The sequence below is a fragment of the Corvus cornix genome, chromosome 3 (genome assembly GCF_000738735.6).
Source record: "Corvus cornix cornix isolate S_Up_H32 chromosome 3, ASM73873v5, whole genome shotgun sequence".
Classification (NCBI taxonomy): Eukaryota; Metazoa; Chordata; class Aves; order Passeriformes; family Corvidae; genus Corvus; species Corvus cornix.
Genome location: NC_047056.1, coordinates 22,902,211 through 23,121,328, shown reverse-complemented (window position 1 = coordinate 23,121,328; position 219,118 = coordinate 22,902,211). Strand labels below are relative to the sequence as shown.

At 41.4% G+C, this 219,118-nt stretch overlaps 2 protein-coding genes across 6 annotated transcripts; both read left to right on the top strand.

The window, feature by feature from the left end:
• Nucleotides 1-7,854: 7,854 nt before the first annotated feature.
• Nucleotides 7,855-16,649, top strand: SERTAD4 (SERTA domain containing 4). Its single transcript, XM_039569433.1, has 4 exons — nucleotides 7,855-9,674; nucleotides 10,027-10,207; nucleotides 10,625-10,740; nucleotides 13,680-16,649. Exons 2-4 carry the CDS (start codon nucleotides 10,042-10,044, stop codon nucleotides 14,439-14,441), a joined length of 1,044 nt encoding a protein of 347 aa, XP_039425367.1. The 5' UTR covers nucleotides 7,855-9,674; nucleotides 10,027-10,041; the 3' UTR covers nucleotides 14,442-16,649.
• Nucleotides 16,650-65,737: 49,088 nt separating this feature from the next.
• On the top strand, nucleotides 65,738-217,344 carry HHAT (hedgehog acyltransferase). 5 transcript variants are annotated; one of them, XM_039568916.1, is made up of 12 exons: nucleotides 65,738-65,891; nucleotides 66,224-66,349; nucleotides 67,741-67,808; nucleotides 69,012-69,125; nucleotides 69,734-69,928; nucleotides 70,967-71,179; nucleotides 73,719-73,890; nucleotides 82,758-82,908; nucleotides 98,529-98,564; nucleotides 142,596-142,797; nucleotides 158,739-158,883; nucleotides 215,052-217,344. In XM_039568916.1, exons 2-12 carry the CDS (start codon nucleotides 66,256-66,258, stop codon nucleotides 215,141-215,143), a joined length of 1,482 nt encoding a protein of 493 aa, XP_039424850.1. In that variant the 5' UTR covers nucleotides 65,738-65,891; nucleotides 66,224-66,255; the 3' UTR covers nucleotides 215,144-217,344. The 5 variants fall into 5 exon arrangements, with proteins under 5 accessions (XP_039424850.1, XP_039424846.1, XP_039424848.1 ...); XM_039568912.1 differs by lacking the exon at nucleotides 98,529-98,564 and having other exon boundaries at nucleotides 65,807-65,891; XM_039568914.1 differs by lacking the exon at nucleotides 158,739-158,883 and having other exon boundaries at nucleotides 65,807-65,891; nucleotides 215,052-215,168.
• Nucleotides 217,345-219,118: the final 1,774 nt, after the last annotated feature.

The following is a 219,118-nucleotide window of genomic DNA, read 5'->3' as shown; positions in this document are numbered from 1 at the left end:
TCTTCTTTTTCTTTTTCCTGTTTTTTGTTTTGTTTTGTTTTAAACTTGGGGAGTATTGCATTTCATTGAAACCATGAGTATTGCTGCGCAGGTTTGTTTAAACCAAAGCAATTGCCTGTCCCTAGCCATTACTCATAGCAGTGAGAAAACTTCGCAGGACTTAGCTTAGGCAGCTCCCAGTCCCTGGAGCTCAGATATAGTCCAGGACACGCCATGTGGATAAACAAGAGGGTTGACACAGCTGTGCAGGAGCTGTGAGGAGGTTTTGGAGCAGGCAAGCAGGAACAGCCTTGGGTAATTGCCATTGCACCAGATCCTGCTCTGAAAATGCTGCCCCTCCCACACATAACACTGTCTTCCTTTCTGGACTTTGGAGACTGCTCAGCTCTGGGACAGAGGAAAGTAAATTCTCTTCAACAGTGCAGGGTCCAGCACTTGGTTTCCTGTGCTCCTTTCACCCGTGTAGAGCAGGAGGAATTTCCTGCAGGGAGCTGGGTTGCTCCAGCTGGAGCATACCCATGTGTTCCCCTTCTCCACACACACCTGGATCTGCACTTCCTGCCCAGAGCATGCACTGGAGACTCTGCCAGGACACCTGGTCCTTCCTGGTCCCTGGGAGTGTCATCCACATTGGACTGCATTGTCCTTATAAACAGTCCCTGCTCATGGCAGTAAAAGGACTCCTGAAAAATGAAGTGTTAACAAAGACCAACTGCGAGTGCTGGAGGAAGAACCTCCGGTGCGGATCAGAGAGCTGCAATTCCCAGCCTCCATGAGGACACACTCCTCAGAACAGTTCTCTAATTGAAAATTAATTCTCAGAACAACTTAAAGTTTTTTTAAGCTACTGCTCAAGTAAAAGGAATAATCACTTTCTGTAGCACCAGCTAAATAATTGAATGCAGATCTTAGTAGAATATTTTCCGTCCAAGGACAGTGGTTGCATAATTATTTCATATGATATAAATATTTAGAGATTACTTTTCCCTCAGCAATTAAATCAATAGATTGGACTTTAAATGAAAACTAAATTGAAAATGCTTGATTTTTTTTAAAAAAAGAAACTTAGTATTTTTGGTCTGCATTGTAAATTGAAACATAAACAAAGCCTGTTAAATTTTGATTAAATTGATCTTTTTCTTTTGCTTGTTCTTATAGGTCATAAAAGTGAAGTCTGAAAACAGGGACAGTGGCAAGGAGACTGAGAAATGAATGGGCAAAGTCATGTAAGTAAGTAAGAATTGACCCAAATGCTGAAATTCTAAAAAAAAAAAAAAAAAAAAAATTCAGTCAGTCAAATATGAAGTTCTGCATCAAAATTTTATATGTTCTCTTAACACTGTAACTTGTGAGGCTACCCCAGAAAGCCTTTCTCTGAGGAGATGTCACCAGAGCACAGGGGTGAATGACTAATCCATCCCTGCCAAAAGTGTCTCCTGCTGATTACAGGTCATGTGTGCTGCCTGGTTGCCTCGTGAGCTACATTGTGCATAAAAAATGGATACTCAACTGCACTGGTATCATAATTTTATAATCTTTTCATTATTTAGACATTTCTCTTTTTCTAAGGCATTTTATGGGCATTGCAAGTATTTACTCTGGAATAAAATCATTTTAAAATATGCTTTTAAATCAACCCTCCCATGTCCCATAGCAAGGTGGGCTCTCTCCATTCTCTTTCCTTTCCAACTCCTCACTGCAGCCGTGCCACATTGTTGTGGCTGGGAGATTTTTATCCTGTAACTAAACTTATTGTGCCTAATCTTTACAAAATGGGTGAGAGTCATTCCTGGGAGGTGCTCCCTGCAGATGCCTCAACCCAGGCAGACAATCAGGGCTATTTTCCCTTGTCCAGGGAAAAACAGAACACAGAGGGGTAGAAGCAGTGGTGCCTGAGAAGGATTGGATCCTGGCCTGTCTCTTGTGGCTGTGGCTGCTCTGGCTGCTTCAGGAGGGTTCCGGAAAGCAGAAAAAGCTGAGCACAACAAAAGGCTGAGAAAGGGGGTAGCCAAAGTGATTACAGTGGTTTTTGACTTGTGGATCTCTAAACGTTTTCTATCATGCGCTTGGCTTTATCCCTCTGCATTGCCTTCCCTGCAGCAGCTGCCACTTCCCAGCTGATCCCTCCTTTCTGTCACTAAAATGAGCAGCCTTGCAATGATGAATATTAAAATTCACCCACTAGCACTGCAGTGAGGTGGGGTCCGAGCAGCTCCTACCTCCCAGCCTGCTGTGCCACCCTGCCAGCAGATTCGGGAAGGCGACACCACACTGGTTTATCCTGGTTTCCTTCCCAACCCTGACAGCTGGTTATAACTGGTTGAGCAATGGCTGGAGTTCAGAACAATTCAAATGTCTCAGACAGTCTATATAAACATCGTTCCTTACTTAGAGGTCCTGTTGGAAGCTGTGTCTGTTGGACACTTAGTGAATTACAGGCTTTAGAAACTACCTGGCAATGCCTTGAACCAGACGCAAAACTTCCACTAATGCAACCTTTAGAGTCTTAAGTAGGTACTTGGCTGCCAGTTGCTTTCAGGCAGGCTGTAAAGGGACTTTCTGGAAAAAAAAAATCTGACTCTGGACCAGCATCACCATTTGTTTCATCTCGATTTGGAGTGGTTAAATAGGAATTTGCAAAGGAAATGAATGAGAGGACCAGCTTCTTTCATTTAATAGGCTTGTCTAAGTAGAACCAAGCAACAAAGGAATTCTGTGTAAGGTTTGCAATTTCTGTCGCTCTTGTCTAACCAGATTGAAATCATCAAAAACAAAACAAACAAACAAACCCCCCAAACCAACAGGAGCGAGTGCAAGCGATTTAGAGTGTATGCATTACAAGTGATACAGAATATGCATTTATGATTCAAAATTTTAAACAGCTGAGAAATAAATATGCAAAGTAGATTGTTCTGTTTGCAGATGGTAATCCTGCCGCACTGATTTTGCTCAGCTGTCTGATTTTTCAATGTCTGCATTCCTGGTTCCTGGGATTCCTGATTAAGAAATAAAATATGAGTCACGGTGCATGGTTACCTTCTGCGCATCTGAAAGGCTAACTCAGTGACTGAAAACAGATTATTAGAGGCTGATCTTGCCGTGCTGAATTCGATGCAATGTCAGGGGATTGGGAAAAAAAAAATATCTTCTCTGCTCTGCCCTTCATTTTAGAGCTGTAGGATAAAGGCTCCTGCCAGTTCTTGTAGATCGGCTTGTAGGAGATCGTCTGCCCGGCCCTCTCTGCCGGGGGTCTCTGGGTGGGGACGGCCGGCGGGCAGCCTGCTGCTCGGCAAGGTGAGGCACATCCCTCTCCCTCCCTCTCCCGAGGATGACTCAGTCGGTTATTAAAGATTTCCAGCTTCCAGCTAAAATGGCATCAGCAGCGGTGCCCCAGAGGGAAGAAGGGGAGATGTGAGAAATGGGTTCTGTTCTTGTCTCCGAGTGCTAACACACACACACACACTCACACACACTCACACACACTCACACACACTCGCACACTCGCAGAGCTGATGTGGAGCTCATCTGGGAAAAGTTTATTTTGCAATAAGAGGGTTTAGTATTCTGCTAAAGGCTTTTGCGAGGACTGGATCCAATTTTCAGAGCCTGTTGCCAATATTTGTGAGTCATTTCCTTGGAATCCTACCTTTGGTGTTTATTTCCCTTAGAAGGAAACTTGTAAAAGAATAATAATAGCTCTCATTCTTCATGGAAAGTAGCACACAGCAAAGTGGGAGACAACTCGCTCTTTGTTCCAAAACACTTTTGTGTTTGTTTTGTTTACTTTCTTCAGCAGACAAAAAGTGAAGAGTGCAATATAATTAACTCCATAAACCATCTCATTTACGGTGCCAGTGACATGCATGTGCTGTGCACCGGAGTGAAAGTGAAGTGGGGAAGCGGTTTTAATTGGTACCTCTCTTCCAGAACGAGTGATGAGAACTGCCTGGTGATTTGGGAAGTCTCCTTATGTAACAGCAGGGCTTTGCTTTTTCTCAGCCCCGCCTGACTACCGGGACTCCTTTTTCTCTCTGACTTAAGTCCCAATAATAACACTGAGCACCTATTCAGCGCTAAAAGCCCTCTCAAAGGTTAACTAATCAGAAATGCTGTCGGTTACAGTTTACAGCAAGAGCAGCACCTTTTGCCCTCAGGATACTGAAGCGTTTTGCAAACTAAACCCCCACTGAGCTAAGTGGATCCTGGACAGAGATTTTTACGTCGAGCAAGGCCACGCAGCCACCAGAGGGGTGGAGGCAGAGAGTGTATGAGACATTTTGGCTAAGTACACTGGAAAAAATATTTATGCTTACTGAAATGAATACCACGGGGCTTTATTGTTCTCCCAGACCAGGCAGGCAAAGCAGCCTTAGGGAGATGGCTGCAGTAAATAGGATGGCACCTTTTCTCATATCTGCCAGAGCCCTGTGGCAAAATAAATTGCAATTTTTCTTGCATTTTCATATATTTGCATAAATTCTGGGGCAAACTTTAACTGTTAGAGCCAGCATTCAAGAGCTCATTGCATATTGGCTGCCAGGAGTTCTGATAGGTGACATATACCTGCAAAGAAATAAGAGAGGAAACATCTTTTCTGTCAGAACAGAAGTTTTCTCTAGTTCTGCCTCATAGGAACCAGAAGCAGGAGAAAGCACAAGTGTTAAGAATCCAAAAGGAGATTTTCTTTTAAATCTTTTTTTTCACTGAAACCCAGGGGACTCTGACATACTGGTCCGGAGTAACTCCATAAACTCTTTCTGGGAACAATTCAACTGAAAAGTATGTAAAGACAAAAGTTAGCATGTGGGAATTAGAAAAGTTAAAGAAATATTTGCTCTGAATGCTGTTTTGAGAAAGAGACACTTAAACATCTGGAGTGGTATAATCTAAATTAGGGTGGAAGTTGAGTGAAGATACCTTTGAAAAACTTCCATGGAAGGGCTGTGTCTTGACACAGAAATCAATTCCTGATTTCAAGTTAATTCCTTTTCCACCAAACAGTAACTCCAGCTCTAGAAAAAGAGGAGGGGGAGAAAAAAAACAAAGCAAAAAAACCCCAAAACAACCCAGTGGATTCCTTGAAATTTCCTGAAGGAAGGGCCAAGAAATACAGAGAAAAACACTAGACTTGGCAGGTCTATAGTTTATCTATACCTCTGAAGGATGAAAAGCTGAATTGACCCTGTTGGCACACAGACCTGTTGTTCTACCAGTCTAGTTATTCCAGCCAGCTTTAACTGTTTCATTTCACCCTTGGATCCTGCTTCTCTTAGATGGTGTTATATACATCTCTGGCAGAGGTACAGCTGAAGAAACAGAAAATCATCGTTGCCTGGGGCCCACACCATCTTGCTGCACCTGTCCTCATTTCCCTCTTCCCCCTGCTGCCTCCCTGATGACTCTGGCTTGTGGTCACCATGTCCCTCACCACAGACCAGGCACTGCTCTGCACTGGCACAATGCAGTTCTCCTCAGCTATCTTATATCAATAAGAGAAGGAAGAATTCTCCCTGTCTGCTCCCAACCAGGAGCTGTCTCTTGGAAGTCCAATTTTCAATTTAAATCCATCACAGCCAATTCTAGAAACTTTTCCACTTCTTGCAGCCTTGCTGCTCAGCTTGCCTTCAGAGCCCTGAGTGCAGGGATTGTCTTTGATCCTTTGCTTTCATTTCCTGTGACTGGGCTGCCCCAGTGTGCTGCAATTAGGTGTCCCCAGTGTTTCCATTGCTTCATTCATAACGTTACTCCAACTCCATGCATATCTATCCAAACAATGAACATTTTAATCAAAGCCCTCATTATCTCCCATCTCTGTTTGTGACTTCCTCCTCCTTGAACCTGTGACATAGCAGCCAGTTTGATCTATTTAAGCACAAGCTCCCAACATCCTCTTCCCTGTCCGCTGCTGTGGTCAGAGCCAAGCCACCTCCTGCCTGTCCTGCCTATTTGCCTCCATCTAGTCTTTTATTTTCCCATGTGAGGTTGTCACAGTTCTGCCATAGCTGTCATCACTCCACCATTGTCTCTACAGCATGGCTCTGCTCTCTTTGCCAGCGATGCTGGCTTCCTCATGCCTTTATCTGCTGCTCCCAGGGGAGCCTTTATGCCCTTTTCCATGATGCTCCTGTCCACAGGATGTCCTCCCTCCCTCAGCTAGGTTGGTGACACCAAACTTTGTTGCATCAACCATAAAGAGCAGATAGCCTACAATGAGGTTAGCCTGGAATAGTTTATAGGTGATACAGTCAGGGGGGCTGTTTTCAAGGGAGGTACATCAGTCTGGGTATGTGTTTGTGCCTTTCCCCTTCCTCTCGCCAGCTGTCATTGCTTCCTCAGACAGTGGGTCTGCACAGTGTGCAGTGGGATTCCTGATTGCTTCTGCATTGTAAATTTTCTAAAACGCCAGAAAGATAACAGCTACCAAAACGACAGCAATTTTGTTTTCTAAGCACTGCAACCCAGATGTTAACAATGGCATGGCACAGCTAAGAAACGCTCTTCTCTCCTCAAGTCATGTTGTTATGCAATGGAAAACGCTCCGTGCTATATGGTAAAGACTGAACCTGCTGCAGTACTTGGGTACAAACCCAGGGGTTAAATAAGGAATAGCCATCTTAAGTCTGTTCCCTTGTTTTTATTGGTCTTGGTGAGATTTGCAGGTTGATAATCATGGGCATTTTATATTTAAGTTTGAGTTTTTAGAGGCATTCTGGAACTGTATAAAAAGCCCCTTTCTCTGACATCACATCAGGCTTGTTATAATGTGAATGGCATCATTACAGTTCTCTCATTAACATCATAATGGCTCTGGAGGAATAGGGAGTGAAAACCCCAGCAAATGGAATAGCGTGGCAATGTATAGTAGTCTTACTGTGTGAAACTGCATACGGAAAAAGTTTGACATTTTAACCTTCAGGCTGCTGTAGATGCCTCAGGGTGTCCTCACACTGAATGCATTTGGCTGACAAAATGGAAAAATTGTGGTAGCCTAAGGATGGAGGGCTGGGTTCAATAAAAAACTGTGCCTGGCTTCCATGGCATTGAAGCCCACACAAGGCTCCCAAATGGATTTTTCAAAATTGAATCCAGCCCTAAGTGTCAACCTTTTCCTGTAATTTTGTATAGTAAATGTATTGTATGCTCAAATGTACATCTTTCATCCTTTATTTCCAGAGGTGCTAATGGAAATGTAACAATGTGTGTGCTGTTCTGCAAAGTCTCATTGAAACCAACGGGATTTTGGATGAAATCCCTCCATTGCATAAGATAATGTAATATAAATGGGTTGGGCTTACGGCTGGAGGACTATGAGATCTGGTTCTATTTCTGGTGCTGACACTGATTTGCTGTGGGACTTCTGGCAAGATACTCAGGAATGGATTTTGCCACCCTTACCAGGGAAAAACAGTAGGCTGGCTCTTCAGGCCAGAGGTCCTGTTTGTGGAGCTGGATCTGGCAGTGCTTCCTCAGTAAACACTGGCTTACAGTTCTGCCGTGTCCAACTCTACCTTCAAGGAGGCTGACTTTTCCCACGTGCTGGGTGCTTGCAGCTCTCTTCCCAGTCACTTGCAGCAGCTGGAAATCAGTGCTTCTGAATATCCACGGGGAACAAATAGCACGCCCAGAGTCACGAGCCCTTTTAAAAGCCTGGTTCTCAGCTTCTGTATGCTGAAGCAGTTCCTCTGCTACAAAATGGGATTTACTCTGTAGCTGAGAGCCACCTCTAAATCCTTGTAACACATGCTGAGACAGACAAGCTTTGTTTGGGGCTTTGGTTTTCTGGTGTTTGGGGTTTGTTTTCTCCCAGGGAAGATATATTATTTATGCCTTGTTTTTATACAGTTTGGAAACATGGAGGATGTGCATGGACAGTAGCTGTTTATGGAAGTGAACTGGCCTGTCTCTATTAATTTGGCATGTTGTAAATAGCAGAAGCAGTTCATTTACTTTCGTGGCTGTCCAGAGAACTCAGTTTTTCAAGATAAATTAGCAGCACTGTGCAGAAGGCATCCCAACACTTCCTTCCTTCCTTCCTGCATCTTTCTGCTTGAGCTTAGAAAGACCTATTTGTGATGAAATATGGTAAGAAAAAGATGCAGACTTGAAATCTCCGATTCTCGTTTAAAAAAAAATAAATTCACAAAGAGATGCTGAATTCATTATGAGCAAAGAAAGCCTGACTTCCAGAAGCAGCAGTGAGTTTCTTCCAACCTTTATTCTCTCAGGACAAACACTGAGTGTTGACATCTTGCCAGCGTGAGAAGATTGATGTGCCCCTGTGAATGATTCCTCCGTGTGGATTAATGAGAAGAGTCCATTGCTGCTTTCTAATGATGGTGTAAGCTTTTCAAACACAAAATATATTACTTTTTAGCTGGTTCTTGGGCCACTTCTTGGCCCTGCTGTTAGGTCAGCAGACTGACTCACTTGTTTTGACCACTCCTTCCACGTGTTGGTACTCAGCTGGTAAGAAAAGGTGTGGGGAATAAATAATATATACTGTCCATGTCAGGGATAACTTTCAACTGGCTTGTCCAGTGGCTTGCCATTCTCTGTGTCATTTCTTGGTCCAAGAAATGACAAGCAAGCAAGATGGCATTAAGGAGCTACTGCAAGAATATGACTGAGGGCTGTATGCAGTGCATTAGCAGCAAACTGGCTCTGAGGAAGGGATTTAGGCACCTGTCAGTCCGACTGCAGTGAGGCTGGTGGCCTTTACTGAGGCAAACTGCTTGGGGATCTCAGCTGCCTGTCCCTTCAGCTCCCGTTTTTGCCCCGGTGAGGAGGCAGGGCAGATCCATGCACGCAGGCATCCAAGAAACAGACAGTGCACGCTGGAAGCCGTTTCTTAATAAAGTATCAGCCTTGTGCTAGGATTTAAGAAAACAACTGGCAGATGTGAACGATTTATTTTTCCTCCCTCTTCTGCTGCGGTTTATTTTTTCCTCTTGTTCGAGAGCGCTCAGCTGCTAACACAAACAATTGCTGAAATTCCACCTGCCCACCTGCAGCCCCTCCTTCCCGCCGCCTGCTCGGGCCGTCGTCTTCCTCCGGGAGGGCTGCGCCGAGGGGAAACTACATGCCGCTTTCTTAGAGAGAGGAGGAGGAAGGAGAGGGAGGGGCCGGGCCGTGTCTGGGCGCATTGTTCCGCGCTCCTCTGCCAAGAAGTAGGTGACTATGAACTCATCCCTCGCCCCTCGCAGAAAGTTTGCCGCCTTCCCCCCCTGCTCCCCTCCCCTCCCGCCCGCTGGCGTGGCAGGAGGCAGCTTGCAGCCCGGCGCTGGCCCCGGAGTCCCCGCTCCTGCTTAATATTCCGCCCGCTCCGCCGATGTTGTGCTTGGCTCCGATGGGACCGCAACTCACGGCGTGAAACCGGAGCCAATTTTCTGTCTTAGTCTCGCAGTGTTTTGACTGGAGGCAGATCCAGTTAAGTCCGATCGCGGCTAGTGGAAACAACTACCTAAGTCTCCGCTGTCTGTGTCGTTTGGGAGGGAAGAAAGAAGAAAGGAACGCGATCCCGGACTGCTGGGCGCGCTCTCTCTCTGTCTCTCACACACACACACGCACCGCAGACTCACGCACCCAGACAGGCAGACTCGCACCCCGCCGGTGCCGAGCGCGCCGTGCCACCGCCGCCGGGAGGAAATGGGAAGCCAGTGAGCAGATCCGTGCCGGTGTGTGAGCGCCGCCGGGGCCGGGAAGGGGCGGCGGGGGGAGCGGGAGCGCGGCCGGGGGGCGGCGGGAGCGGGTCCGGGGGCGGCCTGGGGGCAGGGCGCACCAACTCCCGGTGCCGGGGACCTCGCGCCCTTTGTGGGAGAAGGCTCCCCTCTTTTTCCTGCCATAAGAAGCGGGGGGGGGGGGGGGGGGAGGGAAACCCAAACGTGTGTCTATGTGAGATCGATAAGCGTATGTTTTTAATATACGTGTGCGCAGAGGTCTGGCTGCTGGGGGCCGCTGGGGGCGGAACGCGGCGGGGCGGGGGGCAGGTGAGTGCGGCAGGCGCTCACCGCGCTGCTTCGCTTCCAGGTGCCGGCGTCCGCGATGACCCTGGTGCTGCCCATGCAGCGGCTGGGCCGCCCCATCGCCGCCGAGGGAGCCGCCGACCTCGCCGCCTACCGCGCCCTCTGGGAGCCGCCCTGCTGCGGTCGCCCCGGCCCCGCCGGCCCGCCGGCCCCGGCCCCGGCGGCCCCCGGGCCCCCCGCCGCAGGTAGGCACCGCACCGCGCCGCGCCGCTCCGCCGCGGGGGGACCGGGCGGCCTCCGCGGGGACCAGGGTCTGTCCGCGGAGCGGGGCGGGCGGAGGGCGGGGGTCTCCCGCGGGCGAGCGGGGCCGCAGGTGCGCGGGGGCCGCCGGGCGCCGTCGCGCTCGGCAGCGGCGGAGCGGCGCGGGGGGAAAGTTGTCCGGCAGCCGAGCACCCTGCGGCGGCCCCGGCTCCCCGCGCCGCCGCTCGCACCGGCCCCCGGGCCGTGCGCTAGTCAGGAGAAGGTTTATTTCTTCGCCGCGAATAGATGCGAAAATATGCGGCGGAGTTCTCCTGTAGCGCGAAGGGAAATGAAAAGTATTTTGTTTGGAGAACCTCCGGCAAACCGCATGTCATTTGTCATATCTGATTTATTACCCACAGGATCACATTACAGGGGAATTTCAAATCCTGTAACAACATCCAAGATCACATACTTTAAAAGGAAATATGTGGAAGAAGAGGATTTTCATCCACCACTCAGCAGCTGTGCACATAAAGTATGTTTTCTAATAGTCATTATTTTTACTCTGAGTTTCAGATGCTTAGTAACACTCGATTGACCCATTTCCAGAAGGCTCAAATACTCTGCTGAAATTAGGAGAATGATCCAGCTGTTTGCTCAGAAACAAACAGTTGTCACTTCTTCACATTTATTGTTGTATTGTCATCAATTGCAAAAGAAGCAAAGGCATTTCTGCATTTATACAACTGTAAATGGAAATGCTGAGAATAACTTTTTTTTCAGATTATTTTGTTCTTAGCTAGTTCATATCACGCTTACAGAAACAGCTCCATAGCAGCATTTGAACAGCAGAAAGGAAGAACATAAGTAAAAGATTTCCCACTCATATAAAACTTTTTTTCCAGGGGAGAAAATACTAAGAGGTTCCATATACCCCACACGGGTTACAGATGTTCTAAAAAACCAGAATGACTTGGAAAGCGAGTACAAGTTCCTTCAGTATTTAATCGTGTTTATTAAAAAGCTAGTGCTCCCAAAGAACAGATTACTAAATGAAATAATTTTTTTTTCAGTGAAAGTTGTCAGGGGAGAGATTAGAGCAAATGTTTCCCAGGCCAGTGAATACATAAATTGAAATCTGACTTTTTTTGTGACATTTTATGCTCCTCTTCATTAAGGGCTCAGTTCTGTATGGAATTGAATGCCTGGGGTGAAGTGCTTAAGGGTAGCTCATGCGTTGAGATGCCATCCTTACCTCGTTGAATCCTACCTGGCCCATGGAGGTCCAGTGCTACCCATGTTCTCTTGGCAGTGGGGGAGGAATTTCTGTGGAGGGGAAGCAAGCAGTAATGCCAAGCTCAGTTCCCAAGGACCTTAGAGTAGCTGAAGGAATTTTCAGCTACAAATAGAGCTGTCTGGAAATAAGTACCGGGACGAGGAAGGTGAAAAACTGTCCCGCTGTTAATTTCGGAAGGTATCCAGTCTGCTGCCAGAGCAGTGAATAAACAGCATCAAGGGTGTTGAAAAATGTGCTCTGGTTTGTGAGCGTGTCTCACACATGTCACATCACTCTCCCGATTTTCAGCCAGGTTTTTTTTTTTTTTTACAAGATCGTTGGATTTTTTGTATCAGTGATTAATTTCCTTACAAAGAGGGGGAGGAGGAATAGTTATTTAGTCTTTTCTAACAGCAGTAAAAAGCAGTTGTAGAGGTATTGGTAAGCGAGACCCAGCCACCGTTTGGTGCTGTTGTTTGTAGAGGTGTATCATGTCAGAAATCCTGGGTCACCAGTTTCTTCTGTTCAGCCCAAATACATTTTCTACTTTGCAGCACTGAGCTCTGGCGGAGAGAGGATGCCCACCAGGTTTCCTTGAATTTCTTACATGTTTATACCTCTGCCGCTCAGTAAAGAGTTATGTTCTGAGATTACTTGTCCCATGGAGGGTATGATGGTAGGGCCAGGAGCCTCTCTCCAGAGGGCTGCTGGCAAATGTGTAGAAGGAAGCCTTTGACAACTTGTTCCTACTGGTGTCCCTCCAGGACATATCTCCAGGAGAATCCCAGTTCAAGGTTTACTGGTTTGCTCCAGGCTGTTATAGCTTCACTGACTGTTGCTGCAGCAGGTATAAAGGACGCAAATGAACCTATATAATTTAAAATGAGTCATTTATTATAGAAAATTACTCTCTCTAACAAAGAGCCTCGGCTGTGAACTCATTGAAATTATGGCCAATTTTTGTTTTTATGAGGCACTGTGCTGCTTCTAAGCCTCGCAGACATGACCAGGCTGTGGAAAGAGCTAGAGGGCTGAGGAGAGCTGAATGGATGTGAAAAGCAGCTGTGCTTTAAGCTCTTTCAGTCCTCATAGCTACGACTTCCACTCTGCAAAAATGCTGTAACCATGTGGGAAAGGGAAGAATGATCAAGCCCCAGATGGGGGGATTTAGAGCAGTCTCTCTTTGTGCTGTGCTGCTCTCCTCCTACGCAAACCAAATTCTTGCTAAAAATGAAAATTAGTTAATAGTGCTTACAGTAGCGTGCGTTGCCCCCTCTCTTATTTTGATTCCCAGGGTAGCGATTACAGTGCAGGATCTGGGGCCTCCCAGGGGCAGTAACCTGCTCGTGATGCCAGTGCTGAGAAAGGGAGTCCTGGAAGGACCATGGAAGGGAGAACAAATCTGTGGGCGTTGAGCCAGGATTTCTGCAAATCCCTGTCCTCTCTTCGTTTCCTGACCTTGTCCCTGCCTATCCGCGTTCCCACCGGTCCTGTAGAGCACAGGGCGTAGTATGCAGGCCAACAGCTGCTCTCCAGATGCTGGGATGCTTTGAGATGGGTTTCTCCCTGCCTCCCTCCCTGCATGCACTTCTGTGCACAAGGGCAGTGTAAGAGCCTGGCAAATGGAGACCTCCTCGCTGGAGGGCCTCTTCCACTGGCAACAGATGAAATGCTCCAACACTTGCTGTGTGAGGCGATGGCTGCTGGCTGCCTCTTGCAAACCTTGACACTGCAGGAAAGACCCTTGCTCGGCTTCAGAGATTTGTAGAAGCCCCACAGGGGATGATGGGATTGGGTCCATTTGCAACAAAAAGCCCCCCTAGCCATCACTGGAGCAAAACTGCACAACAATTTTATGTTCTAATCCCAAATGTAATTAAAGAGCCAGATGTGTGCATCTGGATTTCCCTCTCCCACCTTGGATTTATGCCCTGCAATTGCCTCTGTGGTGTAATGCTCAGCTACTTACCTCCTAAGCTCAGCTGCTTACCCCCTAAACATGGGGGAATGCTGTGAGCAAGAAAAAGCAGGTTCCCAGCTACATGGATATGCAAAATGAAAAGCCAGTTTTAGATGACTCAGAAAAAGAACAGAAAAGTAGTGACACAGAGGGAATACTTTGCTTCATTTCCTTCCTCCTTGTCTGGAACAAAACTGATTGCCTTCAGTTCCATATCTTGTGTTTTTTGCATTTTCAGACAATCTCCGTGTTTGAGGAGCGGGCCCATATTCTTTACATGTCTTTGGAAAAGCTGAAATTCATTGATGATCCCGAAGTCTACCTGCGAAGATCCGTCCTCATCAACAATCTCATGAAGAGAATCCACGGAGAGATCATCATGCAGAACAACTGGTGCTTCTCTGCCTGCTCCTTCAGTGGCACCTCCCCGCAAGAGTGGTTTGTGCCTCAGGACTGTCCATACAGAAAACGCCTTCGGATGGCAAAGGAGGAGTATGAGAAGCTCCACATGTGCTGCTTCTATCAAGAATGTGGCAGTCACTATTTAAATCTACCCTACTCTGTTAATGCTAGCACAGAAAGTAATTCCTCTTCTTCCTCCTCCTCCTCCTCTTCCTCCTCCTCCTCCCCTCCCATTTCTTTGCCAAGCTGTTCCCAGCAGGTGGATTATGAAGCTGGCAGTGCACCTTCTTACAGAAGTGATGACCAGATACCTGCTAATGAAATATTCATCACTAATGGCAGGTCTCACAGTAATCAGGAAAAGGCAAAATTTAATGACGAGAAAGGAGGTAATGAACCTGAGCGAGAGAGCATCGCCCTAAACTGTGAACCTGTAAGAGGCACCCATGCTCTTGAATGTAAAGGCAAATTTTATGACTATTTTGAGACTGGATGTAATGACAAGAGCAACATAAGTGAATCTTGGAAAAAATCCTTAAGGAAAAAGGAATCTTTACCAAGTAATAAAATCTGCTGCAACAAAGGAAGTAAAATATGAGGCATCTTTCTTGCTCTATTGAAGCATGCACAGCATGTTCTTTCTCTATCAAATTTTTATTTTGAATGGATTTTTTATAGTTTTCTACGAATGGTACAATCATGCCACAAACATGACGTGTAGACCTAAAAGACTGGAGAGCAGATTGCGTAAAGTGTTTCTGCCATCCGCATCAGCGGCTATTTATAAATGTGGAGACTTCAGAAAGAACATGGTTGCATTTCTGCTGAGCACTGTAGTCTGTGCAGCCATGGTGGAGCTTTCGTTGCTGAAAATGCCAATCAGCCAGATGGGGAAAACATATCGTTTTACATATCCCCGCCCCCAAGAAGTCTGCCATTAATTAAGAAGAACCTCCATTATGTTTACCAAGGAATTAGAAGTCTGGTAAACAAATTGATGCTACCAGCAAGGATGATAGGCTCCTTGTAACTCAGTATTCGTTCTGACAAAGGACTGTCTTCATGGATTGGGAATAAACCATCCTTACGTTTTGTACTGATACTCTTGAATTCCTGTATTCAGTGTCTTGTTCAACTGACAAAATAGGACATAGCATAAAGAAATAACCTGTTTATGGAATCTTAATCAGAATCAAACAAGCAGCTCAAGTACTTGCATGTTTTCACCTCGGCTGTAATAACTAATGAGGCTTGTTGTTACACAGGGCAGGTTTTTTTTTGGTGCCTTACTTTTTGTCTTAATTTTTGCCAGCGTGAAAATTAAGTATGAATCTGATACAGCAGGGATTTAACCTAAACAGAGATTAAAAAAGAAACCCACAGGGTGGATCAATATTATTAGAAACCTTTAACCTTTGAAGTACTGAGTTCCACTTCCTATTCAAACATCTCTGTTCTTCCTTTTTGATGCTCAATTGCTTTTTGATTTGCCATCCTTAGGAAGGGATTTAAGAAACAATAGAGAGATGTCTCTTGTAAACAAGCATTCGATGCTTGAGTGTTTCTATGGCAACTGTCTGTTGCTGGGGCTCTTTTTTTTCTTCTTCGTATAATGAAGTTCATGAACCAGTGGCATGTTTTATACTTTATTCTGTTTCACATAATTTCTCTCTTTTAGATCGCAAAAGCATGCGGGAGTTTTTTATGACTTTTGCTGTTGATTTAGAAAAAGACAAGAAGGCAAAAAGCACAATGTTAATTAATAATGTGGCGATAAACACAGTTTTATCTGAATGAATGTAAGGGGTTTAATTTTAAAAAAGAACATTTTGGAGAAATGAGCTGAGATTTCAGTGGCTGAGGACAACATTTCGTCATCCCTAGGTAGATCAATTGCAAAAGTGTGCTGTGTAAAATGCCCAGAAGACACTAGCTGGGGTTGGACCAAGAGTGAGTCTTAGATCCACCAAATTAATTAGTTCCCACAGTCCCCATAACAACTGGCAGGATGTGCTCAGGAAAATAGCCACATCCAGCCCACAGCTGACTCATAAATAGCTGCCTGTTCCCACAGCACCTTGCACTCAAGTGACATCTCTGCTTGCTTCTTGCCCAAAGGGTGAAAGTCACCTGTGTGCTGGGGGAGCAGCCAGCTCGGTGCAGGGCAGGAGTGTCCCCAGGGGGCCACAGCCCCAGGCTTGGCACTGACAGGTGCCAAGGGTCTGAGACCTTTTGCTTTGGGTTTCATGGGTTCAGCTGGAGACCTCTAGGGCCATGGTTATTTTGGGTAGAAAAATACATTTGTAAACTGTATGGTCTTTCACAGAAAGCCCCGTGGTCACAGAATAAAGCCCCCCCTGAGCCCAGGTGACCACAAACACAGCAGGATTTAAATCAGTGATAACCTTTATGAAGTCAGGTGAGTGTAAGCTGGTATGTTTGTAAGGGTTATCATTGTGAAGAATGACAAATAAAGAAAGTACAAGTCCCACCTGATTTCTCCAAGACAGAAGCTTTTTTATTATTAATAATAATAATAATATTAAATATAGATCTCATTCATACAGTGTATGAGTAGGATCATCATTTAGACATTTGTCCACAAGGACCAATTTTTTAAAAAACCTGATTTTTCTTGTGTTATATTCAGATAGTCTAGTAATGTCTGCTCTTTTCCAATATTTGATAAACGCTTGATGTTTTAAGCTTAAATATTAGATGCTTGTATACTAATGTGTTGTTGTAGTAAAGTGAAATTTCCTTGATATATATTTATTAAAAATGACCAAAATTCATTTTAATTTTATATCTCCAATGGCTACTGGGTCCTTTCCCCTATGTTCTCCTCCCTCACCCAAGGAAACACCATTTAATCAAACTGCTCCCTGCTCAAAAGGTTACACAGCTGTTGACTGTGCACCTCAGGCTGGGTCTGTGAGGGAGCTCAGCCTTGCCAGGGTTTTGGGAGCATTTAGGACAGTTTGAAGGTGCACTGAGAAGCAACAGATTCTCTGTAGACTTGCACGTACAGCAGGAAAACACCTGGCCAAATGCTGCCCAAACCACAAATCAGCTAACACTTTTGGGGGGGCTGAAAGCTTTTTGACCCTAAAGGGCTCCTTGGTGCTCCAGAACAAGCCTGCACACATAACCTGTTGTAGAGGCTTCTCAGTTGAATTTGCACAGGCTGAAGTGATGGATCAGCAGATCTTTGTCTACTCTAATGGTTTCTTTAGTTCCAGGGACATCTGGAAATTAACCTGTTACAGCTCTGGACAGTCTTATTGTCATCAGGGTCTGTAAGGGAGGAAATGCCATCTAATGAAAGTTGGCCTATGGATAAGTGGGGTTTTATGCCTTTCTCTGGACCTTGCCTCACAAAATAATAGCAATTACTGAAAGCAGATGTATTGGACTCAGGAGTCCACCAAGTTATCCTGTTAGCCTCAGAAGAGACAGAGGTATTCCACATTTAGAAAGGGAGGTGGAAACGCCCTTGTCCCATTGTCAGAAATGCAATAGACATTGATAGGATTTCCAGCCTGGGCTAGACTGAATGGACTTCCTGGTTTAAATTGGATTTGATTTATTGCATGTGAAGACTGTGAGTCTGATAGGCCTTTTCCTCACTGCACACTCCAGTGCTAAGGATATTTTGCTAGTATCAAAAATTTTCAAGAAATAGTTCTTTTACAAGATTATACTTATGCCTTTCATCCATACATCCCACACATAACTGCTAAATGAATGCTCCTGAACTTGATCCTGGCTTACCTGCCAGGAAGAACGGGACAGAAGAGCTTCTCTAGGAAGATTGTTTTTCTCTCTATCGTAAGACACTTTGCTCCTAGAGTGTAAGACTATAAAGTACTGTGCCTTTCAGCACATGCCAAACAGCAACAGAAAAGATGTTTCTGTTGTCACATCAATTTTGCTGTCACTAGGAACAGAAGTGTCATTTTATCTTTGGGATCCAGGTAGTACATTTCCTTTGGAAATGCACAGTTCATTTGAGTTTAAAAAAACGTGTTTCTTTTTCAAAGCCCACGGCATAATATCATTGTGCTTCATATATACTCACTACTTTTGGTAAAATTTTGCTCTTTTTACTGTATTAGCTAATCGGTTGGAACAGCTTAACATGGTTACTTAAGCATCCTCAGCACTCAGACAGCCTCAGCTGGCAGTGATGTGCAGTGCCAGCAGAGCAGCTGGTTCCGCAGGGAAAACAGACACAGCCTGAGCTGAAGAAATGAAGTGCTTCTTTCAGTCCTGAAGGTGTTACGCCCCTAAGCAAAGCTATGGTAGAGACTTTTTTCATATTTCATCTTTCTGCATGCCCTCCATCCTCTTTTTACACCCCTCATCTACCATCTGTCCTTTTGTGTCCTACCATCGTGATGACCGTGACACGCTGCCAGGGTGCTGCAGTGGGTGCCACCACCCTTCAGGCTTGTGCAGGGGAAGCAGGGAGCTGGTTCAGAGCCACAGCATGAGCTAAAGGGGAACTTAAACAAAGTAACCAGGGTGCAGTGTATCTTGGCTGCTCTCTGGTCCCTCTGGAGGCTTGTGCCAGTTGTGACCCCCCACACCTAAATGACTTTTCCAGCTGCTGGTAGCTCACATTGCCACTACGGAGTGATCTGGTGATTAGAGAGCTATGACTGAAGCAGAGATGTGAAGGTGATTTCTAGCCTGCATTTGGCTTATGTCCTTACATTGCCTTCTTGAGCTAAAGACGTAGCCAGAGGTTGTAGCAAATGCAATGGCTGCTTATTCATGCCAGGATCCTTGACAAAAGAAGTTTCTTAAGTTTTATCGCAAAAAAAACCCCAAAACCCAAACCAGTCAGTCACATCAGGGAAAGGTTTAGACCACTCTGAGGTAAAGGATTTCATCTTGTGTTGTATTCAGCAAATGTAACTCTAACATGGAGGCCTCCCAAAGGGACCTGACCTTTTACATGGTCCATCCCTTGCTTTGCAACCTCTAAGACAGGGGCTGCCCTCGCTTTCTGGAGGTCACCATTTGGGCTCCTCAGTACTGGTATGAGCTTTTCCACAGCTGCACAAAGCACCCCAGAGGCTTTTCCTGGCAGGGTGTGCAGAGCCTGCTAAAATATAGTAGCCAGGGAAGCATTGCAAAGGATCCTGCTGGAAATGTTAGGAGATGCAAATCTTCCACAAGGCATCCCATATAACAGCCAAGCCGCTCAGTCACGACTACTTGGAATACACAGTAATTTCCTGTGTTTTTTCAGTCTCACTTAAACTTCTCTGACAGATGGGGAAAGATGACTAAACCAAGGGAGTTTACAAAAGTTCGTCTTGTGGTGTTTGCAAACTGTCTCTGTGAGGTCCATTTTCTCTAATGTAAACACAGCCGTGGCTGGGTGCCGAGTGCCTTTGCAGCAGCTAATCCTGCTCAGCTTAAGGCTGCTAAGACGAGGAGTACCCGGCCAGCCGGTCCGCTCAGGGGGTTGAACATGAACCAGCCCTGGGCCTGAGGGGTGTTGGGAGGAGACCTTCACTTTCTGGGCTTTACACAGCATGAAGCAAAGCACCTGTGGCTCTAAGACCAGACCAAATTTACTATGCCGGGTGAGAGGCTTTCCAAGGGGCCTTGGGTCAGGTGTGGAAGGTTAGATAAAACTCCAGGGCAGTAATCATGTGAAAGCAATTGCTTTTGGGGCTGTAGTTGGCCTGTTGCTCTCTAGTCTTGAATTCACTGCCAGGATAGGATTACATCCCCGGGAAAGTGGATTTCAGTTCTTTGGGTTTGCAGAAGTGGTGCAGAGTATGCAAAGCTTTTTCACCAGCTACAGCTGAAAGGCCAGGTAGGCAAATGTTTCAACTTTTATTGCTTAAGTTCCCCTTGCTGAGGAATGCAGGGAGTGTGAGCAGGAGCCACAGATGGGTGGTCTGTATACATTCAGAAGTATGCATGAGCAGAAAGCCCCAAACTCCAACAAAAACCCCAAAGCAGAGAGATACTGAATTTGAAAAGTAATTTATTTTCTATGGCTAGTAATTCTTTTCAATTAATCCAGCATCATTCTCCAGTTTACTGTGGAGAGCATTTATTCTGTCATACTGGGACTGCAGCAGGACAATAAATAGTCTGTCTGCTCAAGGTCAGTCCATTTACTACTACCTCCTGCAGTGGTGCTTTCCCTGTGGAATAGCCCACCAGGCTCATCTTTCTGTATGGTGGTCTGTGTCTGCCTCCTGAAACAACTGGAGGCTCAGGTCCTTGCAGAAGAGGATGAGGGACTGTCAGTAGCTGGTGGTCTTGTCTCCTCCATGATACTGGCCTGTAGCTGTCACAGTTGCACTCAGCAAGCTCAGAGGGACACCACAACATCCCTTCTAGCACCGCCTCACTGCCTTACGTTTCTAATACAGTATTTTCCCTTGAGAGCTATGACTGGTGTCTCTAGCAGTTTGCTGGCTGATATTTCAGAGATTTTTGCAGCTGGGTGATGGGCAATGAGACCCTTAGCTGGCATGAGATGATCACGTGCCATTGATTTTTGGGGAAATTGTGCCTGGTCCTATAAAACCTGACGACCCACACCTTTGGTTATTGCTGCTTTTGTCTTTTCCCTTTGCCTCATTTTCTTAATCAGAATAAGTTTTGAAAGACAATCCCTCTCTTCCACCCCACATTGTGTGGGACTGGCTAGTCTGTATTTACCTCTTTTAGTTAGGAAAAAGCTCTGCCAGTGGGAGTTGAAGTTGAGCAGTAGATTGTTTTCAAATCCAGTTTTATTATCCAACTCCAAAATGGTTTGTGTCTCTCGGTCTATGTGTAAAATCTGTGCTCTATTCCTTCGCAAATGCTAAAAGCCCTTGTAATTATTTTCCCCCCTCCATCCATTGCTTTTTCAGGGCAAAATCCTCTGTACTTTGGTCTGTGAATAGGTCCCACTGACAAGACTCATCATCCTCTTAGTGATATGGCTGCCATGGGGCCATTTATTCCTTTGAGTGCAGTAGTGTGGGTTTGGCTTAAAATGCAGTTGTCCTTTATCTTTCTTAAAAAACATCAGACAGGGAACATAAATCTAAGTGTTGCTACATTCTAAGTGTAATGTACTTTCAACATTGTTTTCTTCAAACTTGTCTTCGTGAGTCTCAACAAGTATGGCCAAAGCCACCCGCATTTCCCAATTTCTGTTAATATTGTAATTATAATTACCGTGAAAATAAAATTTGACTAATTTTTGAATCTTGAACTGCCTACATTTTACCTGTGGAGGCTTAATATTCATTATTCTTTCTTTGACCCCTTCCTCGGTGTAACAGATTGGTTTCTCGTTTACTGGCAGACTAACTGGCATGATGACAAATCTCGTTTTGTCTTTGCTGTGAAAAGTAAGGCACATAGTGTTACTGCAATCCTGTACCTCCACTGAAAGATTGCTCCAATACTGAAACTTTAAAATAACCTGTATAGGCATCACAGGCATGAAGAAAATTTTAAAGTACGAGTAGGGCATAAGATACTGTCAGATCATTTTCTGCATGCAGGCTGAGACAAGGATTTTCATTGTATGAATTTATCCACCCATTGGAAGCGCCTGTTTACTAATACTGAGACTTAAAGATGATAGTGTAATGCCAGCTTTTGAGGCATTTCACTAGTGACCATTATAAATAAGGCATTCAGCTAATAAGCTTGCCCTCCATTCCCAGTGATCCTGTGAACTTCTCAAGCTGCTGGTGGACCCCAGTAGTACCCTTCCAGCTGCCAAAGCTCCTTTTCCCCTTTGAATATTTCCATGTGCTACCAGTGAGATATATTTCTAGGCTCTAGAAACACAGGGACACGACAAGCTGTCTTTTAACTGAATATCATCATAAATAATGGAAAGACAACCAGGCTGATGACTTTATTCTTTTAATTGTGAATATAGGAAACCTTTTTCTTAAAAACTACAGTTATTTGGGATCTTAATTTCAATTTAAATAATGTAACCCCAGAATTTTCTGGCTTTCATGAATCTGACACTCATGCACTAAAAATCCTTCATGATCACACAGCCCTACCCTGGTGGGTGCCAAAATCAGAACCTCGGCGGAGCCTCTGAGGTTTCACTGGATGTTTTCCCACACTGCCTTATTTTTCCCCTTTGCACAGAAGTGCTGAGAAGATGCATGTGGAGGGGGATGGTACCTGAGAGAAAAATGTAAATCATAGCAACCTGACTGTCAAGAGGGTATCACTTTTTATTTCCTAGCTCATGTTCCCAGCAACAGCAGAGCTGCAATATTAAATTGTTTTGTTTTACCTCTTGGTTTACTGGTGCCAGAATAGTTGCAGCCCCTCGAGCACAGAGGTAAGGGGACCTTGCAGCTGAAAGCTTGCCTGGAGGTTTTGTTCCCCTTTGATAGGTCGGGCTGGCTCTCATTGCAGGAGCAGCTGGGAAGAAATAATTAGCATAACAAAGAGCTATATTACAGTATTGCATTGTGCATTTGGAGCCTTCACATACCTTCACACGTTCGGTTACCGGCTAAATAAACCTGAATTCCGGGTAGAAATGGAAAAACACAAACTGAAAAAGAACTCAGCCTTTAAAGTGAAAAAAAATTTGAGTACTCTAACTGCAGATGTACAACCCCTCAATGTTTTGGGCATAGCCGTGCTGCAAGTGCCAGTGGCTGTCCATGGGGCTGTTTGGAATGCGTGGCCAAGGAGAGCCGTTCTTCCCGGCTGGTGGCGGGGGGGGGGGGGGAAGGTCCTGGGAGGGATGCAGGGCGAGTTCTTCGTGGCATACAGGAGCTGATGGACTACAGGAGAGGTGGTGAGGACCCAGGCAGCCCAGCAGCTGCTTTCTGCCCCTCCCAGCCCAGAGGTGGTGGGTTACCAAGGAGAAGGTTGGGGGTGCAAGTACTTCTTGTTTTGCTCTGTTTTTATTGTCGGCAAACAGCAAAGCTGTGCTGTGGGAGCGTTGGCGATTTGTACGGATTTAGTTGCACAAGAGGTTACAAACCCTGCAGAAAGCGCCTTTACCTGTCCAGGTGCCTCCCCTGGGAGCTCCCAGGTGTTGTGCCCTCTTCTCCTGCCTTGTTCACAGCAAACCTGTCCCACGTGTCTATTCCTGCCCCACGGCAGAAGCTAGATGGAGCCTGCTATGGGCTGTGGCGTTTGCAAAACCTGTGGTCCCTTCCCCGGCTCATGTGAAACAAACTTACACCACCATGCCTGCCCAGCTGCCCACTCAATGCCGCATATTTTTCTCCTCCCTTTTCCCCCCCATTTTGTCTGTGTTTTTGCTGAGGAAAATTACCCATCCTGGGAGTTAGAGGAAATGCAGAGAATGGAGTTAAAGAAGCAAAAATTTCCCAGGGAAGGTTTTTCAGAGCTGATCCTCCCCTGGGTCCAATGTCTGTCTTATGTGCCTGCAGCATGCAGCTGCACCATGCTGTCAGAAAGAGGGATTTAAAATCTAACCTTGTATGTAACTCTTTCTCTTGCTTCCTCGGATTGAGACTCCCTTGCAGGGCAGGAGTGTAAATCCCAGTTTAGGAGGGTGGCTCTGTCGGCCCTGCAGGCAGCCTGTATTGCAGCAGGGAGCTGAAAGCTCCATCATCTGTAGTGGTGGTGATTTCTGTAAAACCTGAATGTACTTTGCCCAGATATTTGTATCTTTGCCCAGATATTTGTATCTTTGCCCAGATATATGCATTTGGAATGACTCATCAAGCAAGGAGATGCAAATTGAGCAAAGGCCCTGGAAGATCCTAGTGTTCTGTCCTGGTTGTGCATGAGATAGAGAGGCTGCTGTGCCTTTAACTGAGATAACTTGAGGGAAGAGCCAGAGGTAGGGTTTAAGGAAGGACAAGACCAGAGCATTGCAATAGCACTTGATGGTTCTTAAATGTCTGTAGAAGTTTAGGAAGCAAAAACTTTCAGTTACTAAGGACACAATGTTGTTCAGGCTTTGTACTTCTGATAGTGATAATAAAATTTATCAGAGAAACAAATTTGTCAAAACTAATGAGATTTTTTACATTTAAAACACACTGACATTGTGTTGTGCTTTCTTTCACAAGTAATGTCTAAAATAAGAGCTGTAGTTGAAAGAGATTTGTGAGAAAAAATTACACAGATCTATTCTTTTGTTTACTTTGTGCACTTGACAGCCCTGAACACAGTCAGGTTCTCCGCTTTGCCTGTACAGTCTGTCAGTCAGTTTTCTGACATTTGTTTGAGCCTTTACATAGCAGCAAAGACAGAACTGGTTCTTATAAGGAAAATATGACCATGGAAACACAAAGGGTGCTGATGGATTCAGCGGTAGGGAGTATCACTGGGTGATGCTTTACATTCATCCATTTCAGGGGAAAAAAATTAAGCAGACTGTTGATTTTGGGGGTTTTTGGGGGGGTCGTGGGTTTTTTGTTGTTGTTTTGTTGGTTTTTTTACAGCAGAGACTGCTTCTTTGCAGTCTGAGAGCATAAAACACCACACTGATGAAATTTTAAAAAGCAAGAGTTGAAAAAGCAAGAATCTCAACTAAGCTCCTGGCAGGTCTGGGAGTGTGGGAGTCCACAGGGCTTTAGTCCTGTCCTCACAGTGTACAGCTACACATTCTGGGACAGTCTTCTTTGTCCCACATGTGAAAAATCTTTTTCTTAGGCTCTGCAATGGTAGTTACTCTGAGTCTGGTAGAGGCACCTCTGGTCTGTTTTCTCTCAGCCTGTTTCTAGCACTTCAGAAACTCTGTTGTTCCTTTCTATAACAACCCTGTAGCTTCATCAGCTGCATCCATCTACAGTGCCCATTTCCTACAGCTCACATTACTTAGATGGAAAAACAGGCTCTATGACTTCGCTTATCCTAACTTCACTCTTTCTTAAGAAATGTGGTCAATTTAAGCAAAGCATGTCAGACTGAGCAGAGGAGGGGCATGTACATCTCCAGTGATACCAGTAACCTGGGCAGACCCTTTGGGCAAGGCTTGTAAGAGGAGATCTGCTGGGCCACATACCATACCAGGACACCCATGCAGTTATTTCCTCCTCCTCACAGAGATTAACTGAAGAAACAGAAATTGAGCAGGATTGGAAAGTTTTTGAGGTCAGTGAGAGCAGTTGGCTGCAGTGCTATAAACCCTTGATGCTTGCCAGACCCACTGTACTTCCTTCAGGCCAGTATTGCAGAGGTCTGTAAGGCGTGAAAATCCTTCCTTGAGAAACAGGGGATTAGAAAAACCAGAGAGTTTGTGTACTTTTTGGTAGGTATATCTGTGTGCATCTTCTCACACCTCCAAGGCTTGGCAAATATTTGGAACTGTTTGGTGAATGCCAAGCCTGTACATTATGAAGGACCTCTGTGCCCAGCCCCACATGTGGCTAAGTGGTCTTCTCTGACTGTCCATTTGCCCTGGAATCTGACTTGCTTGAGACATGAAGATTCTGCTTTAAAGATCTGCTCATGTTTGAATGAGACTTATTGGGGAAGAAACAGCTGCCTTATAGCTCTCATATGGTAGTCTGGAGAAGAGCTGCAGTTTTGCTAAAGCTCCCAGAAGCACAGCTACACAGCATTCAAAGCTGACTGCTCTGACAGGAAGATGCATCTTTGGCACAGCCCCTCTGCTGCAGGTGACCCCCTGCATCAGCCCTCTTGCCCCTGTTCTGCTCATCCTAAACTCACTCTGGTGCTCAGAGGCTGTTAAGGGGCATCTCCTGTGCCTTTGAACCTGGGAAATGGAAGTGATTGGTGGCGTCTGAACTACGACCTGAACACTTTTTCTTTTTTTTTTGCTTTGCATCAACACTACTTTGACTCAAATTCTTTCAGACTCTACATCATTGGACAAGAACTGCTGCCAGACCCTCTACTTTGAAGCAGAAGAGAAACAACTCCATAATTTTCTTAGCCAGTGCCAGAATATGGAGGAAGTCTGCCACAGTGCATGCCCTGATCCTGCTTTGGGGGAATCACTTAGAGCTGTTCCTGTTTTGACAGAACTCATTTACCTCTCCCTAACTGCTGTAATCTCTTAAGAGTGCAATTCAGGTTGTTAATGAGAGTACCTTCATAAAGAATTTCCATATGCAAATTCCCAGTCTGAACTTCACTACAACAAAGTCTGTGTTGCTGGAATATATTCATCTGCACCCACAATTATTGTCTTTTATTCTCTGTGCACCATACCCTCTGCTACCTGCTCCGAGCTGCTTTCCGCAGGCTGGAAGTTGTGAGCGTGAGTCTAATTTCACCCTTCAGTAAGCAGGGAATTCAGAAAATTTAGAAGTGCTGGGATCAACACCAGGCACTCACATCTGGGATGGTTTTCGGAGTTAAAGCTGTACGTGTAGCTGCTACACTGTCATTTGCTCTGAGTGGGAACCTGAAACCTCTTCGAAGCCACCTGCCTGCAGGCAGTGGGAGGCTCTGTTTGGTGTGCCGGAGGGAGGCTGGGTGTAGCTTGTTGGAGGACATGCACATGTGTGTACTCATTCTGTGCTGGGCTGTTTCCTGGAGCCCTGGCCTTGTTCTGTCTTGTCTCTGGGCTCCTTAACGTGAGGGTCATTAGGACTGTTCACTCTGGCATTTGTTCCACATCCTTCTCTGTATTAGACAATGTCTACCTTGTAATGTTTGATACTGATCCAGCAGAAAAATCTTCCATTAACATGACTTCAAGAGAGGAACGTATTTTTCCCGGCCTCGGTCTGCTGGAGTTAATGGTGGTGTGCTGCTTTGTACATTACGACCAAATCAAACTTCCTTTCATCGGCACCAGCTGCGGAGCTTTATGCCTAAACCCAGCATGCAGAGTAAAAAACTCGGGGATCAAAGTCAGAGCAGGAATTGGTCAGAAGTCATCATGCAGCCTCAGGTTGAGTCTGCACCTATCTCCTGCTGTACTAAACTGTCAAAGACGATTATCTCAAGAAAGCCTTTCTTGTATCTTTATATCTCATTAATTGGTGGGTCTTGATCTCAGTCATGCTGGCACCTTCGGAGCAGGAAATGACATGAGGAGTCCAACAGCAGAAATTCAATGTCCTCTCTCAAAGAAAGACTAGATTGGTTTAATGAAGGTTGGAGAGGGCATAGCATACATGGAAGTGTGCTATTTAGTCTCTGCTGATCTTGATCTCTGGAAATGAAAACAGAAAACCAGATGTGAATTTATGAAGTGACATAAGGGCAGAAAACAGAAACACAAAGGCAGCAGTGGGAAAGAGGACTATTTAAGATGGCTCTTGGCTATAGAATGGAGCAAGATGAAATTAATGAAATATCAGCAAGATCTGCTTAAGTGTGGAACAGCCTCCAGAAAAAACCTGGGAGAGCCTTTACTTGAGCCACTCAACTAGCCTGAACAAGGTGCTGGAAGAGAGGCACAATAGCAAACAACTCTGCAGCTGCCATAGGGCTGCAATGATCTAATAGTTCTTTTCCATCTTTAATCTCTGTGATCCTACCGTTAATCATCACATATTCATTGTGAAATCTCTGCTCAGACCATTTGTTAAGCCTCTATCTAACTAGTGAAAATTTATGCTCTCTAGAAGAGGACAAATATAGGAGTTTTCATCCAAAATTACACCAGCCAGTGGCTTTGGAGCCATAATTTTGCAGGCAGAAATTTGGATCTAGGTCCAAATTTTGTGTCTCTACAATGGGCAGATTGGAAACACAGCTTCTTTGTTTCTGCCTTGTGCCACTGCAGTAGGTGCTGCCAAGAAATATGGATAGTGAATCAGAGATGGGTGCTTTTTCAGACCAGTGACAGTGACTAGCAATTGCAAAGAGCTTTGGGCTTTTGAATGTAAGGATGTGAATGGAGGCTGTTTTTCCCTTACATCTTTTCTCCATCATTTCAAAGGTAGAGGTTGGGTCTTGGGTGCAATGAAGACAGGGGTGGCGAGAAGAGAGTTCAGACCATTTGGAGCTACAGGAAATGCTGCCTCTGATTTGTGACCTGCAAAGCATTGAGGAGGCAGGGGCAGCTGTGAGTCAGGAATTTGGTTTTGTCACTCTGAAAGACGATTATGGATCTGTTAGCAACCCACTGGTACTATGTAGGCTTGCACAGCAATTACTTCTGCAATTTCTTCTGGAATTATCTACATCACCCCGCTGGTTGTAAACTTTTAGAATATCCCAGAAATAAGAGTGAGCTGTGGGCTGATGTGTTCCCAAGCAATGAACTCTCAGATGAGCTGTGCCCTGTTGCTCTTCCTCAGCTGTGGAGCAGGTGCAAAGCAAAGCAAATAGCACTGGTGTTCCTCCTAATCAAAGGCTCGTTGCTGGATGTGCCTGTAAGTTGGAGAATGTGGTGATGACAAAGAGCTGCCAGCAGTGGACTGAAAGGACACAGAGGGGGAAAAGAAGTCTACTGGGTCACAGAACTGGGTCATGAATTGAAATATATTTCTCTGAAATTTGCTGCCTTCCTTCTCTGACTTCAGTCATGGAGAAGTAACTTCTCATTAGAGTTTCTATTTCCCTCCTTTATTTCACCACCAGCTTCACATCACTCTTCCTTTGGTTTTCTTTAACCTGATCTTCTCCCTGGTAGTGCTTCTCCATATGAATGGACTGGTCCTTATGCAGCCACAGTAGCAAAGAGGCCTGCCCTGCTCTTAACAAAACTTTCTGAACGTTTTTATTAATAATTCCCTTTTCCTTGAAACATTACCAGAGGGTCCTGACAAACAAATTGGGTAACTCTGAATTCCCTTGCAAACTTTGTGTTCCATGTTCACAACATGCAGGACAGATAAAAGAAGCCAGGTTTTTGCATAAAAGTTACTTTGTGATACTTTGTGCTCCCCACAGTGGATATGACCGGATACGGTTCAAAAATGTACTAATGTCTTGATAATTTTTTTCATCCAGATTATGCACATTAGTAACATGAGCAGTTCCTGGGTATGAATAGATGAGCTTCTCATGGGATTTTTCACTGTGTCAAGCATGGGAAGCTGGAGGAACAGGAAGGAAGCAGTTTTGCTTGTAAAGACTGTGATTTTGAGTTCAGACAGTTTTGTTTTCACCCAGAAGCTTAATGAACTGAAGTTTTCAAGTGAGTTTTGCATGTGGGTTCATTTTCTTCCCAATGGTGCTCTTTGGGTGCAAAAGGGATGCCAGGGGGAGTTGAGGTAGCTGTTTTGAGACACAGTGCCATGTTGATAATACTGTCCATGTTCCCCAGCCCTGACTCATTGCTGGTGGCTCCAATAGGAAGAACAAGCAGTTGGTTATCCACAGACTGCTTCAGGAGATGTATTGCATATCATTCTACAGCTTCTGCAGATCATCTGATAAAAGGCTAGAAAGCAACTCCGCAAAAATAGAAGAAAGCAAAAAAAAAAAAAAAGGAAGTGCTTTGCCTTACCGAGCCTCAATCATAGCCCAGAACACTTGGTGGAGAGGTCAGATGACCCATAAAAACCCTCACAATTCGGGTATGCTTGGGAATAGACTAAACTGAGATCAGCAATAAAACAGCTTTTATACAAGTTGGGAGTATGCTGTAACATGCCAGGGTATTTTGCTAGTAGTGCCTTTTGGGGCTGTGTTGTGGCAAGTTGCATTTTGCACGGGCTATGTCCAGAGATGATCTTCCTTTGGTGTTTCTTCTTTTCCATTAATAAATTTTCTGCTGCATTCAGCCACAGAGCAGAGGCAGATTGTGTGCTTGCCTGGCATTCTTAAGCGGTGGAATTGGCAGTCAGGCTAAAGGAGTCCTAGGTAGAAAGGGCAGAGGAGTGCATTAGTGTAGTAGTGCTGCATCTGCCAACAGATACACTGGTTAGAAAAAGTTGTGAGCTAAAAGCAATATTTTGTACTATTTTGTCCCCAATTTTATTATACAATCTTTCCAATTATACTGTGTCTTACTGGTCTATGCCATTCCTGTTTTCTTTCATAATCCTTCTCTTCAGTGGACATTTCCTGGAATGCTTCAGGAAATATCTTGTCTTATTTAAGAAGGTTGTTTCTGGGTAGGAGGCAGAGATAGCCTTCCCCCTGCCAACCAACTAACTTCCAAACCCACAAATTCAACCTCATGATGAGCACATGCTGAAGTGGGGCTCTGTGTCCAGAGCAATCCTCTGATAATGGCCCAATTCATCAAGAAGCAGCATGAGCACCAGGTCCAGGCTGCAGTGTCAGGGTAGCTCTGCTCTCTTCTTGTCCTTGCTCTCTCCTGTCTCTCCTGCTGTTGGTCCAGTGTATGATTGTGGTGGGTTGACCATGGCCAGCTGCCCATCCAGCCATCCTCTTGCTCCCCCTCCTCAACAGGTCAGAGGGAGGAAATAAGATGAGGAAAAGCTCATGGGTCAAGATAAAAACAGGCTATCACTTACCAGTTACTGTTACAGGCATAGCAGACTTGACATGGGGACAATTAATTGATAATCTGTTAAAATGGATTGGATAGTGAGGGAAAAAAAATAAGACAAAACAGCACCTTCTCCCCATCATTTTTCACAGGCACAGCTTCACTCCCAACTTCTCTGCCTCTTTCCCTCTCCCCATCAGGTGGTGCAGGGGGTGGGAAATGAGAATTGTGGTCAGTCTGGAACAGTTCCTCTCACACACACATTCTTCCTCATGCTGTTCCCTTGCTCTGGTGTGGGTCCTCTCCACGGCCTGCAGTGCTGCATGGATGTCTCCACAGAGGAATCTCTGCTTCGGCACCTGCAGCACCTCCTTCTCAGAGCTGGGTGTCTGCAGGGCACCTTACAATTTTCCTCGCACACTTTCCCCGAGGTGCCACCATCTTGTCTGTGGAGTTCAGCTGTACCCTGGGATGGGTCCACTGGAAGGAGAGGGATGTTTGAGGGGGACCTTTGTCAACTGTGTGCATGGCCAGGGGCAGAAATCTTTGTCCCCCAGAAGTCACAACTTGTCACCAAGTCAGACCCTCGCTGGCTTCTCCTGGTCAGTTGTTGCCCATGCTGTTGTACCCCAGGGTACCCCACAATCAGTGGGGATTTCTCAGAGGTGAGAGGAGGGAAAGGAGGCTGTTTTCCCCCCGGGTGAAAAAAAAATGCAGGAAAATGAAGCTCTTGAACAGAAGTATTTCAGGGGAAGGCAGGGAGGAGGCATGTGTGGCTGGAGGAAGGCTGGGACTGAGGCAGTTTGGATTTCCTGAAGCTGTGGGATGTGGGAAGCACTGTGGGTGACAGACTTGGACGGGGGTGAGGAAACGGCCCAGCACGGGGTAGGCACCGGCCCAGGAGGAAGAGTGTCGGCCCTGCTGCGGGAAGGGGCCCTCCCCAGCCACGGGCAAGGTGTGTCCCAGCTCCCAGAGACGGCGAGGCTGGCACCGAGCCGTGCTGGCTTTGCAGGGCTGGGCCCGCCATTCCCGCACAGCAGGGCTCGGCCTTCCCGCCTGTTTGAGCCCGCGGCTCCCAGGCTCCTGCCAGAGCCAGTGCCCACACCTGGGCAGTGCTGCTATCCCACCCGCAGCGGCGGAAAGCACCAAATACCTGTTCACCAGCATGTCTTCTGACTGTGTTTTCCATAAGAAACGCAGAGCTTTAAGGTTTTTCCTTCCAAATTAGCCATTCATCAAGACGGCTGCAGTTGAACATGGTTTAAAGTAACACGTTAGCTTGGGCTGCTGTTGAAGTTTTGCAGATGGTTGCGTTTTGTAACAGATACCAACATGAACCAAACTTGGATCCAAATACCTCCCAGCTTTTAGATCTGGATCCTTTATGTTCAGAACACTTCTACTTAATCATTAGTAAACTAGAATATTAAAAATGGCATCAAAGTGTGGCCACGAGCTAAAGGTTTTGTCAGAGTGGTTTCACCTTGGCAGTTTCAGAGCCAAAGCTTTGCATAAAGGAGAAATTCTAGGGTAAATGTAAATAACACATGTCTGGAGGATTAGCTGCCTCTTGTCCAGAAATGCCACACCTTGTAATTAAAGAAGAGGCTGTTAGTATACGACATAGGAATGCAGAGGGTGTGGACCATCTCAGATTTACAGGCTATCAAGTTTATGAAAGAGACTAAATACTGTTTAGTGTTACAAAGGTGGTAAGACCTTTGTTCAGCATTGCCCCAAAAACCTGGCAAGCCTCTGATGGGAAAACACTTTGCAAGTAAGATCTTGCTAAAAAAAACATCTGTAGGAAAAATGCAGTGGGGAAACTCCAGCAGCTTCTGAAATGACTGCTTTTCTTCACACACTGCAACAGGATAATGATGTATAGGCTGAATGTCAATGTGTGTGTGCAAGTTGCCTACTGTGAACTGGAAAGTTTGACTGAGTATTTTAATTTAACTTTACAAGTATCCATTAAAATATAAGTACGTGAGTGAATTTCAGTGCCAAAATAAGTGCAAGAGAAGCATTTCAGTATGTGAAAAACAGTATCTGTGATGTAGATCTGAATGTAAGCACAGGGCTGAGGAAATAATTTTGGTCTTGTCCTTTGCAGTGAGTTGCTATACCTCAGGATATTTATAGCTTTGTAGAATAATGAATATTAACACTTGTCATGTCACATCCAAAGTGTCATGTTAAAAAAGGGATTTGAACTCTAGAGATTAATGCAGTGAAAATTATGACAACATTTGGTTCAATGAAAGAAAGCCTTTGAGTTAACCATAAAAGGCTCAAAATGGAAAAGGTTTTTTTCCCCCTCCCAAGACCACCATGGTGACTCTCTGCTTCCCACCTTTGTGTCCACATCTCAGATCTGGGTAAGGCTCCAACACTCTTCTACGGGTCAGTTGTAACATCTATTATTAAATCTGGTGAGTGTTACCACAGGTTTGGTACTCATGAACGGGCTAGAGAAGAGAATCAAATGCATTAATAGGGTACGAGGAAATAATCAGGGACCTTTGGTTGCACAGCTGTGTTCACAAGAAGTTTTCATCATGTCTCCTGCAATGAAAGCAAACTGAAGAGACTTGATTGCCCGACTTTTCTGCCTGATGGTTATGCTGTCTTTTTCATTCTTGCATAGGCAAAAGTTTCACTTTTCTGAAAGAATCACAGAACTCCCCTTCTCTAAAGGCAATTAGACTTTAAATGGGATAAAGAAACATTAGCTGCAGTGCTCTGAGTGAAGGGGGAAGCAGCTGATTCAGATATCTAGAGACTGGAGGGCACCATTGTAATTCAAAACTTGACCTTCAGTTGGATGGTGTTTCCCTAGTCCCACTAGGACTGGATTTGGTGGTGTCATTACAGACACACCATTGTGAGACCAGATTTTGCCCAGCTGCTACACAGGCACAAAGAGCTGAGAAAGCTGCAGGGAGCCTCTTCGTTGTGTGTTCCTGGACAGCGGCCAACCTACCATCAAAGGTTGCTCATTCCTTGAAAAAGCACAGGGCTTGCTCCATCCCCCAGCAATGCCACGACTGAAAGGTGTTCCAAGAGAGTTGCAAAGGGTATTTCCAGTGCCCCAGTTTGTGGGCTGGAAAGGGTTTTCAAGGTGGGCTGCTGGAAAGGGAAGTCTGCAGTGACACAGAAGATAAGCAGTGCCTGAATGGGAGGGGGTGTAGAAAACCATCTCTCAGGGACGAGCTGTAAGGCATGACAGAGTTTTTAATGAGTGAGCTGTCATCAAATGTCTAGTAATCTTTAGTAGTGTGTTTCCGTATGCCTTTAATTTTTGCATGCATTTGCAAAAACTCCCCAAACTCATCCATAAGCTGGTCTGCCTCTGACCAGCACAATTTTTTGTGTGTCTGTGTAAGTTTGCAGCAAATACACTCTAATTCTTATGTAAAAATTCCATGGGAAAATCCAGGAATGACTGCATAACTGATTTGGTATGGCACTGGGCTTTAATTGTTTTCAGATTTCAGTTTTCAAGGCCAAGAAACCAGAACCCTAAATAATGTTTCATTTCTGTCCCTCTGCAAACTGAGTCTCTGTGAAATGCACAACTGTAGCACTCAGCACTGTATATAGAAAAGCACTTCCAGTGTCCTGCAGATGTCTGCTCAGTAGCTTCCATATGGCAAATTACTTGTTGTTGGACCAGACTCTGCTCATGCTTGTGCAATTCTGTTGCAGTTGGCGAGGAGGTAACGCAATCACAGCTCGATCTGGCCCATTGGGTCAAATAAACTCTCTGCATACTTGAGTGGGGGTTTCAAGTTGTATAATGTTGCTGGAATAATTTCCATCCCTCGCTCATGCTGATGCAGCTCTGCCTTCCAGAGCAATTGAAAGGCTTACGGGTTCGGTAATAGGTTAAGGGTTTTCTGCCACCTGGGTGCTGGGCAAGGGTGGAAACTCTTGGATATTCCTGGTGCAGGAGAAGCCTTTATTGGCCCAGTGCAATAAGATAGTGGTCTTAGTGAGGCAAAGGACCAGATAATTATAGAAACAAAGTCTTCCTCCAGAAACTGTTCTCCCTGTCAAAGCTGAAATATTTTGGCAGGGGCAGCTTCCTCAGTGTCTCTCAAACTCTGTATTTTTTGTGGCTTAAGAGAACACTGCTTTCACTCGGGCTTTTGAGCCACCTAACTCCATTCTGTTTTCTATTTATAATATTTTCGATGTTGTTTTTTTTTTGTGAGACTTCTGTGTGTATGTCTGAAATGAAGACCAAAATTTGAGTTTAGACTCTGCAACCCAGTCTTGCCAGTACTGGCAGTACTGGTGTCTGCAAAGCCTGGCTCCATGCCCACTTGGTTTCATGCTGGTGGCACTAAGATTTGAGGAGGATATATTTTGTGATGGTGCTGAGTGATGGCTGGAAATTGTTTCTTACATTCAAAACGTCATTTTGAGATATTTTTGATGTAAATGTGCTGGATTCAGGTGAGTTGTACCTGCCTTGTTCAGGTCAGGCCCAATCTAACAAATTCACCTGAAAGTCTACCTGAGGATACCCCGAGTTTTAAAGATCCTTCATATTTAACCAAAAACTTTTCAGCAAATTAAAGTTTTGTCCATTTAGAAAAGATGAATTTGACCTAAAGTTTTTAGATAGGGACTGCAGTTAAAGAAGAGTTCAAGCAAGGTATTAGGGCACTGGATAGATAAGGCAGAAATACAGTGATCCTAAGTTGTCCACTTTTGCAATACAGGCAGTGGGTACATATAAATAAGAAGATTTTTTTCTTTTGGCTACCTTGTTTTGGTTTGCAATTTGCAAATTGTATTTGTAGCTCAGCTAATTTGGAAATGGCAGGAAACTCCAGTCTAGTGATGAAGGGACACTTACCATCTGCAGTCTAGCAGTACTTGCCAACTATATGTTTGGGACACAGCAGTCTAGGCAACAGTGGTATCATCTGACCCTAATACATCTCTTTCTCAGTTTATGGTGTTGTAAGCATCTCAACAGAGTAACTCTCAAACATGGCACATTTTGAAACAAGTAAATTATAGCACTAATCTAATGCCTGATTTTGTTTTTCTGACCTACTTAATTAAAAAAGCATCTAAAAATGGAAATGCTGTTTAACTTAATGCGAAGACAGAACTAGCTTTTTTTCCTCCCAACATCTGTGTCCAGAAAGGAAGAAAAATCCTGTTTTGACTGGCCTTCCTCCACTAGTATTTTTTTTTTTTTTTTTTTTTTTTATTTCTTGTCTAAAGCAAAGTAAGTTACATAAACATTCCACCTCTTTCCATAAATTGGCTGCAGTTTCTGAACAATAGAGTTACTGTGAAGAGAAGAAAACCACAGACACACCCCACAACTGCTGGTCACACAGCCAAAGAGAACTAAAGACGCATTCTTTGAAAGTACCAAAAAGGAAATCCATGGTCTTAAGGCAAGACCTTTTATGTTATGTTTGGAAATGTTTCTCATTTCTCTCTCTCTTCCCCCACCCCCGCTTCTGCTTTAGCTTTCTTAGTTCAACATGTTGGAGGGAGTGAAATGGCTCTAGACAGAACTTTATTCTTTGTCAAGATGTGTTGATAGTATTTGTCAGTAGTCACTAACCTGAGAAGGGATAGTGAAAGAAAACTGAAAAGTGGGATTTTAGAAAGAGGAAAGAAAACATGTTACTAATAATGCCTTTGAGGCTTCCTCAGTATAAAAAAAAATACTTCACTTGCAAGAAGAGAGAGGCTAAGACAGAAATCTCTGTTTAAAGCTGGTAGTTCTCAGTTGTAAAAGTAATAATTCTCTTCAGAGAACAATAACTCTGTAGAAACATTTGTTTGCCTCTCTGAAGTATCTCAACACGCTTTCCAAATGGGAATTCACCCCCATCATAGCCTGTGTTCCCCAGCTGGGCAAGCCAAAGCACTGGGAGGTTAGATGGCCCTGTGAGAGTCACGCTACAGCAATAAATACACCCTGAATTACTCCCCTCTGCTGTATACACCAGCCTGTGCAGCCTTCTAAACACAGAATACCAAGTGGTTTGGCACTGTCTGTTGATATTCCCTCTTGGAGGCTCTGGGATCATGATCTCAACGAAGGCAAAGTTGCTGCTGATCTTAGTGGGAGTTAAGCAAGCGTAAAGTCAGCAGAATCCCGCAGGCACCAGGAATGCGCAACAAAGCGGTGCCTATAAATCAGCGGCAAGGTGTCCGCTGGCCCCCTGCTCGCTGGTGTGTGCTGGGGATACAGCGGCAGCCCCGCTCGCAGCTGTGACACCCAGATGCTCCGCAGCCTGCGAGAGGGCACGGCGGCGTTGGCCGGCTCGCCTTGGCGGCAGCTTCCGCTCCAGCCTGCCCCCGGCAGCCCCAGCCGGGCTCCAGCAGCTGCCCCGCTCTCCCGAGGGCTGCCAGGGCTCCCGCCTGCCCGCCAGCCCTGCCATCGCAGCCCTCCCCAGCGGCGGCACTTCCCCTTGTGCCCCCATCCCTCGCTCCAGAGCCAGCCTGGAGCAACAGTCAAATTATCTGCAAGCTGTGTGCCTGCGTTTCTGAGTGCATCTCTGTGTTATCCAGCATGTTTTGTGCAGGAAAGCAGCAGAAGTGAGCAAATCCTATACCGTGTAAGGAAGAAAACAAAATAGCAGCTCTTCTGCCACGGTACTGAGACATTTCAACAGGATTGGGCCCCCTAAAATACACAGTGTATATAAGCTGCTTCCAGGCCTCCAGTTTAAGACAGAACACAAACAAAGGAGGAGAAAAAATGTGGAATTATAATCCCTTGCATGCTATTAAACTCAGATATATACAGAAGCTAACTGGTTTTAGACCCTGCAGTGCCTGGTAGCTGCAGTACTCAGCATGTGGACTGAAAAAGGTTAATTTTTTCCTTTTGCCTGCCAAATAATTTCTCTGCTCCACCCTTGGTGTCCAACTTTCCAATCCCTGAGTCAGTGTCTGAAGTCAAAACAACCAGCTGGGCCTCACTGAACCTTTCACTGTGGGAAAGCTCAGCTCAAAATGGCTGCATTGTTTCTCTGTAATCTTATCTTGACTGTTTAATATCCTCATCAATTCACAGAATTTTCAGGATTGTGTTTTGGCCCTATGGGAAATGCTGACCTAGATGATGTAAAGTTTTTTGCTCTTGTAAGAGAAAATATTATGAAAAAGTAAACTATCCATTTACTATCTCTGTTGATATAATTTACCTACCACTTTGAGCAGAAAGCTGCAGGACTGTGCTACATACACTTTTTTTTCAAAATAATTCCTTAAACAGAATCTGATAACCTGCTAAGATGAAAGAAATGACACTGGAAATGTACCTGTTATAAAGAATATGCCATAGGACATCTGCTAACTAAAAATAGTTTGTCCCAAGATTTTCAAACCCCCTTACAAAATTACTCATGGGCAAAACATGCAGTATCTATTACTGTCCAATGATCCTTATATAGGCCAAAAAAAAAAAGAAGAAAAAAATGTGATTAAGACTAATTCTACAAGACACAGAAAAAATGTGAGAACAAGAAGAAACATACTAATTTGGGGGATGCTGTTATGTTTTAGCAACTCCTCCAAAATTTTCAGTATTGAGGTACAGCAAACAAAGGCCACATTTGAAAGAAGACACACGAGGATCACCAAATGGAAGGAAATGTAGCACTTCAATATGAGTGGTGTGTTACATTTTGAAGGCTGGGAGTAAAGCTCTGGGAGTATTTGCTGTGTGTTGGGCAAACAGGCGTTCCTCCCACTGAAGAGCCAATTTTTGTGGTGCTAGCTAGTCTCACGGGTGCACTTGTTGAAGCAGGTGTCAAGGCAGGTCTTGTGGGCTTACCTCAGCTTTGGCAAGGAAAACTTGAGGAGAATCCTGTTAGTACAGTTTTATTCTCAGCTGTGAGCTGAAGGCCAGAAATCCTTCCTTTGGTGGTGAGGTTTCTTGCAGTTAGTTGCATGGTGAGGACCTGTTTCTGTACCTGTTGTACAAATTGCTCATGTCTATTGGGGATGGCAGTGGTCAGACATGCTGGAAAGCTAAACCAAGACTTTTCACAGCTCGGGTTGAGAGTGTGCAAAGCCCTTAGGGTTTGGTTGCTCTAAGCTATCTGATTTCCTCATTAAGAACTTGATGTTAATGCAGTAGCTGTGATGATTGACTTATGATGATGTAGGAAAATCACTTTCTGGAGCAAGTCTGAAAAGCTCTGGTGCTTCTCAGTCATTACAGATGGGTGAGTACTGCTGGAGAGTAAGTCTTAGAGAAGACAGCTGTAGCCTTCTGCTGCTGGACCTAGATCCCCAGTCTAAGCCAGTTCCCATCCTGTTTCATAGTCTTACTCCTGTGTAGGGTCATTTTTCATTGATAAGCACTTTTTGTCTATGGGACACATACGCCTCCTGCTTTTAACTCGTATTTAACAGTGCACACTTGTAATCTAGCCTTGGGGATAGGAACTCAGGTCTTGAGGTATCTGATGGCCGAGTATTGTTTTGTGCGCTCAACTTGGAGAATTAGGCTATAAGCATCATTGATGCATAATGCATGTACTTATGTATGTAAGTTAGGTTCCTACTGTTAAAGATGTGTCTGTGAAAGAGCTGGTCCTCCCATTTAGGGTTTTTCCCCCCCTTAGGGAAAGGAGCCCATTTTAGAAAACATAGTTATCAGGATATGTCCAGTTCAAGTTTTCACTATTACTTACTGTATGTGAAAAATTATCCCTGACTCATTCCTTTGCAATTCAATGTTTGCACAGCTCTGTTCCCCAATGCTTCTGAGGGGATCCCTCCTTACCAGCCACAAATTCAAAAGATCAATTGTGTTACAATTGCATAGAAAAAGAATGTTGCAATTTCGACCACAGCAAATTATACCAAAAGATGTGTTGCTGATCTATACAAAGAATGTCAAAGCCCTTCCACAGCTATTTGCTTTGGCGTTATCCATGGCACTGTCCTTGGGCACTGCGTGAGGAACATGCCGGCGCCATACAGGCGATACTTGGGTTTTTGGCTTTCTTAGAAGCAGTCTGCCAGACGGATCCCAGCGATTGTGCAACTGAGAATTCAAACAGATTAGACATGTGTTTTAAGTGAAATTGGAAGTGAGGAGATCAGTGAAGACAGATGCTGCATTATGCATAAAAATCTGCAACTTGGTTACATTTGAGTTTCACATGACAGTAGGTCCTCACAGTGATCTTAATACAGGACAACTTTCCCTTCTATTCACTTTTCCTACTTTTCCTGGTCTTTGTACTGCAATAGCCCTGAGCCTTCTTACTATCCAAATCCAAACAGGTCTCAGACCTCAATTCATACAAGGCTTCACATTCATAACAAGGCTTTATCTGTTAGTGTAATTCTTAAATCTAAGTAGCTCACCGTAAAAATTACAGCAACAGGTAAACCCTTGGAACTTGCCTGCAGGCACAGCTGACAAAAAGTCACAGCTCAAGGGCGTGTTCCACCCTGCAGATATGTGAGGTAACTGGGCGCTCTGATAGTATTAGGAAAGACATTGCGTGGGGACCTAAGGGTTATCATACTACTGAAAGATATACTTGAGACCATTGCTACCAGTCAAGGCAGATTTGTTTGTATTGCTTTGCACCTTCTCATTTCTAAAAAACACCCATCTTTGCTAGTGCAAAGTTGCAGCCTGGTATAGAAATATTCACATAGGCATAGGCAAACATCCCTATCTTTTCAAGAAGTGCTGTATTTGTGACAGGCTGTGGCCCAGTCTTGAATAGCTACCTGAACTCCTGATATTAAAGCTGCAAGAGATGCAGTGCTAAATTTTAAAGCTAAATTATGCACAAATGTCCTTATATAGTTTATGATTCCATTAAAACTTTACTCCATTTCCTTGTTAGTTGAACCAGGCAAGTTTGTGATGCCCTCAGCTGTAGTATAATCTGCTTGTATTCCTCACTGTATTCATTTCTCTCACAAGTGTGTTATTTTCATTCGAGAGAGTTTATACTTTTACTTATTTAGCTTTAGCCAGAAGTGTCAGCTCTTTCTACTTGAAGTCCCCAGTCATGCACTTCCACTGTTTTTCCTCAGACCAAAACATAAGCTTTGTAAACCTTACCACCTTCTACAGCAACAAAAACATGCTGTATTTTCCAGTAAAATGTCTCAGGTGCCAAGCACAACCCAACTGGCAGTCTGAAGAAACCGTCTCCCAAAAAGGTTGGTGAATGTGTGCAAACATGAGCTGTTTTTCTAAAGGCACTTGCCAGAGCCCTTCTGACACACCAAGCTTAGAAAAATATTTGGCATCAAGCCCTTCTACCAGAATTTCTCCTTTTGCAGGCAGTGGAAAATGCCTTCTTTTCATGTATTCAGATCTTCTGGGTCAATGCATAAGCAAAGCTTTCTATCTTTAGTTCAGCAATGGCTGTCAAACACACCCACTCTTTCAGCTTTTACTCATGATACCATTTCTTGTGTAGTTGGACCATTTCAGTTCCACAATTCTTCCTTAAAAGGATATTTCCTAGGGCAGGAACTGTAGGGTGGATGAGTTCTTCTGGCTTTTTTCTTTACCCTGGGGGAAGTGTGGTCTCTTGCATCTCCAGCTTGCTACTCCTCCTGTGACAAGGAACTTACAGCATTCCATAACATAGATTATATACCGCTGCATAAAAAAAAATACATGCCATATACTTTAAACATGTTCAAAGACTGGGAATGAGGATTTCTGAAAGCCAAGCAGATGTGAAGACTCAGGGAGATGAGAGAAGAATTGAACTAAGGTTACTTTTTATGCCACTAAGCTATCACAACAATCTGACTGTATTCATGGATGTCTCTGTTTCTTCCCATCTGGCTTGCAGGTCTTCCTGTAGACTTCCTGAATGTCATCAGTTACCTGTTATACACTATATCCCACCAAGTGGGCTTTCCTTGTATTGCAAAATGTGAATTTATGAAGTAAGCATTGTACAAATTCTGAAGCAGGTCATGGTATGTCCACAGTAAGCTGGTAAATAGGGCAATAGAGCAAGCCGAGCCTATATGAAGGCTTCTCCAACTATGCTTTCCAGACATACCTGCCACAAAATTCTGAATTATAACTGAATATCTCTTGGGTTTATGACTCTCTCATGAAAAACAGTGTTGGTCTCTATAAGAAGCCATTGATCCAGCATGTAGACTTTCAGATTAGACTGACCAGATAAAACCCAAATAATACTTGTGACTTTTCAGTAGTTTCAGCTCTTGCTGCTCACATTTAAGTCATTACAGAAGTCATGATGAAAAACCCCAAAGGTTTATTTCTGCAGAAGCCAGGGCGCAAGATCAATAGTCTTTTACTGCTAAAATATTTATGCAAAGCAATACCTTTCTAGCATCTGATCGCTGTTTTTTCCCTATAATATTCTTATGCTGGCAGAAACTGATGACCAAGAAATGCAAAGAAAAAAATAAATTGGGGATTAAGTTCCAAAGAACAATTAAACAAGCTGTTTATAACTCAAGCTACTCTGTAGTTATTGTAAATCATATATGGCCATATATCCTGCAGGCACTGGGGGCAGTGTGATTCCGTTTCACTTAACAGATCCTGAATATTGACAACATCTGTAGGGTCAAGTGATCCTGCAAATATTTAATCAAAATCCTTGATGTTGTAATTGTCCATCTACTACATACATACATTGAGGTCCAAAGGCTTTGCTGTATCATTACCCAATTAACCAGACCAACGACATTTTTCTGTACAGAAGGGAAATCTTCATACCTAGTCAGACCTGCTAATAAATCTCCCTAGTCAATTAGGCTCTAAAGGATCAATTTTTAAATTTTTTTTTCTTAAATTTGAATTGCCAAAGTTGCCCAGTCCTCCAATGCTCAACTCAAGACTAGATGGAGGCCAGGTCTGATAACATATGTTATGTTCCTCCACCATAATGAGTTACTACACAGGCAGGCAGCGACATAGTCTAATGTAGGCAAATCCTGGATGAGCACCTGTTCCATGAACCTAATTTCTGGGTAGCAGCAAAAATAATTACTCAAAGTCAGAGTTATTGCTATGTGGCCTGAGTGATAGTAAACTAATAAAAAGTGGGATGTCGGCTTCTTTCTTCCTTTTGCTTGGGGCTGTTAATGAAGTGCAAAATATCTTCCTGAAAGGTCTTTTCATAGCTGTATAGAACCATAAGAGATTGTGAGATATGGTCCTTCCTGGTTTACATCTGCCTACAATTTCTAGCAGCTGTTTGTCTGATTTGTCCCTCAAAACCTATAATTGCACAGACTCCTTTGGTAACCTCTGCCAGTACTAAACTATCCCTTTAGCACTGCCTGCTCCCTGATGCCCTGAAACAGGTTTGGCTCTTCAATTTGTTTGCTCTGCAGACATAGCAGGACACTGGTGACTCATCTTAAAGCATGCAGATAATACGTGCTTTTCAAGGAAGAACATGCTTGGATGAACAATCTGTAAAACTGATGTTTCTTCCTTTTTCAATTAAACTGTTTGGCAAAAACAGGTATTAGCTTTGCTTTCCTGTTAAAAAAACTGTTTAGGAACTCTGTGGGAACTGGTCCCACCCAGCTTGCAACCCAGCTGCTTGTCAATGACTGTAAGTTATCCATGGGCCAGCTTTTTTTTCACGTCCCTGCAACTGTCCTCCCTTGTGTGCTTGTGCTGTCTTGCACACAGGTTGCAGCCAAGCTGCTTTGTCCCTTTCATGTACCTGGGCTCAGTGCCCATGAACTCTGCCTGGCTGTGGGGCCAGCTGTGCTCTCCTAAGGGTCTGCAGATCTTGGATAGATATGGACAGGATAGTCCTCTCAGGCAAAAAAAAAAAATTCCTTGTGATTCTTAACAGAAACATAAAATAGAGCATAACAGAAATAAAGAGAAGCTCTTCTGTGTGCCTGCCATTTTGTCTGGTAGAAAACAGAGACTGCCTGTTTCACACAGCTTGGTTGGAGCCTTTGTTTCTCATCTGTTTCCCATAGTAGCTCCCTGTCAACTACCAGATCTTTAAAAAGAAAGTCACTTTTGTCCCTCTGTTTCAGTTTCAGCGGCCTTTGTTGTGCCCTGAGTGTGGAAATGTGGATTTTTGGCTTGAAACTGGAAACTAAAAAAAAAAAAAAAAAAAAAAGCAACAACCAAAAACCAAAACACCAAAAAAACCAAAAGAGCAACCCAAAAACTTTTCCAGAAATTAAACAACCACAACTAAAGGATGTCTGGGATTTTTTATATAGTCTTTATACATGGACTGTTATGTGACCACGCTTCACAATGATTTTATTTTAGTAAGCTTACTTCTTTTTATATGGAAGGGAGACCCAAAACTCTCAGTAGGCTAAAATTCACTTAGATATTTTGTCACAACTGGCTTAAGTAAAATTCAAGTTCCTGCAAAATACCATTTTCCCTGGGGAGTTCTCTCTGTCAATGGCAGTTAATAAGTAATAGACAAAACAAGTGCTTCCAATAAGGTTGCTTGTGGATTCTCTCCACAGGCAATGTGAAATACAATGGGCTTGGGATTTTTGCGTTAATTCCTCTTAGAATAAGCACGATAAAACTGTGGCCCACTTATCAAAGCAGGAATTTCCCTCAGTGCAAATACACTTCCAGTCATCTCCCAGACAAACTGAAAGCCACAGGGGAGAGAGAGCAGTGTAGTTGATGGGCAGCACATGGCCTCCTTTGCCTGCCACAGCCAGTGTGTAGGGATGGTTGGCACACAGCAGAGTCACCCCCTGTGCCACGGCTGGGGCTTTGCAGTGGCCTTTTGATTACATCTATTGCAGCTTGATGCAAGGGGTGGTGCACAGAGATGTGTATCTGCATCTCCCACGCTTGCACCACTTTCAGGCTGCGGCAGAGGGTGAGGGGGCACACTGGACTGCTTGGAAAAAAGAGACATTTGGTACAAAATGGAGAGAATCTGGGCAAAGGGACTGTCTCCTGTGAAAATGGGTAGTGTAATGAGAGATGAGGGAGTCACTTTTACTGAACAAGCAGCTGGGACAAGGGTGTGATGAAAGAGACTAAATCCAAACCAGAGGCTTGTCTGGGAATCTTTGATCCTCCTCAGAGATCTGGTCTGTTTTCTCTGCAGACCCAAGTACCAAAGAGCTTTGTGTAAATAAAGAGCCGTCTCCATTTTTCTGGGCATCAGGAGACTGTACAGTATTTGCAGGGAGAGAAACCACTAAAAACATTGATGATAGTGTGTGGTTTTTTAATTTGGTTTGTCCCAGTGGGGTTGCAGTTTCCATTGTTATGTGCTGCATTTAGCGTTTGTGATCTATGGCAGTTGTACAGTTTCACTCCAGCAGAGTTTTATTCAAATATGAGATGATACTTTATGGATGTTTGAAATCCTAGAAGTATTTTTCCCTGTATCTTAGGTTGACATTGCCGTGCAAATGCTTTTCCTCTCTCTTCATGAACATCCTGATGATGCGGTATGATAGCATGTTCTGGTAATAGACTGGAATACTAAAACCACTTCCTTCTTTCCTTCTTTCCTTCTTTCCTTCTTTCCTTCTTTCCTTCTTTCCTTCTTTCCTTCTTTCCTTCTTTCCATCCTTCCAGGCATTTATCTAATAATATAATCCGTTATTGGATGGCGTTCCCTTCAGTCAAGCTACATTTTTACCTTTCTAAATTTAAAGCTTGGTCAGTGAGCACAGTCTCTGGTAGGAATCCATCAGTCAACAAGTTTGTTAAAGGTGTGATGCTATCAGCAATTCAGTTTCATGATTTTCCCTGTGCTGTAGTACTGTACAAGGAAAGCAAAGTAGCAGGGGAAAGTGTGTATGTTAGGAAGGATAAGAGTAGAGAAGAAAGCTTCCTCATTCTCAAACAAATGGGAATTCCTTCTCATAACATGGGATTACAGTGGATTTACAACCAGGACATTGAGTTTTACAAAGTTGGTGTATCAAGGCTTTTCCTCCCCATTGTCTGCTGGCGAGTGACATTTGCCTACTCTGTTTCAGATGAGAGGCTGAAAGCTGGTGTAGGACTTTGCTTGCCAAAGCTTGTAAAGTGACAGTGGCTGCAAGGCTGAGGGTTAAAGGAAGGGGACCATATGCACACTCTTTTTGTACTGTGTAAGGAGAGGCTCTGTTGGGAGAGCAGAGACCTGGGAGGCACAGCACATGTAGGCAGGATCCTGCTCCTAGCTTCATACTGCTGTGTTTGGGGATGTACCTATACTATGGGGCCTCATATTAAAGCTCTGGCTGTTTATATTTATGTGGCACAGCGCTGAGGTACTCATTTAGCATCATCCATAAGGTAAAGGGGGCTTGAGAGCACCCATTCTGACTAGAATTTATGGTGAGATCTTCATCAAGTCTGCACAAGGAGATCCCTGCACTTTTCTGTTCTTTGATTCCCAGGAGAGAATAGTGCTTTATATCCCACTGCTTAACTCTGGAAAGTTACATTAAATGGACACTACAAAATCAAAAGACAAAATGACATTATTGCTAAGCTGTGCCTTTAATTTCAAAGCTGCATGCTGTGGCAGATTGTGATTGCGCTTTTGTCCAACAACTTAGATTTAGGAGGCTAAATAGTGGGTATGTGTCCAGGGGAGCAAGGAGCTAGAGGTCAATGGCATTGATGTCACATTCACTTTGCCTCTGTAAGAGAATTAATTAGGCTTCACACAGGCAGAAAAGTGAAGGGTTGAAATGGTGAATGAAACCAGAATGAAAGGCAACACATTTTGCATATTTACTCATGTTTGCTGCAAATCTGATTGAGTAAAAGGCCACATTCTCTCCCCTTTGAACCTGAGAATGGCTTAGGGACTCAGAGCAGAGATTTGTCTATTCCAGTGTCTCATTCATGGTATGGGCTAATAGCAGAGCCCTGGGTAAAATGTTTAAATACTAGAGAAGCATATAATCTTGTTTCTCTCAGTATACCCTCCCAGTTTCTGGCAGTATGAAGCTGGGGTTTTTTTCAGCCAGAGTTTGTGTCCTCATCTCCATGCTTTTTTTTTTTTTTTTTTACAAGTTTTGCAGGGCTCAAAGTCACTTCATTCAAAGAGCTGTCGTTGCTCTTGAGGATGGGACACAAAAAGGCTGTAGAAATACAAAATGACCAGTTCACCATGAGCTGGTACTTACCAATTCTGTGTTGTGGAAATGAGTTTAACTTTTTTGGTGTCACTGGTGACTCCCACTTCTTCAGTGTTACTCATTTTTCCTACAGATGTAAGAAGCAAATTGGGCCTTTTTAGTATATTGTTTAACAGGCAATGCCTGCGCACACAGCAAAACCTTTAGATTTAGCATATGTGATTTTATAGTCAGAAGCTATTAACCTCCACCTGTTAACAATACTTTTTTCTCAGAAACTAATTTAAAAGCTCCTGAAGATTGCAAGTGAAGTCTGTAATTGGTATGAAGTGAGGATGAAGTGCACTTTTCATCAAAAAATGGCAGTTTCTGATACTTCAGGTTCTTCTCCTGACCAGGGATTCAATGGAAGCAAAAATCTGCAACGGGAATGACTCTGTGACTAACCAGAGTACTGGATATGCTCATACAAGACTTCTTACCAGAAGTATATTTGCTTAGTACATTTTACCTTTCTAAAGGGAGGGACACTAACCAATTTTGACAGAATATGCAATTCCATCAAGCTAAATACAAGGAGAAGCAGCATTTTATATTCCATAATTATGCAAACTTTCCTTTTGGCTGTATGTTATACATAATTCTGTGTGTGCCCAGAAAGAAAAAATCAGATAATCCTACACATGCCCCAAGGACCTTTCCTCCCCACCACCCCCCATTCCCACCCCCAATATGGGTCTTTTCCAGTTGATTCTTCTGGTGACTGAAGAGACTACTTGTACACTGTCATTATTATGGCACAGGAGCACATTGTGCTTGTACCCTTGCCCAATTCCCAGAGATTTCCTTTCACATCAGATTGCATGATTAGATTCCAGTAAGAATCCTCAGCCTCTGTATTACCATACATTCTGTTCAGGTTTGAAATATAATTTTGTCCCTTGTAGAAAAGCAGAATTTTCAGATGAAATGTAAGTCTACAATCTGATCTAATGATTTAGACTCACTATTTTAGTAGATCACCAAAAAATTGGCAGTATTCTCTCTTTGGTAATCCTTTCTTGGAAAAAGTAAGCTTCTTAATAAATCTTGGTAGTCATGGATGGAAATTCACCAACAACAACAGTGTTTATTGACCTTTCCAAAGTGCTAGATTCAATTAGACATTCATTAATACAACTGTGTATAGATTAGTCAAGTCAGCTCTTTTCTGTGTTTGTGTGGGGGAGATTCCCAGCTCCTTTTAGGTTTGACTGGTTGTTCACTGTAAAGGACATGCTTGCACTTCAGTGTGCAGTGGAAATGTACTGAGCCCACTCAGCTACTGGGATCAGTTTAATTGTAGCAGTCTGGAGATGAGCAGAGGACTTTCCCAGCCTTCTTGGCAGGCTGATCTGCAGCTTGACCCTGCCCGGCATTTGAGCGACCTCCTGTAAATCCAGCTCAGCCATCTCTACACTGCCCTACAGTTGTAGTGCAGATATGCAATGCAGCGGTTTAGTGGTGCTTGGTCCTTTGCTTATGTGCTTGTTCAGCCAACCTGCTGAGGGAGCACCTTGCACCAAAGAAAATGTGAGTTTTCCCTGTATGCTTTTCTGCTTCTTCCATGCTTTCAGTGTCACGCCACAAGCAGCTGTAGTTTTCTCCAGCTATATCATTAGAGCAATGCAGCTATGAAACATGACTACAACATTTAGGAAGTCTTGCTAGCTTCAGTCTTATGGTGGACTTTTATCTTTCCATGTAAAGGGGAGTATGGAGTGGGACTCAGGAAAAATATCTGATGTTACACCAAACTGAGGTATTCAAACCCTTAGTTGCATTGACATATTTATTATGAACACTTACCTATGGAATTGCTTATGGTGCATGTTTTTTTTCCCTTAGGATGTTTTTTTCCCTTAGTAACACTGTCTGAAGCTGTAAAAATACCTTTTCATACTTAAAAATCCTGGCTGGAGCCATATGCCCACACACCCTAATACCTACAAATTAGTATTTCCACAGAGGTTTGTTTAATTCTAGTGATACAAACATATAATGTATTAAGGGCTACCAAAATTGATAAAGTACTTCAAATAAAATGCTTCTGTTCAATTGTTTCTTTCATCTGTTCAAAACACACAATTACAGTGCTTTGACAGACACTTTTTTGCTACTGAAAATCTTCGTGTATGGATATTGGAGAGGCTGTATAAATGTATATAAAGGTACTTACTAATGTATATATTGCTCAGAATGGTAATGAGGAAGTCAATTTGACATGTTGTTCCCCAGAAGACCATACTCTTAAAAGTTCTAGGGTCTAAGTTCAAAAATCCTCAGAAATTTCTCACCACAATTTGTGGCAAGTCAACTGAGTGAATGTGAATATACAGTGTAGATCCCTGTGAGCCGTTCAGCCTTCCTGGATTCTCTTCACACACTATGAAACACTAATTTAGATTTTCCTAGCTTCTTTCTTGGAGGCTTAGATTAGTGAATTAATTAAATCTGTTGGTATTTGGAATATTATTTTTCAGATGGGATATTAGACAAAACTCCATTAGGAGGTTATTGTATTTCTGAAATAGGTTACCCAGAGAGGTGCTGAAATCTGCTCACTTGAAACTTTTCAAGGCTTGGCCAAATCTTGGCTCTGCTGAAATACTGCCTTTCTTTCCTCTGGTGTTTTCTATTTTTATATGCAAAATACTCTGCTTTTCCCTTGATGTATATATACCATAATTTTTGGTATTTCCTGTAGTTTAAGACCAGACTTGACCAGTGTAAAAAATTAAGTCTAATCATCTGCATTACACAGACTGCAGAACTTTACCGGGATTTCCTCCTGAAAGCGCTCTTGTAGTCAACTGGCCATGTGCACTGTAATGAGGAAATTCAGTCTTTCTTGAAGGATTTTGGGTGGTAGTACATGTCCTAGTAAGGTGGAGGGTTGACCCAGCAGAGAATTATCCTTGCAGCTGCTAATCTGAAGTTTGTCACCAGAATTTTTCAGCTTTTATGCATTGGTTTCTCTAGTGGCTGATAAAATTTTCCTCTGCAATGTTTACCATCCAAGACATTGTTAGTACATATAATTCCAGTAATTCCTATTTCTAGGAATCTCCTTTTTTTTTTTTTTTTTCTGTATGACTTTAAGATGGATACAGGATCCAGGACTCTGTTATGATTTGTATTGATACAAGTCTGCAAAAGATTAGTTAAGGGACATTGTTTCTATTTACTGCTGTGGTATGAAGCAGTAAAGCAGAATTCTTGAAAAAGTAGTTACATATATATGTATTTTAAACAGCTATGGCCTCTGCAGGGACTTTAGGGCACATTCTTTGGAAAAAGATCATCAGTTTAGTTCATTATCTACTCCTCCCACTGAGCAAGGTTAAATTGTACTCCTCATTTATTGACATCCCCTTTTTCAACTAAAAATCTCGTCATAGCATTCTTGTTTCCTTATGAAATCACTTAGTGCCCCTTCAGGCGCTATCAGATAGATAAGAGGTGCTGTTTGCAGAGAAAAATCTTCAGAAAACAATTACAGAATCGCAGAATAGTCTGAGTTGGAAGGGACCAAGAAGGATCAGTGAGTTCAACTCTTAAGTGAATGGTCCATACAGCGACCAAACCCATGAACCATTATTAGCACCATGCTCCAACCAACTGAGCTAATCTGACCAATTGTTGATTGTTACAGATTAGAAAAGTGTGTAGTAAAAGTAACAGGAGAGAAAGCATTCCAGAATTAAAACCAGATTTTTTCCTTCCATATTTTCTCAACCCGCTCAAAATGGGAATCTATTTGTGGCCTTTCCTAATCTGCCTGAATCAAAATGTGTGTAAACATAATTCCTGATGTGATTCCAATGATATTGCCAAACATCACCGTTTTGAGGACTACCATGCCCATATTGTTGAGGGTATCATCTCATACATTGGTTCACCTAACATGTAATCTACAGTGTGGGTCAAACCCAAGGCTGCATTACTGGAGCCTTTCAAGATCCCACAAACCAAAACAAACACTTAGACTGACAGGAATCAGCTGTGCTGTGAAAAATACTGTAATGCTGGAGAGGGTAAGGACAAATCCAGACATGAATGTGATACCTCGGGGCGGGTGGTGGGAGTTACACACCAGTGTTCAATGTTGTGTTGCTGTATCATGATGGAATAATGAAAGCTCAATGATTCGTTTTTTCATTGGTTAAGTGTACTGTCATTTGATACCCTGATGGAGAGATTTCTGCAGGGGAGGGGTTGAGCCCTGTGAAACCTCAAAGCACTTTCTTTCCATTGTGGGCAGCTCAGTTAAGCTCTTATTAAACTCATCTTTTTCTAATTTTGTAATTCACCTCCAGACATTTGCTTTTGCTCCAAAAAATATTAGCTGTAGATGTTTGTCTGTGTTTGTGGTGTGGGTTGTTTCATTGTTTGTTGTTGTTTGGTTATCCTTTTCTACTGTCAGGTATCAAATAAATATTTTATCCTTCTTTGGCTATAAAATAGTTTGCTAATCACCAGACTAATGTTCTTGAATTCAGGAATTAATTGAGGTTTACTAGTGAAAAATACATGTATTTAGGTACATTGGAAGTAGTGTGTTCTTATTGTAACTTTTGTTTACGTACAATGATCCGTAAGCTGTATAAATCTTCTGGCACTGAAAACAAAGTTAGTTGAAGCAAATTCATTTCAGTATTATTTCTTAATCCACCAGAACGTGCTTCCCTTTTCCTAGAGTAAAACCCTTTTCAAGTCAGTTGCTTGAAATATATGAAGTGACAAACTGCAGATAGCAAACGGAGCATTTGTTTGAGTTCATGCTTATTACAGCAGTGCTCTGGAAAGTGTTTGTGCTTAGGCTTTTAATAAACTCCCTCTAGAGATCAATTAACATGATTTGTCTAGTTACTATGGATAAGAGGTTTTGGGGGGTTGTTGTTGAAATCTTTTGTTAAAGTGAAAGAGTCTTGAATGCTTTTATTCAGGCAGAATAAAAAGTGAATGGGAAGCAGAACACAGAACCTCCAAGGAAAATTTATAATTGAAATGGTAAAAGGACTCTGCAACATTGCCAGGTCTTGTAGGACAATTCTGTCTGTGTGTTTTAGGCTTGTTCACAGGTAGCCCAGAATGTAGGTCAGCAAGGGAAGATGTGTAAGAAGGAGGATAAGCAGCGATAATACTCTTGACAAAGTTTTCTCACTATAAGGTTTCAGTATAATCAAAACCAGTTTAGCATTTGAGGAAAAGCACCATGAAATGGAGTAATGGAATTAGCTTTTATGTTTTTCCAGGAACCTAAACCACATTTCCTGTCACAACTGTATATTATTAATACAAGGCATCTGCTAAGTCGGAGCTGCCCTAAAATGTGCACACATGCAATATGTCTGGTTCAAATAATTATATTTTTTACATTTGTGGTAAAAAATTAAAGCAAGATGCTGCTTCAACTCATCATAAAAAAGGAGTATGATTTGGAATACTACAAGTTTTCAGCATGGTCTTGCAGACAGATAATATAATTCTGTTAATTTAGCTGTTACAAGACTATTAGTGCCTGCATTTTTATGTCTTGCTTCCCTTTCATTTTGTATTCTGTGGTTGCAGCAATTAGTTTCCAGTCACAGAGGGAAATGAGCAGCTATCTTGAAACTCCCTCCATTTCCCAGCCCCATGTCATTTAGAACTGGGTGTAGAAAGTTGTTTGTTGTCCCACTTTGGTGGTGACGCATGTCATCTTTTCTCATGTTGTAACCAGTCTCCGCAGGCTTAAGGCAAAGGGCATGGAGTCTGCTAATGAAATGGGATCATCTCAGGAATATAATGTCTGGAATATGATTTCCCAGGGGACTAATGCCCTATGCAGAGATTTTTCCACATTAATACCCATTCTGAAAAAAATATATTACTGTATTTCCTTATAGATTCTTTCAACATATACCAAGAATGACTGAGACTTTTCTGAGAGCCAGACAAGCCTGGAAGTCTGGCACCGAGTCCTGGATTGTGAATCAGGACAAGACGACTCAGAAATTCTTGTGTAGTTTCCCTAGCCCTCTCCCAAAGGCCTGTGTGGAAGGGCTCTGGATGGTGACAGAGTTATCTGTCCCTGTGTGCTGCTCTTGTCATGTTAGTCTCTTTAATAGGTGCAAGAGTGGGAGAGCATATCTGAAATCCCACTTGGTTACCTTAGATGGCTTCCCAGAGGCCTCTCAGATGGCCATAAACTTCAGCCAAGTGTAACTGTAAGCTGAGATAACCTGAGAGCTCTGATGTGGAGATCAGTTCCCTTGTACAGCTGCTCAGCTGGTTTTCCAGCCCTCACCAATTCATTTTTTGCTGACACCAACCCAATCTTCTTCCTCTCATGCTTGTGGTGCCAGTGGTGCTTGACCACCTTAGCCTTGGTCTTTTCTCTGTCCCTTCTAAACAGCTCCAACCATTTCCACAAATTGTGCCAAGAAAACAATCCCCCCAGCTCTTTAAAGGAACTGTTCTTAGTGAAAAATGAAAACATACTAAAACAAACAGTTTGTGAAGCCTCTCTTCTGCCCTTTAAATTATTCAGCTTCATCTTTTTTCATCCTTGGTCTGCTGTGATCCCTCGGATGTGTTATATCTAATTTAGGGATCCTGAGATTAATGACAAGAGTTTTAGCTAGTTCATGTCTGCAGTGCTTTGCAGGTTTGCACCAGAGCGCATCTGAATTAGCATGTGCTAAAAACCCTTTTACAGCACAATCAAGTGACATTTCACATCAGAGTAACCTGCCACTCCAGCTGTACAGCTGGTTTGAGCCCTGAATATTTTGGCTGTAAAATAGCAATGATATTTTATAACCTATTGTTTAGAAGCAGATTGGAGGATCTGAAAGCCAAGCTGGGTGTTTTAAGGTTGAGACATCTACCAGGATAAATATATTGCCATTAGAGTGAATTAATAATTTCCTTGGTTGGTGAACCAAAACCAAATCCTGCTCACCCAGTTCAGATTTTGTAAAAAGAAAATATTGTTTGTTTGGAATTTGCTCTCCAATGGGGCCAATTATTCTTTATATTTCACCCATCACATTATAATCCTCTTAAGAGAAAAGAAAGAAGAGATGTTCTCATTAAATTCTGAAACAGGCATTTTTTATGACAAGTTGCTCTTCCTTTGAAGAGGCTAATATTCAATGGTGGAAATGGTAAAGAATAAATAAAAAAGCTTTGTACAGAATGATTAACTTAAAATTACACTGTCAAAGAGCTTTTCATAATAATTAAAAAAAATTCACAATGTTTGTGATGAAAACACTATTGAAACTGCAACCTGCTTACTCACCTGGTGGTATTTTCATGTTCTTACTTAATGAACACACTCTGTGTTTTGTTATTGTAAGGCTTCCTGGGAGAGCTGGGCTGGTAGCATTGACTCTTTCCTCAAAAACAGAAGTCTCAGTTGAGCAAATCAGTTCTATTCAGCAATGAAATAAAAAAAAAATTTTGAGCATGCTCTCAAGTTCCATTAATTCAAATGATTTTCTAGCCCTGAGACTAAAGGGTCCTTAGTAGCTACACATACTTTTGCTCTTTTTTTTTTGCAGTTGGACCAGATGTTTTGGGTACAGTGCCTGTGTGTCAGGGTGAAACTGGATGGGAATCCTCTCCTTAGTAGCTGTGTACACACAGTTCTGGTTCCCCTGTGAGAGCAGTGTATGTTGATATCCATGGGAGAATGGACTGCTTGGATGTATGAGAATTACCTCTTATACAGGACAGAGTGAAGTCTAACACCTTCAAAATCAAATTGTTCTGGTACCATGCCAGTTCAAACATGAACTTCCTTAGAAGGCAGACATGGCCAAATGAGGCTCATGTGGACCATTATGAACCTGGACTTTTTCTCTCCAAGAGTAATTTCATCATTCCTGGAACCCCATCGTATAAGTGTTCCTGATGAAATGTACCTCTAGGCTGCCAGGTGAAGAAATAACTTTTCCTTAGTCAAGGACTATCTGTCCAGATGAAGAAAAGCAGGTCCATACTTAACAGATCTATTTATATGTATGAAACATCGTAATTTAGACCTGAATGTTGTTCCTACCTGAACACATGGAAAGGAACTTCCTTCTCATAACTAGAAAAAACTTGTCTTAGCTGGGAAATAATTAATATGGAGAAGTGTAGTTTGAAGCAGGGAATAGTTATGGTCTTCTCCAGGCCTGCTTGCCTGCCAAAGTGTTACTGAGGGTCAGAAAACATCCCAGAGAAATTCATATCCAATTTTGGTGGTACCATGCTAATAGGCTTATGTCAGTTATATGAGGGCAGCTGTAAGACTAAAAGGTGATTGTACCTGTTTGACTGAAGTCCCCTGAGCAACGTGACCATGTTTTAAACAAGCTTCCCTGCCCTGTCCCACTGGCTCCTGCTATGTGCTCTCCCTCAGCTATAGCATGTCTCAGTAGCTCATTCTACTCCCAGCCTTACAGTTTGTGGGTACCAGGTCTGGATCCACAGACTGTTGCTGTGTCCTCTGTGAGTTCTACATTACAGCTAGTCTTATCCCTCAAAACAGGAACCATTGCTTTTCATCAACATCCTTTTTCAGGCTGACTTACTTCCCATGTAATTTTCTAATACAGCTACTACCTGGTGTTGGCAAGATATCACAAAGGCTAGAAAAGGTATTGCAAGGGCATCACAGCAGGGTACCACGATTGCTCACTCTACACTTTTTGAATCCAGTCCAGCCCTGGTGATGGGGATCTTGACAGCAGAGACAAGCTGCCACTAGGGTTAGGGTTAACATTCAGAGAGCTGCAGAGCCTACAGCTCCAGGGACACTGTCCCTCGCAAAAGGCATTGGAAGGGCATCGCGGCGGGGTGCCAATGTTACCGTCTCCACACTTTCTAATGTGGGCAACCTATGGTGATGAAGATCTCTGCCACAGTGCCAAGCTGCCAATAGGGTTAGAGTTAGGATTAGATTTAGGGTTAGGGTTTGGAAAGTTCAAGAACCTAGAGCACTTGGGACACTTGGGACAGAAAAGGCATTGGAAGGGCATCACGGCAGGGTGCCAATGTTGCCGTCTCCACAATTCTTAATTTGGGCCACCCATGGCGATGAGGACCTCTGCCACAATGCCAAACTGTTGTTGGGGTTAGGATTGAGAGAGTAAAAGAGCCTACAGCTCCAGGCACACTGGGGCTGGAAATGGTATGCCAAGGCGACCCAGGCAGGGCCCCAGCTTTGCTGCTCCTATATCATTCTAATCTGAACCGCCCATGGTGATGTGGACCACAGCCCCAGAGACGACATGCCATTAGGCGTAGAAACAGGGTTGAGAGAGGAAAAGAGCCTAGGGCTCCGGGGACACTGGGGCTGGAAAACACATGCCAACAGGATCATGGCGGGGTCACAACATTGCTGCCCCCAGACCTTTAAAATTAAGCCCATGCAAATAGATGGGCACTTAAGCTGCAGGCCCAAGCTTGTTTACCAGTTAGGGTGAAAAAACCAGAAATTCTGCAATGAAGTGAAAACAACTAAATGGAATGGAATGAAGTGAAGAGCAATGAAATGAACCGAAACTTAATGAAATGATACTCGTTGAAATCGCGATACTTCATTTCCTTTCATGGAAATGAAGAATTTCCATGAAATGAAATGAGAAATCAAGGAAAGAAGTGAAAGGAAAAGACAGGAAAGGACTTACAATAAAATGAAATAAAATTTTTCAAAAATGACAATGCTTGCGACACGTTAAATTAATGAAATGGATTGGAATGACGTACACTGAAATTAACCAAAACTTCATTATACTCATTGTTATCTGCAGATTTGATTTCCTTTCATGAGGTGTTGAGATTTCATTTCAAAAAAGGGAATGAAATGAGAAATAATGAAATGAAGTGAAAGGAAAAGACAGGAAAGGAAGTATAATGAAAGGAAGTGAAATTGAAAAACATAAAATGACTTATGAAAAGGAAAACTATTGAAATGCAATGGAATGAAGTAAAGTACAGTGAAAGGAGATGAAACTTAGTGAAATGATAGTCAATGAAATCTTGAGATTTCATTCCCTTTCATGAACTCAGCTCATGAAAGGAAATTATATACCGAGATTTCAATTTTTTAATCATTTCATAAAGTATATAATTTTATGAAGTTTTGTTTCATTTCTCTGCACTTCTTTCCAATTCATTCTTCATTTCATGAAAGGAAATGAATTCTTGCAAGATCAATGAGTACCAATTCAGCAAGGTTTGGTTCATTTCCCTGCTCTTCATGTCATCCCATGCCATTTTATTGTTTTCATTTTGTTTCAGAATTTCCCCTTTTTTTTTGGTATCATATAATTTCATCACTTTCTTCTGTCTCTTCATTTGACTTCCTTCCCTGATTTTGAGATTTCAGTAAGTATAATTTTTGCAAGTTTTTGTCCTTTTCACTGCACCTCATTTCATCCCAATCCATATTGTTGTCTTCACTTCATTTCCAAATTTCATTTTTTTGTTCAATTGCATTTTATTTGATCATATCTCCTTTCAGGAGTGTTTTTACACTTCATTCTCTGATTTCAAGATTTTATTTCCTTTCATGAAAGGAAATTCTCATGAAAGGACATGAAATCTTTCGATTTCAATGAGTATCAATTGGCAAAGGTTTGGTCCACTTCTGTGCACTTAGTGTCATCCCATGCCATTCTATTGTTTTCACTATGTTTCAGAACTTTCTTTATTTTTTTTAAGCATTTCGTTTCATCAACTTCTTCTCCTGTCTTTTTGTTTGACTTCATTTCTTATTTTGGGATTTCAGTAAAGATAATTTTGGTAAGTTTCTGTCCTTTTCAATGCACCTCATTTCATCGCAATGCATTTGGTTGTAGTCACTCCATTTGCAAATTCTGTTTCTTTCTTCAGTTACATTTTATTTTATCATATCTCCTTTCCAGAGTGTTTCTGACACTTTGTTTTCTGATTTCAAGCTTTTATTTCCTCTCATGAAAGGAAAGTCTTCATTTCATGAAAGGAAATGAAATACTGAGAACACAATGAGGATCAATTCAGCAAGGTTTGGTCCATTTCTCTGCACTTCATGTCATCCCATTGCCATTTTACTGTTTTCCCTTCAGTGCAGATTTTTTTTTTTTTCTTTAAGCATTTTATTTCATCAATTTCTTCTCCTGTCCTTTGGTTTGACTTCATTCCCTGATTTTGGGATTTCAGGAGCTATAATTCTGGCAAGTTTTTGTCCAGTTCACTTCAAAAAAAGAGCACTGCACTGCCCAAAGACTGCTCTCCTCAGACCTTTCTGCTTGGCACAACTCATGTGCTGGGCACCTCAGTAAAAATGTGGCTTTTACTCCTCCACATGAAGTTAAGCACAAAATTTGGGTTAGGCTTGAAATAACAACAAAGCTTAGAGTTCCAGGGACACTGCAACTGCAAAAGGCATGCCAAGGGGAGCACGGCACTGCCCCAACATTGCTCCCTCCACAGCTTTCTGATTGTCACCACTCATGTGCTTGGCACCTCCACAAAACGCTGCTTTTACTGTTCCACATAGGGTTAGGCTTACACCTGGGGATAGACTCGAGAAAGCCACCAAAGCCTAGACATCAAGGGACATCCAACTACAAAAGGCATACAAAGGGGAGCACTTCATGTCATCTCTTTACATTTGATCACAATCATTTGTCTTCAGAATTTCCTTTCTTTATTTTCCATTGGATTTCATTTAATTAAAAGTCCACCCCAATAAGTTTGTTCCACTTCGTTCTCTGACTTTGAGGTATTATTTCCTTTCATGAAAGGAAATTCTTCATTTCATGACAGGAAATGAAATCTTATGATTTCATTCAGTACCAATTTGGCAATGCTTGGACAATTTGCCTGCAGTTCATGTCAACCCATGTTTTTTATTGTTTTCACGTTGGTTCAGATTTTTTTTTCCTTTTTTTTGCCGCATTTAATTTCATCAATTTACTTTCTTTTGTCTTTCTTTGACTTCCTCCCCTGTTTTTGACATTTTAGTGAGTATAATTTTGGCAAGTTTTGGTTCTTTTCACTGCACCTCATTTCATCCCAATCCATATTGTTCTATTCACTTCATTTTAAAATTTCCTTTTTTTCTTTCCAGTTGCATTTTATTTGATCATATCTCCTTTCCAGAGTGTTTGCTACACTTTTTATTGACAACACAGTGTGGAGGCAGGTGCAGACTGATCTAAGTAAGTGTGAAGGGAATGGGACCCTGCAGCCATAAGACTACAAATACTACAGGTAGTCAAGGATAATGCACGTCTGTGGCCACAAATAAAATTGCATGAACTTGAGTATTCAGGGGATTTTTAATATCTGACTTGTAGTAGAGCTTAGGAGGAACAATTTGCAATTAAGGCATCATTGACTAGGCCCCACATACTCACGGAACAAAACAACAGTCCTTGAAGAGAAGGCAGCCTGAAAAACAAGGGAAATACTGGAAATTGCTCATGCAAATCCATTCATAAAAGGTATCAGAATGTATCCAACCCATTTAGAAATGTTTGTAAGAAATACTTCTACCAGAAAGCTAATATAAAAACTTATGTCTAGATCTTTTCTGATTGCTGTGGGGGAGGAGTTTCTGCATCCTCTGCTGATTTCTGTCTGAATAACTGGCTACTCAACAGGGCTGGATTGGCTCCATTCATGAACAGTCAGATCCACTGAGTCCTCCTAGTTTCAGAGACCTTAAAAAGACAATAGAAAAATACTCTGCCAGATAGAAATAATCGGCCTGGAATGCATTCCCACTCTTTCACAAGGATCTTGCAAACAACAGGAATTAAGGGATAAATCAGTAAAACAGAGGTGGTTGTGATAGCTGAAATGATCCTTTACTGGATGTTCATATAGCAAAGCGATGTGAAGAGATGGGAAATTCAGAAAACTCTGCTCAGCGAGAGAGGCCATTCTGTCTGAATGTGTCAATTATCATATAGTAATCTGAGATTTTTTTTCTGCTTCTTTTATTCTATTCACCAAACTGACTAAAAACTCGATGTTTTCAGGAATATAGCTATGGATTAAATATAGATATGCACAGATAGGAGTAATATCTTATGCCACTGAAAAAGATGTGTATAATGTGGTATAATAGAATGAAATTTGCATCTGATTTACAACTTCAGTATAAATAAATTTAAAACACCTTTTGAATCACTTACATTTTGTCAGCTATTTTCCCTGTTTGAGGTCAGGTCTTGCCATCATTTGTAAAAATGTAAATTATAATAGAGTAAAACAGCTGCAATCTGCTCTTTTTTTCTAAATTTCATTCCACTAATTACTTAAAAATTGTAAGAAAAGTAGTACCTGAAGTAGGGGTTTTTGAAAAATTCTTTCTCCCATGTCTGGAGTGAACCATGCCTAAGGATGACTGAGATACTGAAATACTGAGGTGCTTGAATACTCCAGTAGTGGATTATCCACTTCCTTGCTAGGAATCATGGGAGGTGTCACTATGATGTCTAAGGTAGGTAGGAGTTGACTTACCATCCCCTTAACTCCCATGATCTCTCACCTAAAGCTGGACAAGTTCTAAGGAGTATTGTGAGAAAAGGAAAAAAAAAACACCTTTGTGTTTGACAGCTGACTACTTAGAAACTAAGACTCAAACATGATTAACTATGATTCAGACACAATGAAGGTAGCACAGTTGAACTTCACCCCAGCTGTGGCCACCATACACAAGTGGACCCTGCATCCATGATGAGAGCAAGGATGTAAAACCTCTCTTACAACAGTCATTTCATGGGAGGAAAGAATGGGTAATCAGTAGAGAAATCCCTTAAAGGGCTCTGACCAGGAGCTGTGGTTTTCAGGGCTTCAGTTAAGAAAAGCAGGTAGTGTATTGATGAGGATGCCTCTGAGATGCTCAGCATGAATCCAACATTGAGCTGCTTAGTTATAATAGCATCATAATTTACTGTACTTTTTCCAAAAGCAGTTTTATGAATCCCCGATCCAAAGAGTGAAGGTAATTTTGCAGCCTTGCATGAAGCAAGTTCTCAAACTTGTAAGGGATTCATTAGCACGCACAGAAATAGTAACTTTGCAAATTGCAAGGCTCTCTATATAAACAGTATCTACATAAATATGGCTAAAGGTGATGAGGAAAAAAATGCTTGGCACTTCACAAAAAGCCTGTTTCAGGGCCTGGAGTCAGAGGAGAGAGGATCCTGTAAAGATGGGCCTCTGTAATGCTGCCAAGTTAGTGTCATGTTCACTTTTCCTTAAGCCAAGCCAAACAAGACAAAAAGCGTAAACTTGCACGTTGTCTCCCCAGAGTCCATAACTCTGTGCTTGAGATCCCCAGACAGAGGGTTCACGTTAACATCAGTTGTGTCATTTTTAAACTTAAAAAATTTTAACTTTAAAAAATTTTTAAAAATTTAATTGGAAGACACACCTGGCTCTCTTTGTACATACCATACCTTCCATATTTTTCAATCTTCCCATTTTAATACTGCTGGTTTGCTACATGGAGATTTCTTGTCATACTGGTGATTTGTCCAAAATATACATAGCTTATCCTCCTATCTGCTGCTGAACTTCTAACCTGCAAAGTCTCAGTGGGTGCTGATTGTGTCCCTTCATTTAGATGCTGCATGCAGGGGGCATTACTGTGTGATTTCCAGAGGGTGAATGAAAACAAGAGTCGAGTCAATGCTGTGAGATCTCAACCTGGGAGGGAAAGCTCTAGGGCATGTAATCCCCATGGGGACTTTATATTAAAAAATAAAACCAGTGAGAAGCCCTATGCTTTGGCCTTCTTGAGGAATCCCCTGCTGGGTTAATATATACTCATTTTGATTTCTTAACCTTATGTGAAACAAATGACAATTGCAAAAAATGGTTTCCTTAAAAACATTTTCTTTGCTTTAATTTTCCAGCTGCAAAATGCCTCATTTGCTCACTTCATTGCCTTTTACAACCCCCACCTTGCCTTTTCCCCGTGGCCATGATGAGGTCCTAGAAATAACTAGGCTCTACTCAGCACTGGTGAGGCCTCTTCTGGAGTGCTGTGTTCAGTTCTGGGTGCCTCAATACAAGGGATACATGGATCTCCTGGAGTGGGTCTAGAGGAGGGCAACAAAGATGATTAAGGGACTGGAGCATCTCTTATAAAGAAAGGCTGAGGGGGCTGGGCCTGTTCAGACTTGAGAAGAGACGACTGAGAGGGGACCTCATCAATGTCTGTAAGTGTCTGAAGTGGGGGTGTCAAGAAGATGGACCAGGCTCTGCTCAGTGGTGCCAGGGAATAGGACAAGAGGCAATGGGCAGAAACTGATGCACAGGAAGTTCCACCTGAACATGAGGAAGAGCTTCTTTACTGTGTGGGTGACCAAGCAGTGGAACAGGCTTCCCAGAGAGGTTGTGGAGTCTCCCTCACTAGAGATACTCAAGAACAGTCTGGATGCAATCCTGTGCCACGTGCTCTGGGATGATCCTGCTGGAGCAGGGGAGGTTGGACCAGATGAGCCACTGTGGTTCCTTCCAACCTGACCCATTCTGTGATTACGTAATAAAGAGTTTTGTAGAAGCTCACCTTGCATAGAAAGGCAATAGTAAGGGCCTCTTTAAAAGGCCTTCTGTTACCTCTGTCCTCTTTCATTCTGGATTTTTTTGCTTAAGTTCCTGATAACCACACCTCAGCTGATCGCATACGAAATGGAGACTTTGACCAAATGGCATTACAACTTCACAGTCAAAACCCAACCCTTTCAATGCAGGTGCTATGCCAGCTTCAGAAATAAAAGTTAAAAAAGGGGACATGAGCATCTATTAGGGACAGATTCTCTGCTAGTGATGCCCGACCCAATCTGCAAGATGTCTAACTCTCTGTTCATGGAGGTGGGGAGGGGAGGACACTCTGTAGCCATTCTGGAAATGAGTAATCTTGGTTCAAACCTTCAAACAGAAGTGATGCTCCTGATTGTCCCAAGGAAACATCTCTATCATCACAAATCATCATTCTGCCCAAAGCTGATTATTAATTTTGGTCTCAGAGAAACCTGCCACTTGTACACAGCGTAACACTGCTTTCTTCTCAAAGAGCAGATGCTTTGAAGAGGTTGCCAGGCCTGTGTAGCTGCTGGGACATAGGGCAAGAGACACTTAATAATCATTACCTCCTTGCTGATCAAATGACAAGTAGGACATTCTGCTGCCATTTTTCTAGAGTTTTCGCTCCCAGATTCCACTGCTACCTGTCAGTGACTGGAGGAGTAGTAGAATCTGCTTTTCATTCATGCCATCTAAAACCATGAGGGCTGTGTCAATGCATAGGTGTTTGCGCCAGTGATGTTCAGCAGCTTAGTTTACAGCTACTCTTGCAAACTCATACTTGTATTACATAAAATCGTTTGAATAAGGGTGGGGGGAAAAAAATCATCTAATGTAGAATTCCAGATAGTGATATCTTCCAGCTCGGGCTACTGTCAAGAGTTTGTCAGTGTTCCTGCTCCCTGGGCTTGGCAGTGACCCTTGTGGAAGGATAACTGCTCACCTGGTCCCAGATCATACGGGGCTTTTGAATGTCACCACATAACTAGTGACAAAGATGTTCTTTTCACAGTAACCTGATGTAAAAGCTGTACCTTGTTATAACTCTTCGCTTTTTGCAGCCGGCATACTGTTGGTGTTATGCAGCCATCTAGAGGGCCTGGTGCCTGTGCCGACTTCAGACAGGTGACCAGAAACCACAAAACTGCAGGAAAACAGAAACTCTGCTGACCCTTAGTGGCTGTAACTTGGCTGCAGTGCTTTGGAAATGTTTTTACAAGTTCAGAACTGCTCTTTTGGTGCTGTTATGCAGTGAGTTGTAAATTTTTTTTGGGGGGAGGGGGTAGGGGAAGATACTGACTAACCTGATGAAGGCAAAAAACTGGGGGAGCACTGTCAGCAGAGAATAGTATCTGGGTATCACAGAGGAGAACATCCCTAACCTTGAGATTTTACAGCAGTTACACAGAGTAAATGCAATTCATACATCAAGGGGCTATCACAACTGACACCGTAAACTGAAGGTGAGTCATTCTCTGGCAAAAAGAGACAGAAAGAAAAGATGGAGGCAAAAGGCAAAAATTATTCAAGAACATCGTGCGCTCTGAGGGACAGATACAATTATTGGAGACATTAGGAGATGTATGTCTGGTTCAGATAGGGAAAACAATTCCTTGTGTTGGTGAGACTGATGACTGACTGGAGTAGAGTGGCTGGAAAATGGCCCAGTGGAAAAGGATCTGGGGGTGCTGGTTGGCAGCCAGCTGAACATGAGCCAGTGTGTGCCCAGGTGGTCAAGAGGGCCAGTGGCATTCTGGCTTGTACCAGAAATAGTGTGGCCAGCAGGACCAGGGCAGTGATTGTCCCTCTGTGCTGGGCACTGGTGAGGCCACACCTTGAGTGCTGTGTCCAGTTCTTAGCCACTCACTACAAGAAAGACGTTGAGGCACTGGAGCATGTTCAGAGAAGGGCAATGGAGATGGTGAAGGGTCTGGAGAATAAGTCCTGTGAGGAGCATCAGAGGAATCTGGGGGTGTTTACCCTGGAAAGATGATGCTCAAGGGTGACCTTATCACTCTCTACAACTGCCTGAAAGGAGGCTGTAGCCAGGTAGAGGTCAGTCTCTTCTCCCAGGCAACTATTGACAGGACAAGAGGACATAGCCTCAAGCTCCACCAAGGGAGGTTTAGGTTGGACATTGGGAAGAATTTCTTCATGAAGCAGGTGGTTAAGCATTAGAACTGGCTGCCCAGGGAGGTGGTGGAGTCACCCTTCCTGGAAGTGTTGAAGAAATGACTGGATGTGGCACTTAGTGCTATGGTTTAGTTGACATGGTGGTATTCAGTCAAAGGTTGGACTCGATGATCTTGGAGGTTTTTTCCAACCTTAATGATTCTGTGATTCTTTGATTCTATGCCTTCGCCTGGGGTATCAGATAGAAGTCTGGCTTTCAAGATCCAGAAACAGGAATTTGAGGATGCAGCCAGGTGATCAGGAGAAGAGAAATATCATTTTATAAGAGGAACTTAAAGACCTAGCAAGAAAAGATCGAATAGGATATGAAATGTTTCCCCCTGTTAAAATATGACATCACTGATGTCAGCAACAGAGAAGGTTAAAAGCCACATGGTGCAAGATCAGATGAGCATAGATTGCTCAAACCTTTGGGGTTGGAAGTCAATGTGCTTTTAACTCTTGGAACAGTGAGGTTCATTAGTTATGTCTGCACTGCCAGGAGGAGGAAGCCCTTGCTAAAATGCAGGAGGGAGTTGTCACCACCAGTACTTCCAGCCCCATGCTCCTGCTTTGGTGGTGCTGTTCAGACCTGCTAATTTATCAAATTGTGACGTGATAATGATAAAAACAGTGTCCCAGCATAAGTGTGCCTTGTACATCGATGAGGGTGGGCGAGAAGGCTGTAAAAGGCTGTTATGGACTCCTTGTAGCTGTGTGTACACCCTGTAGGTGTGTGTACAGCGTGTAGGTGCATGTGAACCCTGTGCGTATGCACCCTGTGGCTGTGTATGTGCACCCTGTAGCCGCATTTGCACACCCTGCGGGTGTGTATGTACACCCTGTAGGTGTGTGCACGCCATGTAGGTGTGTGCACGCCCTGTAGGTGTGTATGTACATCCTGTAGGTGTGTGCACACCCTGTGGCTGTGTATGTACACCCTGAAGGTGTGACTGTACACCCTGCAGGTGTGTGCACACCCTGTAGGTGTGTATGTACACCCTGTAGGTGTGTGTACAGCCCGTAGGTGCGTGTGAACCCTGTGTGTATGCACCCTGTGGCTGTGTATGTGCACCCTGTAGGTGTGTGCACGCCATGTAGGTGTGTACGTACACCCCTGTGGCTGTGTATGTACATGCTGTGGGTGTGTATGTACACCCTGTAGGTGTGTGCACACCCTGTGGATGTGTATACACACCCTGTAGTGTGTATGTACATCCTGCAGGTGTATATGTACACCCTGTGGCTGTGTGCACAGCCTGTAGGTGTGTGCACGCCCTGTGGCTGTGTATGTACACCCTGTGGCTGTGTGCAGGCCTTTGGCTGTGTATGTACACCCTGTAGGTGTGTGCACGCCCTGTAGGTGTGTACGTACACCCTGTAGGTGTGTGTACGCTCTGTGGCTGTGTATGTACACCCTGTGGGTGTGTGCACGCCCTGTGGCTGTGTATGTACATCCTGTAGGTGCGTATGTACACCCTGTAGGTGTGTGCACGCCCTGTGGCTGTGTACCTACACCCTGTAGGTGTGTGTACGCCCTGTGGCTGTGTACGTACACCCCGTAGGTGTACACACGCCTGTAGCAGTGTGTGCGCACCCCGTAGGCGGGCGGGCTGCAGCGCCGCCCAGCGTTCGGCCGCGGGCGCGCAGGGCCGGGAGCTCCGCCCCGCTCCCACCGCCTCCCTCCCTCCCTCCGCGGGGCGGCCGCAGCCCGTAAGGGGCTGGGCGGGACCAGGCGCGGGGTCGCCCGTGTGGCGGAGTGGCTGGAGCGGCCGGGCGCGGGGCCGCCCACTCCCCTGCGGGTGTGGAGCCTCCGGTCGGCCCTCCCGAGGCCGCGGCTGCCGCTCCTTCCTGTCCTGGCGGCACAGCCCTCCTCAGGTAATTGGGCAGCGGCGCCTCCTCTCCCCTCCTTACTGTCCCGGATCGGCTAGAGCAGCCGGCATCCGGCCCTGGTTCTGTCCCGAGGGTCCGCCAGCCGTGGGCCGTGGACCCTCGGCTCTGCAGCCGGCGCCCTTGGAGCCGGGGCGTCTGCAGCCGGCGCGGCCGGGCATGGCTCGCTTGCCCTCCCGGCAGCTGCGGGCGGAGTGGGGCCGCCTCCCAGCCCGGTAACGCGGGGTTCTGGAGCCGCGGTGCCCGTGCCGGGTGTCCCGCTGCTGGGTGCCTGTCTGCCCTCCGCCGGGAGACCGCTCCCGTTCTCTCTTTCCCCGCAGGGAGGCGGCCGGCGGGAGCAGCTCCCGTGCCGATGCTGCTGCCGGCCTGGGAACTGTGCCTCTACGGGCTCCTCACCGTGGGCTCCCACCTCTACGCTTTCTACGAAGCGCACCAAGTGTCTCGAAGTAAGTGTGCGACGTGGGCGGGCTCGCTCGGGCACAGCTTCCCGCCCGTGGCTGGCTAGGCTGTTCGGTGTGAGTTCTGCTCTCTGGGTTGGTTTCTACTTTGTTCCTCTGTGAGGAGCCCCTTTGTTCTTCCCAGCTGCCAACCTGCCCTATGCGAGGAAGCAGTAGGCAGATGCCACCTGGGCAGAGAGCTTTGTCCCACGGCTTTTTTGCTTTTGAGTGGTGGGAAGACCCATGGTAACGGTGTCCTCGGATGTGGCTGTCAGGGAAAAGATGAGGGAGACCTCTGAAGCTCAGCTATGCAGATAGGGAAGACTCAGGAAAGCTGGGTTTGAATTGTCTTGTTTTTCCTGTCTAGTCACGTGCAGCTCCTTGCAGGTGGGTGGTTCAGACAGCTGTGCTTTCCGATGGTACTTGCCAGGGTCTGGACCTGGAGTGGCCCTAGCAAGTGGGTGTTCCCTGCCTGGAGCTCTGGGGCTCCGGCGCCGAGTCCAGGGCTGAGAGCAATGGTTGGGTTGTCTGTAGAGCTTTGTGGTCAGTTTGTTTCCAAACACCTATCTCTGCCTTGTGTAACCTCTTGGTAGCTGCTGTGGTGGCTTGGTTTGGAGCTGTGGAGCTATGTAGTGCAGAGCAAGGGTGGGATTTTAAAGAAGTTAAGTACAATTTGTGGATGAAAAGAAGCTGTGTTATAGCGCATTGTTATTTAAATGGAAAAAAAAGTTGTATTATAAAAGTCTAACAAGCTGGAGAGGCTTGGCAGGGAATACATATTGGATCTTGTTAGGCTTTAATCAGCAAGATTCTACATTAATGACTCTACCTGGCTCTTGAAAGAGCTCAAGGGAAGAACAGAAGTGCCAGGAAGGTATTTGCAGAGCAATGGAAGGAGTGCTGTGTAGCTGGGTACAGGGCTGTGCACCCATGCATACAGCAAGTCTTCTGCAGAAGTGGCAAAATGTGGTGGCAATGGGCTCTAGAGGCAGCTTCTCTGAGCAGCTTTTCCCTGTTTTGGCTGTACTGGGCGCTCTGGGTCTGTGTTCCCCTTCTGCTCTGGTGGGAGAAACCAGGCAGTTCTGAAAAAAGGCAAGTGAGGATTAGTGCAGGTCTTGTGTGGTAAAAGGTGGGTCACTGCTACTGTCCCTGTTGCAAGCGGGAATCAAAACACAGGTTCTGGGAAATTGCTTTGCCATTGCTATGGTGCAGAGCTGTGGCACAGTTGGGGCCCTCACCTAGTGAGCAGTGACATGGTGGCTTGCTCTTCCCTGGATTTGGGTATCCTCACTGTTGGAGACCACATGAGAATGTGTTGCTCTTGAGCAGCAGAGAATCCGTCCCTGACTCTTTGTGCTCTGGCTGCTGTGTCCTTATCAAAGGTTTGCTCTTCCCTGCAGAGTATGAAGCTGCAATGGACAGAAGGTTTGGGCTGGACCCAGGGACTCTCTTTCGGGGGCTAAAAAAGGTAGGAGAGGCGACAGTGTCTTGTTTTCTGGCAATAATGTGAATATTGTGCATCAATGCCCTTTGCACACCCAAGCTTCTGATTTGGCTTCAGAAGTTTATAGTAACATGCAGATTTAGATATTTGTAGTTGATTTTAGTCTGACATTTCTGATGAGGAAGAGAGAATAGCTGTGTGTGTCTAGATCTAAGAATCATAACCAAAGTTTTGTTCCTTTTCTTGATCTCTGGCTTAAGTGTTTATCCTTTGCTACGTCACTTGATAATCCTCTATTTTACTGTTTGACTTTAAAACTCTGATCAACCTTGACACTTTCTGCAGCCTTTCCCCCCTTTTTCTTGTCACTGGGTGATTTGGATAATACTTAATATCAATGAACATGTTTTTCTCTTGGTTGTCCTGTTGTACAGCATTGAGGAGAACAGATTTTTGGGGTGTAAGGTCTTAAGAAAACATTGTTGGTGTAAGAAAAAAAAAAAAAGGCAAGAAAACTAGTAGTCCTCTATCCCAAACCAAAAAACACATCCCCACCTCCCCTTGCATGCATTTTTTCAAAAGGATGTGAGGTCGAAAGCAAATAATGCAACTAATCTTGAGGATTCCTTACACAAAACTAGGAATGCATGTCTGCAGAAGTGTTTTGGTGTTTGGCCTGCCATGGCTGCTGGTAATGGACCTTTGATACATACTTTCTAGAAGGCCCTAAGGCAGGTGAGATGAACTTCTGGTGGGGCTCTACATCAGACACAGGGTTACCAGCTGATCCCTCTTAGCTAATTTAGATAAAAATCTCATGCCACAGGTAACTCAAGCTGACCTAACTCCATCTGATTGCAACTGGGCTTTGTTGAAATGGGGAGCTCAACTTCTCTTCCTGCAAAGCACCTTTTCACTGAAGTTTAGTTGTCCAAGGCAGAGCAGAGTTGCTCTCTGAATCCCTCAGGAGAGGTGGTGCTTGCTCAGCTTCAGCACCAGTGTGATGCTTAGAAGGCACACCATCTAAAGCTCTGTTTTCCTGAACTCTGACCCATTGGAAGTGAAAATGGTGCTGAGTTCACTGTAAGTGATCCAACTGGATTGCTGAAATGATGTTCCTGAGATGTGGGAGTTCTGTTGGGTAACACACAGCTGGCATATTACAGAGGTATTCCCTTGTCCCTTATGGCCAGATAGACATAGTGACCAGTTCCCTTCATGCCACAGGACCCCATGGACTTTGAGTGGAGCTACTGGATTGAATGGGGAAGGGAGCGTATACTGTGGCTTCTGGCTGGTCACCTGCTGGTATCGCAAGTGTCCAGGCTCTTGGTGGAGAAGGTATGTAGGGATTTTCTTTGTGGTAGGGAGTTTCTGATGGGTTTGTTTACTGTGGACATGAGAAGCTTTGCAGTGAGACCACTGAGTGTAGTAAATCCCATTCTGTGGTGTGGATTGTGTGTGGGGGTTGGTTGCCTTAATGTTTGGAGATTTCAGCCTCCAACCTCTAAAAGCTTCTGCCTTGTTGTGAGCCATTAAACAGCATTGTTTGACTTGTACACATAACAAGGGTACAGTTATTTCTTTCTGAGGAAAGTATGTAAAGTGATGGCTGCTTGGTTTTTGGCATGATTGCTAAATGATTACATGATTGTAGGAAATGATCTGTGTGTGGTGTCCCACCTGCTGGTTTGGGGAAGGAAAGGAAGAAGTTATGTTCTCTCTCAAATTAGGGGGGCTCTGGTTTTCACATGATGCTGCTACAGAAGCACCTTCCCTTTCACCTTTAGGGATACAGTTGGGTTTCTGTGTGTTTTCATGTGTGTTCCTAATCTTATTGACTGTATTTGTCTCTACTGTAGAACGTGTCTAGGCAGCACAGGTATTGAGTGCCTTTTTTCTTTAGCAATAATTTAATTAAAGATTGTTAACTTTTCTTTTTCTGACAGTATAAACCATGGTGCTTGATGGTTTATGGAATGGCTGCCTGCTGGCTGTTACTGGGAGTCAAGGGCTTTGCTGTCATTTTGTTACATGCAGCTATTTCCTTTGCTGTGGCTCAGTTTCAGCTGTCACTCCTGACATGGTTGTGCTCCCTTATCCTGCTGTCCACTTTACGCATACCAGCTGTGGAAGAAACCAAGGTAATGTGAGAAGGACTAGTTAAGTATCGAATTAATTGTGGTGGTTGTCTGTAATGGCATTTAAGGTGCTGGGTTTTGGGTTTGTATCCAGGAGTTACTCAGTTAAGCCTGCCTGTACTTATTGGTGACTGTGACTTCTGCAGGGAGGGAGACTTTCTCCAACACTTTGATTTGTACCAAATGAGTTACTTGCATCAATCAGCTGTAAGCAAGCTCAGTTTTGCTCTTTGGTGGCTTTTTCTGGGTAGTACAGATTTGGAAAAACTGTTGCCCAGTTGTAAGGAAATGTCCTGTTGTATTTCATTGGACCAATGGGAAAAACTGGACATTTGTTATAAGGGTTGTTGCTCTGATGTTCGGGGAGGGGGTGGTGGAATGAGTGTATAGAATCTCTTCATGTGGTATGGTCAGTTTTGTGCTTTGCTCTCACAAGGAAAGGGCCCACTGCAGTATAAATTGTCAGTCAGCCAAACTGCATTTGCTGATGTTTCCAAGTATTTTGTGGTAATAGGTTTTTGTTGTTGGCAACAAGGTATGATACCAAGTGTCAAAAGGTCAGTAAAGGCTCAGTAACGTTTTTTTGAGTCTTAAGCTTTCTCAGGAGTGACTGATTCTCTTCAGATCTAGCTTCAGCCCTAGTAGTCCCTTGGCTATCAATTGTGTTGCTGGCTGGTTTGAATATTGTATTACTGGACTGAATCTGAGGTGGATGTTTCATTTCTGTAAGAAAAGCTCTCCTGCTGTCCTAGTTCTTCACAGCCTAACATGTTTCTGAAATCAAGCTCTTTCTGAAAGTCTGAAAGTTGTCTCTATGCTGGCTGCAGTTGCTCTGGAGGACCTTTCTCCATCAAAAGCCAGTGCTTGTTGTTGATGTGTTTAGTGCTGTTCACTTTATATTCTCATTCCCACTGCTGTTGGCTTTAGTTTCGTCCTGCTGCTGCTGACCCCAAAAGTTAGGATGTGAGTAGACACTGCTGTCTTGCCGTAGAGAAAACACAACATTGCACCGTCATGAACTGGCTTTGTTTTGTCTTGCAGAGAAAGTGGTATGACACTGAAAATGAGTATTATCTGCTGCTCTTCACTGTGTCTGTCCGCTGCCTCTTCTGCACTAGCTTCAGCCTGGAGTACTGCTGGCATGCACCTACCCAGAAGTCATCCCACTCATTCCCCTGGATGCTGGCATATGTGTTTTATTATCCTACATTCCACAATGGACCCCTTGTGAATTTTGATGAATTCAGTAAGCAGGTAACAGTGGTTGTTGTTCGAGTGTCTAAAGCTGTCTTCCACATAATTATGAAATAATCAAATAATACTATAGGAATGTGACAATTTTAAGTGTATCATTAGGAATTTTGCAATGTCCTGGATATCAACTTTTAAGACAAACCTGTCTCCCCAAGTTCTTCTGCTTCACAGGATGTTCTTGTCTGACATCTGATTCATCCCTTCAATCAGGGAGCCAGTGACATGCTTTGTTACATTTGGAGAGTGTTCATAATTTTAGTGTGCAGCTACTGGACTGGATTTTTGTTTTCTTCTTCATCAGGTGGAATAAAGTAATGTTTTCAGCATAAGCTTGCTATTAACTCTGAAACAGATTTCAGGGTCACAGGAATTTGTTGGGAATTTCTGAAAACTCGAGTTTCCCCTCATGTGGATATGAAAACAGCTGATGACTTACTATGAGCACTTTGCTTCAACTGAGCAGTGTGTTTAATGTATAAGACCTACCTGAATGCTTTTTTTAGTCCCTTGCAGGCTTCTTTTCAAGCCTGCATTTCGCATGGTGGGAAAAGTCCGTGTTTTCATTCTTTATTGCTTTCCATATTTCCTTGCACGCTTGGGTAAGAAGTGGTATCACAACCTGTTATGTCTGCAGCTAAAATTTTTGTGTCAAAATGGGTTAGTGAACATTTCAAACCATAAAATGTCTTTTTCTCTTTATGTGTAGAAGCCTAGGGACTGCTTCCTTCTGTTTGTATTTGGGGATTTTCTCTTGAAGCCAAAGCAGATATTGGGGTTTATGAAAGTGAAGCTAGATTGTGGTGGACCCTTGAGTGAAAAGTCCTATGCTCATTTGTTTTCACTTGATTTGGAAGATGCAAGGCTGTATGTTGTTATCTTGGGCTGGATATTGTGGGAAAAGTCTGCATAGACTTGCATAGAAACTGAGGTAATGTGTTTTACTAATTATTTTGTAGCTTCTGAAGTGTATTAGATTCCACCTAGATCCTTGTACCCTAGAAGAGGCACAGCTGTGCTTTCTTTCCAAGGACTGTTTCAGAAGATCTATGAGACTCCAAGCTGAAAGCAGCTTGGGGATAGCTGGTAGGAAAAACTGGGGGGCCTTGCTTTGAAATTTATCACCTGATATGGATCAGCAAAGACCTGTACAAAGAACACATGTATTCTTGGTGTAAAAGGAAAAGGAAGAATGAGAATGATATGCCTGTATTTGCAGAAAGTTCTCCTTAAATACGTACAGACTGTGGTTAAAGCCCTGAAGAAGATGGAACAAACTGAACAACCTTAAAGTGTTTCTTGTTGGTGTTTGCTGCAGGTCATTGTGAGAGCTCTTGCCTGAGCAGAAGGTATTACCTTGGCAGGTGAGGTCAGAAAAGGGTTTCAAAGGTTGCAGTGCCCAGCAGTTGATTCAAAATGCACGATGCAAAGAGAGTATTTATTGATTATATTGGAAGAGACCACTCTCAGAACCTCTTAACTGAAGCTGAGACTGGGATGAGGGTTCCTGCTGAGCGCACTGGGAAGCAAAAATTCTGGAGCTGGAGGCAGTGACAATTGGCATCCACTGCCAGGCAAAAATGAGACACTGACCCTGTCACTGGCCTTGTTGAATTTCTGTGTTGAAACAAGGCATGGCAGTTCTAGACATGGGTTTGAAGGCCTGTTGTGCAAATCACTGTGATAAAATGGCCATCTCCAAGCTTTCTTCTAGCTGATGCAAAGGAGCCCTCCAAATGAGTGTCCATGTTAGCTGTACAGTGCTTGGGATTGAGGGCCTGTGCAGATGAGTTGGTTGCTTCTCTTGTATGTGCACTTTTGGTGGCCAGGTAGAGACTGGAGAAGGAAATGTTTCACACAGTAATAGATGTATAACACATGACTGAATTTTTAGGCAATCCTATGTTTCTGGTTTTTGATTCTATTCTCTTTTATTGCAGAAAGGTGGTGCACTAATAATATGCCAATGTGTTTACTGCAGTTAGCAGTGTAAGAGTTTGGAGCCTCTTGAGAAGCCTGTCAACTGCAAACTTTGCCTTATCTGTTATTTAAACTTGCACTTCCATTTGCTTGGCACATCATGTAGGTCTTGCTGACTTTGGCAATGCTGTGGGAGAAAAATAAAGAACTGTCGTCAAGTAATTGAGTCTCTGCAGTTGATTGAATTTGGAGGTATTTTAAGAGTAAGCAGTCATTATTCCTGTGTTCAGAAGGGCTGCTGCTTCGAAAACCTTCATCGCTCTAGTTCCTTTAATCTTTTTAGATTATTTCCAGAGGTCAAGTTGCAGGAATTAGTCTCATGTCTGGATTCTGTTCAGGTTAACAACACTTGGCCTTTTTTACAACAGTTTGGTGCAGCGTGGGTTCACATTTGGCTTCTTCTTGGTTTCTACTGCTTACTGAGATTGAGAATGCAGAGACCAGTCTCCCTCAAGAGTGTGTCAGGAATTTCCAAATGGTGTAGTAAAAAGTTCTCAGGATGAGTATTTTGAGTAAAATGGTCAGTTTTGTGCCAGGTAACCTCTTTGGATTTCTTCTTTAGATGAGGAGACAAGAAGCTTTCAGTGTGAAGACCAATCTCAGCATCTTAATTGTGGGCATAATTCGTATTTTCTTTTGGTGGTGCCTGGCTGAGCTGATGATTCACCTCATGTATATCCATGCTCTCTACAGTAGTGCTCTGCCTTTGGAATCTGCATCTTACTGGGCCTTGGGTGAGTATAGAAACAATAGCAGAAATCTTTCTTCTTCCCCCACTTCAAGAACCCCAGTCTCTTTTATGTCCATTTGTAGGTATGTAAATGTAGCACATTATAGCCAGCCGCTGTCAGAAAGGTGATCTACAGACTCATAATATAACATGTAGATTCTCCATAAGCTTAGTTGAACTTACTGAGTGCTTCCTAAATTAAAAAATATTCTGTACTTTTTCCAGTCTAGGGTATGTCTCTAAACTTTGTTCTAAAGTGATTCTCCCCCTCAAGTCATAGAAGTGGACACTTCAAGGCGTTTATTTAGTGTGGGGATGGAGGAGGGCAGATGTTAAGAATTATTTTTGATCTCCTTCTGATTGATTTTTGTTTTTGTATTCACATTAAAAAGTAAAAGGACTGAACTTGTGCAAATAGTAGAGGGAAGGACTTGCAGATAAGGTAACCTGAAAGTAGTAGTCAGTGCCTCTCAGTTCTGTTTTCCTGCTTGGCTTCCCCCACTTCTACCCTGCTCCCAGCTCCCTGGTATTTCATTAAAATGCCCAACTGTGAGGAAAAAGAGTGCTGAAAATTGCAGCATAAATCAGCAAGAGCTTTAGGTGGTGTATGTGGTTGATTTGATTCCTGCCCCCCCTTCCCAGCTGTTTCACCAGGTAGGGGGGAAAAAAGCAAAGAAACCCCAGACCTTAAAACTGGGTTCTGAAAAAGCCTTGGTGATTCTTGACTTGCGGGAGGTGTCTCTCACACCAGGGATTGGCACACACGCTGGGACGGGCTGTCCTGCACTCGCTGGAGCTCGCCTGTGTCACCACAGTGCGTGTGTGGTGGAGGGCACTGTTGGACTGCATTGGACTCTGGTCAGCAGAGGGCAATGTGTGCACTCTCTGTGTACCCCTATGTGCACACGTACACACCTGATACATGTTTTAGTATATCATTTTTATACCTAAAATGGGCAAGGGCAGATGGAGAGCAAGAAAGGGAGAGGTTTGCCTCAGTGGTTTGCTGTTCGTTCCACTGCTCACTCAGTCACTGTTCAGAAAGGGGATTCTGAGTTTTCATTTTCTGTTCTGAATGTCAATTCATTGATGAGTTGCATCTGTTAGCTCCTAGTGCTTGTGTGTGTTACAAAATGCTGGCCACTTGATAATGTGGGGAAGGCTACAGAATTAGGGATGAAATATTCTAGCTGTGGTGCTACTGGTGGATTCCTCCCTCCCTTCAAGACTACCAGTGTTGATTTTTTAGGGTGGGGAGAGAGTTACTTCATGGACAGCGGCTAAGTTGTCTGTGTATTTATTTGATGAAATGAAGTATGTTATCCTAAGAATTAAAATGTGTTTTGAACAGAGGGTTAGAAAAGGTGAAAATGCTTCAACACAACAGGAGATGAAAGCCAGTGTCAGAGTAAGTTTGGACTTTAAAGATGCCTGATTTCAAGTCATGCCTGATTGTAGTTTAACAAGTTGCCTGTGGAGACCCTGCCTTTAGGAGAGATGTACTCAAAATATAACCCTTCTCTCACTGAGCTTTGTCTTTGTGGTAATGTAGGCAGGTGTTTAAAATGTACTATATATGAGATTTTTGAGCTAGAAATTGGTCACTTCATGTTTTCTCTGCAGGTTTTATCACAATGATTATATAGGTTTCCTTAGACTCAAATCAGTGATAGGCCACTGTTGTGACTTGCCTTAGGGAGCCACCAATACATGAGCATGGGTACTGGTAATAATTTGCTGTTAAGTCTTACTGGACCCTTATGGATCTTACCATGCTTCTACAGTAGTTCCTGTACAGAGCCAAGCACTCCCCTCTGTTACTTTGCATGCTGTGTTATTGGGACTAATTTAATCAGATAACTGAGTATTGAGACCAAGGAAGCAGCTTGCTGTTGACTCAGGAGGATTAGCCATGGTATGTAAGCCTTTCTGCACTGATGGGGTTTGTTCATTTTGGGTTTCCTGTTTAACTACAGCAGCTTCAAACCAGCGTGGAACATTTATTTACACTGTGATGTCTGGCTGCCCTCATAGCCTGGTAAACTTAAGGGAAAGGCTGTGAGGCTGTTCTGCAGTCATCTCTAGTTACGGAACTTATATCTGCTACTCCATGCTTTTTTCTGGGATAACTTTAAACAATGGGCAGTAAATGCCAGCAGCACATGTAAAGACAACACTGCTGTGAGATTTTGCTCTCAGCATCTGAGGACAATGTCAGTCTCCTCCTCCTGAGTGTGAAGCTACAGTGTGTTCTGCATCACTGTGTGGTGTTCCTGTAAGGTGAGGCAACAAGGAAATAAAAAAATACTCCAAAACTAAACCTTGACTGAGTTTCAATACTTGTTAAAAAATGCTGGTATGTAACAGTGTCATTTATGGCCGTGTAAAGTAGAAATTCTAAAGTGACCTAAACTAACATTGCTAAGGGCACACAGGTATAAAATTTAAAAAATAGTACCTGGGAGAATGTTTCCCAGCAGCAAGAGAAGTATTTTCTCTTGTGTGGATGGAATCAGAGGTAAATGAGTTTCTAGAAGCAGCAACATATACCAAGTGGTACAATATAGCTTTTCAGTAACCAAGTACTAGGCCCCACATCCAGAAGAGAATGGGGAGTATGATGGACTGCATCCAACTCTGTCTGTTTGCTGTATATGTATGGCCCTTCAGTTTGTGGAAAGGGTGTTAATGTGTGAATGCAAGAATTAATTTAAAGATGTCAGCTGTGCAATCTCAAAACTGTTATTTATTGGTCCCAGGAAGCCATTGTTTGGAGAATGTGACCATTTTGCAGAATTCACAAATCATTGTCTGTGTGCACAAATGTTTGTGTCTGTGGCTAGTTAGCTATTGACATACTGAGCAATATCAGGGCATTTGTGCTTTTTTAATGATGACAATCAAATGCAGTGTTTATAGCAATTCCATGGGTTTGTGTTAGTGCTGCATTTCATTCTGGTAGCATCAGTCAGATTGTCTGAAAGAATTGGGTGCTTTCAGAATTAATGACACAGCAGGAAGACCCGTATTCCATGTTAATGGAAACCATGGTAGTTCGTTCTTCTCAGATTTTAATGTTAATTGGGAATAATTTTCTGCCTTTAGATTTTGCTCTGTGAAATGTAGATTTGCAGGCACCAAGAATAAAGACCACTATGAATTCCAGTAATCCAGTACCCTGATGAACTGCAGCATGCCTGAAAAATACCTACACGTGCCAGATCAGAGGTTCATCTGTTCTACTGAGTAATGTTTGGATATGGTATGTAATGAAGCAAGTGAAAAGAAATGAGTAAAGGAGAGGTAGATTGGTGATCCTTTTCAATGTCTGTTCTTCAAACTTCTGCAGCTGAATTACAAATTCACTGATATGTAGTAATGGGGAGCTTAATAGCAATGGTTGAAAGAGCTTAAGTTGAAACAAGTGATTTTTTTCTTTCTTTACTGTGACAACGTAGACTGTCAGTGGTAAAATCCACTCTGCTGAGGTACATTCTATTGTATAGAAACTGAAATGTATGTTGCTAGGTCATTTATGTGTTAAGTCTGTGTCTGAAAATGCAGATGTTGAAAGAAGCACTGCCTGTATTTCCCTTACGAGGCTTCACATTTTTCCTGGTGGTTCAGCACCGTCTACTTACCTCTGCTCATCTGGGCAGAGCTTTGTGTGTATCTGGCAAGGTACAGGGAATGATGAAAGACAGAACTGTGTATGAAAATATATTGTTGAATATAACTGTTGCTCTGGATTAATCTAGATCTCAATAGATCCTATAGTTGTGAAAATATCTTTTACTAGGAATCTGTCTGTACTTTGTCAGAGGTGTGTGATGTATAGACATACATCTGAGATGTACACACACGATAGGATGTTGTGAATTCTCTATGGCTTTAATGTATTGGTCATAACTGTGTGCTGTCTTTTTGTTCTAGTGAAGCATGCACAAGGTAGTGTCAATTAACAATATCACTGTTTTAATTATTAACTAGGCTCTGCTACTTCAAAAGTGTATTTTTGTATGAGTGGTATCTAAGTCAATCTAGAATATGATCGTTCAAAGGTGGAGCCATGTGGTTTAGTCTGTAGTTGCTGATCCCATGTTTTAATTTGTTAGAAGAAGAAATGTTATGTATGTTCTTCTTTGACAGTGAGACCTACAGAGTAGTCTATGTAAATTGCATGTAGGGTGCTGCTTTTGATGTATTTGCAGGTTTTTCTGATAAACCCACAGATAGGAAATAGATTTCTGAGTTCATTTTCAGAAGCATGTAGTGTTTTGCTATTGAAATCGGGGTATCTGTTCATCTAAGTGGTAATGAAATACTAAGAGGAGACAGATTTTTTCCGTCCTGCAAAATAATGATAAGGAGAAACTGATGAAATACTTGGCATTTTGAGGTCTGTTTTGTAAACTGGAAATATAAACATGAATCAGAAAACTTAGTTTTTTTTTTTTCTCTAAAATATTAAGTTGTTCCCTGCTTTGTAGAAAGAAGTGTTCGTGCGTCTAATTTTTCTAATCTTTCCTGTAGGCTGAACTTCAAGATAGTATTGGCAATTAACTTACTCCTATGACTACTTTTCTTTTTACTCGTGTGTTGCAGCTTAACCCCAGCTAGAAACTGAACACCACACAGCTGCCCACTCCTTTTCTTTTCTTGGAGAGGTGGGAAGAGAATTGGGAGAATAAAACTGAGAATTTATAGATTGACATAAAGACAGTTTAAAAGGTAAAGCAAAAGCCACATGTGCAAACAAAGCAAAACAAGGAATTAATTCCCCGCTTCTCTGGGCAGGCGGCCCTAGAAAAGCTGGGCTCCTTCATCTACAATGGTTGCTTAGGAAGACAAATGCCATCACTCTGAACATCCCCCCTTTCTTATTCCCCTAGCTTTATATGGTAAGTGTGAGCATATGGTATGGGATATCCCTTGGGTCAGTTGGGATCAGATGTCCTGGCTGTGTCTCCTCCAAGCTCCTTGTGCACCCTCAGCCTTCTCACTGGCGGGGGGTGAGGAGCAGAAAAGGCCTTGACTCTCTAAACTGTGTAGTAACAAAAACATCCCTGTGTTTTCATCAACACTGTTTTCAGCACAGATCCAAACACAGCCCCACACTGGCCAGTGTGAAGAAAATGAGCTCTATCCCAGTAAAAAACAGTGCAGTGTGATAACTCTTGGTTTATTTAGAGAGCTTTTTCATGCAAGTAACTACTGTTGAACACAGTGCTTACAGTAGATGTTTTCATATAATGGTTTGGGTTGAAAGGAACGTTAAAGATCGTCTAATTCCAACCCCTTTGCCATGGGGGTTCCTTCCACTAGACCAGGTTTCTCAAAGTCCTTGGGAGTATTCATGGTAGGTGTCTTTAAAGCGTGTGTGTGCTTGAAAAGCCTTCTGGTTTCCTTTAACTTGGAAGACCTGTCTGTGCCTTGACTGAGAGTTCCTTGATGGCTCTGTTTAGTCTTGTTTAAGTAATTTCACTTTGGGACCTTTATGTCCATTCAGCTTTGTCTAAAAATAAGCACTTAGCCTCCTGCCACTACTCCACCCACATAAGGATGTTCCTTGCTTCTTGTGTGCTGCTGAAAGGCTGGGATGTTTTGAACTTGACGATATGGCCCCAAATTCTGAGTTGTTATAAATGTCTGCTTCCTATTAGACTTCTGCCGTGTGTCAGTAGCCCTTTTGACATGTGACTTCATATTTATCTCTGTTTTCTAGTGCAACCTGTCCTGGTACTTGACAGAAACAAGCATCTGCAGTCATTAATGCCATAGGGTAAATGTAGCTGCAAAAAGGGTAAAGTTGTGATGTTGTGCTCATAATGAAATTGCCCTCTAAGTTACAGTTGACCATGACTTTTGGTGATGGCTTAAGGACAGAAAAATGGCAACTGTGATTTGCAATAGCTGGATGCAAATGTTTTGTTGCTTGCTTATGAAAATATTCTACTTGTTGACTTCTGTCAAAAAAATACCAGGCAGAACTTTGAGAATAAGTAGATTAAAACAAATTAAATCTTGTGAATATTCCAGTTTGTAGTTATTTTTGTTTCAAAGCTCTATGAAACTTAGGAAATGCAGTTTTGCAGTAAACTTAAGGTTAAGGAAAGCATTTGAAGGTCTGTAAATACATTCTTAAAGCATAGGAAAGCTTAGAATTTTTTGAGGATTGGAAGATGATAAAGCAAAAATACCAGCTTCTATGAAAGTAAATTGCTTTAGTCTGGGACTTCAAACAGCTTAACTGTTGAAATGCATGGGATTAAGATTGGGTACTTTAACTTGATATTTTATCCCTTAGCACATTCTGTTAAAAAAAAACCAAAACAAAACCAACAAACCTTGACTTTGAATCCTTTGAATTAATTTATTCTGGAGAAAAGATAGAATCTTTGCAGTACTTCTTCCTCTTAGGTGTGTTATAATACACATTTGATATGGCTTGTTTCCAATTTAAAAATAATGCTTGTGTGTAAAAATTATGTGATATTGTTAATGAATTTAATTGTTTAATTCATATTTTTAAATCAGGTGATGCAGTGTGCTTCTGGCTGCTTTGTGCTAGAATGGAGCAAATGCAAAGCAGCTGGAATGTCCCAGGTATGCAAGAAGGTTTAAAGCCTGTGCCTGTTGGCAATACAGCCCAGCTATTTCGTGGTGAATCTTGCCCTTAGTTTTCCCTAAGTGGCCAGAACTCTCCTACTGCTGGCAGGAGTTCAAGACCAGTGAGAACTTGATCTGTGTATTTTGACAGGGACCTTTGTGTTGCTGTTTTTGTGAGTCTTGAAATTGCCATTCACAGAGTAGCTCCTGTGTGCCAGGTGTGACTGTGATGTGTGTGTTTAAGATGCCAGTGCTACTGTGCTGCCTGTTAGTTACAGTAATGACAGCCTAGACGTGTGTTATTTGAGGTGGTGAAAATGCCTTTTTTCCACAACTTGCATATTATGACTTTGTATCCGTGAACTCGATCTTTCATCATTGTATTTAAAATCAAATGTATTGATTTTTTGGGTCTGAGTGGAAGCCTGTTTCTAAATACCTTTCCATCAAGTACAGCCAAAGGATTTTGAATTTTACTAGTGCACAAACAGCTGTGATCTTCATAATTGATTTGTGTGGGTGTCAGTGTTCAGCTCTCCAATGAAATTTGTCAGAAAAGAAATGAGACACTGAATGAGAAGGGAATTAAAGCAGAAAGTTGGCTGTACAGATGATTTAGCAGTAATCTAATGTGGAGCTAATTGGCTAGTATCCAAATTGTGCTTCTGATTGTTTGTTTTTCTCTGGGGAATAATGTTATTGAATACGAGATGCCTGCTTCCCTGAAGTAAAGTCACATAAGCTTCATGTCTCAGTATTTTGTTCTAACATCAATTTTTATCTTGTATGGCACAACTGTTTCTTATCATGTGCATGGATTATGATATTACAACGAAAAATATTGGATTGTCATAGCAAAATATTGGCCATGTGTAGGCCAGCAGGAATTTTGCATTTTACGTTATTAGTACCAGAATTTCACTCTAGGTTGTTATACAGTAGATGAATTTTTAATGCTTAGCTTTTGGTTGTCATCCATAGTAATACTCATTAGTCAGCAGAATGCAATAGGGATGTTCCCCCCCTCCTCAAAAAAAGACAGGTTACTTAAATGTTCATGGAGATGTACTGCTGCAGTCAGATTAAACACTTTGTCTCCAAGGAAAGTCTGCTGGAAGGCTTTAAAATTGGGCTGAATGTCTAAAGTCCTTCAGTCAAGTTTGGTAATATAACTGAGCGAAAGCAGAGCACTGGAATGGAAGGAGATGTAGCAATTGCATTTTATAGGGTTTTTTTCTCTATTGAAGTATAAAATTATAATTTTAGTTTCCCTTCTTTGTGGTGAGATTTTCCGTATGTCAACTGTCAGATGGAAAAGTTCACCAAAGTCATTGGGTCCTTCAGGAGTGACCTCATCAGTTTCTGTAAAGGTGCTGGCCTCTGCTTTTTACTGTGTTTTTACTTATTGGTCAATACCACTTTGTTCAACAGAAAACATAGAATATTAGATTGAATCATCTTCCTTTATAATGCATTCTAAGGTTGTTACTGCATGAATAATAATAATGAGAATATGTATGATTTTCATCTCAGATCTGTGTAAGATGCTGGAGTTTGTGTCATAACCTGAGGTTAAGCTGTGAGCGAGCACACTGCCAAAATTTCTGCTTTGGAAAAAAGGCAGCTAAAGGACCTTAAGGAGACCTTTGTCTGTGGGTTTAGAAACTGAAATATGCTTTAAGCACTGTGCAAAGTGGAGTTCCAGTCTTCTATGCCTTGGATGCAGCAGAAGGGCATCTTGTAGGAATATTTTCTGGGGACTCAAATAATCTGATGGGACATGGGATGTTTGTGGGGATGTCAGGATAAGGTGCAGTTATAACCATTGTTTATGGCTGTTCTGGAGTAACAAGCGTAGAGTGGTTGGTTGGGGTTTTTTTGCAAAGTTAAATTTACTGTCCCTGTGGTAAATGTTGATTGCTTATATTGGTATGTTCTGATTTTTAGCTCAATATAAGTCAGTTTTTATTTTTTCATAGCAGTCAACACCCACAGTCCAGAGATTTTTGAGAGTGGAACTACAGATGCATACTTGTGCCTTCATATTGGAATGATGGTACCATTTTGTGTGTGTGCCTAATGTCATAAATGTATGGGCTTGTGTACTGTGGCTCTTGTAAAAGTAGATGTTGTGTATCCCATCAAGCAATGGTGCTTGCCTTAATTCTTGGAATAATTGCTTTTTGGAAGTAATTAGTATCAACAGCTTTTAAAAATATTGCAGGACTTGCTTAAGGTATGATTTCTTTTTTTTTCTTTTAGGTGGTCTGGCTTTAGCTCAAGTACTGTTCTTTTATGTGAAATACCTGGTTCTTTATGGTGTTCCTGCCCTCCTCCTAAGAATGGATGGACTCCAACCTCCAGCTCTGCCTTGCTGTGTGAGCCTGATGCACAGTTTCACTAACATGTGGAGGTTAGTCATTGTTGCTTTTCAGGCAGTTTGTTACTGATACGTGGCATAAAAGTCACTAAGACCATGCACGTGTGTTCATGCTCACATACATGTTTGCTTTCCTGTCCTTGTGCTTTTTCTCTCATCCCCATGATTCATCTTCAGTGCTTTTTAAATGAACTTCCACTTGATGATTACTTCTGTCACACTGTGGAGGGGTAAGGGCAAGTACCCATTTCAGCATTTGCAGCCTTTTAATTACTAGAGTTAGACTCAGCCTAACTAGGTAATATAGCAATTATTTTTTCTAGTTATCTATCAGCTTGAAATCCTTCCAGAGATGGAAACAAAAAGGTTGATTAATCACATGAGGAAAGCTGTAGTTAGAATACTTTAACATGTAGAGTCATATGGTAGGGAAGTCCTGAAGGCATTAAAAGTACTATGAAAATGGTACTTTTTTATAAAGTAGGATGGATTTCTGGATCTGCTTTGCTTTTAAGGAAGTTTCAGAACAATATTTCTTCAAAAATTTCTGAATTTTAAATCTTATGTTCACTTTAAATCAGTGTTCACTGAAGTCTTTTCACCGAAAACTCTCTACCGGGTGGATTCTGCCTAATGTTTAGCTTCTGTGTAAGAGGGAATTTACTTGACTTCTCTCCTCCCTTGTTTTTCTCTGCACTCTCCAATATTCCTTCAGGCTGTGGGATTCTGTGCCCCAGACTTCTAAAAACATTCCCCTAATGATTTAGACTGGTCAGTCTTTTAGTGCAGAGACTTCTCTCGTGTCGTGTTAGTGCAGAGCCTGTCAGAACAGTGCTTACTCCATCTTGTCTCTGACTGCTTTGCAATATGAATAAGGCTTTTAATTTCAGTCGTAAAAACAGCAGGCCTGCTGTTATCAGAGTTTTATTGGATGAGATTTTAATTTTGTTTTCAGCTTGAAGCTAGTTGTAACAAGAAGGCTTTAGAGTTCATAATAGTTGGCAAGTGTAGATCCAAAGTATTCAAAGAAATGCAGCAGGAGAAGAGTGCAGAAAACAGATGAATTATTAAAAGATATTTGAGCTACAAAGAACTGCTTTGGTTTAAATGCTCTTTCAGAGTTTGCACTGAACTTATGACCTACAGAGTTAATATAGAAATCTGTCATTTTTTACCAGGCAGTCTCATGAGAACAGCATCTCTTGGCCTGCTGGCCCTTGTAGGCAGAGCTGCAAACCCTTTGTCAGTTCTTGTTGCAGGGCATCTGTGTATTGCACAGGAGGTGCCAAGTGAAAAGGAACTTCAGCACAACCACTAATGACACTGCTGTGCCAGGCAGTTGTAACAGGCCATGAAAAGGTACTCTGCATCTGCAAATGTGTGTGGTGTATCACAGTAAAAAAATTGGGCATTCCTTCAAGTATTCATGCCTCTTGTATGAAAATTGAAACTAATATGTAAGTAGAAAACTTATTACTTCTGACAGTGAATGCTTGATATAAATTGAATAATTGGGCAAAAGGTAAATATCAGCACTTGACACTTTTTCATTCTATAAAGAAATAAGTTATCTTACAGATTGAACTTGTTTGCTTTGAATGTGGAAAAAAGTCTGTTAATATATACCTGACTTGATTTCTTGCTCTCAAGGCTCTTTAGTAGTAGATTTGTCTGTAGCTGCTGCGTTATGGGTCATTCTCTGTTATCTGAGGAGCATTGTGAATGCCCTGAATTGTGGTGTCCTTATGCCTTTACAGTTAAACTCTTCAAATGCTCTACCCAGAGGCTTTGCAGTCTAATGTGGTGCATTGGTGTGTTGTATAGGAATGGTGTGTTAGAAGTAGGAACAGCCTTTGTTTCTGAACTGTAGGACTGAACAGGACAAAAACGTTAGCAAATTATGAGTTTAGCATAAAACAATTGAAAAAGGGTGGAAGTAAATGGCTCATGTTGTGAAGCCTTATTAACCATGACTGTGTTTCCCTTAAGTTTTAAATGCATTTTGATAGTTTGTGGAAACAAGTATTTTAACAGGAATGTTCTTGACAGCTTTATCAGTGTCTAATTTAAATATCAATAATGCTATGTCTAGTTTTAAACTGGTAGAGTGAGATTTGTACCAGAGTGTTTTTATTAAATGGTAATCTGGTAAAGCTTTAAAGTCCTCTTTAGGGCCAGGTTGGGAAATGGAGTGGGTTGGAATGATCCAGATGCCTTGGAGTTACGCCACTCTTACCTTCTGTCTGGCATCAGGGATACTGCTCAGAAAAAAGTGGTTGTCTATGCTTGGCTTACTCTTCCCCTTCTTGCTGGTATCCACTTGAGAATACTGTCAGAAACAGGGTATTATGTTGGCTGGACTTTCCAAGGCCCAGTATTATTATTTTTGTCTTAAAGCCTTTAGCAGTGCATGTTTTGAAGGACAGAAGGTAGCCCGGAGAGAGACAACACTGAATGTCACAATGTAAGGAATGCAAATATGCTGCTAAGGAGCCTTACTCCACCACCTGGTGTCCTTTGAGCATAACAACAAAGCTTTTGATCTGACCCATCCAGATCCCTGTCACTTCTAGTCAGTACATGCTGACATAATTCACTGTGATACAGCATGTGGAAGAGCTTTCAGTCAGGAAGGTAAGAAAATACCACAGTGTGTCTGAAGTTGTCTGAAGTTTCTCTAGAGCTGAAAAGCAAAGCAGGTGTTAAACCAAATCAAGTATTCTGCCTCTCTGTTTATGGTACGAAACAATAAACCAAATTGTGTCCATCCAAACCTAAAAATAAAAGACTTTAATTAAAAAAGTTATCAAGCTATGGTAGGTTCTCCCTAATTCACATTTAATCAAGGCAATCGCTAGAGTCAAAAAATTATCAATCTTGTTTGCTGTCTCAAGACAAATACAGGTGTTGAATGTGTTACTGTGGTTTCATTATACCGGGATATCATTAGCTTGCTAAATATGCAGCTGCATAGCTAATAAATACATTATAAATGCATTGCTATTCAAAGGCTTTGTTATAGCTGTGAAAAGGTATCTCTGAGCTCCTGATTTCCAGAGAGGATAGCAGTTCAGTGGCACACCATCTTAGTTTTTAATGTCTGCTTTACCTTAAGCCATGAGGAATTAAAACTTAGTTTTTGTCACCAAGGTTAAAAGCAAGGTAATGAATTGTGGGAAAGAACCAATGTTGTTGGAAACTTATGCTTTGAAAGAATCAGTCAAGGCTGATGCTTGCCATACAGCTTTTCATGTGGGGGGATGAATTGTGTAGTGGAACTAGAAGTTGTGTTACTACTGAAACTTGAAAATTGAAACTTGACTATGGAAAAACATCCTATGGAGGAGTAATGGTTTGGAAACTACAGAAATAAAAGATAGTACATAACTAAATCCTATGTCAATTTTAACATATTGGTAAACTATCTTGGCAATGTATTCTACAGAGGAACTTGTCAGTTTGTAAATTAGGACAACAGTTAGCTCAGCTGCTGTTCATGGAAAAAAATCATGCTTCCATTTTTGGTTTTTTTTTATACTGAGTGTGACTTGGTAACAAAAATGTTGGACATATTGGTTGGATATGTTTTGCCATGCTGTGGGAACAGCATGACATAAAGTCTCCAGTTTTTTCTGGTCACAGATCTGAAATGTGCAGAAGCACAACACCTTGGTGATGTTCAGAGGGCTGGAGCACCTCTCCTATGCAGATGGTTTGAGAGAGTTGGGTTCAGCCTGGAGAAGTGAAGGCTCCAGGGAGACCTCATTGCAGCCTTCTGGTACCTAAAGGGGGCTTATAAAAATGAGAGAGACACCTTTTTTGGAGGCAGATAGTGATAAGACAAGGGGAAGTGGTTTTAAAATGAAAGAGGAGAGATTTAGAATAGATTCTAAGAAGCAATTCTTCAGTCAGACAGTGGTGAGGCATTGGAACATGTTACCCTGAGAAGTTTTGGATGCCCTGTCCCTGGAAGTGTTCAAGGCCAGGTTGGATGGAGTCCTGATCAACCTGGTCTAGTGAGAGTTGTCCCTACATGTGTCAGGGACATTGAAACTAGATTATCATTAAAAGGCACCCAAACAGTTCTGTGATTTTATGACTTCTTCTGTGTCTTTCCACCTTGAAGTCTTGTCATTCTCAAATATCCCAAGATGGTTTGCAGACAAGTGTGTTGGGGACAAATGGTGCTAAAACTTGATGCATGTTTAATATAGGTTAGTCACAGTAAGAGTAGAGGCTTTTTAAGAAGGTGGGCAGAAGTAGCATCTGAAAGGTAGATTTTCCCTGTAAACAGTATTTCATCTAGAATAAAGAAAATGGAGTTGAAGAAATGCTACCAGAGGAAATTAAAAAAATGCAGTGATAAAGATCTGATCATTTTCAAATACCATGATTTAAGTTCTAGATTCCACTCTGTATTTAACACCCTGATTCTTGGCAGACAAGAGTGTGACATGAGGCAACCCCAATTTTCTTGCATGCTAAGGAGTGGACTAGGAGGGCTGTATTTTGCATGTACAGCCACACATGCTTCTATATGAACGAGTTACATTAATGCCACAGATGTTTTAGTGACATCCAGAAATGGCATCTGGGTTATGATTTGCAAGAAATTGTCTGCAATTCAGTTTAGTTTACTGGCCTTGTTATTGCTAAAGATTATTTGCCTGACATGAAAAACCATGGTCTATGTGCAAGGTCTCAGTGAATTGTTTCAAATTATGGATTAGAGTCTGCTGTGGGCTAATTACATTTTTGTCTATAATGATGCCGTAAAAAATAAATCTACAGATGAAAATGTAAATTTATTTGCATTTGTTTCTTCCTCATCCTGGTACCTTTTACCTACTTTTACTGTTGTTCCTGAAACCGTCCTCCTTCTGGAAATAATTCCTTTTGTGCGTCTATCAAAAAGGACTGTGCCAGGGTTTTTTTTCCCCCTTTGTTTTGGACTTCTTTGGGAAAAGACGAGTCTGATACTCATGTTAGGAGTGAGTGTGAGCACAAGAGATCACTGTGACCACATGCAATAATTCTGGAGTGATGACTAGCCTGCAAAAACGTACCATCTTTTATTTCTGTCTTAAACTCTTGATAGTGTTGTTTAATTGCCTATTAGTTTATGGTGAGGACTGGAATAGATTTTTAAGCAAGGAAAACGTACTTCCTGACCTGTAGAGGTAAAGTAATTACTTAAGTACATTTTCGCCTGTGCTTCTTATTGTCTCAACCAGTTTGACACGTACTTTCTGTTCTTTGGGCTTCTGATTTTTTGTAGTGGAATAAATCATTTGGGGAATTGGCCTGTTAAATATATCAAGACAAGTAAGATGCTGAAAGGCTTTGTAAAATACCATTAAGGAAATTTAAATAAGATCAGAAGTGGAGTTTCTGTCAGTGCTTGACTTGGGAAGCTTGCCTCCTTACATTCCCAAATAGCCGATGTTTAGCACAAGTGAACACAAACATAATTGTGTGTAACAATAGCAACTGTAGCTGTGCTGCAGAGCCGTGTAGTCAGGATGAGATCCCTGCCTCTGGGCTCAGAATAACGTGCCTTTGCATGTTTAGTGGCTTGTGTTCTAACAAATGGTGCAAGGCTTGCTCTTTCTCTTTGGGTCTTGTAGTGCTCTTTTGTTGTGGTGTTTCTGGATAGGCTGATGGATAGTCTGAAATTGGAGATAGCAGATTTTTCTCCCTAAATTTCTCCTTCCTATGAGTTTAGATCTCTGATTACATGTTAGTAGTAACAGCAAATTGCTGTCGTGCAACCTATCATTTGGAGGTAATTGTAGGGCAAAAAGGAAGGATGATAGGTTAAACTTATTTACATGGCAGGTATCCTCAGGAGCAGTTGAGTTACCAAACCTTGAAAAATTTGCATGAGGGACAGAGAGGCAGGCAGTGAAAAGAAACTCCACATCTCCGTGGCAGATGGGAAGAGGGTTTCAGCATGAATTACCCAAAGCCTGGTAGAAATTTGAATGGCACAGCCAGACCTGTGGCTCACACCTGCTGCTTACATTGCTGTGGAAAGGGTTGCAGCAGCTGCTTTCCAAAGCTGTAGGAAGACCTCCTCTGAGGTTCTGTGCCTGGGGAGAGGGTCTGTCTGGGGATTAGAGCCAAGGGTGCTGGACACGCCTACTTGTACTATGACCAGAGAATCCCATTTTCAGTGCTATGGATGGCCTACCAGTCAGCTTCAAGAGGATCAGGTATTATTTTCCATGTGACTTGTTTTGTATTTGTCCTATAGTTCTAGACAGCTACATTTTTGAAAGCACTGTATTCCATGTTTGTGATGGGAAGTACTGAGCAGCTGGAACTGAGAGACAAGAAAAGGAAGGACATGCTTATGTGTATTTCCCTTTCCTCTAGAGTTTAGGATTGCCTCTTCTGGTATATTTCTACCCTTTGATATTTTCAAAGAAAGAAGTTGTCCAGTATGTTGTAGACAGTGTATCAGGTAGAATAAAGGTCTTTTAATTACCTAGCTTCTCACTGGTTTTAGACTTAAAAAACGTTAATGCTGCAGCATTTCTATTTCAAAATCAAAAGGCATCTTTTCCCTACTTTGTTTTAGAGGTGATATCTTAAATATGAAAGAAGATTATTTGAAAGGATATTTGAACTAAATATGGTTATGCCCACAGTGTTGAAACAGCCTGGTGCTGATGAGTAAAGGAAAATTTTATTGAAAGTTGAGATTATTGCCAAAGTGTGCAGAAGCCCTTGTCTGCAGACTTTAACACTGTGAAGTCATAAGATTATGTTTCTTGTCCTGTCTGTAAAAGTGCACTGGATCAGATCCCAAATCAGTAGTAAAAATAACATGCACAAGACCAGTTGTGTCATAGAAAGCTTGTGTGCTTGGAGAGGTAGGTGATGTGCTTTAAAACACTTAAAGAATATTAAGTTTTCATTCTTGAGAAGATTTTTACATGGTCTTTGAGGATGCTGAGTGTGAGTCTTGGAAGGGAAAGTACTCTTCTTCCTTCTGTTGATGGGTAAAGTTGAATGTAAGGCAGGTGTCCCTGTATGTCCTTGCCCCCTACAGCTCCTGTGGTATTCCTAAGCAGGATGATTTGGTGGTAAATACACAGCTACTGTGTGGAGTGACAGCTGGAGTCAAGGAGAGTTCTCCTTAGAAAGGCTGTGGAGTCGTAAGTAACTTTTAAATATTGCATCTGCTTGCCAGTATCTGAATACTTCAACTTCTTGCCTAAAACTTGGCTATTTAATTGCAGAATTAGTGCATATTTTTAGTAGTGGAATAACTTGTTTTCAAGTTGAAAAATAAGTCTCCCTGATTTACTGTATTTTTTGTTAACTGTGGTGATGCTTAAAGCTGAGTATTGATCTGTGATGTTTCCAGCTAGGATGTCACCTGAATATATGAAAGTTCTGGACTGTTTAGCCATTCTCTCACTGATGGAGACAAAAGATTTAACTGCTTCTGACGTCAGCTAAATTAGTGTATGCTGCAGTTACCTACTGTACAGTTCAATTTGCTGGTTGTATTAAAGCTTTGAAAGGCTCCTTAAATCTCTTCAATAGGGAGAAAAAAAAAACCTGTTACTTTGGAGTGTAAAAAGAGTTGCAATAATAAGGCACCCTAATCATTCTCGGGTCTAAATTTCATAATTATTGGGAATTTATTTATGTAATGGCTGCGTTGTTACTGTAATTTGAAATTGCTGGGATTTTTAACAATCAAGCTAAGCCCATGTCCTGCTCTTCACCTGTGAAGCCCATTCTTCACTGTATTTGATATGAGCTCTGCGTGGATACAAACTATTACTGCTGCTCACATTTGGCAAGCAACCCTCTGCCTGCTCACAACTACTGTAGAAAATGAGTAATGGCTGTTAATAAACTTGTTTGCTCTGTTTGCAGTGAGGATAGAGATCTCACAGTAATTGGACAATCATGCTGCGGTGCAGGAGTCTTACGTGACAAAGGCTGAGGGAGAACTTTCCCTATGGGAGTTTGCCACTAATGGGCGTTAGGTTTCATCCACTCTCCATGAGCTACCACAGGCTTTTGAAGAATTGGTGAAGGTATAAAATTAAAGTAATATTTCTTCTGAAGGGTTGTAGGAGAGATTAACAGAATACAAATGAGACTTCTCTTTTTAGAAAAGTGTCTGCTGAGCCGTATCACCAAGATCCAATGATTGGATATGTGAGAAACAGAACAAATTTGTTATTTTAAAGCTTCCCAAGTAGACAGACTTGTGCACTGTTTACATAAACACTGGCAATGGCTGATGCCTGCTGAATGTTCTGCTTCTCTTTCTGTCCAGGAGATTACAGGGGTGAGGAGGAGTCACTGCCTAGAATCATTAAAAATTTTCTCAGGCTTTCTGATATAATACAAGTTTGGCATTTAAACTGAAATAAAACAACAAAACATGTTAGGTCATGGGTTCAATTTGTAGGCTGGAGACCACTAGCATTGTGTTTTTCTGTGGTCCTCAGAAGAGCTTTCTCCTTGTGGCTGTCTTATTGTAGGTTATTTTTACTATGTAGGTCTCCAGTCTGAGTTCCCAGCTAATAACTGAAACTGTAAAGATGAAGCTTTGAGACTTACTAATAGTTTCTACTTGGAGAGGAAAGTGTGCCTAACAAAATGCACACCAAAATTGGACTGTATCTTGTGTTATACAGACTGTCCAGAGTCAGTCCAGGTATATTTCTGCTTCCTGTGAAATCAGTGAGGGTTTTGTGCTGATTTTGATGGGGTCAGAACTTCACTGTGGATTTCCATCATTCTCATGAGTACAGGAAGCCCTAGCTTCTCCTTGTGATGCTATGCAGCAAATACTTCCCAAATAAAATGTCGATGGCTTTACCTTAAAGCCATCACACATTTACAGAGGACTCTTTCTGTGAAGTAAGGTGAATGTTTGTGCATTGGCCATATTGGTGCTGCAGAGCACTAACAGCACTCAGCAGGAACCTCTGTATGGAGGCCTCCAGCACAGGCAGCACACAGTGGCAGCTTTGGTTATTCTAATAATGGAAGAAACCAAACGGCAAGTTGGTGTGCTGCTGAATCATTCTAGGAAGAAACACAACAGAGATTCAAAGTGTTTTATCTAAGAATGAAGTGTTAAAATTCCAGTGTCCTTAAGCAAGTGTCAGAGAATGATAAAGATATCTTCATGTATATACAAGTTCTGCTTATTATTGCTGTAACAAGAAATCGTTTGTCAAAGATATGATATGAAAGCATTTGACAGTCTTCATATTTTTTCTTTCAAATAGCATAGATTTTTATTTTTACTCTTAGCTGCATTTTTATATTGAATAAAAGCAAACTACTACTAATTTACTGCATTGCAGATGGTTAAAGTCAAAGCTTGCAAACAAAAGAGTCCATTGAAGCTTGAGATCTAGGCTTCTTAAGATCTTCATGTTTAAAAGAACATTGAATTCATTTAAACAGGAATTTTTATCATTGGATTGAGCTATGATTTTTTTTTTTTTTCTATGTTGCATGGTAAGAATGGAGATGCATAGGAAATGATAGGATTTGCCAAATAATAGGAATGCCAAAAGAGCTCCATATATGCATTTGTTCCCAATTCCACTACCATATCAGTGGGCAGACTAAAATCTGTATGTGGGTGGAATTCAGCAAGTGTCTTGCACAAATAGAAAGGCTGATCTCAAAAATGAGAGCTCCAAAAACATACTTGTATATGGCAAAAGAGTCTACAGAAAAACGTTAAAATGTGACTTTAAAGGCTTGGTGCCCAAAAGTCTATTCTGTAGTTTAGGTAATAGATAAATCCAAACAGATTGTTATGTTGGACTGGGTTGCATTTTTCATCAGGCATCTCTCACTCTTCATTTGAAGAACTAATACTGCAACACAATATTCACAGTTTAAGTGAATATTTTCAGTTTGCTTACTGTGTTTATCTCCACTGCAAAATGTGCTGTGACAATTTAATTGTTGTTTTTCTGTTTGAAGTCGTGCATCAGCTTTCTAAATAGTGCATTCAAGTATGAAGGCAGTTACGTCGTTTAGAAGAATTGTGCTGATTGTCACTGAAGAGACAAGCTTTACCTCAAACCTACACCTTCATAGCAAACTTGCAGAAAACTGAATGAATGCAAGCCATGGACAGGCAAAAGTGTCTTTTAAAAATATAGATTGCTTTCCCAGATGTTTATTTAATAATGAAGATGATGGTGAATCATTTGGTAGCAGTCACTGCTTGAAAAATACTTATTCTGTTTGGTAGGCTGTACCCCTCCAGGGAATTTGCTTTAGCAAAGTTTTATAGCTCATTGAGATGTTAAATAATAGCACTTACAAAACCTGCATATAGACTTTGCTATCTGCTTTCCTGGTAGTAATCTAATTCTTCAGACAAGACTCTTAAAATTGTTTCAGATTCACATTGCACACTTGTAATTATTTGAAATTTGGAAGCATTCATCTTTAAGGGATTGCCTGCTAGGGAGGCTGCCACAGGGAGCATTGGAAAAAATATGAGCAGATATAGGAGAATCCAGAAAAGTAGTTCTGGGAAAAAAGGGGAATTCTTTTTACAGAGTCTTTTTGGCATCCCTGCTGTAAGATATGGCTTGAGAAAGAGGAACAATGAAGCAACTTGAGTGCTGTGTCAGCGAAAGCAGCTGTCGTTCAATGACTCCTCAGTCTTCAGTGCAAAATATTCTGGTGTGGGAGAAACTCTCGGTCAGCAGCTCACTGGCTAAATGCCACATTTATTTGCAAAGACAGCTGATGGAAGTGCTAGTCTTGCAAACACTTCTGCAGTTAAATGGGTCAGGCTACTCTGAGGATAAGGGAATGAGTTTGACTTTCTAGCGTCAAGTTAAGCCACATTTTAAGAGGAAGGGCCAAGACCTGTTGTTGAAACATTGCAGCACCTACAGTGCTTTTTTTAAAGAAATGTTGAATACCTAGAGTACTGAAGCTGTAATAAATAACCCACTTGTTGGATTTCATCACTGCCATAAACGGCAGCTGGGCTGATTTGAAGAGATTTAAGTGCAATTATATTGTTTGCTCCAGCAAAGTCCTGTCCTGCTTATAGAAATTACACCATTCCTTTCTGCATTTAGAAGTGTTTGTGTTCAGTGGCAGCATGACTGTTTTTAAGGTGTCTGGGATATTTCTGTCTACAATGCAATGCAGTCTCTGGGTACACAGTGTCACATTTGCCTGTTTCCATCTACATTTCTAATTTTTTTTTTTTTTTTAACAAATGGCAAACTATCTACATAGGTCTACTCCCCTGAAGGTAGGCCCCAAAGTAAGAACCAGGCCACTACTTTATTTTGAGTGGTCTTGTACTGACTGCAGTGAGCATCTTTCTGCGGTCCATGGTTAGCCAGATGCTTCCCAGATTATGCTGCACATTGCATGATATGCTGTACTTTGTCTTCAGGAATAGTGTGCAGCCCAGCAGTTGTGGGGGGAACTGACAGAAAAAATAAGCTGTACTTGTTTTCTCTTCAGCACACAGCTTAAAAATATGGATGCACGAAATCAGAGTTGGGCAATTCAAATTATTGCAATTAGTTTCATAAAATATGGCTCTAGTAGCTGGCTTAACTTTAAGTTGATTCTTATGATCTTGGCATGGACTCAGTCCTTGCATTTTTTTATATCGTTGTAAATCTGTGGGGACAAGATCTCACAATAATGCCTTGTGAGATCAGGGTCCTTTAGCCATCATACTGGAATTGTGAATTGTAGTCTCTAACGCAGCTAATGTGTAGCAGTTTTCATCTAGGCATCTGTGGAGTCAAGTCCTTAAATACCATAGGCTGGCATAACTTGATTGAATATAAAAGCTGTGTACTAAAGGCTCACACAATTTCTCTGTTGAGGAACCAGCATTTAGACTTCAGTTAAAGGAGGGCACAGCTTTGTGGAAATTGGGATTATAAACAATCCACTGGATGCAATGTGCTTACAATTTTTAAATTTTCTCCCATCATCTTTGTTCTGAATGAAAATTTGGAGATATATTGTTGCATTATGCATTTAGCTTCCAGAGCAGAAACCGTATGTCTGAAATAATTTTGAAACCTCTGCCTGCAGTCATACGTCTTTCTCCTGCAGGTACGTTTTCGAAGATGGTAAGGTCTTTGTTGGTTTAGTGTATGTATATTATTGGTCACCAATCTGTAGCTGATGTACTGGGAAAAGACAAGGTTGATTATGAGGGATTGTATGTGTAATGTTTTGTTGAATCGTATCAAACTAGAGCTTCCATGCTTAATAAAAGCATGAAAGTTGTGTACAGAACTGTGATTCAAAACTATCCTTCAGAGGAGCAGAATTAGGGATGCTTTTATAAAGAAAATTCTATCAAATTCTCTGCACTGTGTAACATGCTTATGAAATTCAGGTTAAATATATCTCCTCTTTATTGTTCCTTTGGCTAGTTAAGATTTTGCTCTCTTCCAAGGCTGTTGCTATTTTGATAAACTAGATTTTACTTATTTCTCCAAAATTTGAAATACTGTATGCCTATTGACATTTGAGCAGTACAGAGAATTTGACTGGAAAATAATTCTTTACTCATATTGCTGTGGATATCCTTTCTCGTGTTATTTTAGATTTAAATAAAAATGTTTATTTTGAAAAATTATGCTCATTATAGGATTTCTGAAACTTACGTAACCGAGGCACCCTAAATTGCAAGAACTAGCAGCCAAATTCTGTATTTTGCAGGGAACTTTAGGATTTAACAAGCTGTGTGAAGTTGATTATAAACTTTGTTGTAATATTAAGTAAATATGGACATATTTTATAGGCAGTAGATAGTTCTGTTAGTGTGCATATGGCAGGTCTAATTCTGTGCTGATTGTGGGGGACACTGCCATGTCTGATGCGTGGAGTCCTCTGATGTTGAAGGGATCACTATGAAATTTTTAGTGCAAATATAGTGTGATTATTTGTTCTTTTCTCATTTAATGAAGTTGCTTATTTCACCCCCAAGGTGCAGCCTTAACCCTGCTATACAAACCCTCTTTACTCCTTTTTAACATTTCCATCTGAGAATGGAGGGATTAATTGCATCTACTAGATCTGTTTCCATTGCTGCTTCACTGTATTTTCACTTTACTTGTCAACTTAACTGCAGTATGTATTTAAATATGAACAAGAAGAACAGTCAAAAGCGTCTGTGGTAGTGTTTTGTCAAAACCTGTCTCCCATAATTCTTTCTTTCAGTGCTTTGCCTTGCACAATGTTTGTATTCATTATCCCAGGTGTCTGTAGACAATATCCATAGCCTTAAGTAATGCAACGATTTCTCCCATTTACAATTTGAACTTGTTCAGCCTTAATATACTTGCTTTTGGAACTAATCGATGGTTCTGTCTTGAGGTGTCTTTAAGATCTAGCTGCACACTCAGATGATGCTGTATAATCTCAAAATTCTGTTGGTCATAGTGTAGTTATATCTTAAATGACTGCTTACATTGTTTAGAATTCAGGATCTGGGGTAGACTCTTGAAATGCATCAGTACAAAATCAAACTGAATAATGGGCCCTGTCTATGTGCGCTGAATTATACTAGTGAGGCTCTGATAATTTTTCCTTCTTGCTATTTATTCTAATAAATTGGTTCTATGCATGTTTATTTTTAATACTTATTAAAAATATTTCCAGGAAATATCCAATAGCTACAGCCCCTATGAAATAAACTTAAAAAACTTTTCTAATAGCAAGTGGTTTAGATATAAGTTTTATATAAACATATGTGCTTTTTTAAGTAATGTTTTGGAAAGAGTGAAAAATGAGGGAAAAGATGGTGTCTCATGGCATCTACAGCAAACTGTCCTTGTTTTCCCGCCCTGTCTGAACCTAGTCTGCCTCAGTTTTGTCCACCCCAATCTCCTTCAGCTCTGATCTCTCAAGTTAGCAGCACCGTTCACTTTTCATGCCAAGTCCTTTGGCTTTTGGTTCAGTGGCAAAAGTAGTGATATTTTTATGTTCCACTGTCCATAAGAAGCTTGGGGGGTGTGTGTCCCATCAGAGCCCGTAGCAGATTTGGTGATTGCCATGGAGAACAGCTGGGAGAGCTTGAAAAGATCAGCCTGGCTGAAGATGTGCAAGAGGGCTGTTTAGCATACAGCTCTCTTCAGAAACTATGCAAATTTCTTCTTCTCCCCATCCCAGCACAAACATACTGAGTGCATACAGACTGTGTCCAGCTCCTGTACAGAAGGGTGTCTGTACAACACAGAGTATTTTAGTGAAGAGAGAGGGCCAAAATACGGTATGTATCCAGGCAGGAGGAATGCAGAAAGATAACTGGATGCACTTCCTGCAGTTTAATTGCACAGTAATATAACAATAATATAAAAGGTGGAATGATTTCAGGAAAGGGTTGTGAAAAATACTGATTTAAGGATGACAAAGTACATGTTCCTGGCAGGATGTTTTTCTGTTGCAAGGCAGCTTTTCAGTGAGAAGTTCATTGCTCTCCTCTCTACCCTACTGAACAAGTGGACTTTCCTTTCCTTTTAAGTCCTAGAATTTCTGCAGCTCATTATCACTCTGCTGTTATCAGGATGCCATTAATTATCTGATGATATCTCTTGCTCTTTCAGTTAGAAAGCAGCACACTGCAAGCAGTACTGTTCAAATAAAACTGTGTTGTACACAAAATGACCAATTAGGTTTTTTGGAACAGAATGCTCAAGAGCTTGGTATACGCCAAAATATTTTGTGTGTGTGTGGAATGTAAGCCCATTCCAGAGCAAGTCCAGCACTGGGAATAAGACACTTGCACGTCCCAATTGTGCCATTATGCACACAGTTAATGTGGGATTATATGGATAGTCCCATAAAGCTGGCACATACTCCATATATTAGGTAAATGTCTCAAATAGCAGATACCTTCCTGTAGAGTCAAGGATTTGTTAGTACATTGTTCATGAGCTTGGTTCTCCTGAGTTATCTTAGGAATGGAGGAAGCAGAAAAAGGGGAGAAATGCTGACAGCTACTGTCAGTGTATGTTGTTAGGGCTGAAGATTTCAGACATGGTTCTTGTAATTTAATGTGGTCTAACTTGTACTTGATGTCAGAAAGCCTCAAAGTTAATTTCCTTACCGATGTGAGAGGAACACACTTGCAAGGTCTGCTTCTTGGTATATTCTATATTTGAAGGAGACATAAGGGGTTTTTTTTGATGATTCTGTATCACGGAGAGAATTCACAGCAGTCCCTTGCATTTTAGTGCAGTACAGAGCAGAAAAGGGGAAAGAGATTCCGCAGCAGTTTTGCACAGAGGATCTACTTGCATATGACAGAAAATGTGCTGATGACCAGGATGCTTACATTATTTCCAGTAAGCGTATGCACGATTTGTGCTTTATGTGGGTTATAATACTCTGAATGTTAATACTTTACTGAATAAATACTCCAACAAGAGATTTGTGAGCTTTTTAACATGCACCTAAATCTTTTCATGTGATTATCATATTAAATTTCATGTGTCATTACAGAAAGGAAGTTGTGTTATACTTTTGCTCTTTGTTTAATCAATTCTTGTAACTTTATATTTGGTATTATTGTTTTGAAACACAGTGTTTGTACAATACTCAACAGAGTTGTATTTTTTAATAATTTGGTGGATCTCTTTTTCTTACAGAAGTTTTGATGTTGGGCTGCATCGCTTTCTGGTCAGGTAAGCTAATACTTATTTTGAATTGTATTTCCATATTGCTGTGGTTTAACCTCAGTTGGCAGCCAGGCCCACGGATGCTCAATCCCCAGAACGGGATGGGGAGAGGATTGGAAGGGTAAAACTGAGAAGAGTCGTGGGATGATGTAACAGTTTAATAGGGAAGGTAAGAGCCACGCACAAGCAAAGCAAAACAAGGAATTCATTCACTCCATCATGTGCAATGGTGTCTTGGGAAGACAAATGTCATGACTCAGAACATCCCCCAGCTGCTTCCTTCTTCCCCCAGCTTGATACACCGAGTGTGACACCGTATGGCGTAGGATATCCATTGGGGTCAGCTGTCCTGACTGTGTCCCCTCCTCCTCCTCCCCTTGTGCACCCCTGGTCTACTTCTTAGTGGTGGTGTGAGGAGCAGAACAGGCCTTGACTGTGTGTAACAAAAGCATCCCCGTGTTTTCAGCACAAATCCAAAACACAGCCCCTTACTAGCTGCTGTGAAGAAAACAGATCCTATCTCAGCGAAAACCTATCTCAGCAAGCGTGTTATAAAGCATTTCTGTTGTTATAAGTAAAAATCACTTTGTGAATTCAGTATTACTTTATACTTTCTATGGCAAGATCTGCTTTTGTCTTCTGTTTATTTATTAGTTTGAAAAACTTTAACTATTTGTCTTGGATATCTACCCAATGTCACTCTCTAATGAACTTCTAAAGGAAAACGTGACTCAGGAAATTTCAGTGGCTGTGAAAATCTTAATTTTTCTTGTACTGCAGAAAAGCTTTTAAAAACTCTTATACTGGTAACTCTAGTACCTTCATACCTTGTAAAGAGGGCTTGAATTTTACAGAAAATTGGGAATGTGGAGTCTTATATTCTCAACAGAAAAATCAATTTATTCAATGCGTGGAATGGACTGTGTTCTGAAGATGAATAAGGAAAGTGGAATCGCTGTTTGAGTACTTTGGTGGATGATATTTAGAGGGATGAAGCAATTAAAGCAGGGCACTTCAGCAAGAAAAGGGAGGTTAATGCATTTGAATTCTACACTGAGAAACTGTTTTTGCTGTTTAGAGTTTTTTGTGGGGGCATAGTCACAGATGTTCGCCAAGAATGTGTTTGCCTTCATTTTTAATAAAAAAGCTATTACCATCTACTGATCTTTACAAAGAAGCGTAGTGTGTGCTATGAAAGGTGAATTTTTCTGTAGTCTTTGGGCACTTAGAGAATTAATTCTATCAGTTATTTCATCCACTGGAATGGTGCAATATATCTATCAGTGAATAACTCTACCTTGGAAGAATGAGCCCAGTATGTATGAGCCAGAGTGCTGTTTGGGTCCCACCATAAGCCTTTCCTTGAGATGACTTGCTGCTGAAGTCCTTATTTTAGGCTACTTTGTCATATTTCCTGCATAAAGACTGTCTCAAACCTTCACACATGAGTCCTTGTGGCTTTAATGCAGTGTTTTTTGGCACCAGATATGAGATCATACAAGCCTACATCACAAGGAAAATCAGGTTTGTTTTAAGGTTGCACAGGCCAACCCATTTCTCATAACCTTTGAGCAGTAGACTTTATAAGGTTAGGGTTATTTTGTGTATTTCTTTGTGTGTAACATTACAATGTTTAGCAGATAGCTTCCTTCACTGAAGGCATAGTGTCAATATTACTGAATGTACTTGTGTTTTAGAGTTCTTAGACAACTGAATATTTAAGTTCTGGTATCAGTGCTACAAAATTAGTTACATCTATATTTTCACAAGCAGATTCTGTTTGTAAATAATTGCATAAGAAATGGAAATCATATTAAGACATGGCTTTAAATATGCTACTTTACAAAAGAAGTATGGTGCCTAAGAAGGTCTCCTGGGAATGCCTACAGCCACATAACCAAGAGCAGAATCATGGTAAGCATTAATGTACTAAGTTTGATGCCCTGGTAATGCTTCTGCCATAAAATATTTTCATTTGCTTCATACAAAGAATGTAGTAAGATATTTTTCCCTCATACAACATTGCTTTACATCCCAAGGAGATGCAGTATTTAAGTTGTATGTTTGCGCGATCCTGGACTGCAAATAACCATGGAATTGGCATGAGTTGAATGTCATCTTTGACTAATGTATCATTTTTTCAAAGCCAGCTGTGTCCTATGCAGTTCCTCATCTAACCTTAGCATAGACATTTTCAGCCTGTTATCTACCTCTGTTAACCAATTGGAGAACCATCATCTGCTATCTCTGTAGCTGTGCTGCTAAGGAGGAAGTAATTTTGCCTTCTGTTGTACCAGAATGAGTTTTGCTTGGTGTTTCCTTAACTAAAAAAAAAAAATTCCTTTTAGTAGATGATTTGGAGTAGGAAACAGACTTGGTGCTAATCTCTTCTGTTGGTCTGCCTTGTGAATTTTAGAAAGTTACTGCCTTTTTTCGCCTAGACAGTCTCTGCTCCTGAGAACTTGCAGTTCATCTCCTGTGTTCATAAAGTATCTGTCACACGTCATACTGCCCTCTTCACAGTTTTCGTTTCTGTGTGAAATACAAACAGTAGGAAAGAATAAACTTGAACCCAAACAGACCTGAGTTGCAGGAAGCATTGAAAGTCTATGAGCTGGGATTTGAAATGCACAAGAAGTTATATTGTTTTAAATATAATGATGCCACCCTGCCATGGAACAGGGAACCCAGCATGAAGCTTGCAAATATAAAATGCGGGGCCAACAAAGCTAAATATAGTCTCTGCTAAAAGGACAATCTGCCTAATTAAATGCTGATTGAAGGAACTGGGACTGTATGTACTAGCCTGGCATACAGAGTCAGTGGCTTCCCCAAGTGAAGCATGACACAAAGTTTTATAGAGAATTACAACAACACAGGGTTTTTTCTGTGTTCTTAGTAAAAAATTAATAGAAAATAATTTCTGTCCACCTGTCTATGTCTTGAACTGTGCTTCTGATACCACTTTTAAGATAGCTTGGAAAAGTTTAGCAGTCCCGTATGTTCAGATGTACTATGGATAGGTACATATTATACTGCAATGGTTAATAATATGCTGTTTACTGGCTTGGACTGAACTGGATTCTGGGACTAGATTTTTAATTACTGCTTGCAAGCTGAAATCAGGTGGTGTCATGGAACTCATATTTGTGAAGATAAAGTGCAATTGAGTATATGGGGGCTCTGGGTTTTGAACATTTGTTAGTTATACCATTGTATTTGAAACAGGGATCATGGAAGCTCACTGGGGAAGGATTAGTACTTTTGTGATGAAAACTGGGGTTTGGTAGTAATGAAAAATATACTACTATACCTGGAAGGTCATCTGCCCACTGTTTTCACACAATGATATAAAAGAATCTATTTGTTACTACTTTTGGGATTACCAAAATTATTAATTGCCTATTTAAATCACATGAGTACTATACAAATGTAGTAATATTTTTCCAGTGTGACTGCAGGAGAAACAACCCTTTTTCTCCTAAATCAGAGCATTCTCAGAATGGAGCAATAGGTGTATTTTCAGAGTTAAAAATATATAGAAATAGCCCTTAGTATAGCAGTTTAGAGGGGAAAGACTAAGAGGCTGCCTGTTGCTCTTTGCTCGCTGAAGCTATTTTATCTAGGCATTTCATCCAGTGCTGAGAACAGGGCATTGGATAAAATAAAATTGTGAACTTGTGGGAATATTTACTGTCCTGATGCCAAACAGTGCTTCCTTTAGGACAGCACTGATGAGGACAGTGGGGAAGAATGACAGTTCCTGCAGGCATGATTCTTTTGAAAAATCTCTATGCTTTCAGCTCTGCTGTGCCTTTGAAAAAGTGTGAATCATACTCATTTCAGTATAGATCTGGCTTTGAAGAGAGCTGCAGGACCACACACCCCCAGTGTCTCTGAAAGGCATCCATCTGTTAGCAGTGCTCTCAGCTCACCCCATGGTTTGCAATTACTTTAGCTTGTTTAGAGTTGCAGGTTACTTAGGTTAGCTTAGTTAGCAAAGGTACTCTGAATACAAAACTTGAAAACCACCCGCTTTTTTAGTTTTCTCAGGTAAAGCATGGCATAGTTTACCTCTAGAATCAAAATCTACTGTGTGGTGACCTCCACTGATTTTTAGTTAGGAAAAGGGCACCTCTGGGTAAGGGCAGAATGGTCCTATGGTGAAAGAGGGGATTATGGTCCTAACTAAGGTATGATTACAGAAGAAGAAATGGAAAAATCTGTTCATCATCTTGCTCAACTTCTGTATGACTTTGCTGTGGAATCCCATGGGATCCCTCATCTTCAGGCTGTCCCAAGCTGAAGAAATCTATACTCCTGCTTAAAAAAAACCCCAAGCAGATCTTTCTATCACTGTATTGAAAAAAACCCCACAAAAACAGCTGGCCGAAAAACCCCAACACATCCAAAAAATTGCACAATACTAACCCCTGAACTTCTGAGCTTCCCCTTTCTCTTTAATGCACACAAGTCTTGGAGAGTCAACATGTGCTGCAGCAGTTCTCTAACTCCATTGCTAGGTAAGCTCAGTGGTGATTCTTGGCTCCAACAGCTGGACACAGATTTTGTGTGAGGTTCTCTGTAACACATGGCCTCCTCTGGGGAACCAAATACCACTGCTGCTGCTGTACAGTCTCTGCTGCTCTTTTGAATGTAGCTGCCCATAAAATACCATTGATCATCTAATATGCTGTAGCTGGGCTAGACAGCACAGTATTAATGAGATTCCATTTTCTCCAGCAGCATTGATAAGGGTATGTGGAAAGACACTTCTGCCTTTGAAAGTGCTAGATATCCCAAGGATACATTCTTTTTACTTTGTTTTGTCAAGAAATTTGACTTTTTGGTTCACTCTGTGTCCTGGATACCTAGTCAGCCTTCAAACATGCACAGCAGTCATAGAATCATAGAATAGTTTTTATTCTAAGGGGCCACTAAGGATTGCCTAGGCCATCCTACCCTGGAACAAGTACGTACAGCTTCAACTAGGTCAGTTTGCTCAGGACCCTGTCCAACTTGACCTCAAATATTTCCAGGCATGAGGCATCTACTGCCTCTCTGGGCAACTTGTTCCAATGTTTCATCACCCTAATTGAAATAAAAAATTTCTTCTTTCCCTCTGTTTGAATCTATCCTCTTTGAGCTTAAAGCTATTACCCCTTGTCCAATTGCAGCAGGCTTTATTCAACATCTTGTCCCCATCTTTCTTATAAGCCCCCCTTAAGTCTTGAAGGGTTGCATTAAGGTCTCCCTGGAGCCTTCTCTAAGCTGAACAGTCCCAACTCTCACAACAGTGTGTGCCCAAACTGTCTTCTGAAGCAAACCACAATGTTTTCCCAAGAAAAAAAGTATGTGTCTGGTTCTAGGGGTCCTTCACACCAATAGGCCACTTGTTTCTGATACATGGTGTGGATAAAAGTGTACCAGTTTTGCTGTCCTGTGGCCTGTGCAGTCACCTCCTAGTTCCTTAGTAGTTTGTACCCTTGGGACTTCTCTTTTCAGGCTGTTACTTCAGTCAGCATGTAACCTCAGTCTTTTGCCATAAAAAATGGCCCCAGTGCTGCGCTCACCTTCCTTCAGACACCTTGAGGAAAACGTGGTGCCCTAAGGAGGAATTTTTGCACTGTGTGAATTTGGCTGGTCTATTCCAAATGAGGTTAATCCTGACCAGTATTGCTAAAGCTTTGTACTGCTTTCCCTGAAAGCCCTGGATGACTGATAGGAGCAGATCTATTTGACTGTTGTGTGTACGTGTGTCTATGTACCTGCTGAGTAAACAATACTCTTTTCTTTAGTATAACTTGTGGTATGTCTATGACAATTTTATGTATCTGTCTCATTTTTCTCACTTGGATCAGTGCTGGCACAAAGGTGTTGTATTGATTAACCAGAAAAGTCTCTGGATGAAGGAAACCAATTTTTATATATACCTGTAATCATCAAAATAATGTAGACTGTAAAAACTGTCAATGCTGCAAGGGATGCACTGCATCATTCCACTTAAATCCACTGATAGGCTTCCTGGGGAACGATCCAGTGATGCTGGTAATTTGTTTGTCATGTGCAGGTAAGACCACTGTGTGTAGGATATGTGTAACTGCTGTACTTGAATTCTCTTCTGGCTCATTTCTGCCTCCAATCCCTAGCCTTTAAACAAAACAAGGGGACTGGTAGGGTATGTGACTCTAGTAAGTATTCACTAGTCTTGAACTCCTTGGATCTCAGTACTCCTCTGGAGCAGTGCAGATAAAGCCGGTGGAAATAGCACAAGCAGTGTTTTCAGTCAGGAGTGGCCCGCTGTGGTACAAGGTTCTAGAGCAGACTAACACAGAAACGGGCTGTTTCCAGGTTTCATTGCAAAAACATCCCTTGGGAGAAGAAAGACCACTGAAATAATGTCTCCTTAGCAAAGGAGCAAAGCACAAAAGGTGATTCTTGCAATCTTTGGGAATCTTGTGATATAAATGTGACATGCTGGAGACAGCTTTTGTAGAGACTTGAAATTTTGTGGTTGTTAATATATATTAAACCTAAAAATGTAGTCTTGTTGGTAATAAACACAATTGTAATAATCAGCCGATGTGATTGAATTGGTTTTGTGTCTAATTTATATTTCATTTTAAGGTTAAAGCATTTATTTCATTGCTGTGAAGAGGTAGTGGTATTAGCTTAGAGAATTCTCTCTTGCTTTCAATATGGGGCCTTAGGGTTTCTGCAAAAATAATTTTAAAGTTTTAAAACATGAGAGAATAGCAGCTAATCCATCCATCCATGCATGGAGAAGTTGAAAAATATAGCTCTTTTTATAAAATACTGCAGTTACATCCAGCTGCATTGCAGACTCCTGTGAGCTCTGCTTTCAGAGGCACTGGAAGTTTTGCCATGTTTGCTGTTGTTTGCAATTTTTGAATGGGTCAGCACTGGTCTAAATGTGTTCTGTTGAAAGCAGTAATAAGAGCGAAGTGGTTAATAAAAAGAAAACAAAAAACCTCAATAAAAACCAGCAGGCTGGATAGTGCTTGGAATCTTCTAAAATGTTTCGAATTTTAGACCAACGTGACCACTACTAGAAGTCCATAATTAACTCCTGTGGGTTGCATTGGGAGGCTCTGTGACTGTTCTCCTGTGTGTGTATTGGGCACAAGTGTGAACTGAACAGAAGTGACCGTGATGTATAAAATCAGTTGAGGTGTCTGTCTTAGCATGGGACAGTGTCCAAGATACCCTGTTTGTTTTAAAACAACCCAACCTTAAAAACTTGATGAAACAGTAAGAAAGGCTGAGTGCTAAATTGCTTCAGAGCAATTGTGGTCTCTCAGGTGCCTTCTCAGAATGAAACCACCTATTTTTTTAAAAGAGCAAACAATCTGTTGTTACATAATGAATTAGCATTGAGCATGTTACAAAAATAAGGCTGGGGTTTGTATAAACAAAACTGAATCTTTATGTAAATGTTATGTAAATGTGACATTTAACTTAAACTGTTGGAGTGGGGAAGTCGGGATTAACAATGTACAGATCTCATCATGTTTATGTGTTGCAACTGTGAATTAAAACAGTTTGTTATTTTTGTTGCAGGGTATTTGAGTTACTATCTGTAAGAAATACACTGTGAAACGTGAAATATTTAAAGATTCATTTCATGCTACTTTTAAATAATTTTACTGAGTCTTTTAACGGAGTGGCATCAAAGGTTGCATTTCAGTGTATTGGAAGAAAGTGTGTGCCCAGCATATTGAACCACCTGTGATTTTAAGGATTCTCAATTTATTCTTCGTGTAGTCCAGGAAGTTGTGTCACAAGAACTTTTTGTCCCTAGTTGTACGTGCCAGAATTTGGCTGGAGTTTACATGTGATTTCAGTCTGAGGGACTTTGCATCTTTTATAGGTGAAGCAATCAGTATTTCAGAGTCACAAAAGTGAATACATAAAAAATATTATTACGTAAGAAATATCTTTTATGTATTACTTAAACTTCCACCACACACTTCTAGTTAAAACTAAGCATGTACAAAGTTTCATATGAGTATAAACTTGCAGAAATCTACTTAATTTTGTTTGCTTTTTGATTAATTCTTTTGTCTTTTACCCTTTTAACGTTGTCCTTTTTTTTCTTCTCGTGGTCCATATTTGTGCTTTAGCATGCTAAGAGACATGATTACAAATAGGAGGACGAGGATGGTATAAACTTCAAAGTTGTTCTGTGTTTTAGACGTGTTTCAGAAACCCACATGCTCTTCGTAGTGGAATTATTAAGATGTAGACCAGAACCAGAAAAAAATAGGATGAAAAGCATGCTCTTCTAATCCAGCTTCTGGTAAATCAGTCGTGTGCAGCCCAGTAAATGACATCGCAGCCAGCACATGCCTCAGACTAATCTGTCGCCGGCCCTGCTGCTGCTCTGAGCTTGCCGTCCTTCCCCCCGCCGAGAAAGGGCCGTGTGATGAACCTCCCGCCCAGTGTACCCTGCCGCGTGCGGGAGAAGATGAATCCCTCAGTGCCGATGGCTTTTCCCTTTGTGCCTGGCGGTGCCGGGCAGGAGCGGCGCCGCTGCCGCGGGCCCCCCGCTGCTCTGTCGCGCTGCCGCCGGGAGGCGCTCCTGCCCCGCCCGCTGGCCCGGGCCGGCGGAGTCCTGCGGGAGCGGGGGCGCCGGGAGCTGCCGCTGGCAGCACCCCCGGGCTGCGCAGCTTGTTCTCTGCGCTCGCTTCGCTGCTGCCCGGCTGCGCCTGCAGGGGATGGGACTTCGCTTTCTCTAGAACGTCTTGGGGAATGACATGGGAGTCCGTGAGGCTGCCTGTGTGTTTTTTGGAAGATGGTCCCGTTTTAGGAAATGTGCATTCAAGAAGATGCAGTCTGTTACACAATCTCATCTACTTTTGTGCCTTTTCTTCCTGAAAACACCAGATCAGACAGGAGGTAGTTCATATAACATACGGGATTCTAGGAAGAGCTGCTCAGCATAACCTATCTGGGTTAGCACCAGAGAATACAGAACGATTCCCTTTATCCCTGTGGGCAGGGAAGCTTGCATGCCTTTCTCTTCCTTGGCTACTTTGTTGTGTGGAATGTTGTGGAGGCTGGAGTGTTCTGAATCCTTTCCTGAAGATCATGGCTGTTTGGCTCATCTTTGTGTTCAGTGTCAGCTTGCTTCACCTTGCCTGAGCCTAGAAGCAGATTTGAGGTGGTTGTGGTACAGCTTGTCAAAGCAATAACCCCTTAACTTCAACGCGAAGTTGTAAGCTACAAAGGTTTCTCACGCTGTGATACCTGGATAGAACATCATCAGGTGTGTTATTGAAATAGAGAGCATCCTTCTTTAATGGCCAAACAGCAGTGTCTGACAGTTTCAATCAGATCGATACCCTGGTAACCCACATAGTTGTTAGTACACATTCTGCTCTCAGTCCTTATTTCCAGTACTTGGTTCTAGGTTCTCTGAATAGTCCAGGAGAGTTTATAGAGTTAAGGCAGTCTATGAGTTTAAACATCTATCTGAGAGCAAGGTGCAAAGAGAGAACATGAGAAACAAATCAAAAAGAGGAGAGGACAGGATGAAGCAGGAGGTTTGGTAACTCATACCTAGTTACCCCTAGGTCAGGTAGTTTTAGAGTTTGTGTGGAGGTGAAAATACTTTGAGATACCTGAGTGGAGGCATCAGACCTTGGTACCAATGTATCTATCTGTCTGAAGGAGTATTGATTTCAGTAGCCCAAGCACAGGACTTGACTCAGTTATTTCCATCACTGAGAGCAACACTGGTGTGTTTGGAGCTGTAAGCAGGTAAAGCACACTGTTTAAAAGTGCTGCTTGTGTGGGATGGGAGGCGTTTAGTGATTGTCAAGCTGAATAAGATACCCTATTGAAAGCCATATTCTCTCTGGATTGATGCCTAAGTGGTGTATGGAATTACTGCATGCAACTTACAGGCCACCAGTGTTATGGAAGGCTCTGGAATCCATCTGCAGAGATGGATGCTGTTCTGGCTGACCAGTGGTACTGTGATGGGAGGTGCAATTCCAGCTTCACTGTGGACTGTGGGAATTTAGTGAGATCCAAATTTAACCCTGAAGATCTCCATGTTTTTTCTTTTCATAGATGAAGGAGGATAATGGTCATCCTTTGTAAAGTACTTTCAGATCTATGGATTAAGAATGCTGTGTAAGAGCTCAGTGATGTTTAGTATAAGCACTTTATGTAACATCAAGAACAGATGATAAAACAGGACAGGAAGTAACTATTAGATTTAGACTTGTTCTATCACAGATATGAATTTAGGGTCAAAAAAGGAAATAAAGGGGTTTCAGTCTGTGTGTGCTCTTAATTGCATATAGTTAGGTGCGTTATATATGTAGATAGGAAACTAGTAAAAAGTGATCTTTTAAGCAGGTAAATTTAAGAAAATATGTATAAAACATGCAAGTTAGCATCTTTGCAAATATATATTGTTTATGGTGTGCAGTTTAAGGGGAAACACTCATTTCCTAGCACGTAAAGAAATTAGGCTATGCAAATCAAAATTGCATGCAGACTTCCATCTTAGAGGTGATAAATAATTGGGTAGATTTCATACTTTTGAAGGGATGAAGGGTCAAAAGCTTCAGGCTTCTGTTTATCTTACTGTCTGAAATAAGTGAGTAAAATAACATGCTGTAGGCTTCTTATTCTATCCCCAAAATGTAATTGGAGTACTTCCATGCAGTGCTGAAGAATGAGCTAAGGTCATGGCAACCAAAGGATAATTCTTACTGTCAGCTGTCATACAGTTCTTGCTTCCTTTGTCCTGAAGAAGATTTATCACTTTCTTGCAAGCAACATAGCTGAATACTTGAAAAGTTGACTCCACTTTCCAACCAGCCTCTGCTGCTCTGTTCTGTGTGAACAGCAAAATGCTGTATCCTTGCCTGAGTTACATGATGTAACCCCAAACTTCAAAAACCCCATTAAATAAAGAATTCCACCTTGACTGATGTAAAGAGAATCAGGATGTATGAGTACTAAATATTGCTCTACAGTTTTTTGTGAATACTAATGTTATGTAATGAACATTATCTCCTGTAGCTATAGGGATAACAGTATTCCATGTGCTAGTGCTTTCAGAGACTGTTGTGGTAGATTTAGAGATTATTTAAAATGTGTCTAGCATTTTGGTACAATGAGTTGCTTTTCAAATCTGGATTAGACTATTGCTCTGAAAATAATAAATATTGGACATTTACTAGTGAAGCACAGTAGTTTCAAATACTGCCTTCAATTTTTTGACCAGTGATAAGCAACTGACATTAGAATGTAAAGAACAGTAGTGTTTTTTCTTTGAGCTCTGCCAAACTCATATATGTGTGTGTGTATATATATATAAAATGTCTTTCCTGGATGTCTGGAAATGGAGAGTCAAAACAGGCCATGACTTGCTCAGTTGAATGTTCTAATTTGAATGCTCTCAGAGTGTAGGAATGACTCAGGAGCAAATCTTGCTCAAGAGTAACCTAAGTAGAGTTGATCCTGCCATGGAGAAGAGATTAGCTGATCTCTGCTAAATTCACAGATTGTCTAACAGAGTAAGTGCGTTCACTGATGGGAATTTTTGCAAACACAAAGCAACAGTGAAATACAGAAGTTTGCCTGTACGATGGGAGACAGGCTGATAGTGTTTAAGCTACACAAGTTTCCAGGACACTCCTCAAGCACAGCAGGAAAAATGTTGCTTCTTAGAAAAAACTGTCTGTCTCTGAATGTTATGTAAGTAGATTATACCATACTGCTTGAGTCACCATCCCTGGAGGTATTTAAAAAACATGTAGAACTGGTTCTTAGGGACAAGGTTTGATGGTGGACTTGGCAGTGTTAGGTCTATGGTTGGACTCGATTATCTTAAGAGTCTTGTACAAACTAAACAGTTCAATGATTCTAATTAGCAGATTTTGTTGAAATCAGTACTGCAGGACTGCTGTCACTCTTGGAGTGAGCTGTGGTGCTGTGTGATGGCTGCGCATACGGGACCTAAGGCCAAGTGCTGTGTCTTAACTGAATGAGGTTGATATCCAAATACCAAGAACTCCACAATACCTCCAGAATTTTCCATGCTGGGTACTCTGTATGGAACTTCTGAGCTTTTGATGGCGTGTCTGGAATCTTCCCAGTACTAATGGTACCACAGTTACTTGTCTTTCCTCCCCCAGGCAATAAGAAGCCTAATTCAAGTGAAAGTTTATAGGAGATAAAAATGACCTGATTTAGATGACATTTTTGCTTTCAAAGTGCTGTTATACAGAATTAACCTTTCATTTACGGTGGTGACTCAAGCTAAGAGGAACTTCTTTTGCATTAGAAGTAAATTATTAAAACTGCAACTGTTGAAATGGGTAGTGCTGGAGAGCAACCTTTGATGATCAGTAAATTTTAGCTGATAGCCAAGCAAGAGCTTTTACTTCAGTTTTATCCCTAGTTTTAAGGCAAGGCATCATCTTCTACTGAAAATAAATTACTGATGAAATGTTAGTAAATGAACTTGGGTCAAGGGCTTCCTCCCTGCACATAGGGGTTTATGCTATATAATGTACCGGATAGCACCAGCAGTGAGTAGATGTCAGTGTGTCTTAGGGCTCTGCTGGACAGTCAGCTGTCGAAACAGACATGACATATGGTGGGAGCTTTCTGTAATGTAGATCTTAATAAATATTTCATTTCTTCTTGTTTATAGTGTCTTGTTTAGAAACTATGTAAACAGCAAAATGGGGATGGTTAACCAAGTAGCCATGGAAACCTGTTTTGTCCTCTTTCTCTCCCTCTCTCTGTGGAAACACATTTCAACGATAGTTATGATTTCTTGCTGTCACTGCGATTTGAACTGGACTCACAAAATAACTCACAAAAAATTGTGTTTTAAGTTGTTGGTTATCTCGTGGACAACCGACAGGCCAATATTTGTATGATCAGCGTAAAGAGGGATTTTGTGTTCATTCTCTTTATTTGGGGTAGCACTGCAAGAATAGAGTACATACCTCCAAATAACTGTCTGTAACACTAGTAGCAAGCTGGACAAAATACACTTCTGCATTTCTGAAAAATTGGATTTTCTGACTTGTGGTTTAAATATTTAGTAGTGTTTAAATTGGAAATGATGTGTTTCATCATTTTTGGATGATACAGCCTGTTGTCAAAATACAGGTAGCTTTCACAGAACAACCATCTCTGCATCTACAGAACTGACAAAAAGGAATGTGAAAGGAAATAATGTTTTGTATTTAGAAATCTTTAGGCTTCAACATTAGAAGTACTGGAAAAAAGACCAGTGTAAGGGGTAATTTAACTTTCTAATTAATTCCTCACAAAATAACAATTGCCAATAGAGAATACATATTTTCTATCATCTGAGACAATGTTAAGAAACAGATAAGTATGATAAAATTTGGTGTTAATGCCTCAGATTCATATTTTAATTCTGGACTATTATTTCAAGATGATTGTATGTTAGCATAACAGTAATTAAGCTTAAACTCAGCAGGAAGGGTAAGTGTTCTTTAGTTTTTGCCAAATGAAAAAACTGTTTGAGTAATTTAAAAACAAATTACTTCCTTGGATTAACTTTGTTTCAATGATTAGATACAATGTGACATCTATTAACTGAATGCTTTTACTGCCACTTGACTTACTTGAAGTTGGGGAATAACTTCTAGTCATGCACCAGTGGTCTTGTGTTTATTGCAGTACTGCTTGTCCTGCATTCAGTCTGATTTTAAGAATAGCTGTTGCCAGGTCTTCCATCACTTTTTGTCTCTGCTTTTATGGGCAACAATCCTAGTTCATTGGGATACCCACCTCTGGAAGATTTTCCCTGCCTTCTCTGGTTCCAGATTCCAGAACTGAAGGTTTGTTGATGTTTTGAACTGTCTGATCAGAGCTTTGCATGACTCAAGAGCAATGGTTATGGAGCAAAAGTTATAATGAATAATTTTGCAATTTCTCATTAATGCTTTTGCCTTTTTGTTTCGTGGTAGCACAGGGCATGTCTTATGCAGGTTTTCTGCTGCCTACAGGACTTGTTATAACAGGTAGTATTTAAACCCTGACTTCAGGTTAAGGAATTTCACAGAAACTATCAGTATTTCACTTCTGTATGAAAGATCAGCCTTGATGGGACAAAGTGTTTTGTACAGCAGACAGAAATTGCCCCTGCAGACCAATCTTCTGTTATTTGTACTTTCCTGTAGATGTGATCTGCAAGCTTTCTTTCAGTTTTTGATTCTCAAAAATTAATAGTGACAAGTTAGCACAGCTATAACTTAAGTGAAAAGTTGTGATTGAATTGTCTCTGATTGAAGGGTCTGAAGCATAAGTCCTATGAGGAGCAGGTGAGAGCACAAGGGTTGTTCAATCTGGAGAAAAGAAGGCTCAGGAGAGCCTTCCACAACTTACTGCCTTCCACAGCTATCTGAAAGGAGATTGTGGCAAGGTGGGGGTTGGTCTCCCCACCAAGGCGACAAGTGACAGGAGAAGGGGAAATGGCCTCAAATTGTACCAGGGGAGGTTCTGGTTGGATATTAGGAAAAATGTTCTTCACTGAAAGCATGGTTAAGCATTGAAGCAGACTCCCCAGGGAAGCGATTGAGTTGGCATCTTTGAAGTGTTCATAAAACAAGTGAACATGGCACTTCACAATATGGTTTAGTTGACAAGGTGGTGTTTGGCCAAAGGTTGGACTTGATGGTCTTGCCAGTCTTTTCCAACCTAATGGATCTATGATTCTTTGAAATTCTGGTCACAATCTGTGTAGAAGGTTTATGGTGTGTGCCAGAACTGCAGATGTAACACAGTTATATGACAATTGCTCAAAGAAGATGTGGTCTTATTTATGTCACCAAGTTAAAAGATATTTTGGTGCTAGGAGGGAAGTTACCTGTTTACAGAACATTAACCTTTGTTGCTTTTTAGATAGTGCTTAGGGAGTGGTGTAAAGGTCAAAGGCATAGAGCTCAAAAGGGGGTTTCAGAAAGTGAGTGTCTAATACCGTACATGCCCTTTGTCCCACTCAAAATTATTTTTGTGCCTAACATTGCTGTTTTCAATGTGGTTTTTTTTCTTCCTCTTGTATTGAAGTGGGGAAAGACAAAAACTTGGTCCACCTCAAACTAAGAGCAGTGACCAAGGTTTTATGAAGTGCTGTCGTGTGCATAGAACAAGTCAATGGGGAAGCCCTGAAATTATTCTCAAATTTCTTCCACCTTAACAAAAGGCTCAGAAAGCAATTTTCAGGCAGGAGTGTCTCACTTCAGCTGATGGTGTCTCTGAAGAGTTCAGAAGTAAATTACAAAAATAATGACAGCTTTCATTAAGATGTTTCAGCTGTGGAGGTGAATGTGTAGGAGGTACAATCTTTTGCTAAAGCTGTAGGAGCACAGATCATTCTGAGGATCAAACTGACAAATTATTTAATCACAGAAAGCTGACATATCTTTGTGCTGGTTATGATCAGTGTCCTGGATGCAGCTGCGTCTTGATGAGGTCATTGTAATTTCACTGAAGTAGGACAGACCTTCCAGAACCTGTGCAGGGTGGTCACGGCACCCTGACTCTTCTCATGTGTCCTATGGATACACTTGAGGGCAGAGTAGGAAACATTGTTATGAGTTACTTTGTAGTTATTAAATATTTAATCATCAGTTCACAGAACTGATCTCTTGACATTTTAATTCCAGTTACTAGTGATAAAATAACTTTTTTTTAAAGCATGGTAACATGAATAACTGTTTGTATGTGTGAGTAAGTTTTAGTCCACTTTCTTCTGAATCATGGAACCATTTAGGTTGGCAAAGACTGACCTCCAAGATCATTGAGTCTGACCCTTGACCACTCACCATGTTGTCAACTAGACCATAGCACTAAGTGCCATGTCCAGTCATTTCTTAAAGACTTCCAGAGATGGTGACTTCACCCAGTACTCTGGGCAGCCCATTCCAATGCTTGACAACCCTTTCTGTGAAGAAATTCTTCATGATTCCCACCTGAACATCCCCTGAAATCACTTTATTCGAGTAAAGTGGGTTTTTTTCCTCGTTATTAAACAACAAAGTTATTAATACTGTTATGCTGGGTCAGCAAAACAGCTTTTTTTGTCCTCGTAACATATAGCTTCAGACCTTTAAATTATATCTCTTCCAAAAGATCATGTTTGTGTTGAGATCAACAGACTTTGTTCTGTTTTATAGAAATAAAGGTTTTGTTTCTCTATGAAAAACTGCATGATTTTAGCTCCTGATACTGCCCCCAAGAACTGCTGATGCAAAAGTCTGCCCAGAGGTGCATGCAGAAGGCCCTAGTTTTGTTAGAATGATTATTTAAAAATAAATTAGCACTCAAAATATCCCATTGTTTAAACTTGTAAGTCCTCTGAAGACTAACAATGAAATTAGTATTTGCACCTCTTTTAAGCCTTCTTTTGATGTCTGAGTTCAGTAAGGAGCTCTTTGCTCTCACACGCTGCTTTTGCTTAATTTCTTATTTGTCAGGATGGACCTTTCCTGAGCTTGGAGGAGGTGATGCCTGAATATCAACCAGCTTTCCTGGATCCCTCTTCTCTCCAGAGCTACGTCCCATGAGGTTCTTATAAACAGATCTCTGGAAAGGATGGTGTTTGCTCTTCTGAAATCCAAGGCTGTGGTTCTGCTTACTGCCTTGCTCCCTCCTCTCAAGATGCTGAAGCTCATCATCACATGGTTACTGCAGCCCAGGCTGCCTGTGACTTCCCTCTCTCTGACCAGTTATTTGTTGTTGTAAGTACAAAGTCCAGCAGAACACCTTTCCTTGCTGGTTCCCCATGCTGGGAAGTTGTCGTTAAGGCACTCCAGTGCTGCATTGCCGAGTGCTGCTGTGGGATCGGGAGGTCTGTAACAGAGACCCGGTACAGGGACACCCATCCCCAGGCACAACTCTATGCACTCCAGCTGCTCTTTCACAGGGAACAAGTCCCTGTCCAGGCCTTCCCATGCTGTCCTTCCCAAAGAGTCTGTATCCATCCTTCACAGCGCTCCAGTCGTGTAACTGCACAGAGACTTCTGGCTCCTCCTGTTTGTTCCCCACGCTGCCTGCATTGGAGCAGAGGTGTTTCAGAGAGCCACCCAAGCATGCTGAATCCCCACAGCAGGCTTGAGAGCTTTCACCAAAAGATCATTCCCCATTTATTGCTGTCTTTTGAACAAAATATACTGTAAATTATATAGAGATGTGTGTTAGTAGCCCTGAAACAAATTACAGAAGCATTTTAAATCAATACTCTTTGTTAAATGTGTCTCTTTCTTTTTCCTACATTTTAATTTATGATCAACATTAAGGAGGCATGGGGTTCTTTGTCTGTGTAATCAATTTACAAAATTATGTTAGTGATGAAAGCTCCCAAACAATTCTGTTTAGAAGTGCATTGGGTGCTGAACATGGCCTCCTCTTTTTTGTTGGTTTAGCTTAGTTGTGATTTTTGGAAGTCAGTGCGTTGTTTTTGGAAAGATGCTTAATCAACTTTTCTTTTAATACAAAGAAATGAAAGCGAGGTGTAAAGAGATGATTTATTCTTTTATATGTAATAAACTAGTCATTATCTCTCTTATTAATTTATTCTGTGTTTGATATGATTCCATCTGTGCTTTTTTGAGTTGTTGCTACTAAACAAAAAGGTATCAATTAAATATTTATATATGAGCACCTGGCAACCGGTTGTGCAGTGTACAGTTCTGCCGACTTTGTGAGAAATGTCAGCTCACAAAAGTTGTTAGTGACAGCCTGCAGGGAGGGAAGCACTGGCACAGCAGTGATCTTGCAGACCTGATAGAAATGGACAATACATGTTGTCAGTCACTAAACCTAGGAAAGGAATTAGGGAATACAAAATGGAAGAACAAAAAGGCAGAACAAACAGAGGGCAGTAGGGAAATAAAATCTGTTCCTACTATACAAGTTGTCTGAGGCATTTCTTTGTCCCTGTGGTGAATGGGCTTCTTCCTCTTTGCTGTTTCTGTAGGCAAGGTATTAGAAAGGAAAGGTAGCAGCATCAACTAGTCCTGTCTGACTGAAGGCACTTTATTATTTTATCACACCTACCCCTTTGCTGATTGGAGATAAATGAGACTAGAGAAGAATTTTTCCTCCATTGTCAAGGGGTTAGGAGGAGAAGAAAACAGGACTGTGCATTATTTCTGTTGCATACACAAATGACTCAGAAAACATGATCTGAAGGGATTTGGTGCTTCCAAGAGCAATGGGCTTTGATTCTTCTTCACTTTACAGAAACCATAGTCACAACATGTACAAATAGGCCAAGAATTGCTGTGGTTTGCTTTTAGAAGCATCTCTTAACTCATGCTGCCAAATGGTAAATCATAACACTGGGCATTGGAGAAGCAATTCCTCTGTATTCAGGGGAAGAGTGAAATGATGGGGAGTGGGAAGATGGTGCGTGGATTGAGTTCTGACAGCGTGTCAGGCTGGGCTTCTTGGAGGCAGATGGCATTAAAATGTCAGAGCGTTAAAATAAGCATGTCAGGAATAGGATTGGGCATGTAAGAGGTAATTATTCCACAGAAAAGTGATATTTCTATGAAACAGATTCTGAGAGGATTTAGGATGGTTGCTGCTGTAATTAGCTGTGTTAGGCTTATCACCCTGTCTTTCAGCCCTGGCAGGAGACTGCCACAACCATTTTGGTTGACAGACTCAATTATTTAAATAAAGGCAAAAATGAATGAATCTTCCAATCCTACCTTTATGATCTGGGAAAGGAAAACCTTTGCTTGGAAAAGGTCTTCAGAAAGTCCCTTTTCAAGTTACTCAAGAGCTGCTCTGAAATAGATTCCTATTGATGACTTAGGTAAGACTATTGTTCCTTAGCTGATATTCACCATTTTTGCACCACTTGCTGTTATAGCAGCACTGTCTATTTTTTACGTATTACCTAAACTAATGGCCCTACTCAATATTGAAGTAATAGGTGTCTGTGTGTGAAGGTAAAAGTACTCTGTAATATGTTGCCTATGGACTTTCTTTTTTTCCTAACACAACACACGAAAGGCCGTGGCTTTGCATCTGAATTGAAACCAGGTTTTTGGCTCTAAGTCGTCCTCTCAAATAGGTGCAATGGGATAGTTTTGTGTCGGGAGCACTTAGCTCTGGTGTCCATTTTTCAGTCATCTGGCTGTGAAAAGTAAGCTGTTAATCTAAACTGCTGGGATTCAGTTCATCCTACATATAATTATGGCTCTTTAGGCTGTCTTGTGTGTCTGCTCACTAAATCCTTGTTTTGAGACAGAATTCATGTATGGTGAGGCCAGTGCACTGGCCTGTGTGACTATCTTCTGGACAAAGCAAGAAGAATCTCCCTGTCCTGCATCCCCAGCTACCACGGACGCTTCAAAAGAATTGTATAGGATTCATAAGTTGATGTAGGATTTTTTCTGCAGATGAGTCTTGTGTTACTTCATTATTTTTAGTATGAGGATCTCAATCCATTAGTTACTGTAACATTTGTCACTTAAAACCTCCCAATGTATCCTAAAGAAGGGGGCTTCTAAGCAATTACTGCATTAGCCTGAGTTAGTTTAATGCAAAGTTCACACCCATTGCTCTTACTATAGACTCTATACATAATTGAGGTTGAAGCTTGCAAAGTCTTTCAGTTCCTTTACAGCTCTTTGTATTAAACTGTCTATGAAGTTCTCCAGTGACCATTTCTCCTTTGGTACCTTTTGTGGTACAATACCAAACTTTTCTAACATAACTTGCAGTGTGTATGTCTAATGAATAAAATCGTAAAAAATTAAACATAGTAAATTTTGATTGTGGGGGAAAAAAAAGCATTGCACCATGTTTCCCTAATATGTGATAGACAATTTCAGGCAGCCAATGTTACCATCTTATGCCTCTTTGCTGTCAAAATCAAATTATGCCTTAGATTTTTCGCAGGTTTTGAGGTTCTTTGTCTAAAAAATGAAAACTTCTCAGGAAAATTACTGAAAATTGCTGAAAAACAATTAGTTAGCTCTGCCTTTTTTTTCTCTCATTCTAAGTCAGATAGGTTTTTTTCCTGACTTTTATAATTCCTGCCGCTCCTTTGGCTTTGCCCGTTCAGGCCTCCTGCTTAGTGCTGTGGTGTCCTTACCTAGCTGCTGTCTCAGACTAGTTCTTGATGATGATGATAAAAAACCAACAGTAGCAAGGATGACCTTTAATTCCAACTAATTACAGTATCTGCTCCATGTCAATCAGCCTATCTGGCATTTTCCCCAGTCTGCTTTCTCACTTCCCAAAAGTCCACTTCGTTAACTTCCATGTAGGTGGCTGGAACAGACATGGCACTGATGGACAGCATACATGGCATTGTGGTTGACCTGAAAGCGCTTGTTACATCCCTGTGTTTCCATGGCATGCTATGGGAAGTGTTCCTGTATCCTGATGAGCAGTTCAAGGTTTCTCTAAAAATATCTGTGTTGAACTATGGGTACACATCAAACACATATGGAAATACTGAAAATGTAAACTCCTCTGGTTCATGCAGGTTGTCCACTGTTAACTCAGTGCAGTGGCTTGTTTGGGTGGAATAATGGGGGGCAAGCTCTGCTCATTTTGGCAGCAGAAGGTGATGCACGTGTTTCCCTGCCTCCCAGGGTAAGCGTTTAGATGCAGTTACAAATTACAAACAATTGGCTTTACCCCTGGAAGGGTGACTTTGAGGATGGTTCTTATTATCCTTGTGGTAGATTGATTTAGGTTGTTTACAACCTCCTTGTCATCTTTGTTTTTTCCTGTGGTGACATATTATGTTTGTAGGCTGTCATTATGCAATGCTTCATATCTATAGATGGCATTCCTATTTTCATACATAGTTACAAAAGTATAATGGGAAATATAATAAGCAATTTCCTCCTGTGGTGCTGTCAAGTACTAGCTTATATGACTCAAGTGTCAGGGGAGGACAGGACAGAATGTGGAACTAGATTCTGGGGCAACACTGCTTGATTTTGTTTAGTGTTTTGTATTTTTTCACTGATTGCTTTTTATACCATGCAGATAGCTAAGCTAGAGACTATCAAGACTATCTTCAGCAGCACAACGTAGTGCGTCCTTAAAACCTTGTTGTTACACTCACAGAATGCTCTTTTTTAGCTGAGAACCCTTGTTCCTAGATGGAGTGCCACAGTGTGATGATGTACATGGAATGGTCCAGTTGGTATTGAATACTGAATTCTTTTCACTACGATGGACTACTAACATTCCGTTTACTTCTACCCTACTCAAGTACTAATCAAGTTCAAATTTTGGGCCCTCTGTGGCTGAGAGACCCAAATGATTTCATTGTGAAGATGTGGGAGGCCAACCAGGGTCAGCAGCCCTAAACTCTCAAAGATAATGAATCTTTCTACATGCAGCTTGAAGATTGATCTTTCCAGGAGTTTAATTAATTTGGTAGTAAAGTCCACAGTTTTGTAGTGAGCACCTACCCAAACTAAGGGCCATGGTATCAGTTTTTAGTCCATGCATTTTAGAAAATGTATGCACAGTCTCCCTTTGTGCCATACTGCTCTGCTATATTGCAGACACATTTTTCTGTGTCTGCTGAGTGACTAAGCCACAGAGTATGGTGGGTTCAGTTTGGGGTTTTTGTGGGGTTTGTTTGTTTGTTCATTCGTAGATACTTTGGTTTTTAAAGACACAACCAGAGTGCATTCAGATACTGTAGTGATGGGTCTAGGATAAGCGTTTTTGTGGAACAAGCAGCAATGTTTGAACAAGCACAGACTGTTTCAAATAAAATACAGAACGCTTACCAGTGCCTGAAATTGACTTTGGAACAAACAGAGGTCTTTTGAGTACTGTTTTGAATAGATACAGTATCCTGGATCACGCATGACTTGCAGAGAAGAAACTATGTTAAGATGACATTCAGCGTAACTTTCTCGTGTGGCAGAACAGAATCTGCATTTTAACCATGACAGTTATGACAAATCTTGTTTATTTTGGTATTTGACTTAGTATGGCTTTCCATCTATCTATTTCATGCATCGGTGTATGTGAAGCTTTACTGAACCCTATTAGACCAGATTGCATATTTGAAAGGTATTTTCTTATGCATTTTAAGACTGACTGCAACATGGTAATCTATCTGCCTTGAAAGTAACTTTCCTTTCCCAAATATACAGAAGAAAATAGTATCTCTTTAGAAAAGTCTAGAATTTTTTTAGAAAAAATCTTTAACATGAGACACGTCAGTGGAGAATTCATAGATAAGCTGAAGGGTCTAGAGAATAAAGAACTACTAGCTGTGTTCTTCCTATATGTTCTTGCACCCCCAAAGAGATATGTGTTCATACATTGATAATCATGACACTTTAGACTTAAATCACTTTCTAATGTCCATGTGCTGCACAGATTTTAATTAGTGTCTCACCTTTTTTCCAGTCAGCTCATTCTCACTGAGTCGGAACACATTATTCCTCAGTATGCAATGTTTCAGCATAATCAACTTTCAGCTTGCAAACAGTCTAAAATCTGTTCTTTCTACTGTACAAGCAGTTCTTAAGAGTTATACATGGCAAGGTCAGTTGCATTTGAATAATTATGATATAATTTGAAAACATAATTACCATCTGGGCACTAAATCCGTTTCCATCATTATTGGTCAAATGTCAATTTTCTAGGATACACTTAATTTCTGTCTCTCATTCCTTCTTCACTCTGCTTTAATTTTCATAATTTGGTTCTTGTATTTTAGTTGTATAGGAAGAAAATGATACTGAAAAGAACCAGAAAAAAGTATGCTGGGTTTTTGTCCTTCTGCAGTTCATCTCCACATTGAATTCTTTTCATGATCTTTTCTCCACTTTGGCAAACCTGTCAATGAGCACAAGTAGGGTGCTTGCCAATGGTGCCAGCACAGTTAGATAGATCCTTATCTGTGTTTGCTTTGAAGTATGAGTTCAAGCCCTTTGCTATTAGATGAAGCCGATGTTAAAACTTCGGGTCTCTATGAAGTGGTTTGGGGAGTTTGTTTAGTCATGTTATTTCTGTTGTTAATGTCGGAATCATGAGAGCTTCAGAAAGCCTAGGATTTGAAGGTGAACATGTCAAGCAATTATTTTCTTGTTATAATAGACGTCAATAGAGAATGTTTGACAACTTGGATTTTATGCATATTTGGTCAACCCTTGCCAGCAGGAAACACAAGTGAGAGGCAGTGCTTCATGCCTACCTCTGAACTAGTCAAGTGCTGTCAGTAAAACATTCTCTTCTTTCCTTTTCTCTCTCACATGTACCTGCAGAAATTCACATGGAGTTAGTGGAATGATAGCTGCGGGGTGCAGGCCTTGCTGTGCTCCTTAGAGTTCTGATAATCCCAGTACAGAGTGACCTGGCAGTGAGATAGGAAGACTTCCTCAGAAATGAAACCAAGGTAGCCTTGTGAAACCCTGCCCGGGGCTTACTGGTCTCCTGCCGAAGCGTGAGATACGCTGAATGCTGAGCCAGGGACATTGGATATTGTCTTGAGGATACTAGAACTGCACCGTGCAAGTCACAATGCTGTCCTAGTTTGTGACCTTTTCCAGAGGCAGGAATGGGACAGTTGAATACTTTACACTAAGTGCTGGATCAGTCTGTGTGTTTTAGATTTGGTGAGTGGTAGCCCTAAAGGGGTTTGGTTTCTGAGAGAGTCCCCCAGGCATGGCAAATAAGAGACAAATTTGCAGCAGGGAGTATGTGGAAAAAAGTACTGTCTGTGCAGTCCAGGAGCCTGTGAGAAACAGAAGAAAGTGCTGTCAGTTACTACTTGTTTAAAAAGAGGGTGAATATATGAATGGAAAGCTCCTTGGATCACTTTAAAAGGTTTGGGTTCTACATGTTAGGTAAGTACATGTGCCTGTTGTTAAGCATGTACATCCTGTCCAATTAAGCAAGACAGGTCTGTGCCTGACATGGGATCAGTAGAGTTTAAATACACCATTGGTTTGTACTCACATCACTTGTCTTGTTCTTTGACATAATGGCTTTCAGAGCCAGTAATGGCAGAACAGGGTTTGTACTGTAATGATTTTGTCTGAACTGGCAAAATCTTAAGCCTAAATAGCATTATTGACTAGAAAATTTTGAAACATGGACAGGACAGGCTTGTCTCACATGTCAAGCACTTTGTACAGGCTGCTGCCTGATTTTGGGTACTATCTACAGTCTGATGGGATGTTAATTTTCAGTATTGCATTTCAATTTTAACTAAAACAGAGCTGAAATGAATTGGTTGCTGTTAACAGATTACACAGTAAACAGGTGTTGCAGTCCATTTCTTTGTCTTGTTTGCACCCAGTGCAAAAAAACCCAAGAGGGAGGAATCAGGCCTGCAGCACACAAAAAGTATTTTCTATGTGTTTTGTTCACAAAACCAAAGATTGATCATAAATATGTTTTCTTGATCATTTTACCTTTCAAAAATTCTGAGTTAAAATGGAACAGTGTGGTGGTTTTTCTTATTGCTATTTTCCCTTAGAAAGTGAAAAAGCACAGCAAAGGCAGCTGAAGGTAGAAGATGGAGAAGAATGTCCTTGCTATTGATTTACACTCTACCTACTCAGCAAAACAAGAGTCACAGGAATCACAGCTAGGCTACCATCACAGAATGTACTCAGATTTAATATTGAACTCTATTAACAAGGTTAAAAAATGCTGTGTGATAATTATGAACAGGTTTTCTTTCTCAGATACAGCTGGCAAAGAATAGTATCTGTCCTGTGCAAAGATCCTGTTGATCACAGGCATTATCACTGTGAAGAAATGTGTATTGCATGACTAGAATTAGGTGTAAAACTCAATTTACAATTTAAATTTTGCCTGTATTCACTTTTGTTCATTCTTTGTAGTTGTTACACTAGGAGATAAAAATCACCTCTGGTTCTGAATGGCAACCCTGCCTGAAATCCTCAACCTTCTGCCAGCAGTGGATGCTTTAGAAGTTGTAACACCGGCTGTTACAGCTGGCTTTATGCTGTCCCCTGTAGCTTTAAAGGGATGTTGGATCTTGCTTAAGTAAGTCTGTGTTCAGATCCTTTGATTTCCAACCTTTCTCATCATGCCAGGCAGGAGCAGAAAAGCCATTGCCTGTTGAGATCTCAGGAGTAGCCCTGGCAGCTTGTGCATTCCAGCTCAGAGCAGAGGTGATGAGGGAGTGAGGGAACAATGGCTGTCCAAGAGGGGTTACCTCAGGAAGCTGTGTCATATGCTCAGCTTGTCCCATAAAGGCACAGAAGAGAGTCTGAGATTCAGAGAACAGTGTTTGTGTATTTGTTCTTTAAGTAAAATTGGAGCTTAACACTGATACCTCACAGCTGAGCTGCAGAGTTAGTACCGTGCGTGTGCTCAGAAGAGGATTTAGCTGGCAGCCTTAGTGTTAAGGACTCTAGTTTGGTTTGCACTGTGTTTTCTTGATGGTTTCTCTATGCTGTGGAGATAATTACTTCTCAATCAATATGCAAGTAAAAATATCAGTAGATTGTGGAAACATAGTAAGAGTTCACATGCAGGAAGGCTTAGAAGATGAAAACTTTTCAGCCAGGTCATAATTATGTACAGTTATTCTGCCCGGTGTATGAGATGGGAAAATCATTGTATATTGCATGTGGTATTAGGTTTTTATAGTGAAGAGTTTTTAATGTAGGAAATGTTTTTAACTATAAAATGGAAATCCTTTAATGCATATGCTCTGGAAATTGAACTAACATTCAAATGGAAAGAAATTTCTCTTTCAAGTTCACTCTGCTAAATCCAATCTCCAGACTAAGCTAGTGGTAAATGAATATATTTTTGTCCTGCTGCTTTCCTAAATGTGTGCTCTCTTAATGAACCCTACCCCTCCATTCACAAACCCCACAACACGTGCAAGGGTCCAGGCAAAGCATTTGTGTGGCTACATATCGAAAAAGAAGTATAAAAACACAGTTATTCAATGCTTTTTTCTCTTGAAATAGCAGTTAATTGTAGCATGATCTCTGTAACTGTGAAAGGTCAAGAAATACTCCTTACATTTTGAAAATGTTTGGTTTGGCTAATTTTAGGGGTAGAGCAGAGGATGCTTTGTGCAAAAGGTACTTGGAAATGAAAAGAGTCACATATTCCAGATCCTTATCCATCTGAAACTGATGAAAAAAAATCTTGCAGACAATAAAAGAAAATGCAGTCTGGCCTTTTCTTCTAGGAGCAAATAAACTGGTCTTAGTTATCACTGTGCAGGTAGAATGGAGACTGAGACAATCAGAATTACCAGATGGTCACAAGAAGAGGATGGAGTGGGCTGCTGTTGTGGGGTATTTAGTTTGTAGAAAAAGGTGAGAAACAAATGAAGGCAACTTAGTATCACCAATGGTCAAATGTGTGAGCTGGTAAAAGTGAGAAAGTATCATTTTATGCCCACTCAACCTCACATTAACTCTCACTGAACATTAATAAACAGTACTGTAGTGATGGATCATCATTATCAATCTCTGCAGTGGTGCTGTCAAACAAAACATTTGCATTGTAAACAGAAAACGTTCCAGGATGTTGTCAACATGCTTGACCCCACATAATTATATTTGACTTTTTGGTATTCATGAATTCTGTGCATATGGCTCTGCTCTGCCACTGTATGAGCTCATAGCTGAGAATCGTGAAGTTTAGGTAAGAGGTGGGGGAGAATGGGAGACTACTCCTTAAACTGGCTGAGCATTTCTAGTCTACTTCAGGGCAAAGAGTGAAATCAACTGGTGAGGGTACACCTGAAATTCAGGTACTTTTTCATTGCCTCTTAGCTTTTGGTCTCAGCCAGGAGCTGATGGATGCTGTACCCTTCTGAAGGTATGTACACATCCTTCCTTCTGAAGTAACCTGTCTGTGGAAAGGGAAAGTGCTCTTGGAGGCAGAGGTCTGCTGCAGTGTGAAGGCAGAAAGCGTTGTATAATGCTCTGCTTGCAGCTCTCCAAGTTGAGTGATACCCATGTGGGTGATGACTTGTGACAGGGAAAAGCCATTTTCCAGTGAAGGACTGCTCTCTGCAAGATGGTGGAAAATCAATAGCTGACAGCAGTGGTTGTCTGCTGCCTTCCAGTTGAGGCTGGAGTCAAGGGCAAATGTGCCACCTCCATCCAGCATCACCCGTGGTGTGGAGCCTCATGTTTGCATTTAGCATGGTGGGATGTTCTCTGTGCGTGCACTTTTTTTTGGTCATCTTCACTGCCATCATGGCAAAACTGCAGTAGGATGGAGGGTTTTTGTATTGTCTGATTCTCTCCTGTGGAGATTACAGCCCAGGGAGGTACTTGCACCCTGTTGCCGAAGGGTAGCAGTTATTGAATATTGAAGCAGTTTGAATGCTTTGTTCAATAGTTGCTGAATTATTCAAACTGTTTAAAAGCTAATCTATAGCTATCTTACCATGACGTTCTTTAGGTTGCTGGTTAGACTTCAACTGACAGATTCGGTTTTTTCTTGAGGTTTTTCAGGAAAAATAAGCCAGTTTGGTGTTGATGATTCTATTTAACTCTTTGAAGCCACCTTACCTCTTCGGATGCTATTTCTTTAGCTGGTTAGCCCTCAGTCCTAAGGATGAGGTGAGCACAAGCTGCTATTTCATAGAGTGTTCCCAAGTACCACCAGGAATTTGCTAAGCAGTTCCCAAGCTGGATGAAATTTTATTTCTGCTTGGTTACCCCCACTTCAGAAGAAAGAAAAGGAGTTTGTTTGCTTTTTACAGTCTGTTGAAATCTCAAGAAGCAGAAAACATGAAAAGCAAGCACTGGTGATCTCGTATGTAAACCAGATGCTTCCTTGAATACCTTTCAGAGAATTTTGTGAAGGCACACTGACTAGAATGCTGCTGACATCCTTAATGGTCTTTAAGCTGTTTTCTGTCCTTTCTGGCTTACATTTGTGCTTACCAGTTAAAACTAGTTTTGTTGATTCACCCTCTTGGGGCTTTTTATGAGGTTCGATGCAAAGTCCTTACTTTATCCATCATTATTTGTTCTCTCTTTCTAACAAAAGACTACCTTTAGACAACTGGAGAGATAACAGCTCAGTGTTGTAGCAGGATAAGATTTATGGTACATTTTCTACTCAACTTTCCATTATACCCTAACTGATGATTTTTCCCTGCCACTTTTATCATTCCCTTTTCTTTGAGTATGCAGCTGGTTTTTGTCCTATGTTTTTACTGTTTTTTTCCCCATCCTTACATATATATTTAAATTTCTGGCTGTAACTACGGCATTTCTTTCTCAAGTTCTACCTTTGCATTGGAATAATTTCTTGCTGTATGTTCAAAACTTATTGGTTAGTTTATCTCTAGCCCCTGTTGCTACTGACTTCACAGGAACTGCCATTTTCCACTTAAGTTTTTATCTGGAGTGAACCCTATTCCTGGTGGTTGTAAGACGAGTATGTCTATTCTTTCTTTACACATGAGGAAAAAGGAGCTCATCATTATTTGAGGGTGCTACTTCAACAGAAGTAAATATTGTGCTTCACTTTGCTTAATTAAATTTATATTCATTCTCACTTATATAACAACATTGATTTGAGCTGATAAATGTGTATTGTACTCTACATTAGAGGAGATTTAACTCTGCTAGTGTTTGAAGGGTTTTTGACACAGGCTGGAGAGTGTAGAGAAGTTCTTTATTGTGGAAGGTGCTGTATAATCTTAAGTGGTTCCAGCTTTGCCTAGACATCTCAGTGCTTTGGCTGTACTTTATAAATAGTCATTTCCCAGAACTGCAAAGAGCATTTTCTAAGAAATGTGAGCTCAGGAGAGGTGAGTGAATTACTCAGTTTGGAATAATGTCAAAAATCTAACTCTTCAAACTTTGTGCACTTGCAATTTGGAGGAATGTGTAAAGCTACACTTTCCTTAAGCAGATACTTTGATATTTGTCAAGTTTCCTGCCATATTTATGCGATGTCTTTTTCGTATTTCTGCTTTTCATTAATTACATGCCTTTATTTCAGAGATCCATTGAAGTACATTTTGTTGATGTTGGTTTATAATTTGGAGATTGGAATACTTACCGAGTCTTCACTGACTTTGGAACTTCAAACATTATTCTGCTCTCACAAAAATTTGTATTTCTGATGCACCCAAGTGAAAGTCTTCTGACATCTTGATTTCTGTTTGTCCATAGAACTATACAGTCCAGTGAAGCAAAGGTATTCATGGTTTGGTGAAACTGCTGTGTGGTCTGTGGATACTAACAATGCCCTTTGACATGCATGTGTACAAAGGGATATAAAAATGAAAAGAATCATCAAACTCTCCACAAAGGAGTCTGCAAAGATTAAACAGTCTTTCTGTTACCTAGCAAATTTTAGAGGGCTATTCAACTTTGTCACCTTGTCTCCAAGCAAAAATGGTTTAATAAGGAAAATAAATGGGTTCTGTTGTAGTGACTGCATTTCATGCACTCCTTTGACAGAGGCATGCTGGAAAAGGTAGCTTTTAAGTGCATGGTGATGAGTGTATTTTAAACATCTGAATTCACACATGTGAATGAATCCACATTTTTTCTGATGTGCCTGGCATACTAAGATTAGCAGAATGGCTTAATAGCTTGTGCTTACACCTATGGAATTTAAAGCAGCTTTCTAGGAGGAGGGAGAAACACAGTACTTTATTCTTGGCGTGGTCAAAGCAACAACTGACACATACTTAACAGTTTTTCACTAACTGAACTGCAAACAGTTCAATATGTGCAGTCACACGCAGAGGAAGAACTGGTCTCTCTTGCTTTGGCTGTAGTTGAAAACTACTGTAAAATGTGCTGTTGTGAATGCACTCTTACGAAGAGAGGGGAGATGGCAAGGGAAGAGATTTGTTGCAAAGGGTTTATTTGTGTGGGAAAATTATGCCTATGCAGCCTCCAGTTCAGGTGTGCAGAGTTCTGAATTGTGAGCTGGCCCTCTGATACCGAAATAGTCCAGAGAATAAACTTTCTAACACAGTTTGAAGTATTCGAAAGCAGGCGTTCTTTTTTACAGTGCTGGACACATTTGGAGGATTTTTCCTCTAATCAATTATGTGTCATGAAACTTTACAACAGAGTATTTAATCCACTGTGATCATACACATTCGTTACAATGTACTTCCTAGCTAATACATAAAATCCCTTTTCCTAGAATGAATTGACACGTCTCTGCTTCTTACTGGAAGTCCTTTTATGGTCCAAGAGGGTCATCTGAAGGGGTTTAAAGTGGTCCTATTCACTGAGAGCCCCCAATTTTGTTAATGACCTTGCCCTGAACTTTTCTTAGGGCATGCACTGTTGTTTCTTGTTACATAACTTTGCCACAGAAACCATTTAGGTTCCTCATTATCTGTTTATCCACTGGTTCCAACTACGTTTAGCATCCTGTGTGTCTACTTTTATATTCTTTTATCTAATTTGCTAGCTAGTCTTTAAGTTCTGTTTTGCAACTTCAAGGAAACTGAAAGTTCCTATTCTCTGTGTTGTCTGTCAAGTCCCCCCTTTTCTTGAGATGATGTCTCTTCTAGACAAGTCTCAATACTTAATTTTCCAGCACAAAGGGTTACAAGAGCTATAACACTGAGTCATAATACAAACAAGTACATGTACTACAATGATTACAATGACTGCCACGAGTGCATTTTGTAGCAGTCTCCCATTTGGTAGCCATGAAGTAAGCCAATCTCACCAAGAAGAATGTTCCTCTTTCTGCTACTCTTCTACTGCTCTTCCTGTCGGGATGATTCCTGTCTGCTGGACTTTTAACCCATCACTGATGTAAGTGCAACACTCCTGTCCTAAAATAGCACACGTTCCTCCCTGGCTAGCAAGCAGATAATCTAAGGCTATGCAGTTCTGTACAGCCACCATTCATGTTTGTGGGAGCTTACAGGATGTACTATTTAATATTTTAATAGTATTATTCACCACTTCCTCTAATAATCTATTCAGCTTGTTAATATAAATTCCATAGTGCAGGGCAGTGCACATGGGGTATAGAGTGAATTGTAATCTTTTGCTTCCGAAATCAAAGGAGTTTATTGCAGATTGTCCCTGGATGGCCCTAACTCTTCCTTGTGCTTGTTGCCAAAGTACCCTAAGGAGAGGCATTAATACTGCTTGGAAACAGGAACCAAACCATCCTTTAGGAAGCCATTTATAGGCCCTGTCTCTGCATATCTAGAAGGTCCCATTCTCAGTACCAAAGGTCTGATTTCCTATTTCCAGCTGTTGCACTGCTGGTGGATCTAGGGCTCCTACGTGTGCTTCTGTTGTGTCCTTGGTGCTGTGAGGCCAATGGAGTTTCATAGTGGCATGGCAGCTGGGACAGGTATAGTACTGACACTGATTTGTTTCAGCACTCCAAGTTCTATTTATATTTTGGGTAATGTTAAAGCATATAAATCCTTTCACATTATGACCTCTTAACTGCCATAGTTTTAGGTTTCTTCTTAAGAGAAATGTTGCTAAATCCTGTAAAATTTATAGTTGTATTTCTTTGTTCTTTTGTACAATTTTCTTTAGCTATCCCTTCACTGACTATTACAAGTCATAGCCCATTGACAAAGTTCTTGCCACCCCGTAGGGTGAACCATTCAAGGGAACCCTGTTCCTGCCAACATTATTTGAGAACATATCCAGCGATTAGTTAAATTTATTATTTTAGCTATTTCGATCTTTAAACTTCCATAAGAGTATTCATGACTAATCCCTTGGTGGAACTCTAAAAGTCTCTTTGGCAAACTAAGATTTTGGTTAGCTATCAAGATACAACTCACGGGTATAAATAATACTTTAGTTACAAGGTTACTCATTCTCTTTCCTCATTACTTGGGTTGGGGACAATAATTCCCCGCAGAGCTGATGCCTTTTTGATTCTAGAATAATGCACCCAAGGTCCTTTACTGTTCAGTTTTACTGTGGTGTATGTGATTAACAGAACTTGGTTTGGTCCCTTTGGCTTTGGTTGGAGTGGTGCTGGATCCCTGTCCCAAAGGTACACCCAGTCTCATGGTTGGAATTTGCGTGCTGGTGTGTCCAGTCCCACCAGTCTGGCAACGACAACTGCCTGCCGTAAATCCTGCAGTGGATTTACCTGAAGATTTGAGGTAGTTATTGAGGCCTGCCCCACCTTTAAACATGCACATCCCTTGGGATGTGTGGAGTTTGATAGGGCTGACTATAGAGCAGCTCATAGGGGCCTACTTTTTCTGTGCCCTCAGGATGGGAGCACAAAGCAATTGGGAGTGCTTGTACTCAAGTCAGTGAGGTTACTTGACAGATTACGGAGTTGCAGCTTAATAGTGTAATTCATCCTTTCTGCTTTTCCACTAGCATGTGGTCTGTAGGGAGTATGTAAGTTCCATTGAATTCCCAAGGCCTTGCTAACTTGTTCCATTATTTTTGCTGTAAAATGAGACCCTCTGTCAGAAGACATTCCTAGAGGAAATCCAAAGTGTGGAATTATTTAACAATATTTTTACTACTTTTGCGATGTTGTTGTGACAGGGAGCCACTTTAGGCTGTCCAGAAAAGGTATCCACTAAGACTAAAATATGTTTATAGCTCTCTTTATATGTGGAAGTTCTGTAAAGTCAATTTGCTAATAATCTCCTGGGGAGATTTGATAGCCCCTATTACCACTTTGTTTTCAATATTGATGTTATTTCTTTTACATGTGCCACACTTTTGAGTCTTTGAATATACAATTTCAGTTATCTTGGAGCTAATCACTGTCTTTCTTAAGTGTTTTAACAATTTTTCTGCACTGCAATGTGTAACTGCTGCTCTCTGTCTACTATTTCTCTCATAATTGCCTTGGGAACTATTATTTGTCCAGTAGGGGTGATTTGCCCATCTATCAGGGTGAAATCAGGCTTCTAATGCTTCATTTAACTGAAAATCTTTTACACTTTATTCTGGCTTATTATCTGGCAGACTAATCTCTTGTTGCAGAACCAAAACATGGATGCCTTTTTCTGCAGCCTCTTTAGCCACCCTGTTGGCCAAGTCATTTCCATGCTTTGGCCCATTTCCACATTTTATTTGTCTGGTGTGGTCTGCAGTGCCTAGTTGCAACTTCAGCTGGTTTTTGTACTGCTTCCAAAAAGAGTGATATCTGTGTCCCATGTTTGATTGATGTACCTTGTGCTGATAACAAGCCCCTCTCCTTCCAAACTGTCCTGTGAGCATGCACTACACTGAAAGCATACTTAGAATCCATCCAGATGTTTTCTTCCAATGCCTGTGTTAAAGCAACCAGTTCAGCCTTCTGTGCTGAAACATCTGGCTTTAGAGCCTTAGATTCAATTACCTCGCTCAGGGTAGTTACCATGTATTCTGACCTGTGTTTCCTGTTGCAACAAAGCTATTTCTGTCCCTGGATAGTTCCTGATCTGGATCCTATATTGGGGTATCTTTTAAATCCAGTCAGCTGGAATAAACTTCGATCTTTTGTAGGCAATCATCTTCTGGAGTACTTTCTACTTCAGTGGCTGACAGAAACATAGTAGGATTAACAATAGAGGTGAGTTTGAGGGTAACGGTACATTCTTTGATTCTAATTTGCTGGTTAGTCTTTAAGCTCTATTTCGCAACTTCACGGGAACTGAAAATTTCTCTGTGTTGTCTGTCACCTTCAGTATAAGAGCTGGGAGAAGTAAAGAAAATAAGTGGAAAAAAATAATTCTTTTGTTTATGGTGTTGCTTATACATTTTGTCTAATGATTGTTTCAGGCACAACGAGCAATTCCTGGTGCAGAAAGCTGGACTGGAATAGCTCATCTGGACTGAAATGTCATCTCTCTGAATGATGCCCTAGCCACAGACTTGTTTTTTCTTGCATATTCACTCTTTGAATCTCATTTTCTTTTCTGCCTGGTGGCAGCTTGGTAACAGACAGCTGGAGCACTCCTCTGAGAGGCAAGATATGTTGGTCTCCCTGGCAAAGAGCCTGACCTCTACCATTTTATAAGCAGAGAGTGACAGTGCTATTAATATATCCCTCTTCTAGCTGTGTTTTCAAAGGAGTATATAGCCTGATTGTTGTGCTGCTGAGCCTAGATATCATCAGCACATGGTAGGTGTATTGTGAGTATCAGGAGCGAATTGGGCCCCTGTGGGGAGCTAAGCTCAGAACGGCTTCAGGGAGCTCTGCAGGCTCTTTGTGGGAGGAGGCAGGATGCCTCCTTCCCAGTTTCATCTTGTCAGCTGCGGACACAGCCCTCTCCCACCCAGTAGCTGAGCTGTAGGCACTTAACTCTAGGCTGTTTTGGCAAAAACGTCTAGGCTTCTACTGTCAGCAGAATGTTTGGGGCACTGGTTTGATCTTAATGCTATAACCAGTCTTTTGGCTCTTTGGTCATCTGGAAGCTCTCCCATTTCCATTGCGATCAAAGGCAGCTGACTGGTAGGTTTGCATTTGACTGCAAACAGGTGATGGTAAGGCAGGGTTTCTTTCTTTCCTAGATGCAGCTGGAAGAAAACTAAACACAGTACTCCATCAGTAATGAAACTTTTTCCATTAGAAGGAAATATTGCGATTTAGATTAAAATTTCATTTGAAATAAATGAATCTCTTTGAAAACATGAGCTTCCTTGGAAGAGCAAATTCAAAATGATTTATTCAGTATTCTGCAGTTATCTGCCCTTTGACATGTGGACTTGACTCATTTCATTTTTTGTGTTGAGTGCAAGGGAAGAAAAGTACTTTAAGCACTTCTCAGTTTTTTAGTAGGAAACTTCACACTCAGTCTTTGCTGGGAAACATGCTAACAATTGTGAATGAGAATTCAGGTCATATTTGTAAAGCTGAGTGTTCTTGCATATGAATATTCTCATTAATGCTTTGTAAACCAAATGGACTTAATTTCTCATTTAACATTTTTGTGGTAATGCAACAAGACTTGCCTGCAGCCAACATTAGCTTAAATAATTTAAAGGGTCTGCATTTGTCAAGGTCTCTAAACATCGGGTTAAGCTCGTGAGGTGAGAGAGTCTTACAGAGCTTAAAAAGCTTTGCCAGCAGCCAGCAATATTGTTAGAAAAGGTTAGCCCCATGTGGTTTTTCGTGCTCCGACTAGGGTTAGGGTTGAGAAAACCACAAAGCCTGGAGCACAAGGGACACTGCAGCTGCAAATGGCAAGCCAAATCCAGGGCGGCACTGGCCAAAACATTGCTCCCAACACACTTTTTCCTTGGCACCGGCCTTAACCCTGTTGCTGCTTTTTTTGCTCCACCTAGGGTTTGGGTTATGGTCAAGGTTAGGGTTAGGGTTGAGAAAACCACAAAGCAGTGAGGTCCAGAGACACTTCAGCTGGAAAAGGTAGGCCATGGCCCGCATGACACTGGCCTGAACAATTGTACAGGCATGATTTTTCCTTTGTACCAGCCTTTCCCCATTGAGGCTTTTATTGCTCTGCCTAGGGTTAGGGTTACGGTTAGGGTTAGGGTTGAGAAAATCACAAAGCCCAGAGTTCCAGGGTCACTGCAGATAAAAATGGCAAGAAAAGGCCAGGGCAGCACTGGCCAAAACATTGCTCCCAACACACTTTTTCCTTGGTGCCTGCCTTAATCCCATGTGGCTTTTATTCCTCCGACTAGGGTTAGGGGTAGGGTTAGGGTTAGGGCTTAGAAAAGCACAAAGCCTGGAGCTCCAGGGACACTGCAGCTTCAAATGGCATGCCAAGTCCAGGGCAGCACTGGACAAAACATTGCCCACTACACAGTTTTTCCTTGGCGCCTGCCTTAATGCCATGTGGCTTTTATTGCTCTGCGTAGGGTTACGGTTAGGGTTATGGTCCAGGTTAGCGATAGGGTTGGGAAAACCAAAAAGCCCTGAGCTCCGGGGACAATGCATCTGAAAATGGCAGGCCATGGCCCGCATGAAAATGGCCTAGACAATTGTAAAGGCACGCTTTTTTGTTTGTACCAGCCTGTCCCCTTTGCGGCATTTATTGTTCCGGTTAGGGTTAGGGTTTGGTCTTAGAAAAGCACAAAGCCTGGAGATCCAGGATCACTGCAGCTGAAAATGGCAAGCAAAGGCCAGGGCGGCGCTGGCCTAAGTGTTGCCCCCAACACACTTTTTCCATGGCACCTACCTTAATCCAGTGTGGCTTTTATTGCTCCACCTACAGTTAGGGTTAGGTTTGAGAAAACCACAAAGCCTAGAGCTCCAGGGACACTGCAGCTGCAAATGGCAGGCCAAGGCCAGGGCGGCACTGGCATAACGTTTTTCCCAACACATTTTTTCCTTGGTGCCTGCCATAATCCCATGTGGTTTTTATTGCTCCACCTAGGGTTAGGGTTAGGGTTGAGAAAACCACAAACCCAGAGCTCCTAGGACAATGCAGCTGTAAATGGCAAGCCAGATCCAGGCTGACACTGGCTTAACCATTGCTCCCAATTCACTTTTTTTTTTGGCGCCTGGCATACCCCCATGTGTCTTTTATTTCTTCTCCTAGGGTTAGGGTTAGATTTCAGGTTAGGGCTTAGAGCTCGAGGCACATTGCAGATGAAAATGCCAGGCCAAGGCCAGGGCGGCACTGGCCTAAACATTGCTCCCAACACACATCTTCCTTGGCGCCTGCCTTAATCCCATGTGGCTTTTATTGCTACACCTAGGGTTAGGGTTAGGGTTGAGAAAACCACAAAGCCCAGAGCACCAGGATCACTGCAGATGAAAATGGCAGGCCAACGCCAAGGCAGCACTGGCCAAAACACTGCTCGCAACACCCATCTTCCTTGGTGCCTGCCTTAATCCCATTTGGTTTTATTGCTATTCCTAGGGTTAGGGTTAGTGTTAGGGTTGAGAAAACCACAAAGCCTAGAGCTTCTGGCACACTGCAGCTGTAAATGGCAGGCCAACGCCAAGGCGGCACTGGCCAAAACATTGCTCCCAACACACTTTTTCCTTAGCCCCTGCCGTAATCCCATTTGGTTTTATTGCTATGCCTCGGGTTAGGGTTACGGTTAGGGTTGGGGTTAGGGTTCGGCGTAGGGTTAGGGTTGAGAAAACCACAAAGCCTAGAGTTCCAGGATCACTGCAGATGAAAATGGCAGGCCAAGGCCAGGCCGGCACTGTCCTAAACAATCCTCCCAACTCACTTTTTTTTTTGGCACCTGCCATACCCGCATGTAGCTGTTATTGCTATGCCTAGGTTTAGGGTTACGGCTTAGAAAAGCAGAAAGCCTCGGGTTTGAGCGGCAGTGCAGCTGAAAATGGCAGGCCAAGACCAGGGCGGCACTGGCATAACATTGCTCGCAACATACTTTTTCCTTGGCGCCTGCCTTAATCCCACGTGGATTTTATTGCTCCGCCTAGGGTTAGGGTTAGGGTTAGGGTTGAGAAAACCACAAAGCCTCGAGCTCCAGGATCACTGCAGATGAAAATGGCAGGCCATTTGGTGGCACTGGCCAAGACATTGCTTCCTACACACTTTTTTCTTCGCCCCTGCCTTAATCCCATTTGGTTTTATTGCTATGCCTGGGGTTCAGGTTAGGGTTAGGTTTGAGAAAACTGCAAAGTCCAGAGCTCCAGGATCACTGCAGCTGAAAATGGCCGACCCAGGTCAGGGTGGCACTGGCATAACGTTTCTCCCAACACACTTTTTCCTTGGTGCCTTTCTTAATCCCATGTGTCTTTTATTTCTCCGCCTATGGTTAGGGTTAGGGTTTGGGCTTATTAAAGCACAAAGCTTCGAGCTCCGGGGACACATTGAAAATGGCAAGCAAAGGCCAGGGCGGCACTGGGCAAAACATGGCTCCCAACACACTTTTTCCTTGGTGCCTGTCTTAATCCCATGTGGTTTTATTGTAAGAAATGGAATTTCACAGAACAAGGCTTAGTGTCCTAATGGAAATTTTGCAAAATGTTATTCGAAATACCTCTGGTTATTTCTTTATTTCAGGTGCAATTATGAGTGTCTCAGCCTTCAAAGTCATGCTTACAGGAGATGTTTCTGTGATTTAAAACAGATTCAGTCCTGTAGGACCCAGTCTTGCAAAGACTTACAGGTGTGCTTTATTTATGTGCTCTGCGTAGCTCCATTCAAGTCAGTGACATCTTGAAGTGACAATACAGGAATTGTAAGAACTCACCCAGAAGTAAGAATTTGCGGAACTGGGCCTGACATCTTTTTATTATGTAGCAGAAAAAAATGCTTGAAGTCAATGGTTTAAGGCCATGAAGAGAGTATTAAGAATAAATAAATTAGGGAAGCCCAGCACCAGCATAGTGCTGCCTGGACAAAATTTTTCATGCATGTCCACAAATGAACACCCTCACTGTACAGAGCCTCGAGCGATTTCTGTTGTCAGTACAAAAGATGGAAAACTGCATTATTGCTTTTTAAGCTTTTGCTGTGTTATCTATGTAAGTGCCCAATTCAAAACAGTATGATAGGCACACAGTTAACCCTTGAATGCTTTGGAACTTAGAGAGACATTGGAATTTTGAGCATCAAATGTTCCCTGAAATAAAACACAAAATCCTCGTGTATTAATTGTATTTACTGTGCCATTACAAGCAACTTAACTTTTTTTCCCCCCCACATTCCACCTTGTTCTGAATTAGACATTCCAAGATACGCCTAGGAGAGGGGAAAAAAATCATGGATAGCATCCATCTTGCTGTATGACCTTACTTCAGGAAGAAATTCAGGCACATGTTGAAGAAAGCTCCTGGACAGAGCAGCAGTTAAACAGGTGCTTTACTTGCACTTAATTCAAGATTTAAATATGTTTAAAATTACATGCATGTGCAAGTAAGAGCAGTGTGTGGAGTCCTCAGGGAATAGTAGCTCTCTTGAACAATTCTTAACTGATTACAAATGCTCCTCTTAGAGGTTTTCAGAAGTTACCAGAGTAAAAACTTTGTAATGTAGAGTCATTAAAAGAAAAGAAACTGTGTGTTTTTCAAGGGAATGGTTGTCAGTTCTCTTATGATTGTTCTGGAGATTACCACTTCAAAAAAACTAACAAAATGGTTATTGGATTTAAAAGGTATTCTCTGTAAGTAAATGTCACGTTTAAATACTTCAGCTATTATGTTTGTGTTTGCATTACTGTAGGGATTTAAATGGTACCATTTGCATATTTTATCCAATTCTCTAATGTTCACTTAGTGAGTTAAAATTAAGATAAGTTATGTAAATGAAACAGCTTGCTGGCTGTGGATAAGCTGATTTAAACTGCTGTACCTGGAGTAAAAGTAATGCACTTGGGGGAAGACACATTCACAGTGTGCTTTGTTTGTGAAAGTAGAATGTTTAATCCCAAGTAAATTTTAGTTTGAAATCAAAACAGAAGTAGAAAGATAGGAAACACAGAAATATGGTTAAGACTGACATCTTTGCCTTGGGGGGGGAATGCTAGGAATGTATGTTTAGTCATGTCAGGTGTGGGTATGTGCATGCAAATAGTTTTTACTATATAACATTCGCTCAGTATTTGTATTTATGTGCCTCTAACACACCCCACATGTTTTGAGATTTTAATTGCATGGAGTTCTCCTCCCCCTTCTCTTCATGTAGTGTGCACAGCTTTTTCTTCTGACAGTATGAAGTACCTTTCCTTGTTGTCCTTAAGGGAGGTCTAGCCAGACCAGGAATGGCTGGCAATGCTCGGCCTGTGGCGATCACATGTTCCTCTCCGATAGTCTTCCTAGGAATCTGTTCTTTCACCTTCAGATTTCTCCTTTGAAGTTTTGGCAGTGACTGACTTTTGGCCCCCTGAGTTGCTGTTTTATTTTTAAATACTCACCTAGCCTGCATTTTTTGGTACTAAGCATCTTCCACAGGTCTGATCTACCTGTCTGTCATTTTCATGGATCTTAAGGGGGACCATTGCTGGCCATCCCTCTACAACCTGGAGGGATGTGACCAATTACTACCCTCACATCTACTTAACTCGACATCTTTTCCTCTTTGCAAAATACTTTGTTGCTTTTTTTTATTTGTCCACCTTTGGCTCATTGGCCACCGAATAGCTGCTGAGTTTTCTTTTTCTGTGAGTATGTGTGTTAAGATAAATTTGTTGCATATTGTTGCCACATTTTTCAGCTAAGTCTGCCTTCTTTACACATCTAGAGTAAATGTGTAATCAGTTTAAGAGCTGTTAAAAAACTGCTACAAGGGTGTTCCTTTGAGTTGTGTTAGGCCGCCATGAGGATCCCTGGTTAGTTTTATATGCTAATAGTCCCCGAGCTGGGGATTTTTAACTTTTGTGTGGATTTTCTGTGATTAGAAATGGAAATAATCTTAAAAGCTGCATGCAAGCTTAAAATGAGATGTTTATGTAATGCTATTCTACTTATGGTGCAGCAGGTCAGCATGTTCTACAGCAGCCTCTCCATTTGTGTAAACCCTGAGTACAGTACAGAAGGATAGATTGCAGTTGTAGATTGCAGGTAGGTGGAAGTATCGATAAGAAAAGATAAGTTAGGGAGCATGCAGATATAAAAGACATCAATCTGTTGTAGCCATTGCCCCTTAAACTCTCTTTCCCTGCCTCCTTCCTTCCCTCCTCACAGATTTTCTTAGCAAACGGGAGGGCAGAACAACTTTCTAAATGCACTGTAAGAGGTTCCTTTTTTTCCCCATCCCATGGGGGAGAGTGAATGAGGGGCTGTGTGGGGTGTAGCTGCTGGACAAGGTTAAACCACAACAAATTGTTAGTCACAAGGTATGTGTTGCATCATAAATGATAAAACGAACTATTATATTTCTTCTATCATCTGGCTTAATAATGCTTTTCATAGGATTCTCTCTCACACTTAAATGTTCATGTAGCTTTTTGTAATCAAATGAGTACTCCTCTGTGTTAAAACATAGGAGAAGTATAGAGAAGTTAGATTCTAAACTACCAGCTTGCTCTAAAATAAGCAAAACGCATCTTTGCAGCAGTGAGGGTTCTGACTTGGTTCTTTTGCAAGACAGTTTTGGTTATCAGAGTATTTTGGTAATCAGAGAGCACAAAGTGCCTGGTCTTGAGCCAGGCTCTGCCCCTGGCTGCACACTGAGTTGCCTATTGCTTGTATGCAGGCCTGCCAGTGTATGCACAATTACATCACATGGATATGATGTGCATGGATAATAAGGTAGCAAATACTTTTTTTCCCTGATGTGTTCCGTAATGTAGTAATGGCTTTTTCACAATATTTTTCTGTGTGAAAAATACAGGAGCTTACAGAATTGCTCTTCACACTATTCAAGAGAAATGACTCAACATCTATCAATCCTTAATAACCACTTTAAAACTGCCAGTGGGATTGCCAGTGGAGGCAAGACCATGCAATCTGAGAGTGGTTACTGCCCTTGTGACAAGCAATGACAGCCAGCTGCCTGTCCATGTTCTTATGGCACTAGCAGGGAAGGAGAGAGGCATTGCTTTCTGCTTTCCATTTCTCCTCTGGGCAGGGAGGCAGACTCTCCACAGTACTGGAGGGGAAGGTCAAAGTGTTAATAAAGATTTTATTATTCCTTTTGGCTTCTGTCCTTCTTCAAACAGGTCTTCACATAGTGGGTTTTCAGTTGCACATTTGCCATCAGCCTCACTAGAAGCTAAAACTTCACTAACCTTGAACATTAATCAGCATTACGAGTTATTGCTGCTCAATTATCTAGCTGCTGTTGTTAAACACTAAAAATCAGAAAATAGCCTGTTTTTCTCTGCACAGTAAGCTGAAAGCCCTTCAGGCCAACCTAAACTGAGCTGCATGCAATTGGAAACAAATGAGTTGATGCTGCTGAGCTCTTCCTGGCAATGCCAGTGCCAGTGGAGGCTGCCTGTGCTGACAAGATGGCTGGAGTGTCAGCACAGGGAAGGGGACTGTACAGAAACCTGGAGCTACCTCTGCAGTAAAAGCTACCTTTTGTGCCATGCATTTAACCCAGGGTCCTGTGGGGTCAGCAGAAAGGTTTCTTTGGGGATTGAAGTTAGATCTTTGTCACAGAGATGTGTCTTTTTGATAGTGTCTGGGTTACATCTGCCCCATTTCAGAGAAGAGCTCAGCTGATTGGAGCATGGTGCTAATAGAGCCAAGGTTGTGGATTTGATCCCATATGGGCCATTCACTAAAGAGTTGGACTTGATGGTCCTTGTGGGTCCCGGACTATTCTGTGATTCTGTGAATTGACAGACATGAATCAGGTGGGAATTAGTTCCCTAAATGTACAGCAGACAGAGAGCTTTGCTGAGCGTGGCAGGGCTGGCAGCATCCTGGTTTGGGCTCCTCCAGGTGCAGCTCTGTGAAACAAGGTACTGCCACGCCTGCGAGGGGAGCTGGTAATGGAATGGGCCCTGCTTAAAAAATAAACCGATCAGCCTTTAAAAAAGGAGAGGAAAGGTGTTGGGAAAATCTGTCCTAAGAGTACTGAGCTGCTTAGTCTTTCAAGTCTGTAATCCTTTGTGTAGCAGGAATTTGCTGAAGCGGCATTCAGTGGCTCTGCTCTCTTTACCCTACCTGCCACAGCCCTGCAGGAAACTCTCTGCTTGCAGACTGCTAAGATAAACCTCTCTGCCATTAGATTAATTGATTGCAATTGCAAGTGTCTGTTATTGCCACACTGTTCGAACATAGGAAGGGGAGAGAGAAGAAAAGCACAGCATAAATAGAAACTATTGATCTTAATTTCTATTTATTTTCATATGCTTAGTGAAAAAGCACACCTATACTGAAAAACATGTAATCAGATGTTCCCTGTAGCAGGCTGATGTAAAAAGGTGTATTGATGTTATGCTACAAAAGAATTTGGAGCATTTGACAGTTGTTTTTTTAATTACTTTTTTGTTTACCCTTTATTTATGTTCATCACCGTATTTTACCCCATTATTTATTTTCTTCCTTCCTAAGATTAGGAATAAAGAAGTATGTTAATTTCTCTTTTAAATTTTTAAGCAAATGTTTATCTCTGAATATGAAAACTGATAACCAGAGATAAAAATGTCACTGGAAAAAAATTTTTTAAATTATCTTAGCAAGTAGGAATAGTCTCAAATATGAGTGCAGCATGTCATGCCAAAGGAATGACAGCTGAGGAGAGCTGTCACTGGTGGTTCTCAGATACCACATCTCCTTCCTGTTACCCATGAGCTAGATGGTGACTCCCCTGCTTGATGGGCTTCTTCAAAGTGTTGACAGAAATATGCAACTCTTTCAGACAAAGTCTGGCCAGTGGTCATGCCTTAATCAGAAAATGATGGGAGTGGTTGTAGCTCTTCAGGCTAGAAGTGAAATGACCCACAAAATAGTGTCAGCTTTCAGAATCTCATTGCTTCCGGTGTTTTTTCTGAAGGAGCACTGCTTTCTGGACACTTACAGACATCAATTAATGACTAAGGTTCTGACTCCTGGATTCAGTTTAAATGCAGAATATAATTGCATGCAGAGTGCTTCATACAGGTTTCCAGGCTTTTTTTGGTACATGTGCTCCAAAGGTCATTAGACAGACATGATCCTGAGAGTGTAACAGAAGAACCAGATAGGAAATAGTCAAAGTTCACATAATTTTTAATGAAATATTTAAAAAGAAAGAGATTACAAGCTTTTAGTAATAAAGTATGTTTGCATGCATCTACAGTTCTGACAAATGGGAAACAGTCTATGGGTTGTGACTATATATGACTTTATATAATGTTTTAATTTTTTTTGTTAAGAATCTTATAATTTAAATTCACATGAAAATTACAGGTAATTTCTGTAGTTGACTCAGAACTATTCCAGTTTAAAAAAATCAGAATATTTGCTGTTTGCAGTTTTGAGAATATAGTTTGTGCTGTATATTTGCCTAATGCAGAGTTCCCAGGACCACAAAATTGTCCTTTTGCCAAATGGTACATGCACATATTTAATGGAGTGGTCTACAGCTTTACAGAAAGTAGGGCAAGCTCTGTATGTAGAGCATATCAGGTAGTTTTTCAGATTTTTTTTATGCTACAAATGGACACATTTGTTCTGTGGTGGATGTTTTTCTGAGATTTTTGTGAAATGTCTAACAGCATTGCTTATCTGTTGTTTCACCTACAGGTACATTTATGTTCCAATGGGAGGATCTCAGTCCAGTTTGCTTGGAACACTATTATCTACAGCCCTCACTTTTGCCTTCGTAAGCTACTGGCATGGAGGACAGAGTTATTTGTGGTACTGGGGTGCACTTAATTGGCTTGGAGTAATTGTGGAAAATGGCACCAAGAGGATACTTTCCATTTCACTTATTCAAGATTTAATTGTAAGTTGAATCGCTCTCCATTTCATATTCTTGTTTCCTGGCTCCATGCTCATCTGAAGTTCCCGGTTACTAGTTTGATTTAACCAAGATCAAAAGTCATGAATAACAGATAGAGTTAGCATTCCCTTGTCCACCCTCCAGTATCTGAGGTAATAACTAGTTCATATCACTAGAATTTTTCAAAGTAGCAGCAAAGCAGATGGTGAAATATGCATGGTCTTAAAAGCTTCCTCTGCAGTCCTACAGTAAGCAAATGCTTGTCACGTTGTATATGGATGAACAGAAGCCAGTTTTAACATTTGTATTCTGATTTCACTCAGGATGGCCTTAAAATATTCATCTTCACTAAAATTAGGAGTGTATATTTCTAACCATGTGTTTCCTGGACAAATGTGTGTGTAGCAGCTGCTTGCATCTGGGAACAAGCTTACACTGGGAAATCTTATGCCACTAAAGAGCCAAGTAAAGATAACATTATTTTGCCTTGAAATCCTCTGATATTTTCATTTTACTTACACTTTTGACCTTCATGCTGTGATTTCGAAAGGAAAAAATTGACTTTGATGAGCAATTAGATGCAAAAAGCACTATTTTAATTTTGATGGTCATTTTAATCTTCAGGTTTGCTCACCACTAAATCCCAATCTTCTAATAACTGTTTGTAAGAGTAAATAATTCATGTCTTGCTTCCTTACTAGTGATAATTGCACAGAATTCATACTCCTATATATTGCTGTTTTGGTGGAAACTCACTCTGGAGCCTGATGAAGTCCTGATGATCAAGGAATGATGTTTGTTGTCCATCCTACCCATTTCGGTTTTCTATGATGTGGCATCCTGTGTGTGGCAGCTGATACAGCTCAGTAATTTAATAGCCAGTGCTACCTTATATCACCCAATTGTCCATCACTGCAATTTCAGTGATAGTCTGGAAGCAGATTTTTACCTTCCTAGAGAATGAATTTATCAGATCCATTAATCTTCCCTCCCTCTAGGGTGACACCGAGCTTCACCATCTGACCAGCTGCATATGTTTGTCTCTGGACTGGAAGACAGCATAATTTTTTAGGCATCCAGCTGTAGGAGGAAATGAAAGTGTAGGGGCTTTTTGTGTCTGATGTCACTGTATTAGAAATTTTAATAGAACTCCAGGGAATTAAGTGCTTAATAACATAGAAATTATCATAGAAATTTTAATGACAATGGCATAATAAAGGTGGGGTTATATATGTTGGATTAATTTCTAACACGTAGTTCTAATTATAGTTAACTGATGCTGGCCATAGGGTTATTTTTTGTCTAAATTAAATCCCTAACCAAGTGCATTTTACCCCTTTCCTCCACTTTGTTTTCCTCCAGTGTTATTAAAGGCCTCTCCAGTGTCTTCCATGTCTCCTTTGTTTCTCATTTCTATGTGGAAATATAGTTGTAGACCTTCTTTAGAAGACCCTTTCACATCTTTTCCTGAAATAATTCTGAAGCCAGTATTTTTAATATGCATAGTTTTGGCACCTACATTAGTGCATGAGGCAGATCTCACTGCAGTTGTGACTGAGTCATTTTTTTGCCTTGTGCCTTGAAGATTTCTCTACAACAACGAGCTGCAAACCACCCATTATTGCTCTCTCTTCACTCTTCTAACTCCCATTTTCTTCTTGAATGCTGAGACTGGGGAGCAGATGAGTAGTTGGACTTTGCATTTTCCTTATCAAGGGGTGGAGTGATATGACATTCTCTGAGATGTACCACATTTAAAAGAAACTGAAAATTTCCCAGTGCCCTGTATAAATTTCCTTTGTCCCCTTTTAATCTGTTTTTTGGAAGCATCCCTATAATCCTATCTCAGTGAGGGTGTGCTGCAAACCTAAACACTGTGATGTTGAAGACCCTCTTCTGGGGTATGGGTTTTTCACTTGAATTTCATCTGTTGACAAGCTGAAATCCTTTGCATTCTTGTGCTTCGCTCAGTTGCTGTGTTGGCTCTTGAGGGCTATTTTTGAAAAGGAAAGTCTATTTTTGTCTTCAGAAGAGCAGATGAGTTTCTGAAAAAATACAGAGCACAGGTTTATGCTTTTTTTAACCCATTCTGTTCACCAAAGCTCCTCATGTATTATTCTTAAAGTTGAGATGCATAATTCAGTTGAGCAGGAGGTGTTTAATTAGTAAAATAGAAAAAAATCTAGAGGTATAAGTTGAATTTTAATTCTACTCTGTTTTTAAGATTGATCACTAAGAGTAACAAGAATGGTGTGAAAACTGCCTTTTTTTTTTTGTCCTCACACTATATTGCCTCAATTCTCTTGCAAAAGGAAGATTTAAAAACTAAATAGAACATATTCAGGTCTCATCTTTCCCTGAATCCTTGTGCTGACTAAAAATATATATGTATATATCTCCTATATTTATGCAGATTTTATGGTAGTTTCAGTCTCAACACTTGAAACCTAGTGCAATATGAGGAAATAACACTTTTGTAGCAGTCTGACAGGTTTTAAATATCATCTCATGCGTACTGAGCTAGAATGAACAAAGCAGTATGGTCATTATTTATGAGAAGTAAAATCAGCATGTAAACAAATATGTACTGAAAACAGTAAATTCCCTGACCCAAAAAATTGGTTCTGGAACTTTAAATTTGAACTGGTTTCAAAGCAGTGCCTGGCTTCCTGAGTTCAGCTCTAGAAGAGCTGATGCTCCTTCTTACATTCTTTTCAGCTTACACTGTTCTGAACTTTCACGTTTGAGTGATTTGTATGAGGAGAAGATATCTCCACGTCTTTTTTCCCTCTAGAGATTATTTGTTAGTTCTCAGTAAAGTACAGCTGAATGAATTCCTATTGTCTTCAGTTAAACGTTATGTATAAAACAACAATAAATGCTAGGCTTTATAAAATAGGGCAGATCTGGGAACTTCATATTAAACAGGAGAAGTTTCATTGTGTTTTTGTCAGATCTTTTTTTCTTTTTCAGGTGATATTTAGATCTGTACTAAGCAAAGTAGTGCTTTGCTTCACTGTTTCTATATTACTTTCATACAGATGAACAGACTCAAGTAGTAACACGTTTGAAATCAATGACAGAATTTGTATTGACTTTTAATAAACAATGTGTCTGATTTATGAAAGAAAAGGCTAATGGCTAACATTCTCCCAGTGATTTAAGTTTTTCCTTCTTTTTCCTTAAGGAAAACGAGATAGAGATCTATAAAAAAAAATTAGATGCTGGTACAAAAATAGATTTAGAATGAGTTAAACCTTAGAGTAGCTGGCAACACCTTTAAATCAATGGATTTTTGAAAAAGAAATACTTGGAAATCATCCAAAAGGAAGATGTAGCAAGGGGAGTGAAGCTGGCAGATTGATAAAATGAATGTTTTAATCTACATTGAAATAGCAACATTTATCTTTTTAGTTCTTTAGTTAAGTGAAAACATTTCATTCGGTCTAGTGAGAATTTTTTAATTGGGACATAAAGATCTCTCTTCTCAAAATCATACTATGATGAATTTCTAGTTTAAGATCTTATTTTTAGATCTATTTGGTAAGAAACTAAATCCGCAATAAACAATTCATTTTGAGAAACCAACTAATTTGAAGCATGGCATATTTTAAATTTTTACTATCCTTGTAAGTGTTTCGGTTTTTTAAAGTGTAGAATACTTTGATTTCTACATTTTCATTTATGGCTGCAATGAGGTACTAATTAAGTCCATTTCGATGTGCTGTTACTGCCTACCTGGCCCCCCTTTGCAAAAGGGGAAGTATTTTATATGAGGTCCATGTTTTTGCTTAGTGATTTAGATTAGACTTCATTAGTGTGTTACATTATTCTTTTCCCCAGAGGAATGAACTCCATACATTTGTCTCTGTAGTTAAAAGATCACCATTATTTTGTGCACCAAAGATGGGATCAGTGACAACTGGTATCCTCAGCTTTCTAAGAACAGAATTTTAGATTACTTTCATAGTTTCGGTGTGGTGAGGAGTTTTTTGTCTGTTTTTTTTTTGTTCTCTGCCTAATTTTGATTGCCCTATTTGTTCTGCTAGGTGGATTAAAATTTCTACAGTTATTCATAATAAGTTATTCATTGTACAGTGATCCTGCAGACAGCTGGTGTGGAGCATGGAAAGGTTCTGACTGGTTAGCCTGGTGTCTGGGCTGTGGTTCCACAGGGCATTAACCTGGACTAAAAGCTCATTGCTGTTGAAGGGGGGAAGATTTAATTTCTCTTTCCTCCCTTCTTTTCAGTCTCACCACTTCCTCCTCCTCACACCTTCCTGCTGGAATCTTTGCTCAGCTGATCTGGCTCTTTATCCCAGCAGAAAGCTCTACTTCCTTGGATTATTTTATTGCTAGATGCTTTGACTCATGGAGAGGAATCTGAAAAGTACCCAAAGCAGTACAGTGTAAGAGAAAAAAGCCAAGGAAAGGGAACGGAAGAGGAGGAGCTCAACTGCTTGGAACCTCCTGCTTGTAACTGTGCATAAACAGTGTGGGGTAGCAGACTGAACCTCTGTGTTTAAGAGCAGTGAGGCAAAGAAGCCAATTGGGTTCTGCTGCATTAATTACTCAGGCTATGCTAGGGCACACATTCAGCCTAACCAAGATGAAAGTGCCTGTGAATTTCACAGCCATGTCCCATATACATTGAAAAATGAGTAATTACTTCCTTTAAATGTCAGAATTTCTTTTTGCAAGTTTAACTCACTTTAAGCTACCATGAGACAAGTAAAGTTTCCTTCTTCAGTAGAGACAAGATCTGACCAAACATTACTAAGTCATGCAAGGGAGGTATGTTTGTTGACCACCTTGCAAGATTAAATCTTCGATAAGACCTTTGCAATAAATAAAGACCCTAACAGCTGTTCTTCAGCATGCACTGGGCTTTGATCTTCCTCTTAACTTCATTTGGTGGAAAAAGTATTTATATCACTTGTTTACTATTGTCAAGGCAGTCTGGTCTTTTCTTTTTTCCAGTAGTTTTGTATAATCCATACATATTTTTATTGCAGCATGGTAAGTTGGTTAAGTGACAAGCATTGCCAATGATACTTTCTTCATAACATTTTTATGTACTTGCTGTAGAATTGTGTTGAGTTTGTTGCTTCACTTTCTAAGAATGAACAAGTGCCCTTAATCAGACTTATTCTCTAATGCAGAATTGGTTTTTGAGACTAGGTACCAACCATAATGTCAAAACCCAGACTAGGGGAAGGGGCTTGCCACCCACTCCCTACTCCCCACCCCGACCTTGAGTTCAGCCATATCATTGCTCTAACCAGAAATCTTTACTATCCAAAGTAGACGTACTCTGACTCAAAATCAGTGGAAACTTCCTCTTCTAGATGTGAGCATTAGTCAGGGCAGGTTTGTGACAACTGGTCTTTGATTTGGTTTTAGAAGCAGCAATCTGTGTCAAGGTGCTGTTTTGTACTGAGATGCTGAATGACCATCAAAGGTCAATATGAGTTGGCTGATGTATCCTAGTCCATCCAGTGACTTCTAGCTTTGCTAACAATAGTTCTGAGTCAAGCAATTCTTGCCATGTTTCTGCTTTTGCTTGATTTTATTTTCTTTGCTCTTCTCCACCCTCCTGTTGGAAGGGTTCGTTTGTCTTCATGGATGTAAATCCCGTAACATTTTGAGTGCCCTGCTAAAATGTGCTCACTCAGTCACACACTTGCATTGTGACACTGGTTTTCTTTGCTGAGGGAACTTCTCATCTCAAACTCAGTAACTGTAGCGGGTTGGGTTTGTAACCGGGCAGAAACACCAATTTAGTGTAGTGGTTTGGTCCAAGATACTCATTACTGTTTATCTTCTGTGAGATAAGAATTAGGAGAAATGCAAAGCAGGCACCAAACTTGAAAGAATATAAAGAAGTTTATTAACAGACCTAAAAGAAGGAAAAAAAATTATACCACACCTTCAGAACTTTTCTCCTCCCTCCCCCCTTCCTCCCTTCTCCCACTGACAACGTAAAAAGACAACCCTTAAGATACTCAGTCTGTTTACCACTTCCATAATAACCTTGTTCAGTCCATTTAGGAAGAGGAGTCTCTCTTGCTCACGCTATGAACACATTATCACAACGAGACAGCCTCCCAGGTTGGTTCTCTGCTCACATGTGAGTCTCTTCCCCCAGCTTGCAGCTTTTCCCACAACTGTTTTCGAGGGTCCACTCTTGAAGGTTTTTGGGTTACAATTTTAGGGTTGAGCCGTTCAGAAACAAAAGTTCTCTTCACCCATCTCTGGGAGCATTTAATCTCTAAGAACAGAGGCCCTTCTCCTTCCTTGCTCTGGGAGCAAAGGATCTTCCTCATCTTCATCGTTAGGACTATCTCTGGGAGCATCTCTAGGAGCTGAGGTTTTCTCCTTTCCCATGTGGAGCAAAAGTCCTCATCGCTTCCATCTCTCCCTGTCCAAACTTCTCATGAAATTACAGCCGCTTCAGCATCTGCCTATCTCAGCGCAGGTGCTTTTGCTCACAAGTACAAGTTGAACACTCCACCCCCCATATCTTCATGAAATTACAACGGGATACTCTGATATATCATAGCTTCACAACAGAATTTCAGCTTTAAGCATCTCCTTTTTCTCTTCCCTCAGGTTTTCAGCTCTTCACAGCACTAAAAGGGTTAATCTCACCTCGGCCTTACAGCTGGAATGTGGCTTATCGAAGTGGAGAGGGGGGGGGAGCCAAGCCGCTCCGACTGCCCACAGCAGAGCTGTGGGGGGGTTCTGTGGGTGGATCAGGGCCCATCGGCTCCAGGGTGGCCGTGGCCCGGCCTGTCCTGGCCCGAGCAGGGCCTGGGCCAGGCCCACTGGCCCCCACACGGGGCCCGCAGCCACCTGTCCCAGCACCAGAAACGACAGAGAAAATCTCCCTCAGGGTTTCTATTCTTAAGTGTGCATCACAGAGGGGTCACAACTTTAAGTGGCTCAAAGAATTGTCCATATTCAAACTGGCCAGCTGATAGGTTCTGTCAGGCCATAGAGGAAGCTGTAAGCACTCCTTTGTGAGAACATCACTTCCGAGACTATACTAGCTAACCCATGACAGTAACAAAGACTGAAAATGTAGTAGAGGGACAAGCATAGGCAATATGATACAGACTTCTGTGTGGTGAATGACAAAGATGACTGCAGAAATATTTCCGAAATAGCATTCTATTGTTTCCTACCTTTTAAGGCTTTTTTTTTTTTTTTTTTTTTGTCTAATCTGTGCAAGAAATACTATTTTTGATGGCAGAAGTGGAGAAACCATTGTGATTTTTCTGGGATGATTACTGCTCTGCTCCAGACCACAATGTCAGGTGGGAAGCCCCTGGCATAGCTGCTTGGCTATCATAAAAAAACCCCATTTCTCCCACCTACCAGCATTATTTACTTCCTCTTCCATTTTGGAGACATTGGGCAGTTTCTGGTACTCAGTCAGTAATGCTGTTTGAGAAGCAAATAAATCATGCTCCAGTGTGAAAACAAGGCAGAATGATGCTGGTTATGTGCTTCTTTGTTACTGTTACATGAATACAGCCTCCCACTGTGGTTTGCCTCAAAAATTAGTCCAGGCAATAGATGCCAGCAATTACAGAAACATGAGTTAAAGTCCTGAGGAGTGGTTGCACTCTGGTTTTTCTGCTCTGCCTTGAGCTACAGAACCTTGCTGCAGGGAAAGCATGGTCTTTATTTGTTTAGAGTGTTTCTCCATAGGGATTATTACTGTGTATTATTTATTTGATAACAGTCATAAGGGGCAAGATCAAAATTCAGCACTAATGATTGGTGAAGTTAGATCCCTTCCCAACTGGATTACAATTTAAAAGGTAGAAAAGTTAAAATGTGGATGAGGGAACTGAGAGAATCAGAACAGGCAGAATGAGAACCCAAAGAATAAAAACAGGGATGTCAAGGACTTGGACACAGAGAAGAATGCACAAATCTCTCCATCACTGAGAGCTGGGACACATTTATAGGAGTATGTACACTGCCATTACTTGGCTAAATTCCCTGCTTTAAGCATAAACCAGAAAAGAGGATGGTGCATTTCAGGGCTGTTTGTTTTGCACTTTTCTCAAGCTGCTACTTAAAACAGAATAAATAGGCAGTTTTTTGAGAGTGAAGAGTTAAATGTAGAAGTACAGAAATTTACTTGTGTGTATGTCAAACTTTCACACATGCATCTGTAAGTGTAGTGGATACATACGAGCTGGTAGGAGGCTTTCTTCAAACAGAAGGGGGAGTTGGCTGTTTGCTGAGAGATGCTATAAATGTAGATCTTTTGGAAAATCTAAAAATGAAATGGTGCTAGTGCAAGACAGCGTTTTGTTGAGTGAATGTTTAGTAAGACATCAATAGAGAAGATGAGTATCTTCTCAAATACTATATATAGCATTTATTCCTAAATTCAGAATCAAGTTCTATTTGTGAAAATAGATCTTAACTGACAGCTGCTTGATTTTAATTGTGTGGTCCTCTTTTTATAGGAGTTATGTAGGGAATTACAGGTTGTTTGCATCATCCTGTCTCTTGGAAAAATGCTGTCAGTTCCTGCTTTCATGTGTGAACCTTCCTGGAGCTAATTTTTACTTTTGCTTTGGAAGGAAAGTATATACCTTGAAAAGAAATGGGGTATGACCTCAAGCCACAGTTCAGGTTGGGTAGAAGGGAGGGAAAACTGCAAGCAAAATGAAATGCCAGAAAAATGAAGGAAAGTGAAGTAAAGGGGATGTTTCTGGGCTAGAGTTAGGTGAAGAACAGAACAAACAGGAATGATTGCCATGATTAATGAAGGATAGAGTGTATGTTGGTGGGGAAGTAAATTTGTTCTTCTATTTGGTGTGGAAGTTGTTGATGGATAAGATCTGGTAGCAAATCTTGTTCACTTTCCTCTTGCAGGCCTTTTCTTATCTTAGTACTGTTGCAGCCCTGGGGATTCCACAGTTTCTTTTAGATTATTCCATAAGGTAATATTTTGTACATGTGTTCAACCAGAATTCTTTATTTTTGTTGCTCTTCTGTTCTGTGGTACAGTCTCTACTCCTACTCTGTTGAACATCTGTCCCTCAGCTTCAGAGTGCAGGAATGTGTACCATATTGAGATGTCAGCCTCTCATGAGCTGCCTTTCCCTGGCTCCTGCTAATCTTCAGGCATAACTTCTGCTATCATTAATGAGCACGTGTAGTCCCTCCCTTGGTTTCTGCAGTCTCCCAAACACACTTTTGTCACTATGACCGATTGCCCACTGACAATGTGTATTAACAAACATAAGATGTTCCATTGCTTGGACCCAACCCATCTTTATTTCTACTGCTCACTTTAAAAATTAAATAAATTGACATTTTGTTTGGCAGAGCTTTGTCACAATTTTCAGCCTTTCCTCCGTCCCATCTGCTCCCCCAGCTGCTCAGTCACACCCTGCCCTCCATTTTCAGTGCGCCGAACTGCAGATAGATAAAATAGCCGGTAACTGTTAGTCAGGATGTGTCGCCTCCCTTCCCACTGTCCCATCTGCTCCTCGCTCTCTTTCAGCTTTTCACCCATGCTCCTGTTTTTTTGCTGTTCCGTTATTTTTGGCAAATGGCTGCATTGCGGATGACCCAGATTCAGGGAATGCATTGGGGTGTTTGCTCTTGTGGTGATATGGTGATTCCTGGGGTTCAGGGCTAGGCATTGAAGATTTGGCTTGTCATTTACCTGAGCACATTTTCTAAAAGAAAGCACTTGAGGAGGGCTGGCACCTTTAAGATTGGCTGGGTGGTATCCTATGCTCCTGTAGGAAAGTATAGAAATTATGAGAGGGGCTTATTCTTTAGCTGGGGTACAATGGAGGGTGAAAACTGAAGCTCAGAAAATTGAACTGGTAAAAGGAACTTCAGCAACTGATTTGAGGTTTTTTCAAAGCACTTTGCTGATATGCATAAGAACACCACCTGTAACCCTCCTGTACTGTGCAACTTTACCCACAAACATTTTACCCGTCCATCTCCTCCCCCCAAAAGTCCTTGTAAACCCTAAATAAAAGACCATTGCAAAAAACATTTAAATTAGTTTTTGTGATGTAAAGATGAGTCAACACTGCATCAGGTTTTAAGCATTGTCTAATAAAAACCTTGAGGAAATTAAAAGAATGGAAGTGTAGCAAGCACACTTAGTCTCCTCTCATACACTAGGACAGGCAATGAAAGATAATGCAGGACTAGGTATTATTTTCATGGTAGTTAATTTGCTTGATTTCTTCAACACAACAAATAGTGCAGTTTCTATATCTTATTTGGCTGATAGGTTTGAGTGGGAGAGAATGAAGTCTGTAGAACAGATTGTAATAAAATATTGTATGCTTTTAAAAAAAGAAAACTCTTCTAAAAATTTCTCCATGTTATCATGATCCTTAAAAATCAAAGGCAGATGAAAATAGTATTATATAATTTCTAGTTCTGCAGTTCGTAGTATCAAGTATGTTTCATGTCACTCTGGTCATAGTATCTGATAGTCTTCTTCCACAGTGCATATGTTCACATAAGAAATAATTCAGCTGCTTCTCCAATTTTATCATAACACTCTTGTTTTGCCATGTGCTTGGATCATCAATTCTCTGGATGGGTAGTTCATAAAGATATAAATGTGAGTCTCTGTTTTACTCCATGAAGACAGACTCTTGCTTAAATTGCAGGAATTTAATTCCTTTATATGGGACTTGTTAAAGTATTTTTAGTATAAGCAAGCTTGATAACGTCACCGACTTTATGTAGAAGTTTTCTTTAATCTGTCCCAGAACAGCTCTATAACTGAGATGTTTTGCAAATGCAGCACACGTAGATGTTTTCCATCTTACGAGCGTTTGCCAAGAAGTTACCAGCTAATGTCTGTCAGGGGAGACTTCCTGCCACTTGTCACTCTGTCATCAGGCTGAGTTTACAGCATGGTAGAAAACATGCGCTCCTGTTTCTGAGCCCTCCCTAACTCAGCGTGATGCTTGTGACCTGCTCCCAGAACAAGCCACTGCAGCTGGATTCAGCAGCCCTCTCAATAACGAGCCACTGGGACATGCCAAATCACCAAGGTGCCATGACTGTTGCTAGAAAAAGTTAAAGAGTGGTTGATTTAGGAAAATGCAGAATTGCTTCCCTGATAAAATACTGAGGGATCTATTTCTGTAGAAAAACTGCAGTGTGATACTGTCTATAGGACTGCCTAGTTTTGACTGCTGTACAGAATTCAGTCTTAGGTGTCTCCTCAACTTTATAGAATCATAGAATAGGTTGAGTTGGAAGGGACCTTAAAGATCATCTAGTTCCCACCCCCTGCCATGGGCAGGGACACTTTCTACTAGATCAGGTTGCTCAGAGCTCCATCCAGCCTGGCCTTGAACACTTCCAGGGATGGGGCATCCACAGCTTCTCTGGGCAACCAGTGACTCACCCCCCTCACAGCAAAGAATCTAAAGCTATGCTCTTTCCATTTGAAGCCACTCTTTCTTGTCCTGTCACTACATGTGACTTGTCCTGTCACTACCAGCTTCCATCTGGAAGGCTGGAGTACTTATTCTGGCCAGTCTTCCCCACAGCATTTTTTTCTGTTGCTGGCTAGCTCAGAGGAGTAAATACATTTACCTGGACCCTCAATTAAATCTTTCCATGCCATTCAGTGATATCATTATGAGCAGTCCTGTAAAAATGCAAATTTACTGTTGGTAGCTTTAACTGACATTAGAGAGAAGTCCTTTTAAATTCTGCTCTGCTGCCTGAAGCCACTTCTCCTGCCATGTTTGTGTATTTTGCACTCATAGTGGTGTAATTACCTTGCGTAGCAAATTAAATAAGTATTTTCTCTCTAACTCAAAATTCCACCATATCCTTTACCTTGACTCTTAATTCTGTTAACTCGCAATGATCTATTCTGGTGTGTGTTGTCCTTCATCAGCTTTCTCAAGAGACAACCATTATACAAGCTTCCTATTTCTGGCTTGGTTTTCTCTTCGAGGCTAAATGTGACATGCATGTACAACTGGAAATGGATTTAGGAATGGAAATATTTGTACCATGCGATTTCTTTTCACGCCCATCTTCCTCCTCCACTCTCAAACACATAGATTTACTTGTAAAGGTACCCCACTACATGATAGTGCTATTTCTTTTTGTAAGATGGCTGAGAAGGCTCAGTTGAGAAAAGTTTGATGACAGCCAATTTTGCTACCGAATTTTGCAGACCCAACAATGTGCAGAGGGAAGTTTTTCCCAACATCTGGCAAAAATGTCTGAGGCTGATCTTCATTTAGAGCAGGAATGGGTTTGGAATAATAACCCAAACTCCATTCGGTTCCAGGAAAGATTGCTGAGCCGATGTTTTATAAATTGCCTTCTATGTCATGCTGCATGCATTTGGGCTGAGCATCTTGACAGTATGTCTAGTTTTTTAAGTGCTACAGTTCATTTATTTCACAATGTGTGGGGAGGTGGGGATGCTGGTGATTACTACAAGTATGGTAAAGTATTGATGTGAGGTTACAAGATGGAGCATTGAGGAGGGATGCAAATCAGGGTTTCAGCCAGGCAGCCATGGCTTCATTGTCATTTTAACACAAGATGCTCTTTTGCCACTCTATCTTCTGGCGGTATTTCGAGCAAGAAAGAGGACAGAGAAAGAGGAGAGAGAAAGAGATGGCAGTAAAATCCAGAGAAACACCAGAAATCCATAGCAGTTGTTTATATTGCTGTAATGGAATATATTATTAGAAGCATTAAATGGCATAATGGAGAGTTGTGGGTGTGGAGGTTGTTTTTAAATTTTGCTTTGATGTAAACAACTTGCTGTACATTCACAAAATCTACAAGCTTGTAGATATTTAAATAAAAAATGTTGTTATGGGTTATCTAGACCAGGTTTACCCTTTTTTCATTGCTAAATAATGCTTCCAGTGTATTAATTTTAGCACAATACCTGCTCGGGTACTTTCACAGTTAGCTCATTCTAGATGGCTTGAGATGTTTAAAGAAAGTTTTCTTTTTTACTTTCTTGGCAGCTGAGTAAAATCTGCATTGACATCAAGGACTGTCAGGAAAATGTGTACTGCTTTTTGGATCAATGCCTAGCAAAGCTAATGGAAATTAGCTACAGCAAAACCCAGTGAAGATTCAGTGATTGTCTAAACTGTGTGTCATAAACTGCTCCTTTATACCTTATAAATGGCTAAGGGCTTTTATGGTCTATACTACATTTAACTTGCCTTGTTTAACGTGCAGCACTTTTGTAAAAGCTGATGTACTATATGTGACAGTATATTTTTTTAGTAACTGTATTCATTTAAAAAAAAGGTAGCAGAGCTTTCTTAGCTATTTATGTTATTTTTGTAATACTGCTCTGGGGTTTTTTTTACTGGTGGAAAACAGGCAAACTTTAGAAATTTACCAAGTCTGATCAGTACCTTGATGGAAAATGCAGTTAGACACCAGTTGTCTGATGGGTTGTCCATCTCCAGCTCTTCTGCTTTAGCAGAAGATTTTTTCCCCTTTCTTAATTAAAACTGTTTTTGCTTAGAGTTGACAAGCTTGATAGAAAAGGGAGAGTGAAAGGTAGATCTGATGATAGACAATGCCCTATTTGAGCTGCAGGTTAATCAGAATTAATTAGCATGATGTAAGAAGAGGGTAAGTTTGGTGACTCAACAAAGAAATTCAAGCTAGCATGATCATAACTTCTTATTTAAACTTCGCTGTTAACATGGATTTCGTAGCAAGATTTCAAATGTTTTCTCTGGGTGCTTACACTTACACATTCTGAAAAGGCATACATTTTTCATGTGTGGGACCATACATTCAAACTATGCATTTCAGGAAGAGACAAACTTAAGCTGTCCTCTATGTGTGTGTGAACAGAAGGAGAATGTATTGGATATCCTTGGATAGCTTTGGAGGTGCGAAGTACTAGAAAAGGAGAAAGTTCTTTCACTAACGTAACTGTGTCTGTGAATATTTATGTAATTGTTATATTCTCTACCTCTCTCCTATCATGCCCTAGTTTTCATCCAGAATTTTCAGAGAAGAATCTCAGTCTCTGTTTTCATGCATGACTGTTTTTCATAGCGTTGTATGGAAGATTGGCTATTCTCTACTGTATGTGCAGCCTGATACGGAGCACTTGTCCTTAAACCTTATCTGTCCTCATTTTTGTGCTTACTCAGACTGACTCATACACTAGATATAGTCCTGACCAGGGCTAACGTTCAATTTCCCAGAGATTACTTTGCAGTAATATGTTGAAATTGTATTTCTATGCCTGTAACTGTCATTTATTTGAGATTTGTCACTTTATAATCTAGCAGTTGAAACATTTGTTTTGATGCTTACAGAACGAGCAATTTAATTGTCTAGAAATGTATTTTTAGGTCTGTTTTGAGCACGTGTTTATGTTGTTTCAGGTATCTGAGTATGAATTCTGGTCTGCCTGTAGCTATTAAAGATTAATTACTGCTTTTTTTTTTTTTTTTTTTTTTTTTTTGATGCTACAGTCACAAGTCTTTATTTCCTGCAACGTCACTGTTTATGACATGAAGGCTGAGCAGCCCCTGATACTTTCCTTAGTTTCCATGCCCTGGAAAATGCTCATCACTTCACACAAAGCATTCAATCTTCTGTAAATTCAAGCACTGTGTACAGAGGCTTTCAGCCTGGGGGCACAATGTACAAGATATTTTTCCTCGTGTAGTAATGAGACAATATTTCTTGGTGAAGTGCTGTAATGTTCTTTAAAATTTCTTCTAGCAACTGCATAATGGAGGAAGCTAAAATTCCCTTCTCCTTCTTTTGCCATCTTCTTGCAGTCTCCATGCTGCACTCACACCTCAGGTGACACAGGTTCAGAAAAATGTAAAATAATATATGGTTGAGACAGACCTATTTTATTTGTATTGTTAGGACAACAGTACCAAAATCTGGATAATTATACTTTGTGAACATGAGCAGTAACATTTGCACTGGAAAAAAAGTTTAGGATTGCATGTGTATGTGAATCTTTTTTTAGAGTTACCTGTTTGTTAAGACTTACTGCTATAACCAGTTCTGATCTAATTCTAGAATCTTTCATTAATGTCTTATTAATCAACGAAAGGATTAAGGACTTCTGAAGTTGTTTCAGAACTTCTGTTTCAGAAGATGCTGTCTTCTGTGTACTGAAGTGCTTTACTCTATACTGGAACCTACTGGAAGTATCACCCACCCTAGAAGCAAAAATTCATCAAGGAGGATATTTTGTAAATAATAATTAATCCATTGAATATATAGAACTGTGTCCAGTTCTGGGCTCCCCACAAAAGGGGCATGGACATGCTGGAGTGAGTCCAGCCAAGGGACTGATAATAAAGGGACTGAAGCCTCTCCCATAAGAGGAGAAGCTGAGAGAGCTGGGACTGTTCAGCCTGGAGGAGAGAAGGCTCAGGGGAATCTTACCTGTCTGTATAAATACCCAACCGTAGGGGGGAAGAAATCAAAGGCAGGCTTTTCGCAGTGGTATTCAGTGACAGGACAAAAGGCAGGGGGCACAGACTGAAATCCAATTTAAACATAAAAATATCCCTTTTATTGTGAGGCTTGCCCAGCAAGGTTGGGCAGTCTTCATCACTGGAGATATTCAAAACCCAAACAGATACAGGCCTGAGCAGCCTTCTGTAGCTGACCCTACTTTGATCTTTCTAAGTAACCTCCAGAGGTCCCTTCCAGCCATAGCTATGATTCAAGACTGCTTTTAATCAGGAAGTCTTACTCTAACTTAAATGGCATTGGTGAGAGGTTCTGTTAGATATTTTAAAATCTTTGGGATGCGTTCCATAAGGATTTGAACTTCTGTATGAAAGTTGTTTTTTGTAATGGCAATGTCTTTTTCTAATGCTGCTTGAAAATTTGCAGGGCTTGTTAACTTCATCTGCACCTTTTGTTTTGCTCCTCAGGAGCATTTCTTCTCGCCAAGATTTCGTCGTCGACTTCATGCTGTCCTAGCATCTGTTAGCACTTCAATGCTGATTTTATCAAATCTAATATTTCTTGGAGGAAATCAAGTTGGAAAAATCTACTGGAACAGGATCTTTATGGAAGGCAAGTTTATTTTTATGTGCTTTCTAGGTAACAGAACGTTCCAAATGTTACCTTGGGTGGGCTGAGCCAGGTTCTTCTCTCAGTGCACTAACTGGGAGTTAATTTTTTTCTGGTCAAAACTATCAAAAATCTGAGAAAATTTAAATAACTATGCAGGCTGTGTGACTACAAACAAACATTGCCTTTCTCCCATTCAAGTCTAGAAGGGGGGCTGTCAGGCTTCTCTGTCACGTGAAATCATTGAAGATCAAGTAAGGAATGCATGACAAGTTACCAGGTTGATTTTTTCCCCCAAACTGCATTTCACACACATCAGTAAGAATAGGCATACTAAAGCCAACCCCGTAGATTCTGTGGAAGGTTAGTGGATAAGATCTGCATGATACAGCATAATTGAGCAATTAATGGCTTTTTTTGTAGTGAATGTGATTTCAGTTTGGGGACCTGCTCACTATTGATGACAAGGGTGGGGACAGGGGAGCTTGGGTGACAGTATCAGCCTGTGGTGTTGCTGAATAAGCAGTATGGGATGCTGTGCTCTGAGCTGACTCAGGAGACAAGTCGAGCTTTGGTTTTTTTGCCAGAAGTCAGCGTAAGTAGGACCAGTTTTCTTTTTAGGTTCTTACTGCTGCCAGTCAAATTAAGATCTTTTAGGGGAATATTTCTTCCTCCTGAGGGAGGTACTAATAGGCCTAGAAGTGCTCTCCTGCAAGGACCACTACTGTCTATTGCAGTGTTTTCTCCTCTTGTTCCTTTCAATGGCTTAGAAATCAGCTCTGGAGTTCCAAGACCCTACTTAAGTATCCCATAATAGTGAAAGTCTTGAAGGGTGAGTTATGTACATGAGTAGAAAATTTATCTTCTGAATTAAAGGAAAAGACCATTCAAAGAGCTTGAAGAAAGGAACATTTTTAGCATGAAATGTAGTGAAGCTTTTTGTTAATACTGGACAGGAAAGAAGGAGTACTAGTTTTTACTCTTTAAAGCATAAAATACTTGTTTTCTGTTTTTTTGAAAGGCTTTGTTTTTTCTTAAATTGTTTCCTTCCAGTTACCTGGCTGATAGTAGAAAATGAGCTGAGAGAAGAAGATTGATATTTAGACATCTCTTCTTATTTATTTTTTAAAAAAAAAGGACTAGTGAAATTGTCTATCTCAGGCTTATAGCTCCATACAAATTATTTTTGTAATGCAATCCATATATTATAAATGGAGAAAGTATGCCTTCCTTGTCGGAAAGGTTAGAAGTTATGCTGGGGTTTGCAACTGACAAAGAACAATGTTTTATCAAGTATAATAGTATTTAATTAAACCAGATGAATTATTGATTGTTTTTCTAGGTTTTGGGGAGGAGGGGCTGTTAATATTTCTTTGATCTATTCCTCCTGCAGTTGAATACATAGAGTTACTTAAGGATTAGTTGTCTAAGCAGGAATAGGAAATTAGTTTAGTCATTCGCATCTTTGTTTCCATGATGTTTTAATCAAATTAACTTTATTTTTAGAACATGAGAGCTTTTGCTTAGTGTAGCTCATACTCCACTAGTAGAACTCTCAGTGTTTAGCTTTATGAGCTTTATATGCCTGTATTATTTGATCACTCAGATGACCGTGAGCGTATTCTTTAATTGCATTGTTGTTCTGACAACTCTCATGTACAAACTGAAACATCCACTAAAATTTTATTACATCTACACACCTGATCCACTGTGGAACAAATAGGGTGAACTCTGGTATCAATCCAGGCTGGGGGATGAACAGATCAAGAGCAGCCCTGCTGAGGAGTTGGGGGTGCTGGTGGATGTAAAGCTGGACGTGACCCAGCAATGTGCACTGGCAGCCCAGAAAGCCAAACGGGTTCTGGGCTACATGGAAAGGACCCCAAGGAAGGGGATTCTGCCTCTCTGCTCCCCTCTGGTGAGACCCCTCCTGCAGTGCTGTGTCCAGCTCTGGGGTTCTCAGCTCAGGAAGGACATGGACCTGTTGGAAGGAGTCCAGAGGAGGCCACAAAGATGGTTAGAGGGATGGAGCACCTCTCCTATGAGGAAAGGCTGAGAGAATTGGGATTGTTCAGCCTGGAGAAGAGAAGGCTTTGGGGTGCCCTAATTGTGTCCTTCCAGTACCTGAAGGGATCCTACAAGAAAGATGGAGAGGGACTTTTTAGAGGGACAGAACAGGGGGAATGGCTTCAAACTGAAAGAGGGCAGGTGCAGATTAGATACTAGGAAGAAATTCTTCCCTGTAAGGGTGGTGAGGCACTGGTACAGATTGTCCAGAGAAGTTGTGGATGCCCCATCCTGGCAAGTGTCCAAGGTCAGGCTGGATGGAGCTCTGAGCAACCTGGTCTAGTGGAAGGTGTCCCTGCCCATGGCAGGGGGGTGGGAACTAGATGATCTTTAAGGTTCCTTCCAACCTAAGGCATTTGATGATTCCATGACTGAAGGCCAGTCAAATCCAGAAGGACTATTCAAAACTTAGTCTTCAGTTTCAACTAAATTTAAGTGCCGGTCTGTAAGAAAGATAACAAAAATCTAAATTTGGAGTGTGCAGTGCTAAAAGCTAAAGTTAAATACATTTGTTTGTAGTCTGCACTGTTCTGGTGAATCCAATTCATCAGTATTTACAGACCAAGCTAAACACTACAAATACATACTCTTTGATCTTTCCTTTCCCAGGAACAGATGAGATGATCTAGCTACTTGGCTTGAACTCAAGCTTTTGTCTTCACCTTTATAAAAATTCAATGGGGATATGCTTGACTTGTTTGAAGAACTAAGGGTGGTGGTAGCAGGTGGGTGTTCTGTGAGGTAGGAGGGTGTTTGTTTGGGTTTTTATCTTTGTACTTCGTTTCTGGTGTGATGCAAGCAATATAAAGTTCCCAAGAATGAAGGTTTTCTCATGTGCATTATGATTCTGGAGAGCTTTGATTAAAATACTTGTTGACATTCTGTCATTGTCTTGTGGAGAATAGTCTAGAAATCTGGCAAGGGACCCCCAGAGCTTTTTTGTACATAATACCCAAATCTGTGTCCTTTCACTTGGTAGACAAAGCAATGTTCCAATGTCCTATACATTATTGAGATCTGCTAAATACGTATCTAGCTTCTTTGAGTCAATAGCTGTTAGTTTTGGGTCAAAAAGAAAGAAGATACTCTGTGAATTTCAGGTTAAAATTTTAGAAATAATATTCTTCTCTATTTAAAAGCTTTTCAATCTCTGAAATTGGTCTTCATTTAGAAAAACCAAGCAGGATTTTGCACCACTCTAGAACTAGAGAGTAGACATTTGCATTGGGAGGACATCTCTACATTCTCAGGGACCCGGCCAGCAGGATTTAAGATTGGTTGACTGAGGTGGCAGAAGGCTCTGCAGCACTACTGTGGCATAAAATCCCTCTGAGGTCAGGAATGGAGAGATGAGGAAACAAAATTGACCACCTGTGTATCAGCCGCAAAGAATCGCCAGTTCCTTTCCTTTGTTCAAATCCCACAGAATTCTGTCTACAAAGATTTGTACATGTATGGGTAGGAAAAAAATAGGAGAATAGATATCTGTTTCACAGTTTGTAAATGTAATTGGCATTTGTAGATCACTAAGAAAATTAGTCAAGAACATATATGCTAAACTCCAGCAATAAAATGCATCTCAGTGCAGAAATCAGATCTGCAGGTTGGGTGCAGCATAAGATGTCGTGTGTGGCATTTTCAGGTCTGGCAAGTGTATGAACCTCAGAACACCAGTATTGTAAGGCCCTAAATGCCCAGTGTACAGCACTTCATAGTCAGAAATTAGAAGTTCTATTGTATAGTACCGAAAAACAGTGTTTGAAGAGCAGCTTCCCATTAGCATGTGTGTGGCAGCGATGCAAATTTAAACCAACAAGCTCTTAATGGAAGGTTTTACTGAAGCTTAAGATGTATGAAATGCAATTCTAGTTTCACTCTTTGGTTACTGAAGAGGATCTACTCAGTTCCTTTGCAAAGACTGAGTACTGTCAAAAATCTCTACAGTTTTCTGAGAGTGGGGAGGAAAAGATATGGATATGAAAGCACTTAAACCTCAGGGCCAGCACAGTCAGTTCAAGCAGAACCATACAAGCGGGATACCTTTGTTACCAAAGCTTTGTGAATTGCGTGGTAGAAACAGGATTTAGATTAAGTTTCCTGGGATTCTTATTTGACTGATACTTGAACTGTTTTGAAGTGCTTTGGCAGTGCTTTCCACAGCTCCCATGCCACAAAAAAGGGGAGTTGATATCTGAGCATGTATTTTTCAGTATTTATTTGCTTTCCTGTTGTGAAAAATAGATGAAATTTATCTGGCTTTAAAATTATTTTTGTGCATCATTAAAATCACTGTTGTCAAAATTATGAGAGCAGAGGTGTGTGTGTCCTATGAGTATTTGTTCTTAATTTTGTTCTCAAAATTTTCTCTGTTCTTTCTGTTCAGACCAGCCTTAGTGCTTGTTTCTCATACTTAATTTGGCCCTGTTATTTGCAAAGAAAAAAATTCCTATGGCAAGCATTTACTTTGATGTTTCTTTAGTAAGAATTTTCTTATGAGAGATAGTGTCACAAATGTCTAATAAGAAAGTTGCAGAAATATCTCTATGTAACAAACCATTTTTAATCCTGTATTCTTTGTAAGTAATTAATGCTTCACTTCAAAATGAGATGCTCCAACAAGAAGGGTTCTCTTTGGAAGGGCTCACTCGTGCAAACAGCACTGGGCAGTGCTTTTGGTTAAGGGACTGAAATATTTTATCAAGCATGGACAAAGGCATTAAGCTGGGAGGGGACATAAGTGTATTGGGGGATAAAAGTCTAAAATTCTTCCTGTTATTTCTCTGGTTTACAAGGAACAGAGTCCAGATCAATGAGGAAAGCACACAGTGCATGTCAGGTGTATTTTACTTTGAACAGCTGTTGGAAAATTGGACAGTCATGATTTAACTGTAAACCAGTACTTTAACTACCCAATTTACCTTGCCAAATTGTGAGGAGTGCCTCTCTGGAGGGCAGTTCAGCCCATATACATCTGTCTTAGTATGGGATGAGTTGCATTGTCACTCTTCACTGCGTTCAGAGGCATTTTGTACAGCCTAGTTTAGATTAGATTGGACACCCAACCTTTGAGAAGGTGTCCTTTAGCAGACATCCAGCAAAGAGTGAATTTCACCCTCAATTAGGAATGATTTACTGCAGGGGTACAGAACGGGTGGCTGGGCAGAAGTCCTGCAGTGGAGGATGTCTGACTGCTCTAGCAGACTGTGAACTTCATGCAGCAGCAGCATCGTACCACCTACAGCAAAAATAGACCTTGTGCCAAGATGCATCTGACAGCAGTGCAAAATGCATAAATTAACCTCTTCTCCTATGTGATGTTCTGAAGGCTAAAGTTAAAATATGTGCGCTTTTGGTTACTGCAGTTTAAAAAAGCCATAAGCTGACAATTAGGGAGAAGGAAATACAACAACGTAACTGGAAGTCTAGAGCCATGGTCCTGAATAAATGGCATTGTTATGTTTTGAGAGGAAAGTATTGAGGGGAGAAATGGATACATAAAAGTTTCTGCATAAAATTTTACCAAGATATTCTATCACCAGTGGGGTCAGGAGAAGGGAAAACCCCCTGTAAAATGTAGCAAGGAGTTGCACTTCAGTGATCCTTGTGGATCCCTTCCAGCTCTGGATATTCTATGGTTCTATGGCATTACCTAGGTAAGCTGTTGGATTGCCAGCTTCAGAGGACTGTCTCCAGGTAGACAAAAATCCGTCAAGCAATGTCAAAAATACTGACTTCATCACGAGGTAGGAGGAATCTCTAAATCTCCAGACCCATTCCAAGCCCTGTTTTCTCTGAGCAGTTCATCAGCAATTAAGAGATGTTTAAAGTAAAACTAAAATTTATTTCTCAATGTCTAATATTTGTTCACTAGCTGAAGATGGTGAAGCCTTTATTTCACCTCCTGTTCTCCCTTCTGGCTTGCTTTGAAGCAAAATAAGGTTCTGTGCTAATCAGAATTCAGATAATTTGTTAATTTATAGGGAAAATGTGTTCTTATCAGCACCTTACCTACTTTATAGAGGCAGAAAGCCTTCTTCCCAGCTGTGCAGCACAGCAATCTTGGATTGTGTTTCACAGGGCATCTTAGGCACTGATTTGCAAGTGGGAATTTCCACAATCATGACCTACAAGATGCAGAGCTATGAGTGAACCAAAGAGCTTGGTGTAACACGTGTGGTGTGACATGCCTAAACGTGGATTTTTTTGCTTGCTTTGGTAGAAAGAGTAGAGCATTATTTTATGATATTAAACTAAAATTATGCCGATTGGTAATTACACGGTATCACAGGACTGAAGATTATTCTAACAATCTATATTTGTTTCATTTTATGTAAATCACTTAGTGCATGAGTTGAGAATTGCAGTGGTGTCAGCATCTTTCAAGGCATTGTCCTGAACTACTGTTGCCTTTAGAAGTTTTGCCCTTGGTTTTGAAGACAGTGAAATTAAGTTCCTGCTCTACAAAAAATCATTTGTATATTAGTAGCTGAGGTGCCTTTCTAAGTTCAACAGCTAAATCACTTAAAAACTATGAGTTACTAATTGTGCAGCTCTAGTGCTGTATGAGATGTCAGTAACAAAAAAAGATGAGAAATTCCTGTATTGGTTGTTGTATGTTCTAGTCTGGCTCGTACAAGATCAGGTCTTCACATTAGATAAGCTGTTGATTGTATGCCTTGTGTGCTGCAATAGGGAGTGTAGGAAGAAGGCCTCGGGATAACCAGTTCATATGACAGCATCTCATCCTTCAGAAGCTATCTGAGTACTGCTAGTTAGTTTAGGTCATAGATTTAGCACATTTTAAGGGCTGAGGGAAGAGGTGGAGCAAAGTAGTTAGAGCTTGCTGTTTGGCAGGGGTCAACTGGAGTTTTTAGCTCTGAGGTGTTGCCAGATAATATACAACAATGTATTAGGAGCCACATTGCGCATAACAACTTCTGAAATGGGTTGCAGTGATACATGGAGTTATCTAGCTGTGAAGGGGTTTAAAGGTGCAGGAGGAATGAAATAATGTAGCAGAGGAACTCAAATGAGGCCACAAAACCTGTCAGCTGGGGCATCCCTGTTGTACTTCACTGCCTATTCTATGCATCTCTTGCAAGGTCTTTGCTCCAATTTCTTTCCAGCTGAAACAAAGAGGAGGGCTGCATCCATAACTGACAGTTCAGAGTTTCAGATGGCCCTTGTTTTGGTTTGGAAGATTCTGTTGTAGAGTAGCTGGCATACAGTCTTCCAGCATTCTTGTTCCTCCAGATTTTCACTTTCACTGAGAAATCCCGCTTGCTGCTGTTATGCAGAAACTTACTTAGAGTCATTTTTTCCAAAAATACATTTATGAACACTATATTGATGAATTGCATAATTTAGAGAAATATTGCATAGTGGCAGAAATATTACTGAAGATGTCACATTTTTCGAAATGATTCATTCTTCTTCATGCACAAAAGAAACTTGTTTCCACAATCACCTTGCTTGGTGGGTGCAGTTCATTGGGATGTGAACTGGCAAAATACCAAGAAAAATTAATTTTGGTCTGCAGTAATAAGGAGGCAGTATTTGGTTTTTTTTTCCCCTTCACCTCCCAAAGGATGACAGCTGTATAAAAGCAAATATTCACATGTTTTTTGGGGGGATTTTCTCTAGAGCTGAAACAGTAAAATGTGTTCCGCCATTTTCTGTTGAATCATGTTGGTTTGAGCCTCTGTTCTATGTGAAAATTGTTGGAGCATTGCTATGTTTAAATTCAATTGTTGCTGTTTAATCTCAATAGTTTGCCATTTGTCTTTAGAGTCTTAGGACCTGATCATGCAACCATATCAATGCAGAAAGCTCCTTCTCTCTAGAAAGTTCCAGAACATGTGCAAGCATATCTGCTGGGATTAATATGATTCCAAGGTCAGAATCGGTCACAAAGAATCTGTATTTCATATATCTTATTAAAGCCTTTATTTTACATAGAGCATGTACAAGTGAAAAAAAATGCAGGACAGTCCACACTGTGACTGCACATAGAGTTTACTGGTGTCCATTGTGCTGTATCTTACTTACAGAACTCTGTAAACTACTCTGCACACAGAAGACAGGAAGTTGTTCCTACATCGTGCTGCCTTCTTGTTAATTTGCAGCTCTTTCATAAAAATACAAGTTTGCTACTTTGTGAGCTTTGCTGATCACAGGCAAAATGCCTCAGATTTTCAATTACTTTGGCAAGGTTCCTACAACCCTTTTTAAATTGTTTTAATATTGCTAGTGAAGGGCAGTATGGTGTGATGAGCAGTTGTTGTAGGGGGTTGGCAAAGTCCATCTTACAGATGTAACCGTGCTGGCAGTGTGGAAGCTGGAATGAATGATGCACCAAACACACTTGTTCTGCTGCTGTGGCCATTTTAGCATAGTCTTTCAGAGGCTGGAGCAGTTTGAATGTGTGGGCTCTTTATGCCTTAAACATATCATGAACATATAAAAATAAAACTAGTTTCTGTGTCAAAAAGCTTGAAATTGCCATGACCTCATGACTGCTCATCATCAGCGTGTAATTCAGCTTTGCCTTCTTGTTCCCCTGTATTTTTGCCATACACAGCAAAAGCCTCACAGTGGCCCAGAGTAGCATAGCCTGGTATAGAATACTTGAATTGCTGTTTTATTGGTCACTGTTCTTATTGGGAAATTTATACATAAATGAGCTCATGGTTCTGGTGGCATGTAAGTAACTGATTAGTAGGAGACATTATTTCAGCTCAGATGCACAACCATCAAGAAAATTTTTCTGAGGAATGATGTAATTCCTTTTCCTGTATTCAGAAATTTCCAGGAGTCTCATAGGTGCTACTTCTTTCTTGTCATTGAATTCCTTTTCTTTCGTCTGGTAGCTCCTTTCATTTCTCTTCAGATTTGAACTAGTCCTGACTCACACTTTTTTTTTTTCAAATGCTTTTTGAGAGAACAGTTCCCATACACAGAAAGTAACCTTCTCGCAGCAGGAACTGGAACACCAGCTGTATTTAGCTTTGCAATCATTGAGACTTTCATGACAACTTTCTGAGTTGTTTATTTCCTGAAAAGTAATGTTAAAACAGCATTGTGGTATTCCACAATTAGTGCTGCTTGGAGCCTGCTAGATCAAATTTTTTCGACTTACAGGAAAAAAAGACACTTTTTTTTCTCCCAAATGCCAGCCCCGCATGTCAGGTTGAGATTGAGATTTCAAGCAGTGTTCATTTTGGCTCTTGCACCTCTGCCACCAAAGTCAGAGGTGTTAACAATCCTCTTGTAAAGATGCATGGGCCACAGAGGAGGCTGATCCTTTTCTAAAACCTGTGTTCTCTGTGCACAGGAATGAAAAGCAGTTAAGAGCTTATTTTTCTCACTGAGGAAGCCGGAGAGGATTTTTACTACACTATATCACAGTTCTGCTGCATTTCTACTCTAATGCTGTTTTGCCTATAATTTTATTCTAGCTTCACAAGCAAACATAGTTGTCTCAGACTATTTTAGCTTTTTTTTTCTTTTTTAATCTCGGAATGAATTTATTTCAACCATCTTTAAATAGCTGCTGCTTTAAAGAAAAGAGTAACTAAAAGTACAAGAACTCTGAAAAAATGAGCTGATTAGGCCTTGTCTCATTGTCTGGACTTTTGGGATTTAGGAGAGGGTTTGTTTGGTGTTTGTTTGGGTTTTTTTAAGAGGAAGAGAGCAAAGCATTATATACATGTTTAATAAAATTTATAGACTTACACCCTCTTAAGTGCTGACAGTTCTGTAAAATGTCTTCTACCTCATGTCATTCCATTTGCTACTAAATTGCACGCAGGGGCATGTTTTCTTAGGGCACTTTGCACCAGCCAGCAAAGTCCTGAAACTCTGCAGAGCTGGGATTTAAGTTCATGCTGAACTTGGAATGTAGCAAACTTTATGTGCATATTATCAAACTCTATGAGAAACAGCACCATATGGTGGAGCAAACAGCTCTGCTGTCCCTAAGGAAGCACAATGAGGCAAAAGTGTGTCTCCTTCCTAAACAGCTGATTTTTTCCTCAGTGTTACACCAGTCATTGATAATCTTGGTGTTTAGTGTGGTACCTGTAAAAGATGGATAAGCAGGGAAGCATGTGGCTCTACTATGTGTTTCATCTCTTTGGGCATTGTCTTCCCCCGAGAGAATGGAGAAATACCTTTTCTCTCCTGAAACCTTGGTTCTGTCTGCTGCAGAGGCTGCACCCCTGGGACACACCCCTGTGCTCTCCAGCAGTGTGCGTCCAGTCATGGGTGTGACTTGTGATGACCATTTGAATACATGATGTGCATGGTTCAGGTCTATCTAAGCTCTGTGAGATCAGATAGAATTAGAGTACTAAATAGCACAGTTCCCAGACCTAACTTAATAAGCCTAGAAATATTACAATTTTCTGTTAGTGAATGTACACGTCTTTGAGTGTACCTGAGATATTAGGCTAAATAAATGCAAGAAATAGTAATGCCTTAAAGCCAGTTGTAAAGTCAGAGATCATCATAAGCATTCCCAGTTATTGTTACAAATTGCATCTGGTGCTTGCCGTTCATTCTGTAGTGAAATAATTAAAATTTTCAGAGCAGACAAATTCCTCAAGAATGTTTCTTACAAGAAAGTAATGGATTTCAAATACTAGGGTAGTTTTTATTTAATACACTGTCTTCCATTTTCTCTTTCTCATTCTCATTCATTTCTCACTTATTACCTCTAAATTTCCTGATCTAAGGCGAGTGTGTACTGGAGCGCAGTAGTGACCTGTCAGCTTGTGTGGCTGTCTGTAGGTGTTGAATTCTCACTGTTGGTGGGTTAGCCTAAAAGCCTGTTACAAATGTCTTGGCTGTCCATGCTTTAACAAGATCCGTTTTATTTCTGACAGTTGTTGAGATACCTGACAGAGATTTTCCACAAATCTCTGTCAAGCTGCCAGACCTGTGTATTCCTGTCCATTCTGTGGGTGAGCAATAAACACTGTGAGTCACTTGAAGCTACAGAGCAGCATGCCTGTGTTTAGGCATCTTAAGCAGAAAATATGCTCTGTTGTTAATAACTGATTCATAATTGTTTTTTCTTTTAAAGCTACTTCCTTGTTTTTGCAGCTTGCATCAAAAACTGGTAAATAACATAAGTTTTCTGTATTGTTAATATCCATCCTCTTAGCCATGTAAGAACATTGGATTGTTTTGTCCCTTCTGCCCTCTTTCATGTGTTTTTTCTTAGATCCACAGCTAAGCCTTCTATCAAAGATAATAATCCTTCTGCAAATTCTAACTTGGGCTTTGAAACAAACCTTGGAGAAGAGTGACTTGTGTATTATACTACAAAGTATCTATAAAAATTCTCCCAATGGTGGGACTTTTATGTCTGAATAAAGATTTAGCTTGCATCTAGATTGAACAAAATCTCAAATCTTTGTACTTGTGAGGAGTATTGTTGTTGAAGAGGGTTTTTTCACTCTTCAGAAATAGTAGTAAAGTGTTACTGAAGTAGTTGTATTGTTCAGAAGGGAAAACATCTTTAGTAGTCCTTAACACTGAAAGAAAACAGTAGGCACACTGTTCCATTACCTGCAGGTTAATATGTATCCTGCAGTGAGGAATAGTTTGCAAATAATTGAAAAAGTTTTAAACTTGAATCTTCTGACTATAATGCTCTGCCAGTCCCTATGCCTATTATTTATAGTGAAGGTATCTTCTATTTAACAATTAGTTTGCATGTAAATAGTTGAAAACCAGCTTATCAGAGAATCTTAATATTGTCCCAGTTGCTGTTGCCTTTGTTTTAAAATGGTTAAAACAGTGATCCTTTTTCTAGCATGTTTGTTGCACACAGCTTAGAATGTTACATACATACATACATACATATATATATATCTCCTTTCACTGCTATGTATAAAAACTGCTTCAGCTACATTTTTACTGCAGAAAATAGGAAATTAAATAATATATCTGCAACAACATAATCTTTAAGACAAGGGCACTATTCATCACAGTTGAAATCCGACTTGTGGATATCTTATTTTTCACCCAGCATTGAGACAGGTGACAATTTGCACATTTCTGGCCAAATGGCACATTTAAATGTTTTAAGAACTGTCAACCTGTACAAGTGTGGAAAATGAAATGCTGAAAAAACTCTAGAGAATTGCTAATGGCATGTGCAGACTTTGCCCTTAGCTTCAGTTCAGATTTTTCCAGGTCAGGAGCAACTGACAGTTTGTACCACCTAGTGGTTTTTTCTGTGCCTCTGATACACAGCTGGGAAGAAGGGATTGGAGAAAGTTGCTGTTGTTAACATGAACTCAGCAATATCATGGTGGGTCTGCAGACTTCTCTAGGAGTGGAATAAGCTTGGAGACTCAGCTCCTGCTCTTGTAAATAGTTCGGCCACCTGAGACCACAGCAGCTTTCATAAAAGCTATGAAAAATGTCCATCACACCCATGATGTGCCAGGAGGAGTATTTGCATGGGGATTTGTATATTAGTTAGAGTAGCAAAAGCAGTCTCACTCTATCTTATTTTATTCCTAGCCTTACTAAATATATCCTAGCAGAATGAGATTCACTTTTCCATCATTTTTATACCCAGAGTGTTACAATTTCATCTGAAGTAACAGGAGATCTGCATGACTAATACAGGAAAGTGCCCTGTAAGTCAGCACATAGAGCAAAAACAAGGGTCACAAAGACCCTCCGGGTAAAACCATCACTAGAGCCCTGATGGAAAACCATCAGTCATCCCCCAGAAAGCCTCTTAACTTTATTTGACTCAAAATTCTATGAGAGAAGACTGTTGTATTTAGTACCTTTTTGGTGCCCACATGCCTAAAGCCCTCATAGTGTTCACTGAGGTGTGTTAAACACTATTGTGACCAGTTTAATACTATCTTCACAATGTGATTTGGCCAGTGTTGCATGTTAAATCAATGACACACACAAGTAGATGGGAGAAATCAGGAGTCCTGGGTCCTATTCATTAAATCCTCCTTCCATGAAGCCTTAATAGTTATAATTTGAGCTGTGTAATTAATATTTTGCAGCAGATCAGCCATGTGATACACTGTTAGTGGCTAACCTTGCCAGTCAATGTGGGGAGATACAAGATAGAACTGAGCTGTGGGCTGTGGAATTTGCCTGCAGAAGCACATGGCAGCACAAAGGAGCACATGGTGGCACACAGAGGCTTGTCTCCACCGGACCCTGGGGGCAGGAGGTGTTACAGGGCAGAGCCCTACAGGGAGGAGCCTGCCGGGAGCTGACGGTCAGGTGAACAGCGAGTGATCATCCCATAGAAGGACATTTAGAAAGTGTGTTGCTGATGTGGCAACACAGGATAGGTCACGCAGTGAGAAGTACCATGTAAGAAAATACTGTGCCTTGGAAAAGTGTATAAAACTAGCTCGTTCCTTTGAATCAACAATTCAGATTCCCTGCCCGTCTGGGTCCGTGCCTCAGTCACTGACAAGTCAAGAGGAGGAGTTTCATGCTGAACATGGAGGGTCTGGGTTCATTTTCCTTGGATGAGCATGCAGAGAAACAGAGAAAGCAGTATTTATAAGTTAGGTTGGACGCATTCAGGTTTTACAAGCAAGCTGTCACTAAAGACACTCGGTAGTCTTTTAAAAAGTGCAAATAGTCTTTCACCATTGTGTCAGACCAAGTTTTGGTACATTGGCACACTTAAAGGTCAGTATTCTTGTGGTACGATGTATCATGGTAGCTTCCAGAACCAGATGCTCAAGGCAGAAATGTGTAAGGAACAGTGCAGGTCTGGAGAGTTCAGGACAGTAAAAGCTTTCATTACAGTGAGAGCCATTGAAAATGAGGTCAGTGAGTGTGTTGCTGCACACAGTGACTGCAGTGATTGCCCTCATGCATAGGGCAGGACATAACTACTGAGCAGTACTTGGTGGTACATTAATTTCCCTTGTGGAACTGAGGAAGCAGTGATTATTTCTTTATCTTACAAATATGTGTTAGGCCTCTGCACTCTTCTGCTGTTGACAAAGGACTCAGATATTTTGGCTTAACTACAACTAATGTGTGAGAACAACAAAAGACAACAACTAATTAGTATTCTTTTGACTGCAGTTCTGGAGGAAAGGAGCTGTATTCTCAGCTCCTTCTTAGGCTGCAATGGAGATTAAAATAAGTCAATGACTGTGAGGGAGTAGAGAAAAAAGAGAACTTGGAAACAAGGCAGATCCAGACAATTTCTTCACAATGCAAATTTATGGAAAATAAACCTTGGAGAGAGACCTGCATTGAACCTACTCCATCTTTGCAGATTTCCTCCATGGCTTTTGCGTAGGTTCTCACTCTTTGCTTGGAGAAATGCTGTTGTCCAGTTCCTTTTACTGGCCTGGTTTGTGGATCAGAAAGTCCCGTTGCAAAGCAGCACAAGGAACGTGGATGGCATATCGTGCAGTGCAGGATACCAGTGGGATTAGCCACTTGCTGCAAGAGCACATTCTGTTAGATGAATAAGTTATACCTACTTAAAAATGTAATGCAGACCAATGCTTTTAATTTGTAAAAGCAAGTTCAGATTCACATCTGCCTGTGGCTACATTAGCTTGTGTGGCTGGCACTGACACAGCTGCTGAGGATAACCCCAGCAAGGTGCCTGACCTTGGCACTGCAGGGCAGTCATACAAACTGTGGAGTTACTGGCTTTTTTCTTGGGGTTTTGTGTTAAAGGGACTTAGCAATCAAAGCTCTCATGCCCATTGCAGCTGGAAACAGACAGTTTTTTCTTGTCCCAGTTGTTTCTCTTAAAAGAAGTTGGGTGAACAGGAGAGGAACATCTCTTTGGACTCTCCAGTAATGAAGACAACTTATTCCTTGCTGGTAGAGGTTAGAGCAGCTGTAAAGCTTTTTCAGTTTCTGCTGAAATTTGAAGAAATTACAACAGCTGTCAACAGGCTGAAGACTGCAGAATGCAATAGATTCTACCATGGTTTAATGAAGTCCAGCTAAGGCCTAGGAAAGATGTAAAGTCCACCTACTCTGGCTGTGCTACTTCAGACCATTTGTTCTTTTACTTTATTTCTAAACCAAAAAGTACTCATTCATCATGTGCAGGATGACTTTTTCCCTGCTAGTCCACCTTTTTGGACTGAAACATCACAAAGTGTAACACCTTTTAGATGCATTTCTCTTTCATTTACCTTAAAAAGATTACAAAACCCTTAGAAGAAATCAAGAAGTCCTTGCCTACAGTGTCATCTGGGATAAAATCCACAACATATTCAGTCATCTCAAATTTTTGCAAACAGATACTGTCCTTGACAGTATTCCTTTCTGTATGTTGTTTCCCTAATTCCCTGAACAAATAAACCAGCCAACCAACTAGTGAGTTGAGACTTTATTATCATTATTATTAGGAGAGTTGACTCAAGAAAAACATACATGAGTCTGACTTCATCAACACCTACATTTTACTGGAATACCGCAAGACATTGGTGAAGCTTTGTGTTTAGCAGGAACTCTACTTGCAAGGCTTGAAAGAGGCACAATTCCCTTTTTTTGTTCTTTTGGTCATATTTTAATCCTTTGAAATCCTTTTTCTAAGTCTTTTCCAGGGAAGAATTAAGTGCTCGACTACTTTGTGACTACTTTTATTTTTGTAAATTCTTTAGTGGATCACCCTTTTTGGATTTTACTGATGGCTGTTGAAAGGCATCAGGATTCACTCTGGGCTAGGGGATGTGTGATGGGTGGCTCATCACTCTTGGCTGACTGGCGGACTGACAGTAACACTGCTCTGCAATAGCTGTCACAGATCTGTTTAGGATACCATGACTTTTGTGGGTCAGCCCCTCCTAGTCCCACTATCAACCCGAATATCTCCTTGATACGGAAGAATCAGAATAGTTTGAGGACATTAAGGAGCAAACTGCCTGAAGAGACTGAGTAGCATACAAATGATTGACAAAATTATGTATTTGGCACTATTGGCATTATTTTTTAGATAATGTATTCAGGAGGAAATAAATCAGTAATGGGATTTTAGAAGCACAAAAGGAGATTTCAGTATAATGAATTACATTCAGAGAGGTGATACCAAATATCTATGGATATTGCAGGGAGGATTTTTGTGTGAAGCACAAATAGCATACTCAGATTTTTAACTCTGTTGAGCACTGGATTGGTGCAGTATCTGTTGAAGATGGCATTAGTGCTTTGCATTACTCATCATTCGCCCTGTTTCTGCCGGGAACTGGGTAAGTTTCCCCACTGCATAAGAAATAGCAGGACCTCATTAGTCCTTTGATGGCTGCTTGAAGAAGCTGATAATGTTATAGGACCTGAAATTATAAATCTCATTCCTCACCGAATTTCCAGATTGTTTTATTGAAGCAAAGAGCACCAATGGGCAGTCTTCAAACTAGTATGCCCACATGTTCAGTGATGCTGCAGAATGTACTATTTATGTTTCATTAAAATCTCTGTGCCCCAGTTGCAATGGGGTGATTTGAAGTTTCAAAGTTTCCAGTTTTTAATTGAAAAATCTACCCATGCAGAATTGGTTTGAATATAACTCTCTTTCCATTGACTAGAGGAGAAGGGTAAAATGCTTGCCTGGTATCATTTTACCATGGGCTAATTTCACATAAGGAAGATAAATCAGTTTTATTTTATAAGAGTAGTCCGGTGCTTGGTTTTGAAGAAGCTCTTGTGACAGTCCTAGAGCTTCTGCAAGAGAGGCTTATTGTGCACTTTGGTTCACACTGAACAGTTTGGGAACAGGTTTGCTTATGCCATTGTTGGCACCAGTTTTACTGAGCTAGAGTAGGACTGCTCACATGGTCATTACTGCTTTTGCTTAATTGAAAGGAACTGGAAACATACCTTTCCATTAGACCAATATTAAGCTACAGTTTTGTTTAGGAAAAAGAACATTAAATAGGTGTTGAATATTAGCCTTGATGTAAACATGATCCAAATAAATGCATATGTTTAGAAACACACAAAACCTTAAACTGAAATGGCTCTGACATTTTTCCTTTTACTTACTGTAAAATGAGGGAAAACTAGTGAGGTAGCTACCGCACGCTAATCTATACACAGCAGCTTTTAAGGGTTGATCAAGTGTCTGAGATTCCCTATGTGATTGAGTCAGGTAGAAATTTCCCTTGAATATTGTCTGACAAATTTCTTAATGCTCAAGTTTTCAAACAGAGGAAAGGAGTGTTAAAAGGCTGAAAGTATTTTATGAGATGCCCTGGGGAAACCTTCTTACTCATAACTTTGCTTGAATTTGGTGTGCTGGAGTTGCTTTTTAAATTGTGTAGGTTTTGTGTTTGGTTCAATTCTGGTAGCTGTAACCTCCTGCCTTAGCAGTGCTCTCTGTGTCTGATAGGAAATAGTGGCCAAAGGTGAGTTCACTGGGCATCTTGCTGTTTGTTTCCTGATAACTTATCTGAAATGTTATGGACATATTCCAGGATTGCATCTTTTTCCTTTATGACGGTGATTAGTTTTCTGGATTTATCTCTTAATTTGTCATGCTACCAATTCCTGTTTCTTAAAATAATCGTTCTGTTGCAATGCTTCTAATTTCAGTGATTATTACAGCTCGTCTGTGTAGAAAAGTAGTGGCAAAATTCCAAACTAAGGAGTCTTCAATTTAAAGTGCCAGAGTTAGTACAGAATAGCATATTCCTGGTCAATGTTACTGAGCAGACAGCCTCTCCATTTTGGCCTCCAGATCATGAATGTGCACTGCTTGTCTGGCAATTGAGCTGTGGTTTCTTTTAATCTAGTTCTAATAGCATGGCATTTTTCCCTTGAAAAAAGGAGGAGAAAGCAGCTTGTTGGAGACATGGCATAAAGCTTTTTAGCCCAACAAAGAGTTTTTACCCCATGACACTGAAGGAGACACAGAACTGTTATGTCTTAGATAGCCTGGATGCTTCAGCAAGTGAAAAAATACCTTGACATTGTTAAATATGAGTGAGGGGTGGGTGAGTTATGATTTCTGGGGACTCTTAAGTGAGTTCTACTAAAACCCATATATTTTAAAATATATTTCATTAGAAATAGTCATCTTTTCCACTTAGACAGAGGACAAGTACATTTTTCTTGCAAAGCAACATTCTGTTTTGACTTTTGGAGCAATATTGAAGAAGCCCTGCAGCTAGCTACACAAATCAATGCCCATGGTAATACTGTAGGTTGGTTTGGACTTTGTTTTTTTTCCCCACCCCTTAGATTTACAATGTTAAAAACCTGTAAAAATCTGGGGGTTTTTCCCTTGAAACTCAAAATAAAATGCATAGATTAAACTGAATTGAAGCTGAAGTAGAATTTGCATGGAAGGACAAGATTTCATTCCATAACCTAAAAGAAGCAGCACAGAAGAATCAGCCATACAGTTTTGTGTAACAATATGATTATTACCATGTTAGATTGCTCCAGAACATTGTATTAGCATCTAAATTTTGGTGTGTGTCATTTATTTCCTTCAGATAATGGCATAGTTTAAGAGGCAAAATTCGCTTTCCTGTTGCTCTTCCCACCATCCTGCTATTTGGTGTAGTTTTGACCTGCGACAACTAATTACAGTTCTTTGAGGACATTTAGGAATTCTTCTTCCAAGATTTTGTTGTTTGCATTTCCCCCAGAATGTCAAGTATAACCTTCTGAGGATAGTTTGACATTTCTGCAGCTGCACTCCATCCCAGTATGTTTTGCTCATGACCAGATTTAGTAAATTTCCTATGTTCTTTATCCAGAAAGAGAACAGATTTATTGGATATAATTAGTTTGTTTTAAATCATGGCTGCTTATCACTCTTACCTTTGTCATCACAGAGGTTGTTTGTAGTTTTTGTTATCTAAATATTTGTGGCATTCCTTCAGTAATTATACATGCCAGCATTTACAGCTGCTCTCCATTAAAATGAGCCTAACAGCTCTGCAGCTACTTTTTCATTTAAGAAAAACTGGCTTGTGATTTGGCAGGGGGCTCAACTCATTTGGCATCCTAGCAAATGTGTCATGGAGCTCTTTGGATACTCTGGAGTGTCAATGGAGAAACATTTGGTGTACTAGCAAGGATGTTCCTGCTGGATGACAGGCTGGATCAAGCAGAGAAAGGAGGGCTGCATTTCTACTGCTCCCTGTCTTGCTAATCATAAGTGCACCTAAGAAATGTGGGGTCTCATGGATGGTGGTATATATGTTGTCTGCATAATTAAAACATAAAGTTGAGCTGGTTCAGACTTTCTGACTTACAGGGGTTTTTCCCCCTATAGCTGTCTGCTCATTATCAGTACAGAGTAAAGAATGCCCAGCAAGTGCAGCCAATTCTGTGAATTTCAGCTTTATTGCAAAGGTAAATAAATCTGGGAGAGGCATCGTAAAGGATTAGCAGTGGAGTGTATTGCAGTTATAAATAGTCACCAGGGTTCATGATTGTGAGCTGCATTTACACACTTTCCTCCCAGTGACAGAAATAAATTGAAAGAGGTGACAGTGAGGTGATGGATGAAGAATTGGTGGATGCAACTGTCCTCTCTTGGCTTCTTTAAAAAAAGGGAAAGCACTGTTTTGTATTACTGTCATGCACAAAGCCAGTACCTTTCCTGAGGACCATGGAAAACATAGAACTGAATTCAGCTTTATATTTGCAGTTCTGGAGTTTGGGGGTCAGTCACTGCTTCATTAGTTCATGTGTAGGAGTGATAATTCAGGGTAGAAAGCGGATTAGCTTCTATTAATTACTGTAAATCCCTTACAGCATCCTCTGTGGTGGAATTAATAAGCAATTAGTTGCTGCTGGAAGCTACTGGGATTTCAAATATATGAAAAAGTAGTGATGAGTCAGAACTGTATCACATTAGCTTTGTATGGATGTTGAGGTTGAGGATGACCATGAAATTGTGACAGTGACAGAATCCCACCAGCCATTTCAGACTGGTGTTTGTAAGCTCTGAAATGTTTTTAGTTCTCCTTAATTCCTATTCAGGACCAGTACTGAAGGGATGAGTTTGTATTCAAGGCATGTTTCTCGGCTGTCTGCTGGAATGGGTTTGCTGAATGACTTATTTGGGCTAATGTAATTAAGCTTCTGTCCGAGCCAAGCCCGTACCTGTGTGAGTGTGCTGCAGTGCTCCTGGGCACACTGTCCTTGCTCTCAGTGCACACAGATGGCAGGGCAGGGCTGGGGCTGCATCCTGAAGCAGCTTTGTGTAGCACGAGCAGGGCTCTACAAGCAGCAGTTGACGCCAAGGGTCTGCTGATTACAAAACGCTTTTGACAAGAAAATTGAAAATGTTAACGTGGTGTAACACTCTGAAAGCAGATACTCCATCTTAGGTGCACACTCAAAATTTCAGGCTCAAGGAGGGAAGGCTGAAGGGGATATTTCTGCTCTCTCAGATATCTAAAGGGAGGGTATGGATAAGGCAGGAAAAGAGTCATTTTAGAGTTGAATGATAGCAGAACAAGAGGCAGAAGTCACAAGTTGCAGAAAGGGAATATGCAATTAAATTTCATGGGAAAAAGTTTTAGATTCCCAGAGAGGTTGTGGAGCTCAGCTGGCAAAGCCCTGAGCAACCTAAACTGGTGGTGGTGGCACCAGGAGAAGATGAGAGACCCTTCTGACCTAAATTGTAGTCTATAGTCCTAGACTACCTTCACGAGTCCTTGCATGGTGTGCTTCATGAAGAGGTTACTTCAGACTGGATTTGTTGGTTAGCATTGTAAGGTTTTAGTTTCAGCAGAGAGAAGTCCAGTGCAGGCAGACTGTATTGCTGTGTGATGCAAATCAAAGTGCTGTAAGGAGAGGCAGGCAGAGGATTCACTTCCAAAATTTATATTTTCATTTTTAAAGGCACTTCTTGGTTTTTCTTAACTCTCCCTTATGCAGGAACATCCAGCATGAAGTAGATAAGTAACTCTTACACAGGCTCAGATCTATTGTTTAAAATTAATCACAGGTGAAAAACTGTTTTTGCAGAACCACTCTGTGTAACAGTCTGGGAGAGTCAGCAGTCTGCAGCAGGTTGGATAAGCTCCAACTTGCTTCTCACACTCATATGTTTTCATGGTCTCTCATGTTGTGATAGATTTTTGGTTTCTGAGATTTGAGTTTAGCTTTTAGATTTACTTGAACTGCTGGAACAATGAAATGTGGTGTGTGGTGAAGCTTGCAGCTGAGTATGGCAGATAAAAGGCTTATCTCTCTTCTAGAATGTTCAACATTTTAAAAAGTTACTTCTAATTTCAAATGAAAACAATACAGAGAGGATTATCTTTGTCTTAACAAATGCAACAAAACAGTAGAAATTATATGCAAAGGCATCCAGGCTGAAACTCCTACTTGTACATGTGCATGCACTGTAAGGATGTTGACATACAGTTCAATTTTCTTCTTTATTCTGGCCCAAATATCTGCTCTTTAGACTTTTAATTTCATCTGTCTCCTTTTCTGTTTTCATTCTCATTTTCCTTTTTCCTTTGCACATACAATTTTCTTATACCATGTCCCCAGCTATGTCCTTACCTGCCTATCCTGTAGGTCTTTCCTCCCTTCCCTTCCTTACTTCTTTTTTGGAACCTTTTTTCTGATATCTTCTCTGCCATCCTCAGCATTAGTCATGCACAATCCCACTTTCATTTCTACCCTTAGTTATTGTTATATAATTGTGTGTTCTCTTCTTTATTCCATTTTCAAGCATGGAAGGATGTTGATTTTACTTCCGCAGAAAAGTCCCCAGCAGTTCACTGAAATGGCTCTCTGCCAACAGTAATGATCACACAGACCCCAGGCCTCCCACCTCCAGGATAGCACTGAAACAGGAGCAAGCTCATAATGGGGTGCAGGTCCTGGGGTCTGCAGGGATTTAGGGATCTTTGGAGCAAACAGTGAAGTTTGTGTGTCTGGCCTTTCCTGAGCGTGCCCTTGCCACTCAGCAAAGTGCTGTGCTGATGCCTCTGTAGGCTTTCTCTTGTGCCTGTCGAGGGTGACCTGTTCCAGGGGTCCTTTCCAAAGCAGGTTTCTCCTTCTTGTCACCTCCGATTAGTGTGATATGAAAAGATGTTTCATCAGTCTTCTGTCTGCCACTGATTGATTCTGGTCAATGGCAGCTTGAAAGTTTCATTGCCCAGCTTCATTTTTGCATGTTAACTTAGTTCTGTAAATCACTGCTTCCCCTGTCCCCCCAATTTTTCATTACCTAATACTTTTTGCTTGGAGTAGTTATCTACATGACAGATCAGCAGTAGACCTTAAATAAGTTATGGCTTTGACTCCTGAACCTGGTACTTAGAAATATGGAAGCAGAGAGGCACAGTGTGTTCAGCTCATGGTTTTCTGGCTGGTGTTACAGCCATGGTGTGGGCTGAGTCGGTGTCGGGTCCAGAGCCAATACAGTGATACTGAAAGGTGCTGGAATTCTATCATCAACAGTGCTTGTCATCTTCTTTGGGAGTTATATGGCTTTGTGTGCTAGAAAACCTTCTAGCTTTTGACTTGAATTTCACATATTAAAAGGAGAAATTGAAGAAATGTTTTATTTCCCAAGTTGCCTTTCTTTTTACAGTGAAATCAATGGTGGAGTGAACACAATTTACCTGCCTTTTTCCTCTGCTGTCTGCCAATGATGCATCAAGTTACAGGGGATGAATTTAAGAGCAGCTCATGGTGGCATTCAGCCAACTCAATGAGAGAGGCTGCCTACAGAGTTCTGTTGCTAATGAAATGGCCCATTTCATTGATAGGTATTCATCAGCATTGGTGTGTTTCTGGGGCTTATTGCACAGAAAGGGTCATAGGCAAGGAAACAAGCTGTACACTGTGGCGGATTGACCTTGGTGTCCACCAAAGCCACTCTGTTGCTTCCCCTCCTCAGCTAACAGGGAAGAAAATGTAACAAAGGGCTCGTGGGTCGAGATAAGGAGTGAGAGCTGTCACTCAGCAATTACTATAATGGGCAAAACAGACTTGACTAGGGAAAAAATTAATTCAATTTATTACCAAACAAATCAGAGTAGGGTAATGAGAGAGCAATCTTAAAAACACCTTCTCCCCATCTGTCTGTTCTACACTCCTGATTTTTCTACCTCCTCCCACCCAGCAGCACAGGGGGTTTGGGAATGGGGGTTGTGGTCAGTTCCTCACATGTTGTCTCTGCACTCCTTCCTCCTCAAGGGGAGGACTCCTCACATCCTTCCTCTGCTCCAGTGTGGGGTCCCTCCCACGGGAGACACCCCTCCATGAATTTCTCCAGTGTGAGTCCTTCCATGGGCTGCAGTTCTTCATGAACTGCTCCAGCCGGGGTCTCTCACAAGGGGCGCAGTCCTTCAGGAACAGGCTGCTCCAGAGGGGGTTCCCCGTGGTGTCACAAGTTCTGCCAGCAAACTGGCTCCAGCATGGGCTTCTCTCTCCATGTGGCCACAGGTCCTACCAGGAGCCAGCTCTGACATTGGCTTCCTACTGTGGAGGCACAGCCTCTTTTGGGCATCCAGCTGCTCTGGCATGGGATCCCACACAGGCTGCAGGTGGATCTCTTCATGCCTCTGAACCTCCATGGGCTGCAAGGGCACAGCTGCCTCACCACAGCCTTCACCATGGGCTGCAGGGGAAACTGCTCCAGTGTTCGGAGCACCTCCTTCCCTTTCTTCTGCCCTGACCTTGGGGTCTGCAGGGCTATTTTTCTCCCATATTCTCACTCCTCTCTGTCAGCTGCAATTGTGCAGATTTTTTCCCCCTTCCTAACTGTGTGATCCCAGAGGTGCAGCCACTGGGAGCTGGCTGGCATTGACTCCACTAGACACAGGAGAAGCTTCTTGCAGAAGTCACCCCCGTAGCCCACTGCTACCAAAACCTGGCCATGGAAGCCACATGTACACCCAGTACCATGGGTTTGCATCTTGGACTTTGCTGTAAGGGCTGAAGCAGTGTAAGAGGTTGTGAGACAGGGAGGAGCTAAATGCAGGTCTCTTATGACAGGCAGTGACAACTTGTAATGTTCATATCAAGTTAAGTGCTGAGGACAAGCAGAGAAATGGTGGCATAGAGGAAGGTACAGGGCAAGCAAGTGGTCCTCGTGCCCTATAAAGGAAGGAGCTGGGGGAAAGCAGTGACACAGAGTGTCTCAGTACTGTTATGTCTGTAAGTAACTGGCAGGAATGCTGTGTTTCTGTGCTTAGAATCAGTAGAATGGAAGCTCACAGGGCTGCAGTGCATGCCATCACCCTGGAAACATTTCTTTGAGAAGCCCTTTGTCCCTGTCTCGATTGTGTCTTGCCCATGAGAGACAAGTGCAAGGTCATAAAGGGTTGTTCCATAGTCCTGTGCCTGATAGAGGAGATAAGCTTTGTAGAAATTGTTCCTTCTTTATAGAACAGCAACTAAAAATATTGACAGTGTGTAGCAGCACACCGAGTGTCTTCCTAGACAAGGGTCTGGGCATCTTCATCCTCAAATGAGACTTAAACTGCAGAAGCTACAGATAAGGAGAAATGGAATGCTTGGAAGCACTGGTGACTGTTTTAGTGGCTGATACCCAGCCAGAAGAGTTAGATCAGAAGTCAAAGGGTTACTAATTTATTACAGAATTCAGCAAGTTATTGGGTAAAATAGAACAAGGCCACACGATACTCAGGATATTGAATCCAATTTATACAGCTGATAAAAGCAAGGAAAATAGGACCTCACTGTAGAACCTAGCTAATAAATCTATTCTGAGAGAAAGAGCAGGAGCCACAGGAGTTTCGTTGCTGAGAGTCACTGGATTTGGTACATGGAAATTAGTGGGATTCTGCTCATGCTGCTATCGAGTGACAAAAATCTGTCTTTCATGTAGGTAAAATAAGGCCGTGCTTTGTAGTATTTCTGTGTAATGATGGGCTCCCTGCTTCTCTTTACTCTGCTGTGTTTGAACTAGTTATAATTAGCAGTGACACACATTTGGCAGGCAGCGGTGGGCAGGTGGCCATGGCACTTAGCAGAACTGGAGCTTAGGAAGCACTGAGTGCTGGCCTAGCCCTTCTCTGCCAGCTCAGGTGTAGCAGCTGACCCTGCTGAAACCCTCGCTCCCCCAGCATCTGATTTTTGGGTGTGAATTGTACTGGTGAGCCAGACCTCGTATCTTTTTTTATGGTATTTGATGGTGGCTTTCCAATAACATTCAGCACCTCTCTCTATTTGAGCAAAACCAGGCTTTGGGAAGACAATAGCTGTGTCATGATGTACAGAGGACTTCATCAGCTGGTCTAGTACTATTTGCATGATGTCCCTCACTGACTCCATTACTTCTTGTTGCCGTGCAGTTTTATTAAAGGGCAGTAGGGAACATTATAGTTTATTAAATCCAGTACTAGTCAAATTTGAATAAACTTCAGTTAATTATAAATTCACTAGGAAACCTGATGTGATGTAAAATGGAATTACACAATTCCCCTTCCTCTGTTGTTGTTGTTAAGTGTTTTTCCTATTAGTCTGGTTTTCCTGAATAACAGCCTCTCCTTTTTCTGTTATTTTAACTTTCCAAAGTAGCTTCCTTGTATTTTCAGAGAGATGATTCAAAATAAAGACTAAAATTTCAGGAATTATTTCAAATGTCTGAGGCAGTCCCTGTCTATCTTACCCCCTTACTTGAGCAAGCACTAAATGTTAAATTATAATAGTAAATGTTAAAGGGAAAAATGTCACAAAAGAGCTAATTTGGTCACAAATTAAGACATCTCATGTTACAATGAACTGCAAACTGGTTTCATTTGGATCTCCTCCTCAGCATTGCCAAATGTAAATATCGAAATACCAAAAGTCTGATTGCATAAGATGTGTTAATGTCTTGAAAATAATTTTAGAGCTTTGTTTCATTTGCATTTTCTATCATAATTTTGATTTCTTGGCCATTGGCTACAGTCCAATTGTGTTTCAGGTAGCTTTCAACAAATATGATGGCTGAATGCAAGCTCTAGTTTCAGTGAAAAGCTGAGTTTTTTATGCAACTCCAGCACCTGGGGCTTTTTTAGAATCTAGTTTGCCCAAGATAGGAATTTCGATTTCTATAGCTTCAGCTAGAAGTTGAGCATTACTGTTTGTTTTGTCTCCATAGTTGAGCTGATTTTCAGCACCAAAAGGAAAATAGAAAGTTGAAGGTAGGAATAATCATATTGGGAGCACTTAAATGGATTTGCAGAGGCCGTAGGGGGAACGTATTCCTTCCTGTGTGCCAGTGTTAAGTTCTCACTTTCCTAAGTATGTTTGTTTGTTTGTTTGTCTTAATTCTTAGTGCTGTTTTGAGAGCAGTGGGATTTCTTTGGTTTGGATTTGGTTTTGGGTCTTTTTTTATAGGACAATTATGACCTGAAAATTTTGCTTTTCCAAAAAGGTTTCATTTTTTTAAATCAAGTCGTTTCATGATGACCAGATAAATGACATCTATAACTCTTCCCTTGTCCACTGCCATAGTCACTCCACCACAGAAGGCCTCTAGGCTGGTCAGGCAGGACTTGCCCGCGGTGAAGCTGTGCTAGCTGTCTTGAATCACCTTCCTGTCTTCCATGTGCCTTAGCAGAGCTTCTCAGAGGATCTGTTCCAGGATCTTCCCAGTCACAGAGGTGAGGCTGACAGGTCAGTAGTTGCCGGCTTCCTCCTTTCTATCCATTTTAAATCTAGATACGATGTTTCCCTTTTTCCAGTCACCAGGGACTTTACCTGATTGCCATGACTTCTCAGTTACCATGGAGAGTGGCTTGGCAACTACATCAACCAGTTCCCTAGGACTCTGGGATACCTCTCGTCAGGTTCCATAGAACTATGTATATTCAGGTTCCTCAAGTGAGAACAAACCTGATCTCCTCGTACAGTGGGAAGGACTTTGCTCCTCCAGTTCCTGTCTTGTGGTCCCTAAACTGTAGGGAACTGTATAGAAAACTGGTAGAAAATGTTCACATACAGAACATCAGGAGCTCTTATTGTCACATGTAAAATGGAAACAAACTTGTATTCGTCCCTTGGCTTTGGTTGCATCTAAGAATATGCCTCTGACAAAAGTCACAAGCCACAATCATCCTGAATAAAATGCTCTGGATAGGCTGTATTAAAAAAAACCCCGCACTGATTCTCATACTTGCGTAAGAAAATTCACCTTCTGAACCTCTGCTTTTTATACCTTGTGATGACTCTGCTCTGTTGTCAAAGTTGCCTGTGTACAGTGCACCAAACGTGACCATATGTTTTATTGTTGGGTTCTCCTTGAGAAGAAGTACTTTAAGCAGCAATAAAGAATGATGGGAAGCAAATTCACTAAATAAATAAATGGGGTTGTAACAAAATTGTCGTGCCACATCCATATGTGTGTATCTATGTGAATTCAAAGGAAAGAAATAAGTAAACATGACATCCTAGCATCCAAAGCTTGTGCCAGATGTCTGTTCTTGGAGTGAAGTCCTACATGAATCAAGAAAAGCTGCTGAGTTTAATTAAAAGTCGATTCTGATCTACTTAGCTTGATCTTATGCTCAGTAGAGAGCTACTCAGAGATTAAAGTATTGCCTTTCATCTGTGAAAGTAGGAAAACCTCTGTTGTGTTGTCTTCAGTGTGTAGTTCCCAGTATTTAATTCCCTCTGCACTTAATGGAGTAGAGGAAAAGGATAGGCCCAATTTTATTTTTCTCCAATTCCTACTGGTATCCAAGGAATTCTCTGTGCTGCAGAATATAAATTTTCTAATCCCTAGAAGTGAGAAGTTAGGAAGCCCTTGCTGGAGCAGCAAGGGAGCTGTTGCATGCCTGATACCACACACTCAGCCTTTTTGGATAGAAAAGGAAATTTCAGGGCTGATCTACAGGCTGGTGTTGCAAATGAGGCAGATCAAAATGCCAATGTGCTGCCATACAAATGAGAATAATAGTGAGGTCTGCTCTTCATGATTCACATTATCAGTGTTTTGTGATCATTACCATTCTTTCCTCTAGAGAGAGACCCCAAAAATCAGATTAGAGCTGTCAAAAGTGAATGGGAGTGATGGTAAATTTGGAAGTCTTCCAGAAAGAGACATCTGTATGGACCACAGCATATGGGACTTACTGTAGTGTAATGTTTATATCTTACTTTTCATAGAATCAGGTTTGGGTTGGAAGGGACATTAAAGACCATCTGGTTCCAACCCCTCTGCCATGGGCAGGGATTTTCCACTAGACCAGGTTCCTCAAAGCCCCATCAACTCTACATCAAGGACACAAAACTTCTAGCTGGTGCAGAAATTTTTACAATATATAGTGAAATGGAAAATTCTTATCTTTAATTTCACAGAAGAGGAAACAGTGAGTTTATGGAAGGTTTCTGCTCCTTGGTCTGACTGCTCCAGAGCTAGAAAGAAGGCATGGATTGCCTGTTATGGTTTTCCTCTTTACTCAAATTCTGCAGGGCAACTTTGAAACAAAGCTAAGAGGGCAGTAGGTATTTGAGAGCAATTTAAAGTTGAGCAGGTGTAGTCTAGGTCAAGATACAAAAGTATGTGACTGTTCACAGATCAGGTGGGTAGATACCTAGTTTGTGGTACTGTGCTTAAAATTACAAGGCTGGGTAGTGGGAATGAGAGAAATTTTCAGCTTTCAGTGATGCCACCTAAAACAGTGGTCTCCAAAGTAGATAGGCAAATACTAAATTGGTTAAAAAACTGCAAGATCAGTATCTCCACTATGAAATACAGCACCATCCACGGGAGTCAGTTCCCATTAAAAGGCAAAGTTACTTTTCTTTGCTATCAGGGGCTCAGCTCCCAGAGACAGGGAGTTACTTTGGGGAGGACTGTACAGGTGTGGTAGGGTTTCTTTCAATCACCTAAAACAACCTCCTTAGACAATCCCATGTCCTATAGCGAAAGTGCCAGAACAAATATCTCTAAATTAGATGCGGGGATGTATTTCAAACAATGCTCATTCAGAAATCCTGCCTGGTTTGTTCAATGTGCCATTTGTTACAGCAAATATGCAGGAAACAGCTTGCTGTGCGTTTCTTCCCTGCTTAAATGGCTTGTTGAGCTGATAATTAATAAGCAACAGGACATTAGGTTTGTTGTAACTTTACTGGATGGATGGTTAATCACTGGAGGTTGTTAGAAAGTACCGGAAATGTGTTATCTCTCAAGACTGTTCACATCTATAGGAATTGCAGCCACTGATGTATGGAGTAGAGCACTCCCTAAGAACTGTAATATGCAAATGAATTATTACTGTGTGGAAATTCTATATGGGGTTCTTAAGGTATTCTCCTTTTCTTCAGCTGAACACCAGGTACAATAGTATAGTGTGGTCTTAAAATGAAAGTAAGAGAAATTTGGGCTAAATAGCAGTCATGTGTGGTTTCTGTGGATGCATCTCCGTTGACATGCACTTAAACTGAAACAACAGTTCAGGACTACACAGAGATTAAAGTATTGCCTGTTAAATCCTTAAAAACTAAAAGCTTCCAAAATACCCTCAAAGTTTCCTTTACTAATTCTGCTCAAATCTGTTTCTGTTTAGGCACGATGCTCCAGGGAGGTTCAGTGTCTCCTGCACATATGCCAAATGCACAGAGTAGGCAGTAGTACAAGGCAGGCTTGTGTTCAGCAGGACAGGAGGCTGACATGCAATGCATATCCTGTGGGCTAGGTCCTGCCACAAACAGCTGGGTGCTGGGGAGGGCTGCTGAGCACCGGGCTGCTGTGTACGTGTCCTCCAGGAAGATGATGGGGAGCAGGTGCTGCTGACTTACAAGCTGATGAGAGTGCGGATGCTCATCATAAGCAGCTGGCTATGAGTAACGCTGCTGCACAGGAAGCTCTTCTGTGCCTGTGGCTGTCTTTCTTAGCAGTTTCTGTTCTTGTTTTCTCTTAAGGTCAGCTCTTCTGTTAAGGTGACCAAAGTGCGTCTTCAAGACAGGGATGAGGAAAGCTCGGGGCAATGAGCACACTGATTGCGCACACGCCTCCCGCTCGTGGATGGCAGCACTGTGCTTTAACAATGGACTGCATCAGTGACTCCCTGAGGTGCTGACGAACCCACCTGCTCATCAGAGCTCGCTTCAGTGTGCACATAGGTGATTGCTCATACAGACAGTCTGTGCACTGAGGCTGCCTCGTGTTCTGGAACCAAGGTAAAGCTGGGAGTCAGGGCATTGCTTTGTCCCTCTGTTCTTGTCACTGCATTGCAGCTTGTGGGAGCAAGTCGTAAGTGTTGTCCCCACTGCAAATACAGTCCTAGAGTCTAAAGGTGTGTAAATACAAAAGACCTGTTAAAGCTACAACACTCTGCGCCTATTGTAAAGTTTCTTTTTGCTGCTAGAGACATGTAAAAGAACTTGAAGGATTTTCAGTCCTTTATGAGCAACACTCACTCCCAAGCTTCTGCGGGGGCATGGAGTAGAAAGGGCACAGCTGCATATTGAAGGCCTTTCTCAGTTCATGCTTACTTCATGTGCAGCGCTGTGAGCATCACTAAGCAATAATGAAATTTTTGCATTTGAACTGCTTAGTTCTTTGAAGAAGTACTTTTTAGTTCATCTTTGAAAGCTTGAGGACATTTCTTCATGGTAGTCTGCTAATGCAGGGACAGTGCTAACAGGTTGCTTCTAAAAGCTTGTCACGTTTATTTATCTACTTGATGGAAATGAGCTCTGCAAAAGCTTCTCTGCTGGGGCTGCAGTGTAGGAGGAGTGAGTAAGGAACAGCAGTGAAAGAGCTGCATGATCAATCAGATGGGACAGTTGCAACACTTCATTCTCTCTGCTTTGGTGAGCACCAACTGCTTGGCTTCTTGGAGGTGCCTTCAGAGCAATGGCAGATGCTTTGGCCTGGATGCAAACAGCAAAGTTCGTAGCAGTTAGGAGGTAAAAGCCTGGAATTTCCTTCCTCCTGAGAGGCAGTGGGCACTCTTTCACTTCAAATAGACAATTATTGGCCGGTGTCCTGTGCTGGACTTGTTCTAATCCAGCAAGGTCTTTCTTGGAAACCAGAGCAGGACAGGAAGTGGTTTTCTTGCCTCAGGGAAATACTGAGTGTCCAAAAAATTTTCTGTCATAATATGGACTAAAACCAGTCAAAAAGCAGTTCGTTTTCCTGACCTGTCAGACAGGGTCCAGGGAGGTGTGTTTGCCTTGGATTTAAATTTCATTTAGATTTGAATTTTTTAAATTGAAAAATAAAATCTTAGCTTGCATGTCAAAACAAACATTTGTGGGCAGGAATTACTTTTTTATCCTGATATAGGAAATTGTAAAAGGTTCTATTTCATTGTTGGGGTTTTTTTTTAATGAGAGACCACACACAGAAGGTTTGTATAAATTTGGCCCTCCCTGCCTGGAGTTGCAGCCTCAATGTGAGAGTGTAATTTGGGTGAGGAAAGTTCCCAGCTCATTACTAGTAACTAAATACCTTGTGTAGAATACCAGGATATTTCAGTGATCTCCTACTGCAACATATTTGCACATGTTAAGTTTGAATGCTTTGTCCTGTAGGTTCAGCATCAGATTCTTCAAAGGGGGAGAAGTTCAGTCAGGATTGCAAAGAACTGGAAGTCCTGGATGGAGACAGTAGACTGCAAAACCAGCAGGTCACCTTGCAGGAATTTCAATTGCAGTTCCTCAGCAATCTTTGCCTTTTCAACCATTGGCAACCAATTCAGTGTTTTACTCCTGGCTGTATTCAGTCTATAGCAAAATGCACCAATTTCTAGTAGCTCTGTAGAAGACATGAGATTAGACATTGGTACAGTTATAGGTATATAATGTAATATAAATATATCTGTTCATAATTGGTATCTTATTGTCTCATGTTTGGAAATGATGCACGTGGCTGGTGAGTGTTTCCACTCTGTGCCTCCAGCTCTGACTCCAATAGCTGGATGAATTCTTACCTGCTTAAGGCATTAAACAATTATCTGATGAGGAAGGATTTCAGCAGGGCTGAAGCTCACTGCACTCTCTCTGATTCTTACATCTTGTTATCCTCACTTTCCTAATTTTCTGGCAGACAGATGTGTTCTTCTGTTGCTGTCTGCATACAAATATTTAATTAAAACAGGAAGTGGTAATGCTTCTCAGAGGCAGCTGTTGTCCTCATCTCCAAATGCAAAGTGTCAGTTTAATAATAGCTTCAAAATGCCGAAAACCAAGCAGTGACCTGGTCAGTAAGTCCATGCTGGCATCTGGTGCATGTGCAAGGAAAGACCATGAGCAGGGTGTGTCAATGAGTGCATTTGGCAGCATGGCTGGCTGCAGGCTGCCTCAGGTCACACAGCAGCAGTCAGAGCTGTGCCTGCTGGGGAGCAGGATGTTCATGGAGGAGTCGGGCTTTCAGAGAAACAAAGAACTTGGGGATGCTGCGAAGCTGGCCAGACTTTTAAAAGCAGAGGAGCTGTGATCACTCAGTAGTGAATATAGGGGACAAAATCAGTCTGATGACTCTGCTGCAGCCCTCAGCTGCCCTCCAAGCCCCTTTGATGAATCATCATTCTCATCAGCATCGTGGTGCTGACTGGCATCAAAGTGCAGTTTTCCTTTACCAGAAAGCAGTACACTGAAAACTGTCTCTAAAAACTTTTCTTTTTTTGGATGCAGCAGAAGCACTTTTGGTGTGTTAGGGCAACAGCACTATGCTGACTGCTGCCTTTTTCATTAGAATGTCCTGGCAAAGGTTATTGAACAGCTTCCTTGGCTTGTTCATCCCACAGGCATGCAGGCAGGGTATTCAGAAGTAGGATATTTTTTTAAAAAACCCTACATGGTATATTTTTTTAATAATGAGATCCATTTCTCTGAGTTATAATCAAAACTTATATATTAAAAGGTTTTGTATAATTATCACAGAAAAGACTGAAAATATACAGATGCAGAGAGGAAAAGCATTGAGGGGAAGAATTCCTTCAACATTGTCTTCCTGCTTTGATCTTGGATTTTTTGATGTTCAGAAATGTCTCAGTTAAAAGCAGGAATTCCCTAGAAAATGTATATATACATTTCATTAACTTGCCAGCAGGTGAACAAGAGGCATAGCTAGAGAATGAGTTGCCAGTTCACTGTATCATCTGTTGGTTTTACCAGAATACAAACAATGCTTTAGAAGAACAATAGTCCTTTTAAGGACAATATGTTCCATGCTGCAGATTTAATAAAAAAATAAAACTGAAAGGAAAAAGAAAATGGAGAGAGAGAGAAAAACCCACACTCATTGAGGACTAAGAGGCAAGTATATGGAAATCAGTTTCATAATTCCTGTTTGTTATTTTCATATATAGTTTTGAAGGAAAAGTAATTAAAGTAATTGAAGTTATTTCTCTTGGATTCACATCTATTAAAATCCCCTTGAATACAAAATGAATGTAGTTAATATAATAAAAAGATCTCTTTTATTCTGTCTCTTGCCTTACCACTTCATCCTGCTGTTGAGTGCTTGCAAATATATTTGTTTCTTAATGTAGTAATGAACACACAAAGCATTTGTTACAGTTCTTCCTTTAAAATATAGAGAGCAAGACAGAGCAAGACTATTTCACTTTTCAGGTTTGCTGGGCATGTTTTAAAATCAGTAAACATGGTCAAATGCTCTCTTATAACAGAGTGTGTTTAGCTGTTCATGTTTAGAAGAAAATCTCCACTTGCAGGTGTGTGTATACACGTGCACACACTTGAATGAATCTGGTATTATGATAGATTAGATACAGCATCTGATTTGGAGCCCACTAATGAGAAAGCAGCTCTGTCTTATTCTTTCAACTGCTGTTTGTGATGAGATCTCATTCCAGTAATACTGATGAGTATCAGGTAGACTTTTCCTTTAAGAACTGGAGAGCATCCCTGGCTTATTCCCTACAAAAATAGCTGGTAGTTGGTAATGAGCTTTTGCACAAGCTCATGAGAAAAAAAAGAAAGAAAAATTCTTGATCCAGCTGCTTCTTTTTCTTTCTTCTCCTTTATCTGATTGAAATTCACAACACAGTTTTGCCTAGAGAATGCACCTCTCTCACTTTTACTCCCACTGTTTTTTCAGTAGTTCATTTCTAATGGTGTTAATGAAACTCACAGTTTAAATAGATGAACTAAGTTAATAAAAACCTAAACATTGCAAGTGCATAATGACAAGTGATCAGTACAGTACCCTGCTCCTCAAACAAGACAGAAAATCTATTATTCTATTTACACAATAGATCTTTAAGAAATCAGCTTCAAGACAAGTAACCCCTCGATTTGATTCTGGAAAAAGAGAAATTCTAATACTGATTGTCTGTATTTTCTGCCATTCTTAACAATTTCCATTCTATAAAAGCTCTACTCTTATACATGGCTCTAAAGTGTCTGTGAAAATTAAGCATTAGGACAACCCTGCCTCCAGCAAATATTTTAATAAAAGTGCCTTAAGAGAATGAGAACAGCTGGGATATTTTATCCTTTTATAATCCTTTCAAATCCATGTAATTTCTCTTCAGTGAGGCAATTTAACTACCAGTGTTCCATGAAGTTTGACATTCCAGTCACAGAATTGACTGATTGTAGTAATATTTATTGGTTGCCTCCATTTGTTATAAACAGAATTCTCCAGATTTGCTTCAGACTTTCTGTCTGACACGGTAAACCACAATTTTGGAAATTAAATTCTAAGATTCAGATTTTTACCTAAACTTTTCTTAAAAGGCAGTTTTCATGCATTAAATTATATGAATTTGGTCAAAGAAACATACAGCAGTAAGCATTGAATGCAGAGATCCACTCATTATTGAAGCAAGTAGTCTTAACTATGTTTGATTAAAAATATTTTGAAGCTGTGTTCTTAGAAGTTGTGAATGTCTGAGTGCTGTTTCAATTTTTGGGCTGTCTAATCAAAATATAACCATGGGGTTTAAACAAGCTAAACAGGGCATTTCTCTTCATAAGTGAAAATCATGTATCACCTCCTAGAAGATGGATGGGATAAACAGGTTCTATTTTGTCATATTTACACATCATCACTGAAAAAGAACTTCTCTTTGAAATGATTTTATGAAAAAGCTTCAGCTGTTTTTGTAAGAAAAATTGAGCAATCACACAAAAAAGGCAGAAGATGATGATGATGATGATGATGATGATGATGATGATTATTGTTGTAAAGTGGGACAGTAGATGACTTTAGGGGATTTCCAATAGCACAGAAGAGCTTGACAGTACCTTTGGATATCTAAGACCTTCAGAAAGTCTGGCCCATACTGAGTCCTTTAGCACTGAGCTCTTACACTCTGCCGGTTTTCCTTTCAAAGAATCATTGAATGGTTTGGGCTGCAAGGGTCCTTAAAAACCATGTAGTTCCAACCCCTCTGCCATGGGCAGGGACACTTCCCTGTAGACCAGACTGCTCAGAGCTCCATCCAGGCTGGTCTTGAACAGCTCCAGGGATGGGGCATCCACAGCTTCTCTGGACAACCTGTACCAGTGCCTCACCACCCTTACAGGGAAGAATTTTTTCCTGTTGTCGAATCTGCACCTGCCTTCTTTCAGGTTAAAGCCATTCACCCTTATCCTGTCACTCTCTGTCTGCCCTTGTAAATAGGCTCCTCCTTTCTTGCAGGCTCCCTTCAGGTACTGGAAGGCCACAGTTAGGTCACCCCAAAGACTTCTCTTTTCCAGGCTGAGCAACCCCAATTCTCCCAGCCTTTCCTTGTATGAGAAGTGCTCTACTACACTGCAGTACCTACACTGTAGGTACTTTGTAAGTGGAAAGAGGAAGATGAAGAGCACTGATTTTAGATTCACATTGTGTTTCTAACTTTTAGCTACTTTTAAAAAAATCTGGTATATTTTCTGAGAAAACAGAAACTGAAAATTAGTTAGGACAAAACTTCCTCATTTTCGTTATAAACATAAAAAGTACTAGCATTTCGTGATAGAAGAACACTTCAAACAGGGCATGAATTCACTTAGGTACTTCTATCACATTATTTAGTGCATAATTATAGAACTTGAATTGACATCCACAGCTACAGCTCTTACTTATTCCATTTCTACATTCATATAAAATCATCACCTTTTAACTTATTAAACTTTACAGCATGATTCACTAATGCAGTATTTCTTATATAAATCAGTTCAATAGATTACCAAAAAGATCAGATGTTCAGTAAATTCACCAGTGGTTCTTACTAAATTTTAAACGAATTTGTTTAAAAGACAAAATGCATTAAAATGTAATTTACATGGTAAAAATTAATTTTGAATTAATTCCTTCATCTCCATGCAATCATGGATGCAACTGTTAAAGGGAATAGTTCTTTGAATGTATGTTTCCTCTGGCCAGCTGCTCCCCAGCTCCTGAGTCCAGCCATTCCTTGTGCTGCAGCATTTACATCAGCAAGTGCTGGTGTCCACTGGTTTTGCTCCATTGGCGTCTCTGGTCCTAAGTCTGAACTGCTCCTTGTCTCAGTCTCCTTCCACTGCTCTGTGTAAGTCTTCCACTCCATTACACCTTGTGCCCGCACCTCCTCTTTCTCCTCTCTAAGATCCTTCACATACACCATGGAAGCAAATTCCAGTAAGATTCTCTGGCTGCCTTCTGCCAATGGATGTATTTCTTATACATGTTCATTGTCCATTTGGATGCTTTTTCTACATCCACATGATGCTAAATTTTACACACAACAACGCTGCTCAATTAGGTACAGAGTCTGAAAGATTTTTACAGGGATGTTGGTGAGATAAGGAGCAGGCCCTCACTGGAATTACTGACAGGTCATCCTGACAGAGGAGCATTTTATATTCCCCAAGTCTTTTATTGCAGTGTATGTGGGTCTGTAATTTCTTTGATGTTGGAGCTGTATTTAAGTGCTGGGCATTTATTGTCTCGAATCTTTTGGGTTAAGAATTGTGGTGGACATGGGGAGGCTGGTTTTTGTTAAGCTTTCTGTTTCATCTTCTTCACACATGGTCTCCTGCTGCACAGACTTGGCTTAAAATTATAAAATGCAGAATTAAGTATTAAAGAGGATTTTGGAAAGGTCAGTGGGTGACTGATGAACAATCTGGACTTACCATGTAAAATCACATGGAGGAAAAAATCCTCCTAATGTGAAACTGGAAGGACTCCTCTTCCTTGATCTGCTCCAGCATGCCATGTGCCAGACTGAGGACTCTGCCTCCCAAGGTGGGGGCTGAACTAATGCATACCTGAATTCACAAAACTAACAGAAAGTACATCTTTTTCTCAGAAACAGAAAGTACCATTTCCATTTTGACTGTTACAGTATTACTGTCATGTAAAGTTGTGGGAAACAATCTTGGGTAGAAGTTGCTTTGTATACAATTTTGTGATTATTCCTGAAAAGACCCTTTTCCTTTGCTATGAGCCATCTTTTAGTTCTGTCTGTGTTTCCAGGGCTATTTGTGTCAATGTATTTCTGTGTTCAGCAAAACCTCAAAAGCCTGGAGCTGCTCATTTAAGAGAGTCTGATGGTGATTGCTCCTGCCACCTCCAGAGATCTTTTAAAGTGGAAAGAAGATTAGAAAGATCAGAGGGTAAAAATTAGGTTTTAATGGCAATTCCAAGAGCATGTTGGAAAGGTAGATCAGAGGCGCTCTGTTGTTTCTAGCTGAATTGTGTGTTTTGCACACAGAATGAAGGGAAAGCTGGGTTCACAATACTGTGTGTGGTTGGTTTTTCAAGGCTGTCCAGTCTCCTCCACTGCTATTTCCTAATCAGTGACTGATTCATATGATAAAGAAAACTCCAAAGAGGCTGCAGATTTTGGTTCTTGAAGAATTTTTTGGGGTTTTTTTTTCCAAATCAGAAGTACCTCAAACACCTGAAATGTACTCACTAAGGCAAAACCTCGTGTACAGTTGAGTTGATTCCTAAATGGCCAGGAAAGTCAAGGAGTGAGACTTCAAATGCGTCTCACTGACTCAGTGCGTCCTGCTTAGGCATCCTGGGAGAGCCTTCCCTTTTGCCATATGAAAAAAGTTACCAGACCTTTTAGAAACCAGTGTCTTTCAAATCTACTCCAGTGGGATGAGCTCAAGGAGAACTGTGAGCAGTTTTCCCACCTACTAGTTAAAGACAGGTAGTGAATAAGAACTGAGAGGCAGAATAACTTTGAAATATGTTTAACCTAAATACTTCTATACATTTGAACCCTAAGCACTTACTCATGCTGAAATAAGACTGCATACTCCTTAATTTTTTCCAACAGTGATATTAGAAAACTGAAGAATAACATTAACATTTCTGTATTAAAATAATCCTTAAAAAAAGTTTGAATTGATGTATTAGTATGGTTAGGAGCACCTCACATTTTTTGCTACAATACCATTAATTGTTTATTTGCTTTTTGGGTTTTTTTTAATTCAGTTTTTATTTCTCCTTTCCCTCAGGCCAATTCCTAGAAGAAATTACTCAGACAAAACATTTCAGGCATCTCCAAGTGTGGGGCTGAAGTGCATACAGCCAGGTTGGCAGGTTTTTTTGAAAGGCTAGAGGCAAAACTTGACATTTGGCTAGAGATGAGGAAAAGGAGAAGGGAAGTATGGGGAGGACTTCAGATTTGTGTCCCAGAGGTGAGGAACAATTGACTCTGTCAGCATTTGGCTTTTCATCATATGGGAATTGACCACTCTTTTCTTACTCAGAAATTCCTGCTGAAGTTAACAAGGACAGTTTTGTTCTTTTGATATGTAAATGTTATTTAAATTATTTATGGAGTCTGATCTGAAACTGTGTCAGGATGCAGGACAGAGCCTGGTGTATGCTGTGACTTCTTTGCATGCTTCTGTCTTGCTTGTTAGTGCTTGCAGGTCATGCACTGTGGTCTAGGCAGAGATGCAGCCTGGAGCAGACACCACTGCACTTCCCCAGGAGCTGAACTGGACTATACAGGTGACTCTGACTTTGTCCTGTTCTCTCTCTGGTTTTGTGGAAGAAGAAGTCTTTGCCTGGGGGGCACACATTGCTGGTCTGCTCACATCCTGTGCTTAGTGGTCGACTTTGCTCATGAGGGTGAGAATTAATGGTAAAAGAGCATGCAGCAGAGCTTGGCAGGTTTTGGAGAAGAGCAGTGGCGATGGCGAAAGGGTGAGATGGTTTCCATTCACAGAATGATTCTGCAGATAGGTAAGTTTGTAGCTGAAAGGCAACAAAATGCTGCAGTGTGAAAGTCAATAGATGGAGAAATTACAGCAAAATTTGTTCAAGTGAAATTTGCAGATTCAGAGCAGATACAACCTTTTGTTTTCTAAATGCTTTTCATGAAAGTTAGAATAGGAACACTTTCCAGAAGTCTGGTAGGTATTTGTTAAAAAATTAATTTTACGGAAGTATTTTGATCTGTCTATGCAAAATTGTGTCTTCTTTTTTTCACTGAAGTTGACAAAAAGATGTTTATTTTCCTGTCCTCTACTCCCAACTGTTTTACTAGAGAGATACATAATTTTAACACTCAAGTGTTGCTATTCATTAAGATACTGAATTTACTCATTTTCTTAGATGGGACAGTGTGAGGGATAATTTGGATGGTGGGGCAGGGGAGGATTGTGAGAGAAGGTCCTGTCAGGTATTCATAAATGTGAAGTACCAGAATAACTGTTGCAAGCAAATAGTGTATTTCCAAGGTGAGGTAGGCATCAATATTTCAGCTACTTTCAAGCCAAGTCCCTCCAATTACTGAGTGCTCAGCTCCCAGCTGAGTTGCTCGGCGTGGTTGTCACTGTACAACAGAGAGCATCATACCCTGGCAACCCAGTCCTATTTCCTTTAAAACTGGTAGCAAAATCCCCACTATTTTGTCAGTACCAGATTGAAATGTCTGAATCTTCTTTTGTCAGGTAAACTCATTTTCTAAAAAGACCAAAGGATTTAAATCTGAGCCTTATTATGTCATATGAAAATTTTAGTAGGAGCTTATCCTAGATATGTTAAACCTTCCATTTACTGCAGTCGGCCTTGTTTCTTTCACATACACTTTCATAGCCTTAGAAAGCACCATCAAGGTGTTGTTTTCAAGAAACCTTCTCCAAGCTGTGAGGCTGTCTCACAAAAAGCTAATTTGGGTAAGCTGCATGCTGAATTTTACACAGCCTGCTTTCAGTACACTTGCTGCTTTGTGCTGGCCTGAAGGTCTGTTGCCTGACTCCAAAAATGAGTCCAAGTTTTGTCACATCAACTCTCTGCAGGAAGTTGGTGTTTTCAGCTATTGAGCTGCTTCAGCTTGTGTAGTGGCAGTTGTGTCTTTTATCCCATAAACAGTTCAATGCCAACCTTTTATTCTGGGTCATGCTGCAAAACAAAGCAAACAAAGAAAAAGGAGCCCAAAGTTATTTTTTACTTGATAGCAGCATGCCAGTGCTTCCTGAGGGACATTACTAACAGCTCCCCTTGGTGTAAGGGACAGAGGCCCTGGTTAGAGGGAGAACTGTTGTATTTAATTATGTGTGTAATTAAGCTCTGGTCCATGCATTTAGGAGAGGTTATCCCTGAGGGATGCAAAGTAACCAAGATGCCAAATTTCTTAAAGACTAATGGCCTCCTAAAGAGTGTCTCCCAAAGGTCTGGGATTCCTTTGGAGGACCACTTTTCAAGGAGGCTAAAACCATGAAGGGATTTCTGCCAGAACCTAGCTGATGCTTGGTTCTGTGTTCTCACTTCGTATGGTGGGGCCACACCTATGCAGAGGGCACCTTTGCAAGTACAGGAATGCCCAGAGGCTGCACCACCAGGCCATCTCACATGAATCCATGCCTTGTACTATTTCAGTAAAGCTCTTCCTTGGGTTGAAACAGCATATAATGGCATGAATAGGCTTGTAACTTTTACCAGAAAAATTATGTACAACAGAGATTGAACCTTTTTGTACTGTTATCTGTGTGCAGCCTAGTCATAAGGGACACAGAGTTTTGCTAGGGCATTTGATGCCATCTTTCTGCTTTATACTGAACATAAATGCTGTCCCAATCACAGCAACCACAGTTAAAGGTCTTTTCTAGTAGTAGCAAGATGATTCTGTTGTTTCTAAGACATCCTTTCCAATGAGCCTGATGGTGACACTATCATGCAGCTCTGTGCACATCTCTGTATGAGTTAAACTTTTAATGGTGCATTAAACATTAAATTTGCATTAACCTGATAATGCAAATTTTACATCATGGTACTCTTTCTGAAAAAAAAATTAAATAGCACCTGTCTTTATTTTAGTAAAACCTCTGTTGCACTTAGCAGAAGTGCTCAAAAATGTTGAGCAAAATTGCTCAAAAGTGTCCCAAAACACCTGTCCTTATAAACCTGGTTTGTCAAAAATTATCACTCCTGAAGAGAGAGCAAATGAGCATGGTTTCTTCTCCCAGCTTCATTTGAATCTGCTTTGGTCACTTTAAGGTTACAGTAGATTGCCAGGTTTCTGAGCAGAAAAATATGGCAATAGATGTGTGTATCCTCTTGTTGACCTGTATTGTATTTTTGACCTAACCATTTGAAGAATTTTGTGATTCCAGTTGCTTTACAAGTCACAAAGGGAAACAAAGAGAAGTAGTAAGTCAGTAGCAGATCTGGGAGTAGATCTTGGCTCTTGTGCCTGATGTCAGTCAGAAGAAATTCACATTCATTCCTCCTTGTGGTGTGCTTTTCCACAGCTCTCCAAATTCTTTGGAGTTTGTGAATGGAACTCAATAAGCACAGAATGATGAGCAAGACATGGTCATGAAGCAGAAACAGTGTTAGATCCTTTCAGTGCATTGTTTTTTGTGCTTCTTGAGCTGACAGTAAAGTCTTGTGTGGCAACAGTGCATGAAAAATCCACAAAAGGGATTGCCATGAGCTAGTGATGTCTCAATTTGTTTGACCTATGCCATGTTTAGAAAGGTCAAGTCCTTATTAAAAAAGTCCTGATCACTCACTAATGTGAAGGTGTCACCATTTCATTGGGATAAGCATTGCAGATCTGTCTCCCACTGAAGCTGGCTCCTGCAGTGCAGTCAAACACACAAGGTTTGTATCGTACTTCTTTTTTAAGTAACAGTATTGCTGATGAAAGGTTGTGAGATGAGGACAGGAGAAGCTAGGAGATAAGAGTCAGCATTTACTTGCTTTGACAGTCAGTCTAGAAGAATTGTCAAAATGTATCTTGTGAGATGAAACAGCTCTTTTGGTTCCATCCCCCTTTCTTCCCTCCAGGATTGTCTGTCTTAGTGTGTCTGCCATGCATAGGTTAGGGGTCCTTTATGATGCTCTTATTTTTATTTGTGTGGTTTTTTTCTTCCTCTGAAAATCTACTCTCACCTTTACTGCCCACTGTTCAGGTAATGTGAAGTAGTGAGATGTTCTTCCCATGGTCTGGGCTCTTGATGTCTCCTGGGGAATGCTAAAGACAATCTGGAAGCATCTGTAAGGATGTAGTTTCTGCCAGTTGTGTGCCATACTGGAGAGTCTGATTTACTTCACGCAGTTGCTGGATAGAAACCAAGTGTAGTCTGTGGAGCAGGGAGAGGACCTCTCTCTTCCATTCTGCTGCAGGAGGGTGTGCAAGCTGTGAGGTTACAGAAAATCCTGGGGTGTTCATGTAGTGACTCTAACTGAGCCACAGAGCAGCTTCCAAAGGAGGCAAAGAGCTGAGCATCAGGGCAGCTCCAGAGGGAGCCTCCAGCTGAAGCTTCCTGGGAAGAAGCATGTTTCCCTTGGGGAATCTAGTCCAATATAATTACTACCCCATCAAATGCAATATGCATTGTTGCTACAACATGGTGTGCAGGTGCTGCTATGAGCATGGCTACTGACAAAGTCAAAAAACAAAGGAGACCCATCACAGACCCAGATGTCACATCTTAGAATGCTGAGTCTTCAGCATGATTCTGAAAAAATAAGGAGTGTTTTGGGATTTTTTTGTCTTGCTTGCACTTTGCACTTTCTGTATCTTCCCAGTGTCTGTGGTGTTACATAAAGTAGGTATGATTTTATCTCAGTGCAGGCACAGTGGTGTAACCAACTGCATGGGTCTGCCTGCAGTAACCTTCCTGCACTTGTGTTACAAGAGTGAGTGCTGACCCATCAGCTCTCTTGAAACTGAGACCATGGCAGTGCTGTGCTTGGCCAAGGACACACAGTTCATGAGCGTTTTAATCAGTGAAGTTAATTACATCAAGACCTTGTATTACATGTAGTACTTTGACAAATTTGTACTGGGTTTGAGATGACACAAATTACTTCCATGACAGTTCATAGATGATTCCAAATTAATGTATAGTCTGATTAGATCTCCATTAATCAAAGACAGTGGTTATTTTGTTGAAAATGTTAACATTTACTTAAGACTTTTTACAGAACTTTTCTACCGTCATGTGAGTTCTGCAGGAGTAATTTAACTAATAATTCAATTCAGCTTTATGTACTGCTGCCTTCATCAAAGAAGTTGGCTACTGACAGCACTTGTGTTTAATATTCTGTTAAGCCTGATTGAGATACAAGATTAAGTCCACTTATATCTCCAAGAGGAAGGCAATAAAATTTTTCAACATTAATGAGATGACAGCTATAATTAAGCTGCTGGTCAACCTGTGCCAAGCTTACAGGTCCTCACTGTAGACTATCTTAAGTGTTCAGACTGAAACAAAACTAGCATCATTAGCTCTGAAAGAAGGCTCAAAAGACTGGACCTGTTTTCATCTGGTAAAGGCCACCCTAGTTAGTCCTAACTTGATATTACAGATTGATCATGTTGGGGGGTCTCTTTTGCTACATGACCTTTGGTATCCATTCTGCACATATGGGATCCATCTATACACCAAAGGCATGAGGCAAGCTGAGCTGGCTGTTGTCCCTGCTGAGGCACGCTCAAGTTCTTGTGTTGACATACAAGCTTTCTTTGCTTTTGTGACTAAAACCAGCCAATTCAGATTTGAAAAAATATATTGTTATTGAATCTTTCTTACAGTCTACTTTTCTAAAAAAAAGTCTTTTTTTAACAAGAGTACTTGAATGTTTTAGTCTCTCATAACGTACTTGATTAAGATAATTTATCATCTAAGGTAGCATATAGTCCCCATTCTTTGCCCATATTCTAAGTGGACTGTTAGATCAGTATTGATGAGCCGAGGAAGCCTCTTAGGTCTTCTTTTTCAGTGAAGAGATAATTTTTTTTTTTAATCTGTGAGTTTGATTCTTGCTTCCCATCTTTTTTGTTGCTGTTTCCCTAGTTGGGTTCTCAGTTCCCTAGTTGGGTTCTCTTCCTTTTTACTGGAGATGGACTTGATCACTTAAACACTTTAGTTTTGCATAGTCTTTGTCTAGAGTGATGCCAGTGCATTTGAGTCACCCTTCTGCTTTTGTCTTTCTTTGTACTTCAAGTTGTTGTGTTTAAGGCCTCTAGTAGCAGATCAAAATGGAGACACAAATGGTGCCACAGCTTCTCAAGTATTCTACCCAGCAATTATATCATCTGTAGTAGTTTGGGTTAGGATTTAAAACAAATTAAGCTACATCACTCTCTGCAGAATAAAAGAATAGTTTATTATTATATAAGCCATAGAAGATACAGGGACTTCAGCAAAAGGGAAGGTAGGAATGTTAGTAAATTGGTAACGACCTTGGTCCATCTGCCAGGGTAATTTTTCTGCCTTGGTAATTGAAATGTATTCAAATGTGATTGAAAGGTCATAAAGAATGCAAGTCAAAGACTTAAGCACAGTTTCTGATCAAAACATTAAGTATTGTCTTTGACTTTTATGAACTGCTGAAGGACTCTGCCAAATGGTAAGTTTCGCTTATTTAATCAGGCTTCTTTGTTACGACAAACTTTCACTGCAGCTGAGCTCTTCACTTGAGGCCAGTACTCACTGAAACACCGAAGGACAGATGAAGGTCTTTTATCCATAGTTGTCTTGCAGTTCTGCAGAAAAGTGAACACTGAGGCAAATCCCAGCGCAAAGTAATTCTTCAAAAGGGAAAAAGGGCTTATCAAGAGCAGTTTTGACCCATATGATGAATACAGTGTGAGCAGATGTGAAGGATGCTAAAACTTGTGCTGGAAAATATGATCCAGAAACCAGAACTTTCAAAATCTATCCTGGGTGTGCCAGTGTCTATTCAAAAGATTCTTTTGAAAGGAATTAGTAAGATGGTAGATGGTGGCTTGACAACCAGATTGTGCATTTAAGATTTTCAAATAGGGAAAAGAACCAGTAAAACAGACTGATACTTTTCTTTTTAAATGTCCCTTTCCTGTGCAAAAATCAGCTGCATTCAGTGACCATGCATAAAATTTTAAAAGCTCTTCCATTCTATTTCATCCAGAATATTTACTTCAGTATGAGGCATTGATTTTTAGTAATAATTCATATAGAACCAGTAGAAGAGCCAACTGAAAATAAAGGAGAAGGGAAGAAAATGAACCCTCTATCCTCTCTGTTAGGTATGCTAATTATTGCCAAAGAAATTGGCATTACTCTCCTTGTCAAGATCAGGAGTGATACAGCCTTCAGAAGAAAAACAGCCTATTTCAGCAGGGTGAGCTATGTACCTCTGCCCCCATCCCCGCAAAAAAAAAAAAAAAAAAAAAAAAAAAGGACAATATTTTGGTTCTTCTCCAGATAATTAGGGTAAATTGTGGACATGCTGCACTCTATCCTTCTTCAGCGCTGTCTTTGCCCATGCCCAGCCAGCCTCAGTAGCCACCATGCTCTCTTGATTGGGCATCTTGGTATTTTAGTTTAAAAATGATGATGTGGGGAAGTGTTGTTTTGACATGTAGTGATTATAAGCAAAGATATTTGATCACGGTCTGGGCCTGCTTGAGATGCAGCATTCATTGATTAGCCCACATGTATCTGTAAAATGACTAATCCATGTAGCCACACCATTGCACATGAACTGTGGTCTGAAATCAGATCAGATCCAGCTCTGTTCTATTGGATCCACTGAGCTGATGTGAGGGTGCCTGGATTAGTTAATTATTCTGGTTGTGTGGCTGATCCCATAAAGGCAGCGCTCACCACACGCTGGGGAGAGATTTGCAGAGATGATTGTTTAGCAGAGACTGTACATATGGAAATTTGTTCTCATTTCTTCCTTTGTGCTATCCCATTTACAAATGAAAATGACTGCTTCGTAGCCAGTTCTCATTATATTTCTCTCCCATGAGATGTGAAATTAGCGCTAGGAGAAATCCCATGAAAGTTGGGACTGCAGCCCAGTTTCTGTCATCAAGGCTGCCCCACCAGGAGGGGGGAGCAGGGAGTCAGTGAGGCTGGCAGGATCCTGCCCTTTCCAGCACATCTTAGCTAGGGACAGAAGAAGAAGAGGAAACTAGTTGAGCAGAACAGAGTTCTGCCCACTCTCACCTTCGGAGAGGTGTGGGTATACACTGGTTTTGAGCAAGATGTATATATTGGCATTATTGACAGTCATGTTAAAAGATTTGCAGCACTGCTTTTATTACACTGAATAGCAGAGCCCACGTGCAACAGAGAATGTAACAGCTGTGCATCAGATCATGCTCCTTCCTAATTTGATGTGGAAAGATTATATCTCATTGCACTAAACTGCACTTTGTTAAATAAGGCAATTTAAATATAGGCAAAACTTTCTGGCAAGGCATAGTAATTCTATGACTTTGTTTTATGTAATGGAAAGGTTTTTTCCTTCCAGAAAAGGGAATATGCTGGTAAAGATACAACAGTTTTAAAAGATGGGGGCTTATGAGATGTTCTGCAGTTGCAGACTTGTTTCTGTACATGGCCAGTGCAGCCATCTTTCCTGAAAGGAACATTGTGAGTGATCCCCTTCAGCGGCTGCTCAGGAAGCTTGCTTAAAACAGGGAAGCAAGGAGAACAGCTAGGCTGTTACAAGATTTAATCTTTCCATGTGCATTCCTCTAAGCCAGCTACAAGGCAAAGAAGGGTTGTATCCATCAGTGTCAGCTTGGGTTGATGGAATGGTTTTGATCTCTGTGACCGCACCGGTAGGTAACTGATTCAGATTTGTGCTCGTCAGACCTCCTTCCCTTGGCTGGCTGCTTGCTGGCTGCTTACTGGCCTGAGATCAGATCCCAGGAAAGCAGAGCAGGGCTTAGGAAATGAGATCACTGTCCTTGGAAGTGCTGGCAGATTTTGCATGGTGATACAGCTGCCTGGGAATTTCTAATCTGTGTTTTCTGACACAAACGATGAATGGTTTACCAGCTTTTGCTTCAGATGACCTCTGTGCTTACACAGCTCACCCAGGTAGGCCTGTATTTTCAGGTACTCTCTGTTTGTGTTGCCTAGTTAACACAGAAAGCAGGGAATAAGGCATTCCCTCCCCAAACTCAAAAGCAGATGTACTCTTGAAATCCAGAATGTTTTTTCTGAGAATATACAAGCAAATTGTCTAATTTTGTCCTTGAAGTCAATTAAATATTGACATTATTCAAGGAATTTTAAATTAGTTTTTTCCTTTGTTTCAAGTGGTCTTGATGATGGACCAACACAGACTTGTTTTCCCCCCAAAATTAAAATTAATTTAGTCTTATCCACAAACTATCTGTAATGGAACTATTTTACTGATAATTCTTCTATTTAGTTGCTATGATTCTATGGGCTGCAGCAGGGTCAGGTCAGCTTGTACAGCTGAAAAGTGAAGCAATTGTTCCATCAAAAACTGGTCTACTGAGGTCAATCTGGTATGGCCCTTTTGCTCCAGATAACTTGTGTGCAACACTTCCATTTCATGGGATATGCCACCAGTGGGATGGGGGTTGTTTGTTGTCAGGGTTTTCTGTTGGCTCATGGCTACCTTCAACTACCCCTGTGCTTCCAGGGCTGCCTCCCTAAGTCTGCATCAGCTCTTTTCTTTGCCCTTTGGTGACACTGTGAAAACAAGACTCAAGCAGAAGGGGAGTAACTTCATACAGCCTGAGACCAGCAGTGTTCAAAATCCTTTAGTCCTGCATCGATTGCTATGGCTCAGTAAACGACTGCAAGATTGCCTGGTTACCTTATCTGGGCACTTCCATCCCTCAAGATATTTGTATTTGTGCTAAGTGAGAACCCAGCTCAATGACCCCACTTGTAGTGCTAGCTTTACACTGATATAGCAATTATCAAAATGCAGTGTTCATGTTAACATTGTGCTCTCAGCCCTTCGCTTACTGCATTAAACTCTAGCAGTTAATATAGTTTTTATCCACGGAGCATTTCAGGTACGAGAGCTCTGTGATAAGGAGTTGTAGTTTGTTTGTTGCTAGCGTAGCTGGTTGTAAATACTTGTTAAATTTGTCACACTGTCTGCTTTTTTTCTTATTCTTAATGCTGTGAAGAAACAAGACAGCACCATGGAATAGCTGCAATGGTCTTGGAATGTAAATGGTTTTGAAGATGACAAGGAAAAATGGCAGATTAAAAAATGGGTTGCAGGTAGGAAGGGGACTGTGAATAATTAATCCTTAAATCATTCTTCATATTTAAAAATTAATTATTTTATGGTCATTTAGGCATCTTATATTCATGACCATTTCAGGGTACCTTAGCCAGCGATCACATTGGGGAAATAAATTATAGTGCTCCACCTTTTTACCCAAATGTTTGCTTACTGGTGATTGATGGCATGTGTCTGAACCCCTGGTTTAAATCCTCTTCTTTTGTGAGTATTTAGCCTTGATTTCTCAAGAGCTCCCTAGCACTAAAAGGCAAGAGAAGGAGCTTCACTGTATGTGAAAAGCCTGACACACAAACCTAAATCCAAGAACCCCAGTTAGACTGGTAGATAAATCTTCCTGAAATTTGAAGCTCTAGTAGATGGGAAGTTAATTCACCTTTCTACTCAGCATGTCTTTCTATATATAACATGGGCATCTCTCTGCTCAGTGAGAGGCAGATGCTCACCTTAGGATCCTGCTAGGCAACAGCAGTGTTCCCAGCTCTGCCTTTGGGATGTTCATGTTGTCCTGGGCAGTTAACTCTTCATTCTCCTGTTTCATCTTAAAACTGTAACAAAAGGAGGCTCCTGGCTCTGGTGTTTTCATTGGTGTATATAACACTCAGCAGATAATTACGACTGAAAACTGCCCTAAAATCTTTGCAAGTCTCATCTTTAGGTACTTGTTCACACCATGCAGTTCTGTTGGGAATACCTGAGTAGACATTTAATGATAAATACAGTGTTGTCCTAAGCCAGATACATTACTCTAAAATGTTTTCTTTGCAGAACGCTTCATAGAGGTAGCTCTTTTGCCTTGCTTCTGGGTGAAGATGCATCTTTGTTTACAATAATGCTTTTAGAAGCTTTTGTCTCCGTACTAAAAATAAATGAGCATTAAGATTTCGTATTTTGTGGGCTTTGATTTCATATTAGCTGTGTGTAGCTCTCAAGACATGAGAGGAGAGGGAAGATTTACAGATTCAACCCTTCATACTCTGAAAACTAAAGCTGGTTGGTTGGGGTATTTTTCCTTTCCCATTAGCAGTTTTGGCAGGAAAATTCCAACAGGCAGTTTTCATCAGTCTTCCTTACTGTTAATTCAAATTCAGCAGTAGCACGAATATGCTTCTTTTGATTTTAGTTGAACTACTCCAGAGTCAACTTGATATGCATGAGGCCACAATTACTGCCTAAAATATCAGGCTTTTTTCCACTGACTAGCTCTGCTGGGAAAACTACTAGAGGGTGAAGATTTATTTTAAAACATGAAGCAGAAGGCATAACTCCTGTGAAATTTTTTTGTGCTTTTTACAAGGGTTAGAAGTAAAAATGCTTAGGGTAGGATAGTATCACAAAAACACTCCAAGAAATATAGAGTGAAGTTATCCTGCTCGTATCATGTGATACATACAGGGGAAATAACTCTTTTTGTCTACGTTGTGCAGCATCTGGAGAGCTGGTAGTGGTCATGGTTAGTTAGCATTAAATGAGGTTCTAGCTCCAAAGACAAAACAGAGAATCCATGCAGGCAGGTGTATCCTGTATGGATACCTGCATCCACAGAGCAGTTGCCAGCAAATAGCACAACGTGATGGTTGTGGGGGTTTTTGTGTTTTGTTTTGTTTTTCTTTCATATACGTACTTAGTGCAATGAAAATAGTGTTGGCACCACCACTGAATTGTGTTGAGGGGTGCTTCATAAAAGCTATAGGATGGGCCAATCTATTGAGCTCTACCTGTGAATTTATTTATTTGCAGCTTATCTAATTAACAGGAAAAAGTGTGATCAGCAACCTTAGCCCTGACACAGGTTAAGTTGATACCTTGTTGCTTAAGAAAGTCTTTGTCAGCACACAACTTCCTTCAGCGCCATCAAGCATAAAAGTAAAATGATTTTAGCTATGGTGAAGCCTGGTTCCATGCACAGTAAGAACACAGGAAAGCCACAACTTTTGTGACCTCTGTCTACTAAATCCAACCTGTTTGCATTATGAGAACACTAAGAGGCTTTGGCTTTTTGCTTTCAGTAATGCTGATCTGAATGAGTTGTGGTCATCCTGTGTTGCAGCTGATGGTCTTGGACTGTTATGTCTCCATTTTCAGTTTCTCACAGCAGTGATAAGTACTCAGAAAGCCTCAGATGTAAGCATTCTTCAGGATGATAATGATTTAAAATTCACGTAAGTAGACTACTATGTTCTACGTTTGTTAGTGCCTTTTGCTGGAAACTGCTTCATGTCTACCAAAGAGGAAGATTTTGTGGTTACTGCCAGTGTACCTGGCTGAGGTTCAGGTCTAGACCTGAAAGCTTAGAATTTTGTCCTTCTTGGTCATGTTTCCAGATGCTGCATGGGACCAATCTGAGTTATCCTTTGAGCATTTCCCTGGGTTTCCTTTGAAATACTACCTATTGTACAGTAATACTTTTTATTAATATTTGGACCTTTTCCACACCCACCAGCTAAAAGTGTCTTCAGTGCCTGGAAATCTATAGGAATAGGTCAGGTCAGCCTTACCTAATCTGCCAAGCTGGTTCCCCTTGGCTGAGCTCCTCTGCTCCCAAGCTGCACAATGGATGGAGGGGAAAGCTGTGGGAGCTGTTAGCTGGGGGCTCATAATGGGACATGGTGGTATCTTGAATTTACAGACCCTGTGACTCTGTGTGCTGCTTTCTGTGGGGTGGGAGGATGGGACTTGGAGGGCTGTGTGTTTGTAGAATTTATTGCCTGTCCTTTAACACATGTGCAATGTGGAGTCTGAAAGTAGCCGCAAAAAAACCTGCTCTGAATCAGGCTAGGGCTTTGCTATAACACAGCTGAAAAGAGACTGAGTTTTCTTTTCCAAATATCTGAGGACTAATTGGGTATCAAACTGCGCCGTGTTTGTAACACATGCTGTGTGACATTCCCTGCTGTAGTGGTCAGACAGGTCCACCTGGAAGTGACAAAAAGACATTAAATTAAAATTAAAAAGTGCAGAGTTTATCTAGCCCAGCCTTTGAAGATGCTTCAAATGTTGGGCTAGATAATAGGCGTCTTTCAAGAGATCTTTAGTTTGGAATGCGTTCTTTTTTCTGAAAAAGTGGTAGTTTTACTGATCCTCTAAGTATGTTAGTAATTGTAGGTAAGAGACGTCTTGGCCTCAAATGCTGGTTTGCTTTGGCTTTTTATTATGCTTGGCAGACTGGTGCCTGTTCTTCCTCCTTCCCACCATTGTGTCTCTTTAATTCCACTTTACAGAGGAGTTGCTGCAGTGTCTTGTCACATTTGAACTTTTGTTTAAGAATAAATTTTCCTGAGTGCTAAGCCTTACAGCAACTTAGGTACTTCCAAATCAGAGTAGATGCATGCTCCTGAAGCCAAGCTTTTCAGGGAGATTACTTCTTCTGACTTCAATTGATTTAATAACTACTCTGCACTTGAAGACTTCTGAGGACTGTGCAGCCAAGGCACAGCTAAAAATAATGTTCAGGTCCAAGAGCCACTAAGGCAGTTTTGGAAAATGCAAAATGTAACTGCAGCCCCTTTCTCTTACACCTCACAGGTTGGAAGGAACAAAGGACTGTTTCCTAGCATTTTGATGATGATTGAAACCTGCCCAAAACATTGCCAGTGTGATTCTTTTTCATTACTGTGAGTGATGAGGAAATTTGAAAGAGCTTCTTTCTGGATACATGATTAAATGTTGGTTCAAATGATTTGAACTGAGGTTATAGGGATATAACTGGTCTTTTAAGAGCTGTGATCCAGACTGTTACTTTTTAATTGAAAGCTTAGTTTTACACCACTCCTGTCAAAATCCAGAATGTGTTAGAAACATGACCTTTTCTAGTAGTTTTCAAAGTATCCAGAAATACTTTGGAATGAGGGATAGGAAGTTGAAAGAAAGGAGTAACTCCAAAAGCTGTTCCTGTAGCAGCAAGTTTGTATCAATTCTATCTTGATGGTGTAATGAAGACAAGTCTCCTGCTCTTTAGGCTAAAAGCTGGGTACATAATATACCAAAATGTGGTTTTAACCAGCAAGACTCCTAGAAAGTCCACGAGCTCTGTTGGACAGAGCAGTGCCTCAGGACTAGCTGGACCTGAAGACTTCTCTGGGAGGAGGTTGTGTGATAGATGATCAAGTGCTGCTGCTACCTCTCTACAAAATTTGCACTCCTCCTCACAAAGGAGCTCGTGTTTGATGTTTTGTGGAGCAGCATACCTCACCATAAGCAGAGAATTTGGTTGTGATTCTCACCCAGTGTTCTTTTGTTAAAAGTAATATCCAGCTGTCTTAGAAGACATTTGTGCAGACATTTGTGTAAAGCTCACAAATATTGCTGGATTTTCAAAGAGCATATGAATTAGTCCTTGTATCTACAAATAGCATATGTTAATGAATACATTAATCTTCCTGTGAAAAAAAAATTATGAAAATCTGAGTAGTCCCATGAAACTTGGCCTTCAAGCCCAAAATCAAATTACTGAAACCAGTCAAGAAACTGTAAGATTTAAGGTGTTACGTGACATGGTTTTGAATAGACAGACTTAATTCAGTCATTTCCTAACAGCCTAGTGCTTGATCTGAAACCAATAATGTTTTAAAGAGCACATTCTATGTATGACTTCATAGAGAGAGACTGATCTAGAATGCAGACATGTGCCCTTCCAAGCAGAGTTTGGAGAGTGGTACAGCATAGGTGAGGGTGCAGTGGTTTAGGGGGATAAGGCAAAGCTGAGGAGTCACCAAAAAGAAGAGCCCTCTGAATGGTGTCTGAGAGTAGGAGCAGAATGAGAGACAGCGAAAGGCCTGAGGGACAAACGTACCTTACAATGCTGGCCCAGGGTAAAAGGAGGACATTTCCTTGGAACTGTGGATCCGAGGCCATTGGTACTGTTTGGTTGCTTGGGTTTACAAGGAGAAACTGTGGAAGCCAGAAGAAGGCTCCTGTGACCTTGCCTTGTGAGAGAGCAGCTCGTGCTGCTGTTTGATTGTGGAGGTCAGCAACAAGGAAAACGCATGCTGGGCAGAATTTGAAATTGCACCCTTGCTGCATTAGCATTACTTCAGGTGTCTTTCCCTACATCATCACCTTCTGGAGACCAAGTTCTTCAGACTTTTCAATAACCTTATGGTATATCCAGTCCTAAAATGGAAGAGATGAGTGAAAACAGTTTAAAGGTCCCCTGCTTGCTTCAGGCTGTCCTTGGGCTGCTTCTCAAGTGTGGATGTACCTGTGCAAATCTGCCTTGAGTGGGCTGGAGCTAATCTGGGATTGCCAAGGAGCAGAACGTGATGCCTTTGAAGCAAAGGCATGCATTTCCCCACACCCACCCACCAGCACTACACATGGTTCCAGTATGGCAAGAAAGGGCGAGGCATAGGTGCCCCTTTACCCCTGCTTGGAGCTGCCTCCTACCTGAGCAGCAAGAAATGCTTTGGGATTTGTGCAGCACCTCCTACAAGAACTGTAGCAAGATTGAATTTTTAAAAATCCCCTTTTCCTTTGCCCATATTGGGGTCACTTCGTCTTCCCCCTTCCTTCTCACCTTCATTAGGTCAGGAGGAGATGATGTGCTGAATGCTGCCCCTGACACCCGTTACTGTACAGGATAGACTCCCTGCATTCCAGGAGGATTACCACAAACCTGATTATAGTGGCTAAAAAACCTGTGAACCCAGGTTCTGGGCACTATGGAGGAATCTTACTGGAAGCCTAAGACATCTAGAAAAGATGTCCAGTGCATAGCTATGTGTTCTGACAGGATCTCTATACACTGCTTGAGGAGAGCAAGCAAGTCAAACTACGGTTGGCACATTTTCTGTGTGCCAGAGCTTTACAGTATTTAAAAATGCAAAACATGTAACTAGCAAATTTCCAAAGTGCCCCTAAAACAGAAGAACAATTCTAGACTCAGTCCTTTTTTAATTTTCTGGCTCAGTCTGTATAAAGCAGCCGCCACAATATTGCTGCCAGAAGAGGTATGTTTTTATTACATCTATTGACATACTTTCACATGCAATTTTAGCAGAGACAAAGCACAGCTGGGCTTTAGCTTGCTGTTGAAGGTGAAACCTAATCTGCAGTAGCCTAATTTCACTGAAATAAAAACAAGACTTTTATGGTTAAAAATCCCTTTGGAGATACCTCAGCAAATTCATTTTGTGAAGCAAATAATTAAACAAAAGTATAATTTGGCTTCAGGGGGTTGTGAAGACAAGGGATTAATATTTGTAAATGTCTCCATGAAAATCAGTCAGGTTACAGGACTGGATTTCACCACAAAGCAAGGCTAGAATAATTAGAGGTTCATGAAACAAACCCAGCTATTCATAGCAGGGGGAAGCAACTTTTTCTAAACCTGTCCCAGGATGAAGTGTGACAGTGCCCAGCTCTTGGGGCACAGAGGAAGGATCCCAGCACATGCCATCCCCAGAAGTGCAGGACTGAGTCTGGGGCTGTGAGTTCTGCTGAACTCACAGCAGGGTAGTGAGCCAAGGCTCAGCTGGATGTGAGCACAATTTAACTGTCCCCTGGCTGGAATTAGCTTGGAGCCTGGACAAAGCCAGCCTGCAAAGCACCTTGTAAATATACCTTCAGAAAGAGCTCTTCCTGCAGAGTATCATGTTGTGCAGAGGTTACAGCTTCTCTCCATCCCTTCTTCCAGGCCAATCTCATGTCTGCCAGCAGGTTCCTTTAGACTGGAGTTTTCCCCAAGAGGGGCAGCTTTTCTTTCAGAAGCAGGTGTTGGTAGTTCAAGGACAGCATGCAGAAAACCAGTCATGCACATAACCAAAATTTTTATGTCAACAAAAAAGCCATTGAAAAAACCCACAAACGTCTTTCTCTGTGTCCTCTTTCCCCAGCCAACACACACTGAAAAACATCAGGGCCTAGCGCTGAGGATTTCAACCTGTAAGATCTGAATTTCATACATTCTAAAGAAAGGAGGAGAACGGACAAAGGGAACAGAGGTGTCAGGAAAGGTATCAAAGAAAGCAAAACCATTTACTTGATTACAGATTTTTCGAATTATTTACAACTCCACTGGAAAGCAACAGACCTTTTGGCTTGTGACCTCCTGCTTACTGCTGTTTGCTGTGATAAGTTCAAGTGAAAAGATGGTGACTTTTGTGTGAAAGAATTTGTAATATTAATGAAACATCATTTCCCCAGCAAAGGTTTTATATATTGGAAGAGTCTTTTTAGTTAAAAAATAGCCTGGGCATCAGGCAAATCAGGCAGAGAGGTCTGTCTGTTCTTCACTGACACATATTAGCTGTTGGTGGGCTGAAGAGGGGTGCATCAGGCTTTACACCAAGCTGCAGGATATCCAAAACAATCTTAATGAGAGATTACCCCAGACTCCTTTTGCAGAACAGGTAACTGGACTAGTTCAGATTTTTAATAATCTTCATTGTGGCTATATATCCCTTTGTGCCTAGGAAGTACCATAGCCAGCTTAAAGCATCAGGGTTCATTGGGGCAATCTGCTTGATAGACAAACCCACTACAAAGGAGAGGATCAAAACAGACCTTTGTAATTCGACAGGAATAAATCTGGTCCAATTCCCTGACCCCCCCTGCCAGGGGGTCAGGCAACCCTGAAGCTTAGACAATTTTCCTTTTCAAATTTTGTGGGTTGACTCTACTTACTTATGAGACTGAACTGCTAATAAAATTAATTGGAAGCATCGTAAGTTGGTCTTCCCAAGAGTATTTCTACTTGAAGCAGTCATTAATTATTCTGACTGGTATTGTCTGTCTTTTCTATTTATAGGCTGGCCATGGGCAACCCTGACTGTTCTTGGGTTCCTGTACTGCTATTCTCATGTTGGAATTGAGTGGGAGCAGAAGTACGCGGCGCATTAGGAATGATACAAACAATTATTCTTAAGGCAGGTTAATGGTTTTTCTACACTGGATATTCTGTCTGCATAAGGGTGAGCCAGACCAAGTCTTCAGTCCAGGTATTAAAACCAAAAGCTATTTAATTGATTCTGGATTGCAAATGCAGGAATTGAACTGCAGAAACACTGATGGCCTACGGCCGGGAATGGGGAGAAATTATGAAGCGTTTGGAATTGTGTTATTTTTGTAAAACAGCATCTCTGTGACGCTATGTACATTAGAAGTGTACATCTCAGAACAGGTATTTTATATATGTTGAGGATTTTTTTCATGTTTTGCTGCCTCTTTTGAGATACTGAAGAAAAAAAAAAAAATTCTACCTTGGAGAATTCAAAAAGCCCAATCTCTCACAGTTGGTGTCTGGGGGCATGTAGGGCTGTGCCCTGCACTTACACTGCTGCATGAAGGGCATGATGCTCATCAGTTCTTCCTGATTGCTTTCTGATATAAGCTAGAACATTTTGTATTCTCACTGACTGGAGTAGTTCTGCCTTAAGCTACTTTTCCACCTACCGTAGCAAAGTCTGCTTTTTCTTTTTAAAGTCTTCATTTAAAATTTTGCCTTTAAAATAACACCTTTTTGGTAACCTTAGAAATGGTTTTGTTTCTTTAAAAAGAGAGAGTAGGGAGGCAGGTCTTTTCTTAAGGAACAGCTTTCCTTTTTAATCAAATATGCTCTTAAAGCTCCTCGGGCTTTAAGTGCTGTCTGCCTTGTCTTAGAGCTAAAGCATAAAATACTACCTTTATTTTGGGGCTAATACCACCTTCAGACTGTTCAGTCTGCCTCTTGTATTGTTACAAAAGGAGATATCCCCAGTCTGGGTGAATGGTAAATCTGTTCAGTCTGCTTCATTCTCTGGTGTCCAGACAATCAGCTCCTGCAATATATTGCAGACACCCTAGGAGGAACTTTTCAAGTTCACCTTTAGGAAAAAACAGAAAGGTCCAATACAGTGGCACCAAATTAGCTGGAGCTCCATGTCCTCTGCCCACAGCCAGACCTGTTACAGCAGCATCTTTGCCCAAAGATTGTGTTGTCCAGAGCTGGGAAGGTCATGCCTGCAGGTGTCCATGTTGCAGGAGTGCTTCAGCACACGCTGCTTTCTGAGGGAAGGGGAGATCCTTCCCCTGTCTGGTGCTGTGGGTGTCTGGTACACTGTTCTGTTTTAAACTGATATTGAAGAGCAGCCAGAAGACCTTTAGTCTTTCTAAAGTTAGACATTCTCCCTAGGCATGGTCAAAAGGCCACGAGTTCTGGAGAGGACTTCTTCCAAAAGCAGCTTCCTTCACCCAAAGCATGTCAAAACTTGTTCCATGCCCCTGGCAGACCTTTCAGCCTGTTTGGAGTTAGTATCCTACTGTCCATCACTCCTGCAGCTTCAGCCAAGTCTGATACAACTTATCCCTTCAACAAGGAATTCAGTTCCTGAGAAAAATAAGCAGAAATTCAGTCTTCTGCTTATTGCCTGCATTTCTGATGTCTCTGCTGCTCACAACTATGGCAGCCTTCTTGTACCCTCCATTTATTCCTGAAGAAATAAGGGCAGAGGCTTCAGCTCTCTATCCATGCAGAGAGAAGCCCATCTCTTTCTGTTGCAAAGCTTTTTTTGTTGAGTGCCCCCGCTCTCCTGCCTTGAGAATGTCATGATTTCCCCTGGAAGCCAGTTCTGGGAGACACCATGGCCTGTTGAAAATAACTTACCTTGAGTGCTGCCTGGCCAGAAACATGGCCCTCCTGACTGGCTGAATGATGATTGCAGGGATTCTCTCAGCCACAGAGTATATGGCTTTAAGCCTCTGAATTTATTAACGGGATCTGATATTGGCCTCCATTTTGGGGCAGCACTGAGATAAGGGCAAGAATTTTCTCAAACTTTGCAATTAAGTGGAATTAGCATTAGAGCAAAAAGTCATGAATCTGTTCTTCAGTCTTATTGATTACCATTATTACATGAACCAAGGAGCTGCTGAGTGATTGGATTCCAATTTGTATGCATGCAGAACTTCTGGGTCCAATATGGAAATGACTCTGAAGGTCATATAGAGATGCTTATTTCAGAACTAAATTGTTTTCTATTTTTTTTCAGTGCTTTATATATCTTTCATAATTTTGTACATTTTTCTGTTTCTGTGAATAAAGCTGAAATGGACTGTTGGCTTGAGAACTGTGTCTTGGAAAACTATAGCCTTGTGTAAGAAAAATAAGTGCTCCACTGTGGTGGAGAAACACTAATATTCACTGAAAGCCTGCAGGATGGGCACAATGCAAACTGGTCACTTTCATCCCTGCTGTGCACTGCATGCAACATGCATTCCCTAGTGGTGTGAGTTTAAAAAGCAAATAAGCCTTTTGTAGCTGGGTTAAGGAGAAACTTCCACATGTGAAGCTTCTGAGAAGAGCAGCATGCACATAAGATTATGCTTCCCACTCACACAGTTCCTTCTCAGTCCTGCTTATACAGCAGCTGTCAGCATGGGGCATGTTCTGTCAGACAACACACAGCTCTATGCCTGAAGCACTTCAAACTTGCCACTGAGTTACACCTTCAGCTTGAAGACAACATTCCTCAGCACGGCCTGAGAAGAGACTCATCATGTGGCACCTGATCTAATTGTGTGGTAGCCCAAAGTGGCATCCTCCAAGCAAGGCCTCTGTGACAGCCCTAGAGAGGTGGGAGTCTGCAGAGACCTGGAAGAGACTGGAGTAGCCGTGCCACTTGCCAGAGGAAAAAGATAGGTGAGGGGTGTGTGAGAGACTTCCAAACCCTGAGAAAAAGCTAGCTAAGGGGTGTAGGAAACAGGTGACAAAGACAGACATGGCCAAAGTAAGTAAAAGTAAAGATGCTGGCCATTGGGAACCAAAGGGAGCACTTCTAGTAGGGGCAGGGGGAACAGCAGACAACAACTAGTACTGCTCATAGACCCTCAAAGTCACAAAAGTGCAGTGACCAGAAAAAACCCCCAAGATGGTGGCTCTGAAATTGAGCTGGACAGCTACATGATGGCTACTGACAACAAGAGTTCACAAGTGATTTTGAAAAGCTGCCTAAGTGACTAGCAAGCATAGTGTGTAGTGATATCTGGCTTTAATGGTCACCACAGAGCTGTAGTAAAGTCTCTTGCACACACAGACACACATCTCCTTGCTCTAGCCCCTCCTTGGCTAGCAGAGCCCTTGTCATTACTGGGTAAGATTATGCTAAGTGGCTCTTTCTTTAATTCTGCATTGATTAGAGGGTGAGAAAGGCTTCGCTCACCTATCCCTTTCACATCTGAGAGCTAAAAGCAGCTTAGTTGGAATAGCCAGCTTACCACATGTCAAAAGAAAACCAGCTTAACTATGAAAACCTGCAGCAATTTTGTTATTAGTCACAGCAATAACGCAGGGCCCGTCCTTTCTCTTGCACACCCACTTAATTTCCTTCGTCACCACTAACCCTTGAGCCGATCACAGTTTGCACTTGCTGAGGGGGGAGGCTTTCCTTCCTCTGGCTTGGTGGCAGGATTGTCCTCAAGGAGCTATGAAGAGCGAGGAGATTGCTATGCATGGTCTGTCACAACTTCTCCTCACGGTGCTTTATAGTTTCCCCCCTTCCACAAATAGTGCAGCCCATTACTGCTTTCCAAAATAACTCCCAGCACACAGCCACTTGTTAGTTAAGGCATATATTTTAATGCAGTAGGGACAGCTGAAATACTGCTTGATGCAAAGCCTGTGTGAAGAATGCTGTGCCTGTTACACCTTTGAGGAAGAGGGGAAATCTGCATTACAATAGATCATTTCTTGTGTTATGGGACATCTGAGATCAACCCTCTCTGGTGGGTCCCCATGGATGCCTAGGGGTGTTCTGTGCACATGCACTGAATTCGACAATCCAGCCAGGAGCTGCTTGTGGAGCGGTCCCTCCGTTAGTTGCATGTAAAAGGAAGAAAAAA

What these genes read in the sequence shown, in the direction of transcription:
- SERTAD4 (XM_039569433.1), top strand. Translation starts at nt 10,042, where the DNA reads ATGACCCTGGTGCTGCCCATGCAGCGGCTGGGCCGCCCCATCGCCGCC. An exon ending in CCCCGGGCCCCCCGCCGCAG is followed by an intron (nt 10,208 to 10,624) that starts GTAGGCACCGCA and finishes TATTACCCACAG; the next exon opens with GATCACATTACAGGGGAATT. An exon ending in TCAGCAGCTGTGCACATAAA is followed by an intron (nt 10,741 to 13,679) that starts GTATGTTTTCTA and finishes TTGCATTTTCAG; the next exon opens with ACAATCTCCGTGTTTGAGGA.
- HHAT (XM_039568916.1), top strand. Translation starts at nt 66,256, where the DNA reads ATGCTGCTGCCGGCCTGGGAACTGTGCCTCTACGGGCTCCTCACCGTG. An exon ending in TGCATCTTACTGGGCCTTGG is followed by an intron (nt 73,891 to 82,757) that starts GTGAGTATAGAA and finishes TTTTTCTTTTAG; the next exon opens with GTGGTCTGGCTTTAGCTCAA. An exon ending in CTGCATCGCTTTCTGGTCAG is followed by an intron (nt 98,565 to 142,595) that starts GTAAGCTAATAC and finishes TTTCACCTACAG; the next exon opens with GTACATTTATGTTCCAATGG.